Source organism: Chaetodon trifascialis, chromosome 6 (genome assembly GCF_039877785.1).
Source record: "Chaetodon trifascialis isolate fChaTrf1 chromosome 6, fChaTrf1.hap1, whole genome shotgun sequence".
Lineage (NCBI taxonomy): Eukaryota > Metazoa > Chordata > Actinopteri > Chaetodontiformes > Chaetodontidae > Chaetodon > Chaetodon trifascialis.
Genome location: NC_092061.1, coordinates 25,129,830 through 25,418,187, shown reverse-complemented (window position 1 = coordinate 25,418,187; position 288,358 = coordinate 25,129,830). Strand labels below are relative to the sequence as shown.

At 41.6% G+C, this 288,358-nt stretch overlaps 10 protein-coding genes across 16 annotated transcripts; 3 read left to right on the top strand and 7 right to left on the bottom strand.

Moving 5' to 3' along the window:
* Positions 1-48,714: 48,714 nt before the first annotated feature.
* tcima (transcriptional and immune response regulator a) lies at positions 48,715-49,882 on the bottom strand. Its single transcript, XM_070964668.1, has one exon. The coding sequence runs from the start codon at positions 49,589-49,591 to the stop codon at positions 49,289-49,291; it is 303 nt and encodes a 100-aa protein (XP_070820769.1). The 5' UTR covers positions 49,592-49,882; the 3' UTR covers positions 48,715-49,288.
* A 20,250-nt stretch (positions 49,883-70,132) lies between these two features.
* On the top strand, positions 70,133-82,497 carry adam28 (ADAM metallopeptidase domain 28). The gene is made up of 22 exons (XM_070963588.1): positions 70,133-70,237; positions 72,592-72,680; positions 72,815-72,891; positions 73,411-73,489; positions 73,720-73,796; positions 74,540-74,723; positions 74,901-74,963; positions 75,235-75,306; positions 75,541-75,710; positions 76,621-76,702; positions 77,502-77,635; positions 77,913-78,090; positions 79,200-79,289; positions 79,665-79,860; positions 79,992-80,097; positions 80,257-80,413; positions 80,599-80,679; positions 81,115-81,208; positions 81,350-81,455; positions 81,538-81,631; positions 81,725-81,820; positions 82,105-82,497. Exons 1-22 carry the CDS (start codon positions 70,180-70,182, stop codon positions 82,135-82,137), a joined length of 2,316 nt encoding a protein of 771 aa, XP_070819689.1. The 5' UTR covers positions 70,133-70,179; the 3' UTR covers positions 82,138-82,497.
* Positions 82,498-84,026: 1,529 nt separating this feature from the next.
* On the bottom strand, positions 84,027-112,638 carry ppp3cca (protein phosphatase 3, catalytic subunit, gamma isozyme, a). Of its 5 annotated transcripts, none has more exons than XM_070963591.1 (14): positions 111,864-112,638; positions 107,290-107,487; positions 106,128-106,252; positions 99,322-99,433; positions 97,119-97,264; positions 96,864-97,003; positions 94,614-94,691; positions 94,437-94,531; positions 94,213-94,338; positions 93,500-93,577; positions 92,678-92,762; positions 91,676-91,773; positions 88,943-88,969; positions 84,027-86,655 (listed from the first exon to the last, which is right to left on the bottom strand). In XM_070963591.1, exons 1-14 carry the CDS (start codon positions 111,928-111,930, stop codon positions 86,495-86,497), a joined length of 1,536 nt encoding a protein of 511 aa, XP_070819692.1. In that variant the 5' UTR covers positions 111,931-112,638; the 3' UTR covers positions 84,027-86,494. The 5 variants fall into 5 exon arrangements, with proteins under 5 accessions (XP_070819692.1, XP_070819693.1, XP_070819691.1 ...); XM_070963592.1 differs by having other exon boundaries at positions 84,027-86,646; XM_070963590.1 differs by having other exon boundaries at positions 84,027-88,969; positions 111,864-112,073; positions 112,304-112,595.
* Positions 112,639-114,023: 1,385 nt separating this feature from the next.
* On the bottom strand, positions 114,024-127,569 carry vps37ba (VPS37B subunit of ESCRT-I a). Its single transcript, XM_070965230.1, has 4 exons — positions 127,389-127,569; positions 121,608-121,779; positions 117,685-117,767; positions 114,024-116,686 (listed from the first exon to the last, which is right to left on the bottom strand). Exons 1-4 carry the CDS (start codon positions 127,491-127,493, stop codon positions 116,180-116,182), a joined length of 867 nt encoding a protein of 288 aa, XP_070821331.1. The 5' UTR covers positions 127,494-127,569; the 3' UTR covers positions 114,024-116,179.
* Positions 127,570-128,079: 510 nt separating this feature from the next.
* On the bottom strand, positions 128,080-134,919 carry abcb9 (ATP-binding cassette, sub-family B (MDR/TAP), member 9). Of its 2 annotated transcripts, XM_070965197.1 has the most exons (13): positions 134,824-134,919; positions 134,652-134,746; positions 133,103-133,773; positions 132,094-132,208; positions 131,555-131,685; positions 131,239-131,444; positions 130,966-131,163; positions 130,719-130,847; positions 130,434-130,622; positions 130,075-130,248; positions 129,582-129,741; positions 129,250-129,386; positions 128,087-129,062 (listed from the first exon to the last, which is right to left on the bottom strand). In XM_070965197.1, exons 3-13 carry the CDS (start codon positions 133,770-133,772, stop codon positions 128,739-128,741), a joined length of 2,433 nt encoding a protein of 810 aa, XP_070821298.1. In that variant the 5' UTR covers position 133,773; positions 134,652-134,746; positions 134,824-134,919; the 3' UTR covers positions 128,087-128,738. The 2 variants fall into 2 exon arrangements, with proteins under 2 accessions (XP_070821297.1, XP_070821298.1); XM_070965196.1 differs by lacking the exons at positions 134,652-134,746; positions 134,824-134,919 and adding an exon at positions 134,048-134,415 and having other exon boundaries at positions 128,080-129,062.
* A 1,142-nt stretch (positions 134,920-136,061) lies between these two features.
* LOC139332495 (gypsy retrotransposon integrase-like protein 1) lies at positions 136,062-140,481 on the bottom strand. Its single transcript, XM_070964481.1, has 8 exons — positions 139,689-140,481; positions 138,925-139,118; positions 138,724-138,835; positions 138,493-138,631; positions 138,215-138,269; positions 137,853-138,110; positions 137,648-137,764; positions 136,062-136,635 (listed from the first exon to the last, which is right to left on the bottom strand). The coding sequence occupies exons 1-8, from the start codon at positions 139,855-139,857 to the stop codon at positions 136,378-136,380; spliced, it is 1,302 nt and encodes a 433-aa protein (XP_070820582.1). The 5' UTR covers positions 139,858-140,481; the 3' UTR covers positions 136,062-136,377.
* A 4,111-nt stretch (positions 140,482-144,592) lies between these two features.
* Positions 144,593-150,341, top strand: ogfod2 (2-oxoglutarate and iron-dependent oxygenase domain containing 2). The gene is made up of 7 exons (XM_070964120.1): positions 144,593-146,989; positions 147,086-147,142; positions 147,476-147,586; positions 147,665-147,764; positions 147,994-148,118; positions 148,387-148,644; positions 148,748-150,341. Exons 1-7 carry the CDS (start codon positions 146,855-146,857, stop codon positions 149,012-149,014), a joined length of 1,053 nt encoding a protein of 350 aa, XP_070820221.1. The 5' UTR covers positions 144,593-146,854; the 3' UTR covers positions 149,015-150,341.
* A 288-nt stretch (positions 150,342-150,629) lies between these two features.
* Positions 150,630-183,009, bottom strand: slc4a5a (solute carrier family 4 member 5a). 2 transcript variants are annotated; one of them, XM_070964119.1, is made up of 26 exons: positions 182,877-183,009; positions 179,151-179,209; positions 178,025-178,237; positions 175,249-175,378; positions 173,190-173,350; positions 172,208-172,360; positions 171,572-171,676; positions 170,951-171,006; positions 168,540-168,697; positions 168,369-168,456; positions 166,549-166,703; positions 166,099-166,227; positions 165,286-165,460; positions 163,321-163,454; positions 162,568-162,839; positions 160,563-160,624; positions 159,987-160,178; positions 158,457-158,570; positions 157,476-157,637; positions 157,071-157,249; positions 156,816-156,888; positions 155,599-155,667; positions 154,853-155,026; positions 154,219-154,392; positions 154,058-154,116; positions 150,630-151,208 (listed from the first exon to the last, which is right to left on the bottom strand). In XM_070964119.1, exons 2-26 carry the CDS (start codon positions 179,206-179,208, stop codon positions 151,043-151,045), a joined length of 3,411 nt encoding a protein of 1,136 aa, XP_070820220.1. In that variant the 5' UTR covers position 179,209; positions 182,877-183,009; the 3' UTR covers positions 150,630-151,042. The 2 variants fall into 2 exon arrangements, with proteins under 2 accessions (XP_070820220.1, XP_070820219.1); XM_070964118.1 differs by having other exon boundaries at positions 160,563-160,597.
* A 6,348-nt stretch (positions 183,010-189,357) lies between these two features.
* On the bottom strand, positions 189,358-202,573 carry LOC139333104 (tetraspanin-15). The gene is made up of 8 exons (XM_070965381.1): positions 202,229-202,573; positions 196,809-196,994; positions 195,029-195,103; positions 194,796-194,891; positions 193,856-193,972; positions 192,358-192,408; positions 191,358-191,474; positions 189,358-190,579 (listed from the first exon to the last, which is right to left on the bottom strand). The coding sequence occupies exons 1-8, from the start codon at positions 202,313-202,315 to the stop codon at positions 190,244-190,246; spliced, it is 1,065 nt and encodes a 354-aa protein (XP_070821482.1). The 5' UTR covers positions 202,316-202,573; the 3' UTR covers positions 189,358-190,243.
* A 9,051-nt stretch (positions 202,574-211,624) lies between these two features.
* Positions 211,625-275,446, top strand: tacr1a (tachykinin receptor 1a). Its single transcript, XM_070963594.1, has 5 exons — positions 211,625-212,450; positions 236,418-236,612; positions 269,267-269,417; positions 271,040-271,236; positions 274,338-275,446. Exons 1-5 carry the CDS (start codon positions 212,047-212,049, stop codon positions 274,678-274,680), a joined length of 1,290 nt encoding a protein of 429 aa, XP_070819695.1. The 5' UTR covers positions 211,625-212,046; the 3' UTR covers positions 274,681-275,446.
* Positions 275,447-288,358: the final 12,912 nt, after the last annotated feature.

Here is a 288,358-nt window from a genome sequence, read left to right as displayed (position 1 = left end):
GTTTCACTGTATTTGATGTTACATTGTACAAGAGCAGAATGAGCCAGACATCTGCAGGATTGCCTTATGGCACAAACAGCAGGAGGCCTTATTAACTGTTCCCTGTTTAGCTGGAGGCAATTCTAACCAGAGGCTTAAGAATAGCTGCTGGCAAATGTAACCTCATTTTATTTTGCATCATTTGGCTCTGCTCTCCCTTGCAGGAAAGTTGGAGCTGAACAAACTCTTGTGTGAGGGTAAACAGGCCTGAGCCAAAGTTGGGAAGAACACTTTGAAATTGTTTTAGTCTATAAGTGCTGAGATAACTTTGGAATAATGTTCTACTTGATCAAGTTTATTGATATGCAGCGTGAAAAGATGAAAATATCTGTTGGGACACATTAGGGGTTGCAGTTAAAAGAGGTGCAATACAAAGCTACTCTCTGTATCTGTATGTGTTTATTTCACATATGTGCATCTGTGCATGTGTTGGGGTAACAGTGGGAGAGTACAGTTCACGAGAAGCTGAGTTTTTTTTAGAGGAATTTTAAATTTAGTTTTAGTCTTGTTCGCTTAAAGTCACATTTTGTTGTGTTTTGTTTTGGTCAGTGGAACAGTTTCATGTGTAGAGGCCTTAAACAGTGGATTGTGTTGAAGGTTATCAGCAAATAATCATTGTTGACAAAATTAAGACTGCTAAGCACTTGCACTCAGAACAGCTCACTGGACCACGCTGCAAGCTGTTTTTGTTTCTCTTTTAAACTAATGTTAGCATGCTTACCATCTTAGTGTAGCATGTAAGCATGCTAACATGCTAATTAACATCAAAGACAGAGTACAGATGTGGGCATCATTAGTTTTGCAATAATTTTGTCATTGACAAAAAATCTTGTTGGATGCTGTTTGACTTCATTCAACTCCAAATTTTCAAATCTATGTACTACACAAGTCTGGTGAAAACATATGACTCTCGCCCAAGATCAAAGATCTATCTGATGATTATGAGACATGGTCTAAAGTTAAAAGGAGCATCTTTTTTAGATGCTTTCAGAGGGAAATGGATCCTGATATCCCAAGAGAGTGAGTTCTGATTCTGACTCTGTGTGTGTGTGTGTGTGTGTGTGTGTGTGTGTGTGTGTGTGTGTGTGTGTGTGTGTGTGTGTGTGTGTGTGTGTGTGTGTGTGTGTGTGTGATGTCTGTGTGGTTCAGTTTGTCTGAGTGGGGACCCTGAAAAGAAGGGGAGTGATGTTTGTGACAAATTGTGTCAATGGGTAAAACCAGCAGTGGTGCAAAAATGAATATTACTGCAAATATTTAGCTTTTCAGGACCTGTTATGTGTTCATATTAGTAATAAGGCATTCATATTCAACGCCATCGCTAGCAGTTAACAGGAAACCCTGAAAAGGAGATGGAAAAATGTTTGAAAAGCACTTGTACCCTGCAGCAAACCTCTATCTGCACTTTCAGAGCATTTCATTTAGCAGTTGAGGAAAGCTTGAGCAGCGTTAGTGTATTTCAGCTGTTTATCAGCAGAAGAGATGTTTGTTTACACTAAATATAACACTTTCACCATCTTTTATTATTTCTTTATGAGAGCTCTGTCTTTGAAGCCTGCTTTCAAGACCCAGATTTTCCTTTAAGAGCCCTCCATTAGAGCGATGCATGCATGAGCGTGTTTGTGGGGACTCTCCCTGCCAGCTCCACCACCCCCCCAGACTGAAGTTGCATCGGAGGACTTTGTCAGCAGAGATTTAGCACACGTCATAAATATTACAACTGCCTCTTTGGCTATACTTAGCCAGTTGAATCATGCATCTTGTACAACAGATGTTTTTTGCAGCTTGGTTAAATGGATTATAATTTGTCCTGCGTCTTGACTGAAGGAGTGTGGGCACCGTCAGTCCTGGTATTGTGTCTGACAATGCTTTTTGTTGGATGATGAAACAGACTGTGACAAATGTAGTTACAAGTCTCACTCCGCAGACTTGGTTTCAGGCTTCTATACTGATTACATTTACATTCCAGGCGTTCAGCTGATGATTAGCATCAATATTTGGGCTGATGATTTCTGTTCTCCTCACAGCACGCAGTAAACATTGTGATTTTCATCAGCCATAAGATCCACAGAGATGTTTCAAGAGGCTGGCTGCTAATGCAGGTGGTGTTTCATGAAGCAGATGGTGCTTCTTAATCTGGTTGCAGTGATCTCTGGAACTGGTTGAATTCTTAAACAGCTGAGGCTTTTTACACCTGTTGGTACAAACCTCTGGCTCATTTTGCCGTTCTTGCCCTCTTCCAAACAAGCCCTTTTCTCTCTCAAAACCCGTCTATTCACAATGGGGGCATGCTGAAACTTGAGAGGCCACGAGGGGCCAGTTTTGACCTATAATCATATAATTTCTCAGGCGCTGCAGTAAAACACGGTGTGATTCACAAGTCTTAACTGCTCCCTGATGTACCGCAGAGACAACAGCACACACCAGAGTATAAACATTAATGAATGGACCCGAGCGGCTTTATTTACAGGGAGACGATTCCATTTCTCATTTCTGGGATCAGTCAGTGCACCGGGCTCAGCCCCATATCAAACAGTAACTGAATCATTTTGCATTAGAGCAGGATAAATGTAATCACATAGGCAAACAAATTACACGCTGCCGCTTATCTGCAGGAACATCAGCAGCACTGCTGGTTTCCCATTAGCGATTCATATCAGGTATGAGATTAACGGAGCATTTACAGTTGTTATTCACTTCATTCCTGCTATTCATCTATTTTGTCCATACTTACACCTGATTTTCATTCAGCAAGAGTTTCTGTTTGTTTTCATTGATTCTATGTTCAAAACGTTTTCCAAAAGAAAATAGATTTTTTCTTGTTCTGGACATTTAAATGTCTCATTTTTCTGTCTTTATTTTTCCTCAAGAATGAGGTCATTTGTGCACTTATTAAAGTACTTCCTGGAGTTTTTCAGCTTCTGATCCGTTCATTTACATTGCATTACAGCTGGAAGATGCACATCCAGTGGCAGATCTAGAAATGCACACACCATCCCTCTACAGGTAAATACCAAGAGAGCAGAAAAATATCTGATTTACTGTGTGTGTGTTACTGGTGGAATTTATATGAGGACACACACAGAAGACACATTGTGAGGTCCAGACAGAACTGTGTCTCCTAAAGCATTCCTGGATCACTTATAGATCTGCTCTGTGTGCAGACTGACTACAGTTTTCTGTTGGTGGCTGTTGAGCAGATCAAATGCATTGCTGAAGTGCTGCTTGACTGTCTCACTTATTTGCTTGTTTGAGGCCACCACAGCTGTGACTAGCATTTCTTGATGATTTATTCTCTGACTGAGACTTTGTATGGTGATTGCATTTTCTAGTGGGCTTTCGAATGGAGCCTCTATGGATATTAACTGAAACTGTGGGAATGAAGAGACCATCCAGAATGGAGGTTCTGACTTACTGAGCAGAAACTCAAAGGTCAAAACTGTCTGCAGGAAAACTTCACAGTGAAGAAACCAAGCAAAAATAGCAGATGAATTCCAAAAATGCAACATGCTAGTAGACATGGCGAATTAAAACTGATGTTTTACTGTTTGTCTTATTTACTGTTTCACAAGAACATGTAACATTTTTAGAATGCTCCCTTTTCAATAGTGGCTCTCAATCAGGACATGATGAACAACCAATTTAGGCTTGAAACGCTACTCTCTTTCTAAATGTAACAAAGAAAAATATTCTTAAAAGGGAACACTCTGAGTCCATGTGAAAGAGAAGGTATTTGCACCTGGACATGGAAGATGTGTGTGTTTGTTTTTGTCATCAGATTCCAAAAGTGGGTGCCTTAAGGACACTCCCATTGTGCTGTACATTTCAATAACATTTAACCACAAAAAAACATACATCATATGAAAATAAGCATTAAAAATCAAAATCACCATCCAAAAAACTCTTATGTGCAGTTGTGTCCAAGCTAAGACTGACAATGGCTCAGGTTGTTGGCTATTGGTTAGCAACTGTCAGAGCAAGTGGGGAGATGGGACGATTTGCCAGGTTAATTAGCACTCAAAGAAGTGCTGATACATCTCAGCCCTCAACACGGTCTGAAATGACCAAACCTGAGCCAACCAGAATTACTCAAACTGGACTGTAGGCCGGAAGCTAGCTGTCCTGCACTGAGATGCCTCATCTGCATGAAAAAGCTTTGAAATTTTGCACTGATGCCAAGGGAGCTCAAGAGACACCTCAAAAGACACCTCATACACTAAAGTGACCAAAAAAATCACTGCAGGATGTGTTGTTTTTCATATTTTTTAGACTTTTTATTGCTGTCATTTATTCTACCATAGCAATTCACTGTATTTGCATAAACAGACACACAAGCCGCTCTTCTTCTTGTGTATTTCTGAGTAGCAGAACTATGAAACGTATATAATCAAAATGCCCTTGGGGTTAACCAATAGCAGCCAAAACAACCAGAGCTGAACTCTTTGAATGCCACCATACTTTCTGGGTGAACAGCAAAGCTTAAGACTTTTGCTGAGCCATAAAACACTGGAGTAGTCAATAGACATCCGAGATGATAGCATATCACATGATACAGTCATTTTCATCATCCTGTCAACTCCTATTGATCATGTCTACATGTCATCAAATAAACTGAATCTCTGAAATCCAATATATTGCTAAACCATTATTATGAAAGCCATTACTGATTAAACTCAATTAAACTGAATGTGTTCTGTTCAGTGTTTTAAATTGACTGTGAATCAGTTTGGTTTATTTAGAGTCTAGAGCATGTTGAACAGAATGTCATGCAGGCTCCTTCACAGATTTATGCATTTTAATCTTTAACATTAACTTTATGTGTTTCTCAGTGACACGTCTCGCTGTCAATCACTGCTGTGAGTCAGTGTTTCTTCTCTCAGCTCTGTCCTTGTGCTGTAACCCTGCCCTCATACGTCACATATTCAGCACGATCTCATTTGACATTTCAACCTTAATCCATTCCCCAGTTATACTGTGCCCTCCTGTCGGAGGGTAATTTCATCAAGCATTCATGAAGACCAAAGGTAGGAGACATTTCTGAGATCATTCCTCAGTAGTGTGACAGAGGGGACATGCAGAGGGCACAAAGACCCCACACCTTCCTCTGTTCATTAAGGTAACAGAATCATTCTCAGAATTAGGACAGGTCTTTCAAGTACTACATGGGACAGAAGTTTCCAACAACAGCAGCTATGATGCACGAGGACAATCCCTGCCTGCAGTGATGAAGAAAAAAAGCTAATCTTTGAGTGATATCAGACAGCTTCCAGGCATTTATCAAGGTGAAGTGAAGGGCTTTAGATCGTACCCGTTACATCTTAATGAACTGTCTTCGATTTCACATGCTGTCTGTAATTACTCTGGAAAGGCAAGCAAGTCACATTATCAGCAATCCCTGCACTCAGGAGAAGATAAATGACTGTCAGCAGTCATTCTCGTCTATTGCTACACCTTAAATAATAGTGCCGCCCATTGGAATGGTCTTATAATCTGAATAAATGCTGCAGTAAATGGCTGTAAATCTCCCCAGTGCTGTCACTTTCACCACAGTTATCGTTAGAGTGACCTTACTAAGGAAACATTTGCATACCGAATAGTTGTTGGCAGAGCTAAAATGAAAATAAAGATGACATATCTAAAATCATCCATAGCTGCTACCTGCATCGCTGGAACTGACAGCTTTTAGATTTGCAGGTTCAAGCTGCATGTCAGCATCTGTCAAATGCTTATTCTGGGTAATTTCAAGCATGGGCTGCTCAGTTTTATTCTTTATTCGCATAGTTCAGGACAGCTGTACTTTACTGTAAACTGAGCAATACAGTTGAATATTTATATGCGAACTTTCATGGACAGTTCATGGCAAATTAGTGACTAGCTGGTGACCCATAGTCTAAGTGACATTTCCCACAGGCATACTGTATGGATACGCTACAACACAATGCATGAGTTCAGAGTATCAGTAGCTCATATACAGTGCAGAGGGATGCAAGACGGTGTCCTATATCACCACATTCAGAGGGTTGCACTAATATCCTGTTGCAAATATCCATGCGAGAACAACTGCGCTCAGTAAGGTTAAACACAGGATAAAGCGAAGATTAAAGCTGCAGTGAGTCATATTCTTATATTAATAATGAATCACATGATCAAGTTAAATGTGAAAAAGCTGCAGTGACCCTCAGCTCAGGGGAGCATTTAGGCGTCTTTTAGCTTATTGTTTTGATTTTCTTACCTACAAACTCTGCTTTTATCGGCTCTGTTTCCAGCAGCAGCAGGCAGCTGTTAGCAAGAAAGCTCGGATGAACCCGCTATACAGTAGCTGCCCAACACAACATGGAAGACAGTTCATGGCAAATTAGCTGGTGAACATAGCGGAGCATTTAACGATGGAGCAAGACTTTCTTTTGAAGAGCTGGTGGAAACCAAAGTAAAGCAAAAAGGAGAGTGAATTACAGAGGCTTTCCACAGCAATTACCGCTTGTAAAATAATAATAATAATAATAATAATAATAATAATAATAAGAAGAAGAAGAAGAAGAAGAAGAAGAAGAAGAAGAAGAAGAAGAAGAAGAAGTAGAAGAAGAGGAAGAGGAATACACTTTATTTGTATATCACCTTTCGTACAAGAAATACATCTCAGAGTGCTTTACAACAAGAAATGGCATGCACCGAGTGTACACAAAGACAAAGAATGAGCATAAAAACAGGCAAAGTAAATGAATATAAAATAAGATTGAGAATATAACCCACTTGGTAATAATAGCAAAATAGGATAAAATAAGGATGAAAGTGGAATAAAGAGAATGCATAACACAAGATGGAAAATAAAACCTCTGAACAGTAGTAGTAATAAAATAATTGACTCAGGCTGCTCCAGTTTTCTTCCGGCTGTTATTGGAAACCTCCAATAAACCAGCAGCAGATGATTGCAGCGTTCTTTGAGGCAAATAATAAATGAGGGAGTTAGGCCAGTTACAGTAATCAGTCAGTTTGAAATAAAGGCATGAATCAGTTGTTCAGCATCTTTTTGATTTATAAATGGTTGTACTTTAGATCTGATGGACATAGATTTTATCACTGTGTTGATGTGGGACTTAAAGCTCAGATCTTAATCTAGGTGTATGTTGTGTATTGTGTACGTGAACTGAGAGTCCAGATCTCTTCCATTTTCTTTCAACTGCTCAACAGATTCTTTTAACCTCATTAACACTACTGTTGTTTAACCATGGGGAGACTCTGTTGGTCAACCTCTTTTTAACTTTTAGTATAATCATATTACATATAATATTACAGAACTTTGCTTCAGCCTTGTCATCTAAGAATCACATCTGAACCAAAAATTCCCTTTTAGTGTTTGTTAGGATTAGATGGGCCAGTGATAGGTAATTCTAATACTGAAGCATTTTCAGTGTTTAACAGTGTTGTTGTTGCTGAGTCCAGAATGTTACCATGCTGATGAGTGGCTTCATTTACATGTTGTGTAAGTTCAAAGCTGTCCAGTAAATTCATAAGCTCCAGACCTTTGGAGCCATTCTTTTTGTTGATATGGATATTCAGGATGAATCTGTCATATTTAGTGATAGTTAGTGTGAGCAGCTCTGAGAATTCCTACATAAACACAGATGAATACCTTTGTGGCCAATACAGTGTAATGATGAGCACTGGATAATTCTGGTTTGTGTTCAAGAGCATCAGATTATTAACCAAAAATGACTTGCTGGCCAATGATCTGACATTAAGAAGAGCTCATTTGAGCAGTAGGTTTTCTGTCACAGGAGAGGGTTGAACAATGACAAATTTAAGATTAGTGAAACAGCTACCAGATGGTCTATGATCGCTAGGACGAGTTTGACCATGCCATCGGCTGTCTAAGATCACGAAGCAGCATGGGGTCTGTCTCATTTCTGATTGACTCCTTTAGTTTTCAGGTGTTTTCAGCTTGTTTCACTTCTCCCAAGTGGCCAAAAACTACATTAATGGCACTGTTTGAATATCATTAACAAACAGTATTGGTGCAGCTGCACTTCTGTCTTTAAGAGTGATCGTCAGAGTTGCTTTTTTATCTTCTCAACTGTGAAATACCCAGTTTGGAAAGTATTTATTTCTATACGGGATGTAAGGTGATTTTAAAATTACCTGCACATGTCAGTGACTTGTACCCTGCTCAGAGGATGTATGATAATTACAAATAGCAAACTTGTTTTGTTAATTTAGTTCCTCTCAGTTCCAACACAAAACATTTAATATGATGGGTATAGGGCCTAATACCATATTAACATTTGTATTTTAAACCTGCATTTATTGTTTTTCCACCCTGGGGCCAGCACAACGAGCTATGAACACAGCTGTTTAGTGCTGAGCAGGTAGCGTACAATTGGTCTATTAGAGGTTTTTCACTTGAAACAGTTGTATATGGCTAGAAACAACGCCGTCAGAGTGTACAAGACCATAAAGTTGTGAAAACCAAAACAATGTGCTGACGGACACTGACACCCTCCATAGAGCTGAGAACTGTAGAGTTGCATGATAATTTTCTGCATGTTTGTCTTTACCAGCGATTCCAACTAGTAATTTGGTGAACTGTTCTTCTAAAAATGTACATTTTAGCAGCTGTAATTCCAAGTTACCATTATTACTACTTCATATTAAAAGCTCATGTTAATGCTGTTAATTCTGGGATACAAAGAAAAAGTAAACTGTTAAAAATACACAAATATCTCAAATCATCAGAGAAATAGAATATACGTACAGGAAAGTAAGCTTAACCTCCAACCATGCAGGAAGTGTTCTGTCAGTAATGGCACCATTCAAATTGTTCTTTATGATAGCTGGATATTAGCCAAATCCAGTCCTTCTTCCTCGCAATGGGTGTGGATAAAGAGTACAGTAGCTTGATCAGTTCAAAGCCTGTGCAAAAATGTAACATGTTTCCTGGTTTATTCGGGTGAGACGGCCAGTTCTTTCATTTTGAAATTCATTCTACTGAGGCCACACTGAGGATCATGTGAAAGCACTGTGTAGACACATTTTTTTCCCCAAAAAAGCTATTCCACATCTCATTACTGATGGAGCAACATTTTTCTGCCTGGCTGTAACAGCAAAATAGCTGCAATAATAATATTGATCATAGGTTCATATCAGACAAACATGGACGAAGAAAAAGCTACACTGACAGTCAACTGACGTTTGATAAATAACTGCATGTGACATTTGTGCCTCCAAGCACAGCGGCCTGACTCCTGATTAGCAACGCTTCAAGTGAGGACCCGTCATAATCTGGATCTGAAGCAGATGAGACAGAGTTGGAGAGAAGGACAAGAACATCAGCCAATCATCTGAGAAAAGAGGATCTCCGCTGTCTGGCTGGATGGAGGGTTAAGAAAAAAAATCAGTGCAACTAATACAGACAGGAAAGAAGTAATGGCCGCCACTGACAGATCTATGGAGTCATATTGATTTGGAAGCCAGTGTTGTTGTTTTACCCCTACTGATACAGAGACCCTCATTTGCTAGGAGGTAATTGAATTCTTTTTTCTTGATGGAATTACTGCGAAGCATTCAAATGACAGTCTGGATGTCAAACTATCATTGCAGACACTGTGATTCAGTCAGAGATTGTATTTTAAGCTGTTAGTAGGACTGTGCATTGTAACAGAAAATAATAATAAGGATTTTAATAAACTTTATTTGTATAGCACCTTTCATACAGGAATTGCTTTACGAGAAAAGCCTACTTTTAGACTAGACATTGGTCTTAACTTACTTGTTAGGCCTTCTACTCAACATACAACTCGTTCTCATTACTAGGGAGTCAGATCAGTCTCATTAAAGATTATTAATAGATAGATATAGATATAGATATAGATATAGATATAGATATAGATATAGATATAGATATTAAAGTGTTAACACAAAGTCTGCCTTGCTACATAACATAATCTAAGCGTTAGCATTGAGCCTAATATAAGATAAAGAGCATTTATAAACCTGCAGTGAATGCTAAAGTGTTAGCAATGTGGAACCAGTGATCTATGAAAGACACTTGAGCTGGGGGCAATCATTCATCATCTTTTAACTACAAATCTCAAGCAATCCATCATGGCATCAAAGGAAGGCTGAATCTCTGCTTATGGAGAGAGAGGAAGAAAGGTGAGAATCCAATACTCTGATATTTTCCTTTTCCTCAGTGCAAAGTCTGAGCAGAGAGGAGAGGCTAGGAAAACGTGCTCTTGGGTTAATCTAGAAAATACATGATGGAAAAGATGGCTGGTTTTCTCCCAATAAGCTCTTGCGAGAGAAATTAGACCTTCCAAAATGAGTCCATCTATCTGCTCGCTCGGACAATGAGAGATGATATTTTCTTCACCACTTGCTCTGTGGTGACAGCCTCTCTGGCCCTCATACACATGACTAACACAGAGATGAAAAGAGGATCCTGCAGTGTAATGGACTGCAAAATGGATAGACTAATATCCACTGGCATATATTGGCTTTTATTAAAAATCTGATTGTGGGCAGTTAAGTTTGTCCCACGCAGGTATTATGCAATGTGTTAATAGTTAATTGCATATTTAGATTATTAAACCTCATAACGGTGTAAGTAGTATAGTGGTAATGTTGTTTTTCTCTGTTCCAGTGTCGAATAATGATGGCTTCTTTCAGGGCCTTTCCCTTTGACAAGGACAAATTTCTGGAAGACACTGCCCCTACATTATTTTTTCTTTTAACACAGACATGATCCAATTCCATCCATCCTCGGATACTCCTACACTTTTAGATAGTATCAGTCTGTGATGCATAATTCATACCAGGACTTTGGTCCTCTCTGTGATAAAGGGCCTCTTTCTTTAATATCTTCTTCCCCTCGACCTGCCCCATTTACTGCTCTGGACAGTTGAGTGCCTGCAGAGTTGTACATATAAAATAGTGTGCATTCACAATATAACATGATATCCACTAAATTTGTGTTTAATTAGGTTGAACAAGGCACTGTGAGGCATTCCTGTTTGCTTGATTTTCAGGCAGTTCCATTAGCCACCCCCAAAATAGGGCATCCCAAGTGCCACCACATTATCCTACTTACTGAGGAGTACTTTTGTGAGTGCATCTGTGTGTATGTGTGCATATACTTCACATATACTTCAAAAGCTTGGACATGCCACTGTTTATTATGGGTCACAAAAGGCTGGCCAGTTCCAGTTATTACTATTTGTTTGTGTATAAAGCCTGATGACAACAGGAAATGTCACCAGCCACTGGACAGCACTGTCTTAACTGTGGGAAACAATGTATTTTATACACATGGACCATTTTATAGTTTTGTAGTATGCGATTTAACACCAAGGAGGATAGAATGAGAAAGGTGCTTTAAGTGAATATATATACTAGATATGTACTATAATACTGTATTACAGTTTCTCAGTGGCTGATTTTGCGAGTGTGGTCCATTTTACCTTATGATGATTAATAGATACCTTACAAATTGTTATTTTGCTGCTTAGATTTAGTGACGTCAGGACAGGAATACATGGTTTAGTGCCCAATATTAATCAAATAACTAATTGCCATGTCCTTAACCCAGGAAAGGACACACCTGGATTACATTTTCAGTCTGTGGAGTTGTTATATATCATTGATGTTAGGGCAAAAAAGATCAGTCTAAAGGTTAGTCTGTTCTCTCTGAGGTACTGAAACCAACATGTGACATTTACCACTGATGTTTTAAGACAGCTGCACTGCATAAATGAAAGTTACATTGCTGTTAAACACCATTAAGGAGTTGAGGGTGGCTGTTACTTAAAAATATTGATTGCAAGCATAAAATAATGACTATCATTGAGATATTTACAAAATTCAGCTGAATTCTAGCTGGCTGTGTGTTAAATTGTATGTGATACTTGGATGTAAATACACAGAAGAGAAGAAACAGTATGAAAAACTAAAGCTTTGTAAATATTCGTCTGAGTGATTCTAAAGAGAATCCATGGCTCAATCCTTGATCTATGTGCTGCGTTTTGCTGTTGATTGGAAGAAGCTTGCTGACAGATGATTATGCATTAATGTATTCTCTGGCTGGGAACATTTAAAGACAATTTGAATAGAATTTCTGGAGCTGTAATGGAAAAGAGGAAGAAGTGGCAAGTCATTATAAGCAGGAGACAGCTGCTTTGTATTGTATGGATAATCTTCAACACCCTCCCTGAGAGGTGTTAGTCAGAAAGCGATGACCCTGAGAGAAGCACAGACGTATCACTTATCTGCAGAGTGACAAACACAATTCCGGGAAAGGATTCGAAGACTGTGTTTTAGAAAGAGCTCCATTATCTTCAACAGCTTCTGATCATCTGTCCTTGTTGAATCTCTTAATGCAATGAAAGTGCAGCATTTCCAACGATATAGGATGATCCAGTTTTTCTGGATTGAAGCTCTTCATTTCATCATATTCTATGCCAGTACAAATTATATATTAATTTGACTGGGAATTAAATGTTACCTCGCTGCCATTGAACAGCTTCTGCAACTTTTAAGAGCAGGGACACTGTAAGAGTGGCATCCATATGTCTGTGGTGTCGGATGAAACTGTTACAGTAGCAGCCTTTCAGAATGTACTCTGAAAGTGTAACAAAGCTACCCTGACAATAGTTAAGCTACAGCAAAGCTAGAAGGGGATAATCATTACAATGTAATTTAAAACCAGTCTTAACAGCAGTGCACTGTCCTCTCAGGTTAAAGGTTTCAGTGTACAGTATGTTTCACTTCAGATATTATCCAGCATCACTGATGGGGTGCAGTTGAGGGTGTATCCATCCCTAACAGTCATGTCACGTTAAACCACTGGAAAAACAAGATTTCCAGCAGGTTAAAGTTCCTCTTTAACCAAGCCTAAGCTTACATCATAAGAGTAACTAACTAATGAAATCACAGAATGGCTCGAGACTTCTGAGTCAAGACCCACATGTCAGATTTGGGCAGTGATTGAAATAGGCCTGGTGTTGTGCCCATTGACAGCTGTTGGCTGTTTGTTGGTGGACTTCTATAGGAAACAGCAGCAGCTAGCAACTGCAACTTCTGTTTCAAGTGAAAATGGCATTGGCGCAATAGTATCATGCCTTCTGTTGCTCTGGAGTTTTGTCAAATTTGAGAAAATATAACTCCTGATGATATAATCAGATGTACTTTCCCAGATCTTTATCAGAATGCTGCTCCCCAACAAAGTGAGTTAGAAGCAATTTATGTTGGAAGGTTTCCTAAGAAGAACCAGTGTAGTAATGATCAATAAACATGTATTTAATCTGGGTACATCCCATCCATCATATCTGGCAGCGGCACAACCACTGACTGAAACTACGTCAACAAACTTAGTCCCTTTTGCTCTGCGATGGTGGAGACTGACCTTCACTGCAGTGATGAAGGAGGATCTAATCCAGTTAAAGCTCCATTAGTGGATAGGCTCTTGTTTTTCTGATAGGGCTCTATGTCCATGCCATCCTCCTGTTTTCGAGGGATGAGAGGAAAAGCTCCAGAGGCACAGTAGTTCAATACTTCGGCTTGACTTTTAAAACAAGCCCGGTGTTGTTTCCCAGAAAGCATCCTGACAAATGTTCACAGAGGACTGCGGAGAGCTTGTTTTTGTAATGAAACATTAAAGGATTGAAAGGAAGAATTAACAGAGCAATAAATATTTCAAATACAATATGTCCCTTTCCAGAGACTGTAATCAAGCTGACCTTGCTTGTTTGAAGGTTGTAATCGCTGAGCTACGTGGGGCAGACTTTCCGCCTCAGAGGAAATGAGAAGCCTGCAGAGACAGATCAAGGCTAGATGGGAGAAATGCCTGTTTCAAATAAGAATAAGACTATTGTGGTTGCATGGAAAACAACACAGTCTGTGTTCCCAAAGGCTCCAGGATATGACAGATGACTCGTTAAAACCAAGATATGCTTTTTTAAAAGAGATCAGATTGAACAGACACAAACACAGCTTCTCTATGATACACATTTCTACGTGAAATCAGATTACAGACTCACCCTTTAACAGATATTTGGACCATTTTATGTTTATTCACATCAGATGTGTGGGAGTTACCTTTATTCAGTCTGTCAAATCATATAGATTTTCTCATTTTTCTCGTATTTTATTAAACAGTGAGTTTGATGGTTTATGGTGAGAAGTTGTCTCAAGAATTTCTATGGTTCTTTTTTGAATATGAAGATTGGATTTGGATTTGTTTTGACTTCTACACAGTAAATTATGTATGGAGCTTAAAGGGAAGGGTATAATGATTATTTTATGCAAAGCTTGGTTTAGGAAATCCTTTATTTTATTGTATTGCAATTGACTTTGAAATGTTTTGCTTTGATATAATTAATATAACCACTGTGAATTGGGGAACCCCACAAGCAGCCTTCATTAATCATGAGTTAAAGTTATTTATCTGAATACATTTATTGTTATGATCCCAGTTAACTAAATGTGCTTCTCCTCTAATTTAACTGTATCAAAGGCTTTTTTAAAGACAGCAGTAGATGATCATTTTAACTAGAGACATGTCAACTCCATTCCACTGCTTCTTTATTTTAAACCTCAATGTCACAGTTTCTTTTTCGTCAGTTCCTCTTAGAAACATGGACTGTGTATTTATGATAAATGAATAACATTTAGCCCTCTATGTGTACTGCTCAACGTAATAATCTCCTTCACTAAACTCGGTCCAACATTCACAAAACAACACATTGAATTCATCTGCAACCGAGTCCACATCATTAATAGTTGTATTGTTCTTTGTCAGGAAACATGCCGGGTAAGCCTCTTTTCCAGTTCCAGTTTGGATATTTTCATACAGTATTCTGCATGCATTTTTCATAGTATTTCAGTTGTCCTACAATAATTTACTGCAGTAATCCTTTTGGCTGCCTCTCATAATGTTTCTCAATTTCATTTATTGTCTTGTATGAATGTTCGGCTTTTTTTTTGTTTGTTTTTTTTTGCCTCAGAAATGCTTCACATAGTATATTTTTCTTTTTTTAACTTCAGTATTGGTCTTAATATAGTTCTGAAGACTGACAAAGACATGTAAATGCTCACTAATATCACTTATGAGTAGTCCACTTACTACTGTCCAATCTATAACATTGGTAAATATGTTGTCTTTAAATTTCAGTCATAACCATATCAGTTTGTACTCAAACTATCCATTGTGTTGATGCACTCTGCAGCCTTTTTAGTTCGTTTGAGTTAAACAAATCCATATAGGATTGGATTGGATTACATCTTATAATTACATATGCTTCAATTTCAACCCAAGCAGCTTGCTTTGCATTCAGCCAAGCCTCAGAAACTGCTATTACACTAAATTACATATAAGGTTGTCTCATGCCATGCTGGATCTTCAAGAAGTTTGTATTAAAACTCCTACCATTAAAATGTATTATTAATAATCACATTCTTATTAAACTGTTCTTCAGTGTTGTATTCACAGTGATTATGCATGCTGTGATTGAAATTATTCACAGGATCGATATCTTTCTCCACATCATGCAATTTATGTTCTGTGTAGTTTCAGCTCCAGGATTTCATATCCATTATTCCCTTTTAGTTGCACATCACTGATGTCTCCATTCATCCATTATGTATGACCGCTTAGGCTTTGCAGGGTTGCAGCGGCTGGAGCCCATCCCAGCTGACATAACAGAATGTTATGGGGCAGCTGTGTTATGGGGAGGTAGAACGGTTGTCCACCTATCAGAAGGTGGTTCGATTCCTGGCCTCGGCAGTCCACAGGCCGAAGTATCCTTGGGCAAGATACTGAACCCCAAAACTGCCGATGCTGTGCCATCGCTGTGTGAATGTCTAACGCTCAAAATGAGCAGGCTTAGCTACCGTATGAATGTGTGCGCGAACGGGTGAATGCAGACTTCAGCTGTAAAAGCAATTTCAGTGGTCTTCAGTCTAGAAAAGCGCATTACAAATACATTCCATTTACCATATTGGGCGATAGGTGGAGGACACCTTGGACAGGTCAGCAGTTCATCAAAGGGCATTGGTGTCACTGATGGAGATAAATGTAGTCTGTTAAATGTTCTGTCAAAAGCTGGTTTTAATGTGCACCTTTGTAGTATTGTTCAGCCGGTTCTATGGAAACTAATACTATGGACAATATTCAGTGATGGAAAAAGAAAAAAAATAGATCATTAAATAAATCCAACTCCAAATCCAAACAAGGATGACCATTCCACTTGACCACTTTGTCACATGGTGTGAGCAGAACCATCTGCAACTAAATGTGGCAAAGACTAAAGAACTGTTAGTGGACCTGAGGAGAACCAAGGCACCTGTGACCCCTGTTTCCATCCAGGGGGCCGGTGTGGACATTGTGGAGGATTACAAGTACCTGGGGATAGACATTGACAATAAACTGGACTGGGCAAAGAACACTGACGCTCTCTACAGGAAGGGCCAGAGTCGCCTCTATTTTCTGAGACGACTGAGGTCTTTCAACATCTGTTGGACTATGCTCAGGATTTTCTATGAGTCTGTGGTGGCAAGTGCTATTCTCTATGCTGTTGCATGCTGGGGCAGCAGGCTGGGGATGGCAGACGCCAACAGACTGATCCGCAAGGCCAGTAACGTTGTGGGGATGGAGTGTGACTCTCTGACGGACTATCATGGACAACGTCTCACACCCACTTCACGATGTGCTGGCCAGGCACCACCAAAACTAAGGACTGAACGCTACAGGAAATCATTCCTGCCTGTGGCCATCAACCTACACAACTCCTCCCTCTGAATGGTCCTTGGACTTTCACTGTTTGTTCTGAGGTATAATATTCTGTTCTGATGTATATTTTCCAATTTCAGTGTTTGCACATCCAATTCAATTTTGCACATTCAACGTTCAGTATATATAGGAATTCTAATATATATTTTCCATTTCATTTTTGCACATCCAATTGCTCAGTATATATACTTGTTTTTATTGTTGTACATTTTATTGTGTTGTATATTTGTTATTTACATATATCCTTAGTATGAATATTCTGTTTTTTTTATATATTAGAAGAAGAAGAATTTCCTTTATTTTTACACAACATTATTATACACAACATGCAGTTGAGGAGGAAACTGTACATGCCATGCATATGTGAAATTCCATCCCGCTATTTGACCCATCCATGGTCAGTCCTTCCTCCACGGCAGACCAGGAGCGGTGGGCTGCCAGTCGACCAGCGCCCGGGGACCAGTTCCTTTTCGTCACCATTGGTCAGGTGGTGATCTTCTTGCATGTTTTTAGTGGGGGTATTTTTAGCCTCAAGCCTCGAGCCTCAAGCCACAAAAGGCTTTATGTCACTTTTTTCACATAGTACTTCCCAAAACCTATAAACACACTTTGATGTGTAAAATCAGTGGAGTCAGTTCAGTCCACAGAGACTTATCCAAGTGTGCAGTTCCCTTCAGTTCTATGGAGCTTTACAACGTCTCTCAGGTGAACCCCAGGTGAACACAGGGAGAACATGCAAACTCCACACAGAAAGGCCCCTTATTTTTCCTCAAGCAGCAGGCACCAAAGGCATGGTGGAGGACACGCCCAGCGCCCACAGCGAGATTCGAACCGGGACCTTCTAGCTGTGAGGCGACAGTGTTACCACCGAGCCACTGTGCCATTGCCTTTATATATATATTTCTTTCTTGTTCTGTCTTTTTATTTTTATTCTAATTCTATAATTCTATCTTGAGTATGGAGCACTGCTACAAAAAAACAATTTCCCCTCGGGGATCAATAAAGGAATCTGAATCTGAATCTGAATTCATTTCTATTTATCCAAGTCAGTAAGTTCTCTTCCTCAGTCCATATTGCTAGTATTTTGCCTCGAGCCTCAAGCCACAAAAGGCTTTATGTCACTTTTTTCACATAGTACTTCCCAAAACCTATAAACACACTTTGATGTGTAAAATCAGTGGAGTCAGTTCAGTCCACAGAGACTTATCCAAGTGTGCAGTTCCCTTCAGTTCTATGGAGCTTTACAACGTCTCTCAGCTCATTATTTGGTTTCACAGCCCACAGCTTACCCTCTTGGTCCACTTTCAACAGTCTTCAACAGTCAACAGCCATTTCCAGATGCAGCTGTATTCAGTGAAAAAGTTCTGATGAACCAATAGTACATTACCAGCACAAGAATGTAGGCTGATGAAACTAGCTGATGAACTTAGTGGAGCATATAGGTGCTAAATAACTGGATGTTTCCTTCACCAAAACAGGCCTAAAAGGAGTTTGAAAATTTGACTTTCTGTCATCAGGATGTATCAAACACAACTGCAAATAAAAACCAGCGTTGCTTCTTGTCTGTTTGATGCGTAAGTAGCCAATTGTTTGCAAACAAATTCACCATACCAACTTTTTAAGGTGAAGTCAGTGTTGGGCTTAGCTTGTTACCCTGGCCCAAGTGGACAAAAAAAAGAGGTTTAATCATAACCATGATCTTACCCATTATGTGCTTGTCTGGTACAATAAAGTATATTGCTATTAGTTTCACAGATAGTTTCTATTTGCAAACACTAACATGTTGTTTTATAGATTGATTGCAGCTCGTACTTCACCCAAGATTTAAATAAGAATTTAAATGCATCCTTGAGCCGAGCATCTCTTTCATCCCACAAAATGAATTTACAGGATCAGGACTGGGGAGTGTAAGGGCAGCATGTTGAAAGCTTAAGAGGTTTGTTTCAACACACTCATCTCCTATTTGCCGGGGCTCTCATCTGTGACTTTGCAGCAGGAGTCAAGCCTCTATCCATGGGGAGGCTCGCAAAAAGAACATTGAATTTAATTATTAAAACTGAGGCAGAGATTGTGGAGTGGGGCCAAAGCGGAGCTTGGTAACATGAGGGCCATCATGTGTAGATTAATCAACCTTTGCAAAGTCAGCAGAATCTTTGCAGAAGAGACGAATAAGATAGGAAGCCGGTAAAGAATGACAGTGTTGATATTTTGCACGGTATTGTACTTACATTTACTCTCTTTACTTTGATGGTGGAGTAAAGCTTGAATCAGTCAGTTTGCAGAAAGATGCCATAAAAGCAGCAAGTTTTAGCTATGGTTCGACTGAGGGGGTTCAGGGGGTATTGTACTGGAAATATGCTGCTGAATCAGCTGAGTGGACAAAAGAGAAATTAAAAAATGACACACAAGACATTTTACTGCAGTTTAAATTTCAGTAAAGTTTATTTTATAAACATTTTCGCTTTCTTTATAGCCAACAAAAATTCAATTGTCTACTTATCAAGACAGTCAGTGGTAATCAGGAAGTTGAGAAAAAATCCTGGACTAATAGGTGACAGCTTGCAGTCTCTTCTCATACAAATGCACACACACTCCATGAGAGCCAAAGTAGGAGGAGACACTGGTTCGGGAAGTAAAATTCCCAGAAATTTTCGCCATGAATTTGTCATGCTTCATCATATGGGCAAACAAGGATTATAAAGCCTAGGAGCCAATACAGAGTACAAAAAGCAGAGCTGGTGTACTGTAAGTCAAAGTCCAGTTCCCGGACAAGTGGCCTGGGAGCTGAGGAAAGGAGGGCTGGACAGGGGGAGAACAGAAGACAGAAAATTGCTGCAGCTCAGGAACTGGTGACCACTGCAGCTCAGCAGGAACAGGAAGTTAATGCTGGTCAGCAGAACCAGGAGATTGCTTCAGCACTGGCACTGAAGACTGGTAACAGCTGCAGTAAGCATGAACCCAGTTCTTTGCCTCAGGTAGGAAGCTAGTCACCCCAGGAATGGGACATGGCTGGAGGCAAGGAGGACAGTGTCTGTGAAGATTCTCATTCATCCAGGTCATAGTAATTCTAAGTGCTTCCAAAAGCAACTGGACTTGTTTGTGGTTCTAGAAGACGTTTCGCCAGGGCAGTTTTCTGGCAGACTTTTCTAGCAGCTTTTGTACTTTGAGGACCTTCTTTTATGGGGCCAGAGGGTTAAAGTTATCAATCCAATTTAACGATTCAGCCACGGTTGGAGCCTCTAAAAACCCGGGCTGCAAGTAGATATCTGGTTCAAAGGAGGTTATAGACCCCAACTAATCCTTAAAGTCCATAGAACAACTCAAACAAAAGGGAAAGTAATCCATAGCGGATCTCACCCCCTTAACCTCTTCCAAGCAAGAAATAGCGCTGGGCCCGAATCCAGAGTACGAAGGCTGACCTGGTGCTCTTCTCTTTGACTTCTTACAAAAACATGTCAATAAACAAAAGGCTTACAGGATGGTAAGCCTTTTTTGACAAAGGTCAGATGTGAAGAAAACTGTTCAAACAAGCAAACAAATCAAAAAGGGTGCAAAAAAAATCCAATAAAAGGCAAAGTCCAGGAAAACATAGCAATGATCCAAAAACACAGGAAAGGGCTAGAATGCTTTATACACAAGGTATGAAGATGAACTGGCACAGAATGAGGGAAAGAATAGACTTAAATTCTCAAGGGAAGGATAACTAATTTCTTCATGAGGAAACATCCAGTCACCTTCCAACTTTCTGACATACATCATTGACAGTTGGCAGAACCTCAAGATTATGGTGTTGAGAAAAACTAAAAACAAAAATTGCATCTTAAATTGTGGGTCAGTTTTGGATTCATCCGTTGTCCAATGCCACCACCATAGTCACTGTAACTTTGATTTCCAGAGATGAAAGTAACTCCTGTTCCATTCATGAAGCCATTATCAACCATTATGGTTGATAACTCAAGTTAGCTTGAGGGTTGACATGAGATATCAACGTAAGATTTGTTTTAAGTTATACATTATCATAATACCACCAATTACAACGCAGCCTGTTGACCCGGCTGCGCCTGCCAAGCAATACAGTCATTTTTTCACTTTTATTACTTCCCGTAGTGCTACAATACTTTGTTACTACAACTACACTTAACTCATTCAATCCTTTATTGTATACTGTAATGGCAGTAAAGCTGAACCTTGAAGCTATATATGGCTTTTTATAATTTCTATGCTGTCAGCTGATGTGACATAATATCAGCATTTCAATTAAACCTGCAAAAAAATTGTCAGCTGACAAACACGACTGACAGATGTACAAAAGATGTACAAAATGTACAGTGATGTTGAAACGGCTCAAATATCCAGTACATCTCCACAGTAATCCTTCTAAGTAACATTTCAGGTGTAAAAAAAAGCAGTTGTCAAACAACCTAATGATAAATAACCCTTTCTGACTTTTTGTGAAACTATTGTAGATTCAATATTTAATTCATACTCTTCAAACTCCAAAATGGCAAAGTCATCTGACACTTTGAAATTCTTCACTTTCGGGCTCCCCTTCCAGCACTCTGATCATTGATTCGTTGCTTTAAAAAGTGAATAATGAATGGACCCTGCAATCAATACTGAGAGGCATTTCCTGTTGATTTATGAGTTGAATTCAAACACAAGCTCCTGTGGAAAGATAGCTCTTTGATGAGTCTGATGACAGGCTGTTTAGACATTGCCATTGGCAGCACTGAGAACAAGGGTAAAAACTGAGGACCCTCACTATACGCTAAATCTTCCTGATTGATGGAGATGCTTAATTTTAAGGAAGCTGAATTTATGGAACTTTTTGGGTGTTTCATCATCTCTACTTATGCATACTCATATTCCTTGGAAGGAAGGTGGCAGCCCTGATGTGTGAAGCAGACTCAGCTGAATAGCAGTCAGTCCCGGCCTTGAATTAATGTAAAACTGAGACAAAACTGATCAGAGTTGGGATTGAGCTGCAAACAGATCAGGGTAAGGTAGTTTGCTTGGCTTCCCTGCCACAAAGGAATGTCTGAGACAGCAAAAGTGAGCCTTATGATTTTATGCTCCAAATTACTGATACTTGTCACCAATAGTACCTTCCAGAAAAACTGAATTTATAAAGAAAAAGGTGAAAGAAATTGTTGGCTGACCAGAAAACACACTCAGGTAGACCTCTATCTAGAAGCAATCAGTGGTGAGGATCCTCCTACAGAGAGCAGAGCAACTTATCAGCGAGGAGGAGGATTGAGCAGAAGGAACAACATGTCTGGGGAGCAGTCCAGGCCAATAGGTGCAAAGAGTGGATGATAACAATCCTATTTTGACCTCTGACCACAATGGATTCTACTAAATCAGGAACCAACACAAGCATCCCAATGGGACCATCCTACGTGGTCGGAGTCTTAAATTTGCAAAGCAAGATTCAGTCTTTCCTAAGGAGGAAGACTGGAGCCAATGCTGTGAGGACCACTGAAACACCAAGAACCCCGAGACTTAGTGAACACCAGAGAGAGACCATTCACTTGGGGGCAGTGGAAGCAAGTTGTGAACACCACATTGACATATAATCAAACTTCTTAGCAAACAGCTTCTTATTTACACATTCAGCAGTTAAGGAGCAACATTATCATTAATTTGGAGTAATGTTTGTGTCAATCTAATGAATGCAAGTCCCATATCTCTCTTTTAGCTCTGTGGTCTCTATCAAGTCTCTATCAACTTTTAAGGGGAATTCATTGTTCTTCAGCTGCCAAGCACTCCATTGTGTTCACCAGCTAGGCGGTAACTGGATCTTATTATATTAGGCATCCTCTATCACCAATCACATTTTCATCTGGACACTCTTGAGCTCCATATATCTCACCTTGCATAGTATTCCTGTAAATTTTGCCAGGATTGTTTCTCCAACATTCTGTTTCTCCACATGGCTGTCTAGTGTTTCAGTGAAGAGATACTAAGTGAGGCTGTCTACCACAATCTCAGAGGCTGACAACTGAAACACAGCCTGTGCCAATGCTTCCATTGTTATTTCTAATTCAACAGTGGATGACTTCCGTATTTCCCACACAATGACGTGGAAAATATCCGGATTAGGACAAATCCCTTGTGATCTCCTCAAAAAACATTTGGTGTCAGTCTGGGGAAAATGTGCATTGTCTCACAAACCTAAGTGGTAACTGTGTTATTTGCAACACTATCTCCCCTTTGTAATCAGATCCTGGAGAAATATTTCATGTAGCATTAACTTCCCTTGGTGGCGCAGGTCATATGAGAGCTTTCTACTGAATCTTTTGTTTGAAGTCTTGCAAGTTAATTGACAAGCCTGTCAAGAAGCTGTCATATCAATATTGAAAGGCATCAGTATTTCCATAAAGACTGGTGGTTAATACTGCATGGGAAAATGCGGAGGCAGAGGGCAGATGGGTGCCAGGGGATATTCACTGAATATTTAGGGCTTTTCACAGTGATCCCTGACATTAGAAAATGTCAGTTCTTGGGCTCTCACATTTCAAATGCATGATGGGACTTTGGCATTGACTGGAGCCAAGCAGCAGACTTTCATGAAAAATACATTTTTTAAAAATACTAAAGGTTCTCCTAATTTTTCTGAGGAGAAGGTGTGAAATGTCTTACAGTCATTTCACAACAGAATCTGGCACAGTGAAACTAATCCATGTGTCTTTGCTAAATAACTGCAATCAAGATTAGTTCTTGACCATGATCAATACACTCGAAGTGAGAACTACTCAGACTACATACTAAGAGTTCATTTGCAAAACAGATAAACACCATTCTTAAAATGAATAAACATGCTCCAATTTGCTTGATATCATCTTGAATGTCCAATAAAAATCATGATTAATGAAATTTTGAATTTTTGATATCCTATGAAAACAAACCAACACTAGTTGGATTGGTATTCCCTGGATTGCAGACACACAAATAAATTAATTAATAAATATAGAGGAAAGTCATGATTTAGGAAAATGAATAAATGATGATGTGATATATGATATGTGTCGTGCTTTTGTGCATGTTCTTTGTTTCCAACCCTCTCTGTTGTCTGCTCTGTCTTCTCAAATGCAGGTTCACCTCCAGAACCAGTCCGTGCATCAGATCCACCCTCAGCTTCACCCATACCTCTGAATGTTTCATGTGATCATTCCTCTGGCACACCTTTCAGCCTCACCCACTCCTGTCAAGGACAGATGACAAACAGCAAAGGCAGAGTGTGCTCAGCTCATTCAGTTTTGTCTAGGAGGCTTGCCAAAGGTCATTTAAGGTCATTTCTTCAAAATGTGTATCTGTACCCTTAAACTCTGTCTCATAACTATCTGCAAACCATTTCTCATGCATACTTAAACAGAGCTAATAAGCTACTGCACTGATCATAGCTTCCTCCATTTCAGCTCACTATTGGGCAGCTGAACAAACTGAAGTGAACTCGACATAATAAAATATGATTTAAAACTTGATTTAATTATTGATCTTAATTCATTTTGTCATTTTTAATGCTGATTTATTGTCAGCTACAGTGCGTAGCTCAGCTACTCTCCCATCAGCAACAATTCATCATTACATATATAAATGATAGCAATGTTATCTAAAACAAACAAGAGGCTTAATTTTATGTTCATGGGAAACTACAGTTCTACTAGAGGCAGCATTCTGTCTATGATGAGAGTTTTGAGAAATATAAATGGAGCTCATGTTGGTAACATAATGCGGTGTGACATTAGGGATGAACACCTTGCTGTTTTCATATAAAAGGCTTTGTCCTAATATAAAGGATCTCTCCTGTGATGCCTGCTGCAGAGTGTCATTACATCACCACATGACTGCACCAGTAATTTTCATTATTCAGGTCCCTTAACAGAAATTCTGTACTGTCACATTGATCAATTGAAAGCAACTGTCCCTTCTCACTTGGCTACAGAAAATAAACATTTTCTTGATGTCTGTGTTTTCTATTGCTCTCAAAAGTTTTCAAATGGCTTGGTGGTTCCTTTTTAACAAAGCCCAAAGTGCTAGAAAGGAAAGAGCATTAAGTTAACACCACAAGTATAATTCCCAGAACTGTGAATGTGCTGATGGATGTGAGAATGAGATGTTTCATCTGCTACAGTTTCAATTTTTAGCTGGAAACCCACAATTATTTTGACTGTAAAAACACTACATTTAAGATTCAATGTCTGTGTTACTGAAGTAAAAGTATTGAAGTGTGTCAAAATGTCAAAAGCATAGAGCTCCTTCTAAGCATACATTGACATTATTTTTATTTGGCAGATGATTACATCGAAAGTGATTTAAAATAAGTACATTTAAACTCAATGCCAACAAGAACTAGACAAAGCTGGAAGTGCTTTCTTCTCAAACAAGATATCTGGTTGTTATTCTCTGATTTGTTCTTCGAAAGGAATGACATGTAAGAACAACCCCAATTCCAAAAAAGTTGGGATGCTGTGTAAACTGTAAATAAAAACAGAAAGTAGTCACTTACAAATGAACCGCACTTACTGAGAACAGTTTCACAAAGTGTTCCTGAGCCATGGAGTAATATTGTTTATATAATCATGCTGAGCCTTTCCAGTACGCCCTTTTCATACCTAATCATGATACTATCACCTGTTACCAATGAACCTGTTTATAGAATACAAATGTCTATACAACAGGTCTCTGGACCCACCCACAATGGGGCACACATTAAATATCAAAACATATCAAAACTATTTTGGGCAAACAAAAAGCCCCATAGAGGAATGTTGCAGCTGTCAAAATCTAGAAAGGAGACTGTTGAAAAGCTGAGTGTGAAGGGTGAAAAACTAAAGCTCTGATGCACCATGACATCTACAGTGAGAGACTTCACTTTTATAGTTTGAAATTGAGACTGAGTTGAGAGTCTTTGTTCTCAGACATCATCAGCAAAAACACTAACAATGCACACAACTTATTCTCCAATGTTGGTAGGGTGACAAGCGTACCAACATCCCCCAAACTTCTTTCAATCAATAAAGGCAAAGATAAATGCTTCTGTTTTAAAAATTAAAAATTCAAACCATTAGTTCCAGGTGTTCTCTTCCAGTCCCTCTCCGAAAGTACTGATGTAATCATCCAGATTTTAATTCCTTAATATTAAACATGTTTGAACTTATCTTGGCTGTCCCAATGAGTCTGCAAGCAGTTCGGGAGGTTTATTGACTGGATCTCTAAACCCCTCACATTACCAGATAATCTCGGCCAAACATCAATACCGACCAAGGTCCAAGGCCAGATTTCTCCTCCGACAGTCAGGAGGAATCATTCACGTATAAATCAGCCAAAAACTCCTTTAATCTGAATATGGCTTTAATGCCATTGACTTCTTCAGTCTTGAAGAAACAGTGCAGCATCTTGCCTCATCAATGTGCTGCCCACAAACTTTCACTGCTTGGGAGCAGTCGTACTGAAAATAATTAACTCACCAACATCACTGACTGGCTATGCTCCAATAGATTGGAGTGCATTAACCAGATAATTGGTTGGATGAACCGCAACTTTCTCTTATTAAATAAAGACACAGCTGAGATTGTTGTCTTTGGTTGCAAAGAACAAAGGCTCAGAAGCAGAGGCACATTGAGACTACATTTTTGAAATTCATGTCTTCATCTCAAGTTGGTTAGACTACTGTAATGGTCTTTTCTTAGATGTCCCAAGAAAGCTCTCAGGCAGCTTCAGCTCATTCAGAATGATGTTGGCCCTCAACACCAAGAAGACCAAAGCACTCATTGTGGACTTCAGAAAAATAAAAGGCAGTACACACACCCTAATCTGTATCAACAGAACAGAGGTTGAATTTTTCTGTAAGTTTTCTCTGAGACCTTCAACACTTAGACCCTTGTCAAGGAGGCACACCAGCATCTCTTCTTCATGAGGAAATTGAAGAAAGTCCATCTATCTCCTCTGGTGAGTTCCGACTGCTGCACCACCGAGACCTTACCAACTACATACAGAATGGTATGGCACCTGGTCCTTGTCAGACGAGAAAGCATTGCAAAGGGTGTTGAAAACTGCCCTGTGCGTTGCCGGTTCTCCATCATTGAGCATTGTACAGCACAAGTGGTGTCTGCTAAGGGAGCACAGCATTACCAGGGACACGTCTTCCCCTGGCCACAGACTGCCCTCCTCTTCTCTGGGGGGTGCTACAAGAATCTTGGTTGCAGGACTAGCAGGCTCAGGAACAGCTTCTTCCCCTCAGCTGTCACCTGAACTCTGCACCACAGTGAAAGCCCAACTGCATGTTCTATTCCTTACCAATATACTGTACATTTCTACTTACTCTGGACTTTACTACTTTTTGCATTTCTGGTTAGATGGTGGATTGCATTTCAGTGTCTCCATGCTTATACTTTGCAATGCCAAATAAGTTGAATCTAAGTTAATCTAATTAGGTTTCTTATGAAATATATTTGCCAGTGGAAATTAGTGATGTGTAAATGTAATTTCAAGGACGGAAGCTTCAAGAAATGCTTTGTATTTTATGAATATCATAGTGAATAGTTTGCAAGGAAAGTCTTACAGATTACAGATATTTGGAACACAGTCAAATAGTAACTGTGGTGGGTTGCTTCCCACCTCAGATCATACATACAGTATATGTAATCAAAATTTGACCAGCCTCCCACATACACCTACATACTTGCACAGCAAAAGTTTAATCGGTGGTATCTTATTTAGTATACTTCACATGCCTGATTGGGCAAAGCAAATATTTAAATAATTTGACGTCGTATGGCCCCTGTATGGATGTCACACGTCCACTCGCTTGACTTGTACTATATCAGGTTTGCTGCTGATTAGTCTTTTTGATGGCCTTAAGGAGACATATTATCTCTGGCACCTTCACAGTGACTAGACGAGAGGTGTAAATTAGAAGTTTCGTATTTCCACCCCACACTAGGAGAACTGTCACAATGCTAAGAAAAGCTGACCAACACAAGTTAAGATTATGCTATCATACTTTCCAGTTCATATTTTCCTTTTGTTGGACTGTATTTGCTTCCACACACTCTTTGATTCTCATCCATCATTTTTTTTTATATAGCTTTTAAAAATGATTCAACATGGTTGCCTACTGTATATAATTAATCAGCTGGGGATTAAATTTCATTCATTCTGGTTGGAATCATATTCCCTTTGCTGCTGTCTCCCAAGATCTGCATGACCCAAAATAAAAAAGTTTGCAGTGTTAGTGCAAATAAGATATGGATATCAAATAAAACACATAGTTATTAATTTACAACAACTAATCTTCCATCCAGCCATCCATCATAAATATGTTCATCAGATTACAACTAAGCTATCTTTTTACCAGTGTCAAATGACACAAAATCCATCCTAAGGGTGCCAAAGTAACCTTTTAGATTCAGATAACTAATTCAGAGCATGATATGAAGGTCAGTGCTGATACAATCCTGCAAAGAGCTTATGGATAAAGTCCCATTTGGAGGGATTAATAATACAGCCAAGGTCAGAAAACTTCACAGATGCCCTGTCAAATGTGACTCTAGCCATGGAAGTGTTGATCAGTGGATCCACCACTTTGTTTCAGCCTGGAGCATTATCTACTATTGGATGGATTGCCATTAAGTTTTGCTCATAGTATCCAGAGGACGAATCCTACTGACATTGGTGCTTCCCTGACTCTTCGTCTAGCACCATGAGCAGGTGAAAATTTGTACTTCATCTAGTCAAATATCTCATCTTCTGCTCGATGGATTGAGACACAGTTTGGTTGAGATATCAGTCATCATCAGGTCAAAATCACAGTTTGTGCAGTGCTTTGGTTTATGACCAAATACCTGTCACTAACCTGACGTCCCCATCACCATCAGTTGTACTTTGTGGTTAGCACAAATGTTAGCATTACTAAGCTAAGCTGGTGATCCTGGTAAACATTGCCTACTAAACGTCAGCATTGTCACTGTGAGCATGATAACGTGCTGGTGTTAGCACAGCTGTATCTACACAGCCTCAGAGAGCTTCAGCAAGTGTCTAAATAATTTTGTCTGTGGCCAGCATATTTGTAATCATTGTTGTAGATGTACTACAGGTGCCGCTCTGGTTGACATTTTCAACATCAAAGGGTGTTAGACTGGTGTGAGGTCTAATAATTACTCTGAGAGTATAGTTTTGTTAAATGTATAACTGAATGAGATGTAAACCATCTGAAGCGCTATAGTTGTTAATAAATTGAAAACGTGAATTTATGCAAAACAAAAGATTAAAACTTGAAATAAGATGTAATTTTCTTGAACCTTCACAGCTCAAAATGAGGTGTTAAATCTGAGAGGAGGAGATGTAACAGATGTAATGTTCCTTGTAACCCCAAATAAAATAACATTTCAGTTTTTAACACTGTTAGAATAAGAAGTGTAAACCCTAGGGGCTACCAGCATTGTTAATGAGCCATATATGAGACATCTTGGCAGTTTACAGTGTATCATCTCACAGTATCATTTGATACAAGCACAGGAGGGTTGGCCTGGCACAGACAGGACACATGCGCCCATGCAGTATGTGCTGCTCCGTTAATTTTCCATAGACAGTATCAAGTATATATGGCATCCTCCGACTCCTCCCTCCTATTTAATTGAGTCGCACGCTACTAAATATGTGTCTTCTCTCTGTAAAGCAGGCCATTAAACATTCATGCTCTGCACTGTTGCTGCATCAGACTTGGCTGCACGAGTTCTCACTGCCCCCTGGTTGTTGTCGTTCCGTGAGGCCCAATGGGAATTAACCGCGCTCCACCATGCACTTCCTCTCCCATCTGACTCTGTCTCTATGGCTTGAGCCCATCGAAAGACTGTGAACGACAACAAGGGCAAAGCTTGCAGCCTCCAGGCACCTCACAGGCAAGAGATTTTCTCACCCTATCTCAGATCTTGATCTGCTTTCATACTTTAAGCTGCATGCTGCAAAAAAAAAGAAAAGGATGCCTGTGTAATTACCATACTCAGTGTGAACCAATTTGACCACGCGTGTGTGTAACCCCTGATGTGCACAGGGCAAACACTGCCTACAGTTTCACCACATGCATGCCATATATAACATGGATGTCAGTGTCATATACATTAACTTTGTGTGAGAGCATTTAACATGCACTGACATTAGCAATGAGTTGGACAACTTCATAAGTCTCGATGTAGTCAGGGAGGCCTGGTGTGGGATATATGGGCAATTAACCTTTAACCTTCAAACACATAAAACCAATTGAAATTACATTTCAAGGTGAGCATGTACTGAAGACTCGTGTACTTTACAGGATTGCCTGGTTCTGAAGGCGCCTGTGTATATTTATACTTCCTGTGACTGAGGGCGACCTCCTGCTCAGCTTAATGGGGTTAGACAGAGGCATTGGGTAGGAGGTCAGAGAGGGCAATCTTCTTTGAATCCATCCAGAGGGCAAATGAAATTGTTTGGACGTGAGCTCAGGTTATAATAACTCATCTGATCAAGAGTTTTTTGTTGTTTGTTACGTGCTCTAGCAGGAAGGAACTGAGATGGCTCAGACCATCTTAAGTCTGACACACACTTCACAGGGGAACAGAGAAATTGCATGTGGTCAAAATGACGGTATCATTTGAATTGACATCAGTCTCTCCTGAAACACATGAATAAAGATGAACTGAAACCATGGACCAATTCCTTTTTTGTTGTAATGGGTGTGGGAAGTCATGTGCACCATTGATTGTGCTTATCCCATTTCCATATGAAGCATGAATCAGTTTGCCTGGCAGTTTAAAGCTGAGTGTCATCATTAAGTGCATTGAAGATCATGCCTATCTCGCCACAAACTAAGCATTTACCAGCATTACCTCCCCTGCTCCTGTCAGAATGTTAATGTTGATGTTGATTAACTTCTCGCCTCGACTGCTGGCATAGAAATCAGGCATCAGACACCCATTAATCCCTCATGAATTTTAAATGGGTCTACGCAAAAACAAAATTCGTCGTAATGGTGCCGATTTTGAAAGCCTGAAGCTAAATGTCACCCAAAAGAACAGCCAAAAGACAAAAATGCAAATAATTTAATAATGGGGCATCAATCAGGTCTAATGAAACCAATCCAACCTTATTCAAAAGCTGAGAATGAAAGAAATTTTTATTGACTCTACAGCACTTTTTTTAAGTTTTGGGGTAAATGTGATTGTTATTCAAACATTTGTGACAATTTTATTGGTTTAATATTGAGGTTATGTCTACTAGTGCAACATGATGCACTATTGTTGATGATGTAGCAGTTTTCAAGTGCCTGTTTCATAGGATTTTTAATGCTGTCAGCTCAGTTTTCTACTAATTCCTACGATTGTATTTCATATAGTTTGACTCCAGCAATATTACATGTGAAGATTCACAGTTCACTTGCCATTAGGAACGACTAAGTCTGTGAAAACTGTATTATGTTTTCTGTGGCTGTGTAGGAAGCCTTCCAGAGTCATCAGGGTTATCTTGGCTTCAGAGTGCACTGAAACTTTTAACAAAACGCTTGGACGTGTATCTTAAATGACATGCTGGGAAATGTAGGGAATATACATGTAGCCCAGTTGGAGCCACCACTTTCATCCAGACTAAATTATCTCAACGACTGAATGGATTGCCATTTTGTTCAGACATTTAGGATTTTTAAAAGAGATCTGGCTTTCAGAAGTGCCATTTTCAGGGTCACTAGTTCTCTTAAGGGGTGGATTAGCAGATGGTGGTGATTGTGTGTATGGAAAACTGAGATTATTAAAATTCATGCCAGAAGTTTGTTTGGTGTAATGTCTGGTGGCCATTACAACAGGAATTATTGAGGAAGAGCTCGGGGTGTCACTGTGAACTGAGAAGAAGAACTGAGAGAGGCCTTAAAAGGTCAAGAGGGGCTTTGCAGGAGCACAAGGTCAGATATATGTTGCCAGAATAAATAAATTCAATTCAATTTTATTTAGAGCCTAATCACAACACCAAAGCATGCATGAGAGTATGTATAAGAAAGGTTCAAGGCCAACCCAGCAATCCAGCCTGTCAACCAGCAACCTGCCATTTTAAACAGCTCCAGAAGTTTTAAAGATGGAGGAAACAGACATCTATCATCTCCTCCTTTAAGATGAGTTCAGCATTTTGCATTTGACTGCAAACGAATACTTTTCGCCTCTATCCTCTGACTCGCCCCCCTCAAGTCTGCATGGCGACTCCAACTGTGTAATTATGGCCTCGTTCTGTGTGCTCAGTGACTGTGTTTATGTGTTACAGCTGACACTTCAGCTCATCTCCATGCTGATAGCTCCAGTTGGAGCTGCACACACACACACACACACACACACACACACACACACCAGCTCTCTCACCCGCAATGATTAAACTGCGCCACATGACAAAAGGCGCTGCTGGCATCTAAACAGCAATTAAAGTGAAAATGGCCATGTCAAATCCAACAACACATATTTCTGTTTGTCAAGATAATTGTAACCATCATGGTGGTCTGGCAATGCTCGGCTCAGGCGGAGAAGACACAGTGGGTGGAGGAAGGATGACAGAGGAGGAGAATACAGGGGGAAGGAGAGGAACGAGCATTACAGCATTAGATTACCAACAGCAGCAATAGAAATATCTGTCAAATTAGCCTGTATTGCTGGTCCCAAGGCCATGAGCATTCACCAGTAATACATTCTGTAACCTTTTTACCCATGATTCCATAAATGCGTCTGAATGGGTTTGAAACCTGTTGCTAGAGAGGGGCTCTGGGGCCTGGTGCCAAGCCATCACAGAGGTGCTGTGATTTAATACGCTGACTGGCAGCAGTAATCATTGACAAAAACTGGTCCTGTGCTGGGTCCTTGAAAGCGCCATCCAGGATGTAACAGAGCAACAATGACCTCGTCACTTTCCCACCAGCTGCTTTTCCTTTAAACTCTAAGTTAAAGTGAAGTAGCGGTTTGAAACATAAGCGACTGAGAGGCCTTTGCTTCAGTGTCACAAAGAGTCATAGCCCTCTAACATGATGCTACTAATGATTCTTTTTAGCTCTTTGCTTGAGCTTTGCACCCTTTTTTCAGCTTTTCCCTGCCTCACATTTATTCATTCAGGTCACCATACGCAGTCGTTTTTTTAATGGCCACCAAGCAACACCATTAAAAGTTCAGTGCTTTGTTAAAATCCCACTGAGGGGAGAGTGACACTCATTCATTGCTTACGTGTACCCCTTTCTAATAAAGCACCATTAAAGGTTTAAATGTTGTAACTAATGCCTTGATTAGTGGTTAATAAATGGTTTATTAATGCTTTATACAAGGGCCTCATTTCCACTGCGGATTCAGGGGACATGTCCCCCTGACCACTCTTCCAGTTTAAAGATGATGTCCTCATAAATATTTGTCAACAGTATCGCGCTGCCAAAATCTAGACTCGAGGTGAGCCGATCAACATGTTGATATGTTAATGTGGGTTGTGTTGTTACCATGTTTGGCTGTGACTAAGCTTTACAAGCAGCAGTGACTGATGTGTGGCCTTTTCTGCCCCAGGGTCCGACAGATGCTGCTGTGCTACCCACTGATTAGTAAGGGTTGTAACTGCAGCCTGAGAAGAAGACCTGCAGGTGCTGGTCAGGACTGTAAAAGGGCTAAAACATCTGTGCAGTTCATATTTATTCACCATCCTGCTGCTGCTGAATAAGTATCAACTGGTTAATACCACACTGGTCTGTCCAAAGCCGAGTGGATTTGCTTCATTTCTGCCTCCACACAAGTATGCATGAAGATGTTTTGCCCATTACCAGAACTTCATTCATTATTGTACTGTACTGTAATACTATCTTTTATCGTGTATTTATGTCATTCCTCTGAGGTGAGTTTGGACTGAAAATCAAATAAATGATTTAAATGAAATGTGTAATATCATATTTAGGGTTCATATATCAGACATTTTTCTAAAGTAAGTACTATTTCTTTAGTTTCTGGGGATTTCCACTGATGTTGATTTAAAGGGGTGATACATAGTATTAAGAAATTAAACAACATCGTTGCTCTTCAACGACCCCTTAATTGCACAATATATATTCAAAGTAAAGGTTAGAATCATTTGAGATTGAATCTCTTGAGCACAGACAGTCTCAACAGATTTGTTTGCGCTCTGTTGTCAATGAGTTGTTGGTTATCACACGTTTTTAAAGTGCATCTTGTTGTGATGCTGGGTATAATAGAAAATGAGTCAGAGTGTAGTTTCTCCTTTCAGCATATCAAAGCATTGTTTTCCCTTTTCTCCAGCAAGCATCAAACACAGTGACTCATAAGCTTGGTGTTTGTTCTGGACTTTTTCCCCCTGTGTCTATCTGTTTAGCTTTGCTCATGACAAATTGCGGAATTAACAGAAAAACAATGACCACTGGAATCTGAACAAAGCACAATGTAAAGAATTTGCATGCCAAATGGAGAGAAAATAGTTCTGGCTGCTGGATGCAAACACAGGAAGTGCCATTCTTTCCTCACAGGGAGCTCTTTTGTTTATTGTTCCACCCAGAGGGCAACGCATGCTTGTATTATGCTCTTGTTTTATTTGCAGCAATTTATCATTGTCGTGCTGCAGGACAAGAAAAGTATGTCTTTAGTCAATGTTAACTTAATTCCAGTCAGGGCTTTGGTGGCATATGCGCACTCCAAAGGAATAAAGGTGAAGTATATGTATTGACCACTAGGTGGGGCCATAATCCAAAGAAACAGATACCCACCTTTGCAGCATTGATAGTGTTACTTCATAGTACATAGTGTCAAGAAAGAAAGAAAGAAAGAAAGAAAGAAAGAAAGAAAGAAAGAAAGAAAGAAAGAAAGAAAGAAAGAAAGAAAGAAAGAAAGAAAGAAGGGGGTTAAGCCATAACCTCTGGGAGGTTATGGCTTTTATTATATATGTATTTCTACATACACATTTGTACTCAAAGACACAAATAAAAGCCAGATATGAATATGTGATTGAATTCCTACCCGGAAGTTTTCACCTGAAGACTTTCATAGCTTTAATTCTTTAATTAATCTTTATCTATCTTTAATTTAATAACTTTTAAAAAGAACAAATGATGCATACAGTGAGTGTGGAGGTAACGGTGGAGAGAAATGAGAACAATATCTTGCAAATAAGTTGCATGATTTTCAGACAAACATTAGCAAACCTGTTGCTGTGCTGGAACACCAGATGGCGCTCTCCTCTTTACAGCACAATGGAAGCGCTCTGCACCTTCCCCTGTCCCTCAGTCCAAATGCCAATTAGCCTGAGAGGGATGAATCTCACTCCAGCCTCCTCACAGACGTCATTGTGATGTAAATGATAGTAGGGGAAAAGTCACAAAATGACACCTTTGCAAAAAGATAGTTTCTTCCACTGTTGATCCAATATTTGGATGTTCATATAGACTATGTTGTAGTAATATGAACTTTCAACAAATTAAAATGTAAACAAAATGTATTTATGTGTAACATAAAGATGTTCCAAAAGGGCTCTGTTTCTGATGATAAACACAGCAGGTTACAGCGACTTTCAGCTGACTCAAATGTCACTCCAAACGCAAGCTGGATCCTGATCTTGCCTTCTTTACACAGATCACTAACACACAACAAGGTGATGCAACAGCACAGAACATAGGACACGTGTTCCATTTTCATGCAAAATCGAGACAACTGGTTAGAACCAGTTTTCAGGCCTCCATGTGGATGCCTGCAGTAATCTCAAACCTCTCATCTCAGTGTTTGACCTGCTCCAGGTAGTAGACAAGCCCCAGCGAGTCAGCAGCCACACAAAGAAGGTCACACTTATCTCTTTCTCTGTCAGCTTCTCTTTCATTCACTTGCCAACAGTCCCTTCTCCTCCATGCTCTGGCTAACTTACAGCAAATAGATCCAAGTAATTACCACACCAGCCAAACAGACGGTGCGTGAAAGCTCCTCATGGCTTGGGATGATGCGGAGGAAGGTTACAGACAAAGAATCCTGCAAAAAACACTTGCCATAAACTGAAAAGTCTGTCATATTTAATTACTGAAAGCATAATTTGGGCAAAGTAATGCTAAGCATCAACTTAATGTCACACTGCAGCCAGTGAAGCTGCCCATGAGCGCTGAACTGTGTGCTGAACAAGCTGACCTCCAGCGCTGTGACATAACTCCAGTAAATGAATGACTCATAATTGTTGGCAGTAATAAGCTTAGTGTTACTAACTTCTTGCGGCACCTGTGTGTTCTCAGCTCTCTAAATCTGACCCACAGTGCATAACTCCTTCATCATCTGAAGGAATGGAGCCAGTGATGATGCATGAGTTTGATCTTTCAGCCTGGTTATTGATGCATAAAGCTGAGCAGGATTTGGACAACGGTGATCTCTAACTGTCCCCTTACAAGACTTTTAAATAGAGCATACACCTTAGCAAGCACTTCTCAGCGGGTCTGAACACTGAATACGGGAACAATGCTCTAAAAATGAAGCTTTCCAAGGAAATAATCACAGAATTGCCAATAAAACACAAAACTCAGCCTGCTCAGTAGAGGTTACTGCTTTGTGTATGGTGCGGTACGTCTGTTCTGGCCGGCTGACAGCTGATCTGCTTATAGGCTTTACTGTAGGTGCCAGGCTGCCTGGATAAAGCAGTGTGCGGTGTGGTGTGCTCTGCTATGCTCTCTCCAGCTCCCTCTGATTTGACCCACACGGTTAATCTGAACAGGTTTGAAGCCAGTTCCGTGGAAGCCAACCTCGTCCAAGCACATGCAGGCAGATACTCTGTAGGTTTTACGCACTGTTGTTGTTGAGTATGCTGATCCAGCATTAAAGCTCTCTCCCTGCAGCCTAAAAGCCTCCTGTGTCCTCGGCTCACTTTTTGACTGGCAGGGTTATGCTGGAGAAACTAAACCAAAGTGATGAACAAAGACCATTTTTATCTGAAGATATTTTAATAAAAAATAAAAATGTCAAACTCACTAGAGGAAAAGTCAGAGGATCACCAAAGTCAGTAAAATTCATCCTCTAGGAACCATGAATATCTTTTTTTTAATGACAATCCTTCCTGTAGTTGTTGAGATATTTCAGTCTGGTCTAAAATGGCGCACATTCAGGCAGATCAACATTGCTATTTCTAGATCCATTGTGCTAGCTCAGCTAAAAATATGTCAATTGATGTGTGAAATTGAGGCAAAGGTATGTTTAAATCTAACCCTCCTTTGATAACAGAGCTTTTGCAGCAGTATTTTTCATTTTCTTTAAATGAAGTACTTGTATTCAAGACTTTCAAGTGTTGTTCTTTAAATTTTGTACTGCAAATGATTTTGAAAGAAACTAATTTTTCATTTTAGAAAGACATACTTCAGTGATTTTATTTTCATCTCTACAAGAACATAAAAGTCCTAAGTCTATTTTAGGGTTGAATTATTCACAGCCACTATTGACATTGACACTGTACTGACACTGAAAAACTCTCAAATGAATGTATGAGGAAAACATGGCAACACTGACACAAAAAATGAGTTCAGGGCATATGATAAGAACTGTGATTTATTTTGTTGTCTATATGCAATGCATGAAATAGCTTGTGGATTGAAACTTCTTCCTATTCCAGCTGCAAAGAGGAATACAGGAGAGGTCAATGTCATTCTACTACATCTGACTGCCTGCTGTACTGACCCCATTAAGGACCCTCTCACAGCAATTTACTCCTTGTACCAGTCATACTCTCATCATGTGGCTTTGCTGGTTTGCCAAAGCCTTCATCTCCACTGCTGCACTGAGCTGACATCAGTAGCCAGATTAAGAGCTCTTATTGCCCACCACCACAGGCTAACAACTACCAGCTGCCTCCCTCTCGTTCTGATTGTCACAGTGATCTTGATTATAGGTTAGGATAAATACCACCTTTCACATCTTAGCAGCAGCAGAAGAACAGAACAGAGGAGGGAGGACGGAATATATTTGAGCAGGGTTCTGAAAACAGACCCAATGGTTTTGCCATTTGTCAGCGCTCAACTGCAGGAGACATTGAGAAAAAATATCTTGCTTTACATTCTTTCTGCTAATTCTATTTCTTTCTCTTTCTTTCAGGGCTGACAGACAGAACAGGCATAACCCACATTTTAGGTCAAAAGGAGGATTTAGCTACAACATGTATGTGTAGAGAGTATGTTGCTCTAGCACTTTGGTCCAGAGTGAAGTATCTCCACTGCTACGGTGTGGGTTTGGTCCAGACATTCATGGTCCCCAGAGGATGTTAATGTTGTAGATCTCCTGATATTTTATCTTCTCTCACTACACTGGATACATCTAAAACTAAAGATTTTAAAGATGCTATAACTAATATCTTTATCAACAGTGATCACATGATGGAGAGAGAGAAAGAAGAATTGGACGGACAATCCCCTTTATTTGTCACACAATTTCATGCACATACACACACACGACATGCAAGTTGGTGAAACTTGTCCTCGCATTTATCCCATCCTGGTTGTCCTTCCTCCGTGGTGGGCCACCATCCGACCGGCTCCCCGGGGACCCAGTTCCCGTTCATCAGGTGGTGATCTTCTTGCATGTTTTTAGTGGGGGTTATTAAGGAGGAAACCTTACATGCAAACTCTACACAGAAAGGCCCCTTTCCTCAAGCAGCAGGCACTGGAGGCATGGTGGAGGGCATGCCCCCCCCCCCCCCCCCCCAGTGCCCACAGCGAGTTCGAGATTCGAACCTGGGACCTTCTAGCTGTGAGGCGACAGTGTTATCTTAACTGTTTTTGGTTCACATTCACGACTCTCATTGCGTCATTTTTGTTTTCAGAGAAAAATAAAACTAGAGTGTACACTATCTTCCCATCACCAACAGCACACAAGTTAGCGACTAGCTAGTGAACACAGTGGAGCAGTTGAACTATATCTGCAGAGCTTGTGAATAAAAACTGTGCTACACAACAACTTAAAAGGAGGATAAAATACAACATTTTAGTAAAAGAAATCAAAATACAGAAAAAAAAATCTGTTAGTGTAGGCGATGAAATAGAGTATGATGTACAGCCTAGACTGACGAAAGTTGAGCCTAGTTTGGCAATACTGGATCTGAGGGTCTAAACTGGAGACAATAGGTTATAAATTCCTTTGATTTCTTTTTGGTTTTTGTCCAACTAGTGGTAGAAAGAGGAATGTTGTGTCCAACTTCTTTTTTTCTGTTGGAGCATTACTAAGACATGCTAGCATGATAATAGAATTGGCGCCGATTTTAAGCCATATTAATAGCTTGGCTGTTGGTATGGCAAAGTCTATTGGATGGTCCACCTCTAGACTGAAAGATCTTGACAACTATTGGAAGGACTGCCATGTACAGATGTGTTATATGATCCAACACCTGCACAATGTGCTTTTACTGTACTTTATGTTTAACTAATAAATGTTAGCATGTTAACACGGCAAATTAGGATAGACAGGTAGAGTACACATTACACCTACTAAACACCAACATGCTAACATTATCATTATGAGCGTATTACCATGCCAACACAAGCATTTAGCTCACTGCTGTACTGAATTATAGCCTTGTTGCTGCAGACTCTTAATCTTACTGATTTGTATCTTGCTGTAACATTAAATTATCAAAGGTGATATATATATATGTGTGTGTGTGTGTGTGTGTGTGTGTGTGTGTGTGTGTGTGTGTGTGTGTATGTATATACACACACAGAGAGAGAGAGAGAGAGAGAGAGAGAGAGAGAGAGAGAGAGAGAGAGAGAGATGTATGTCCTGCAATGAAGCTTTGATCATTGTAATGAGCATAACATCTGGACAAATGTCATTCTGAACTTCGAAGGGTTCAGTCTCAGGCCACTGAGAGAGCCATTGTGTCTGAAAAAGTACCTATGAAATGTGTCTAATGACGTGTGAGATCGCAGAGCAGATATGACCTGATTTTATTGTAAGATAATGGGAAGAAGTAAATGATGCACAACATATCACAAGTGAACAAAGGGCATTGTCCCTTTGAAAATTACTGGGATGTCTATTATGTTGCATGCCATAATGAACTAAGCCAAACAGCTGTTTAAGACATTATCACAAAGGTAGAGTATGGACATACACCAAAGGCGGAGCAAAGCGTGACTGCAGCAGACAGACTACATATCTGCCCTCCCAGTGGCGTAACGCCTGACGTTTGCCCGCTCCGATATGGATCAGCTACAGAGCAATTGAGCCTTATCAGTTTCCTTTTTCTTTCTCAAGTTCCCGTGTCAGCAGATGGATGTTGGGCAGGTCTGTGTGTTTGGAAGCAGCTATTGTTATGCTCATGTCACTGTGGAACTGTGAATATGAACATTTGTTTGAGAGCAATATCCAGAGAGGCTGAGGATGTAAACAAACAGACTTTTTGTTCAGCCCGGTCCCAGTCAGAGCACTTGCATTACATTACATTAGTACAAATGTTGCTATGTTTGTGTGTAGGTATGTAGTAACCAGAGTGGCAAATTTTGTTGCCAACTTTTTCATGTCTGTCATCAGAGATTGTTCTACTGTCTACAGTGCACAAGGACATGTTTGTGCAATGGTACATTTTAAAGTGCTTCAGTGTCAGTAGACAGGGTTGCAGTGAAGACTGTTTCCTCAATAGTTTTCATGTTGTTTTCCTGCTCTGCTGCAGAGTTTTGACAAGCTCACGTTTTATTCAGGTGCATTTCACTTAATTTCCCTTGAGAAATGAATCTTTCACAATATTCCAAGTCTATATCATATCATGTCTCCTCGCAGAGAGCATGGGCCTTCCAGTCTGAAAATACACACACACAAGTTCATAGTTTTACCTTGTGCAAATTGCATGGTTTAACAATCTTCTGACTAAAAACTAATTTGCGAGAGAAAATGAGAGATATTCAAAATGAAAGTTAACAAGATGTCCTTTCATTTTGGAGACGTGTTAGGTAGGCGTCTGACGGGTCACTGAGTGGCTCGTGTGTGTGCTGTTGTTAGTTGAAGTGTGTACAGCAATAATCTCACTTTCCACGATAAGTGATTTACAGGCCAGAGTCCAGTAAACCTGAGAAAGCCTTCAAAATTCACCTGCACTTACTGCCCTATTACACATTATCTGTCTGCCACATTTTACCAGCCAAGCACTTTGATCTGTGCTATATCAGTGTTGGCCAGCAGTATCTGTTAAGTGCTCTCGGCACACTCATAAGGATGTTATCGGTGACAGATTGCACTTGACCAGCTGAGAGTGTCGAGCCTTTGCTCTGCACCCACATCCAGTCGTTCTATCATACATTTATTGCTGTGCCTTAGTTCAGCTGGAAGCCTAACCCGTGCTTTGGAGATAGGCTGCAGCTATTTGTTATTCCTCCCCATCTATGATAAAATGAAGCAAATGGAATATAAAATAATATCTTTGGGAGATATGGGTGATTTTCGCATCACCAAAAAATCAGTCAGTACAACCATAAGTACTGTATAAAATAGACTTTAAGTTCAAGGGGGATTCCCATCGTCTAACTGACCATCAATAGGCTGAACATGTTTGTATGCTGACACAGGGGGTTTTACAATCCAGTGTCGTTACAAAACTGCACAAACTGATGTCAACGCCCAGAAATAAGCAGTCAAATGCATAGATAAAACAAAGTCTTGATATATAAATAGGAGCTGAGGTCTGCTATTGTTTCTAGGCTTGCACTTCCTCCTTCTCCGGGCCATGGATCAGCTGCACCTGCAGGGCAAGAGACAGGAGGAGAGGGTGGAGGTGTGGGGGTTGGCGGGTTGGCAGACTGAACAGGACAAAAGGAGTGAGGGGCAGAACAATGGCAAGGCCTTGCGGTGGAACTGGAGCGAGACAGCATGTCTGCAGGGCCGCCGGCCGCCCAGCCCCAGAAGGAACCTCCAGCGCCACACAGGAAAGGGCTTTCTCCAGAGCTGCCTACAACACACACACACACACACACACTTACAGAAAATACAAACACATACTGATACAGACAAATGTGAACAATAGAGGCCCCTATCCTGACCAAGCCCTGGACATGACTCTGTTGTAACTCCAGGGACTCATCTCACACAAACTCAAAGAACAGACAGTTCTGGCAGGGAGACTTACAGTTACAAAGGCAGAGGTTACTGAAGGTCAGAACATTTCGTAGAAGATCCAGCTCTGGGGCTTACTCGCTGTCTGCTTACACAGCACTAACTCTCAAAGGTGCTCAGGATTATGACCAGATAAGGCCAGTTCCTGTCATTTATCTCAAAATTCAAGTAAACCAACATTTGAAATATGAAGCTGCACAGCCAGTATGACCTCGATCATACTGGTCATCTCAAAGCATCACTATCAGCTATCAACAAACTGTTCTGTTAGAAATCATGTGCCACTTGATGCTTCATATTGTATCAAATGGGTGATAAGATTGAAAGGTAGTGAGCAAGTGTTCTCTGTTCCTCTATACTCGAGGCCATTCATGGTTTGTGCTGGAAACTGGAAAGTATATGCAAAACAAAAAGGAATTCGGTGGTTTGCAAATAAAAGACTTGTAGTTTTTGCTACAGTTTGAGCAGGCTGGCAGGGTCAGCAGTGTCAGCTTATTGGTTTAGCACCACCAGGCCCACCTCTTTGATCCACACTGAGATATCTAACAATTAACTATTAAATGGATTGCAATGAAATTTGGAACAAAGAATCATGACCTCATGATGAATTGGGACTTTGGCAATCAATCAACATTTCATTTAAAACTCAATAATTGAGGCCACAATGTCCCCAGTTTGCTTCCGGTCTGTGCTGCATGTCTTTTCTTATCTCTCTCTCTGGCTCGTTTTCTGTTGTCTAGCTATTGAGGCTAAGGTTGCTCACAGTGACGAACCTACAGAGAATTATCACTTGAATATGCAACTCCCCTCACTATTTTTAACAGGGAATGTGGAAATGTGCAGGTATATATCTTTAGGGACTGCATGGGGCCCCTAAATCACCCATTTTGCTTTTTTTTTTTTTTTTTTTTTTTTCATTGTCAAGGGCATATGACATCTGATTGTGTCTTTCAATCATGCATTTCATGGCTTCCCATCTGAGACTTTTTTTAAAGTGCAAAAATGACAAAATTGATTGGGACAAAAAAAAACTATGCAATTCTCAAAGTTCAGCAAAAATATTTCATAGAATTCATTTTTTACTGGTAAATTTCAGATATGTACATAAAATCTTAAATGTTAACAAAAGCCTTCATGTCTGATTTGACATGTTTTGACCCTATAGTGCATTATGTGTCACTGTTTAGCACTCCGACCCACAATGACAGGCAACTCTTTTCAGTGAAAAAGCTTTAAAAATCCATTGGACACATGCTACTCAGCCCCAAACAGAAGACAGACACAATGAGAGACCGGCTGTGAACATGGTGGATAATTTAGTAGATAAAAAGCCAGGTATTTCTCTCAGAAGATGGTAGAGTTAAAAAACAGAGTTAAACACTGGACTAACATTGGTCAGGTGGCCACAAACATGACTCCAAATTAATGACAATGCTGCTCTGTAACTGCTTATTGCGTAAATAAGCACGTCTGCCAAGTATCATCTATGATAATATGTCAATGTTGCCTTCACTTGTTTCTGCTACCCCCAAGGCATGAAAATGGAACCAGTTATTGCAGCTTTAATAAAGGCACAAAAATCCCAAAAACACATTGAGCTAAGAGGGAGAATATATCAAAAATTGTATGATAGCATGTTAATTGTCATTGTGTGCCTGTTAGCAACTGTTAGCATGGCTGTAGACTCTTTTTCATGTTTTATGTGTTTTGAGTCTTGTTTTGTTTCAGATCCTTTGAGCTTCATACTTTTGGTTTACATCCATCCTGTGAAACTGGTTTTAGCTTGTTTACCTCTTGTTTTGAAGAAGTTGCTCTCACCATTTGGTCACTGAACAAACAGACTCACAGTAGAGTGTTTGACAGGACTTTGAGGAATATGCCAGAAGCAGTTTAGTTCATGTACAGGTACAGGGTCTGCAGTCTCACTTGATGAAAGTTTAAGATGGGTCTGTTAACAAAGAGTGCTTGTCAAATGCAGCTTTAAAGTTGGTTTAACCTCAAAAACACCAAGTACAATCAAAGAATGCGAGGACAAGAATTTGATTTGCAAACACACCACATGGAAACTCTTCCTTTTCCTTGGAACAACAGCACCTCTACAATATAAGGTCACATTTTCCCACCATCTGCATCTATCCTATGTTTGTCAGATGGAGAAGCAGCTGCAGTGACAGGAAGCACCGCTGTCGCAGTTCATGGTGTGATCCTCAACTGCTACCATGTTTCAAATGTTTTGATTGGGATGTTGATGAAGCGTCATTGTGTCTGCATGAACCCTCTGTGGGTGATGTCCAGGTCGCAGGGGTCACCTCCGACGCAGACCCGTGACGCAACATGTACAGTGGTATTAATGTGAGGCCTGAGTAAACTGCGTACCAGAGCGAGGGCAAGCATGCACAATACACTGACTCATCCAAAAACAACAAAGGGGGCCCTCGGACTGCGCAGCTCTGCTCCCCAGCGAATGACATCTGCACAAAGACAATCACACACTGCAAATGTGCCAAATTCCAGGAGTCCGTCTTTGATGGTGAGGAATGTGTTTCATTTTCAGTCTGTCTCTTTTGTATTCCCATCATGAGCTAATCCGGATGATGCTACTACACACATGGGGCCCCAGTGGGAAAAGTTGTGAGTCAGACATGCCGGCGCTTCAAGGAAAACTCTGACACTCTGTGCCCATTCTTTTCCTGCATTCTTCTTCTTCTCACTTATTTGACTGGGTATCCTGTATGGCTGTTACATCACCATAACCGCCTGACCTTTGCTCTGTCCTGAACGGCCAGTCAGCCAGCTGCCTTTGACACGTGGTGGAGAAAATAGGGCAGTGCCTTGGGCTGAACTATCAAACGCACTCTGCATGAAAGGAGGCAACTTTGTCAATCAGAGCTAAGGGGAAGGGTGCTTGAGGATTAGAAAGGATCTGAATGTGACACACCAAACAGTCATTCACGACAGGCTCTGTTTTCACTTTTCTGTCGTGACTCAATCGAGCAGTAGGGGCTTGATGATAAAGCAGAATTAACTCAATGAGACAAATGCTGCTCAGCAAGGTCACCAGGTTCCAGTGAGGCTCTGTACCCAGAATCCACCTGAAACCTTCACTGTCATACATCTACAGTGCTTTTCAAAGACAGACCAACTCCAGTAATTATAGCTTGTTATAACTGCCACACATGCTCTATCTCTACTCATTAAAAAAAAAAAAAAAAAAACATGACTTTAGGCCTAAACCTCAACTCATTTTAATCCCAAACATCATACTTAGCCACACAAGCGCTGTGACTCAACTTCTGCCAGAACACAATGAAATGTCATCTGGCCATGTGCTTCACCAGCCACTGAAATGTGAGCAAGCTCATTCCTGATACATTAGTCTGTAAAATGAGCACCACATTTCTTCTGTTTCCCTCACAATCTTCACCACAAATATATAATCTGTGCAGAGCATTAAAATCTTTCCACATAATATTCTAAACCATTGCCGTGTTTTGGCATTGATACTGGTGGCTTGTAATCTGTCAAAGCAGAAATTTGAGCGGCTGTTTGGTTACTGCTGATATCCTCCCCACTTGTTTTAAAAAAGCTTCTTAAAATAAGCAGTGTGAACAAATGTCAGTGTCTGATAAATGGGAATATAATCATTTTAGTCACCAGCTCTTTTTTTGGATCGCTCTCTGCTGCCTTTTTGAGGAACGATCCAGCAGCTTGACTTGTTTTATGGTAGAGCAGGCTAAATATAGAATGAAGACAAACTTTTTGTTAATGTGAGACCAGCCAAGTGTGACAGCTCACACTATTTCAACAAGACGTTGACTTATATGTAGCGCTGTTGATTTTATGGCAGGCTCTTCCAGCCAAATGCTGACTAATCCTAAGCCTGTGTACAGCTCATGCTTAGTTCCTCATCACAGACCTTGGTTTGAACCGGTCTGCGCTGGAATCGAGTTGACTGCCACTCCCTGCACTGTAATCATGAACCTAGCGCCTCTCTATTTCACCTCTTTCTTTCTCTTTCTCTGTCCAACCCTCACTGGGTGCATTCACAGGAAAGAGATTAATGTTTAACCTTTCAAGGAGGAGGCCAGATCTTGCAGACAGAAACTGTAGCCGTTCCCCTTTGTTTAGGACGACGTGGATCCTTTTGTGGGCATGTGGTCCTATATTCTGTTATCAATATTCATGTTTCTCAGAAGACAGACAGCACAAGGACTCACAAGGAATTATGAATATTCTGGCCTTTCATCTTAGTATTAAGCATCCTTAATTATAGCTCCTCTACCCTTTTCTAGATATAAAGACATCCCAACAAAGGGACGAAGATATTTGCATTTCATTTGTATTCGTTATTTATGTCAGTATTTTTCATTTTCATGTCGAATAAATGAATGCGTTTTTGTTCTTTAAACACTAATGTTATGTTTTACACACTATTTCTTATATGCTCAATTTATGTAATTTTTGTGTACCTCTGCCTGCGCTCCACACACACACCTCCACCCTGCACCTTCCTCTTTCTGCGGTTACTGTCCTCCAGGCTCGAAGGCTGTCTGCCACAGTGTCTGTTGACATCAAAGCATTCACCGTCTCTAAGGTTGATGAAAGGCAGGAAGAGGGTGGGATAGGACAGGCCTGCGTCCAATGCTGCACACCGCTGCCAACACAGCAAAGACAGCCAAGACAATTGCCTTGGATATTTAGCCTGTTTTCATTAACAATTGGACTGTCCTAAAAGGGAAAAGGGGGCCAATAAAAAACGCTGCCTGGTGTGACATACACGAGCCAAACAAAGAGGACAGCTAAGAGATAACAGAGCAAAAATAGACTGCACAAGTAACAAACTGTGATAAAGTGGTAAATTTAAAGGTAGATGACCTGTAACCTCTGTAACCTCAGCTGAAGTCATAAATCTAATTCAGGGAAAATCATGCATGTTCTCAGAAAGTGTCATGATGTTAAATGCTTGTCTTCCTTTTAAAAACATCAGAATTCCTCTGAAGAAAAAGAGCCAAATATCGGCTAACCCAGGGGAGCTCAGCTGATAATTCTCTGTAGGTTCATCATTACGAGCGACACCTTTCACATTGCCATTAGGATATTATAAAAGGTTATTATAAAAATAGCCATTTTAGCTGTTTCAGTTTAATTGCCCACTAAATTTAAAATCATACATTTTTATGAGTGTATTTTCTCTTAGTCTCAAAATTTGTCAAACACCTTCATTGTACACCTCATTTGTCATTAAACCACCAAATCTATTGATTTAAACAACCTGGCTTTAAATTGATGGATTAAATTGATTGATATATATATATATATTTCATTATTCCATTTTCATTTTTTCATTATTCATTATTTTTTCCCTTTTTTCTTTCTGTCCAGAGAAGCCTTTTCTACCCCGTCTTTAAAAGCTGTCTGTAGAGAGAGTTCAAAGATTAAAATTAGAGTCAGAGCGTCTGGCTGTCTGCGGCATAGAGCAATTTGTTTCTGGCTTCAGCCCACAAACATTCCCTCTTCCAGTCACAGGTGATTATTCACCTGAGAGTTCCGCACCTCAGGGTGACTGATACTCGAGCTTCCCATATCTCTCAGCAGCACATGTGAGGAGTGCCTCCAGTCAGATGTCATCATGCACAACAACCCAGGGAACTGGATTGAGCCGGTAGAGGAACTATCACAGCAAGCAGATTAGCAGGCGTCCACTCAAGTGATCCGTGTGTCTGCAGCTAAGCCTACGTACACACCCAGCCACTGACGAAACACTGCATAATAAAGCAAAAAGGTTTTGAAATGGGGTGTAAATGTAGAAGGGGGTTGCAGTAATGGAAGGGTCGTTTATGCCTTTCTTGAGCATGAAAAATCAGAGGGTGAGGAAGGCAAGCCTCCACCCATCTAAACCCTGTAATGCTACTTAGACAGGCTCTTATCTAGAGAGCTAGGATGATTAAACACACTCCAGCAGAAACAGGCTGCGCAGAGAAAGCCGTCCACCCCCCGCCTTCCCCGCCCAAACTGAGCCAAACTGGTTCACGCTGGTCTTGGGAGGCGTACAGCCCTGTGAGGGGAAACCCAATGAAGGTTAACCACATCCTCTCATGAGTAACTCTATTCCCTTCGAATGCCCTCTGCTGCGTCAGAATGAAGAACAATAGAGGCAGAAATGTGCTCACCATGTGTCTATTTTTTTTTTTTTTTCACTGTGAAATAAATGTAAACCTACATGACTCAACACTACACACACGAGCTGCCTAATGTCACAGAGATGGGGTCAACACATCACTTTCCTATAGATGATTTGAATTGTTTCACCTGAGGGATTTCCCTGTTTTTGACCGACACAGAGGTCACAGCAGTTGGACAGCAGATGGATAAGGTGTTTTTGAGTAAAAATGCTGATGAAAAATGTTGACAAGTAATTTCATCTTGGATCCACACCTATTGTTTTTGTAAAATACAAGTCCCATGTTGTGCCAGAACTGGAATATTATTTCACTTGGATATGCTAACACTACTGTTTCCTTAAATTACCTGAAGATGGACTTCTTTTCATTCTTTTTTTAACAGTCCATCCTCATAATTTGACTAATTCTTCAGTGGTAAAGGTCAACACCACTGTAATGCCACTCAAGCTGCCCCATGAACTTTAATACAACATAATAGAATCTTAATTGAGCCTCAACTAATAGAAATTAATCTGCCATAGCTAAACCTCATGAGCTGATGTGATGACCAATAATGGCACTCATGCCACACAAATGTACATCATGCACATGACGTGTATAATAACGACAGAGAGGGTTCAACTTTTGTATACAATGTAATAATTTATTAAAAATGACAAACAAAGGAACATATCACAAATGCAAATCATTGTGCTCCAACATTTTTTGACAATAACACATTAGTGGCCACTAATGAGTAGTGTTCATATAACAAAGTGAAAATGAGAGACAAGGCATGTTTTCAGGATAGGCATTCAGGCAGGTTCTTCGGCACTATATCGAAGCTGTGCACCATCACCAACATACTCATGTAGGCTACACCTTTAGACCTACAGGGTGCTGCTTCTCAGTCAGGCATCCACAGGAATGCATTCATGAATTTAAGTCTCAAGGAAGACGTGTTTGCCCTTCACATTCCCAGACAGCGCATGTTGCTCCATCCGCTCCGGGCGGGACTCTCCGCTGTCACCTCCGTCCAGGAGGCGACAGCTGCTGCATGTTCTCCTCCAGGCGGTCGGCTGCACATTCTCCTCTTTTCCAGGCGACAGGTGAGCCGCACCTGCGGCAGCAACCCAGTCATATTGGGAGTGTTTTCACATTCGGCTCACACACGAGCCGACAGAGAGACACAGACGGTAGAAGACTGGGAAACACAGTCAGCGCATCTTGAGCAGCTGCCGGACCATGCCCGCGATCTGGAGGAACTTGTCCTTCTTTCGCTGCTTCAGAGCCATCAGGGCCCGGGCCGTCTCCTCCGGGTCCTGGGTGTAGGAGAAGATGCTCCTCACTCTCTCCTCCGCCTTCATGTCGCCCGTTTTCTGGAAGAGTCTCATCAGCGCGTCCTGGTTGACGTTATCGAAAATGTTGGCCACGGCCTTCTTGCGGTGCGCCGTGTCAAACTTGTTGCCGTGGACCGAGGGGCTGACGCGGCGGCATTCAGAGGACACGTAGGTCGACATCTTGTCTCTTTGTTTCTCCGCTGGATGGCTTGTGTTTCTGCTCCAAGAGTGGCCCTCCAACTCGGCGAGGATGAGTTGTTCGGTGCGCACTGTTTCGCAGGAGCAGCTCCAGGCTTGGTCGGCTGATCGGGTGAGTGCTGGACCGCTGAGGATGAGAGTATTTATAGAGCTCGCTCTTCCTGCGGTGACATCAGCAGTCGTGAAGCAAACACAGGCGCCGCCTCTCCCGGAGCGCTCCGCCGCTGCAGCTCTCCAAATACGCACGACAGTCTGGGTGATGAAACCGCTGTGTGAAATATCACTCCATCTCTCTGATGGGTATTTCAAGTAAACGAATGGCCAACTTAGATCATAGTGCTGAGACACAGATTAAATTCATGGCCACCACATACGACGCATTCCAGCGGTCTCACTGATGAATTCGGCATAAATTAATTTCACTACTGAATTCGAGTGACTGCTTTGACTCTTTGTTATCAATCAAGAGTTCAGTTTATGGCTGTTGTTGAACTCTTTGTCTAGATTCTTGAGAAACAGTTCAACACTTACCAATAAATCAACGTTGACTGACACCATATCTGTTGCTGCTCCGATATGATGCGTTTAAGAACTAGATTGAGTTCAAGAAACAGAATTATCACAGTGTAAAAATACTACAAGTTCAAGTCTTGTATTAAAAACTGTACTGAAAGACCATAAACATTCAGAAGTATAATCAACAAAAACAGAAAGGTATTCCTTAAGAGGAAGAATGGCTGCTGTACACGTTTACTACATAGACAATATATTACTGGATTATTATGCGTTAGCAGCTTTGCTTTTAACCAAGGTGGTGATAAATTCAAGTAGGTCTGCTGTGTGTACTGTTGGGTTCAGCCTAAGCTGTGTGTATAATAAACTCATCAAGCATTTGTTTTATGTGAAATCTATCTGCAACGCAACAGGTAACTATAGCTGAATAAGTGAGGTGAGTGAGGTATAAAGGACTAAACGTGCAGTGAAATAGAAAATACTTGTTCAAGTACCTGAAAAGCATACTTAAGCAAAGTACATTCCACCACTGGTCTACTTTGTAATACACAGAAAGGAAACATGCAACATTAATATATAATATATGATGACATGTGGTATATCTGTATAATGACATGTTGTTATTACCCAAGACATGACATGTAGGACAGAGACGCGACGTCTCAGCTCATCTGACTCATTTGTGAGCGTTGATTTGTTATTCTAGTCAGTTAACAAAGTGCAGAACCAGTTTATAAACCAAGAGTAAGGTAAATAAAATTGTTAGTCTGTTCTCTGTGTGTTTACTGAATGAGTCGTCTTTTCCTGCTGGGACATCCATCCACACTGGCTGGAGCGCTGATGTAAACATGGTCTTAATTCCAAAATACTGATATATATTCCTACAGTACTGTGTTAAGACTTCAAACAAACAGTTTTCGAAGTGAAATTCACACTGTAATTAATTTCTTTTTAGCATTGTTTAGTCATGTAGGTCACTGAAAGTGTGCTTTCTGTTCCCCAAATTGCTACGGGAGATTATATCAGCCTTTTCCAGTTGACGGTTCTAAAAATATTTGGCTTATATTTTGGCCTTCGGATGAAGGGGTTAGTGAGGTGTGTTTACAACTGGAGCTGACTTGTGGCCCACACAGCCTCGCTGATCTGTGTAGATAAGGCTGCGAGGCGTTCCCCCTTGTGACTCGGCTCTTCTCATAAACAACATCGAGTGTCAATCTCATGGTGGAGTAACTTTCATGCCTTCCTAAAAAACTGTCCCCTTGACGAGTGTGACCACAGGTTACTCCCTTACATGGAAAAAAGGCAGCCAGGAGCAATGGCCATATGCGAGTGGCTCAGGAAGTGGATTCCACCAGAGGCTTGCAGAATGGAGTTCATGCACAGTATGCCCGGCATGTGGCACTGAGTTTGTGTGCGGAGACGAACAATAAACCAAAGATCCTTGCTGAGTCTGAGGTGAAACAATACCCAGATCCTTGCTGACAGCTTTGTTTTCCAGGTCTGAGTGAACAATGTGTTGCAACAGGATACCTGTCTGCCTCGAGCTAGCATGGCAGTTATGACTGGAGAATATTGCTGCATTTCCACGAATAAAAATGTCTGCTGGTGGAAATGGCTTAAATGTGACTCCAAAGTTGTCCCTGAGAGATGAGCAATGCACAATGAGATTTCAACGGGTAGACGGAAACCTGAGCCTTGAACTGTTGATCCTGCTCTCCTGTCTACATCAAGCATTCATACTTTATCATAACAAAAGGGACACTAAATTTAACCAGGGGTCAAAGTTCTGTCATCGTCTTCCACATGGGGAGGAATTCTCGGGAGACAGCAGACTTACTCCCTCCTGTATGCCTTGAAGATAAGATTTTGTCCACAGATGTTAAACGTTTAGCTTAAATTACATAACAACACTCCTAAATAGCCCTGAAATAGAGTTCAGGTCACAGATAAGAGTGCTTTTGGAAAGGCAGACAGCATATTGGGACTTGCACCAAGTCTGAGGAGCCCTCCTGATTAAGTAACATGGTCAATGTTCAGTGTTATCTATCTAGAGCAGTTTTGCTGTGTTTTCCTCCTCTTCGCCTTTGTTTATGGGTGTGCTGCACTTTCGGTGATAAAATGTCATAACACCTGTATCTGAGAGCACCTCCAGAATGATTATTGGAAGCCTGGCATGAGATGTGTTGAGCTACAAGAAGGTGTCAGTCATTCTCTCTTGCAAAGTCTTTCAGCTCCAAATCAAGAATGGGTTTTGAAAGGCTCCAAAGTGACTTCTTGTTGTCACCCCACCCTTTGGGATACCGCAGGAAGGTTATATAAAAAAGCACCAGGTAGCCAGACATTATGGTTTTACAGCCTGCACTGTTTAATTTGGAGCCCAACATTCTCTATCTAAGATGGAGAGAGACTGTTAACTGATAACTAGGCAGGTTAATGCATGAGGTGGGAGACAGAAGGCTCATATAACTACTATCAGTTTGTCTGCACATTATAAATATTGGATTTAAACCAGAAAGGTAAAAGTCCAAAATGTAAAAAGCAACCTCTGTGCATAAAGAAATAGGTCGAGTTTTTATGAAGCATGTTTATTCGCCTGGAGTTATGTTTATGTTTATGTTGGAGGAGAAGGTGGAGAAAGCTCTCTCAAATATGAAGCTAAGTGCAGAATGGAAATGGGAAACTTTCTTGCACTGTATGTGAGACTGTACATTAGTGAGACTATTCTGGGTCAAAGTGATGGAAGTCCTGGACCACTGGTTTGGTTCACCGATCAGCCCAGTCCTGTTTGTTTTATGTCTGAATGATAGAGCTCCAAAAATCCTTTAGGTACAAGTGTCACGATCATGAAATTCTAGTTGATGAGTGTTAAATAATTGCCATTAACAATTTAATTGCATTTTCTGTTTGTTTTGTTGTAGACTGAATCTCTCACTTCTGTATTTGATACTTAATTTTGTTGACTGTAATAGTGTCTACTCCTGGAACCCTGAAATGATATTGTCCTCTTGTTGCTGTGCGCCAACTCTCCCTTAAAATATCAATAAAAACTTAAAATATGAAGTAATCACCAGGAGAGGGTTAGCTGTTAAATAGTCCAGCACAAAACACCTTGTAGAACCACAACTTATTGTTTTTACACTGTAGCAGGTTTTGTATGGATGGAGAACAAGATATTGTCAATGAGCTTTAGAGATGCTGCAAGGCACCTCGAAAGCCTTTGGTCAAAGTCATACTTGTTGTTTCCCCTTGTTTCCAACTGCTGGGTGTAGCTTCATACGTCACACACTGATAAGAGCGTGGTGTCAGTCTTCTCAAGTGAATATGCATATATATAGATAGATATTAACATTATAGATACTAACATTACAACATGCATTTAGTACAATCATAATTTAATCTAAATCATGTGTCAACCCTTTGAACAAACAGTGGTGCTTGTTGAAGCCGTGGGTGAGGACAGAATGACAGCATTTGTACTCACTAAATCCACTGTAATTCATTTACAGCGTGTTTACTTTTCTCTAAAATGGACATGCAGTGTTTTTGGAAATGCCTCAATTGCTGTTTGCTGTTTCACCTTGTGTAATCTGCACATGTCTCAGTATTCAACACATTGGGGAAGTAGAGGCAGTTTTACCATTAGATGGTTCACAGTTCTGGTAAAACGTTGAGCTGTGAGTTCACAGACATATGAGTGTTTAAAAGAAAAGAAAAGAAAAGAAAAGAAAAGAAAAGAAAAGAAAAGAAAAGAAAAGAAAAGAAAAGAAAAGAAAATGCATAATGCTATATTGATTTGCCCTTATTAGGAATACAATATGAGCAAGATGTAAATACTGATTCAGTTTATGAGATGAGGATCTGCTGGTCCAGGAAACATAAATATGCAGTTCAGTAAGTGCAATAATGAAAAAAAAAACTGAGTGCTGGGTGTAAAAGATGTAAACAAACTGCTGTTCCAGCATTCAATAGTTGTAAACTGAATTAAATGACTCATGGCATCTTATGGTATGTAGCATGATAACATCCACTGCTAATAATAATGAATAATGAATCCCCACAGGCTTTGTGGTTACAAGAGTATGCATGTCTTCATTCAGGCCTGTGTTTATATCTGACTGCACGACCTTACTGGAATCACAGGCAGCAAACACCCAGCCTGTCTGTTTAACAAGTTGCTGCTTATATAATCAGCAGAGGAAGGACATTTGGGAGACCGAGTCTCTAGGGGACTCATGTTTGTGTGTGAACACAGATCCTCATGGTGTGTCTCCAAGGGTTTTGAAAAGCACATTAATATTACTTTAATGTTTAACTGGCACTCAAATTTAACTGGCACTGTGGGTGTGTGATTGCCTGATGGTAACAGGTAAACTTTGACTCACTGAAAAACAGCAATATTGTTAGAGAATTTGTTGCAGTTGCAAGGGTAAAGTGGAAGCAGGGGTCCAGTTGAGGCAATAAAAGCGGGCCAATTATGGTAAATAAGAGTGGGAAATAATAGCTGCAAAATGCTAATCAGTGTCAGATTTCCCAGAAAAGGGTAAAATTGGGTAACATTTTACTTGAAGTGCACCATGACACATTGCAAGTGGACTATAAACCCAGCATGGCTTGAATTTCGTACAATGTAATCATCAGACCAACTCAGAAAATACCACTAATTTAAAGTATGAGCTATACAGCTGCCTCATAAAATATTCAACCCATGTCTTTTGTTTTTATGTCTTGCTCATTTCTTACACAGAAAGTTAATTGTTTTGAAACCTGCACAAAGGCTTCACAGGAATCACCAGGTTCTTTTAATGAGGCGGGGAGGAGTGGTACATATTTCACAACCTGCTGGTGTGAGCAGCATCAGAGCCACAATAGACCGAGCAGTAACGCTTGCACGCAAAGCGGAGTTCATGTTTCCTCTTTCCTCTGCTTCTCCCTCTCTCACTTGATCCACCCCCCCCCCCCCCCCCCCCCCCCCCCAGGGACCAGGCTGTGCATGCAGATTAAGTGACTGAGTGCTGAGCCCACCAAGGCACCATTACACTGAACCGGCTCAATCCGGCTACTGCCGCTCGGTTCACGGCTGGCTGCACCACAGGCGCCCGAGGCCAATTCTACTGTACATCTGTCCACGCGATGCTCCTCTGTCAGGATCCCAAACTGTGCCTGCATGTCCAGGCCCCACTGAATCAGGTGGATCATATTAAGGTCACTGGTCTACAGAGTGGTTGTGTTGGGGGGGGGGGGCAATGGGAGTATAGACCATTGTGGCTTCCTTCCACCTGCAGGTTGGTGGATTATTGAAGCTCTGATGTTACCCTTAATACACCCATAGCTTTTTGCTTGCTGCTTTTTCATTGTCTTTCACATAATATTCTTTTATATGAGCACAATGTCTTCACAACATCTTAAATACTTAATAACTTAAAAATTGAGGTGGGAACATTTTAATGGAAGGCAATGTAAGTCAGCCAGTCCAGTCTTTGAATTGAATATAAAGTTTTGTATAGACATAGATATTCATGGTCGCCAGATTCCGATGACTTTGGTTGTCCTCTGACTTTTCCACAAGTGCCACCAACAGGTCAAATCTTTCTCTTATTAAGTAGAATAGCTTGATATCTACACTTGTTGTGCAGACATTCATGTTGCCCACAGGAGGAATCCAACTATTTGATGGATTACCATAACATTTGCTACAGGTCCCTAGAGGATACACAGCCTTACAAAACCACTAGCATGGCTCCACGTCTTGTTTGTAAGTCGTCCTGGTCTGAGGTAATTCTCTGCAACATGTTAAACAGTACTAAGAGCAGTGTGTGCTTTATTTTAGTGCTATAAATACACACAAAACACATGATGACAGTCTTGATCATGGAGGTTTGATGGTTAAAGATCAGGTGCGATCTACACAACAATAATACCCTCATCTTAACACAGTTCAAAGCTCAGATCAGCATGGATATCAAAGCAGCTATAAAATACACACATCCACATACTGCACATACACTATTACACTCTCTGTTTATCATTAGCCTAGCCCACAGAGCAGCGTAGCACAGTAAAGCGCTCCTCCCCATGGGTTGAGGCAGCCCTGGGTGCGCTGCTGCTGACAGCTTAGCAGGAGCTCAGATACTTTACTGTCTCCATGGCAATACAGTGGAGGGCAACAAGAGAGTTTGTGGGTGGAGGTGGAGAGACAGGGAGGATAATGCCAGGATCACCATAACACTGCACCAGCAAACAAGCAGTGACTCAGTGTGTTGTAGGAACTGTAACGTCCTGTTATAGTGGAGGGAGAAACAATCTCCATGGAGCCTGGGTGAGTCTCACGCTCCACACCAGAAAAGGTGACAGTACGATTACTTCGCATTTAATATTCCCAAATTAGGTTTGTAGGCGCTCATTTGTATGCTGTCACTGTTTTTACACACAATTTGGTTTGTAGAATATATAGGTGTCATGAACAACCTCAACTGTCAGGTCTTTAAAGAACATTTTAACACCTTCATCCCTACTTTTCGCTTCATTTCTTTCACTAATCTGTGTTTCACTCCACTGATTCACAGACTTGGAGCTTTCTAGTACAACCACAGTCTTGTGCTAGTCTACCACTACATAAATGGACAGATGTGAGATGGTCAAATGTGCTGACCCCGCATTAAGTTAACAGTACAATTGGAAGCACATAAATTGATGGGGTTTGGTCCAGTGCCAGGTAAAGGAAAGTGCTGGAGCCGGCCGACAGCAGGCCCATTGTTCATCATGGCGGGAGGGCAAGGTCATATTGGAGAGGCCGGAGACAGGAACACGCAAGTCTGAACTGATGCACAAGTCATCTGTGGCAGGAGTGTTGATGAATCTAAGAGAATACACCCTTTGAGAGGAACTGCCACGCTGAGTGTTCCTGCATGTCTAGTCTGGGGTTTATATTGCTTTCCAGTCAGAGACTTAGCCTAATGAATGCAATGCTAACATAAATTCAAGGGGTTGGAAGGGCACAAAATAAAAATTTCAAGCAGAGGTAGTCTGAGGCTACATTTAGATGCATAGGTGTTGAAATACATTTAAAGGAACATTTTTGGAACATTTTTTCTTATTCACTTTGTTGCTGAGAGTTGGATAAGAAGATTAGTACGACTCTGATGTCTGAATGCTAAGCTACAACTAACAACCAGTTGGCTACCAGCTGAAAACAGCTGGCCTGGCCTCCAAAGGTTTTCATATATAAAACTTCTATTTATGTAAAACACATATGTTAATATAGCACATTAATTAGTGAGCTTTAGAGGTGCTGCTAGGCAGAATTTGTAACTTTGGGTCAGAGCCAGGCTAGCAGTTAGCTTTGGCTTTTGTCTGTAAACTCAGCTAATCAGCTGCTAGCTGTAACTTCATATTGAATGGGCAGATACAAGAATGGTATCAACATTCTCATCTAATTCAAAGCAAATTTCCCAAAATGTTGAAGCATTTCTTATACTGTTGGTTTGAAGCGCTTAAAAGCGTCTTCGTGAACCTTGTCCCAACTTGCTGTCATTTGACAAGAGCTTTCAAAAGTGTCACTTCAAATAACTGACCAAAGCACATGAAAGCAGTGGTATTTCTTTGAACTTGCCACCACACCTCTAATTCTAAACCAGACACATGGGAAGAATGAAAGTGACTCATCCGCTATTGAAAGGTATGACAGACAGACTGAGACGGTCTCAGTCATACAGGAGACAGAGAGGAAAACATCACTTATGTAAAACACGGCTTATTTACAGCCATCAGAAATTTATCAGACTGCAGTGGTACTGTCTGAAAGGTCGGGGGTGGCTTTAAGAGACTCTTCCTGTGAGACAATCAGTTTCTGGGCTGCAAAACAATACAAAGAGCTCAAAGGCAAGTTACACGAGGTGGATCTGTTTAATAAGACATGAATAAAATCACACAACAGAGCATTCAAAAAGCATGACCCTTATGTAAGATCTATAAGTGTTGAATAATGAAACTAGAGTGAGCAAGAGGAAGTCTATCAGCTGGTCATTTAGGAAATTCTGTGAGCTCAAGGAGGTTTAATAGTGCTTACTGTGGTCGCTTGGATATGGAACTGAGAGCTCGGCTCATTGCAGCTTCAGGCTGGTTCAAACCGGTCTGTCAGTAAGAGAAATCAGCCCTGTGGATGAGTTAACTCACCACTAGGGTCTATTCATGTCCAAGGCAGATAATAGAGAAGCTGGTGGCGAGAGAGCAAATATCTGTTGGGAAAGCAAAAAAAGCAAATCCCTTATCCGAGCTGGGGTCACTTGACCTCACGTGAAACACAACATAAAATATGTGACAACAACAACAACAAAGAGGGGGGCAGCAGAGGGGAGTCAGAGTGCGCGTGAGAGATAAAGATTGAAAGGCACAAATTAGGTCAACAGTCACGCAATTTCTACAGCTTTAGGGAAGCTGCATGCACACTGTAATACAAATGGAGTCATAAGGTTCAGAATTAGCATGAAACTAAAGGACTGCTGATTTTAAGTCCGTGTTTGGCAGTAGAAAGGACAGCAGGACAGGCATCATCCCCCGTGCTCCAGTTTGGGCAGCAGCACGTGGCAGAAATAAACGACAGCCATGTGTGTAAGCTAATGCAGCTCGAGCCTTCATCTTCAAGCTGTCCACAACATTTCTGCAGCTGAGATTAAGTAGAGGAAAAAGAAAACATCATTTTTCCTGACGTGTTAATATACAGCTAAAGAAAAGGCAAAGATACAAAAAAAAACCCAGAATGGCTGGAGGACAGGTCATAAATATACAGACTTTCAACCATTTGAGAGGTGAAGCCCAGAGGGGGGATGTGTTGGAATGATTTACACACGAGCATGTCAAAACAAAGCATAACAGAGATATATGCAGTATGTGTGGTGTTACAATATGATACAGTAAACCCAGGCAAGAGAAAATGCTGATTTAAGAGAGCTTCCACTCATTTTCCTTTCGTTTTTATTTTTGTCTCTGCTGTTTTTGCAGAGCAGTTTCGATGTTGGATGAGAAGAACCCTTAGCTTAGAAGCCTAAGCTGTAAGGCAAAGTCTCTTCTTTTCATGTTGTTTGCAGCTTAACCACCCAGAGCAGCTTTCATCAGCAGAGCCCTGATTGAAGACACTGCATTATTATTTCAACATAAACAACCAAAAATTATCAGGTCATATCATCAGCAGAGAGACAGCATTCTACCTTATTCTCTGTTAACATGTTTTTACATTTACTTGATAACTTTAAGAGTAATAATACAAAGCATAACCCACAAATACATGATGATGTGTTATTGTAGATTAAGATGCTCATCAGGATTTAAAGCATTTGAAACTTCACCTTTACCAGCGTCAACATTAAAGTGATGAACACTTTAATAATAATTATACTATGATAATATTCTATATACTATTCTGAAATAGGTACTGTAAATACTTCTGTACTGTAAAAGTTTTGTTGCTCTTACTTCGTTATAGTTAAAGTTACTATATATAACATATAGGTTTGCAGAATGATGATAATCTGAAATGATGATTATACAAGTGGAAAGTAACTACATTTAAGTCAATGTACTTACTGAAGTAAATATATTTGCTGTACTGCATTTAGGTGTAATTTTGAGATGTGTACTTGAGTATTTTCAGTTCATTTTACTTTATACTTCTATATATTCTAATATAAAATATTGTACTTTTTACTCCACTACATTTGCTTAACACCCACAATGACTAGTTTCTTTTTTGCATGCAACACGGATTCCAAAAAAATTAGGACACTGTGTAAAACATAATCAACAGAATGTGATCATTTTCTAATCTTTTTTTTTTTTTTGACATAAACTCAATTGTGCAAACAGTGCAAAGATGTTATATTTAATATCTGTTCTTATCAACTTCATTGGCTTTCATAAATATCTGTTGATTCTGAATTCTGAAACAGCTACATATTTCAGACAAGTTGCAGCAGGAGCAGCTAAAGACTGGGAAAGATGTGATCTGCTCCAAAAACACCTGTTAGGAACATTCCACAGGTAAACAGGTTCATTGGTAACAGGTGATAGGATCATGATTGGGTATGAAAGGAGCATCCTGGAAAGGCTCAGTCATTCACAAGCGAGGATGGAGAGAGGTTCACCACTTTGTGAACACATGATTGGATGAAGAATATTACTACATGGTCTCAGGAACACTTTGTAAAACCATTATTGGTAAACACCGTTAGTCTGCAAATAACTGCATTCTGTTTTTAATTCCATATTACACAGCATCCCCCCCTTGTTGGAATCAGGGTTGCACAGAACATATAATGAACTTCTAAAATATGATGCATTATTACAACTTAAAAGTCCAGCACACAGGTGTTTGCAGGTATTGTGGCTAGTTACATCCGGTCAGGTTGGAGTACAAAGCTATGCAGTGATTTATGTGAGGTCACCTTGACTCCAGATGTTGATTTAAGATTTAACTTGTCCCACAACAAAGTGAGAGAGCTGGAAACTGGGCAAAAGAACTGAAACACCTGTGGGAGTTACATGACTGTTACAGCTTCGTTGAACTATTAAACAGTGCAAAACAGTGCTAATGAGCTCCAGCTCAACCAGTTACAGTAAAATGCTGCATATGTAGTAATACGTTTGTAATTACCCACAAATGTAATAGATTTAATTCAGAGCTTTTTTTACCCTGTTGTACAAGGTACAACCCTGTTGTACAAAAAAATGTGCACAAGATAAACAAATATCATTGCGTCAGGTCACGCTCTGAATGAGACCATTCTGCATAACAAGCACTGTTACTTTTACACTTTAAGAATAATTTGATGTTCACACTTCTCCACTTTTACTCAAGTAGAATTTCAAATGCAGAACCTTTACTTTAACAGGGTATTTATACATTGTTGTATTGCTACTTTTACTGGAGGAAAGGATCTGATCTTCTTCAGTCGCTGCCCTTCAATATATAAATCAGCTTCTCCTCGACCAGCTACAACATTTAAAATACATGTCAATGTATTGAAAATATCAATCCAATTACATCGTACAAACAATAATATGGAGTTCTAAAAGAAGCTATTCTGCATAATTTGTACTTTTGCCATTGACAGCTTCACTATATTTGATAATAATACATCTGTATTCTATACTTTTACTTTGGTAACATTTTGAAGGCATGATTTTTACTATTTTTTTTAAGTATTTCTGCATCGTGCTTTTGCTACGTTTACTCAAATGAGTATTTGACCATGAAAACCAGATAAACGTGTCATTGCGCTAAATCTCATGGAGGCTAAAGTACATACAGAAACACAGCAATATTGTTTCTGTCAATACATTGTCAGGTCCAACCCTGTAGACGACCATGTACATATGTAACTGTGGACTGTATTTATTGTCTTTTTCTACCTTATACAGCTGTACACAGAGGAAAAGACACGCTCCTTCACGACCTTGGTGCTGCATAGAACAAAAAAAGAAGCTACACAAAGACAGCTAAGACTACACACACCTACACAAGACTACATGAATAGCACATATGCAACCAAAAAAATTTAAACATAAGCCAAACTACATGTGGCGTCATCTCTAAATCACTTGTATCTCCTTAAGGCTTTAAGAGTGGGTTCATTAACAATAATTAGGGGCCTCTCTCAGGTTCAGATGCCAGTAGCCGGGATTTGGCCTGTATTGGCTTTACATGGTGGTGTGAGTCAGGAGACTGGAGGTCTCTGAAGATTTTTGGTCTTTGGAAATTAAGGCTGATTTTAATTAGCTGTTCCACAGCAGCGATGTGATATGGATTTTTGCCTAAAGCGAAACCGGAAAATCATGCAACCTGATTCATCACTGATCGTCAAGGTCAGCCCAGCGGTGTGGAACAGACTGCAGTGTCCCTGGCAGGACTCCATCAGCCTCACCATTTACGTTGTTGGACTTTCTGTGTGAGCAGTCAATAAAGTCACATTTTTCCACTAAGACCCGGTTGCACGAGCCAGCTGTCCTCCCACAGTCTGGAAGCTCAGCAGCAACATCAACCCTGAGGGTGGCAGCTGGCAGACAGAGCAAACACTGTACAAAGGCAGTGAACAATATGACCTGTTTGGAGATCAAATCACAGACTTGCTGATAATGGTGGTGTGATTTTACACTTATTTCAATATATTTACACAGTTTCAGTGTAAATATGTTGAAATAAATATTGAAATAATAACTGTTTTGAGAAATGATTTGTTAAAATAGTTTAAGGACTCCATATGAGCGCAAATGACTTTTGGTGAACTTGATGTCATGAGAGTCCTACAGGCAGCTCGGTTCACTGCAGCTGGGTGGGAAAGAAATGAAGAGGTCGCTCTCTGGTGGTGATGTTGTGAAGTGCAAACCAGAGATCAAGAAAAGATTTAAGTGGCATGGAGGGGTGATTCATGGGTGCTCGCTGACTCCAGGTCAGGGGTCAGATCATCACTGGTCACCAGATATTCATATAAATACTGGTCAATTTTAATTAAACCATAATCAAACTGTCACTGATGAATAAGCCCTCCATTATGAGATCTGCTTCTAAAATAATAGTGAGAAGGATAATAATAAACAAAATACATAGCTGAGATGCCTTTCCTTTAGTAGTGTGTTGTAAAAGTCGTCATTAGGAGGGTATGGTTTTGTGCAGGCCTCACCAGCAGTCTGAAATATTTGGTCTCACTCACCCTCACTTTAATTTCACCTTTTCACTCATTTAGATTTACATTCAAGCAGAGGCAACTCTCCCAAAATTAAACAACCAGCACAGTTGGCATACAGAAGAAGTACACACGTGTAGTTTATCTGCTTCATTTTGTATTGTCAACACTTCTTTAAGTGGCATGAATAGCATTTTCTTTCTTTTGAGGTGCCATGCTTGTCAAAGATGTGACTCAGCTCCATCACAGTCCATTTTCAGGTGCTGGGGAGCACTCCTGCCCAGGGGGAAAGTTGTATTAAGCCTTTTATGCCTCCAGGGGGAGCTGTGTGAAATCTGATGAATTGCCTCAAATGATGTCACTTGGATCAGTTGGACAGAGAGCTGTTTTGTTTGTCTAATTTGCAGTTCAATTCCAGTTTGATTCTAGTTTCTAGTCATTTTTCTATTTTTTGGCTCTGGAATATGTAGATACCGACTAACAGCTTGCATATTAAGAGCTCACTGATATCAGTAGCTGTTTCATATTTGTAATGAGTTTCTTATGGATTGTGTGTTATCTTTGATGTATTTTAAGTAGTGCTGTCAAAAATATCGCGTTAACGCATTAACACAAATCAAGTTTAACAGCGTCATTTTTTTATCGCAAGATTGACGCTCTTTTTGACCTAGTAAACTTGTAGTTTTTTATAAGCTGTGGCCACTGCTAGTAACATTAGAAAAACTACAGGATCCGATTGTAAACCGGAAACAAAACAATAGGCAGGCCTCGGGCACGTTTTTGGTCTTGTCTGCTTGCTAGCTGTAAAAGAGTAGGCTACTGGTTTGTGTGGATGTCAAGCGCGAAATGCCGAAATGGATGCGAACAAGATTCTGAATGGAAAGTTTACTGTAGTTTCAAAAAGTTGCCAGATGGGTCGACTGACAAGACCAAAGTTATCTGTGTGTATTGTTGGTGTGAACTGAATTATCACCATAGCACATCCAGTCTGAAATACCACTTGATGGCACACGGCGAATGTGAATTCTCCGCCGCCTCCTTGTCAAAACCAGGCGACATTGGATGGCTATGGATGCTATTATGTTCAAAGGAAACTTAAGAAAGGAAAGTTTAAGCCATGGTTTAACTGCACTATACTTTAACTGCACCCTGCTCCTCCTGCAAGTCCTAGTTTACAATGATGTGAACTTTGTAACTTTATTTTGGATCACCCTGTTTTGATCCCTTAGAAAGGGTTGCTGAAGGAGCTTTTTTGTAACCAAGTATTTATTTTTTTGTCATCTGTTTATTGACCGTGTTAAATTGTGTGTGATTTGATTCATTCAAATGTGAATGACTGCTCAAAGTGAGAATGATAGTGTGAAATTTAACACTACACATTGTTGTTTTCAGTTAAAAAACATTTGCACAAAGCAAGCCTATCCACTTTTCCATGCTGATAAGAGTATTAAAATGATAATTCAAGGGACATTTAGAATAGATAAAAATGTGCGATTAATTTGCGATTAATCGCGAGTTAACTATGACATTCATGAGATTAATTGCGATTAAATATTTTAATCGATTGACAGCACTTATTTTAAGACTACGGGATTTTCATATATAATTGTGAAGTGACTACATGACTGATTAACAAGTTTTCCCTTTCGGGGTTAATAAAGTTAGAATTCTTGTTACTGTTATCATACTCCTTACTACTTCCTTATTACCGTCATTATCTTCATCATCCATCCATCCATCCATTGTCTTCCGCTTATCCGGGGCCGGGTTGCGGGGGGAGCAGTCTGAGCAGGGACGCCCAGACTTCCCTCTCCCCGGACACTTCCTCCAGCTCTTCCGGGGGGATCCCGAGGCGTTCCCAGGCCAGCCGAGTGACATAGTCAGCCCAGCGTGTCCTGGGTCTTCCCCGGGGCCTCCTCCCAGTGGGACATGCCTGGAGCACCTCCCTAGGGAGGCGTCCAGGGGGCATCCGATAGAGATGCCCGAGCCACCTCAGCTGACTCCTCTCGATGCGGAGGAGCAGCGACTCTACTCTGAGCTCCTCCCGGGTGACAGAGCTCCTCACCCTATCTCTAAGGGAGCGCCCCGCCACCCTGCGGAGGAAACTCATTTCAGCCGCTTGTATCCGGGACCTCGTTCTTTCGGTCATGACCCAAAGTTCATGACCATAGGTGAGGGTAGGAACGTAGATTGACCGGTAAATCGAGAGCTTCGCCTTTCGGCTCAGCTCCTTCTTTACCACGACAGACCGATACAGCGACCGCATTACTGCAGCCGCTGCACCGAGCCGCCTGTCAATCTCACGGTCCATCCTTCCCTCACTCGAGAACAGGATCCCAAGATACTTAAACTCCTCCACTTGAGGCAGGAACTCTCCCCCAACCTGAAGGGAGCAAGCCACCTTTTTCCGGTCGAGAACCATGGCCTCGGACTTGGAGGTGCTGACTCTCATCCCAGCTGCTTCACACTCGGCTGTGAACCGCCCCAGCGCATGCTGAAGGTCCTGGCTCGAGGTAGCCAACAAGACAACATCATCCGCAAAAAAGCAGAGACGAAATCTGCCGGCCCCCGAACCGAACCCCTTCCAGCCCCTGGCTGCGCCTAGAAATCCTGTCCATAAAAATGATGAACAGAACCGGTGACAAAGGGCAGCCCTGCCGGAGTCCAACATGCACCGGGAACAGGTCCGACTTACTGCCGGCAATGCAGACCAAGCTCCTGCTCCGGTTGTACAGGGACTGTACAGCCCTCAACAGAGGGCCTCCTACCCCATACTCCTGGAGCACCTCCCACAGAATGACGTGAGGGACACAGTTGAATGCCTTCTCCAAGTCCACGAAGCACATGTGGACTGGTTGGGCAAACTCCCATGAACCCTCAAGCACCCTGTGGAGGGTATAGAGCTGGTCCAGTGTTCCACGGCCAGGACGAAAACCGCATTGTTCCTCTTGAATCCGGGGTTTGACTATCGGCCAGATTCTCCTCTCCAGTACCCTGGAATAGACTTTACCATCTTCATCATCATGGGGATAAACAAACAATAAAAACACCAGTTTCCTCTAGTAAGGCAAGATATGACAGGAGAAGAGGACACAGGTTCACCCAAGAAAATTAATGTTGTTGTTGTTGTTGTTCCCAGTGGTCACCAGTAAAGGTCAGAAAGGATCACTGATAATGTCTCTCCTCATGAATCAAAGCAGGACCTGCCAGAATTCCCTGACTGTGCCAGTGCAGCTGGTGTGAAATGATTGAGGAGACAGGTGAACTTTATTTTCTCAGGTGAAAAGTAGTGTTCAGTGAAACGAGGTGAAAAGTGGTGAAAAGAAAAACGAACATAGGCACATAAAACTAATGCACAAATGCATACAACAATCATAACCACATGAACCACATAAAAAAAAAACAAGCGCAGCATCAGAGACAATCACAGATATCATTAGATACAGAATGTCAATCAGCCGGTGGGGTGAGACATTCAAGTGTTAAAAATCCTCTGTAATTCATTTCAGTTTTAAGGTGCAAAGTAATGGATGGCAGTCTTGAGGGGTAACTAGAGTTAAACAGGCATGAGATGTGCAGTGGTGAGTGATCTGAAATGTGAGAGAAGTGATATACTGAGGCAGCTTTTGCTGGAGACCTTTAGAGAAAGATCACTTCTTGTTGCTCTTGACAACCAGCCTTCATATATTACAGAGTTATGAGATATTTTAAGTCATTTTAAGGTAACGGGAGCAGCCTGAGATGTGACTTGTAGAGACTTGTTTTCTGGGACTTGTATTTGAAGAATGTACATAATGACTCCAACAACCTGCTGACCTGCTTGTAGAGACTGTAGAATATAACACTTGTGGAATCAGATGTTAACTCAACATTTTGGTTGGCTAACTGTTAGTATGTGTTAGCAGGGGATTCACACTCGGTCCCAATCTGACAATTTGGCAGGAAAATCCATAAAAGATTTCATTTGATTTGACTGACCAAAGTATAAAAAGTGATTTAGATCGTTTATTTGCAATTAAACAAATGTTTACGTTCCTCAGTGTGCTTTCTCACTGTGGACGGAAAACTTTTATAGGCAGTGATGAACTTTGTGTTTTAGACAGAGCAAACATTTAAAACAATATTACTCTTTCTTCATTTCAAAAACCTCAGACTTCAGATGTGGCCACGATGCTCTGCTGGTGAGGAATCATCTTTATCTGCCGCAGACATCATCACAAGTTCTAAGTTCAAAAAATGCAGCAAACTCTTTGAACTTGACAGACAGGCGTAGGAGTAAATAATTCATCATAATTATAATTATAATAATTATTAGTCAATAAATATGAAGCGAGCACTTTCATAGAAATCTGGTGGACTCAAAAGTACAATATTTGTCTTTCAAATTGCGAGGAATAAAAGTCACAAGTTTCCCAAACAAGATTATACTGAAGGTACAGATACTCCAAAAATGAACTTATGTACAGCACTCAAGTAAATATACTTTGCCACTGTTCACCGCTGTTAGGGAGTTTCACCACGATTGAGCCTGAACTGGGTCAGGAACTGCTGCTGTGGACCTGTGAGCACACTGAGACACTGTCTGCAATGTTGTATATATTTCATAAGGACAGGCATATCGCATGAATAGTGGAGCTGCTGATGAATCTTTTTTCAGCAGCACAGAGTCACAACCTGGCAGCCCGCTCTGTTTTGTTACACACAGATTAGATTTGAGGTTGATGGAAAAGATCAAACCTTTTTGCAGGTTTCAAACATGATTCATGCAACTTTAAACACACACACACACACACACACACACACACACACACATTAGGCTTTCATCACTGTAGGGGACAATACATAGACTTACATTCATTTCCTGGAGACCTTAACCATAACCATAACCACCACTTGCCTAATCCTAACCCAGTGTTTCTCAATTGCGGTCCTCGGGCTCCACTGCCCTGCATGTTTTAGATGTTTCCTGCTCCAACACACCTGATTCAAATGAGTGGCTCGTTATCAGGCCACTGCAGAACTTGATGACGAGCTGATCATTTGATTCAGGTGTGTTGGAGGAGGGAAACATCTAAAACATGCAGGGCAGGGGGGCCCGAAGACCGGAATTGAGAAACACTGCTCTAACCTAAAGCTAACCTTAGCCAAACCTTTATGTCCCCACAACATGAAGAGAGAGAGCGAGCAAATAAGAAACAACACTACATCCTCACTGCCTGCAGGTGGCACTAGTTGCAAAACTGCAGCAGCTACAGTATATAGATCCTCTCTGTCACTTCATATAGATCGTGCAACTGCAGCTCAAGAAAGAAACCATTGTGCCTTGTTCGCTGACTCTGTGCTCTTGTTAAAAGGGAAGTCCAGCAACTTTAAACATCAAAGTTTAGTTGGGTGCAGTTGTTGAGGAGCACTGCTATATATTTGAAACAAGTTGCATGAAGTGTTTTGTGGCTCCAGAGGGAGCTGTGTGATTTCTGCTAGAGACTAGCAACTGAGATTACATTACATTAGCCACTACCATAATACACACAACAAGACAAGTGTCTCTACGTAGACTATCATTAATTGGCTGTGCAACATCTGCTTTCAAATGCTGATGTCTGAATGGTTCTTGGAAAGCCAATTTGGCTCTATTGATGGCAACATCAGTTCTTTGGGTTGGTCAGCCCACCTGTAGGTTTAGAACACAAGTAAGTAAGTACAAATATCTGGACAACTACTGGATGATTCAAATTTGGCACAGACAGTCATGGTCCGCTGATAGTGTATTCAAATGACTTTTGCATTTGAATGCACTGACTTTTCCTCTAGCCATCTTTTGGATTGACTGCGATGAAATTCAGGAAGACATTCATGTCCTCCACAGGATGAATAGACTCTTTTTATTTGGAGCCATCCTAAGGTACAATTTATAAAAATTTTGGTTTATACAGTAACTTCTCATCAGCCTCAGCCGGACTTTCAGTCAGCTGTTCAGTGCCCATTAGCAAATGTGAGCATGCTAACCCACTAAATTAAGAACCAGTATTAGTAGTAAGATTTTCATAAGCTCTGAATTCATATTAGACATGTTTTCAATGAGAGTGCACAGCCGGAAAACCAGAGATTGGGTTTGAGTGCAGTGTGGTCACCACACTCACAGTGAGGCGATTGTTCAGTTAGGTCATGTCCTCGATGAGTGGAGCATCATGAAGTAAGTGAGCATTATAAAACTGCATAAACAACAGTTTATTATTAGTAGGATTTACATGAATGAAGCAGAATTCTTTCTGACATAGAACTCATCCAACCATCCAACGTTTACCCCACATATGACACAGTGTGGCTCTCACCAGGCAGAGATTATTTCTCGTTCCAGTGAGTGTTCAGTGATTATGTCTTCTTCCTCTTCTCTTGAGATTCTGTGTGTGTGTGTTGCTTTTTTCTTTATCTATTGACCCACGAGGGCTTTCAGTGCTAACAATATGACTCACATGAAACTGCAAACATAGCACTTGCAGTTCAAAACCACCAAGACACACACTGTTAAGAGAAAGAAAGCTGCATGAACTGACTAAGTATAATCACTGTTGTGTACAAGCCACAGAAAGCAAACCTGACACTTTATTTGTATGAAACTATTGCTCAATGTTACTTTAACTCCACCATGCTCCACCTACTGAGCCACGCACTGATCTGTGTCCTGAATTGTCCCGGTCTGCCACTGAGGGAGCGTCCACATTGGCTTTATTGTCTTTTGACACTCTCTGCTGTGACTCCAAGCATGTGTTCTGTGGGTGAGGGACAGAGGGGCAGAGAGAGGAGCATCCACACGGCTCCAGATGCAGCTCAGCTTTAATGTCTTTATTTGGCAAACTGTGTGAAACTTTATGATGTGGTGACAACAATGTGACAAGTGATGTATGTGGAAATTACCATATGGCTTAAGTACTGTGAGTCAACCAGCCACAGGATGAGTCAAACTGCTGATCTCTGGCTTTTATGCAAAAAAAAAAAAGGCTAAAATTTCATCCAACAGAAAGGTAGGAAATGTACTTTCAGAAAATGTGTATTGCCTATTTGTCTAAATGACTGCTGATGAATCCTGAGGACTGGAAGACATATGGAAGTATGTCATGAGGTTTAATGTGGGTGACTGCAAGTCGAGCTTTGACCACAACTCTGTCGGCGGTATTTTTCCTGCATTCTTTGAGAAGCAGGGGCGTGCTCAGGCTGGTTGAGAACGTGCTGTGACTGTGTTATCAATGAGGAAGTAGTTGTGACAGGTCCAGCAGAGCCAGCGAAGGTGTGGCCAAGTTCAGCAACACAACATGCAGGTAGACCCCATAAAGCTTGATCAGAGCACCGATCTGGTCTGTTACAGTGACTGTCTGCACTTGGACAATGACGACAACACTCCTATTGTGGGTCCTCATCCTAAATGCCTCGCTCAAGCCCTCAGGTAAGTCATCGGATACTGCCACCTCCATTCAACTCAGTGGCTAATTAATAACTAAAGCCTAGCTTTACCCAAAGCGCTTCACCTTGTATGTTTCTGCTCCAGGGCATGAAGTAAAAGTGCTCTAAAACAGCTGACCAAATCTGATATGATATACTGTAGCATAGTTAAAATGATATGTGGATGTTCTTTAGAGACTTTAGACACTTTACATGTGATTTCCATCAGTGTTAGCACTTACGATGAATGATATCTGTCTCTACCCACAAACAGGTTTGATCTACTGACTGAGATAACCATCTTTACAGTGATAATAGAACATTTTGTGACAACATGTACACTGGACCTAATGTATTTGCTTACGCAGCATATGATTAGAAAGCGAATGTTCAAACAGAGAGACTGTGGACCTTTATCCTGCTCTGAAATTGCTGTTGTTATATTGTAAGCACACTCTTTACCACCTAATAATGCCTCGTAAGCCAAGCAAAATGAGTGGGACTTACTTGAAACACATTGCTGATGTGTTGTGACACACTGTCAGAGCTGACAACACAGTCAATGCCCTCTCTGGTGCTACTGCGTACCTGGCCGACAGGTGACTGTGACTCAGAATGACTTAGTCATTTCCTTTACAAGCCTGTTTCGGTGACTGGGAAGTACCGTCTTTGGCTAAAAGGTTTCTTTACGTTGATGAGACAACGTCCGGTGAAGCTGAGGTGGAAGATGTCCACAAATTTAGATAGAACATTTCCAAATGTCAAAATGAGGATCTGATGAAATCTACAGACAGCACAAAAATGTAGTAGGAAAATAAAGTTGCAACTAAGAGATCTCATTCACAAGTTTCACAGTTACAATGAAATAAAACTCTCCTTATAGGAAACACAATTTAAATGACTATAAAGACGCAGGCTTGGTTTCAGAATGAGACACAAAGAAAAATTAAATTTAGACATACTCTATCAAGATTCCTTCTTCAGCATTTTTTCTGACAAAGAAAAATGATCAAATCTGTATTTTTGCTATATTCATAGTTACCATTACATCAATCTAGCACATAAGAAATGATGATGATTCATTATACTTCCATTTTAATGAGACTATAACAAAAAATGTAAAAAGTAAAAATTCTCTGTTGACCTCTGCTGTATTGTTAATCCTACTTAAAATGATGTAGTTTCACCGACAGAGATGATAATGTTGTATCTCATCTTTATCACTAGGAGCTCTGTGCTTTGCTCCCTTTGATTCATGTTGTATGCAAACATCTGTTTTGACTTTGAGTGAAAATACGTATTCATTTTTCCTTTCATCCGAGAAACATGCTGAGCAAGTGGTAAAGGATTTGAAACTCTCAATAATGGGTGCACATATTCATTTCAGGCTGTTTACAGCCCCAACAACCTTCACCAACAACAGGTGACTCAATGAATATCAATATCTTTATCAAAGAGATCCTGGTTAGAAAATCAATGAGAAAGTATAAAAGTAACAGGAGAAGAAAGAGGATTTTGAGAGGTGAGGAGGCGTGTCCCTGCATCCCCAGTTCATTATGACCAGCACAGTGTTAAACTTGACCAGTGTGGTACAAAGACACAGACTTTTTCCTGCTCACAAAGCCCTCTATGTTCCTGCTTATAGCGCTATCAGAGGGTCCCTTCACTGATCATTTGTTGCCATGACATAGCTTCAGGTACTGTGTTGATACTCTATTCACTCCATATTAATGTGTCATGGGTTGGTAAACAAAGTCAATCCAAAGTCAAATCCCATAATTACTGTACAGGTTGATTGCCCAAGTGTTTGAGCTGCAGCCTGAAACACCAGCGGGCATGTAAACAATTTTGCACTAATCTGCCTGATTTTATTTCTAATCTGCTGTGAAGGGTGATAAATAAAGAGTTTTTCTGCAGCTAGCTTTAATCTAAAGGATCCAGACTGTGAATCGGTTTGCTTGCATTTTGCTTGTATTTTCATCTTAATTTTTTAAAAGTAAGCTAATATCTTTGGGAATTCAGTTTCATAGTTTTTCTGTCTTTCATGCATAAGCCATATGCTGGTGTACAGTTTCTCAACCTTTGGGTCAGGGCCCATAAGGGGTCATTTTGTATGTAGGTGGGGTCTATAGTGTCTCTGGATAAATGGACTAGAACCCGAAAGCATGACACAGAGAGCTATTAATGTCAGTGTTGATTTTGTTCAACTTCGACAATCCTTCTCTAACCTTTACTATGTGGTTCTTCTTTTAACAGATGTTTCCTGTGATTGGAAGGCAATAACAAACGATGTGGTTTTTTGTTTCAAACATATTCTTTCTCATGCAAAGTAACACGATGCGTGTTGTATCTCCACAGAAAGCCATAGTCATGAGTTTGAAGAAGCGAGGGACTATGAGGTGGTTCGACCTGTCAGACTTCACACAGTCCGAAAAAGACACGCAGAGGTACATTTTTCTGTTTCTCTAATTTCAGTGTCAGTTTCAAACAGACACTTTCCAGTTTTACAGCAGCTTTTGCCATCACAGGCAGGCTATGAACATAAGGATGAATTACTAAAAAGAACCTTTCGTCACTACAGTATTCCAGGCCAGAGACTCTTAGGTATGCAATGACGGTGGGAGGAAGAGACATTGAAATGCAACTTGAAAAAAATAAGTAAGTATTTTCTTATTTCTCTGAAGGTATTTCTGTCCTAACTAAGATGGCAATATTCCAACTTTCTTGGTAATCAGTGTTAAAAAATTTCTAAAACCCTGATCACTTGATTAGGAGGAACAGTCAGCACTGTCCCTCAGAAGAGACATTAATAGATCCATTGTCGCTGATTTACTGTACTTTGAGCCTGATACCTGAAAGCAGGTGTTATTGTGGTAAGACATGGAGTTAATGTTTAAAGAAATGTTTAAGTGTAATTTCCTGGTTTCACTTAATTTTTCAACACGTGTGCTTTTCACCTCACTGACTTTTTGTCAGTCTATATTAAGACATTTCTCATATTTCACATGCAAGTAAATATTGTACTCTGTTAACTTCAGTAAGAACATTTGGCGTGTTTCCCCACATCCCAAAAATAATCAAATAAATCACAGACCATGCAACGTGTATTACAGTAGAAACTTTATGTGACATGCTATGACATGAAAACCATTTATTTTTCTATCTTTTCATCATCAGTGAATTACTCACCAAAGACTACACTGAGACATACTACCAAGAAGACGACACTCAAGTCACCACAACTCCAAGTGACATTGTAAGTGTTTGCTTTTGTCAGCAAGTTTCAGATCCCCAGACAGGACAAGACATGACCTCCCTCAGACTATACGCAGCTTTTAAACACATTTGAATGGTTTCAAAATGATTCTAAGACTCCATTTCAGTCTTTTACTGTTCAAACATTTATATGCTAGATAGAAATAAACAGATTCAAAGGATGGTTTTTGTCATTTGATAACCCAGTCGTCATCTTCATGTCTTCATCAGGATCACTGCTACTATCATGGGAGGATTGTGAATGACAGTGAATCATCTGTGAGCATCAGCACTTGTGATGGACTGAGGTGAGCCCTCAAACCATCCTCACTTTAACTTTACTGTCATTAAAGGTTCCTGAAATCACTGCCATATGGGATCTCATAATAACGCCTATTCACATTACAGTTTTTCAAGTTGTCTGGAGGATTCAGATAATAGAGTTCTTGAGACCAATATTCACTCCCCTTTTAGCCCTGTTTTGGTCTCCACCAACTCATGAGGGAAATATCTGGCACTTAAGATGCAAATGCTCACCTGCCATCACCAGTCAGTCGCTAACTGTCATTAGGTGCTGGACAGGTAGTGGAAATCACAGTGATGACGGTCAACAAAAACAATGAATCTGAAGGACGCAAAACCAAAACAATGAACTAAAAGACACAGTAGGCCTAAAATGCTCCATAGAGTCAGTAATAATTCTCTGTAGGCTTATTACTACGAGCAGCCCCCTTCACCTACAAGTAGTCTCGCAATTTAGTATAAAAAGAATGATAGTTAGCCTAGCTGATATTCCAAATTAAGATTCACCATGCTACTGTGGCTACAATCAGCAAGCTAACAAGCTTACTGACCACCTCAGATCATATATCACAAATATCCAAATGAAAAGGAGAAGATTCCTTCATTAAGCGCTGTATTTTCCATGTACTGAACTGTACGTTTGACAGGTAGCTCAGCTCAATTAGGTGTGAGTCAACAAGTGGATTTATTTCCACCTCAATGCAATGTCTGTAGAATGAAAAGACTAACTGGCATGATCTTGGTTTAGGGGTTACTTCAGAACATCTGCCCAGAGGTACCTGATTGAGCCCCTGTCTGGTGGCGATGAGGGGGATCATAATGTGACGACTTTTAATGACAAGAACTCCACACCTGCAGTGTGCGGCGTCACCAACACCAGCTGGAGTACTGAGTTTGAACCCCCAACAAGCCGCAGCCGCTCGAGATCAGGGGTAAGACCGCTGCTGTCATAACACCCTGCACACGTTAGGTTATGTGGCTTTCTGGTGTTCAGTGTGCCATCACACAAACAGAACAACACATCATTCACTCCAGTGTCTTCAATCAGGACAAATCTGGCAGCTTGAAAGCTTAATGTGCTTTATGTGCTCTATTCCTTTGTCCTCCAGGGTATATCCATTGTCCAGCAACAGAAATACATCGAGCTCTTCCTTGTTGCTGATAACCGTGAGGTAAGATGCACATGGAAAATTTCAGTGAAAACCAGAAAGTTCAGAAAAAAATGAAACAATTTTGGTGAGTGACAGGACCAAACTTGACCTGCCTGATGCAGCAAGTTGAGCCATGTTGGGCTATTTTTTGCCAAGAATCACATACTGTCTAGTTATTTGGGTAAAATTCATGGTATCATCATATGTCATGTAGATGTGAGTAGTTAATTATGAATCAACTGCTGAGAAATAGGATGTGACTTTGCTCTAACGTGACTTCATGACGTTTCAGTTCCGTAAGATGAAGCGAGATCAGACAGAGCTGAGAAAGAGGATTTTTGAAGTTGTCAACTTTGTCAACATGGTGAGTCAGTGAATTTCTATTTCAGGGCAAATTCCATGACAGTTTGAGTGTTGTAATAATGTTCAGCGTCTGGATCATATCTGTTTTGTTACAGCCATATTGTTCCTTCTCCTGTAATGTCTGTATTTGCAGTGATTGCCAGAAGGTTTCCACATAATTTGTTCTGCTTTTCTGTCCAGAATGAACAGTGTGGATGTCCCCTTTGTCACGTTTTGTTTCTGCTGCTGTTTGCAGGCATACAAGCCCCTTAGGACCTTCATTGCCTTGGTGGGGTTGGAGATCTGGTCCAATCGGGACTTGATCTCTGTGACCCCTCCAGCTGGGGCCAACCTGGATGCTTTCATGAAGTGGAGAAACTCTGAGCTGATGAAAAGGAAAAAGCATGACAACGCACATCTCATCAGGTATGAACAGTCTGTATTAATAGAACCAAATTATCTCTAGTTCAGTCATTCAGATGACACTAAGAAATAAAACATCTCTTAAAATCACATTTTAGTCTGTTGTTCCTTACATACTGACTCCCTCTCTCTTTTTTTCTCTCACTCACTGTTGTTAGTTGGGAGATAGTTGGCCCTATCTCAGCTTATTCTTCGTCTCACATAGGAGGAAGTTGCGAGCTCTGGTTTAGGTCTTCAAACTGCACAATCAGTGATGTATGGTTTCACAAGTTTAACCACATTAGTGCATCAGTTCTTGATTAACTGGAAGTTTCCACATCGTGCTTGTGGGACTTGCATGTATTTTCAACACTAGATTTGATGTCGCAAATAATGTTTGAATGCGTATGTTTCAAACTCAAATTTCAGTCTGTATAGCAACAGATCCACAAAGGAACACATCAGTCTGGTTGTGTCAGACATCCTTATTTGTCTATTGAATTTGAATGTCAGATTGGGATAGCATTAACAGAAGCAGCTAAACATCAGTCTTGTATCACTCCAGCCATGAGGAGGAGGTGTGTCAGCTGTGTCTCAATAAACTGAACATGTGTTTGGATGTTAGCTTTTACCAAAGCTCAAAAACCTAAACTGTTCAAAAGCTGCTGATGCCACAGAAAACTCTCCTCCCCACAACAAACAGTCAAAGAAAACATTTTCGAACGTGCTTAATTTGCTCAAGTTCTCTTACACCCATTAAAATGAAAAAGGCCTCATGACCCTCATGAAGCATCAGTGACCCCTAGCAGAGGACAGGACCCCCACGCTGGGAACCAGTGGTTTAGAGTATAAATAAACTGTGTTGGTGGATGAACAGATGTGGTTTTGTCACAATTTATGTCTAAGTGTTTCTCCTATTGTCCTTGTCTTTCAGTGGAATTGACTTTGAAGGAGCGACTGTGGGACTGGCTTTCATTGGGACTCTTTGCTCAGGTCATTCTGTTGGAGTGGTACAGGTAAGCTGTTCATGTGAGACACAAAGACCACCAAAAATCATGTCCCTCCACAATCCATGCTCTGATAGCAGGGGGTGTTCTTGTTGAAATGACAGTTTAGTTATTCATCTGTAGGTGTCAAAGTTAGAAAGTGACTTAACATTTTTGCATTAGCTCAAATCATCTTCCAACGTGAGATTTTAGACACACATTCTAAACTTTTCTCCCAGCTCCATCATGAGGTCATCTGAATTAGTCCAGTGCTTTGATTTATGATCAAATACCTGCAAAAACAGACATTCACACCAGCCTCCATTGTACTTTGCGGTTACTCTAACTAGCAAATGTTAGCATGCTAATGCTCTAAAGTAAGATGGTGAACCTGGTAAACACTAAACATCAGCATTTTAGTGTCATTGTTTTTCTTTAGTTCATAGCATTGAGTACAGCCTCACAGAGCCAATAGCGTAGCTTTAGACTTGTTATCCTAAATCCTAGCCAAAATCTCAGTAACTGCAAAACTGAAGCAGATCTGTGTCTCAGTCAGTGATTGTGAAAGAGGAAGTAATACTTTTTAATACTAATACTTTTTTTGGCCACGTCTAGACTCTATCATGGGAATACAGAGATCTTTCTCACTACATACAAAAAGCCAAAAAATTACGAGAAACAGAAACAGGAAGCTGGAGGGAAATGTTTTTATTATCAGTTACCAAGCAACAATTGGTGCAAACTTGCTTTAAATGACTGTAAAAAGCTGATAAAAGGGCCTAAATTTAAAGAGTTCTGCTCATATAATTGGAGGTTTGTCATCTGTCAGGATCACAATGACCGGGCCATTGCAGTTGGAGCAACACTGGCTCACGAGATGGGCCATAACCTGGGCATGAACCATGATGACTCCAGCGCCTGTGCTTGTTCTGGGGATAGCTGCATCATGGCTGCAGCACTCAGGTAAGAAAAGCTCTTAAAAAGACTCAATCAAAAGGTGTATCTTAAATGTGCAAGCTGGACTGATACTGATTTGTTGAAACAAGGTGACACTTCCTGCTCAATAATCTTGAAAATGACGAGTCACCACTTACCCCAAAACATTTTCTTAAAGGATCTGTTGAAAGGCGACGTGAAGAGGAAGCCGACAAGGTGTTGGCGCATTCCAAAAGCTTTCTTTTTTTAATTGTAGTTCACAAATATGACGTTGGAGTTAACACGGTTTCCATTTATTCCTCAGCTGGGATGTCCCTCGGACTTTCAGTAGCTGCAGCAGCAACCAATACGAGAACTACCTGACAAGCCGCAGCCCCAGCTGCTTGCTGGATGTACCAGACTACAACAGTGTGGTGGCTCCTTCAGTCTGTGGGAATGGATTTCTGGAGAAAGGAGAGCAGTGTGACTGCGGCTCTGTGGAGGTAAATGAAGCAAACGAGCACTCATCAAAGACTGACTACACCTTGCAATATTCCACTGATTCCTCAGGAGGAGACCTCCTCTCCAACTTGACCCTCCTCTGTACGGTCAAAGCGCAGAAGAAGAAGAAGAAGAAGAATCCTTGTGTGCTCACGCCTGACACAGTATCTGCCTCATGGCCATTGCTTTCTGAGTGTCAGACTCAACACCTTGGTTTCTTTGTCTGATCTTGACTCTCCTTGTTTTGGTGCCCAGGGGTAATAGGATAATTAGGCTGTCTGGCATGCAGCAGAGCAATTATTTGTATCTTCTACAAAGTGAAGGCAAGCAGATACATAAATGTGCAGTAACACAGTGAACTCACATGAAATCTTTAAACTCTTTGGTAAGGAAAGTATTGCTGTCTAAGAGCTTCTACATCCTTGAAACAGAACGTTTTTTATTATTAGGCTGCTATTCAGTTGACCTCAGCTAGCCACTGACTGTGCACAGCATACACTGTGTGGCACTGAAATCATCTTCGTTGTGTTTTATTGTACAGAAGTATAAAGACAATGAGGTTGGACTGAATTGAATGACTCAGAGGGCACCAAAAAAACAACTTTTAACTTGTAAGGTTCATTGAGAAGCTCAGTGTTCAGAAGTTCAAAGTTCCAGTGAGAGTCGTGCAGAGCTGTGAATATGTTCAGACCTGTTTCTTTCCTCTGCTGGTATTCAGCAGACGCACAAACTCAGCCCCTCCAAAAAAAGAAGGCCCTGGGGAGTAAGGTTGCTCTGACATGCACCATTGCCCTTATTTTAGTCAAAATTGTGTTTTTAACAGAAGACACAGGACAGGTGAATTTTGTGGTATGTTGTGAAATAATGTGCAAGGTTTCAAGGGGTGGTAATGCGCCACTGTCCTTACCATATATCACATGTTTTTTCATGTGTGTTTTCATGTTTTCAAAAAGGAAATGAATGAAATGAAAACATACAACTAAAAATAAACCTAATAGAACATTTCAGAGGGGAACACAACATGAGGAAGTTTAACTCAACATAATAAAGAGAAGGATGAACAGTAAACATTAGGATTAGCTGCCTTATCACTTCTATGATGTCCTCACAGGAGTGCACCAACCCATGCTGCAATGCCACCACCTGCACCCTGAGAGAGGGAGCGCAGTGTGGCGAAGGCGAATGCTGTGATGACTGCAAGGTGAGTAAATCTGAAAAAAGAAAGGCTGTCGTACTGCTGCAATGACTTAAGTTAGCTTTGTGCAAATGCTGCTGCTGTGAAATCTTCCTTCATGCTTTACTACGGAAGCCCAGAGGGGACTTCATTAAAATGACAATGTAGCTTGATGTGGTTATTGTGATCCAATTATTTGATCTGTTAGAGTCATCTAGTGGACAATTAAGGTATTACAAATGACAACTGAATTTGCTTCTTGTGTCGAGCAGTTAATCATTAGACGTGAAAAACATTAGAAATTTTAAACTAAGACATAGTGCTTTGCACAGCAGTACACTTGTAAACATTAAGCAATCTCTGCCATGATATGTAATCTGATGAAACATGCTCTCCACACAGATCTCGCCTCGGTCCAAGGAGTGCCGCAGGGCGCAGGATGAGTGCGATCTGGCCGAGTACTGTGATGGGACGAGCACCACTTGTCCTGAGGATATCTTTGCTGTAAATGGCCTCCCATGTGATGGAGGCCTGGGGTACTGCTACAATGGCCAGTGTCCTCAGAGGTCAAACCAGTGTGTCAAGATGTATGGAGCAAGTGAGTATACATGGGTTTTTTTGCTTTATATTACACAGCTTGTTAAGGAAAAGAGATCCATCCTGCTGTCTAAAAAGACCTCAAATGCAGATGAAAGGCTCTATTCTGACATAATCCTCTCCTGACATCAGGTGCTATCGAGGCCCGTCCATCCTGCTATGATCACAACACCCGAGGCACATACTATGCCTTCTGCAAGCGTCCCTCAAACGACCGGTACATCCCCTGCCAGCGAGAGTGAGTCTCAGCAACATACACTGCAGAAGCACAGTCTGCAATGGACCTTATCATTATTCTTGGTAGAAAAAATGTTCTTGAAGTGTTGTATTTGCAGAATACGTTGAAATATTGGCTCTGAAGTGAATGAGAGCATATCTCTGGACCTATTCTTTACAGAGACAAGTTTTGTGGAAAGCTGTTCTGCCACAATGGTAAAGAAAACCCAAACTATGGCCGCATGGTCAGGGTCAGTGACTGCAAGGCAGCTTTCTTTGATGACTACACCAAAGACTACGGCCAGGTGGACACTGGGACTAAATGTGGGGATGGAAAGGTAACAGGCTGCGGTTTTTATTTAATTGTTTGGTTTACAGTCTCTCATTCTGTAAATGTGTTTTGTGTTCATGATTGCATCACAATCAACTGAGAAGTCACTTCAACATCCACCTGTAGAGCTGAATGTCGAATGTTGCAGCACTAAATCTACAATGTGTTTGTCACTGGCGTGTTTTTTTCAAGGTGTGCAGCCAGAATGAGTGTGTGACTCTTGAGACAGCTTACAGAAACATAAACTGCTCAGCAAAATGCCCAGGCCATGCTGTAAGTACATGCCAACACTGCTCAGAGTTTACTTTAACTTTTGGTTGTTTAGGTAACAAACATATTACACTGAAGGATTCAAAGTACTTAAAGCCCAAATGGTCTTTTGAATAGAACTCACAAAAAACAAAAAAAACACAAACAATGAACAGTAAAATTTGATTTTATCAATTAAAAAAACACATTAAATTGAGGAAAATAGAAAACAGAAAAAACACTAATAATATGTGCTGACAGTAAAGCAAAAAGGAAGTCCAAATGTCATACAAAAGCTAAAAAAGATACAATTAAGATACCTGTCTGGTGTTGTATGTGAGGATTACTGAATTTGTCGACCCCATCAGATAAAAAAAAATGCTTGTTAAATACATATGTATTGATATTGTAAGCAGAAAGAATAGCAGATCTGAGCGTTTAATCTTTTGTGTTCCTCAGGTGTGCAATCACAAAAGTGAGTGTCAGTGTGAGCCTGGTTGGATGCCTCCTGGCTGCAGCTCGAAGGATGGAGCCTTTAACTTCATCTCTACTGGTAAGGCCTCCCTGAAGTTGTTCATTAACATATACAGCATATTAAAAAATATTTACTTTCTGCACAGCTAATATTGAATTTGTTTCACTGACGTTGCACAGCTGCACCCAAACAAATCTGACGTGTGTTCCATTTCTGCAGGAGCAACTATTGCCATCACGCTGACAGTGATACTAGTGCTTTTAGGCATTGCTGCTGGTGTGGTTGGGTTCATCTGGAAAAAACGACAAAGTCCCATGTTGCCAACGTAAGTCGTCATCACTATGTTACTGGAAACTCATCTTTGAAGTGTTGAGAGCCAGCAGGTTAAATCTCTCTTTATATAACAGCACACACACCCAAAGGAAGCAGCCAGCAGTGGACCAGTCTGCTCACCGCCTGAACATGAGGCCAGCTCCTAGTCAACCCATGGCAGTGCGACAGGTAATGGGATGGAATATAAAGTATTACAGGTATTGAACTGAGATATATCATGTGTCTTTTCAACACATTTCCTGACAATACTTCAATTTTTAGGTTGCAAGGCCAAAGCCCAAAGGAGCTCCACCTCCACCACCACCCGCAGGGAACAGGCCTAAACCGGTGGGCCAGAACTACATAGCTGCACGTCAGGTAACTGATTCCTTTGAGGAGTTTGATGCTCATCAACAGCTGGCTCTCCACGTGTTCGTCCTTTCTATTAAAGCCACAGACAAAATGCACAGACAAGATCCTAAGTTTTGCATTTCTCCTGTGGGCAAAATCTCTAATCTGTGTGGATGGCCAGACTGCCCAAAAATATATTTTTTGTACACCTGGAAAGGTTAAAGCAAGAAAGCGAGTTCGTGTATTTTAGAGAATGTCGAACAGTTCCTTAAAATTTAATCAATGAATCATGCTTTTGGTTTGTCCTGTAGGCTCTAAGGCCAGTACTTCCACCAAAGGTCTGATGTCTGACCCAGTGTCAGGAAGCCTGCAGAGCTTCACCTTTATCCACTGTCCCCAACCAGAGGCTGCTGGCAATCCTGTCCCGACTGTTCCCTCTGCAGATCTTTTCCACTGCGGTGCTGTCAGAGGCACGATGCAGGGTTTGTAGCAGTGATGTGTGGAGCACAGGAGGGATAAACTGGACTTTAAACTGTTACTTGCATGCTATGCATGGAGGACGTGTGATTACGGGGAAGAACTTTTAGTTTTTTAAGGCACTTTTTTATACTTTAGGGTTAGGGCTAGTGCAACCAGACGCATCTCTGGCCCTGAACGTGAGCGTATCATTTTGTACACATTACATTGTTCAATCCATAAAGATGGATTCAATGTCAAATAGTAGTGACTGCAACACTTTAATATTTTGCTTGTTTTGTTTACCTCAAAAAAATCCTGAACTGCTTTGTTTAACTTTGATGTGATTTTCTGAAATTTCGTGGGTTAGAAATACTACCTTCAAGATTTCAGACGAATACAAACACTGATTATTATACTCTAGAAAGGCCAGTCATTTACATTTATATGCAGTATATGACACACAGACCATGACAGAATCCAGAGTTAAGACAAATATATATGTTGTCTGCTGCAGCTTCAAGATCACAGTAATCTCATTTCATTTAGGATCAGCACACTGTTTGATATCTAACCAAAACATCAGACAGTTTGTACTAAATTGGTTGATGTAAATAGAATTTTGCCACACACACTTCTCATTTTGTTGTTTGTTTCAAGTGAGTTCACTAAGTGCACAGGTACATAATGTAAAGAACATTTTGTGAGCTCAATATCCAGGTTTCACATTCAGTACAGAGCAAAAAGATGGTGGTCTTTTCACATTGCATGCCATAAAATAGCAGCATACATGCTGCAGCATTACTAACCAAAACCTGGTAACTAGTGAGGACTGAATTATTATTCCTCTTTATTTTGACAGCTTGCCCTTGTGCAAAGCATGAAGTCCAGACTCTTCTAATGGAATTCTGTTTTATTTATATAACATATAACAAAAGTCCCCTCGAATAGAAATGTGACTCATATAATAATAGCAGCAGCCATGTTAGTAAGATGTGTTAATAGGACATGAATGCAAACAGATGGAGAGAGGAGAGAGGGGGCTTGGTGCATTATGGGAAGTCCTCCAGCAGTCTACACCTGTAGCACCATTACTAGGAGCTGGTCCAAGGCAAGCCTGAGCCAGCCCTAACAGTAAGATTTATCAAAAAGTTTTAAGCCTACCCTTAAAACATAGAGAGGGTGTCGTCCCTGGACCAAGACTGGAACATGGTTCCACAGGAGAGGAGCTTGATAACTAGAGGCTCTGGGGCCCATTCTGCTTTTGGAGACTTTAGGAACCACAAGTAGGCCTGCAGTCTGAGAACACAGTGTTCTAGTGGGGTAATGAGGTACTATGAACTCCGTAAGGTTTGTAAATTCTATTGTGTATTTTACAGAGAAACAGTGCAGAGAGGCAAATACAGGAGAGACACGGTCCCTTCTCTTAGGTTTTGTTTGAATGCTGATCCAGTGTTCTGGAGTGCCAGGATGACTATGTGTCACTGAAAAAGTATTTAAAACAGAAATGCTTAATGTAAATGAATAATGGGAAATAAACTCTTTGTACAAAAGCATTATGTACAAATATATATGTATTTAAATTGCATATTTGTATGAATATTAAAGCTGCAGCAATATTTATGATTTTCTTTGTTTTGTTTTGTCTTCTTGGGGGCAACGGAACAACCCGTAAATACAAAACTGACATTTTAACTTTCTAAAGAAGACATTAAAATTCAGAGACTTTTATTTGGAGTCCAAAGTGATCTGAAATAACAAGAAGCAACATCCAAGATGAGTTAAATAAAACACTGTATTTGAATTTTATTCTTTTCTTTCAAGTGATACATCTACATAAAAGATTTCATGGCCTCGCATGACAAGTACGGTACTGTTTTTACCCCTTTTTACAGTTATGATAAGAGTCTCGATGAACAATATCTTTTACATTCTGCGAGATATGTATAGGACCTAACAGGAGGTCAGTATACTGTATGGCTCACCCAATAAAGCCTTTATCTTAAAAAAAAAAAGAACATCACAGTTATGAATGTAAACCGAAATACTTAATTTTTAGGAAGTTTCCCCAGAAGTCTACAGAACATAACAGCAAACAACAATATTTTGGAAATTTTAGAGATATGAAGGTTAATATCAGACATTTAATGTTTAATCGTGTGTGATTGAAAATCTCCTGGCTTGACTCAGTTCACCATCCACACACACACACACACATACAGATCTTGACATGTGTGGCCAAGGTGGCATGGCACATGAGCACAAATGCCTCATTAGAAAAAAAAAAAAAAAAAAAAAAAGGTATATTCACAAGAACATAGCAAATCTTAAAGCTTATTTCCTCCTTTCTTCTGAGTGACAAAAAGACAAAAGAATTACAGTCAGGTGTGTCAAAGCACCAGTTGAGTTGGTTGTGTGTCCAAGTAAAAGCAGGTCTTAAAGGGTTGGGAGTGCCTGTGAAGAAGAGAGGAGGTGCTGAGGCCAGAAGAGAGCTGAACATACACACACCAGCAACCTCAGCAAGTGCTAATAGTCTTCATCTTGGTGTGACCGCGACTTGTGAAAATAATATACTGTATAATATGTGAGTCAGCCATGGTTGAGATGATTACAGTACTGTCAGGCCTTAATAGACAGCTGTTAGTGTGGCAGCGGCACCTTTTATAGTATCATCCCTGCCGAGGGGAATGACTCAGTCCATTGTGTCTGGATACAGCATCGTCAAAGTGCTGTCATTTCACTGAATGTCAAACGCTTCCCTTATTTGATACGCATGGTTACCACGATTCAAAAAACATCTGCATTCTGTATAATCAACAGTAGATGGAGACACTAATACAGCTTTAGAAACAAAGGAGAGCCCAAGAAGCACACCCCATATTTTTGACAGTAAAACATCAAATCAAACCCACAGAATGCTGTTAAATACACTGACGTTTCCTAAGCAGTAATGAACATCAGTCTGTTCTGAGGACATAAGGCCGGCAGTTCCTCTGCTTTCTGAGCAAATATGTCCTCTCTGTCCAGAATGACAAATGAAGAGAAAAACTTGTCCTTTTTGTCTCAGTTTCTTGTGCCACAACCTGCTCAACCCCAGTGGGGTCGGCATTACTCCGGTGCTTGAGAAGAAGAGGTGCCTCCAAGCAGGACATGGGAGTACTGACAGGTCTGGCTGTGGTGACAGAATAAGACATGATGCACTGTGTGTCCCTTTTTTGGTTTAGCAGAGCGAGAACATCCTAGTTGCCATCAAGTGAACACAAGATATAACAGCACAGAACAGCCAGCAACAGTAACTATCATTGCACACGAAGCATTAATCCTTCACTTGAACTGTTTCATTCACAAATAATAATACAGGAAGAACAAAATACTGAACAAAAGTCCATTCATCAAAGGTTTGTGGAAAATGTATAAATAAGACTATAAGTCTTCATTAAATTTCTGCTTTAAGTATAAAATATTAATTTGTAATAATTGTTCTGATACAGTTGACTTCCCTTATTCTTTTTTCTCAAGTCAATACATAAGATAACTCATCTTTCAAGTGACACACGTAAGCAAACACTGCACTGTACATATAACCTCAAGTGCCACATTTCTGGACACGAACCTTGCAAGATCCACATGAGGCTGTGGAGGCTATCGTTTTTGTACTTCAAATTTTCCCTTACCAAACACATGGAGAACAACAATAAAAAAAACCTTAAAGTCACTAAAACTCCTGGATAACGAGGGCTTCATCTAACTGTCAACTCAAATTTAGAAAATTCTCTTCTTTGCAACTTTGACATGTATAAGTTAGGACTTCATTTGAACAACTGTGAAATGTCTCGACTCAATGATTTGTTGCTATGACATAATATATCTAATATATTTCATCTTTAATAAATAAGAATAGGTTTTCCCCCAGATAACACACCATATGTTTTTTTCTCAGCAGCTGGAAGTTATTTTCTCAGCAATGTGGCCTTCTTTCTATGCCTGACTGTGGGTGAGCAGAAGATGGACAGACAGATTCAGTAGAGGAGACAGACGGAGAGAGAGAGAGAGAGAGACAGAGAGATAGAAAGAGAGAGAGGGAGAGAGGGAGGGAGAGAGAGAGAGAGAGAGAGATAGAAAGAGAGAGAGAGAGAGAGAGAGAGAGAGAGAGAGAGAGAGAGAGAGAGAGAGAGAGAGAGAGAGAGGCTGGGGGCTCTGATGTGTGTGGGTTGTGTGTAGATGGGCGTGTGTCGTTTCTGTTGCCTATCCATCAGTGCCGTTCTTGTTGGGGGTGTTGGTATTGATTGTCGTGCCGTCTGGCTGCTGGCCATCTTTGCGAGGCGGCATCCTCTCGTTTATCCTGTCCAGGCCGCGTGCCTCCTCAAAGTTACGAATCTTCCGCGTGGGAGAGAAGCCTTGAATGGCTGAAGGGCAGAGGACAGAGCCGAGAGAAAATGATCAGAAAGTGGAGTTGAGTAATTTCCCTGCTCCCATCCCTGAAAATATTTGCTGTTAACCATATTCTTCAATCAAAGTGGATTCTATGTGAGGTTTCATTTGATAAGCACAAAGCACAGTATCAGCCTAGTACTGGAGGGATGATCAGTGAATACAGCACATGCACAGGTAAACAATGACTCCTAGTCTTCAAACACCACTGGGACAAGCTACAACAGTAAACACCTCACACTCTGTAGACTTACGGTAACATCCCGATACAGCCAAGGAAACCAGACAGAAAACGTGTGCAAATGAAAAGCAGACTTGTAAGGGACTGTTCAGACACACTCTTCAGTCGTTTCATTTATCAAGTTTATAGAGAATGAACAATCTGATGTGAACGTTTTATAGGCAGATTTACAGCCATAGAAACTAGGTCCCCAAGGGTACTCTTGCACAACCAGATATCTGTGACCATGCAGCACTGATGCTCATTTCAATTAACCACAAGTCAGTGGTTCCCAACCAGGAACACTTGTTCCCCAAGGGGGGTTTCTGCAGTTGCCAGGGGGTACATGGGAAGACTGTGGAGGAGCTCCATTAATGGGATAAACACCCTGACAGAATTAAAAACTGCTTTGATGCTGATCTTTAGTAATTCATTGTCACAATAACCACAAGCTAGCTAGCCTAGCTATACAGACTGTACAGTCTGCACCTCATAGTGCCACTTGTAATACCTTGAAGCCAAGTGTTGTGACTGAGTGTGAAAACTAGTCAGCAAGCGAACATACAAGTTGGCATATGATTTGACTACTTAGCTAAAAGTAAAGGATAGCAGTAAAATAATTAGCTAAAATAAATGGCTAATGGTTAAACATTAGCTAAAACTAACAGATAAACAAGTGACATAATAACATTAAACCTAATGGATTAACATTAACCGGGTAAATGTAATCAGTAAATGTAATCAGTTGAAATAGCTAAACGTAATGTGCAAACAGTTTAAATATTTAGTTAAAAGTAATGGCTAAAAATTGAAATAATTAGATAAATGTAATGGATAAACAATAATAAGCTAACAGTAGGGCTAAACAGTTGAAATAATTAGCTAAAAGCAATGGATAATAATTTAAATAGTTAGCTAACAGTAATGGTAACGCAGTTAGCTAAAAGTAATGTACAACTGTTGAGATTGATAGATATGAAGGAATAGGCGGTTGACGGGACCAAGTTCTGCCACTTCAAGTGTTTGAAGTATGAATGCAAACATACTAATCTAATCACTGACGACTCAACTGTATGAAAAAAAAACACTAACAAACGCATTTTTAAATCAACTGAAATGAACACATTTGGAGCATGATTGATGGGGTCTGCGAGGAGGTATTTGAGCATATCTGATGGGGATGCAGGGACAGATCAGTCAAAAAAGGTTGGAAACCACTGCTTAAAGTTATGCAGCCTTAAAGCACTTCCACTTTGCTTTGTCTGTTAAGTTCTACTTCCCAGTCTCGTGATGTGTTCTGCAGCTCAGCCACCCCAACATAACCTTTCACATTTTATGTTTCTGATAAAATAAATGACTGTGATGGCTCAAGCAACTTCCACTATCAACCAGAAGGGGCAGACAGCGTAACAACAGCCAAATAGTGTAACAGGATTAGCTTCTGAAAATATCCCAGGCAGGGATGTCCCTGGTCTTATCTCAGCCAGGTCTTAGCAGGCTTTTCTATGTGGGGAGCCACACTTGGCAAGAAAGGCCAATGTGACCACAGCCGGGAAAGTCTTGTCAACAAGGGTCAAGCCAGGTCAAACATGCTACACATAACTTCCTCTTTTGTAGCATAGGCTTTACTTTTCTGATGTACGCGGACAAGCCTGATTCAATCAAGGCTGGAGAGAGTAATCTTATCTACAAGCAGGCATTTTAATAGGGCATTTCATTTAATCGTTGCACCAAAAAGCAATGTTTGTTGTACCAGTTTTAGTCTGAAGCAAGCTTCGTCTCATTCAATTTCATGTTTGTCTTTTCATATCTTATCTGTGATTCTTCTATTGCTTGACTGACACCGCGTAAATTAAAAGTCCAACAGATTTTGATAATGCAAGAGCAACCAGCAATTAAGTAATATACAGTAATGCAATAATCAGTGATGTAAAAACAGTGGGGACACGAAAGAACATTAAAACCAAGACAAAAAGTAGAAATTTGAAAGTTGGGGCACACATAAAACAGAGACATGAGATTTAAGCCACAGCCATGCGTACCTTTTGCTTTAGCTGCCTCAACCGTAGCTATGTTAATGGGAATTGAGGAAGGGGGGAAAAAATGGAGTCGTCAAAGGCAGCCAGAGACAGCAGATACAACAGTAACATCAAACTGTAAACCCAGGTATAATAAACAGGGGAAACAGATGGCAGAATATAGGCCAACACCCATGGCACATTATGGATGCAAAATTCAAGCAACTGTAAAATCTTCATTAAAACACAATAGTTAGTGGGTGAGATTGTTAGAGGGAAGAAACCTGCAGGAGAGTTAAGATGGTGTGGGTGTTAAAGGGTCATGAGGACTTAGGCATGGAGAGCTGAGGGGGGATTTGGTTGAGCACTAAGAGTCTAAGACCGAGGCGAGCTGCGTAACAATGACGAGGCAGGACGACGCATTTGTGCAGTGCAGCCTTATATGAAGGCAAAGCTGCAGTGAACATGCAATCAGATGTTCTTTCAAACACACACACTCACTTAATCACACACACGTTCAATCCAAATTGTACGTGAGTGTGATCATAACTGAGCAGAATTTAGAAATGCTCAGTGCTGAACTTTACATGATTAATATTTCTCATTTAAAATGGATGTTTGGCATTTTGGAACTCTTCATATTTGATTACCCAAACAGCCATGTTCTCTTCTTCTTGGATGTGCAGGTGTAAAGAATCATCTAATTCAATCTCTCAGTGTAGACACTCATCTGAGCGCATGACATTTAATTTCTCAGAGAAATGCTTATGCACTCAAGATGTATGAGAGCTCACAGCAGCCAGATTGGCAAAACAATTCTGGTTGTTGGAAAACGACTGTGCTAAATCTCTAATGTCCTCAGAGAGGGGTTCATTCATGGACTGGGTGTCTGCTCTTATTTTAGCGAGGTGTTGCATGCTCTCAGGTGGAATCAGTTTTCAAAGATCAGCGAGCAGCACCCCCTCCAAACAGTGTCAGCAGTCGTACAGTGGCTTCAAAAACTACAGGTGGAACCGAGAAAAACAAAGTGAGGAATCAAGAAGGATGGACAAAAATACACAATCACTTGCCCTCCCTTTGTTCAAAGAGGCCCAGCTGATCTGAAAGCTGTGGCTAGGGGAGGAGACATGGACAATGACATTCTCCAAAAAGGTCACCAACATGTGGTTTCTCCTTCGATTGCGCCGCAATTTCTGTAAGCCTCCGGCCTGGCAAAGCATGACTCCCAGCATGTCCTCTGGCGGACGAGGCCAGGCACTGACCTTTAGATCAGAGGGTCAGTGGACACTTTCAGGTGACAGGCTGACCTCCCCGACCAGCCAGAGCCTGAAAACTTTCTGCTGCATAGAGGCTGGCAGCGCTTCCTGGGGTGGGCCCGCCGTCATTGATCTAGAACCCTTCAAAGGGACTAGGGAAGGCTGGTCTCTGAACTGAACAACAGCTTTAGCTTCACCGAGAGAGAATATCCAGTGATGATTTATGGTAAGGGCGGTGCTAGGATGGACAGATTCTGTGTTATGTGTAGTGTTAAAATTACTTTGTGGTGTACACACTCTATTAAAGCTGCCTCATCAACTTCAGTTAAACATTACCCACAATTCCACCCACACTGCCCTTTTGCGACCCGGCGAGAAGGGAGCTCTTGGTGCTGTATTTTTGTAGGTATAATGATCAAAAGTGCATGCAAAGTAAACAAGTCCAGGAAAACAGACTGCACAGAAGAATGATCTTGTGTTCAGTACCAAGCTGGTTCAACGGGTCGATGCATTTTACATCAGTGATGACAAATCCACAAAAACAGAAGCTGTGGCTGTATTGCATCAGGAACTGAGAATACTGTCAGCACAGAAATTGTAATCTCTGTCTCTTTTGGAACTGGACGTGTCCCTGTGTTACTCTTGTGAACACTGAAGAGTCATGAGTCACGAAGGGAGCGCTTGATTATTGATAAGAATATTTTCTGTAATCAAAGTCCACAGTAGCTGCACTAAAAAAAAAAAACTACTTTTGGCAAGAAACAAACAAATTAATTGCTAGTTGTGGTTTGAACATTTTGGAAATATTTACTTTATTACAGAGCATTAGATGAGAAAATTGATACCACCCATTGTTCAAGAGATGCTGTAAATCTGATCTGAAGCTGGCAGCAGTTTAGCTTATCTGAGTAGAAAGCCTAAGGGGGAAACAGCTAGCCAGACTGTACAAAGGCAAAAAAACCCAGCTACCAGTCAGGAGCAGTTGCGAGGGGGCCAGTGAATATTCAGAAAGTTAGCGCTTCTGGCCAAGAAATAGGACACACTCACTCACTCTCAGATTAACTTGTTAATTTGTGAGTTTTAGAAGTGCTGGTAGACAAATTTTGTTAGCTAAGATGACTGGTACTGCCTCCAGCTACATATTTACTGGGTATTTTAAGTGTATTTTCAGCTTTATGACTGTACAGTGCATTATGCCCAATGCATCTTTTATTACAGGTATGGCTAATACAGGGAAAAGGATAGAAATAATGCTATTGCTTTGCAATTATCTACAATCTTGTGTGTTTTTCTGTATTGATGCACTAGAGGTGCAAAAGAACATCACCTCTTGCCATGAAGAAGAAAAAAAGGTTTCATCGCAGCAAAAAAACAACAACAACAACAACACACAATTGGTGACGAGGGATGAGGAAATCTCCCTAGGGGTGTAGGTGGTGCTCAATGGCTGCTAGCAAGGAGGAATCAAAGAAGAGGGTTATTGAGTATAAAACTCACTTACCAGTCTGTAAGGTCTGCTTTCCCCCTGACAACACGCCCAGAGGAAGAGTTCCAGTTGGGGTCAGGCCTTTGAGTGTTAATACATTCTCGCTTTCCTCCCTAGTCCACAAACAAAACACAGGCACACACATAGATTACATTTCAGGAAGCACGGAGGCAGCACAAACGCCTGGTGGTTAAGAGACTGTTCTGTAACCAAGAGGTCAGAAGTTCAGTCATTACTGGATATTTAACCTGTGCCCACTCACTGTATTGACAGAGTGATGGACTGTCAGCTCTAAGTGCCTGCAGCCAAACTGCTAACATGTGTCCTGGTTCTGCAAGTGGGTCAGTGACAACTTGTGTCATTTTTAGCAGCTGAAGCAACATTTTTAAGGATCGCTTACAAGTGTTAACACTGAGGTTAACAATAGAAATGAGGCATTTTGCATAGCTTTTAAAATGTATTTGAAAATGTGATGTATGCATATTCATTCAATATGTTCATTCTGAAAATTCTGCAAATAATAGCCAAACCAGACAAACATGTATGGCCAAATGACATCTAGATTGTTTTTCTTTTTCATTTCACTGTTTGTAAAATCCTTCAAAACCAATGACCCACATACACTGGCCTGAAAGACAGGCTGCTGCTCATCTTGCCCCCTTGCAGCAGTGTGACAAGGTAGCAGCAACAGCATTAATCTGGAATAATGTCTAATGTCATTATACAGTCTGGGTGCATCATGACTAATCTTTTGCCAGCTCGTTAATCCTGGCAGAACAACATTGTGTTTTCAAACACGCTTTCACTGTGCACTCAACGGACTCCATTCATATCAGCAGCACTTGATCATCTTCCTGGCCGCACAGTGACCTGCGATTCAATTTGGTAATTTGACCCCCGTGCCACTGAGCTCATTGTGATCCATATACACACGTACAGGAGCCTTTTCCATTCAGAGAGTTATCATGAAAAAGGAAGAGGCACATCACAGGCAGAGTATTAATGACAGGGTCAGACCTGAGCACTGAAAAGACACGGGCCATTTTCCCCACAGCGCGAATCTTGTTCCTGATGACCTCCTTACGCATCGCTGTGGTTCCACCTGGAACAAGTCCAGAATGTAAGGTTAAGACTCATTATACAGTACCACCTTGAGTATTCAATACTGCTGTTCATATCATTTGCTACTGGCTTTCTTAACACTTAATATATGGTATAAAAGCCTTGTGGGAAGAGAACAAAGGATGAATTGAGGATTTAATGGTGTATTTCAGAGCATAGCGGCTGTACTCCAGGGAGCAGAACTCCTTCATTAACATCAGGCATGTGGAACATCATGTCAATTAAGTGTGTGCCAGGACTCATTTTCAATTCATCAAAATTAAACACTAAACTGAAAATGCTATTTACAGAATAAGAAAACAGAAGCAGAGAGAATTCTAGAAATCTACAACCCAATCAAATCAGTGCACAGATGAGCAGATCTGCTGCATGCACTGCGTGTAATTTTAGACTGAAGCAACCAGTAGCTGATATTCAGTGCTGAGCTACATGTTTAAATTTCAAAATGGTCACACAAATGCGAAAAAAAATCATGTTTTTCCCCAGATTTTTTTTCTTGCCAGGATGGTGTCTAACAAACAGTATTTCTACCATCACTGTACACCGAGAATGCAGAATTCAAACTTTTGTAGGATATATCAAATCAAAATGCCACATTAAAACTAAATTTAAGAACTTCAATGAACCAACAGGCACAGTGCTGATCACCAAACACAACGTGCCAGGCAGTGTGCATCGTATTTGGCATGACAGCATCTTTTGCTCTCTCAAGCTTACCTTCATAGAGGTCGTCTCCTTCTGACATGAGCTCATCGTCAGAGCAAATGTTCAGGACATTCACCAGCATCTCCGTCACTGTGGGGGAGAAGAGCCACACTAAAACTTGAGACTGGTACCAAACACATGTCTGTGGCTGGATTTGTCTTCACTTTGGATTATTTCTATCTGGAAAAGTACATTTCCATGAAGCAATAAATTGAAATGTTTGTGATTAGGTGGACTTTCAGTTCAAGCTGTCTAAAGAGAATAATGTATGTAATTTACTGTCAGTCTAAATATAAACAGCTTTCTAGGCAACTATAGAAACAAAGGCTTTTATACAATAACAGCCTTTAGCTGGAAAGTCCCCAGAATGCAAAACACATGCAACAACAGAAACACGATGATTAAAAAAAAAAAGCCTGAACCTCTGAGTGATTTAGAAGTAAAAAGCAACATTTTACCAGTAAACATTTCATTGTTTATGTATTCATCTCTTAGTGTTAAAATTCCACCAGCTGTGTTCTGAGTGAACTATAGCTGCAGATCAAAACCTTGTTGAACAGCATAATTTATAAAATTCACTCTTATTCCATGACTTCACAGAGAAAGACAATCGGGTAAGCCTGGGTCTGCATATTCCACAAAGTCACTGAACCATCGGCAATGCAATGAAGGGTTTATTCTGGGCTCTCCGTCCACATTTTCCCAATTACAAAAAACAAATATACCTTTCTCTCCAACAAAAGGCAAAGACCATGTGAAGACATCCATAAAGTTGGGCAACCAGTAAGGGTGGGGTGAGCAGTTGAACTGTCGGATGTTCATCACGTTGTTCTCATATTTTAATACAGCAGCTAGGATTGACAGAGGGAAAGAAACGGGAGGAGAGATTCAAGGACTGAAAAAAAAATGGAAATTCAACAATGAGAGTGAGGGAAAAAAAGACAGAAACCTTTGTTGTTGTACACATCTAGGTAATTTGGAGCTGAAAAGATTGTGATTAATGAAGGGAAGCCTGTGGTCTGGCTTTTTCTGTACATCCGATACCTGCCGCAAACAAAACAACCCATCACACATAGTCTAAATGATAATGTGCTGGAAATGGATCAAAAATTGTAACCAAACTTACCCCGCATCCTGTGCTTCATGGGCTCTTATTACTGACAGCAAGTTGTTATTTACCAAAAAGTCACAAACTGCTGAGTAACTACAAAGAGAACAAAGAGTAGAGAGAGAGACAGTTAAAACCAGTGGAGGTCAAAGCTTCGTCAAACTTAAACCATTACAGAAACAACATGAGGACACTTAGGACTTCACTGACTGCTGTTTGCCTTTGGAAATACTTTCAGATTTATTTTCATCATGCCATGACCTCTGGCCTGTGGATCTGTGGCTTTGAAGATGCTGAGCCCCCAGAGCCAGGACTCTTCTGGCCTCTCCAGAAGCTGGGGGCTCCAGCCAGAGCAGACAGAAGAAGGCAAGAGCAGTAGAGCTCAGATGGATACGTGTACCTAAGGGTTTTAACTGCTTTTCCCTCTTTCAGTGCACTACTAATCCATTAAGAATGCTCAAGAAAAATGAGTGAGCAATCTACATGTCACAGGTCAACATCAGGCCAAGATGAACAATGTCTGACGTTCACCACTTCAATGAACTTCAGACCAATGTGGGATTCAGCTGAACCAGCCATTCCTGAATCCATTGTTAAGACTGTCTGTAAAGTCCTTCCTAGTTTCTAACTATTAGCTAGCAATTTGCTACATCTGGTAGCATCATATATATCTTGAGGTGTAAATCAGTTATGAGGAAACATCTGCAGCACTGTCCAGTAAAGAAATGACCAACTATCAACTAGGAAGTCATCTCATCTCAGCATCTCAAGCTGTCCCATAACTTCAAGAGGTCGAATGACATATTAAATATAACTACAAATACTGTATAAATGTAGGTGTGACTTTGTTTAGTTATACTGTATGTGCATGCAAAGAAAAATGTGTGTTTGGAGTGGAAAATATCTGATATTCCCAAGTTACCAGGAATGACTTGGTCATCCAGTTCAACAGAACACACGGTTTTAGGAAATGTAAATTCGTAAAAAAAAAATCATAAAAATTCGTACAAAAATGTAAAAGAATATTAACTTCCCAGATTATACTGTAAACAGCATTTGAATCATTTAAGCATTTAAATGAACTCTTTTACTCTTTGTTCTACTGTACACAGGTTATAAGATATTTGCAACTTAAAGTTAGCTTTGTTAGTTCATTCAGCTGTGCAAGTTACACTGTTTATGTGTGTAACAAGAATCAGCACACTAGCAGCTCTGTTGAGTTGCGGCTAGGCACAGCAGTACTAAATGCTAACACCAGCATGCTGACATGCAGGTAGAATGTTTACTATTTTAACCATTTAGTTAGTTTAGCCTGTTAACACGTTAACATTTGCTAATTAGCACTAAACACAAAGTACAGCTGAGGCTGGTGGGAATGTCATTCGTTTTACAGGTGTTTGGTTGAAATGGTGGACCTACCAACATTTCCATCTCTATAAATTGTTGAAATGTGTTTTAATTTAGTGAAGTGTAAATCTCCTTTTATTAAACATGTTATAACTAGGCTAAGTTTGAACAGCTGCTACAACAAGCTGCAGGGAAACTGATGAAGTCCATCTCAACTCAGAGTCCAGCAGACTCACAATTTCTTGTACTATCAGGTGGTAGTCCAGTTCCAAAGTACTTGTACTGAAATAAACAAATGAAGATGTTCTCATATCAATACCTGAATCATAGTAAGTTTGGCAACACATACTGTTTAATGTTTATAAAGACAGCAGCAAAAAATGCCTCCTGGTATAAACATGTTGACATGCTTGCCAGTGCAGCTGGTATTCTGTTTCATTACACATAAATATCTGTCTGCTCTTTCTGAATAAGCAGTTTGTATCTGCTGACATACGGAATTCCAAATAAGCCATTGTGTGTGCTATGAAGATGTGTGCCTGTTGACCACTTCTGAACCTATTTTCATTGAATATACTCTGATCAAGCTGTTTGCATCAGTTAACCTATTTTGTAAAAGTCACAGTTAATGTGTTAACCTATTTTGAACATGCTGTTTTTATCCATTAACCTGTTTTGAGAGGGCCATTTTTGAAAGTGCCTCAAAAAGCTGTTTGACCTACAAAAAAATGAAGCCACATCCTCTGACCTGTGTGAGGCAGCCTATTTCCTATTTTCTCATCATTTTCATTATTTTTGTATTTGTCTGATTGGTCAAAAATCATTGCACAGTTTGAAAGAATGTATTGTTTATATTACAATGAAGTGGTGTATTTGTTTGCGTTCGGAAAGTTTGATGAAGGCAACAGTTTTATCTAGTACCTGAAAAAGTAAGAGCAGCCTCTGACGGAGTTGTGGTTGAAGTGTTCAGATGTCTTTTCACTGCCATAGTCCTCACCGGGGTCAGCCCAAATCAGGTCACACATTGGCCCAAATGCTGGAGGCTCTTTAAACCTGTCTAACTGTTGAGCCCAAAACACAGACACACATTTAGTAGAGAAAATGACTGCTTATATACAGTATGAATTCACTTTTGAGATTCACCATAATTTCCTGGGTCAGTGGTTGATCACTTACTTTCCTTATGTCATCTAGGCAGTTGATTTCAGGTGAGAGTCCGCCATGCACACACAGGAACTGTTGGTTGAGCAGGGCAGCAAGGGGCAGGCAGTCAAAGGCCTCCATACAGGCGTCATACACCCGTTCAGAGTATTTAATTTTACCTGCAGCAAACACGTGGCAACAACACAAAACACGGTTCATTTTTGTAGCTCTCCCACATCAGAATAATTCTCAGAATTATAATTCTTTTGGAAAATATAGCCACAAATGGCCGACATTCTGTTGCGTCTGCTCATTCAGGCGATATTAAGGTCAGTCAGAGGTGTTGTGGAGACGTAGCACAGCTCCTCTGCCAGCAGAAGGACTGATGATCGTTTCCAGGCAGTTTCTGCAGTGTCGCTTGCACAACACTGCGGGTCAGATTAGGGCAGGAGGAAGCAGACTCCTTATAGGGCAGGAGCAGCCAGAACACAGGCAGGACAGTTCAAGGTGGGTGGTAAAGACTGAACACGTCAATGCGCGAGCACCAAGCGAGTGCTGCATTCAGGTCATCAAGAAATGTCTGTAGATTCAAGCTTTGGACTTGAAATGAGCATCGTTTTATCTTGTGGCCTGAGGGAATTTTGAATTTACTTTTGTCACCTGTCCTTTTTAAATTCAGTTTTCTTTGATCATTAATATCAGTTTTCTTTTTGTAATTATGCAATTATTTATGTAGTCTCTTATTTTTTTGTGTTGCAGTACACTGTTGTGTAGGCTACTCCAGGACTAGATACAAGCCAGATTCTGTGTAACACATAAATTTAGAAATAAAACAGAAAGTGATTACTTGTTGATATATACTAATTGAAAACAGCACAAAGACAATATATTTAATGTTTGAACTCATCAACTTCATTCTTTCATTCAACTTCATTTGATGCAGCAATACGTTTCAAACAAGTTGGGACAGGAGCAACAAAAGACTGGGAAAGATGTGGAACGCTCCAAAAACACCTGTTTGGAAGTGTTTTTTGCTCTAAAATCATGTGTCCTATAGGTAACCCCTGTCCCGAGACAGGTCATGGTCAAAGGGGCAGTACTCAAATTTCTCTGCTGTGGTCACACTTGCAATCATCTTCAACTTCAACACTTCATCTCATGGACAAATCTACAATAGGATCCAATGTGATACCACAGTGGTGAAATGATTCAGTTCAGCAATGTTTAAACAACATCAACAAGCTTATTAGACTCTTCTCTCCTCCCACCACAGGTGACTTTGCTTCATCTAAGAATTGATTTGTTTTCCCACCCCACTGCTTTATTTGCTCATCCAGATCGCAAACTGCTTTCATTATGAAAAGAAAAAAGATTGAATTCTGGAAGACTACACCCTGCCCCCAGAGACCACCACCTAAACAACTGAGAGGTGACACAGTTTGAGTGTGTGTGTGTGTGTGTGTGTGTGTGTGTGTGTGTGTGTGTGTGTGTGTGTGTGTGTGTGTGTGTGTGTGTGTGTGTGTGTGTGTGTGTGTGTGTGTGTGTATGTGGGTGGGAGTGGTGGGAAATGCAGTGAGTGAAATCTATTTGCAGCTGGCAAGGTTGTCTTTGCTGTCTGCCAAAATGTCTTTGTTTGAGTCTGCATAATAGTGCCTCCACACCTGCTCCACACACTCACGGACACTCGTGCATGTGCTCACATACAGACAGACAAATTCACGCACTCCTCTGTCACAGAATAAAATCAGTGTGTGTGTGTTTGACTGTCTGAGAAGCATCAGCAGCATGCCTGGTTGCTCTCCATGCTCCAGCAGCTCATCGTCTGCAGCATGAAAAGGAAAAGGCTCCATCTCCTCTGTGGAGTCTGTCGGGCTGATAAACTGCCACATCTTGTGACAGGACTTCCTGATTCTACAGACACTGGGTGACAAACATGTCCTACTTAAGGGAAGCTAGTCATTTTATCAAGGGGAATCAGTCCCTCATACACTTCTTCTTTGGGAGGAAAATAGCAATGCAACTTTTTAAACTCCTCATTTGTACCTTGTGTGTGTAGAAATAAAAGAAAGATCAATTAACCTTTAATAGTGACTGCAAGAACAATCCTGCGAGTATCATATCCAGGCTTTGTCTGAAATCTGAAACCTGACTGATACACGCCACTCTGAAGTAGTACAACGAGCATTGGTGCACATTAGACTTTCCTTCATATAGTTGAGAGAAGCACTGCACTTACATTCCTGTTTGAAGGTGAAGTACTCTGTGAGGTGCCGGCACTCGTGGTTCCCACGCAGGAGGAAGAGTGTGGTGGGGTGGTTGATCTTGAGTGACCAGAGGTAGAGAACACACTGAGAGGACAGACAGTGAGAGAGAAAATGTGGCAGGAGGGGAGAAGAAGGAAAAGTCAAAGATGTGCATTGATGATTATGCACAGACCTTGAAAATTTTAACTCTGAGAATGCTTGTATAGTCAGTTTTCAGTTTCCCGTTTGACCACATCTCAGAATCTCTGGAACCTAAAATAATGTGACAATCCTTGCCTCACTTACTTCTTCCATATCACACACTGCAACTAACAATCGAATATTAGTGATTAATCTGTTATCTTGCTGATGAATTGGTTGCTTCATTGTCAAAAATAGCCCAAGGTGACATCCTTAAAATTCAATTTCACAAATTCAGTTCACAATGACATAAAAAAAAAAGAGACGGAAATGACTGATTATCAAAATAATGTAAGTTTTCTGTCAATCGACTTATCTATTAATCAACTAAATGTTTTGCCGCTATCACACATCAATCTCAAGTTTGTCTGATGGTCTAATGTCGAATTACATCTCAGCACAAGGAGGACGGAATGTAGGCAATCACAGCAAGATCTGCAGGCGGGGAAAAACATTGGCTCATGTGTTGAGTTAAGCAGACACATTCCAGCGTGGACGCATTCATCTGCAGCAGAACGACCACAGAGCTCAAGACTCATTTAAAGGTGTTAACTGGACTCTCGCAGAGTGGCCCACCAAGACACTCTGCTCCAAGCTGTTACAGGGCTGCACTGTTCACACTCCTTTTACATAACTGCACTTACAAGAACTTCTTAAATAATAAAAAAACATACTCCCACACACTTGTCTCTGCTTTATTTGTCTGTGCTTTAGTCTGACAATGACCTTGATCAAGGCGAGCTAGCTTAACTGCCAGGTATGCTTTGTATTATCCGCAGGAGATTTAAAAAAATGGAAGCAAATGAATTCCTGTGATATGCTTCAAACACACATACAATTATCCCTGGCCTGCCACAGAAAAATGTGTTTTTCCTTTGCAAACTCGCCTCATCTAAGAAGCAACTGGATGATTTCCTGTCGCCATATTAGAGATTTGAATTCACAAAAGCTCTATGAAAAGCAGGCCAGCATTTAAAATCCAAATGAACTTGTCTTCTCTTCAGCGCTCAGACAAGGCACCGCTCAATAGCTGCCACTTGCCACTCTCAGCCCACTCTTTTAACATGCACCAACCATGGCCTGCTATTAAGTCGCTGGAACAAGATGCCAAGGTAACCAGAGTCTGCAGGAGTGTATTCATATTACTGACAATGTGAAAAAAAGGTTGTGTATTTACTTCCACTGTCAGGAGAACTAGTGGAGTGTGAAGTTTAGGTAAATGTGTAGGGAGGCTGTCAGTGTGACCCCATGTCTCGTGCGGAGGTGGAGAAAGGGACACGGCTTGGTGTGACTAGAGGCTGACATGGCTTTTAATGAGAGCCTGTGCTCTCTTTTAGCCAGCCACTCTGTGTTCGAGCCTAGACTGAGGGAGCCAGACAAAGGAAGTGGCACAAAGCTTTGTGTGGCAGACATGAGTGCTGGCGACCTTCACCTCTAACTCAGACACACTCTTCGGTGTGTATCGCGCCTAGGCTGGGGCAAGGAGAGTAAAGCAGTGCTCAGACCAAATGTGAGGCAAGTTTTTCCAACGGTGTAATTACATACAAAGTCAATTCGTGTCATTCGCATTGGGCGACACATATGATGTGAATTATGCAACACGAATACAAGAAATTCACGTGAGTTGGAAATACTCAACTTGAGGGAAAACTCTGCAGGGCTTTGCAGAGTGTTGCTTTTAGATTTTCGGGATTAAAATGTGGATTTATCGTCACTCTTCTCAGCATGTCTGCAGCAGCGAGCCATGAAGGTGTAGACCTCCACTGTCAGGTTTTTGTAATTGGTCTCTCTATCCATGTTGACTGCTGACTGGATGGTAAATGCACTTTACTTCATGAGGCGGAACATTACTTCATGTTTGGTCTGAACACACCCTTTATAGTCCATGGACACATCCTCTTGGATCAGTCAGAATTTAAGTAGATAAAGAATGGCTTCGAGAATGAAATAGATTGCTCACACGCACTGAATTTAGACTTTGGCAAATTACTGGCCGGCAAAGGTAAGATGCTACGTCAAAAGGCTACAGTGACTCTTTATGTTACCAAGGCAACCCCATCCAGAAATCCATTTTCCTATATCTGTCTTGTGTGTTCCTGAATTGAGCTCTTTGGCCTCCCCTTAAAAAGTAGAGAATTTTCAGTCCTGCTAGTGAGAGCAAGCAGCATCTGTGGATTTTAGGCTCTATTGTTTTGTTTGGTGGTGACAAGCCAAGCTGCTTCCTTTGATATGCAGAGAGAATTCACCATACATTCCATACATACGATACCATGTTCTAGTCATATATGAACACACGCACACAAATGTGTGTGTGTTATATATATATATATATATATATATATATATATATATATATATATATATATAGAGAGAGAGAGAGAGAGAGAGAGAGAGAGAGAGAGAGAGAGAGAGAGAGAGAGAGAGAGAGAGAGATACACAGTATACGGTGCATTTGAGCTCTCAGATAACCTTTACCATGGTCTCTGACCTTAATCAGTTTGATAGTGCTGCAGCTTGTTCACAATCATTGTTAGGAAAGGCCAGGTGATGCAAATTTTAATACTTCAGAAATACTCTGACTCTTCAAATATTGTCCCAACAATCAGGAGCCATGGCCTCCTCTAAGCAGCTGCCTAGCACTCTGAAAATCAAGCTAATTGATTCCCACAAAGCTATAAAAAGATAGCAAAACATCTTCAGGTAGCCATTTCCTGAGTTCATAATGTGATTACAGTTAACAGGAATGGTGGATACCAAGTTGAGGTCTGGAAGACCAGGAAACCTTTCTGAGAGAACTGCTCATTGGATTGCTAGAAGGGAAAGTCAAATCCTGCTTTTGACTGCAAGCATTCATGAAGATTTAGCACACTATAGAGTGGTGGTGCACAACATTCAGTGTCAGAAGTTTGCAAAGGAACACTTAAACAAGCCCGACCTGGAAACAAGTTCTTTGGACTGATGAAGTTAAAAAAGAACTTTTGGGCCACAATGAACAAAGGTATGTTTGGAAAAAAAAGGTGCAGAATTTCATGAAAAGAACATCTCTCCATCTGTCATGGGGGTGGACTGATCGTGTTTTGGGCTTGTGTTGCAGCCAGTGGCACAGGGACCATTTCACTGATCGAGGGAACAATGGATTCAATTAAATACCAGCAAATTCTGCACACACACTGTCTGTAAAAATGCTGAGGATGAAAACAGGATTGCTTCTACTACAGGATAACGACAATGAGCCTAAACACACCAAAATACACAGTGAACAACCTCGAGAGGCACAAGCTGAAGGATGTGTCATGGCCCTCGCAGTCCCCTAACGTAAAAATAATCCAAAATCTATGGATAGACCTCAAAGAAACAGTGCATGCACAACGGCCCAAAAATCTCACAGAACTAGAAGCTTTGTGCAAGAAAGAATAGGAGAAAATCCCCCAGACAAGAATTTAAAGACTGTTAGCTGGCTACGAAAAACAAGCTGTGATACTTGCCAAAAGGGGTGGTGCTAAATACTGATCATGCAGGATGCCCAAACCTTTGCTTCAGGCCCTTTTCCATTTTTGTTATTTTGAAACTGGCAAAGATGGAAATAAAAAGTAATCTTGCTTGAAACACACACACACGCACATACAAATATGTATACACACAGACACACACACAGACCAACACAATGGAGTATTGGCAGCAGTATGTATACTCTAGGCACTCCTCTCTGATCACACCTGTGCTTCATCTGCAGAGTGGAGGAGCTCTGAAGTGACACTTATGGCGCATTTCCATTACACAGTTCCAGCTCTACTCGACTCGGTTCTACTCTACTCTACTTGGTTTGGTTGAGTTTCCATTACAATTGAGTACTTCATAGTACCTCCTCAACGTAGGCGGGGTCATCATACCACGGCTGCGCGAAACTGCCATGACGTCAATTTGTACGCGACGCAAACAGAGCCGACAAACAATGGAGGACATCGAGGCGATGTTGTATTCTATTTGTATTTTGCATTTTATCTTTATTGTTTCTTTTAATATTGTGTCTGTTTTTATGATTGATGGTGTAAGGTGACCTTGAGTGTCAAGAAAGGCTCCTATAAATAAAATGTATTATGATTATTATTACTATTATTATTCACTGCTTGGTTTGTGGCTTCTTGTCTGACACAAAGCAAGAGAAGAAACTCAGAAAAGGCTTCGGGCTGCAAGGCAGAACACTCTGGAAAAGTACAGGCGAGTTTGGGAATTCATTCAGCAGTGTGACGCCGAAGATGAGATGCTACGAGCTGCGGGATTGTTTTTCCGGTGTTGGACGTCGCAGACCAGTGACGACACTCTCCGGCCAATCAGTGGCCGACAGGCTGTTGACGTCACACATATAGTATCACTTCTACTCGCTTGGAACCTCACCAGAGCAGGTACTAAAAATAGTATCAGGTACCAGGTACTATCCCTAATGGAAACACAAAACAACAGGGTAGAGGAGAGTCGAGTCGCGCTAGTTGAAATGTGGCATAATAAGTGCCGTGGCTCACACAAGCTGAACTGCTTTTCAAGCAGTGTCATTCATTCATTCTTTGGGGTTGGGAGTTCTGTAAGTGTCTCTCTTCTATACATGGGGAGATATATCTCAGTGCCAATATTTGAGGTCTTCAGTGGATTCAAACCTGAAATCGGCTCACAGCCCATCGTTCCCTATGCCATTTCATCTGTGACATTTCACCCACCTCAGTGTTCTATCCAGCGCCCATCAAAATCCCCCACAGGGTGGTCACAAAGTTAGCACACTACTTTGTTGACTCTTACATCCAGCCTGCTTATAAAACATCCTTTATCTTTTGCTTCTCCTTGCAAATGTTCCTGTAGGCAGTGCAACATTGACATTACACATCCTTAACATTATTAATGAATAATGAATTAAACCACAACAGATGAATCTGGACTATCTATCAAAAAAAACTCATGTAACTTAAGAGAGTACTCCACTGATGTGACATTCAATGGACAGTGTAAAAACAAAAACGATCAAGATCGATGCAGCCGAACCAGACATTCTTTTTTTTTATTCCTAGCATTCTTCTTGTCAAAACTTGGTGCAGACATTACCCACAATGCAACACAACTACCAACAGTTTGGTTACAGATTCTGCAGATTCTACAAGCAGCAGAGTTTCACAAACCAACACCACACCAGGAGGTCAGGTTACATTATGATGCGACTCTATGACAGAAGAACTGTTTAAACCTGCAGCAAAAGTCAAACTAAGGAGCTTAAGATAAAGACATCTTATTAACCCATTACACACCAAGACTGAAGGACTCTAACAATACACGAAACACTCAATATTCAATGAGCAAGTGTTTCCCAGGCCCACGTATATTAACAGCTGCTTAAGTATATTTAGCAGCCCATTTTAGCATTTTTTATTTTTATTTTTGGATCCATCCAAGAGAACGATGCCATCTGTAATCAATTAACTTGTGGACTGTCTCCCCTGGCTCTACCCCTCCTGTCTACTGACAGTCTGCTCAGACACACAGTCTAAAGAGTCAATTTCTGTTATATTATGAATATTGAGAACATGAGACAACATAGATAAAATGAATTAAATGAAATGATATATTGTGAAATGTTACAGCCTCACAATAGAGCCTATCTTACAAATAATGAGTCTTCCAAAGCAAAGGCTAAAAAGACAGTGACTTAGAATATTCCAGTAAAATGAGCCTAAAACATCTATCCAAGGCAGACCCAAAGTAACTTGAAAGCTGTTCCTCAACCATTTTGAGTATTTGGAAGTTTTTGGTCTCTTCTGAAATGTAACAGAATCAGTGTCGGTGCTACTGGCATTGAGTAACAGAAGTATAAACATACTGAACTAGAAGGTTTTTATTTTCAGCCTGAATATTTGTTTGCAGATAGATGCCTGCAGATACCTATACCAGGGCCTTATTAGCTGGTAAACACAATAGGTCCACTGCATGAAGCAGAATAAAAATGCATAATATTATCACAGAAAATGAATATTTTAAATGTTTTTCTAATGATATGTCAAAAAAGGCCATTTACTATATTTATCCAATTAAATAGTTTGTACGTCATATGGATTATTGCAGCATTTTGGACTAAATATCTTACTGGATTGGATCACCTGGACCTTTGCCAATGATACCAGACCTTCTTGTTGGTCTGCTTACATTGAGTGCTATTGATCATTGGATTACTATGAGACTCAATTTTATAATCAGTTGTTTGCTTGTTGTTGCTGTTGATTGAAACTTCTGTTTTGATTCTATCTTGAAATAGTTTGCATCAATGGAATCACGGGAATCTTAGCTTTCCAGCGATGCATGGCATGAGTACAAACTTAAACACAGCGTTTGTGTTTGTGCTGAAGTGTTAAGAGTGATGGATTCCTGTTCAGCCCCACACATCTCAAATCATCTGTGAACCAACCTGAACACCTAGTTTGTAATTTTGTTACTCTGTAATGTATTCACTGACAACAGAACACAGAACGCTAGCTGCCTTCTTCACAATATAACCCAAACCTTTTTTAAATGTACAATGAATCATTTCTAATTAATACAATGTGGGGAAATAACAACTCACCTCAATACTGAAGTATCCTCGATCTACGTAGTCACCGAGGAAGAGATACCGTGTGTTACTGGGTGATCCTCCCACTTCAAACAGCTTCATAAGGTCAAAGAATTGGCCATGGACATCACCGCACACTGTCAAAAGACAAACATAATACAGCTCATTTCTCATGTATGTGACAACTAATACAAGGCATTCTGATATTTTAGAATAAAGTTTTCTCTGTCTGGATAAAACAAAAAGAAGCCTCTATATTTATTAATAACTAGCGGCTTCAAAGCATTCTGTACATTTGTACAGTTTTCCATTCCATTATAGCCGAAATATGACTGTTCCTGTAAAATCAGGATTTGAATCAGTAATGATGAGCCAAAAGTATAATATAACATAATTACATCCTAGTATGACCATGATGTTTTAAACAATATTCTAAAAAAAGACACAAAATAGCGAGTACGCAAGTGCTTCAGTTTTTGGACAAAGGGAAATATGTGTCACAACGTGCCAGTATAAATGAAGCATTGTGTGTTACAGAGATGCCCCAGCCTACAAATCCTATTCTCCAGACGTTAAGGGAACATGCTTGTTTGGCACAGACCCCAGCAAAAATCCCATCAACTGTCAAAGTATTCACAGTGTGATGTTTTTTGCATTTGCTCAGGTTTTAATGATACAAAATAATAAATAAAAATAAAGGCTGTACTTCAAGTGCCATCTCTTCTGTCCACCACATGACAACAGCAAAGAGAGGTGATGGTGGCATGCTCAAGCTACAGAATACAGAGAGTGTTTGAGTTGCAGTGACATAATAATGCCTCGGTTTGTGCTGTGTGTACTATGCTTTCTTGGAATAACTAATGTATTCTGCGTTCAATAGTGAGTTAGTTAGTTTCAAAAAACTTAACGTGGGAGCACTGGAAGAATCTATAGTGGACAAGCCTGTACGGGTGATCTCATACACTGTCAGCAAAACAGCACAGCTAGCACTGACAGTGATTCTGTGACTGGTTAAATATACCACTGAGTTTCAGCCCTGGACTTCCAGTTGACGGATGGTCTCCCTCTTTGCTACTATGTCAACCTGCAAACCCAGACCTGAAAGTCAGAAGATGTCCAGGCCTGCCGGCAAGATGGTCTGTTGTGGGCTCGTAGCGAGCATCTGCTGGCCTACCTGTTATAGGCGCCTCCACTTCCAGCATGCACTTCTCTTGGCGGAGAATGTTGGCTCCATCATTGATGATCTTTAGAGCCACGTCCTCTTCCACCCTGCCCTCTTTGACAAGGTGGTTACGGAGCAGCTCAGCATTGGGCTTGCCATCTTCAAAAAGCTCTTTTACAGTCAGCTTGTGTTGTGGAGGGTATGGCACAGCTGTTGGAGAACAAAATCGAATAAATAAGTTGGAGCTATTTACAAATCTGAGATTATTATGCTTGTTGAGAGGTTCAGTTGGTAAATAGCTTATTCAAATTGAAAATATATTCACAAGACAATTAGATGAAATGCATTTATGCCAGAAAAGTTAACAATTTCATACCAGTAATATACCAGAAGATATAACCCCTGAAAGAAACGTGGAGCAGAAGAAATGTTCTGTATTCCAGATTGCCTTTGCTCAAGTTGTAATCAAGAGGGATGACATTTGCAACGACTGAGCCAAGATGAAGATACTGGCGCAGGAGGAGGGGTGCCCTCATGATACACCTACATGATAATGGAATGCAAGAGATGCGCAAGACAGCCACTAAGAACCCTGCATCTCCCTCGACCCACCCTCCCCCTGTAATCTGCTCGATACCACCTACACAATCCTTTTACCGTTATCACAAAAGGTCAATGCTTTCTAGGGTGAGACCTGAGAGCGTCGTGATCAAAACAGTCAAGTGTCTGACATCTACATCTAAAACTGCAAAATTTATCACCATCAAAGAGAGGATTCAGCAGCGGGACAGTGGTGAAGTAAAGACATCAGATACAGAGTGATATTTCCTAAAGGAAAACATTGCCTTTTAGTACAAACTCAGCCCGTTAATGTATGAAACGTGGTATAACTATCACTATCAAACAAGTTAAAATTCAACTGCACAAAGCTGTCCACTCTGATTAGTACTTTAACACTGGCAGCAGCTTCACCAGTTCATAAAACTCCCGGAGGAGACAGTTGCCGACTAAGCTGCACTTGTTCAAAACAATAGTAAAGTGTGATCCAAGCTCTCTCACTTCCAGGGCTTGTTAGGTAAAGGGGATTACAAGCTGGTATGCCTTATAACAGGCCAGGCACAAATCAAATACATTATGGCATCAAATAAGCACTGTGTAAAGCTAGTAAGGTATGTTTTTCAACACTGTCTATAAGGCATGCAGAGACATTACATGCAGAAATAGTATGACAGTTAGAAATGATTGCTTTTGCACAGCTAAAAAAAGAGAGCATGAAAACCACAGAAAACCCTGCCACAGTATACACATGTACTGATGGTTTCATCCTGGACTCCTGATATGATCAAATCCATCCACAGGTCAGTGCACAAGACACCCCGTGCCATCAAATGCGACATAAATACATATATCAGCTTGTGGAAATAAGCACTACTTATGTGATAAGCTGCGCCGCAGGCAATGAAGAAGAAGAGGAGTGAGAGGGGCATTCTGTGAATGTTGTCACACCCACACATAGGAAATCAGAGTGTAATTTGAAAAAAGCGTTAATGAGTTTTTACTGTGTGGGTGCATTTGCTAATCAGTGATGCAGTGCCTGAGTGCAGAGGTACCCAATGTATTTCTCACTGAGGACTGTGTCTCATCCTGGACTTGAGGAACATATTAATTTAGAAGCTGGCCCACTGATGTGTTTGTAGTTTTTTCAAGAAATATTTGACACACCCTGTTAAATGTATTACTGGTGCAGTAAATCATCGCCGCTTGTATGGCACTGCAGGTGGTGTCTGACTCTGTGCAGGAGCAGCAGGTAATTGACATTAGTTAGGCCACAGACTATAGCCTGGCCTGCAATGGAAAAGCTAGAGCACAGTTCCAGCTTGGCTAGTCTATGCCGAGAACAAGCTGTCATGCATCCACCAGTGTGGTATAAATAAACAGTAAGTGCTCCCAGGCCTACAAGGCATGGCTGTGAAGAGAGCTGTAAGCTGAGGTAGAGCCTTAAGAACAGATTAGGTAAAGCCTCTATTAGCAAGGGCTTCCAGATTCAGGGGATGTTTACTTAAAAGCCTTGTCAAAGTGAAGGAAGGCTCCAGTACGAACACAGCAGACTCTGTGAAAACATGATGACACTGAAAAGGATACATAATGGGCATGAGATAACCAGACTGTGAAACATCTCAGGCAACAGCCATGCTTACCAAATTTACGAGCATTTGCCCAGAGGCTGCCAGTAATTACCCGTGCTGGACAATAATAGCAGGTCTCAATGCCAAAGAACTGAACGCTCCTTCCAACCAACTTAACAGGAATGATCCCCTGCCCTCGAATAATAATAACAACAATAATAATAAATTCTGGGCGGTTTGCCTGTACAATTGAGGCTGGACCAGTCTGTTCAAATACAGATACAAATGAATCTGTGGCTGCCAGTGAACAGCATTACTCAAACAGACAACGCTGTGCGGCGAAAGAAAACAACAGTGCAGACAAAGCGAAGTGAGCCACTCATTTTTCCGACACATTACCCGATGAAGAAAAATGTTTTGTTAAAAATAATAAGCTGCCACCGCCCTGACACTGGCTTCTTATTAGAGACTGCCTGGCCTAATTAGCATTAATGTTTGATGAACTCTTCAAAACCACACTCACATATTGGGCCACTGCTGCACTGCATCAACACCCACACTGTCTGGCATGACAACAAACGACTCAAGAAACAAAGACACTACTATCTACCGTCCTACCCACCGAGGATAATGTTTTGGACAGTGATACGAGCCAGGGTCTAGAATATGTTCACTATTGTTTCAAAATCAACACAATAGAAGGGGATTGAATTACAAAGATGCGGCTGGGTAGAGATGAATGGCGACTGTGGCTGGATGAATCATGAAGTGCACTTCAGATTGCTCTAATTATCAGTGAATGCATTACCCTCACAAGCTAAATAGCCAGGCCTCAGTTTATTCTCCCTATACTGCCTCTATATACGTCACATATCTGATTTTATTTCACACACAGAGGATGGGATTTAACACATGGCGACAATTCCACTCACATCAAATGTGACATGAATCTGAGTCACACCAGGCAATGGGCATTTCAAAAACCAGCCAAGCAATGTCTTCAATAAGTACAGATGGTACCATACAACTATTAAGAGTAAAGTATGTTCAACACCACCTGAGGAGAAAACATTAGATCAAATGACCAAGTTACTGAGCTACCAGGTCAACTGCAATACTCAGCAGTGGATGAGCTTCACTTTTTGACTTACACAACCAGAGCAGCGCTTTAGTCTTAGGTAGTCTACCACTTAAGCCCTCTTACAGCCACCGGTTTCACTGGAAACGTCATTGTGGCTGCCTACCAGCATAAACCAAGGCTCAACTAATGAAGAATACATCTACAGTGACATTTAATTCTACATAAATAGACTGCAATATTTTTATGTGCTTTTATTGCTTTTAATCAATTTTACAAAATCGAGTGCTCAAAAAAAGGGAACCATGCATGATGTGGATAACAACAACCGGTGTCTGAATTTTAATACAGGACCAACACCTGTTTGGGGTCCCACCCTAGAGCGAAACTGTCTTTACCCCCGTATACATTTCCTCTTTGTCTCTTCTTCCCTGTCACGGTTATATTCTCTCTCTCTCTCTCTCTCTCTCTCTCTCTCTCTCTCTCTCTCTCTCTCTCTCTCTCCACCATGTGGCTGGCCATGTTGGGAACATCACTGGGGAGATTCTTTCCACAATTAACTCACCCTCTCCCTACTGGCTCACACATCAGCATTCCACTCCCCTGGCAGGACACTCTCCCAGTGCCCTTGCAGACAGACAGGGATATGGGCTGCACTGGCATTAAATAGTACGGGTGGTGGTGTTGGTGGTGGTGGTGGTAGCAGGGGTGGGGTTGGATTTTCTCCCGTAGGAGCTACATCAGACTTGGCTCTGTCTGTCCTATCTTGGGCAGACACAACAAATGGTGTCCTGTCTGTCCAACAAGCCATGACAACCTCAGTGTGAAGGAATCCATCTTGTCAAGCTCTGCTGGTAACCTGAGCAGACTTTGGGTATTCCCATGAGTGAGCAACAGCCTCATGAATTCAGACTTCATCCATCCTAAATGTCAAGGAGATTGGGCACCGATATAGGAGTTCTTGCCTTTGCTTTCCGTTATGAGCTGGTGTGTTATATATATATATACCAGTGGAAAACTATGGAAATAATACCTTTAAGAAGTTCTATCCAAGGTGATAATAAAAAACATGGCCTTTCATCACTCTCATCCACAGATATGTGAGCATCTCCTGGTAAAAGGGATTAGAAGCCCATATGGATATGACTATAGTAGAATACACAGAAGAATTAATAATCACTCTATATATATCTTTTACATTACATTAATATATTCCCACTGGCCTCTGCTTGCGATAATAACAATATACACTAAAGCCTTTTAGACAGGAAGGGGCTTAGACAAAGTTATTACAAAAGCTACAGGTGGTTTTCAATCCGTGTGTCAGCTGCCACTCAAAGAATTTCTAATGCGAGTCCTGTCCGCGTGTAACATTGACTCACCTTTTATCAGCCGCTCCGTTGTGGACTGTTTCTCCTGTTTGTCTTTCTCTTTATCCTTTCCTGACATCCTTGCTTCGTTTGAGGGCTAATTTCTGGGATAAAGTCTTCTGCAGCTCTCTCGCCAGCTAGCCCGAGGACAAGCTAGCACATCAGCGCGGCCGTCAGCTCCGTCTTGACTTTGTGGTTGCAGGCACTAATTTTGTGTTTGCTCTGTCCAACAAACAGCAAAGATGAGCTAGCGAAGGAGCCCCAGTTCTTGTGGTCTGACTGGCTAATAACCTAGCTAGCCTGCAGCAACACGTACTCCAGCGACTAATTACAGCACAAAGAAGTAATGTTGACACAAACGCAGAAATCTAATTAACATTAAAAAACAGAACAGAGGCCGCTTACTGCTGTGTAATAGTTGTCAAGTACAGCAAAAACTACTTGGATATTACCTAGAGGGAGGCTGCCGTTAGCAGCTAATCCGATTTAGTTACTCTTCTTCAGCTAGTTAGCCAGCTAACATCTTAATGTATTGGCAAGTCGGCGGACAGGCAAAGACAGCCACGGAAGAAAGGCGTTTCATCTTCTCCCTGCAGGCCGTTTCTTGTAGATAAATGAGAGAAGCACGTAAAGTCGCGTTTGTTTAGTATGCGTATACAGCAACAGTCTCTCCAAGACACAGACACCGTTTGGACTGTATATCTTCCTCCTCGGATTAAACTGTAATCTGACAGAGAGTGAGGAGCAGCAGTGGATTTCCTACAACATGGTGGAGTCGATGTGACGTGACTATGGAAACGTAGCACGTGGTTTAGGGGTGCGTTAAAAACACAAACGTTTATAGTGAAGTGACAAGACTTTGCTGCTGCTGCTGCTGCTGCTGCTGCTGCTGCTGCTGCTGCTGCTCGCACATTTGGGAATATAAACGGTGGCAAATGCCTCTAAATATTGCTGCACTGGAGTAAAAGCTTCTAAAGCAGGTGCTGAGTCAAGTGTGTTAAACAATTATCAATAACCTTAGTAGTCTTTACCTTTATTATTTTGGTATTATTATTTTCCTGCCTGTACTGAACGTTCCATGAGTTTTCCTGATTTGACCCAAGTCAGTTGACTTGAAAGTTCGACTACATAACAACCTTAAGAAAACTATTACACTTAACGCTTCTACGATTTGATCAATTCAATTAAAAAGTGTCCGATGACAACAAAGAAACAATGTGTGCAAAATGACTCCGTACTGTTTAGTCCCAACAAGACACAAGGCACGCCCATTCTAAAATGAGGCCCAGTTTGAGTGGGCGTGCCTCGGGAGTGCCTTTAAAGTCTTCGCCTTGTAAATGATGATACTGACATGGAAAATTAGTTTAGAAGATGCACATTGTTGTTTATTTTTAATCTATATATATATTTATTCATTTATTTCACTGGATTTACCTGTAACATCAGTATTCGAAAGGGTTACTGGTAGGTTTTTCTGCCATTGCAAAAGCTCAATCTTCCATCCTTTATGTGGGACCTGAATGCAACATTGCGGACGCAGGGATTCATTCAGAACCTCAAGCTATTTCATGCATGTTTAATTGATGTGGTGTATAAAAATAATTTACATAGCAGTGGACAACCAATCTGTAACTTGCACTGAGTGACATAACACATCCATTACCAATTATATCACTTCTAAGAGTGGGCCACAGGTAATTGCTTTTAAATCAATCACTCAGGAGAACCAGTTACTTAATTACTGGGCCCTCTGTTGCATTTCTAAAGTCTATATACATACATAAGTGTATGGACAGGTTTTGCACTTAACACTAGATCAGCATGAAATGTATTATTGTTGATATTGGATATAAATATAGTGGAGAAGTGTTAGATATACCTTTAGTAGTTATGTATTTCTCTTCACATTGTAAATGATGCTATTAACCTTTTCTCAACAACATGCTATGAAACTGGATTTTCAAGTTTGTTGAGAAAAATTTCATTCATTATCAACCCAGGAACACTAGGTGGCTGTCTTGTTTCATTTTCAAAAACATGTAGCTCAGTGCACAACAGCAGTGTGTTCCTATGACTCAGAGCTGCATAGGCCAACTGGGGTCTGGTGTGACATTAACTGAGAAATCCTATGTGTTCACTGTCTAAGAATAAAGTGGCTGGATAAAAACAGATACAAAAATCTGAGATTTATTGAACTTGAAAATAGCATTAAATTCCACTTAAACATTCATTATAAGTAAATACCTACAACATTACACTGAAAAGATCACCAGTCACATATAAAACAATGGATACAGAGGATCAGTTCAAAAAGCAGCTCAACAGCTAAAAGAAAAAAAGTATTAAAGAGGAATCATCAGAATGAACACAAAGAGCAAAGGCCATGCACACAAGAATTATCCTTCGTTAGTTGTTAGAAATGCTGGTTCATTGAGGCGTTGATGCTTTACCTTCTATTTGTAGTTTTGCCTGCTGACAAGTATGTTTTGTCCATTCTGTGGTCCACTTCATTGCCTTGAGGTGAAGTATTATCACCAAGATATGACACAAAACATTTCAGAGCCCTGTTATTTTACCAATTTGGGAAAAGAAAAGAAAAAAAAATGGCAACGACACATGCAAAAATCTCTAAAATTCACCCCAGGAAAACCTTAATACATTGGAGGAAGAGTGGAAGAGAAGCACAAGCACCATTGGGCACACAGCCTGAGGGTGTCTCTTATCTCTCTGGCACATGTTCAGTATCGCTCTATTCTGGCCCTCTGCCTCAAGAGAGAAGGCAAAGCCTGACAGACCAACAGTCACACTGCCTTTTTCCACTTTAGGGTGGAACTGAAATCAGCAGCAGGGGGAGAAAACCAAATGTTCGGCCAGTTTTAGCTTTGAAGGTTTGGGGGCTGGGGTGGGGATTCTAACATCGACAGCTGAGCATAGAGAAACATGGAGTAGTCAGCAGGACGTGATCAACGTCACTTCAAGTGTAGGCACTCGCGGCTCTTCAACAGTGCACAGCGACAGCAGTGGGGAGAAAAAAGTGAATTTCTATCGCACCAGAAAAAAGCTTCCTCCCAAAGCCAGGTTGATCTTGCAAGTTCCTCTTGAACAAATGTGGCTTGTGGGTTTACAAAAGAGCTCAACATCACATAGATATGTTGGGAACAATGATAGATTACCTCACTAAATGTCTCATTTACATAAAGACTGCAGCAGAGAGTTTGAACACAGAGTGATGTGGGAAGTCTTTGGTGCTCGGTGTGACAGAAAACAGAATTATATGTATGAGATCCACAGAACTGGTGGCATCATCTCCAATCCCAACTGAGGGTGTGAAAGACAACGGACATCATAAAGGAGTGCATTACAACAGGGACCCACAGAAAACAACACGCACCAGGAGTGTACTGTATGGCTATACATAAATCCTTCATTTCAGGAAAGGCTCTACGGCCCTCGTCTTTTGTTACAACAGCTCAGCCACTAATCCTCTCCTTCAGCTCCCTTCGACTTCTGCCACGAGATGGACCACGTACAACAGTCAGCCATCTTGAATCAGGCAGGTCTGGACTCTCATGAGACGCTCTCACACATTGGAGATACACCAACCAAAGCCCTCTTTCACATATGTTAATCAGTCTATCCTGGCTATTATTAACATAACTCCATTAGTATAATATCATAAAAAGATGCTGAAATTCAAATATTTCTATGTACCTTGTGAATTTTTATATATAAAAAAAATCACAGCATAGATGCAGTTTCGCCTGAATATATTCTGGGAAATAATATTTTCATCAAAACTGCACAGTAATTAGGGTCTCTCTTTGCTTGCATATACATTACCATTAAATTAGTATGCTGCAGATGGAAATGACTAATTCAACCCTTTTCTGAAAGACTTTAGTGTTGTGTAAAAGCATGTTTGAAGGGAGGTGAGAGACAGAAAACTAATGGGCACTGCCAGGAGACAGAAAGTGCTGATAAATGACAGGTCCCGGCTCAGTGACCCACAGATTGTTTCACTACAGGCCGGCAGCGGGCCCGTCCACAGACAGGACTCAGGTTAGTGAGACTCGAGGCTGATCTTGTCACGTCTTTTTTTGTTGGGAGTGTTGATGGGTGTGAGAGGTGAGCGCGAATCCACAGAGATTATTGGAGGTCTGCTTCAGCTGATCGTGACCAGACCAGCCAGCGGAGGTCCGCCTTCTTGTGTTGAGACTGGTCTTATTCCAAGAAGGCCGACGATGTAGAAAAATTGTTCTCAGAGGAGCTCCAGCAGTGAAAGGTCCACGACACACACACTGCGTCCTCTGAGTGGCAACTGCTTTTATCTACTGCATAATGAACCCAGGCTGCGGGGCCATTCGAGGCGCGGGCCTCTGAGGCAAAGCAGGGGGGTACTGAGATAGAAAGTGGTTCGGGTAGCCAGAGGAGACATTGGGGAAGGGTTGGCCTGTTCTCGGAGGAATTGGTGGGTATGGCGATGCCGAGTAGAAGGCAGAAGGCTGAGGGGCAGTGGTCGGAGCTGGAGCTGGATTTAGAATTGGGGCTGGCTGGGATGGAGGAGGAGGAGGTTTCCTCCTGGGCTGGGCGACAGGGGAAGAGCCACTGCCGGCCTCACTGAGGAGGGAGGAGGATGAGGGTCTGGCTGCCACTGACACATCCTGAGATCTTGAGGTAGGGACCGACGCCTGGGGAAGCCGCTGGCCCTGCAGCACCATCTCCTGCAGCTTCTCGATCTTCACCCTTCTCAAGTGAGCCAGCTTCCTGTTGTTCTGGTAGGCATCAATGAAGGAATCCAGGGTCATGTCGCCATCCAGGAACGAATCAGCCATATTCTGTTCAAAGACAATCATGAAGACATGATTCTTAAAGGGAGACAATCGCAAAGCCAGACACACATACATTGCTGAGGAAATTAACATTTAAAAAGATGATCTGATTATTTCTTTGATCAAACATTTATGTTGATGAGGTGATCTGGGGCTTCATTTACCAAACCATATGTGGAACAAGATGTCAACGCATGTGTTGGAACTGTCCAAAATTGAACCCAACTGTTTTATTCGAGCCCTCAACAGTTGGCTTATCTGAAGATAAATAAATGAAGATACAATATAAGAAATAAAACATGACTGCACTTAACGTGACGGTCAAATAAAGAATGACAGTACAGAAAATAGGATGTTAGGTTCAATAGCACTGGAATGCAATTTATAGATTATGATTTTGTTTCTAATTCATTTTTTTTACTGTTGCAGTTTGGGCATAACAGAAAATACACCTGCCTCAATCAATCATCAGTCAAAACTTCATCATTAACGCAGACTGATTATAGGTTCTCTGGATCTCGATGATGAGCCACTGACGGTGAAACAGAGGCATTAACGGCATAATTTCACTGACAGAATCTATTTAGAGCCGCAATGATGAATCGATTAGTTCTCAACCATCAAATTAATTGCCAACCATTATGACAACTGATTGATTAGTTCAGGAGGTTGAAGAAACAGCGGTCCATCAGCAAACACAGTTAGTGCCTTAGCAGTGTTTCTCTAATGGCACAGATGCAGCATTAGCTGAAACATTTTGGAACAAGAAACCGAATCATTTGATTGACAGCTCAAAAGCACTGACGGGACAGGTAGCTACTGCTCGGATAAAAACTGTGACCTCAGCCAGTCAGCCACTCTGCTGTCCACAGGCGTCCTAGATTTGGACAATGAAGCCTCTGTAGGACAGAACATCAGCAACTGGAAAAGCAGGTACAGGAATGACTGTGTGGTGTCACAGCGACACATGGAGTCATCCATGGACAGAGCAATGTACTGCTCACCTCTGTCTCCTCTTCTATTTTGGCTCCCTCCGCCTGCAGTAGGGCCAGCAGTGTGTCCAGGGAGGTATTTCCTGACTTGTGGTCTGTTAAATAAGAAGACAAAGGAAAAGCACAAATGTTAGTATTCTTCCTATTCGTCTCATTTTACTCTGTTTTTCCATCGCTTTTGTAACAAAAGCCCATTTGTTCATAAACCAGGGCTTCAATGTTTGTAATGTTACAAAGCTACAATTCATCACCTCCTTTACACAATCTTTTCAACACATTTGAGTCACAAGACTCCGGTGTACCTTTTACGCAGCGCTCAAAGCTACACAGATGCATTGTGGATTAAGTGTGATCCATGCCTAAATTAACCAAGAAGGCCCTTCCTAAAAATGAAACAAACGTGTTGACAGGTTTGAATAAGCCTGTCAGACACAGCTGTGGTGGGATCTGTGAAATCTGCCAGTCATGGGCCTGTGACTGGCACGTCCAAACAACCATAACGCCTCTCTGTTTGCTGTGAACTTGCAAAGCCTCACTGAGTCAACTGAAACCGACTTGGTATCTCTAATGATGAAGCCTGTTTTGTTTGTGTTCCTAAGCAGGACTGCAAGTCAACACCAACCGGAGCTGGGATTACACACATGCACACTGGCAATAAAACCATTGACACACCGCTAGTTACTGATCTTCTCTACAGCTCCGTCAACTCACCTTCATCTCCCAGCTCAACAGATGATGACACAATGCAGTGGCTCTCTAATTACAGGAGAGACCCCAGTCTCACTCTGCTGGAGGCTTCCCCTCTGTACGCAACCAAGTGAACAAAGACCTAGGCTGATTCATGCAGAGGACACGGAGTGCAACATACGTCAGCCTAGATTTTTACAATCTGTAACAACATTTCTGCACTCAAATTTCCATAACTGATGTGGAATATCTTTAGCTTTGTGAGGCTGTACTTAGCGCCCGGGCAGAATGCTAATGTCAGTGGGCTAACATGCTGACAATGACTAAACATGTTGATGTTTAGCAGTTCTCCATGTGTACCAAGCTAGTTTAGCATGATAGCATGCTGACATATGCCAATTAGTACTGAGAACGTCCATCAAGGGGATTATACATGACTAGCATCGCAATCTGTTGAAGGGTGTCATTGGTATGCCCTTAACTCCTGACTTCAAGCATGGCCAGAGTACAGCTCTCTGTCGCTGTTTGTCCAACTCCTATCAACACTGCCATTTCTAAATTTTGAATATGTAGCAAGGGTAAAAACAGGTAAATGAGTAATGGTGATTAAGTGCGTGAAAGGCAAACTAAAACATGAAAGCAAAGTTGTTGACACAAGGCCTGGCCAAGCTACCTTTTCTCTAAGAGAAAGAAGGAGAAGATGGCAAACTTCATGAAGCCCTCTGGAGGAAATTCTAGATTTTCACTCTGCTGTTACTGTTAAGTCTGATATCCGCAATTCGAAACACCAATAAAGCACATCAATGAAGCAGGGCCGCAGTTAAAATGTCAGTGACACGCCTTGTAAGCAGCCTTGACAACACTAAGCCAAGAGGGGAAGGGCCAGACCCACTTCCTGCTCTGAACTTACTGGTCTAACAGTGAGTATTACCTGTGTCTGACAAAAGGGCAGAAAAGAAAACCAGAACTAAATCTAAAGAAATCTTACTTTTAAATATTCATATGCATTAACACTTTTATATTCAGACAAGGTTTAAATTACTAGCTACACACCTGAATGTTCAACCTGTTAACAAGCTTGTCAAACTGGCTGCAGTCACCACTGTAATACTTCGCTTGCTGGACTCAGACATAAGAACAAGGTCCTTGATGGCACATACTCTGCCTCACATCACAGAATGGGATGATTAATGTTACATACAGAGCAGCGAAGACACATTTATTGTTAAACGTGTCAGCAGACTGACCCGTGGGGGACAAACATTAAAAGAACTTACAAAACTTGTTGTGTCCTTTCCACACTGGTTGGCTATGGCAAATAATAAGCAAAGAAAATGCTTTGGACAGATTCAACGACTTTCGCAAGACCAAATTTTCCGTCAAATTGGCTAATCAACTGGTAATCAAACATGTAATCTCTGATTTGTTGGTACCAGACGCCTAAACCTCACGCTGGGTTGCCAAATTTTACTGGTGAAGTTTAAATTGAATGAAAAACATTCCAGGACAGAGGCCTCATTCTTGACGCAGCCCTTTTTCCAGCGTGAATTCCCAGTCCTTTCTGTCTCACTCTCCCATAACAAGGCGCACTCCCAGGCATATCAGCAGCACTCCTCCACACAAAGCTGTGATTCTCTGGCTGAGCAGAGCCTGCCGAGAGCCCGGCGCACAGTCTGAGCCTGGAGATCATCAGGCGGCCATTTAGTAAATGAATCCACATCGACCTCTGCTGCGAATCTGAGGGGGGAGTTTTGGCTTGCCTCACTGCTTTTCTCTCCCCCTCCCACTCTTCCAACTTCCCTGTCTGCTGGTCCCATCATCCACCACTCCCTCCCACCCACTGTGGCTGTTTTACACCAGCTTGCCTGGCAGCACAATGGCCCACTGTGGGCTGCCGTCGTCAGAGGCAGTGCATGGTGGTGGTGATGGGGCTGCCCTGCCATTTTGGCCTCCAGAGCCTAACGAACAGTGAAGGGTGGTGCAGAGACACTTCCAGGAGAAAGAGTTGGGGGGTGGGGGTGGTGTCACTGTTTGCAAACAACAACACAGCAAACTACTGTACACCGGATCGTCCATCTGGGTCAAACGGTGATGCTTCTCTTAGCTCTGAGCATCGCTGTCCTTCCCCAGCTGCTCTGCAAATCCACAACTAGGGCAGCTAGTGCATGAGAGTGTGTGTGTGTGTGTGTGTGTGTGTGTGTGTGTGTGTGTGTGTGTGTTGGGGGGGGGGGGGGCACCGGGTAACCTACATTTGACAAAAGCCACTGCTTGATGACAACAGACAAGACCACAGTTGCAGAGCTGCATCACTGGAGTGACTACCGTATGAGAGACAGGAGCATGGAATTGTTTCGCTGTAAATACTAGTTAAACTCTGTTAACTTCGATTTTGGCCTTATATTAACAAAAACAACAAAACTCAAAGCTCACAATGTGTGTGCCAACCTTTGTGTGTGTTGTACACATGACAGCAGCAGGCTGTTAGAGTCGCTGCTGTTGGAGTAGTGAATGGCTGGCATGCTATTTTGAGACGGCTGCTTGGCAACCACTGCGTCAACAAGGTCACAAGTATCGTCACTCCGGCTTCTTTGCACACCAGGAAGTGCTGTGAAGGTGTGTCAGTGAGGGATATTACAGCCCTCTGAGTCCTTAGCGGAGATGCAAATCACATTTAGAACTCGCTCAACCGGAGCAGAGCTCAACAACAGCGACTCCTGCAGCAGCCTGACGGCAGGGCTTCTGGTCAATGATGGGGAACATGAGAACTGGTGGAACAGGTCATGCAGTGAAGAACAAACAACACGGGGGAAAACACGACACAACACCTCAGCCTCCTCCAACAGCGGCTGACTGTATGGAGAGGTTCACTCTTAAACTGAGGGCGATCACCTGAAGTCTCTTCATTATCACTGTTTACATACTGCAGGTTTTAATGTAGAGCTGACATGTTTAATCGACTCATTGATTAATAGACTACTCATTGCAGCTCTACTGAATAGCTTTGAGTTTTGGACTTTTAGACAAAATAACACGGTCTGAAGACATCATCTTAGGTTCTTAGAAACCATAATGTTTGTTTTCTAACTATCAGCTGATGTTATACAGACTAAGCAATTCACTGATTAATCATGAAAGTGACCAACAAGATGAATTGATAATGAAGATTATTGTTAGTTACAGCAATGGGTAACCCAGCACGTCAAGGAGATCAAAAGGGGTGAAGATGCACAAGCTGTACCCTGCCATACCTAAGGTGGACTTGCGAAGCTGATAGGACTCAAAGTTCTCCTGGAGACAGCTGTAACGCTTGGTGAGCTGCTCTTTCTTGTGCTCCAGTCTGGGCTGCAGGGCGAGGTTTTGCTCTGCCAGGGTTCGGTTGTTGATCAGTGTGGTCTCCTTGCTCTGCTGGACTTCATGCATCTAGAAAGAGAAAAAGACAACATGTCAGCGGTGTGTTTATGGTATAACCTTTGCACTTCCATCAATGCAGAACTCACAGCAGCCGGAGTCTAAAGAGACCAGGCCAGCAAGACTCAAATTCAACCACAGTTAGCATGAATTCTTTGTAGCAAAGAAAAAGCAGTGAATATTAACTGATTAAAGTGTGAATCATCACAATCATTTTCACACAACTCCCACAAGCCTCCTCACGTGTTTAGAAAGAGAAATCATGGCAGAATCAACACCTTTGCTTTAAAAGAAAACTCTTTTACAACTGGTTATTATCTGATTTCAGCAGTGTGATAGCTCTCATTTTTAAAATTCTTTAAACACAAAATACAATCTTAACTAGGGAAACACACACAGGGTATTAATGAAAGTAGCGATCCGTTTTTTTTGCGTATCTGGTTATATTAAGAAAATAAGGTATGATGGCTACCGTGTCACAAAACAACAGACCTTTTTCAGGACAGACATTTTAACATGGCATAGGAGGAAAGCCACAAGTGTATCCAATAACACTGATCATGGCTGCATTCCATTCAGGTGTGCCAGTACCTGGACCCTGCTGTTGTGTGTCCGAAATCACACTCCCAGTATGGCACTCAGTGGTTGACTCTATAGCGGTGCTTCCCAGCCACTGTGCCGCGGCACATAAGTGTGCTCTGAGAAATCATCAGGTGAGCCGTGGAAGATGATCCAATTTCACCTGATTGGTGCTCTAAGCCTTAGAGCACCAATCAGGTGAAATCTTTCTTCAATTCCTGCAAGAACATCAGCTTTGTGTTCAACTAAACAGGCCCAGGTTTCGCACTGAGTAAGCAAATTGAAACTAGATTTTTATTATAATTCAATAAATATACTTTTTGTGATATTTTTGTTTGGTGGTGTGCCTTGAGATTTTTCTAATGTAAAATATGTGCTGTGGCTCAAAAAGGCTGGGAAACGCTGCTCTATAGTGACCTGTGAATTTGTACTGTGGACACTGAGCATTATCACCCACCATCAACGTTTCTGGTTCTGCTGCATTCATGTCGTATTGTTCACAGTGTAATTACAAGTGTTCACATCAGCCTCCCAGCTGTAATTCCAAGTCTGAGATATCTGAAATTTCTGACAGCTAATATCTCCTGCTTGGTGTGAACAGCTACAGAAATGTCGACAGACTGCTAGAAAAAAAAACAGCTGAGAACGTGTCCATCACTGGCAGAAATATTTAGCATTTTTTCAGCATTTTTGCTTGAAAAATAACCAAAAGATGAATCAGTTATCAAAATTAGATTAGACTTCTGTCAATTGACTAAAACAGTTTGTTCCTGATTTCACTTGTTGACAAGCGGTTACAAATACTTGACGAAAGAAGCTAATTCTGGCTTAAATGGTGCAACTACGAGGCGAGCAGTGGAGGTCATCGTCTTGGAATAACAATCCCAAATTGGGGTAACGAGCAGTTTTCCTGTGACAAGTCAAAATGTCTGCAGCTAAAAATCTCCGTTTCCAGGTTCTCCTTGATTGCTGTCACACTGGGCAGGTAGCGCTGCTAGCTTCCATAAAACTGAGGGACTCCCAAAATGCAGCAGAGGTCGAGACTGACTTGTAGATCCTAGTACACGCCAAGCTGCAGAAATGCTTTGTAAACCTCCTGCAGAAAACAGAAAAAAATCTAAAGCTGTTTTTAAATGCAATACTTAAAGGTAATACTCCTTGCTACAGGTAAACAGAACTCCCTGTAAAAAAGGATGGAGTGCCCTGTTACTGTCGGTCTGGACTGAAACCATGAGGACAGGTGGGAGGAACAACATGCTACACTGTGAACTGTGGAGGAACACATAAAAAAGCGTCTCCTGCTGCCTCTCAAATGACTCATTTCACACATCAACCAACATGTTGTTCTTGCAAATACAACCAGGACATGCAGGAAAACACTAAAAATACACTGAAGCGTGGTTGTGATTATGGAATAGTTTCTGAAAGTGACTGAGGCAGGCCTTGTTTGGCTGTTAGACTGAAGGGGGAAAATAACATTTCAGGCAGGAAAAGCAGCTAAATATGTCTATTACCACTGCACTTTGCACCATCATATCCTGAGGTGACCAGGCTTCCTTTCGCAAGTCCCAATCTGCTCATTCATCGTGGCCCGCTGAAGAAGCAGACCTTTAAAATAGCATCCGTAACTGCAGGCTTGTTCTGTCAAACCAAACACATAATTGTTTGCCTGGGGAAAGCTCTGCAACGCTCCATTCTCTCCATACAGGCTGAAATAATCACAGGAAATGTAGGTTAAGCCTGTCGCGATGGACCACAGACATGAATTTGGAGAACTAGAGTAATAACCTGTAATTATATGCAGAGTTTCTATATGAGCGGGAAGCAGAGTGAGTCTGAAATGCAACTATGGCTGAAGAGCTGCGCTGGAAAAGTGAGTATGTGATGTTCTCCTGAGTCCCCACTCTTGGCAAAAAAAAAAGTATGGCAGGGTGTTTTCACACCTGAGGCTTGTTTGCTGTGATACCATTCAAGGGCTAAAATGATGTATTGCTGCATTTCAGTTCTGGTGTGGATCCTGTTCACACTGACTTTTACTACAAACCAAGACGAGTAAACAACAAGTTACACAGACTGACAGGCTTGGACAGTTTTGCCCTTGACTGTCATCCTGCATCATCAGGACCCATGAAATAACTGACTGGAAGCATTATTAGAATGCAAATCAACCACGTGTTATGACAACCAGGAGCCAAATGACTACAGGACAATAAATTAGGCGTCATCAGGCCCCACCTGCGAGCGCAACTGCTGTGTTCATATATGGCCAAACGAAGCCACCTTTGAGAGGAAGCGCTACAGGTTTCAAAACAACTGCTCCAAACGAGACATGTGGAGACACCCTAAAAATTTGTATCAGAGCTAGACTGAAAAGAAATTTCAATTCAGAAATGCCAGACCAGGTCTGATGAGGTCTATCATTTAGAAACTGTGAGCATTTCATAGTTTATACCAGAGAACAATGACAAGCTGATTTTCCTGCTGAAACATGTCCAGCTATGTATGTACTCAGTGTTGGTCACGATCCTCTAAAAATCTAAAAAGATCTGAATCACAACAGTTTATTCATGTTATTTTACAGATACATTGGTATCAGATTTTTTTTTTCATTTCCACACACTGATATTAATATCAGCCTCAAATCTGTGGAGCTATAATTAATCTCATTAGAAAAAGATAAAAGCGTTTCAATCTACCCCAATTACACAGCCCCTGAGTGAGATACCAAGACATTTTAAGATCTGTTCTGTAAGAAATTGAAACAAGAGAACTTCTACTGAAGCACACACGCTCTGTAAAACCTGTTCCTGGATTAGTGAAGGACTCAAAAAGAAAAGGAACAGCTCATCTTGATCTTAATTTAGCTAAGAATGTGAAGTACAGAAACAGAAAGCTTCAATGAGCTGACGCATTGTGTGGGGACATTAGAAAACTGGGTCACCCACAAATCAAGATCATACTGACTTTAGCCCAGTGGACACTCAAAGGGAAGCTGAATAAAAATGTTCAAAAGATCCGGCAAGTTCAATAACACATGGTCCGACACATTTATGGTCAATTGATGTGAAAAAAACAACAACAATAACAGGATACACTGAATCTAAACAAACGCATGATAGGGCTATTTGGATTATTCAAAAGGCAACACGTGGTGCCTTCAGTGAGTGTTTTGCAAAATGAGACGATCATTGCCTGCAGCAAAGCATGTGTCTCCGTCTCAGGAAGGGTTCGTGTCCGTATACTACAGCTGTACGATCAGCGCTTCTCAGCACTCTCAGGTTTCGCTCCACGCCTTATAACACCCACTGCCTTTGTTCCCATCCAGTGTATTCTAAAGAGAGAGTTTCCCAGACAGTTCCACCTTTGGCTCAGGCATGTCTTTACTTGGCCAGTCTCTTCCATCTTTCCCATAGTCTTATGACTAACTTGTGCCAACAACTACACTGTCACAGCAGTAAACAAGTCCCTCCCTCTCTGTAACCTACGGGAAGAGGAAAATGAAACCATGGAGACAATCACACAGGGTGTGGATCAAAAACAGGACTGACAACACAAATGGCTGGCTCAAAACGCAACATTCATCCAAAGCCACTGTATTCTTCTTGCTTAAGCGAGGTGAAATGGATCTGATGCACTTGAGCCCAGCTATAGTAGCTTCTGGTTTCTCATGTCTGAGAAGAGGAGCTTTCATCATAATTTGGGCAGTGAGTCCTCAGTGGAACGCAAAAAAGAGCTTAAATGAGAGCGAAAGCCACAGAACTATGACGACAGACAAGAAAAATCCCTGTCTGCTGAAAATGTGTGTCTTATGTTTGTAATTACTGAACAGGTCCAAGCTGCAGGGTAAGAGAGGGAAGAAAGTGTTTGCTGAGGAGTTTGCATCAAAAAACAAAACAAGAATGACTAAAGTGGTTCTCCCAACCACCGGGGACCTGGTGGAGCTGATCCAGCAGGAGGACATTAGGGTAGATGAAAGCCCACAGTGGAAATGAGCATTTGGAAAGGAGCAGCAGCTTGGAAATAATCAGAAGCACAAATCCCCTATATAAAACCTGTCTGATCTGTCTGCGCTCCCTGATATGGCAAATTTCTGTCTGTGGAAAACCTTTGTACCGACTACAGGTTTATAATCGCTCCGAGAATGGAAAGAAAAATAGCGTTATCAGCTGCTTATCATTACAAGGGCAGTTTTATGATATAGAGCAAAGCAGGTAGCTACACGTAAACAGGAAATTACAGAATGCTGGTGCTACAGAACCAGGGACACGGAGTCTCGACATGAGAAAGCAACTCTGTGTCAATTCATGTTACTTTGCCGGCTGTCTCACATCTGCTTCACCTCGTCAATGCAGAAATAGGAAGGTGAATTCAGCATTTATTCACCACACAATAAATACAGCAACTGATACGAGCAACATCTCTGTTGTTATATGGCTGTGAGTACTGCTTATGGTTCTGCGTGTAAATTAAGCTGGTTAATAATTCATTTCTTAGATTAGGTGTTCAGTACTGTTTTCCCCGGAATCGTTTAACCTGTGCCAGCAGAAAGGTCGCTCAGAAATTGGCCGTTTTGTAAGCGGACTTTGGCATGACGACCTGTCTGGAAAGAGAGTCGAAGCTAGGCCGTTGCTTACTTTTAACTGTTTTCTGAAAATGACTCAGCGTTAGTTTGGCCATTAAAATGTATTCTTGTTCCAGCTTACTGCTGAACATCGGCGAGCGTCTGCAGTCTGAGGAAGTGCAGGTTTTTGGGAACAATGTCGCAAACTGGGAATCCTCGTGTGTTAAAACTTCAGACAATGCTCGTGCGAGCTCCGTCTCAAGGTTAACGTTTTGGCCACTGTTGTAGGTTTCGACACGCTGAAGTTCTGTTAACAATTATTTACGACAAAATCCTCCACAGGAGTCGAGGCAACCATTTCAGTGACTGTACCGAGCGTGTGTTGGGAAGCACAACAAAGGGTTGAGGGGAAAAAAACAGTGACCGAGAAAAAGGAGTCATTAGCTAACGTTGCATTGCAAAAGCGAGAAACTGAACATACCTCCTCCATCCCCTGGACCATTTCTGTGAGTTTTTCGTCGTCCTCGAGAAACTCGTTGAGTTCAGCCATCGTGTAAGCGCTGAACTTGTTGGAAAAACTAGACATTTTCGCTCTTCTTGTGTGCTTCTCCTCGCCTGTGATCGCTCTTGTCGCCTTTCAGAATGTGACAGCTGACTGAGCTTCCCTCACAGGAAGTAGTCAGAGGAGATACAGGCCCGGTGCTGCCTTCACGTGCTGTCAGAAATGTTGCAAATCCCGGAAAACTACACAGTGGGCGTCAATTCAGCAATAAGTGTAGCAAATAACCGTTTACAAAAGATCGAATGTCGGCTAATTCTTACCATACTATTTCATATAACTACACAACTGAATTTTGTTAGGAATATGTATTGTGTGTGTGTGTGTGTGTGTGTGTGTGTGTGTGTGTGTGTGTGTGTGTGTGTGTGTGTGTGTGTGCCTCCTGCACACAATGTTTGTGGCATTCCATCTTTTCTTCAAAGTAATGCTAAGCTTAACAGTAAGCAGAAAAAACACAACATCAATGACAAAAGGATCAAAATTTGGAAATCCTTGCCACCCTTCTGGTTTAAAATATATACCTTATTTTCTCTGTGCAAAGACAAAACAACTCATGCCAATAATGAGATAGCACAGAGATGCTCCTAGAGAAAACATGCTTCAAAATACTACTAGTGTTTCACAATTCACTTTTACTAAAACTGACTACGGGTTTACACAGAGACATTAAATGCAGCATTTGGTATAAACCCAACATGTTTGTTTCCATAAAGGCCAACATGCAGTATATTTCTTTAGTGTTCATTAGATGTAATTTCCATTTACAGCACTTTATATGACAACATTATGTATCTGGAGTGTCATTCATTGATTTACCCCCACAACAGACAATCAAAAATCTCTATGGTGCATTCAGTGCAACAGACAAAGGCATCGCTCTTGTCTTTGGAGTCATTACAGCGCTGACTTAGAAATGATGTAAGTGAACAGCCTTGAAAAGAAACACATCTTTTGATATGATTTGATACATTCAAGTCAATAGATTTAACTTAATGCTACTTAATTTGTCTCTAAGTACATCTTAACATGAACAGATTCTGACACAGCAATTCCATCAAAGTCCATATTAAAATATATTAAGATCCTGGAGTATTTTAGCCTGCAGTCTAAATTCTGTTTGAGAACCTTTATACTCCTGGTTAGACTTTAGGCTACTGAATATCAGTCCAAAGTATTTTCTACACATGGTTTGAATCCCAAAGTATCCTAAAATGCTTTGAACCCTCAAAAACCTTCAGCAGTCCAATCCCTTTTCCACACGGCAGTTCCTTCTCAGTATTGCATGTTGAACTCAGACTCACTGCCGCCGCCGCTGCTGCTGCTTTGTCGTCTCTGCTGCTTTCCACCATCAGACTTCCAGCTGTGGTTTGGGGGTGGGTTGAGGACCTCTGCCCCCATCTCAATGCCTTGGACTTGCCTCTGCACCAGTTTGCTGTAAAGCCCCCCGCTATCCATCAGCTGACTGTGAGTCCCCTGCTCGACCATACAGCCCCTGTCGACCACAATGATGTTGTCTGCCTTCTCCACTGTGCTGAGCCGGTGGGCGATCACCAACACCGTGTGCTGCCGCATGACGTTGTTAAGAGCGTTCTGAACCTGTAATCGATACAGCAGAGACTGATAAAACTATCACTGAGATGAATCAACAAACCAAAAAGTTTCTTAATGTAGCATTTATCACAGGGCTGTGCTACTGGATTACTGTTTCTTTTGTCCGCCTCCGGTACACCAGATTTCATTTGGCATTACTAATGCCAAATAATTAATGTAGCTTTTCACTTACAATGTGCTCGCTCTCTGCATCCAGGGCGCTGGTCGCCTCGTCCAGGATAAGAACGTGAGGGTTGCGGATGAGAGCTCTTGCGATGGCCACTCGTTGTTTCTGCCCCCCAGACAACTGGGTGCCTTTCTCTCCAACACCTCCAAAAAAGTAGTAACTGAGATGTAATTTGTGTATGTAACCCTCATTACAATCTAGTCATGCGTGTGGTCGCGTATGTGTGTTCCATGTCTAGCAATAATTGTCCATAGTGTTTGTTCACATTATGATAATCGCTGATTGTCCAAGCTTAACTACCTTTTTTATGACTACAAATGAACACATATAGTAATTACTTGTCTCATAGCCTTTAGGGAGGCTGGTAATAAAGTCATGAGCATTAGCCTTGGTGGCAGCTTGTATCACAGCTTCCATGGAGGTATCAGTCAGGCCATAGGTGATGTTCTCCTCAACCGTCCGGGCAAACAGCACAGGCTCTTGGCCCACAAGAGCAACCTGCAGACACAAAATGACAGATGGATGGCTTTATGTGTGATAGACCTTTATCAACAGTGAACTGACTGTAATAACAAGCATAGTGACTAGCAAAAGTCTGGTTATTCTTCTGTGCAACGGAGCTCCATTGTTGTCCAAGAACTATTAAAAACACAGCAATTAGCCACGCTGCTGCACTGGGTGACATGTTTCTTTATTACAAGTAACATGGGCAGTTTATTTTGAGTCCATCTCTAATGCATCATGCCGCCCATAAATACTCACCCAAGGTGTATTAAACCACCATTAACAATACAACCAAACATAGCCCTGATAACACTGATGCAGACTGACCTTGGAGTGGAGGTAGTCGTGCTTTAAGGAGTGCACTGGCTGTCCATCCAGCAGCACTTGGCCTTGCTGAGGAAGATAGAAGTTTTCCAGCAGACTCACACAGGAGCTCTTTCCACTGCCTGAAGGTCCCACCAGGGCGGTCACCTTCCCTGGCCGCAGAGTGAATGACACTCCCTGCAAAACACCCAGATTCAGGAAGTGATTTCTTTAGCAAAGATATTCAGTCTAATCTGGTATCAATGTTATCTGAGTGAATCAGAAGTGACCTGACCTCCAACTCTGCCACCCACTCAGCTTTGAATAGTGTTGAAAAGTGCTCTATAGAGTTTATTAACACACTGTGGCACCTCAGAACAAACCTTGAGAATATCATTGTCGGGACGTGTTGGGTACGCAAACGTGATGTCTTTAAATTCAACCAGACCGCTGCATGTGTCTGGAGCCTCTGTGCCATCAGCTGGGTGTGTGGGTTCCTTGTCCAGGTACTCAAAAACCTTCTCAGCAGCTCCAACTCCCTGCATGAGGCCTGTGTACACCGATGCTATACTCTGTGAGACAAACCGCACACGGCGTCAGTTTAGAGGAATAATGTCTTCTAAGTGTTTTCATATACACGTGATAAAAGAGATGAATAGATGAAATACCTCGAGGCATTCTCCCAATTCAAGCACGTATATGAAGAAAGATATCAAGGTGCCACTACTGATCTGACCGCTTACTACAAGGTGGCCCCCATAGTAGATGACTGCGACCTCTAGAGCAAGCTCTGAGATCTGAAAAACACACACAAACGTGATTGATGCCCACGCTGTAACCCCCAGGTATCAGCGAATCAATCAACAGTTTGAGAGCTTTACGTGGACACTCGATGGGGCAACTGCTGCTACTTACACAACTGGACCACATGTAGCAAGCATAGGCCAGCGCTTGTTTCTTGTTGAGCTGTAACATGACCAAAAGTTTGGCGTAGTAGGAGTCGGCCTCCCCACACTCATTGGCAAAGCTACGCACTGTCCTCATGGCTGAAATGGTTTCTTCTGCAACTTTATTGGCCTCTGCAAGGGTTGTTTGCACGTCTTTGGTTAATCTCTGGAAAAAAAAGAAATACAAAGAAATGAATTGAACACAAATGAAATGATTAACACAGTAACAAAACAACCTTACCTTGTAGTATTTGCCATAAAGTTTAGAGACAAGGGCGATGAAAGGGAACCCCATGACGGTCACCAGTGTGAGCTTCCAGGACATTGCACACATGAAGATAAAGTGGCCAGTGCCCTTGATGGCGCTCCGCAGGAAGATGTTGACATTCTGGGAGATGAGGTCGCTCACTTGGGTGGTGTCAGCTGACAGACGCGAAAGGATGTCACCTACAGGATGATATAGGCATTTAATAACATTCTGAAAGAAGACCCACATAGAGGGAGAAATGAATAATGCAGATGGAAGGATGGACGGACGTGTAGTGTTCCTATATCACCTGTATGGTTTTCATCAAAAAAGGCAATTTCCTGCTTCATGAGAGATCTGAAAAGATTGTTCCTGAGCCGCAGATTTAACCTGGCAAACGTCAGGGTGAAGACTCCTCCACGCACACCTGCTGCAACTGAGCTGAGGAGAGGGTAAAGGTGTCATGTGCTTTTTAGTTTTTTGGTTTGTCATATGTCATTATGTCATCGTCACACTCTCTTCATTATGTCATTATCATTATTATCATTATGTCATCATCACACTCTCTTTCCTGATCCTTCCTACTTCTGCATATTGTTCAACAGTGGAAAAATATCAAGACATGGTAATTACTGTTATACACATTCTTTTTTTATTAGTAAGAGTCCCAATTAGCAACACTCTCATATAAACAAAGGTCTCCATCGCATTATATTGATCTTAATTAAAGTCTTTCTGAGGCCACCTATGTATTTTTGAAAATGAACACAGCACCACACTGATGACTTCCATCACATCCACACACTCACCACTGAGTTCAACATCAGAAGACCACCCATAAACACTCACCTGGCTAAGGCCAGCGCTGACAGTGTGGCCACAGGTTTAGCAAGATAATCCATGCTCTGGTGAACCACAATGCTGTCTATGGCTATCCCATAGAAGTAAGGAACAAAGACATCACCTGCAGGTGAGAGACCAGAATACAGTGAGAGGGCTCTCCACATACTTTTGGGTGTTAGTGGAACTGACTTTTCATACATGTTATGAGCTTCCCTGCATGTCATCAATGATCAAGATGCTTAGTGAAAACTAGCTTAGTGAGTACAATCAGGTGATGAGTTGAGCTGAAACAATAAGTCAATTAATCAGTTAGTTTATCATCAAAAAATAAACTGTAAACTGTTCTGAAAATCTTTTTTCTTCTTCTTTTAAGTAATTTTGAGATTCTCTGATTCCAGCTTTTTAGTTATGAGGATGTGCTGCTTTTTTTGTTTCAGGTAACGATAACCTAAATGTCTTTGGGTTTAGGATTGTGAGTCAAAGAAAGCTGATCTGAAAAGTCCCTTAGGGCTCTTTGATATTTTGATGCCCGTATTTCTTCATTTTCTGATACATCACAGACCTGTTTTGGTATTCAGTCCACACTTTCTGGAGCACTGTCTTGAAGCTGATTATGTGAGTTACTGTGTAACACGTACTGGAAAACTGCCCAGATAAATGCTCGGCATCTTCAATAAGGTGCTATAAAGTCCTTCTATTCTGCTCTGTTCTCCAATTGTGTCTTTTTTTGTCAGTGGTATAAAGTAAGGAAATAAAACCCTCGTATTACCAAATGTTGACAGTCAGCTGCTTTTTAGTTATTTGGCTGTTGCATTCAGTTGCACTTCATGAGAGCAATAATAAAAGTGTTGCATAATCTGTAATGAGTAAAGCCGTCATAACTGACGGATTCAGTACTTACTGCCATTGAAAGACTCTGCTGACCTATTTCACATGTGTGTTGCAATCCTTTGCAATAGATGCAATGACACATTGTGATTGGATGGATTTATATGACTATGTGAAGGGCACTCACACACAGCAGCGATGAGGAGGAAGAGGGTGGCGACAGAGAGCAGCCAACCATCCTTTCTGCAGTAGGACAAGAGACGTCCCAGCGTTGCCCCAGAGCTTGTATTCTCCTCCTCCTCCTTCCTTCCTCCTGTCTTCTTCCTCTCACACCTTGCCTCCTGCTCCTCATCTCCTGCTGTCTCCAACAGCTTTTCACTGTCCTCAGAGCGCCCTCCGCCTCCACGGCTGCTGTTGTGGCTGCTCCCCAGTTTGGACTCCTTCTCCAACAGCCTCCAGAGCAGCATGACACCCAGAGAGGAGGCCCAGGTCCAACATATAAGGCTCAGGAACCAGGGCTGCTGGATCAAAGGCCCCAGCTCAGTCAACATCAGCAGCTTCGCCGCAGCGTAGATGAGGATGATCAGACAGATGACAATAATGAGGGTGCTGAGTTTAGCAACCCTCGATGGGCCATCTTCTCGATTCCATGACACTCCTATGGTGGCTCCCAGCAGGAGGGAGGCTCTGAGCAGCACAGTCCCCCAGAGGTCCAACACTGACTGGAGGATGTTAAAGTTCAGGATGTCCTCACTGAATATGCTCAAGTGTGATCCGCGTATGTATAAGACAGTGGTGACAGCCACGTCCAGGAGGATGTACAGCACAGTGCAGCTCACAGCTACTTTGATGCCCATGCTGGTTATTAAAGCAGAGTTAAACAGACAGTTATGATAAGTTCTGCTTAGTTCTGCTTCTGACAGTTACACTGTCCCAGGTAAAAACAAACACTGTCTAATCACTCTTTACGTTTTTACCTGATAGATTAAAATGTTCGTAATATGGTCAAATTTAAAATTTTAAAAGCCTCAAATTCAGATTCAGACTACAAAAATCATTCTAGGTTATTTTTAGATCATTCGGAATTTAGCAGAAATGATCCAGCCAATAAGGAGTTTGTCTTTACACTTACTTTTATTTTGAAGGAATGTGCTTCCGGTCGCCTTCGGCTATGAGGTAGTCCTACGAAATAATAAATAAGAGGTAAACTGTCACTTGCTGTAAATGATTGTCGGAAAGGCTGCTCCTCAGCGGAACACTTTCCACCACATTATTAGCTAGCTAAGCTAGCTAGCAAGCAATTAGCAAGTGGTGAGCTGCGTTGCGTCAGGTTTCAAATTCTTCCATGTTATTAAAGCCAGTTGTGCACGGGAACATTAAATAATACACGACAGTCTCTCTGTTTTCATAACAAAATATACTGTAACGTGAACATTGTGGCTAACGTTACTTGCTTGGAGACAGCACTCACGTCTCAAGCTGAGGCAAGTTTGCGAGAACGAGTCGGCATTGACCCAACCTCCACAGACTGGAGCAGCCGCCGGCATCAAAGATCGTCTATTGTAAAGATGAGTCACACTATCTGACAACCGCGAACAACGATAGGTGCTATTGAAAGAAGTAAACGCAGACATGCACATGACGGCGTCATGTATCACACACATTCGATTATTATCATTGTTTTTTGTGATATGAATCAATTACATGATAGAACTGAGTGTGACTCATCCACCAACCAGGTAGCAGTGGAAACTTTAAATGAGAAGTGGTGAAATGATGTGCCGAGCAGCTGGTCGTCTTTAGCCTCTTCACTGGGACAGCTGAGGAGCCACTGAAAATGACGCCAGTATTACATGTAAATACTTGGCATCAATGATATCAGTGACAATAAAAGAGAAGACAACTTACACTGACAATTTTCAATCCAGCTAGCCGAGTGTCCTAAAATTTTCAAAAGTAAACTTGACCAAGTCCACTTATTTAAAATTGCGTGCGTCCACTCGGTATGTTTGTTAGAGCAGTCTGTGTGAAATGGACAGAGTCTTCTTTAGGATGTGGTCAATGAGCGATTTAAAGGTCATGAAGCTCCCATGTCTCTCTAAGGCCCTGAACGCATTCAAACTACCTTCTCTCCCAAAAATAAAGAGACGCGCTCCCACATGGATCCCACTCGAAAGAGGGAGCAGAGTACGACTCCTCTTGTAATATTTACTCTAACCTCTGTTGTTACGGAAGGGATTGCGTCGAGGCCCCTCCCACTAGGCACCTCAGGGTGCGTTCATGAGCTGCAGGTTAAAACCCCCCAGAAAATGCGGAGAAACCGGTCAGTGATCTCCACTGAGGGGAGTGTTTTTTTTGAGTGGTGTTTTGTTATACCAGGTATAATAGCACAGCTGCAGACCAGTTGTAATACGGGTCAACATCTCTGGACAACATTTCTGTTTGGACAGTTTGTCACTAAAACTCACACTGGGCATTAAACATAGAGGGCTGTTTTATGTTCCCACAGGAGTATTATAGATTAATAATTAATGTATTTAAAAGCATTGTACACAGCTATGTGATGTTTATGTTAGACTTTGGAACATCTAAAGCTGATGTCAAGACCTTACACCCACTCCACTTTAAAGCTGCAATAAGCAATATTTTGTATACTGACAATGGATCAAACGACTGTGTGAAATGTGATCAATGGCAGTGACAAACTTTAAGAGAATTAACTCACTGCTCTGCAGTTCCCCTCATCTCAACAAAGCCTCTCACTGCTCTCATCCACATCATTTCGACAGGCAGCAGCTGACTTACACTGGCCTAGTGGGCAGAAACCGTTTGCGATAACCTTTTATCTTAGATGTAGTTTTTTTCAGCTTGTATTGCTGCCATCAAGTGGCCAACAAGTATCTGCAGCAGCTTTAATATTTCTAAGCATTAAATGAACCCATCTTTTTTAAAACTTCATCCATCTCCATAATTTATCTAGAAGGACAATGCTTGCTGGAATTTGGAAACTCATACTCCATCACTGCAAATGCATCGGTGACACCAGGGCCAAGTTTTGTCCAAATATAAAGCACTATGCAAAACACGCACGCACACATGCACACACGCACACACACTTCATAACACTAGCAAATGCCCAGGGCTCCAAAATAAAGCGACACCTTTATTTTAAAGCAGCGTACCTGAAAAACCTTTTGTATGACAAAGTGAAAACAACTAAGTTCACATCATTTTCAACAACAATGCCTTTTGTAGGGAAAGCTCAACACTTCATGTCAGTCAGTGCTTTCTGTCATGTCTTTGGCCTTTGCATTCTGTTTCTAAGTGTGAGACTCATCTACACGTGAAACATCAACACCAGCAGCGTGTTTCACTGAAGTCTGGATTTCCATCTTTTCTGTCTAAAACTTTAGACGTGCTCAGCTGATGAGTCCTCTCTGCAGTCTTTTCACACTGTCCCCCTCAGTGGACGTCAGACTCAGCCAAGTGATACGCTAACTCAGTCTTTATGTCCTCTGAGCCGCTTTGCTCGGTGGCCAGCACCGTCTCAACAGGAAATGACAAATACAAACTGTCTTTAAGCTTTTTTGGGGAGGGTGAGTCTCCTGCGTCGAACAGAGGATCTGTGATTTTAAAGGTCACTGAGGGCATGTTATGTGTCCTCCGTTTGGCGTTCTTCTTCTTCTCTTGTTTGTAGGCTGCGTTCATATTGGCGAGCACCTGGAAGGGAGACAAACACCATCAGACATAAAACAGAAGGGATGTAAAAAAAAAAAAAAAAAAAAAAAAACAGAACATATCTGAGTTGAGTCTGTACTTTCAAAAATTCATTCAGTGACAAAAATCAGGTTCCTGTCATGTAATACCGTTACGCTGTGCTCACAGTGATGCTGCATAGACATCACCATGACGACGTTGTGACCAACATGTCATGATTCATTGTCCCAAAAAAAAAAAAAAAAAAAAAAGCTGAAGACACCATGTGCACAGCAGTGATTCACTCCTGGGTGCCAGCTGGTGCAGGGTAAACCACAGTACACACACACACACACACACACACACACACACACACACACACACACACACACACACACACACACACACACACACACACACAAAGAACAGTATTCCAGCACACAGCAGGACATCCTAATATCCTAGTATCCTGCTGTGTGCTGGAATACTAATTATTTTGGTTTAATATTCATATTTCTGGCAAGCTCTTTACTCTCAATTCTTGTAGCCCAACATACTGGTTAATTTCACAAATGACATTATGATTTGTGGCCAATAAGTGAATGAATCATAATATGTTCTTTATTTTGACAATGGATTAAACAACTCTGTGTCATTCAGAACCTACAGAGAATTATTACCAAACTCTGCAAACACCCTCAGATCTATGGAGCTTTTTCACTTCCTGCAGCTCAGCGTTTTGATTTTCTGGCCAATCATCAACCTAACAGCTGTTTTCAGTGAGAAAGCTTTGAGCACCTCCTGTCCAGCACCAAATAAAAAACAATAAAACATTCTAACAAATCCACTTTTCCACCTTATATAACAGATATATGATAGAAAACAGATCATGCTAACAAAGTATCAACGCCATTTCATGGGACCTTTAAATATGCAGCAACAAGACTCATCACGACTGAACTTTTGACAAAACCCACAAAGTCCCAAATGCCAGAAAACCCCCTGTAGCGGCAAAAGACAAATCAACATGATTTACCAGCTGCTTCACGGAGTTCTGCTGCTCCTGCATTGCGGTCATATGTGTCGAGGCCTTCTCCTTTGTGGAAAACATATCCTGCTCTTGGTCATCATAGTTCAGCAGGCTCAATGTCGTCTAGAGGGAGGGAAACAAAATTAGCAAGCAGAAACAAACCACACTGTGAGAATTTATTTAATGTATTTCTTGTCAATGGAGTCTGGACCTCATTTGGTAAATTAGCTTTCCTGCTGAACATGAGGGAGTAAGGGGTGAACTTGGTCGTAGGGTTGGTGGACGTCCTAAACAGAAACAGCACAGGGTCCAGGAAGTCGTCCCATTCGCTGTGCTTCTCCGTCACCATCTGCAGAATGGCTTCCTTCAGCAAAGGACTCGTGCAGTCGTGGAGCGGGTTGAGCTGAGGTTGATCCAGAGGAGAAACCTTCTGCACGATGCTCCACCTCTCACACAGCAGCTTTGTCACCTAGAGAGCATGAGCACTGATATTACTGAGCCGCAACAGCACTACGATCTCTGATCCTTTGACTGATCTGTTTATTTGGACTAACTTAGTGACTCACATCTCACCTCATCACAGACGTCAGCATTCTGTGTGCACACTATTGTTTTAGGGGCACCAAACCTAATCGAACAGAGAAAGGAATGAGATCAATTTCAGGTTTAAAATTCTGTCAAAAACACTAAATAGTTTGGTTTTGGAGGACATGAGAAAATGAAAATGAGCGCATGCAGAGCACACAATGACACATACTGGTAACTTGCATCTAAATACATCAGTGGATTATATTGGTGAACGCCTTGTTTCAACCTCAGTAAAACTTTAAGATTGTGTGGAAGGTTTTTACCTGTATATGCATTTGGAAATGCATCTTGCAACAGAGAGAGGATCTGTCTTAAGCACTGGAAAAGCTTCTGGCCATTTACTGAAGTAATCAATGAGGAGTATGACACTGGTGTTGCCTTGCTGGGTCTCTGGGAAAGGTCCTGGTGAACAGAGGAGAAAGAGAGCAGGTCTGAAAGTATGGAAAGAAAACATGCAGCAGAAAAAAACATCTGAAATGAAGTGAGGTAAAAACCTATAACATCAATCCCGACAATATCCCACGGTGCATCCACTTTGATAGGCCGGACAGTCCTTGCCAGGTTTTTATTCCTCTCTGTGTGCTGACAGGTCTCACATACTTTAATCTGAAACGGCAAACAGTCATGTTTAAGGTTAGGCAGTATTATCAATATGTCCCAGAGATGTCCACTGAAGATATTAAAAATGTATGTACCCAATCAACTACGTCCTTGATGATGCCCAGCCAGTAGTACTTGCTCTGGATCCTGTGGACAGTCTTCTTTTGGCCCAGGTGATGACCGATGTCATTAAAGTGGCAGTCAAGAAAGATCTGCCTCTTCCTCTCAGCCTCTATGACCACCTCCCTCTTCTCATCTTTCTTGGGTCCCACATAGTACAGCTTGCCATCTGAAATGAAGATATGATTGGTGGGTGGAACAGGCTTAGACACACTTCAGTATTCTGACATTAAAAGGCTCCTGAATACTACTTCATTACTTGTTGCATACAGAGAATTGCACACCATACTTCATCCAAAAAAGTGAAAATTTACTGCTGTCTTGCTTATCTTTAGAGGTGGACATACAGATAGAACATAACTCGGAGCTGCTGAAAGCATACCCTCCATTTATCAAACACCTCTTGTCTGCAGAGAATATAAACTTTTATAAATAATCGAGTGTTAGGCCCATATTTCATTTTCATGAGCCAATTTTAGAAGTTGAAATATACCTGATATACAGTTGTGGTTGTAGTGAACCACTCAGTCAGTAAGCCGAATTTTCTACAGGCTCATATAGATGAATATAATATCTTAAGTTATATCCTATAAGATACAAAAATATTTATATATTCAAATTGGAAGGTTTTTTAAATGGAAGTTCGTGATGCCAACATTTGGCTACTGGAGCTAGAGGAAAGCAATGCATTCTCAGAGGTGTTTCCACTGATAAATGAAGGTCTTAAAACGACCCTTACCGTCGATGATAAATTTCTGGGCGTATCTTTTGAGATTCTTCTTTCGTAAAGGATTCATCGTCTGAGGAAAGCAGCCTTTCGCCACGAAAGTGTAAATGTCACCGAGTTTATTGGAGCTGGATTCAACCACCTCCTCCTCAGCCACTTGCAACGACTCCACGCTTAACATTTTGGTCTAGACTTAACAAATGAGTAAAACGGACTGCTGTTACACACCTCAGTAAACACGCATATGATGTCTGCCGATCGGCATATTAAGCAGCAGCGCTAGCTACTGCTAACGAAGACACATAATCCACAACAAAATCACAACAGGACGAAGATACATAGCGCGTGCCTGGCTTTTCTTCTTCTTCTTGAGTTTTACGGCGGTTGGCATCAACATAAATTGCCTTACCGCCACCTACTGGTTTGTTACAGCTTCACAGTCAACACTAATAACGGTGTCCCCTCAAAGTAATCCAATTCACGACACTGTCCATTCTATACCCAGACCCATTCGTCCACATTTCTCACGTTGTCTGACTCCTCCACAAACTGCTGCAACGTGTCCGTCTTCCTGAAAGGAGCACACAGTCAACACTACACTCTCTGGCCATTCCCCTCAAAAAAGTCAAACCTCATGTGGACCCTTAAAAGTCCCGTCCGTTTTTGTCGCTGCCCACAAACTTCATTGCTGCTTCTTTCTCTATTTTCAAATCCTCTCGTGTCCTCTGTTTCAAATTCGCTCTCCAACTCCCGCTCCGACGCCATTTCCGTCATCTTCTGCTTTTCCTACGTTCCGGTTTCTTTCTCTTCTTCTCCTTTGCATGTGTCCGGTTTGGAACCATTTTTTGTATTAGCGCCCCTTTCTGGACAACAAATGACACTTCCTTTCAGTCAATGGAGGGCAATTTCTACACATCTATGGTATTTTTGTCCAGTCAAAAGTTTTATTTTGTATTTCTTAACCGGAAGCGAAATTATGCTATTATGTTTAACTTTGACTCATGAGTGTTTTATCTCCACAAGAGGTCATGGTAACTACAACTGTTCACTCTCCATTGGAAATGTTATTAAATCGTACCACACTTAGAAATGTCAAGACTTTACCAAATAACAGAATACAACAACAATAGTGTAACATTTGAAACTTGACAGAATATCATGGTCAGTAATGTGTTTCTGGCCTCACAGGTACAGCTACCAATTTGTCAGTGAAATGATCAGGACTACTACAGGAGTAGCATGTTCTCCATCTATTATAACTGATCTAGATTGTGTAGTTATTATATTGACAGGGGCACTTATAATACTCACACATCAAGGCACGCACTGTGGTATAATGCCATCATGGGTGTATTACCGGAGCATATAAGTTCACATGATACACCTAGGAGTAATATTCGTATTACTGTGGTAATGCCTGTGCTATTAGACACCTATAGATATACCTATTAGACTGTATTATTAGAGAGCTGTCAGCTCACCCTCACTGATATAAATGGTAACACTCAATATGCTTTGTAATAGATTACATGTCAGTCAGCAGTGTCAGCCACCTCCTGTATTCTGTATATGTTGCTCAGATGCCTGTTGACCTGTTTCAACATGTGGCTGCTGTTCTCTTTTCTTGATGCTGTTTTCCAGTGTTTAAATATTAATATGATGGCTTTCAAAAGTGTCCTCTTTGATATTTTGATAAAATCAGATTTTTTTACATGAAGTTTATATATATATATATATATATATCAATTAATCAATCAATAAATAAATAAATAAATAAATAAATATATATATATATATATATATATATATATATATATATATATATATATATATATATATATATATATATATATATATATATATATATATATTTATTAATTGATTTGAGGGGGTCCAGCAGGGGAGGCCAGTTAGGTGGATGATGTTCTTGCAGCATCCAACCAGATGTTAGGGCTGACCTCCTACACAGGCGTGGTCACTGGAGTCTGTGTGTGTGGCAGCTGCGCCTGGACCGCCTACAGGTGAAGGGGCACCATCACACCTGTCTGAGTGCCTGGAGCCTCCGTCACACATGTCCTGGGTGCCTTTCTCCTGTCCCTTTTCCTCTTTTTGCCCTGTAAACAAAAACAAACAGACCATCTGGTGGCACGGATGTGTGAGCTCGTATACTTACATAGTTTCCCTGCTGGTCCGCTGCGGGTATTGCTGGGCGTGGAGGAGTCGCTCTCTCTCGGCCTGCTCGTAGTATCTGTCCTGCTCCTCCTTTGACAGAGACTTCCACTGTGGACAGACGACAGCACAGTGTCAACACACATGCAAACACCAACATAAAAACATTCAAAGACATAGAAATATGAAACACACAGAAGCAGCACACTTACTCTCTGACCCAGGACTGCATTCACAGCCGCGCTCCTTCTTCTGCTGACGTCAGCCTCAACGTTTGGCCTCTGCTCCTTCATGAAGAGCATGGAGGCATTTGGCGGCTTTTTGACGTACGGCCGATCGCCCTGCTGCTGGTTTTCACGCTTTCTCTTTCTGTTGTGGAAATGTTCAGAGAAGCACAATAAATACCAGACGTGTGTAAATGTAACATTGTCTGTGCTGTGCATTAAAGCCATTAACAGACACTGATTCTAATAATGTTCATGCAGACATGTTTGGAAGACAAAGAACAGACGCCTGAAATCAAACAACAGCTGATAGAAGTTAAATATAAGAAGACTGTGATTTGATGATGACTCTGGCTTGTTGATGGTGACCACAGCCACAGATCAAGAGCCAGTCAGAAAAAAGAGAAACATCTGGTTTGATCCAAACTGTCCAAAGCAAACTTACTTGAGATGGAGGTGATGGGTGGAGCAGCAGCAAAGGCAGGTGGAGGGAAAAGCTGTGGGAGCTCAGACAGCAGCTCTCCATTCCTACACAGATAAAGAGAGACAGACAGACATATCAGACGGTTGAAAGAGTGTGTGTGATGATGCAAACTGAAGCTCCGTCTCTGTGTTCACTCGTGTGTGTCTTTGCATTGATGTGTGTTACTTAAAGCTGTCCAACACAGCGCAGGTTTTGGGTGAATCCCTCAGGGAGCCTCATCACTGGCAGATCGTTATTCTGGAGACACAAACACACACAGGACAGGTGATTAGATGAGCTGCAGTGGTGTCATCTGTCCACCAGGTGTCAGGATTTCCCCTGCCTGTAAACTCTAAGAGCCGTTTGAATGAGCTGCTGTGACCTCTGTGGAGGAAAAACAGCCACGTGCAGGTAAACAACCATAATATGTCTGGATGTTTCTGCTGAGGGTCACAGAGGTCAGAGGTCAGGAGTGTGTTTTCATGTGAAGGTCATGTGACCACAGCGCCAAAAGCTAAAGCAGTTCTTAAAGCATTCATGCAGCATTGAATGAGTCCTGATGTGATTACAACTGAGCTCCAACTGTGAATGAAAGATGAGCTGACCTTTAAGGTGAAGTAACATCCACCTGTGACCTGTAGGTTTTAGATTTAAATGTGTTTTGGGCCTTCATCTCTATCTGTATGTATATCAATACAGGTATTGATCTACTCCTAATGACCTCATCTATGCTCAGTAGCTTACCTGTCCCTGCCTATAAGCCTGATGGGAGAACAGGTGACCTGGCTGCACAATGCTGTTTGGGAACAGCCACGGCCATCAGGTCATAGAAGGCCGTTTCAAGAGTGGAAACCACCTCTCCTCACTCCATCTCCTCCACAGCACGGTCGACCTCTGCTCTGAAATCCATTTCAGGAGCAGAGACGACTGTCCCGCTGTTAGCTGTCCCTGATCTATTCCAGAAGAAACTGTTGTCTGGTTACTGGACTCCTGTCACACACATTGATAGAAAGCTGCTTTTTAGACACTTGACACTTATGGGGAGTAACATCACATATTATAGAGCATTTTATACTCATTTAGTTCAAAACATTTATGGAGCAGATACAGTTACTTTACAGATATGGATTTTACATGAATTTAATGACTCAGCAACATATAAAGTTGTTAAATTTAGCTTCAAGTGGACCAGCTCCAACATTAACAACATTTCTTTACTTTTAGCTCAGTAAGATTTGAAGGCAGCCAGAACATTTACTTGTATAATGAAGTATTTTCACATTATGGTATTAGCAATTTTACTTGAGTAGAAGATCTGAATATCAGTGATGTTTTTACAGTCAGTACAGTTTTGAGGTACTGCTCCATTTTCTTCTACTTTATGTTTTTATTCCACCACATTTCAGAGGCATAAAGTCTACTTTCTATACTACATTTATGTAACAAGTTACTTGGCAGATTAAGATTTAACATGAAAAATAATGATTCATTTCTAAAATCTAAAGCATTGTTACAGATTTAACTGGATCTGTTCCTGCATGTGAAAGTATGACAGTCAGTGCCGTTGAAGTACTTACTGAAAAGGTTTGATGCTCAAGGATCGCTCAGTTTGGTTCTCTGAACTTGTCTTGATACAATGATTTCTGAGTTGTTGGCATGAAAACTGTGAAATCTTCTGGTGAAATGAAGCAGCTCTCTCTATATATACACTTGGTTTAGAATGGACATTATGATGTCATGTGTTCTGATTCCGATTCTGTCCATTCTAAAGCATCAGCTGACAGCCAGAGTTCATCTGTACATATGGTGACCATTATCAATGTCCCCATGTCCTTCTCTCCCCAATGGAAAACTCTTCATTTCAGTCCATATGCACTTTAAAAGTTGTCCACTCTGAGCAGCAGGGGCAAATGTTCAGACTAAACCTGCCTTCAACACTTTGTTCCTGAACTGCAGCTCAATGTGCTGAACATAACATTTCATAAAGAAAACAAAATGTGTAAAACACTGAAACAGATTAACAATTTCAAACACAATGAAACAGAGCAGAAGATAAAACATTTCAGTGAGATTTAATGGGAAACTGACCACACCATTTAATTATGGGCCTCGAGCACGTTGAGATGTTCATTAACACCATTTTCAACAAGCTGCATTTATTTGCCTCCATGAAAATGAAACATTTGTTTTTATAACACATCTGCACGTGTAACACCTGATGAATCCAATATTTTACATTTAACAGAGGCAACAGTTTAAAGATGAAGAAATACATTTCAAAAGTAAACTTGAGTCATATAATCTGCAGCATGAAGAAGCAGCTTCCAGGCCATGAATGATGTGGTGTACTACAAAGCAGATCTGGTTTGCTTTAAAACACAAGAAAAATGTCTTGAGACACCCTCTGGTCACAGAGTCAAGAGATCAACCTTTATTATGTTTAAAGCTGTTTTTTTGCTAATTCTCATTATGAGGAGTAGCAGTGGAGGAAGTCACAATCTTTATTGAAACATCCCTGAAAAAACATCATTCTGATTTAATAACTTACACAAAGATACAATGGAGTACTATTACATGTATTATGGATGTGAGTTTGTGATCAGAAGGCTTTGTAGTTCGTGGTTATATTAGGTTTCAGATAAACAAAACACTTTGCATATTAATAGAATCATATTCCAAACTTTTCTTCTGATATGAAGTCACATCTTCCTGTTTTCTGTGACTAAATTGCATGAACAAGATTTTTGACTGTGACATTTTAATGAATGAAGAGGCAGGCAGTGTAAATATTTCACTCATGCAAAGCCTGCATCATCAAATAGTCAACAATTCATTTCTATCACTATCAATCATCTCAAACTCTGTGTGTATATTTATTTATTTTTTAACTCAATGCGCAAGTCAACTACCTCAAAAAAAAAAAAAAAAAAAAAAAAGATCCTCTTAATCAGCCCACGTAGAGAGCTCTGTTGTGCACATATGTGTAACTGCGCTTGTGTAGAGGTCGGCCTTGGTGACAGTGCCGGTCCTTGCAGCGGCCTTATTGAGGGCGACACAAAGAGCGCCACCTGTGGAGAAATCCAGCGTTGCTGAAGTTGTGCCTGCACGGTGTGTTTCTCATACCACATCTTGCTGTCAGTGCTACTGATCCCAATTTGGGAAATTATTCTGTTTCTATAATGTATAATACAATATAACTCAGTATGTAAACAAATAGAGAGTGGTTCAAAGTGAAAACACTGAATGCGAATAAAAACAGCAAAGTTGTAAAACGGCCTCATCGACATTAGTGTAAAAGAGCGTCTTAACCACATAAACATGAACACAACATCCAACTCAACGTTACCGTTAACGCGAGAGGAGCAGGTAGCTGCTAGTAGCCTTTCCTACAGCGGACGTATTTTTCTTGTTTCTAATAAATTAAGCGTCTTCTGCCATGAGAATGAGGTACCATGCACGAATGCCCTTCAGTGACACCAAGCCAACTAACATTGCTTTAAAGAGCTGGAAAGACAACTTTTTGGTGAAGTGGCAGCAAATAATATTTGCTACATACAATACTATGTAGCATGTTAGCACCGTTGGTTTGCTAACGACTGCATGCTAACAGCTTCTGATAACTACCCATGTGCTGGCGTCATAATACTGCGACTCCGTGGTTAAATATCACCGCTAACTAAGCAAGACTAAGAATTTCTGACACACAAAGAGAAAGCGTACATTTACAAAAAGAAAGATGTAAACAAATCCACAAGCGCTGCAATACATTGGCTCGTTCTTCTTCTTCTTTGTGTGTTATGGCGGATACCAACCAATGTGAAAACCGTATAGCGCCATCCACTGTACTATAGTGGGACACTTTCACACGTTCACATTTCAATGAGGTTTATTTGCCAGTAGCAGTTCGGCATTCAGTGCTCCTGTCGTAAAGGTTATAATGTTCCGTCTTTGTTGAAATTGTTTCGGAGAGCTGTTAATTCAGTTGTATTGCATTATACAGAGAAGTGTTTGTGTTATTTAGCTCACCCTCAAAGATGGTAACACTAAATATGGTTTGTAACCATATTATAACCACCTCGTGTATTCTGTTTATGTTTATTATTATTATTATGAGGATGATATGGTTGGATGTTAGAGGCTAGATTTTCACCTGGGAAAAATAATGGCGTTTGACAGTTAATTTTAAATTCGTGGAGGACTTCGAACCGGAAGTGTCGTGTTTGTTTGCTGCTGCTGACATAGAAGTAGCTGTGTTGCTTGTCAGTTCACAGTCTTAGTCATATTCTGTATGTTTATATACATTTTCTTTTAAAAGAATAGTAATGACAAGCGAGGAAGACGGAAGTCCTCAGTTTTATATCTGTAACTGCTTCACAACTGAAAACATTTTCCTGGAGGACTACAAGCTCCATGTCCGCTTTGTGTCGGAGCAGCAGTTCAGCCTGGACTATCAGGCAGTGAGTGGACACTGACTTTAGCTCCATTTTTAAAACGCTCACAGTGTTTGGAGCGACATGTTTACTAATGGCTGACCAGTGTGTGTGTTCATACAGCTGCTCAGGGAGCTTGGCTGCGTGACGGAGCAACAGTTTGAGGATGTGCTCAACAAGGTAAGAATGTGTGTGCGTGTGTGTGTGTGTGTGTGTGTGTGTTTGCACTTCGTGTGTGTGTGTGTGTGTGTGGGTGTGTGCTCCGAAATAGTTAGTCCCACCTCCTCTGCCATGAGGGTCTCTTCTATTTATGTGTGAAACAAACCCGTCAATCATCTCCCTGATAATGCTACTTTACATGTGAAGTATGGACCGGAAGTAGTTAGATGAATAATCGATTAGCTGATCATCAGAGAATGAATCAGTGAATCGAACCACTTGCCCGATTATCAGCAGAAGACAGCCCCACATTTCTGCCATACCGTAACCTAACTGTTTGATTACCATGTCTAGATTTCACAGGAAGTGGACAGGCGAAGACGTCTCGGTGTGACGTCTGCTGAGAGAGCTGCTGCTATAAGAGACACGTACCAGCCTCTCCATCCTCATGTCTACCATCTGCAGGTAATTACTGCCCCAGAGACATTAATAATGTTCCTTTGACACCTCGCTGAGACACACCTGCACACCACCTCTCCTCAGGAGTCCTACCTCGCACCAAAGTTCAAGCAGATCGTTGAGTACAGTCGAAGGAGGGACGCCAGTGACGGAGGTCTCTTAGACCTGTTGGAGGAAGAGGCAGGTGAGCTGCATATTGTCTACATGTCATCTTGGTGGCAGAGAGTGCCCATAAGCAAGGCATGCTGGATCTATTTTCTGAATTCTTTGTCTCAAAATGGTCTTAATGAGGATTTTGATATGGGGTATATTTTGTGTGGCCACATTATCACAATCAGACAGCAATATAGAGTATCGATGTATGAGAATGCCACATGGAGCATCTTTAATTTATTCTCATCTTCCTGCTGAAGCGGTACGGGTGTATCGCTTCCCTGTGTTTGAGAAAAGCTTCTGTGAGGAGCTGGTGGAGGAGCTGGAGCACTTTGAGCAGTCCTCCGCCCCTAAAGGAAGACCCAACACCATGAACCATTATGGGGTAAAGTATCCACTCCAACCCCTTAAAGCACCGTTTCATCACTGCTCAATCATCTGTTTCATCTTTACTGCGCCATGAGATTTGAATGCTTGGCCTTCTATTGTTGTCAACCAGGATGGAGATTAAATTAAATTAGAAAGATTGAAAATGTTGAAACCATGAAAGAGCTCTGACTTACTTATGTGTATTCAGGGAATTAAACTTGCGTTTCATGCCATCCTTCAGTCCTTTTTTCACGATTTTCCATCTCATTTTCTCTCTTTTCCAGATCCTCCTGAATGAACTGGGCTTTGATGAGGGCTTCATCACACCCCTCCGCGAGCACTACCTGCACCCGCTCACCTCCCTGCTGTTCCCAGACTGCGGGGGGCGCTGTCTGGACAGCCACAAGGCCTTTGTTGTTAAATATGACATGGAGGAAGACTTGGATCTGAGCTACCACTACGACAATGCAGAGGTCACCCTCAATGTTTCCCTGGGCAAGGATTTCACTGAGGGAAACCTTTATTTTGGAGACATGAAACAGGTGAGGATGTGGTTAGAAATCTATGTTGTACAATTGTTGGGGGGACTCTGTGTGCGTGACATTTGCCCATGAAAACTAGTCAGAGTGTGTACCCACCCGGCAGGTGCCTTTAAATGAGACGGAGTGCTCAGAGGTGGAACACAGGGTGACTGAGGGCCTCCTGCACCGGGGCCAACACATGCACGGGGCCCTGCCCATCTCCTCCGGCCAGCGCTGGAACCTCATCATCTGGATGAGAGCCTCACAGGAGCGCAACAAACTGTGCCCCATGTGCAGCAGGAGGCCGACGCTGGTGGAAGGAGAGGGCTTTGCTGACGGGTTCACCAAACACTCCGATGCACCACCGAACGCCTCATGTCTGCTGACGTGACGCGACCTGCTGCCATTGGCCTTTAATAAAGCCTCTGAATTTTGCAGCTTCGCTGTCCTCAGGTGGTGACATGAAAGAGACAGTTCAGTTTACATTTTCTGTCAGGTGATGTGATTGAATGGACAGATATGCTGCAGTTTAATCAAGTTAGTTAATCAGGACTACACTGGGTGACTGTGGATAGCCATTAAAGGGAGTGAATTATCATGATGCTTTTTGGCTGTATTCCAAATTGGAATGAAGAATATTTATTATGTGTATAGTTAATAATAGTAATAGTACTATAACTCAGACACTCACTGTATTGTCATACTTTGTAATGAATGTTTATGACTTTATTGTCTCAAATATAAAAGTTAAGTTAAAAAGAAACTTACTAGTCAAGCCCCCATCTTTACATACAGTACTACTGTATTGTATTTTGTGCCAAAGAGTCTAATATTAAAGTGTTTAGAAGCCTGAGGATACACCACTGTGCCATTCTTTCATTAATAGTTTCTGACCACTGGTAGCACCATAAAACAGTATTTTACAAGTGGGTCCCGGCTTTGTTTGTACCGTGCAGCACAAAGGCAATGCCACACATTCCTGCTGACCAGTCGGCGGTGGTGCCGTGTATCAACAAAGGAACATGGATGTAAATGCTGCAGGATTCAGAATGTTCCAAAATGCTGTTTTGCAGAAAGGAAGGGGATAAATTGAACATGTTTCTCAGAGCTCAAGGACACACACGAAGCGTTATGGTGAGAAGCAGCGAACAGAAACATAGCCTGTGTTTGCATTCACCGACGAATCAGATCAGTGCATCCCTGTTCAGAATACATCCAGTACACTGTCTTTCCCCATGATGCTTTCCCTGTCAGTGATTGCTGACATCTGTCTTTGTTCATAAATCCAGAAGTCAACCATTGAACCGTTCCTCTGCCAGTGTCGTCTGCTTGTTTGTGTGATATTTCTCACTGGCTGACTGTGTTGACTGTTCTTGTGAAATGTGGTCAGTCAGCGTTCCAGATCGGGAAGAATGGAGTACACATTTGTGATGATGTGTATTTCGATTTTGACATCACCAAATCACACATTTCTCTGTTTGAGGGATGTTCAACGCAAGACACGCCACACAATCTGGAATAATGGAATTTTAATAACATAAATCATATCTGTCAAGTCATGAATAAACATGATGCATTTGTTGTGATTGTCATATGCATGAAGTGTTGTGGTGGAAGCTAATTATGTTCTCATACATAGTCCTTGACAGTAAAAACACAAATATAAACCTGTACGCTACATTTTGCAGAATAAATCGATCCGTTTCAGCAACATCAGGACCTTTTGGTTGTTTCTTTTTGTTCCAGGTTAAAGTGCCAATATGGAGTGTTGGACTGGAGGGGAACAGGGAAAGGAGAGTGATTCTCTGGGATCAGAGACACACTACAACATATTCAAACAAACACCAAAACACAAATATACATACAGTAAATGCATGGCTTTGTATAGAACACTTCACAACCTCATGGTAAATAGTTTTGTTACTAAAATGGTGCTTGTCTTCATATTGCCTGCTGCAAAATCAAACTGTAGACTCAGGCTGATGTAAAATGACAATAATGCACATTGTACTGATTAGCTTAGATCTGGAGTAATTGAATTAATTAATTGAATCAATATATAGTAGCTATTATGTATTCAGATAAATATTTTCACATCAATAATATTATTCTATACAGCACATACAGATAAATATCTCCTCTCTTATGGCTATTTACATCATACAAGTAAATAAATAAATTTAGTATTTAATAAATCTGTCAAAAATGCACCAATTTAACAGCAGATGCCACTGAGACGTAAACTCGTCCAGTGGTATTGATTGGATCAGTCCCATTTCAGTCTGTTCAGGTGTGTGTGTGTTCACAGCCGTCAGTCTGTGCCACATTACACTGTCCCTGGGTCAGCACTGGCTGCATCAAGTAGTCTGCCCATCCCTACTTGTGCATAGTTCTGTCAACAAGACATCGAGTCTCAGCTTCATAACGTGGTCTCACTGCTCATGTCCCGAGGGCGGTGGTGGTCGATGTCCGAATCGTAGTCCGACTCCATCTCGATCTTGACCTGGGGCACGGGGCAGGCCATCCCTCGGCCCATGGGCATGGCCGGAGACGACGGGCAGGAGATCTTCAGGTGGAGGGTGATGCTGAGGAAGGGCAAGCTCCAGTTACCATACACACCCACGGCCAAAAATACTGAGGGGGTGAGGGAGGAGGCCAGGGAGGGTGGAGGAGCTCAGCCATGTGGCACCGTGACCCCAGCCAGACACAACAGCAGCACATGTCAGTGACGAGCAACAGAAAAGAGGCTGAGGCGTGAAGTGAGCTGCTGTAGTGGTTGTCTGAGGGCACGGTGCCTTTTGGTTAAGGCTGGCACTGGTAGATAGAGAGCATGGAGACTGGGAAAAGTTCTATACCATGAACATGTGGATCAGTTTGTTGTGGCCCTTTGCAAACCTTCACCCCACTTTTAACTCTCAGACGGGGAGCAAAGATCAAGGCAGATTTTCTGTACTTGTCTGATAGTATTTTAGCTGTCAAGCAGGTTGTCTGTTTCATTGCCAAATTAACTGTTTTTAAAAGAAGAGGACCTTTATATCATAGAGAAAATACAAGGTGACTAGTGATAATAGGAAAATACAACCTACAGGATATCTTGATGGTTAAAAATTCAAAATTAACACAAAAAATGTAGACATTGAGGACTAAATTTTATCAAATGGACAATCGTTCATACGTGAAACTACAGTTTTGTTTCAAAACTCATCAACTGTACACCTGTTTAAGTCAGAACATGTTGGAATGTTATCTGCTCCACAAATGACTGGAAGCAAAATCTTATTTGAGAGCTCTATTTAAAAAAAAAAAAACAACTAATGGGTTTGGTCAAAGAAATGCATTCAAGGCAGGTACAAAGCTTTCAATACAAGAAAATCACATAGAGCAAATTTCTTGAGCTACAGCCACAGTTGAGAACATCTCACAAAAGAAATTCATATTCAATAATCAAAAGTCAATTCCAAACCATGCTTCTTTCAAAGCAATGCAGACATGATGGGCAATTTTAAAATGATCAACCCCCCCCCAAGGGGGAAAAACAGAGTCAAACAAAGTATTTGTGGTTAAATGTTCAGCATATTGAACAAAGGTGTACCAGCAACGCCTCATCAGCTGCACTTGCAATGCAGGTGAGGCTCGTTCAGAGAGCAAAAAGCGAGGGTCAGGCTGCAGGTCACATGCAGGTGTGAGCATCACAGATTTGCTAAAGACATTCAGCACATGGAGGAAAAAGAAACAACCAAAACAATGACGCTTGTTGCATGTGGATGATCAAACACTTTTATATGAATTGGCCTACAATAAGTCCTCTACATGTACTAGATATATGACAGACTTAATATAGCACACTATTTTTATTCATCTATTTCAATTCCACATACATTATTCTAACAAAGAACCCTGACCAGTGGCTCTGAGACACAGCAAACTAAACAGCATGCATTCCATCAGCCTTCACCTCACAGTCACTGCCTTCAGGACAGTTTCAGGACTAACAACACACACGAAAGAAGAATTACAATACACTGAGCTGTGTGTACAAAGGGCAGCGGAGTGCATTTACTGTGAGACATTTAGCACATGAAGAGAAGCAGCAGGATTACAAAGGTAATAACCTAACAATGATCTGCATTGCCTTAAAGTGCATGGAGAGGAGACAGAGTCCAAACATGACAGTGAGAGGAAGCTGGACTATGAGGACAGTGTTATGTGGAAATAATCTGTGTGTGGAAGCACATGTCCACCCACCAAAGTGACCATGTTTATGATTACGTTTGTTCTAAAAGTGTCAAAATGATCGACGGAACGAATAATGAAGAAACAATGGCCGGCATTTCCTCATCAGAGGGCGTCAGAAAACAATCAGTTAATGTGCAAATAACCAGAACAGTGTTGAAATAACAGGTTAAACTTAGTGTGTGATCACTGAACTATCTGAGGAGACAAAGATGTACAGTTTGGGGCATATTTTTGAAGGGCCAGTTCACCCAAATTACAAAAAACATATTCCAACTTACCTGTAGTGGAATCTAACCATGCAGAATGTTTGAGTTGTAGTATTTAACACCTCTTTCATGGATTTCTGCTGCCACCAGCGCAGGTGGTACAGCAGTACAGAAGCAGCCGCTGCCGTCAGACTACAGAGCAGCTTCTTTCCTCAAGCTGTGACACTCCTCAACTTATCCTCCATGCTCCACCATAAATAATAGTTTCTCTTCTATGTGTTCTGTGTGATTATATAGCATAACAGGGAGGGTAACTGTTTCTGGAAAGAGCTGCTGCTACTCATTCATTGAATGTGTTTTTTAATTGCTGAGAGCACCACTAACAAAATCCCGTCACCTCCACTGTTTTGGGAGACGTCACAGGTAATCATGTCAAAAGCTGGGCAAATAAAGTGAAGCAGTCAACTCGAGGCTGCTGCCACACGCATGTGGCATACTCTTCACTCTGCCACATGCTGTATATCTCAAGCATCCCTTTAATCATGGCTGTGTACTTAAGCCATCAGTTCACTCTGACTGCTGCCACACGGCTCACCTGACCACTCACCATGTTGCCACTTGCTTACTGTGGCCCCACCTCAACCGCAACATCCACCTGCCATGAAACTAAACTTATCTTAATGGCTGACGATCAGTAGAGAAAATGTATCTTCTTTTTGTCATTTTTGTGAACTGACCCCTTAATTTCTGCATGTTGACTGAGTTTGACCAAATCTTCTCATGCACATACGACCACAAGCGGTATCTGTCTACGCGCGTGTGTGTGTGTGTGTGTGTGTGTGTGTGTGTGTGTGTGTGTGTGTGTGTGTGTGTGTGTGTGTTAAAGAGCACTGTGTGTGGCAGCAGCCTGGCAGTATGCTCCCCACTGAGACTGTACGACATCAGGATAGATGAGATCTTTGTAGGGAATGTGCAGTTTGAGGACACAGTACCTGCGATCCAAGTCTGACTCTGAGCTGGGTGAGTGGTTGGAGTAAGCGTGGGACTTGTCCTGCAAGCAAGCAAGCACACACACACAAACACACACATCATCAGGAACGTGTGTCGTGAGCTGTCCTTCCAGCAGGGGGCAGCATAAGGTCACATTTCTCACCTCTTCCTCGCTGTCATCTTGTTTGGGCTTCCTCTTCTCCTTCTCTTTGCCCTTCTTTTTATCATCCTCCTTCTTCTTCTTCTCTTTCTCAGGAAGGAGGTCATCCAACCAGGCCAGGTCGTGCTGGGAGAAGACCATGTCCAGCATCTTTCGGACGACCATCAGACCCAGGATCTGATGGGTTTGACACAGAGATACGCAGACACACAGGCCTCGTTTTAACCATCCATTAACATTCATCTCATATCCCAGTGATGGCCTGAACAGCATTCAGCTGGCTGACATTTGTCAGTGACATTAGCATGAATCAGTGTTATACACAGTGAAATCAGATCATTTCCTCTCTTAACATTTGCACTCTTTAAAACTGACATTAAACGTCTGTCATGTTTCTTTGCATTCACTAACATCCTAACACTTTTGATATGGATATTCCATTAAAAATGCTGGTTAGAGCTCTACAACAAAGATCACTGGACCATCTTCAAAGCATCCTGGATGCCTGGATAAAGCTTTGGTTTCAAGCATTTTTGCCACCAAATTACATCACATGATGTGATCATACAGGATGCCTACTAAAACCTTCTATTGATACAACAACTCAGGATTCATCAAACACTATTTTATCACCCACCATAACGGGGAAGATGATGGCCAAGAAGGTGGATTTGAGGATCCAGAGCACAGCCAGACATGAGATCTGGACCAGCGTGAAGAGGTGTACCTTCCTCAGGGGAACATGACGGAGGTAGGAGAAGTCGGGCTGGTGCTTGGAGGGCATCATGTACAATTTAATCCTGTCCCAGAACTGTGAAGGATGATGAAAAGAAGAAGAGAAGGGCAGAAGATCTGAGTGGCACAGGTTAATTACATGCAGACCTCCAGTACACAGACTGATTAATTCCAAATGGTTTTGGGGGGATTTGTATGCATCACAGCTCAGCTTGCCTGTGCAGTGAGTTGAGGTAAAGTAACTGTGGAGCACTAGCTCGAGTACAAACTTACTAAGCCCAAAGATATAGGTTTTTGGAATACTTAAGTGTAGATATTCGTCATTAGAAAGAGACACATACAGTGCAGCCATCCACAGGTGCAGTCTATATATTCAGCTCAGGGGTTGAAATCTTTTTCTTTATTCTAAATAATTAGCACTTTTTGGGAGCCTCTAACAAAATCCCCCAGAGTTTTATTTTCCATGTGATTGCATTGCCTCTGCAGGCTGTAAGGAGCATGTCTGCCTGTCTGCCTGCTTGTTTGTTTGCTCGGCAGCTTTAAATAAGCCACTTACCGCCTTCTGTCAAAATGCAGTAAGTAATATGTCCAACCACAATAACATAATTTATTATGATAAACAACATCAACCGCTGGCACAGGGCGTACCTGGATTCCACTGAGTGAAGCTACGCCCATGTAGAGGAAGACGCCGTACAGCACAGGCATGGGGATGAACTGCAGGCAGCAGGAAGACGACTTGTTATTATGGAGAACGAGTTACTTCATCATTCTCATTTTCATGAGTTCTACTGAGGTTCATTTTTCATTCCAAACATGGAATTTTTTTTTTCCAAAATGTTCATTTTCAAGTCAGTTTTTACTTCATAGTGCCGTTTTTCCTAATCAATCTCTCATTTCATGTCACACTTTACTTCATAGCACCAGTTTTCAGCCAATAACATGCCCATCTTAAGCTGGCAAGCTCATTAAATGCTACCTTGTTTAGTGAGTAAGATCCTCTTAGCAAGAGCAACAACCATGGTAAAGTTAGACTGAATCAACCGACGAGCTGCTGCTGTCAACAAGTACAGCACAAAGACACAGTAACTAACCTCTCCTTTTATTTATCTTAACAAGATTGTGTATGCTGCTAATCTGTAGTCAGCCAACTGGCAAAGCTGTGCTGTGAGCTTAAATTATTACCTTCACCTGTTAAAGAGAAAGACTGCTGTGTTTTTGCTCTTCACAAGGTTGTTTGTCTTTCTTGATCTTTAGCATCAAAATGCTGCTTTGGAAACTCTGAATGGATGATGTAGCTGCTGCATTTAACACTGGCTCTTCACTGATGGCCAATAATAATAATAAATTAAGCCTTTTTAAGCTCAGTAAAAGAAGAGGTTAGTTACTGTGTTATTGTATCTATTTGCAGCCTCCAGTTGGTTGAGTCAGTCATTGCTGTTGCTGTTGCTCTGGCTAACACGACGAACTGACTGCATTTACTTTCTTAAGATTGGTATAAGGCTGAGGTCAGGGAAGGTCCGCCTCTCATGAAATGTGACATGAAATAAAAGTCAGTTATTTATGTGAACACTTACCATTGGGGTTCTATTGTCATGTTGTGGAAAGAATAGGGTAGAAGATCAACTTGACCACAAGTAGAAAATCATAAAAAAGACCTCTAATATGAACAAAAATCAGTGATATTTTCAGGAAATCGTTTGTTTAACCTTGTCATCTTGCACTGAGCAGCCTGATGTTAGATGGCTTTGCCATTAAATCCCTCATTACAAGCACACAGAACAAAGTCATGTATTGTTCATGCTGGGCAGGAAAAACAAAAAACAGAGCAAACACATGTAGTTCATCCTCTGTGTACTTCATACCTTCAGTATTGGAGCGAGGAAGATGGAGACTCCAGTGAGAGCAAACACCAAAATGCCTGTCATTCTTTGTTCTCTGTATATTGGACATTGATGACATATACACAAGAGGCTGTCAAGTCAATTTCACAAGACTTCCCTCTATTTCAACTTCAAAGGACTTAGCGAGACATTTCTCTCACACTGTGATATTGCCAGTGGCAGGCTAAAGATTAAGGATTAAGTTACAGTTTGCTTTTTATTTCAGGGTGGACTAACCTGACCCCGAGGAACTGAGGCTGCTCTCCAGGAGCGCTTGATTCACTCTCCATCTTCAGTGAGTCGATGTGGGCGATGGAGATGACGGTGGCGGCGACGTACCAGGGCAGGCCCATGAAGGAGCAGGCGGCCATGAGGATGCCCACCCAGAACAGATCCAGGTGGTAGCCACAGCCTTTCTGCCAGGGAAAACAGACACAGATCAGTCTAATAAACACAATGAGAGGCTGGGATGAATGGATGGATGGGAATGTCGTTTGTTATCTTTGGAATGTGTCAGCCATCTGTATCAGCCATAAATGTGATAAAAGGCGACTCAAATGCAACTCCAATGTCCATTCGTGACTCAGTCGTGGATTTGTAAATTCTGCAGTTGTAAGCAGTGCATAGCAGTTGCACACCTACCTTCAGTTTGTTCTCCTTGCGGTTAACAATGACTGCGCTGATCTGTTGATCCATGAAGATGAGGATGGTGACGAGGAGGGCAGGGACAAAGCTGGCCAGATAAACCCACCACGGGTTCTTACCAAATGGCATCACCAGCCAGCCACGATCTGGCCGAGTTGGCTAGTGGGAGATTGGGATTGAGATTCACAATAACTGAGCATTTCATTTCCACAGTGGAAGATGAACATTTTAGAAAGACTAAGATGATTACAAACAGTATCTAAATTGTTTAACATTTTGGGAAATACTTTTATTTGCTTTGTTGTAGCGAGTTAGGTGAGAGGATAGATGCCACTCTCAGTCTGTCCATTTAATACGATGCTCCAGCCAGGACGCAGGGGAAACAGCTATAGCCTGGAAACTTTATGAGGAACACCTGTAAAATCTAATTCAACCTAACACAAAAGCTAAGCCATATGTTCAGTTTTCATTGACACTATTCATCTAACTGTGTTTATTATTGCGGTGGTAGTTTGCGGTCGTGCTGAACTGGACTACACTGAGGTGTTTCTGATGTTTTGCCTGCTCCATGAACAGTGTACAAGTTGACTGGAAACCTCACAGTGACTGCAAGAGTCCAGGAAATAACTGCTCCCAACCGAGACATTGAGCAGCAATACTTCCTCTTAAAACCACAAGCTTGAGGTTTAAAGGTGCAGGTTGGTAGATTTGTTTGACCTGTGGACAGAGCGAGGCTAGCTGCTTCCTGTGTTTGTGCTGTTCTAAGCTGACTGTTTCCTGGCTCCAGGTTCATATTTAATGGGCTGACATAAGAGTGGTCTTCTCATTCTCTAGGCAAGAAAACAAATATGTGTATTCCCTAAAACGTGAAACTATTCCTTTAAAGCAGTAAATGACCACCAACACTTGTGTATTCAAGTGCCATCTTGGTTTGGTTTGTGCTGTCCAAAAACAGAGTTTGAAAACCACTTGCTGTACCTTAAATTCTGTGGGGACGATCAGCTTGGGAGTTTTGAGTCCTATCAACATATCAAGCCCCACGAACGTCATGATGGACATGAAGATGGAGAAGTCACTGATGAGTTTCCTCAGCTGGTGCCACAGACAGACAGACAGAAACAAAACAGCTCAAATGAGAAAGAAACTATTTGTTTGCAGAGCTGAGAGCAGAGTCGAGGCCTAATAGAACACAGCTTATAAATACTGAAAAAGCTGAGGTGCGTCTGGCTTCAGTGGAGTCAAAATAACATCTTTCTGCGTAGAAAAAGAAGAGATCAGCTGTCTGTCTGTTTGACTATCCACTTCCTGTCAGAGATCAGACACAGGACAGATGTGAGCAGCAGCACCATGTTGGACCTGAGAGGACTGCACCAACGCAGCTATACAATCAACAGCTTCCTCTTCTTTATGTGTTCGCTGTTTGCATTTAAATCCATATGAAATGTCTGGATCGTGCACAACCACAAGGATGTACGAGCACACAGGCATTACACGTTCCTGCTATTCCACAACATCAACAGTCAATGGCAGTAATGGCAAAGCACAGCAGCGCTCCAATAATGGCAGTGAAGAAGAAGACTGCTCCAGTAGCTAGTGATCGTGAATCCAAACACTGCCCAATTTAAAAAATACAAAGATATGCCTTTGCAAATGTTTTATGAGGAAGGAAATGTTTGTTTAACCTGGAGGACGCACACAGTGAGCCTCATGCAAGAATCATACAATCGTTTGCCTCTTAAGTCAGCTAAAATAAATTCAAATGAAACAAACTTCATGCAACATTAATATCCTTTTTTAAAATTAATTATGTTAACATTCTGATTTTGCGGTTTTATTGGCATAATGCAGCACAGCAGCTTCTCAGTTCAGCAGGTTATGAAAATCCTCTCGCTGTCACCGTTGCCTCGGGGCCTTCATGCAGGTCACTTCACAAGTGAACATCCTGCAGTGTCACACCCGTCAGTCTCACTTTACCTGCTGCATAAATTTGTATTTCTTATTTCTGTGGCTGTCACAAAACCTTGACCTTTAATCTGTGGACTGCTTTGCTTTAATAGTTTTTTGCATCTAACTTCATGTCAAACCATGTCCTCTTTATTTCTGTCAGAGCATGCTAACTGGCACATCACTGGCAGCGTGGTAACATTGTCTGATTGTTTCAGGTCTCGTGATAGTGACGCTGCTGAATTTGTTATGTTTTCGTCTGCTGATTTTCAGCAGCTCTGCAGTTTCTTTTTATTATTTTGGTAACATTCTCATGAATAAAACTGAGACACAAATAGAGCAGAACAGGTAGCCTCACAAAGCAACTCGCACTGATTATGTGAATGAACAAATCCTCTCAAAGAGGTGGCTGAAACGAGCGATTACAAGGGTTTAGTGAATCTAAACATAGCTTTTTTGTTTATATGAAGGCTGCACAGAGTGATTTTAACTGGACTGTAACTTATTCTGCAAAGCATTCTGTAATTTTGTGAATCGAAAAAGACACGCAGACAGATCTGTCACCTTAGTGGGGAAGTAGCGGCTGAACTTGAACTTCTTGAGGGAGACGGTCATGGAGTAGGTGCCGAAGAAGAGGATGAAGGACATGAGGGCCAGGTCGGGGACGTACTTGCAGGACTTTCCCACCAGAGAGCCTCCGTACTTCAGACACTCCTTCTTGCTCAGTTGGCTCCAGTCCAGAGCTGTCACATTCAACTGGGATGGTGGGTGGCATTGGTGGGGAGAAAGGAGAGGATGAAGAGATGAAGAGTGACGTGTGTCGACAAAGACACGGAGGAAAATGTAAACGCAGACAGAATGAAAATTGCGCCACAGATGTGAAGTAATAATCCACGGAGGAGAATGAGAGAGGATGATGAGATGGATGGTAAGAAACAAAGGAGAGGAAGAGGAGAGCAAGGCCACTTCTTTGTCAAACAGAGACGATACTGACTGAGTGTTGTCATTTGGGCTTTTAAACATCCTGTAATTCATTCTGGGAAATGCTGAAATGTTCCCGCGCCTGTAAACATTCAGCTTAAAACACAATGTGCCGAAATAGAGGCAAACAATGAAAATTGAATGAAAACAAGTACTTACCCCAGAGACACTAGAGCTGTTATCTGGCATTGGAACTAAACCATTGAAGATCATTGCAGCCACTGTTTATGAATGGGAGAGACAGGCAGAGACAGGGAGGCGATGAGACAGAAAATGAAGAGTGGGTGAGGGAGAGAACGGAAGGGAATGAAAAAGAAACACAAAAACATAATGAGAATCCAGCTGTTGGATGTTGCAGAGAGCACTCTGAGGCCCCGCAGACAAACAAAGAGGTACTCACTTGCAAGAGACGGCAGCCAAATTGTTTGTGCATGGTGAAAACAAACAAGAGACAAATCAGTTACAGAAATCAATGTCAACAGGAAATACTGCAAATCACTGCCATTTTCAAAAACAGAAAACACGAGTGAACATGTGGGAATGTGAAGAATGAAGGAATCTAATTTAATGTTTATTGTCATCTCTACGCCGCCCCACAAAGAATAGTTAAAGTTGATTACCTCAGCCTGATAATCACATAGACAGCTGCTACAGCCAACCAAGTTACAGATATTTGATGTGCTACTCACATTGGAGCATTTTTGAAAGTGTCATGTTTGAAAAGAAATCCTTTTTATCTGGTTAGTGATGACGGTATGAAAGGGGCATCGTCCAAAGGCTCAGCCATCCATAAGAAGGGGCAAAGTTCACCACTTTGTGAACACATGGTTGTATAAAGGAGATCACTACATGGGCTCAGGAACACAGTTTGTTTTATTCATGTTTTACACAGTGTCCTAACTTCTTTAGAAACAGCGCTGCAATATCAGCAGCTAGTGTAGCAATCAGGCTAAAATAATAACCAGGGATAAAATCCAAAACTGCGAGTTAAAAGATCTTAAATCAACGCAATAAGTGCTTGTTTTATTGTCTTCTTACCAGGCAGATTTTATGTTAGAGAATTTCACTTGGTTCAAAGTTTGTTGTTCTTAATTATCTCTAAAATATTATGACCTCTTACTGAGATTTATTACTGGTTCTGACTAAGTTAATGCTTGAAACTAGGACTTCCAGAACCATAAAGCTGTTTGATTGACTCTGACAAGAACAAAACAGCTTTACTGAAGTCAGATTTTGTTTGTATCCAGACAAATGTACTTGCTTTTATTCTGGCTGTACTACTTTGAGACTTCTTCGAGACTTCATCCTGTTTTGTCGGCAGATAATTTTGCTTATTTTAAATAATATTTCCCCCATTGTATTGCTTTTTTTCTTGCTTTTTAGCGCTGAGTTTTTGCAGTGTTTTACTTTCACAAAAACATTTTTCTTTAACCTGATGTGGCCAAACATACATTGGCAACCTAAAACACTGTAAGAGGCACCTGTGTGTGTGTGTGTGTGTGTGTGTGTGTGTGTGTGTGTGTGTGTGTGTGTGTGTGTGTGTGTGTGTGACTTTATGAACATGAAGAAACTCTGTATGTCTACAAACACAGCACAGTCAGGGGATTCTTTAAAGCATAGAGACAAAAGAACAAGGACCTAAGATTGAAGTGTCCAGCTTCACCTGGAGGGGGGCTAACTACTATGTGTATAGACAGCTTCTGCTTTAACTTACTGAGCGTTGACCAGCACATACCTGAAAGTTTTAGATTGGCATTGATTTCTGTTTATTTCACGACTGTACAAAAATCAACTCGCAGAGACCGAGGACGTGATTTAGAAAGGTCGTCTTACAGCCTGTTAAATATATATATTCATTTTATTTAGACTGATAAGATTATTTAAGATACAATTGCTGATTAGTGCCTAATGTAATGTTGCCTAACGTCATTTCCGAAAGTAAAATAGCCATCATTCTCCCACTCTTCATGTCATAAAAGCGTGGTGCTTAAGCTTTTATGACATGAACAGTGGGAGGGTTCTGTTAGCTGAATACAGGTGCATTTACTTTCCTCTACAACCTGCCTGGGGAGCCAGTCTATCGAACCCAAAAAGAGCATCTTGTAGTCACTGTCTCCTTGTGGATGATCCCCCTGTACCTCCCTGAGCCAAGGGGTGAACTCACCTGGGTCTGGAGCCAGGCATTCACACTTGTACGCTGTGACGTAGTCAGGCTTGAAGTCAGTGTTGATGGGGTAATATTTGAAGGATCCCACCATCTTCTTGATGGCGTCAGAGATGAAGATGAAGGAGATGAGGCTGGAGAAGCCCTCCTCAGTGAAACGTGTCATGTACTTGATGATGTAACTGGCATCTGTAGCTACCAGGATGAAACACTGCAGGCAGGAGTGGATGCCGATCCACAGACGCAGCTCCATGTAATCTATGCCATTGTTCCTTTGGGAGTGAGAAGCCAGAGAAGCATAATGGATGCATTGATGAAGGGCATTTCTGCGTACACCCAAACATATCTAATGCTGCCTCTGCAAATACCTGTATTTATAAAGTGAATACAGATAAGGTAAAAAGATTTCAGAAGTTTGACAGTTATTCACTGAGCGATCCAGACCATCAGCAGATTTGTTTAAAAATGTAAGGCTGAAGGGAATAAAAGCTGGAAAAAGTGATGTGTATAGACTTTGAAAGCTGCTACATGAGCTGCATTTTAAAACTAATCTCTTCACTCTCACAAGAGTTGAATGCAAGCCATGCACAGAATCATGAGGAATCTTGAGCAGTAGATTCAGTTGTGTTTTCCTCTGTAACGAGATTCTAAAATAATCCACTAATTGGCATTAAAGACAGAGTCTACTGCACGCCACAGTATCAATGCTGCACTCTATCTACTGCAAGATTATTTGACTGTAAAGAACCTCACTTGCTGAATTCAAACAGGAGTTTTTCAAAGATGAGGATGGGTCCAGTGGAGCTGAGGATGATGAGGGGCTGACCACTGAAGAGGCAGAAAACAGAGCCAGCCAGAGCTGTACCCAGGAAGCTCTCCATCACACCCTGTTGGGAGAGGAGCAGCAGAGAATGAGCGTTGTTATACACACAGGTGGAGAGTCCCTGGCCAAATTCGTGGGAAACAAAAATGAAAAATGCTATGTGTGTGTGTGTGTGTGTGTGTGTGTGTATGTGTGTGTGTGTGTGTGTGTGTGTGTGTGTGTGTGTGTGTGTGTGTGTGTGTGTGTGTGTGTGTGTGTGTGTGTGTGCATGAGACATTAAACAAAGGCACACAAAGTTGTAATTCAACTTGACAGGGAGTGAGTGTCAGCCAATGCTCTTATCTGAAATGATTCCTTTGTGTGTGTGTGTGTGTGTGTGTGTGTGTGTGTGTGTGTGTGTGTGTGTGTGTGTGTGTGTGTGTGTGTGTGTGTGTGTGTGTGTGTCCATTGGTGTAAGGTTATTGATGGACAAATAGAAAAAGCGAGACATGTTTTGACGTAGAATCAAAAGGAGCTAAAAATACTCCCACCTCACTGTGTGGTGCACCCTGAGACATATTTATGAAGGCAGACACTCTCTGGCAAGAAGTTCACGTTGGAGAGTCAATGACATCACTGTTTTACGACTGAGCACTAAAATTAAATTAATGATGTCTTGTAGTTTTTCTCATTGCTTCTAATATGCAAACACATTGGGATGATTGACATGCTGAACTGATTATTATTCAATTCAGGGCAAACAAAATTAAAACCAGGAAAACAGTGTCACTTGAACGTATGACAAACTAGCTGCACGTACGTAAGACTGTAAATATATCTGACCTAACCTGATAAATATGACACACAAATTACACTTGAACTTCCTGGGCTGACACTGACAGTTGATTTTAATCTACTCCTCCTTCTTGCCTGTGTTTGTGACTGGTTCACTGCAGACTTCTAATCCATGTCAAGTTTGACTGTGATTCGGCAGCAACAATAATCTATTCATGGCCTGGCACTGAACACGTCTGTGCGTCATTGACACTCATAGACTTAACACAGATCGTGCATAACAAATAAGTACAGAATCTTTTAAACAATCTTTTACAATCATACATATGAATTTAATTGTACTGTGCAATAAATATGAAGCTAGAGCTGGCAGCTGATTAGCTTATTAGCTGATTAGCTTACTTTGGCCTGAGAAAATGTGTCTACCAGCACCTGCAGAGTTCATAAATGAACACACATGTATATCTTTTGTTTAAAAGGACAAGTTGGACTGTGTCTCAGCTGGGGGCAGCGACTTCCTTAAGTCTTTGCTGGATGCCTGAGAACCTCACTCTGAATACTGCTCCCATCCAAGAAACAGATCCACACACAACCCCACCATAAACCTTGGTTATGTATGGATTACGTTACTTTTGGACAGAGCCAGACCAGCTGTTTCCCCTGTTTCCAGTCTTAATGCTCAGCTAAGCAAATTAGCTGCTAGCTGTAGGAATATATTCAACAAATAGGCATGAGAGTGAGGGTATTGATCTTCTCTTCTCACTATCATATTTCCCATAGTGACGAACTATTCCTTTAAATTTCATTTGCAATATTATGTTTTGTTTTTGTTTAAGAAGGGTGGTGTTTCATATGAAGAGATTATCCTACACAAAACCAGTGGCAAGATGCTTGTATGCAATCTTGAAAGAATATTGTTATTTTATTATGTAAAAAAAAACAAACAAACAACCAAATAAATGCTAACTGCAAAGCTTGAATAATGAGCTCAGCCCTGGTTTTAGCATCTTTTGGAAACCCTCTTAGGTTAAAGTGCACATCTGGTTGATAAATCAAGTTTACAAAAATTGACCATTACAAATCGTCTTGTGCTGTTTGCTGAGTTTGCTGCTCTGTTTTACCTGGTAGTTGTCGGTAGCGTCTCCCAGCAGGCCACCAAAGGTGATGGCATTGGTGATGCAGCCCAAGTAGATGAAGAGCACAGCGGAGATGGACTGAATGTGGAAACCCTCATAGAAATCACTAGGTACCCATGGCAATTTCCGCTTTATGTCCAGGTACAGACCACCACAGAAGCTATTGTGCACAGACAGATGGAGAGGTTAGGCTGCTTCACACATTCGAGTTCTCTGCTTAACACATATTACTTTGTCTGCAGCAGGAAAGTGGAGAGTTTGTGGGGGTGGATGGGATGTTTTAACAGTGGTTTGGTCGAGACACATGTAGGCGTGAGACATCAGTTTTTGTCACTTTCGAGTCTCTTCTCTGCAGCGTTAAAAAGACACCTCTGCATTGTGCTTTGAAATGAAATAGACTTCGATCGCTGTTGAAACGTGCACATTCAAGATTGAATGACTTTTTTTTTTTTTTTTTTCATTTTCACAATGCAACTGGTACTTACTACATTTTGAATCTTTTTTATACCATGTTTCCTGCTGTAAAGCAAAACAAATGGGTGGAACATTTGGTGTAATTGGTTCTGTTGTTTCAGGCACAGCTGCAATGACTAGCAAACACTGCCGGTTTGACCACATTAATTTCTGTATGCCTCACTAAAGTGCTCATTAAGGACGATCGGCATCTTTTGGGGCTGAATTTGTTACTTTGCCAAATTTTGATTACCAATAATTCACATTCAAATTTCCAAATGCCAGAGTCGGGTTAAATATGGTCCAAACCTCTCAGCTTTTTGCCATGTGGACTGGACTACCTACCGTCCAGTGAAGGCCAATTCTTCTCCGAGCTCATGTTGCTCTGGCATCTCTTCATCCTGAGCCAGGCCTCCTCCTCCTCCTGCTGTACCGTTCATCTGCCCCAGCTCGTTTAAGGAAAACACTGACTTCCTGCAGCAAAGATACAGATGGGAGTACATATTGTATATCAAAGTTGTTGTGAGTGCTGTTTCAGAGGCTGTTCACCCCTCCAAGCTTTGTCCAGTGCTTGACATGGAGGATTATTGTATGAAGCATAAAGCTGCATAAAGCCCGAACCGCAGGATTTCATTCAGGAAACAATGTTTTGCTGTTATCCTAAATCTTTACAAAACAAGATTTGGATGAAGGTTCAACTTCATACAATCATTGAAGGCGTGTTGCTCATTGTGTCACAGACAAAGAAGCTGGGAGCTTAATGAGCATTACTGAGGTGGATGGTAAAACTCCAACCTTTTGTCAGCCGAGGGGACTTTCTTGGGAGGCTCAATGCGGATTTTGGGATCCCATTCCCCGGGTGGAAGGACAATCACCTCATCCAGAAACTCATCAATGCCAGCGATGAGGTCCTCACGATCTCTGGCCTTGTAGGCTACATCGCTGAAGAGCTGGGAGTGTGGGAGAGAGATAGAGGGAGGGGATTTCACCGAATCTCATGGCTTACTGTAGATCATGGTGATAGGGATCAGTATGTAGCTCTAATAAGTGGGATTTGACTTAGAAATTCCATCCTTTCTGATGGCCTCTGGAGACTTGTTAAACATAAATTATGGAAGCCATATCGATGTTTTGACCCCAGTTGGACTACGTTCAAAAACAACTGTCAGTCAGTAACTAATCATGCCCTAGAAACGCTGTGAGTGAAGTGCACAGGAGCATAATGTAGAAAAAAAATCAAAGGGCTGATTTAATTGGAGATGACTTGGGCATTGGTCCAGTTCTAGTTTTATAAGTGGTCACTGCATGCGGCACAGACCACATGTCTCACACACAAACAGTTTAGCTTGATTTGGGTCTGTAGAGCAATCACTGAATGCGTTCACGCTGCTGCTGTCTGACAAGCAATACAGAAGTATCAGCAGCGGTACCACTAAACTACAGAGCAGCTTCTTTCCTCAGGCTGTGAGACTCCTCAACTCATCCCCCACAATCACCACAAATAAATGACATGGAGCTTTCTATTTTTCTTTTTGACTGCAGACTGAAATTTCTAATGGCTGTAGGCTGTATAATATTTACAGTGTACATCACCTTAGCTTTGTGTGTTAGCATGCTAACATTTGCTAAATAGCACTAAGTGCAGTTGAGGCTGATGGGAATGTCATTAGTTTTGCAGGTCTTTATTCATAAACCTGGATAGATTTAAAAGTAGGTAAGTGTAGGGCATGACAGAGGGCAGAGGATATGAGTGTGGATAGTTGTGGGGACACAATTGTCATTTGCGCTGGTGGCGCTAGATGTAAAGTCAGGAGATCACCAACGTCATTAGGATTGACCCTTTGGGAAGGCCTGAACAAAATCTGATCACAGCAGTGGACCAACCGTCAGACCGACACTGCTGTCACACAGCTGATGAAGCTACAGTGTCACTATAAAATTAAATTTGGAGTCGTCCATAAGTCCATTGGCAGATTTTGTGATGTTATGTTAAAAGAGAGTGAAAAGTTTAAAATTGTTGAATCTGACTTAGCTCAGGTAGGGTGGTGTTGGGGTCTAAGAGGGAAGACTTAACTCCTATTAAGATTAAAACGGAGGTCAGCCTTTGATGACTAATCATCAACCTACTGTCAATGTTTGATTATGGCTGGTGAACATACTGTTTTTGTGCTGTGACTCTTGTCCAGACTTAATGAAATTCAATTTGAGAGAAAATTCTGTCATTTATTTACTACTTGCTATTAAAATAGCACATTTGGCTGTATGCTGAGTGATATAGAAAGCAATTAAAACAACAAAAATTACATTTGGGAGCAAGAAAAACACTGTTATTATCAAACCATGGGTGACTTATTATCCCAATAGAAACCCCGCTCCTAACTGATGCCTAGCAATCAGCATCACTTCCAGATGTAATTAATACACAATAGCAGGCTATCCCAGTGGATCGGTGGGCTGAAGCACATGCCACATTCATTTCAGCTTCAACTCCAGCTCCCAGCCTTAAAAGAAAATGGCACATTCTGTCCCCACATCTTTACTGAGACAGTGTCAGTATGAGCATGTTCTGTCTAATAAAGGCATGTCACAGAGACATTTTCAAAACAAACACTTACATCATCCACCATTAGCGTTGCTATGGCTCGGCCGATCTCATTATAGGACTTGGCCTTTCCTTGCGGTCCCAACAGAATAAACAGGAATCTGGACGGGGATAAGACAAATGTGAGGTGCTGAGCTTTGTTGAGTGAAGATGAAGAAGTAAAAAACATTGCACATCATTTCACCTGGTGGGAACAGGGACCTCAGTCAGACCTCCAAGTGTTGTAGCTTGGGCCAGGCGGACAAAGGCTACAAAGGGTTTGTTGAGGAAGTCCACTTCACCCACCAAGACGTTAGACGCCTCTGCATCTCTGGGAATCTTCTTCATGAATTTATTTTTTAACTACAGAAAGTACAAAAGGAGAACATTTTGAGACATATTTTATGAATAGCATTTGTGCCATTCCTATTAGATAATTCACATTTCACACATTTGCTTTTGGTAAATTCATGTTTCAGCCACTTTGTTTCTTTTTTTTCTGTGTCTGTGATTTGCAGGATTATTTTCTCTTACATTTATTGCTTTTTCATAGTTTGAGTCATATGTGTTTTAAGAACAGCAATAATCAGGCAGAAATTATTTGCAAACTATTTAGATAATGAATTAATTGAAAAAGTCTCTGTTAAGTGAATATACTGCAGGAATAAAACCTGCACTTGGGAAGTTATAATGAGGATTTTTCCCTGTTTACTGCCGTCCATCCATCCATTGTCTATACCCGACCATCCCTTTCGGGGGTTGCGGGGGGGCTGGAGCCTGTCCCAGCTGTCATTGGGCGGAAGGCGGGGTACAACCTGAGCCGGTCGCCAGTCGATCGCAGGGCAACATACAAAGACAAACAACCATTCACGCTCACACTCACACCTACGAGCAGTTTAGAGTCACCAATTAACCTAATGAGCATGTTTTTGGTCTGTGGGAGGAAGCCGGAGTGCCTGGAGAGAACCCACGCATGCACGGGAAGAACATGCAAACTTCACACAGAAAGGCCCCCGCCCAACCCGGGGATCAAACCGGCGACCTTCTTGCTGTGAGGCACCTGCACTACCTGCTGCCCCACCGTGCCGCCCTGTTTACTGCCATTCTGTAGAAAAAACATTTATTCAAGAAAATAACTGTCCAGTTAGTGGGTCATGAAAATAATTGTTATGTTTCTTCTTTGGCAGCACAGTGGTCCAGGGTGTACCCCGCCTCTCGCCCGCTGACAGCTGGGATAGGCTCCAGCCCCCAGCAACCCCGGGAGGTATAGAAAATGGATGGATGGATGGATGGATGGATGGATGGATGGTTTCTTCTTTGAGCATTTGTGGATGCAATGACCGGCTCTCCCTACAGGGATCATTAAAGTCTCACCTTCGTATCATTTGTTACTAACAGTCTGTCTAAACCTTCAGATCAGTCTGGCAGGGTGTCAGCACATGTTTGCCAGATAACAGCACTGTGTTTTTCCATGAGCACTATACCTAAAGAAGCAACAGCCAGACAGGCAAAACAAATGTGGGCTGACGCAGCTGTGACTGGAAGAGGGACGGCAAGCTAACCTGACCTGTCTGATTGCATGTAAAGGTGTGGCAGGAAATTGGACAGCAGCACAATAACACTCAATAATGGAAAGCCTTGCCAATACCCCACATCCCCAATCTGTGACTACATGTGAGGCCCAAGCACGCGGACTGGACAATGAGATCCATGTTTTTCCCTGTGCCAGCTCAATATTGACACTGACAATGTGGTGCACACGCACACACACACACACACACACACACACACACACACACACACACACACACACACACACACACACACACACACACTAAAACAAACTATCACTTGTTCATTGTCACATGTGACCTACTGTAGGCCTCTAAATACAATTTGAACATCCAGCCAACCACTTATAACTGGGGTACTTAGAACTGGATATCCAGTACTCGTCCTCACAGTTTCACTAACAAATAAAATTCATAGCCATCATCAAACCATTCTCATTTATTTATTTTTGTCCATTCATAATTGCTTTGAATGCTGTAATCCTGTCCTGTCTGTTTCAAAGCCCAGCATCCTTTTCCAAGCACCAACAGCACGCCCTTGCATCAGTCTAAGCATGTGTCACTGGGTTTAAGTGACATTATTGCGTCAGCCCTACAAATGGGTGAGTTATGTGTTTACACGCTTCCTCTATCACTAGCTGTCACCTTCGCTAGCGATTGCTACGAAAGATTGGTGACACTTACGACAGAGCTGGCTATCACCACTCCACAGAATCATCAATTCAATGCAACACAGCATCTTACTGAGACGTAGGTAATCTCACCAATAATGGAACGCGACACAGGGGAAAATGAGGACGCACTACAGAGATAGCTTCCATGCAGATAAATAGATATTTTGCTATTAAAAAAAGATAGGCACATGAATTTGGCCATTATTTACACCCACAGGGATGAAGCCACAAATACAAAACATGTTCACATTGAGGAAATGTTGATTTTGAGGTTGCAATCTCAAGTGATCTTTTATTACCTCATTCAGTGTTACTGTCTAATGCTTAAATGGGCTGTGTAAAAGGACGCGGAGGAGACTGAAATGAGTTACCTGGTCTGTGCTGGGAGTATCTGCAATATCATTCATACTCCTACTCTGGGCGTGACCTGGAGTACAAAACAACAGTGAGAATAGTTAGAACATCTTAATTACATGCTACACGCTGTAGTGTTTTACCCCAAAACGGAATGAGCGCTGTGACATTTTGAGAACTCTCAAAAGTCAAGGTCAGTAAGCAAATGTCCTAGTTTGTTTTGGGACGAATGGATGAAGGGCTTCAGTCATCGTTGCTGAGTCCATCATTCTCAGCATGAATAGTTCACTTTAGCAGATCAATCTGGCTGATACTTGCCAATGAGTAAACAAGTACATAGATTTGATATGGGGCAGTAAATGCCTCTGATAAGAGAGAGATTTGTTCCTGACTACAGTAAATCAATACATGATTTTTATATCAAATATCTAGCCAAAAAAGTATTACATGGTGATTGGAGTCACTGTGTAAAAGTGTCTCTATGTCAAAGCTACTGGGTGTCAATTAGTTTAAGAGTTCTGATGATTTAAATGACCTGAAAATGCAAATGTTTCAGGTGATTTTCTGTCCAAAAACACCAGACAAAGAGAGGGAGATGTGTGGCTGTAATGCACAGCATGCGTGTGACAGACACTCACGCAGGCGACCATAGTTGGCAGACTGCTGTTTCATCCGCAGGTCCTCTGTGGATCGGTTAAAGTTGGTCACTGGCACCGGAGCACCTCGAGACCCTGCATTCCGATCTGGCAGAGGAAAAATAACAGAAACCACCACAAACTGTTGCAGAGCAGTTGGAGGTGATGCTTTATGATTTATCTAACAGTATGCTCCCTGCCCGGATGAGATGAGGAAATGCTACAGCGGTAATTAACTCATCAAACATTAATGCATCCCCTGTGGAGGATATGAGCTGTGTTGACTGCAGGAGCGTGTTCATTCATTTACCAAGTGAGTCAAATAGATGCATAATGAATTTCTCTGACCAAAGATTGATAAAGAAAAGAAATTGCTATATCTCAGGGAGACAGAGTCTTATTTCATGTGATGGCATGTCATAATATATGCTGTCTAACATTGTATGTAGAATCATTACTCATAGATATGAGTTAGAATAAAAACAGAAACACAGCAGTGGCTGATAACTGATATAATTGTCATGGCTTTAGGTCAGTAAACTCTCATCATAGAGGGAATAGTGGTCCTATGAGTCCCTTATATTTTCCTCAAATAGAGCTAGATGATCATTTCTGATAGCTACAGAACAGGAAGCTCACTGGTAGAAGAGCTGGATTTGCCGATGTCGGCTAGCGAGCGGTGGATTGGCTTCTTGGTCTGGTGTCGATGTTTCCTCAGCAGGACAAAACTAATCTTCTCTCTCAGCTCAGGAGATATCATGCCTTCCTCTATCTGTCTCTCAATGATGTCATCTGGGAAAGGACACATTTATATTTCACATGAGGATATTTGACATATCCATGGATCCAGTGTTCCAAACTGAAAGCATTCCTGCATAGTAGTGTTGTAGTTTGTTACAATATTATATATTAGACATGTGTAGAGCAGTTCTATAAGCATGCTATGAGGGTGTGCCTCAAACAGCTCCCAGGTTTAGTGGGTAGACAACACAGTGATGTAGAATACGGTCAGCAGTGGTAAGGTAATTGATGTGATAAACACTGGGATACATGCCAAGTCGAAAACTAGCAACATGATTACATATTAACAGCATTATCTTTACGAAGTTAGACTATAGACTAAATTTTAGTGCTGAGAAGAAAAAGAAAATTGCTAATAAAGTTTGTTCTGTCTGTTTCTAGGTTCAGCTCAGAGGAAAGTGGGGAAAACAGCTGTCGCTAATAAAATTAATTAACTTATGGGAGTCATTTAGAAAGCTGTCAACTGGTACACCTCTGCAAAATCAAATTTAGGATTCATTTGAGCTACAGGTGTGTCATGACTCACTAAAAAAGCTGTGATGTTTGTCACTTCCAGTCTGAACATAAAGAGCAAGGATGTTCACAACAATATTGCACTTTAAGGTTTTGAAGGGAGCAAAACTTTTAGTGCTCTGAAGTATTTAGATTTGGGACGACCTAGAAAACAGCTGACTTCCTGTGCAGTTCGCCACTCCACTAGGGAGAAGGTAAAGTTACAAGCTAATAAAATGATGCCTCTGCGGCTGAACACACATCAACAGTAACTACTGAATTCTGACATGAAAATAGCAGAAAAAGAAATAAATCTCGAACATCTCACCGACTATCTGAGGCAGTGAGTAGCCCTCCAGGTCCAGCAGCACCGTCCCCGTCTGGAGACACGTCCTGAGCTCAAAAAGACTATGCAGGGACAGCGTGGACACGTGCGGTTTACTCCACCGTTCTCCTCCCTCCTCCACCTTCTCCTCAAACTTCACCCACCTGGCAGCAGCACAGAGAGAAGGAGCAGATGATGAACACACAGCTGTGGGAAATCCTTCAAGCGCGGTACATGTCTGCGGCCTCTCAGGCATGACATGGTGTGAATGTGACACAGGGACAGTGGACAGAAGCACAGGCCTCAGTTCACTCACAGAGGAACAGTGTGCTGGCTCGTATTGCTACGTGTGTCAAAGAATCACTTGTATGACTTTTCCCAGTACCACAAACTCTCTTGATCTTGATCTTCTACCTCTGCAGGCTGGCAAGCTGGTTTTCACTTCAGAGTGTGCAGTCAGAGGCTGGATTTAGCATCATACTGTGTCAGACTTAAATTTGAGTGAGCTGAGCTATAGAAGGTTGATAGTGCTTCCTACATTGTTAATTGACTGTACAAATGCACCATTTTCTGAATTGCCCTTGGTCTCTACTTTCAAGCTAATAGACATGTCAACCATTCTTGAAACATCAAATTTCATCCAAACTATCTGACAAAATCGGCTTCTGAATGAATCTGGCTTGAGATATGAGCCGTGCAGTTATAAAATCATCCACCTTTTCTGCAGCAGAGTTTGTCAAAACAGGAAAAATAAGGGTGGAACTATTAAAATTAATGATGGCTCCCTTGCATCACTACCCCATGTCTCTGAGTCAGCTCAATACTAGGAGGCTGGGAATTGAACGTCAAATGGAAAGTTACACCTGTGTTTGACAAGTCCAAATGTCTGCAGTGAAAATGGTCTGTGCAGTCTGATACTGACAGTGTTGGGAGTAATGCATTACAGTACTCGCATTAATGGTAATTAGGAACGTAATTAATAGTAGTAAAACACAGCTGGAGTCAAGAGGTGTAGCAGCCACGTCACTAATGCTTAAAACTACAAACCAGCACAAAAATGAACCACCATGTTCTGAATGGACCATTACAGACACATCTGTTGTTTGGAACAGCTAACTTAAATTACTCAGTGTAGCACTAGGCATGCATGATGGGGAAATGTTTGGTCACTTGGTCATTTGGATGATGCTCTGTATTATTCTGCACTGCATGGATGCAAGCAGGGAAAAAAGAGTTAGTGTGACATAGAACAGGGTAATTCAGAACAGGGGAAGGACCCCAACCAGTGAAGACAAAACGAGGAGCTCGAACAGGTTTCCTCTGTTGCATGGATGTGGTTTGGGTATGAAAAGTCTGACATGGACCGGAAAACCATACTTAGAAACTGATGCTACAGACTGGTCCTCATAACAGGCTGAAACACCACCTACACGAGACTCAAGAGTCTCCGGATGAGAGCCACAAAAGTAGAGTCGAGTGTTCAAAACAAAGCCCAGACTCAGGAACGGGCTTATTTTGTGTGCAACTATCGTGGAAAAGCACTTTGTTTTTACCTTTTTTATTTTATACATTAGTATTTTCTATGTTAAATAGGCCCTAAGGAGAAAAAGAATCAAATATGAGGCAGTACCTTTTGTTGTGGAGTGTAGAATTAAAAACGTAATAAAATATGAAATAGGCCTTTCCATCTGGTCATTATATATAAACTATTGATTGAGTGTAGAGAGAAGGTGCTATAATGTGATGTATGTATCTTTATCTGTATATGAAATGATCAATATTGGGGTAGGAGATCATATTACACAGCCCTCTTACCGAGACAACATCTCAAAGTAGACATTTAAAAAGTTACTTATCACAGTAACAAATGACTTTTTTGCAGAAATAACACGTAAAGAAATCTAGTTACTTTTCAGTGACGTAACGAATAACATTTTTTCTTAACTAGCACAGCAGTGGATACTGATATGTATTCTGGACAGGCTGAATTGTTTGTTGAGCAGATACACAAGTGGGCTGTGCCTGAGTTTGTGCGTGCATGTTTGCGAGTGCAGTCATCCACCTGGCCGACTCCTTCCACTCCAGCTCGTCTCCTTCTCGCTGTAGAGTGTCCATCTCGGTGAAGAGCGTCGGCGTGGGCATGTCATCGTCTTCACTCAGGATGTAACGTAGCCGCTCCGCTGCTGGAGACACTTGATGGAATGACAGAAGCTTTTAGACATTTTTACAGTTTGTGAGTTTTGAGTGTTAACAGGCTTTAATGGCCTGAGGATACAACTCTTTTGAAATATAATGTTGAACAGAAAAAGTAATTACATGGCTTTAATGTGACCCCTGAGCTGCAGCATTGTAAGCCTGCAGGTTCTCTAGGAGAGAAACAGGCTGTCCCTTTGCCTTAACTGAGCGGTCAAGTCAACCTGACCTGTCACTTATTAATGCAAATAGTGATCTCCAATATGAATCAATTTGTAACCAGGCATTTTTTGCTTACACCCTGTTACAGCCAGCTGTAGGCTGTTGTATATATCCTCTATTGATAATGACTGCAACATTGAAGCCTACATCCAGACCACACATAACTACCTGATTATAGGTATTCAATCATGAGCCCACCATACTTACAATCCATTCATCACTCATTCATTGTGGTATGGAGGTTGAAATGAATGCCATGTTCATGATGGTGCTACAGGGTAATGAGCTGTCAGCTGACCGTTGTGCTGTTAACCTATGGACTGAGCTGTATGGTGATTACTGTATATGGAGTGGGTCAATTATATTGAAGTGTTTTATTGACAGCAAAGAACAGTGAATTCCACTTATTTGTTTTTACTCCTAAATGACAAGCGATGGTGACATAAATCATGTAAAACCATAGAAAAACATGAATCGGCAAAATACAACATTTGTGACCATTGACACGTTTTTCACGACATGTTTGATGCAGAGGCTGCCACTTAGTGTACCAACTCCTCTGAGCCCAGTGAAGACCCATTAGCGACTTTTACTACTAAAGTGACAAGAGTCCAATTAACTTCATTCTCACTCTCAGAATGAGAATCAGCGGAGTTCTCTTTTCTTGCTATGCTCTCTAAATGATTTACTTTCCCTCACTGGACACCATTTTCTCCCATTGTTTGCTTGTACATCTTTATTTTCCCTGGTGTAATCCTCCTGCTGGTAATGACGCTCTGTGCATCATTGATATTCATGTTCTGAGGCCCACATGCTCCAAATGACTGTATTTGTGTGTACAGTTCAGACAAAGTAAACACCTCTGCTGCCTTGCCACTGATTGCGCCAATGCATCAATTTAGTAAGGTGGACAACTTTCCCAGCCAAAGTCCTTTGAAGCCAAAGCACAAGTGTTGTGTGAGGCTGCTCATTACTCCAACCTGAAACAGAAGCTACAGTATCAGGCTGTGTCTCAGACTCCTGCTGTTTATTGTTAAAAGTGCTGGAAGCAAGCAAAATCAAATCAAAAGCATGAGCTAGGAGAGTGAAACAAAATTGTAATACATGACAGAGTCTGTTCATGTCTGTGCCAATCTTTTGGAGAGCATTTTTTAAAGTATTTAAAGTAAGAAACATGTTATGTGCACCAGACTTCACTTGAGCTATGACCAAAAGGGTGCAGCCTTATGTAAGAATTGACAAAAAAAAACATCCTTTATCATCTCCATCAGTTTTTATTTTTTAACTCTGACAGTGCTCTATTTTTTGCCACATTTCTTTTATTCTACAGCCACAAATTTCTGTGTTATATAAAGTATAACTGAAAGACAGGTGGATAGGAGCACATTGTCAATGTTTGGCTGGTCACAGAGCAAGGGGGACTGCAGCAGTTTAGCCTCACAACTCCATAAAGGTGAAGGACTTGCAAGAGGCAGATTTTTGAAAGAATGATCAAAATTAGTAAAGCTGAGGTTGTGATATTCTGGCATTTAATTCCTTCTACACGTCAAGCCCCCAAAACTCCTACATTTCCCATAAGCAACACAATAATGCCTTTTAATTAGACTGTCACTGCCCTCTAGACAGATATGTAATCAAATTCCACAGACCACATGTTAAGAAATGTGTAGCCTAAAACCCAAGCTGAGATGACCCTGATGACATCACAATGGAATGTGGAAGCTCCACAGTAACAGAAGACATTATGCAACTGTTTTACTGATTGACCATGAGTAAACAGTGACATGTAAGACTGATGGCCCCTTTATTGCAAGTATTGGACCCTGTTGTACTTATGGGGAGGGAAAAAAAATTGTCTTTAAGTAGCCTCGTGAAATGGGACTCAAACATTTAAGTCTATAAATAAAGGAAGGGTCATCAGGTCACTGTGTGAATGCATATGCTCACGTGTATGCGGTTTGAAACACTGTAATGCTGTTTTTTGGTGATGTTCTGGGAATTAGCTGTGTAAATAAAGCTTTAATAATAATAATACAATTCAAAATAATAATATTTAGCTCATGTTTCATGCGTTTTCAAGGAGTAGTTTGTTTCTGTGTGAATTCAGTCATTTATTTATATGCAAATTCTATTAATTTTATGCTAGATTTACAAGAGGCTTCTTGTGCATGTGTGATTAAGGTTAGTAGACTAATGTTAGTTACCTAAACTGTAATAATAAACTAACTAAATCCACTCTGAGCCTGTGAGTCACTGTCATGTAACCTTGGTGTTATGATGTAATGACCCTTCCTAGAAGGAAGACACAGGTGAAAATTGACAAGTTCTCATGAGGCCTGACCTAATGAGACTACTGCTGAAGCTGTGTATGGAGGTTCTTGCCTTTTCTCACGTCCTATGTCATTTTATGGCCACTGACTTACTTGTGCGACTGATGTCTTGGAGACTCTGCTCATTTGAATCTGTCAGTCCTTCCTCTATATCCATGTCTCTGTAGCGGTCGGGCTCACGGTGTCTGTGGTGGCTGTAGCGTCTGTCCCTGTCAATGTCAGAAGCCTCACGACTAGAGCGCCTTCGCCTGCGTTTGCGTCGGTATCCTCGAGGCACTGGGACGCCAATGTAGATGGACTGATGGTCTGTAGACAAATATGGACGGTTCCTGGATGGTTACATGAATATGCACCACACTGCACAAACGGTCACATTCATTTGAAGTGAATCACCACTACCGGCTCCAGTAGAGTACCATGGCAATTTATTTCAAGGAGAAGCTTTAATAAGAGCAACATTTTTCCAAATAAGGTAAATGTTTCATGAAAAGCTGAAAAATAATTGACTGACAGGCAGTAACGCTAGCAGAATGTCTATTGAGATATTTCATTAGTCCCCTCATTCTCAGAGGAGTGTCTTCATGAATGTTAAATCACTGTATTAAACTCAGAATAAATTGTGTTTCACATCATGTCTACTTATTAACAACAGCAGCATCTTCTGGCACAGTCCCAAATAAAAGTAAATCAAGTCTATTCAGAATCACTCAGTCCTGTAGCCTTCCTGTGATTTTAGTGTATGGAGTGCTTGGATTATCTCTGTTTTGCAACAAAAACCTGGATGATGTGAGTTTGATCATCTGCCGGCAATTAAAATGTTGTTTTGAAAGTAATTGCATGCAAAACTCCATGTGGAATAACTAAACAACAGGGAAACACAAACCAATATTGGATGTTTGGAAAAAGAAACCTGCAGCTTAGTGTGAAGACAAGAACACACACAAGCATTCTTATAGGTCTCCCCAAGCCCTCAAATACACACTCATAAATACACTGAGGCACACAAGCTTCACTCCTCCTTTGCAGAGCGTTAACAGCAATCACCCACACAAACTCTCAGAACAAATTGGAAACAAAAAAACAAATTACTAACTGTAAGTTAGGGTGATGAATCAACTGTCTTGTGGGTGTAATGACTTAATTTCCTGTTTCTATTAGCAGAGGGCCAGTCTATGATAGATCTACCATAAACCACACACATATGAGCACACGCACTCACCCTCCTCATCTTCATAGCGAAGTTGAGAGACGCCCATTCCTCTGTCTCCATGCTCCATCCTAGTATAGAGGAAGAGAGACAATTTTTGCCCATTATTTCAAATGATAAAAGTTTCAGTGTGTGTGTGTGTGTGTGTGTGTGTGTGTGTGTGTGTGTGTGTGTGTGTGTGTGATTGCACTATTTCTGGCATGCGAGCCTCCAGCAGCAGCAGCAGCAGCAGCAGCAGCAGCTCTTGTTCACTGACCTGCATGTTGGGTTACAGTGCAGATCAATGGGAAAATAATTAAAAGGGAGGCCAAGTCGATGGAAATGTGCTTAATTAAAACAAATGTGAGGCTAACTTATCGCACTGATGGCACCACTTCACACATTGGATGGCACCAGCAATGTTTAAGCCACCCTTTTCTTGCTGGAGAGAGGTTAGAGAGTATATACGTGCATTCACTGTATTATTTACAGTCCTGTAATCGGCTTGAAGCCATTTGGAATTAGCTCATGCGTTTATGGGAAGTGAAACTTGCTCAAGTTGTTGTAAGATAAGATAGTGATGCAGGCCAGTGTGGAGATTGGCTATTTTACAGTGGTTCAGGTTACCCCAACATGAAAACTGTTATTTCCACTTTTCAAAGTGTGTCCACAAAAATAGAGATTATAAGTGGTAAAAAAAATTGACAGATTGCTAAAAAATGGTGGATAACACATGGATGATATTGTTCAGCGTCAGAAAGAAACATGTCTGGCAGGCTGTGGTTGGTTGCCTAAAATATTCAAAGCTGCATTAATCAATTTTTTCCACTGGAGGGGAAGAACTTCAAAACAAGCAACATTAGCATTCATATTTGTTTCTGGCTGCCAAATGAATCTGGTCCATTATTCAGTCTCCTTTAAGTGTTGTTAATTTTGTTTAGCATGACGACCTCAACTTTCTTCACCAGCTAGCCATTAACTCTGTCTGCCATTTGCTGCTGGGCAGGTAGTGTGCAGTGGATCTTTTACCTGAAAACATCAGCCTGCTGCTGCTGCTGCTGCTGCTGCTGCTGCTGCTGCGGCTGGAAACAGGACTGGTGTGGTGCCTGAGCCAAATATGAAACTATGAAACAGTGCCTGACCCTCTCTCAAATTGCAGAGTCATTTGAATAAGTATTTAAAAAATAAATATTGAGTAATGGAGTTCTAAGCCACTAATTTTAACTCTAAGTGTTATGGTATTTAGCTAACTAGAGACCCTTCTCACTGCTGAGTCTTTGTCTTGGCACAGAAGGAAAAGCACAGGTGTAGGTAAAGTTATGTGTCCCAAGCATGCACAATCAATCAATACCAAAACCCTGAATTATGGCCCACCTAAATGGAATGGTCTGTGCTGCAGATGAGCCATTGTCAAGTGGCCCTGCTCTTTTTCAAGTTATTATACTTGTTTGCTGCAGAATACAGTTGTTATTAATATTATAAATTACACTTGTGCTTTTCCTGTTATGACATGGAAAAATGTCCGTTGCGACAAGGACTATTACTCACATCCACGTGAGCCACATCCTGGCAAATCACCAGACTGAAGTACCAAATGATGTCGACTTAAAGCTGCACTAATCAATCTTACAGCTTCACATTCCACAGGTGTGTGTAATGTGCATCAGGCAGCTGTTATCATCAAAAAAGCTCTATTACACCTACTGTACACTCACTTCTCAGTACCAGGCAGCAGACGGACACAGGTCGCAACTACCTGGTGAGCATAATGCAGCATTTAGCAGCTAAAGAGCTATTTTGGCAGGAGCTGGTGAAGGAGAGTGAATTTTGAAATAACGTTTGTCAGGTGGCCAGACACACAACATGTTTACAAGCAACACATTCTTTTATATGGTGGTAATATGTCATGTTGTACTGCTCTCAACTGGACAAGAAAAATCTAGGAATGCTGGTTTAAATAATAAAAATAAATGAATTGTCAGCAACATTAAGCAAGCTATGAAGATGATTGGCTGCTTTTACTCAAATCTACAGCTAGCTTTAATGAAGCAATATAAAGCAAAGCTGGCTGTACTTGGTCTGGTACTGAACTAGAGGGTACAAACATCTGCCAGCACAGAACAAATATCCAAAATATCCAATTTACTTTCTCAACAGCAGAAATGAGTCCTGTAAAACTAAGCTTAGATTTGGATTCACATGGATTCTTAATTAGTTAAAAAAAATGTAACACCATGCAATTTAATGAGATTGATGTATTAGTTTCTACTGCTGTTTTGAAATTCCAAGGTAATTAATTTGTATTAAATTAGTAAAGTACTGTTTTTAGTACGCCAAGTTGCTGTGGGGGGATTTGATTTCTGTTTCACTGCAGAGTTTGCTTCTTATTTCCTAGCAAGTCAGGCAAAGCAGTGTTTCTTTTCACTTCACTCTGCGTGGATAATATCTCATTTTGGCTTGACACTTGAAACACAATCAACCCCGGAGGGATGAGAGGTGTAAAGTGGCTGGTGGAGGACTGGTTTTGCTCAGCGGAGTCCAGTTGAGCTGCTGCTGTGAATGTCTGTAGCGCTGGCTTCCTGCCTCTGTAATTAGTGCTGTCACATCAGTGTCCTTCACACCCAGTGGGCAGCTGGAGCGAGAGCTGCAGGCTGCCCCCCTCACGGCCCGATCGATGGGCTCGCCCTGCCTCCAAAGCCCCCACACTGCTTAATAGAGACATGCACACACACACTAACGTACTCTCAGACATAAACATGTACACGTGCACACAGATTAATGTGTTCATGTGCTCTGTCATTGTGCACACAAATGTCCACAAGACTGGCAAATACCAACAGGCAAAATGCACATGGTACTCTGAAACCCCTCGGGTCATCCTGTTGAGTCAGTTAGTCTGGTGGAATAATTTACCTTGTTCAATGTTTTACGCCATTTTGTTCAGACCAGTAAAAATTTCAGCCTCATCTGAAGATGATCTAGGAAATGAGAATCTACAGAAAACCCTGATGTTATTTCACTACAGTGACAAATATTTGACTACTTCTAAGCATAAAATAGGCGATGTGATTCAGTTCTGAACATGAATCCTTTTTTTTTTGTACAAATCACGCTCCAGCTAGTGTGCAGCTAGTTAAAGTGTACTTCTGATATATGTGCAGCTATTAAATTGCATGTGTGCATTTATGCGTGTGTGTGTGTGTGTGTGTGTGTGTGTGTGTGTGTGTGTGTGTGTGTGTGTGTGTGTGTGTGTGTGTGTGTGTGTGTGTGTGTGTGTGTGTATAGAGATATAGAGAGAGACATGTTAGAGGATAAGTGGTGCTCATTAATGCTTCAGTAAGTTTAAATAAATTACTCTGCTTCTCATCAACTGCTCAGGAAGTTTTCAAAACTCCTTTAATAAACTTTACTTACCCTCGACAGAGGATGTCATCATATGAATCTGTTCACTGCTGGACTATTCAGCATTTCTTAAGCAGGGAAACAACCTCCAAAGCTTACCCTTCATCCAAAAACGCAAACTATCACACCTTCTCTAATATCATGACCAAATAGGTGAGTGTCCGGCTCTTACTGTTGTTACTGAAAATATTAGAAATTTACAGATGAAAACTGACCGTCACTGGAACTAAATGCCGCCTCTAACTCAACAGGCTTAGAAAATGGAATGACTGGTTAAGACAAGAGAGCTCAGAAAGACAGACAGAAGAGTCTCTGGTGCAGACAGAGGAAAACAAAAAACAGGAGCAGACAGCCTACCTGGATTAGTTGTCAGCTGGACTGAGTGAAAGCAGAAAAGGCCTTTGCTGCTTGTAGGGTTGCGTCAATGAAAACATGCCAGTGGACCTGCAACAAGCTATTGAATGGGACAAACTCAGTAAAGAGGAAAACTCCTTTCCATTTGTCTTTCTGTCTGACTGACTGGCTCGCGTTCTGTCTCTCTCTCTCTCGTGACTGGTTCAATAATGGGCAAACTAGGACTCAGCAGAGAGCTCCAGGCAGGAAGTTGTTTCAGAATATGGTTGACACCAACCACCAATAGAAAATCTCTCAATATTCTGCAGCAGCAGGTCAATATATAGCATTGTGGAAAAAGTCATGAAGGATAGGAAGTTACAGGAGGCTGCTCATGAAAACACTGCAAAAACAAAACAAAAAAAACACTTAAAATGGATTTTGGAGCTGGAGAGAGGAGTGATTATAAACCACATCTGATCAGCAAAGATCTCCATGTTTGATGTTCTTTTCAGTTTTTACATCAGGCTTTTTCAAAACCTTTTTAGCTGTATTGTTGGAAAATAACAAAGTATTTGCAAAAAGGACATAATGGCATTCCTGGCGAGGGACTGTAAGCATTTACTGAGTATAGAAATACCTACAGGATAAATAAAGCCAACAAGCTTTCAGTCCACCATGTTTGTTGCCAGCTATTAACCTCTTGAGCATGTGAGTGCTACTATATATGTTCTAGGATACTTTTTTCTTTGGTTTTCTACAGCCATGCATCTGTGAGGCTGTACCTTTGCGTCCTTTCAGCTAATATTAATGTCAGCATAGAAGAATACTAACAATGCAAAATGACGTTTTCTCTTACCACTAAACACAGAATACAGCTAATGTGAATGTTGTTTTGCAGGTATTTGGCCATAAACCAGAGCACTGAAGACCTGGATCTGATGATGGGGCTGCGGGAACAGTAACAATAACTTAAGTTATTAAAACTCCTCTTGAGGGGCACATAAAGAGCTTGGTCTGTACCAGCTCTATATGGAAAGTGTCCTGAGACAACTTCTGTTGTGATTTGGCGCTATACAAATAAAATTGAATTGAATTGAATTGAATAAATATCTGACACAAATTCCATAACAATTCCTCCAGTAGTTAACAATTCACTTAAAACTACAAATGTCAACCTCATGGTGGCGCTAGAGAAACAGCAAAGGGCTCATAAAAATCTTTGGGGTTCATCCTCTGGAACCATGAATGTCTGTACCAAATCTCTTGGTAGACCATCAAATAGCTCTCACTTAACTTTGTGGTTCTATTAAGACTCAAGGAGTCACCAAAGTTATGTGAATTCATCCTCTAGAAGTCATTTGAGCTCTCTAGTAGTCAGCTCAAATTTTCATTTCAGTCTAGTCAGTACAGTAGTACTGTAGTTATTGAGGTATTTCAGCATGGACCAAGGTGGTGGACTGACTGACTGACTGACTGACTGACTGACTGACTGACTGACTGACTGACTGACTGACTGACTGACTGACTGACTGCAGCCAGCATAGTTAAAAAGCACATGATGACCTGCTGTAGGTGTTACCTGATTCAAGTTTGTCTCGAGATAACCAAAAAGCTCTCAGCTCTGTGTTTGATGCAAGCTATTCACCCTTTATTTTTGCTCCTCTTTCACTCCTTTTATTTCTGGGCTTATGATAGTCGCTAGAACATTCAGCCAGATCTGCCTTACTTATTTTCAGGACAGGGTGACCTCACTGGGACTGCTGTCATTAGGCATGTAAGTATTACTATACATGTTCTGGGATACTTTTTATTGAGAAAAAGGGTTTAACATGGAGGTGGATCAGTAATGGTACGATAGTCTTCTATTAGCAGCCACAGAGATTGATGGTTAACGTTAATAATAATAATAATGATCATAGAATAAATCATTCACCGCCACTCCTGTCACCCTTCATCCCAAACTGAACTCAGAAAAAAAAAATAAAAAAATCTGAGAGCCAAACCTATCTACGTGGCTATATACTACCAGTGGTAAGTGGGGAAAATATGCTTTTTGTGTCAGCTGACCCTTTCAGCCTTCCACCACGGCAAGAGCATCATCGTTATTGATCTTCGTCACCACTCAGCAGACTGAAGGCCACATGGTGACATCCTGCACTTAGATGACAAACTCATCACAGCTGAACTGAAGAGTTTGGTGGCAAAATCAGATAAAGGTCACTGACAAATAGTAATGTCTGCTTGCCAAACAACACAAACACCGGCTTAAATGAATGCCGGTGTCTCTGAAATGATCATTAGCATTAGGCCCCTGGTTGGCTGCAAATGTGAGAAATCTTCTTTGTATCATAGCTTTAGGTAAAGATTTGTAAAAGATGTGTGACATTGTTGGAAATGGTCTCTCCAGTTCCATTGTTAAATGATTTCTCCAGGGAGGATTAAACTGTCACTCCTAACTCATCCACACGGTGTCCTTAATGACTGTTAAATGGGCGATCATTCATCAAGCCTGAAGGGACACAAAGCATATTTCCAATATAAGCAAATAAAGCAGGATAGTGATTCTCTACATTCTGCACAGGCTGGGCTTCAGTGCCTTGCTCATGGGTACACAGACAATCTTAGTTCATATTATGGAAGAAAATACAAGCCAGTCCAGCTAGTGATTCACATTCGAGGTGGGTGGCATCTTTATTATTGCAAACCATCCATGAAATCCATCATAATGAGACAACGGCTGATGATAATGTACTTTGACAAAGGGGTAGTAGAATTATGCCGGTATTTTTTAGATATATTTACATGGTCACATACTCATCTTTAACTGAGAGCGGCAACTGATACGCTTACACAGTCAAAAGGGAGATAATCAGTATCTGTAATGGCAGTAGAAACATCACATTCAACCCAAACAACATCCAGAAAGTGATTACACTTCATTACAAAACGACTTGTGATATCTGCCGAGCACAGACAGCAGATGGTTTCTGACAGTCAGTATGTGAGAGGGGGGGGATCTTTAACTTGTTAAAACGACAAATGAGGCTGACTTTTCGGTCCTAAAAAAACTCCCAGCTCTTAGCACTAAATCTGTTTGAAGCTTGCATTTGATTGTATCGATGATACTCCACCCATTGCCTCACCACACATTGTACAAACTCACAGAGCAGAGAAGACTTGAGAGAGGTTATTAAAGGTAGTCTGTTAAAACCTAATGGAGTGGGACTGCAGATCTGAAGAGGTGCTGCTATAAACAGCCGTGCAACTATAAAAAGGTTAAGTAGGAGGATGAGACACATTGGATACATATGATGAGAAGCCCCTGTGTAACCATCTAGCGCTGAAATCTGTAGCCTCGATAGCCCCGAGGGAGAAGCTTCTGGTAAAAGAATCAAGTGTGTCTTTGGAGCGTTCAGTGTGAAATTGACTGCAGATTGATGGAACTGATGCCAAATACGTAGATAATTCAATCAAGAGCGTACACAGGCGAGGGCACTGCTAATGTTAAGAGAGAGATGAAGTTACCTCACACACTGATGTTAGTGACACAACCGTGTTCTTTGCTCGAGAAAAAAAATGACAATAGGAAAAACAGCAGCTGTAGAAAAGCTAATTCCTAATGGGAACATATTCATTGTGCAGGACCTCACAAATCCCATGACAAAACTGAGATTAAAGAGAGGGCGCTCTGATTTATTGTACTGATTCCCTCAACACCAGTCTGACTGTGGCACTGCAGTGTTTAAAACAGCAGTGGAAAGTAACTACGTACATTTACTGAAGTACTGTACATAAGTACAGTTTTGAGGTACTTGTACTTGTCATGTCCTGCTACTTTAAACTTCTTCTGCACCACTCTCTTGGCAAATATTGTGCCTTTTACTCAACATATATCACAATATTTATCTGCAAACTACAGTTAGTAGTTCAAGGTTAATTTATTTAGTATTTATTTTATTTGGTAACAGCATGAGGAAAGGAGCTGCTCTGTACTCTGGTGGTACAGCAGCAGATACTTCTGTATTGCTTGTCAGACGGCAGCAGGTTAACTAGGCTGTGGCTGCAGTGGGTCTTAGTCTCCTTTGGGCTCTGTCCACGCACCTCACCTCACCTCATTAGCATTACTGATGCTAGGCAGATGGATACCGGTGATATGAATACATAATTACGTATGCAAAACATGGGATCAGTTGATAAAATGTGATGCATCTTTGTAGATTAAACTACCCACCGGCGTTTATTAAGACACTTTGAGAATGCTTCTTACACCCGAAAGGGGCAATTCTGAGGTGTACTTTTACTTTTGATACATAAGTATATTTTGCCAGTAAGTACTTGAATACTTTGAATGTGGGACTTTCACTTGTAATGTAATGTGTGAGTGTTTTCTGAATACTTCTTCCACCACTGGTGTTCAGGTGACACTGAACCAGGATCTGCTCTGCTGTGCTGGCTGCTTCGTATGCACTGTGCATCAGCGGTGGAGAGTCCCTACGTACATTTACTCAAGCATGATAAAGTTTCCAAGGATTTATAACAGCAAGCAAAAACTGTTTCAGTGCTCATATGAGCATGTGACTGAGTCTGGAGTTTGGTTATCATCAGTCATTTAGACTGCGTTGGTCACTGGCCGCAGAAATTCAGACACGCCTTAGTGTTTCGTGAACTCTGCTCTCCCTCGTCCATTAAAAGAAACACATTCTGACCATGATAGTACTAATACTGGGAATAGCAATGGTGGGAAAGATGTAATGATCAAAAACGAAATGATATAATCTGTCTGGCGTTCTGCTCCTCTCTCCACCAAATGGCTGTTGGTTGTTGACAATATGTGCTGCTGGGTGCTGCAGTGTCTGCTCAGTGTAATTTCAGCAATTTTCCAGGAAGAATCCTGGAAATTGTCTATGATTATCTGAGCTCAATAAAATGTACTCTTTGCAACAAGTGATGTTGATGCTGAGCCTCCACATACCAGAGCCTGTTCCCTGACAGATAAGGTATGGAAATGGTGTGAGAGCGTGTCTCTGCATGTGTGTCCCCTGCTGACCGTAACAACAGCATTCATGTCCATATTATAATTACAGCTCGTTTGGATGTGTGCACATCCTGCACTCAGGCCATTGTGTGTTTTCTTTTGTTAGCTGACACAATTTACCTCCTTGCCATGGCCTAATTGTTCCACCCGTTGTCTCTTGATCATCATCATCATCTTGTTTTGGGGGGCAAAGAGGTGAGAAGTGAATGAGGAAAGATGACCTGCAGGAGAGAGCTGTGCATTCAGACTCTGCTTAGGAACTGAGTTAATATGGCCGGTGTGTCTCATCCAGGGAGCAGGCAGAATGTGAAACAGGGGAAGGAGCAGGGAGGATCAGCTTTTGTGAAAGGAGAAACCTCCTGAAAATTCAGCCCGAAAAAGGATCTACATATTTTCTCACTCCATCAATGTGTATATTTTTGCCTTTTTAAGTTTTGAGAGAACCAGACAGAGAACTGAGAGTCACTTCATCACTCATGAATTAGGTGCAAAATGACTTACTGAGAAAAGTCTTGGTGAAGAAATCAGACATTTTGGGAACTCTCTCTCTTGCTGACATTATATGAGAAGACTGACACCACTATCTTCCCTCAAATTCATATCAGTCATCTAAACTGCTGTAACTATCGGCAAGATATATATCAGCATCATTTCCAAAATGTCAAACCTTATCAGTAAGAGTTCAGTTGGTGATTGGATCAAATCCTGGCAGTGCATCCTGCAGGAGGATGTCTGAGCCTGGAAAGAGAAGTCTGTTAAACCACCTTCTTTAGCCTCAATCAGCGACGTGCTCGGCTTCCCGATCGCCCTGCATCGGTGCACCTTAACCATCAAGATCTCGGGTGTTTGGATCCTGGTACATTTACCTGCAAATCTGGTTCGTTTTTGTAAGTGTTGCTGCTGCATGCTTGAGATTTCACAGTATTCGTACTGCTAATTTTCCGTTCCAGTTTAAAGTATGACAGCAGTTGTTTGACCTCCTGGGGAGTGGTATTTTAAAGGCCAGGAGCATTCTATGATTTCTGTCAGTTTTTACTTTTTTATGACAAAATAATGGCAATAGATTAAGAAAAATTAGCATTTACAATTTTTGGTGGGATTTAAACCCATTAAGTTTATTTTATTTTTGTTCTTTTTGAGTGGGTCCTTGTTTTACATACACACTATGGTTTTACACTATTCCACCGCTCTGAACGTCAAGATATGCAGCAATGTGCCAACAAAGGCTGGGAAGAAGACTGCAAGCTAGTCAACATGGATTGAAACATGCTGGCTTTAAAATACTTTAAAATAAGTTTGGCAAATGTTCCACGAGGAAGGAAATGCATTCAATATATTTGTTAGAGCTCAAGAATAAACAGTGAGTAATTTTGTTTGACCATGTTTGAGCGAGACGCTGACAAGTAATCCTCTCTGGTAGAAGGAAAAACAGACGACATCCTCCATAACAAAGATTCAGAACATAAATCAGTAGACAAATTCAGCTTTATTAACAAGAACAGTAGTGCTGATACAAGGCAGGAGCTAGGGGGAAGCTCAAAACAGTGCATAACTTAGATACAAAAACCATCATATAAGTAGCTTTTCACTGGATATGTAGTCTGGATAATCCCTTTAGTTGTTCCTTTAAAAGATGGAATAAAAAGTTTAGTTAAAAATGGAATAGACTGAAGCCCCCCTGATGAGAGCCTAACATGTAAACTGAGTTTTTCTGGTTTTTTTCTTTTCATTTAACTTACTTCATATACAGTACAAAACATGCATCCCATGTTATTCCACAACTATCAGTCTTACAATGTACACCGATTGCACAAAATCAAATCAAAATCATAATAAAAACCAAATAATACACAAACTGTATACATCCGTCACAGACGCTACACGCAAGACTTGGCTATTCCTATTTCTCCGACACTGAAAAACGTCTTTTCAAGCTACCATTAATTTATACACCACATAGTACTGTCCTCTGACTACTGGGCTATTTTCAAAACAGCCTGAGGTAAGCTTTAGCACATGAGACACAGCTCAATTTCAAAGGCTAAAGAAATGAAATAAAATATGATGTAATGCCATAAATCCTTGAATATCAACTGTCACAAACAAGACAAAAGATTTTTTTTTTTATTAAAAAGCCAATGTTGCATGTTGTTCCTTCAACTTTTGTTGTAAAAAAAATCATCCACAGTGTGCCAAAGTACTCATGATCCCTTTATCTGACTGAATTTCTCTTCATCCAATGACTGACAGGTTCAACCATCAAGTAGTGCAACACAACTCCAACAAATGCAATGATTACAATGACAGAAAAAAGGCAAAAAACCCAAAAGGCAAGAAAGGGCAAAAAGACCACTCAGTGTTCCCTTTTCTGCTTCCGGCCAACGTCTACCTCGTCAAGCCCAGTGGCCGATCTGGACTGCTGCAGCTCTCGGAGCTGAGCGTGCGTGCGAGGTGGCTGCTTCTTGAGCTTCTCCAGGTGAATGTCAATGGGGTCGAGATCGGGTTCAGAGGCAGGGACGGGCAGGTAGCCGCCGTCCCTCGGCAGGCACATACACCAGCCGGCGCCGGCCAGGTCCAGCTCGCTGTACTCAACCTCTGCCTTCTTCAGCTTGAAGTCCACCATGTCGGCCGACTCGCTCATGTCCACCAGCAGGTTCCAGAAGACGCAGCTCAGGATGATACCCAGCAGCTGCAGGGAGACATGAGACCTTGTTAATGCAAATACTCTCAAAGCGTCTGGTTCTGGAAGTAAAAATAAGGAATGGCATCACGTCTGTTAACTGAGATTATGATTGACCAAGATTAGGACTGGAAAGAAGGTGAAAACTGGACATTCATTCCAGAAAACAGAGGTGTGAGGGCGCCAAGGCTGCAACAGTTGGTTTTCATTTAATTGGACTAAGTTTCTTGCACCTTGTATGAGCTGCAAATTATTCTGGAGCAGTGGTGCTGGAAAGAACTAATTTCATTTAAGCAGCTGTTCGAAAAGTAATTACTGGAATGACTCCATTTGAGGGGGCTGCGACAAGTCTAGATGTGTGCATGGGAAGATTTGCGAGCATTTTAATGTGGAGAATTCAGATCGAAAGCAAGCAAAGAATGTATGTATGCACTGACTATCCTTCACATATCTCCAGAACCGTTCATCTGATCTACGTCACACTTGGTGGGTGTATCTCTATTTAACAAAGGACGTGCAGTGCAAAGTTTGGTTGACATGTTCAATATAAATAAACTTTGAATAAACAAATAAACAAAAAAAAAGTAGCGGTGGGGGTGGAGCTAAAAGGCTTTTAAGTTACTGCTGAATCAGGATTTTTCTACATCAGGGAAAATGGGAATTATTTGCCAAGAAGTGTGAATTAGCTTTCAGAGAGTTGGAGTTAACAGATCAGGAGAAGTGCACTCGGCTAGAAAGCTTTAAACCCAGTTCAGTTTCAGTGAGTCGGTGCTGAGTTTTCAATTACCTGAGGCAGCCCAATGGCGCAGCAGAGTGCAATGGTTATTCCAATGTTGTCACTCATCCAGAGGTTGACTGCATGGATGCAGCCTCGCACATGGATCACCTCATGCAGGATTTCACGCTGATAAACAGACCAGAGGAGGACAACAAGAGGAAAGTCTCAGTTTCAAACTCAAACTGAACAGCCACTGCCGCTAAAAAAACAAGAAAAAAAAACCTAGCAAGGTGAACCAGTGAAGTTCGAACAGTCCAAAGTTGTCACACACAGTGGGAGGTATTCAGGTTTCAGCTATTCACTGATTTGCAGCCTCTGTGAGATCTCCATGCAGGTGAGTCAAGTAGAATCTGTTTGCCACTTCCTGCCGTCTAGCAACAGCACACCATGATTGTTAATGTTTGATAATGAAGAAATTAGACAGTAAATAAACTTAATATTCTGTCAGTGATGTTTTTCAGTCAGAAAAGCACTTCCTTGGCCAGGAAACAGGGCAGAAAGGAGCCCAATGGAAAAGACTTTGAGGTGATAACAAGCTGGCAAAACTTAAATTGTGATGATCAGCTTTGCTCTGGATATTCCTTCATGGCCATAAAACACTAGATAAGACATGAAAAACATCCTAATCTACACTGATGATGTCACACCTGCTCTTTGTTCATTGGGTTATGATGTTGTCGCCACTGACTGAACGGTGACTGGTGACACAACATTAAATAAATGTCAGGTTGTTCACTAATGTTCCATTTTTTGCTTATAATGGACAATTTCTGGTATCATTCACAGTTCTCATCAGTTTTTAAACATGGGTTACTTACTGTAACGTAATTCCCAAACTAGAATCCCAGCCTACCAGTCAGGCTGTAGTTTACACCCACGTCTGTCCAGACTCATATATGCCGCGATATGTCGTCTATACAATCCCCAGTTTCAAGGTGGACACCCAAGATTAGTGTCACCATATTCTCATAAGCATACATATTTTACATCCAATAGTTGTTCCTCTTACCTCTTTATCCAGAGTCTTGTAGCCACATAGAGTGTTGATAACCTCTCCAACCTGTGCAAAGAGTGAAGATTGAGAGTCAGAGATGAGACTTTAAATGAGCTGAAATGGCCAGAGACCGCTCCATGGGGACATACATGAGAGTAATGCTCCACACAAGGGGGTGTTCCTGTCCGCTGCCAGCCAGAGCGTGAACTTAAGCATTTGCAAAATGGCTGCAGCCCTGACAGGAAGGACCTGATAACAGCAAGAGCCCTATGAAGAAAAGAAAAGCCAATGTTCAGCTTTTCTAATCAACCCCTCTATCTGTGTGTGTGAGTCTGCCACTCGTTTCTCCAGCACCGCTCCACTGCTTCCAGAGACAGTATCAGCGCTTTGAGCAAGGGACAGCAGTCACAGCGGGTGTGTGGAGAGCGGAGGGGGCCACGAGGGACCAACAGTTCATTTGAAATAGAGGAAACTTTCAAAGGCCATGTACCTTTGAATCACAGCGTGTCTCCTGCTCGCAGGACACTTCTCTCACTTGATCAATTACATCTGTGTTGTGTACATAATAAGTGTCTGTCATTGCTTTGATGAAGCAGGACGCCTTTCTGCAGCAGGCCAGTTTACATGGTATTGTTTGTTAATTCTGCTTATTAATGAAGTTGAAGTTAGAGTTGAAAAGCCGAAGCCTCCGCGGTGCTGTTTACTCTTGTGCTGCAGTGCCTGTTGGTAGTCAGCTACTCATCATCATGAATTCTCAAGCTACGATTTTGTTTGGCATCTACTCTGCAGCACGTTGCTGAATCATCCCTGAATGATGATGACGATGCCCATCTGATGTCACTGCAGCATGCTAGGAGTCGGGTGGGTACACGATACCACTTAGGCATGACAAAACACAAATCAGTGCGGCATGGTTTGACTCAGAGCAGCCAAAAAGCCTGTCTGCATGTCTGATAATGCAACATAATGCGAGACGTTTGGTGACCATGGGAACACAAATGCAGGAAAGCATATGCAGGGGTTCTCCCTGTTTAATCAACGAGTAAAAATGAGTTCACACTAATGTGCGTATGGAAGCAGATCACCAACAAATAGTGAGTAAACAAAAACTATTCCCCTCCACAAAGTTGGAGTACAAAATGTCTTTTTGGCTCTGCTCACCTTTATTATATACGAGGTCCAGTTACAATCTCAATTAATAACGCTCACAATCATTTACTGAGAAGACGAATAAACACATAAGATGCAGCAATGTGCTGCAGGACTTGCTTTCAGTCCCTGGAAGTTTGATCTCCTGATGTGGGATCGCTAACAATGTAGGATGACAATCAGTAAGCTGTCAGTCCATGTGACTTTATGTTCACTCCTCTTGGTTAATTTGGAATAAGTCAGATAAAAAAGACCAGAACGGAAAATAAAAAAATCAACAATGGATCTTTTTTCCTACCCTGATGATGTGTGGAAGCACTTGGCCTGTTTGTTTAATGTGTGTATGCGTGTTGCCAGCACTCACCTTGCGGCGAACACAGCAGGTATATGGAACCCCACAAGCTAGTGGACCGGTACCATTGCAGAAATGGTACTGGTTGACTCCCCAGTCCTTGTACTCGTCCCCTCCACAACATGAAAACTGGAAAACAAGATGGTACAAAGATAAGGCAGTTATGACCCGAGCAGGCTCATCTCTTCAGTGAAATAGCCCACTGAGTTCCAGCTTCTGTTGTACGACCCACACCTGTTTCAGCTCCGCGGTGGAGCCTCAGCTCACTCACCGCGCTGCCCTCTCACACACAGCACAGTCGAGCTGATGTGGAGATGTCAAAACAGCTGCTCATGTGAAGGCTGCAGAGATTCTGACAATCCATTAAAGGCTGCCATTTCAAAGTTCTTCACAGAGAAAATTCAATGAAATGTCCGAATTGTTGAAGGACATCTCTGTCCCTGTATGGTCTCATTTCAGCTGCACGCTGTTACACCACAAACCACACTGACTGTGCAGATCAGACATTTCACAAGCGGTGCAAAAAAACGATGTAGGTGATGAAAACAGGAAACTACACACTCACAGTATGTAGTTGAGAGGCAAGAGACTACTTTCTGAGCTCACAGCAAATCTGTTTTGAGCTTCAAGTTCAAAGACACCAAACCTGCACAGTATATGCTTCAGCTGCGGAAATACTGACACCAGGTCTGCTGATACCACTCAGATGAGAGCACGTGAAACATTTCCAGAATATCCACTTGCAGTACTTTGGATTTATTCATTTATTCTCTTGACAGATTTAGTAGCTGCGGGCTGCAACAATCAGTTGCCAACTTTCTTCCCTGCAGCTCTGCCCAGTCCACCCAGACAGACAAACACCTCTGTAACACACCATATCAAACAATCCCTCCAGATTTTACAACTTATTTTAATAGTTATTAGTCATGTTGTCATCATGTGATCATACTACCTTCTGTTGCACATAGTCCAAGATGTTTTTGAAGTCCAGGTCATCGTAGTAGTGTTTAATCCCTTCTCGTATACTACTCTGAAACAAGGCAGACGTCTAGGAGAAAAGGAGAGAGGCAGAAACACAGAGGAGAGGTGGTCACTGTGACCTGACTTTGGCTGGAGGCTGTGATTGAAGCGGAATACATTAAAATGTAAAGGGCAGGTGAGCATGTGACACGGAGACAAATATACCTTCTTTTCAAAGATGAGAGCCGTGGTGAGCGCGATTGCCTGGAGAAGCAGCAACACGCAGAGAACACAGAGGAACTGCAGAGAGAGAAAGATAACAGATTCATGATGTTCAGCCGTGGTGCAACAACACACGCAGGAAACTTCTACCAAATACAAATCCACGTTGCAGCTGCTCCTTTTCAATACATGACAGACACAAAGCACAACTCCACACATCCTGGGCCAATCCAGGGCTGTTTCAATGGATCATTTTCAGCTAAAATAAACCTGATCAAACACTGATCTCTTCTTCACTGTCCTCTAAAAGCAGGCTACAGCGCGCTGGGTGTGCAGAGCTCCTCCATATTCGACCTCTACAGTGCAGCATTTCACTGTATATTCAAGTGAAAATTAATGCATACCAAAGTGAAAGCATATGGGTGCTCCTGCATGAGTGGCTTTGATTTATAAAATACATGGATTTACTAACTTAATACCAGATGCTAATGCTTAGCAACATCTCCCACTTGATATGAACATATGAACTTTATCCTTTTCAGCCTGGACCTTCAGTATTTAAATTAAGTAGCTTGTGAACAATAAAGTGCTCTGTCATTTTCATGCTGAGGCTTGAGTATGGACTGGGCAGCTGTGTCATTTCGGCAAATAAGATCACTGCACTGAACTCTATATGGGAAGATACCCATTATTAAATGACCGGGCCGAAAAAAGACCATGACTGACACATCCCAACAAGAAAAGGAGTCAAACTGAGTAAAAGTTGCTGAGTTAAAGTGACCAGTGCAGTGAAAGAGGCAAATTTCAGTACATGAAGGAACATAATGGACTGTATATGTTACCCAGTGATTAACATTAACTTTATGGCTTCCTCAGTATGAAATGATCATCCTTTTCCTCTCCTCAGGCTAACTGGATTGTTGCATAGCAACAAAAACAATATATCCAAGCTCCCTTTGAGCTCTTTTTCTCTGACTGACAAAACCAACAGCTGTGCTTTTCCATTTGAGGTGGAAAAGATGCATCCTGAGTGATCCGAGTGACTAAACTGCGTTATGCACTGCGCCTGCTGTTGTGCAAACTTTGAACACTTTCAATATTTTTAAGTTTTGATGTGTGTGTAATTTGTGTATTTACACACAAATATACACACACGTTTGTAGAGGTACCCTTACCTGAATAAAACATAAATAAATACAGAATGTGATAATTTGCTGATCCTTTTTGGCATTCACTCAATTGAAAACAGTACAAAGACAATATATTTAATGCCTGACCTCATCAGCTTCATTGATTTTTGTAAATATCTGCTTATTCTGAATTTGATGCCGCAACATGTTTCAAACACGTTGGGACAAGAGCAACCAAAGACTGGGAAACATGTGGAATGCTCCAAAAACACCTGTTTGGAACATTCCACAGGTAAACAGGTTCATTGGTAACAGGTGATAGTGTTTTGGGCATGAAAGGAGCATCCTGGAAAGGCTCAGTCATTCACAAGCGAGGATGAGAGAGATTCACCACTTTGTGAACACATGATTGGATGAAGGATGTTACTACATGAGCTCAGGAACACTAAATAAAACTGTGGTTTGATTGCAAATGACTGCATTCTGTTTTTATTCATGCTTAACATACTTTGTGTGCGTGTGTGTGTGTGTGTGTGTGTGTGTGTGTGTGTGTGTGTGTGTGTGTGTGTGTGTGTGTGTGTGTGTGTGTGTGTGTGTACAATAAACTTTAAACTGATTGGCTCCACTCCCTCCTCCTCTTCTTTTCTCCCTACCATGTGCAGCAGGGTCTTGTTGTCCCTGAGGGATCCGACCATGCCCACCACAGACACTGTAAACATCACCAGGCCCAGCAGGATGAGCACCACAGCAGGAGCCAGGAAAAGGCCCTCCAGGGTTCGATTCTTCTGCCTTTCCACTTCGGCATACACCCCCACACACAGCACACAAAGACCCATCAGCTGGAGGGAGAGAGAGCGAGACAGAGGGGGTTCATGAGTTAAAAAACCTTGAAAAGCCTCAAAAGTATCAAACACAGTGACAAGCTTTTTGAGCTGTATACTGTATCATATCTCATACATCTTTGGGACATTGTAACAGACACTAAACAGTTCCTTAAATATATATTTCCTTGAGAAAACTGTGTTTTTAAGCTCTTTCAATTTGTTGCCTTTATCCTTCCTCCTGCTTCTTGTTTTATTAATGATCATGCCATTTCCTCTCGTTTGAAAACGAAATGTCAATCTCACGAGGCCATTCTGGGTTAAGAAATGCCTCATAAAAATGTGACAGCTGGTTTTGGATGGAAATGAAGAGACCTTCAGGTGCTGAATGTAGCTGGTCAGTTTCCCTACTCTACTACCAGTTTTGCTAGCTAAACAACAGTTTGACACATAAGTTTAAAGGCTGATATGGACAATTTTATTTTCAACTGATAAAAGCCAATACATATCACTTTTTTTACATTCTTTCAGGAATTCAGGAAATTATCACCATTTCCCTTCAGAATTTTACTTTCATTACTGTGGGAAAGCCTCATAATCATAAATTGTACTTTCATTAGACACTGAAATCAAAACTAATGAAAGTGGCTATTTGCATCTTAAAGCAGGACAAGGCTCCAGTCCACATAAAATGCAACTGCATCCACTCTGTGAAATCATGCAGTGAATGAAGAGGATGGGACAGGCCATGGCAGAAGTCCAAAATGCCTGACTGGATGTGCGACAAACCTGTGATGACATCATGGTGGCACCAGAGAATACGATTTTTAGTTATATTTATTTAAACATAAGAGCAAAGTGAAATTAAAAGCATGATTAATGGCTTTATTTCTGGCCACATGACTCTTCGTCTTTTTTGATTTTGGTCTTACTGCATTGGGATTAACACCACCATTCAGATGGGGAAGGCAATGACATCAGTGCATCAGTTTGCCCACTTTTGGCTTCTTTCATCACCATTTGATTAAACTGTTGCTCCTGTAACACATGGCCAGAAATGCTCCGTTCAGATATTTTGCGTATGCATTATGTAATACTTATGAGCATACCCTAATTTTAGGGCTCACCATCCTGTCTTGTTCAAGCGTTGATTCAGAAGTCGTTATTACCACATCACAGTGATCACAAGAATTTCTGAAATAAGTGATCTTTCAGGCATGACAGACAAATGTATTATACACACAGGTTTAAATGCTTTTCTTCCAAGTACACAATCTGCCCTGGTGTTCACATCGTGTTGGGTAAAGGCTTCAAGATGTGAAAAGATGATTAGGGCCACAGACAATAGACAAATATGTGGTGCTGGCATAACATGACTATCACAACCATGATTGGCTCCAAAGTGCACAGGCTAGCTTTACAGCAGGCATCTAGCCAGTGGAGGAAGAAATACTCATGTGATTATTATATACTACACTGTAAGATTGTTAATACTGATGCATTCACACTTAAACCTGGCTGTACTCCAGCCAATCTTACATATCTTTACATATAAATGAGGATCAGTTACATTCAAGCCCTTGCCAAATGAGTTCGCACAGAGAGGTCAATCTTGATGTAGTCTGCAGTACACTGAAGGTTTGGTCAGTCTATGGCAGTGTTTCTCAACTGCGGTCCTCAGGCTCCACTGCCCTGCATGTTTTAGATGTTTCCTGCTCCAACACACCTGATTCAAATGAGTGGCTCGTTATTAGGCCACTGCAGAGCTTGATGACGAGCTGATCATTTGAATCAGGTGTGTTGAAGGAGGGAAACATCTAAAACATGCAGGGCAGTGGGGCCCGAGGACCGCAATCGAGGAACACTGGTCTATGGTGTCATTCCTGCACAGCAGGCGTCTCAAACTCATTCCACAAAGGGCCGTGTGGCTGCAGGTTTTCCCTCCAACCAATCAAGAGCATGCAGTCTGACCAATCAGCTGTCTGAAGACTGAGATCACCTAATGAAATGAGTCAAGTCTGGTGTGCTGCTGCTTGGTTGGAAAGAAAACCTTCAGCCACTCGGCCCTTTGTGGAATGAGTTTGAGACCTGTGCTGCACAGGCACACCTGTAGTGATGCATTGTACATCAACCAGCAATGATTGGTTTACTAGAGCTTGGGAGGGGGGGCAACCGCAGTGAGTAGACTACAGCAACTGGAGTATGTCAGAGGCATACGTCCTAAGCATGTTGGCAGCAATTACTCTTCCTGCCAAAAGAGGGAGACAAAAGTTGTGCACTGCAGGTTTAGGAACCATTGTTCCTTGGAGCTGGTTAGAGGTGGAGCTACTTTTTACTATGCAATGTATAGTGATGCAGTTTAGTACAGTGGGTCCCAACCTAGCTGTCAGCCCCATCCAATGGGCCACAAGAGAAATCTGGTCATGAGATTAATGGGGCAGAAAAGAAGATACACAAATGTATAGCAAAACTGTTTCCTTTTTTTGTATTATTATTTTTTTTTTATTTCGCTGGTATGGGATAAATACAGTCTTATCTTTCTTTCTTTCTTTCTTTCTTTCTTTCTTTCTTTCTTTCTTTCTTTCTTTCTTTTCTTCACTAGTCTTTGCTTTGTTGTGAAATATTGGATAAGTTTGAGTAAATGTACTCAGTTACTTTTCCCACTTTCACCGCCTTTGCATCTAGCTGATCAGTGTGCTATAATGCAATGCCTCACAGTGAATGACGGTCATAAAGATTACATTACAATGATTAGCTAGATGATGCAAGTTCACCCGTTTTTGCACGCTGAAAACTGTAAAATATCTTCAGAGCACATTGCAAATTATAAAAAGCACAGTGTCACACCTGTGTTTATATCTAACTAATGCAAGTGCTACGAAAACAGAAGTAACACAGTGTTTGCTTGTCTACTATTGATTTTCAATTGGAAACACAGGCAATCTACCTTAAGAGCAGGGTCCATCTACTTCAACTCCATTTAACGCTCACAACCCTCCATAAAGCACTGGCAGATACATTTGGCTTGGTTCCAACATCCAATGTCAGCCTTTCTACCTTCCCCCGCCCCATAATGAAGATAAGAATGAGTGACAGCCTTTGCAGAAAGGAGTCAGAAATCATGCTGGCAAAAAACAAAAAACAAAACAAAACAAAAATAAACTGGAATTGCTAGCATACTATAAGTCATTCCAGGATACTGGACAGACAGGATGGGTTGCAGGGTTTGTTAGCTCGATCCCAATGGGTTCTGACAGCGCCTACAACTGCTCAACACTGACCCAGGAAAAAGCCTTACCACGACACTGTGCATGTCCCAGCCTGGTTTACAGCAAGGATGGCTTTTGAAGCTAGCAATTATTCTGTTAAAATACTCTAATACAATACTAAATGTAATTGCTTGTGTAATATAATTGTAACTATCACTGAGTATTCATGTAAACCTATTCATATCCCACTGGATCAGGCAGAGTCATTCACATGGCACACCTGCAGCTTTATTCCTGTCATAAGAATCCTGATCTCACCGAACTTAACATTATAACAGCAAAGATAGCTTTAATTAAGTCTACACGGTTAGCTTGAAGCGAAAGAGCTTGCATCTGTTGAGCTGCACTGGGCCACACTGTCCTATATCACAGCAGTAAAAGGGAGAGATAGCACAGACAGATCATATGAAAGGGACTCTGGACTGCTAATGGAATCAAACTACTGATGTTTTGGAATCACATTCAATAATGTGCTTGAGGGTGTATAAATTCAACAAACAGACAGTCGGGCAGATTGGTGGTGGTGCAAATTGAACATTATTCCAAAAATGTCCCCCAGAGATAAAAGTGGTGTAGGAGTGAGACGGAGGAAGCATGAAGCTGGAAAAAGCACAGGGGTTGGTAAATGAGGTGGTGAAGGCTGAGGATCTTTACTTGTTAATGGCCTGGCAAGGCTCATCCAGCTTTTTACAAGACTGCTGGATCACAAATTAAACCCAACCACTTTAACGACAACAACAACAACAACAACAAAAGAGCCGACCAAAGTTCTGTCCATGCGTAAATCATTTCTTTAGCTGCTAAAGAGCCCCGTGACATGAATAATCTATCCAAAGGTTGGCAAAGTTATTACCTTACATTTTCTTAGCTAAGTGTAGCTTATTAAAAGAAAACTGCATTATTAATGGTTGGAAGAACTAATATATCAAGCTAGGTGTTACCCTTGCTTGGATTTCTACCTCACTTTGCTATTTTGGACCAAATCTGTCCAAATATCTGTTTGTTACCTGCATGTTCTTAGGATGCCTGGCATGTTTTTACCCTGAGTTTGGCATAATATTCTCTCTATACGACTGTTTAAATGGTTGAGATGACAATTCAAATCGGTAGGAATCAAAGGTATAACTGCATAAATTGTCAATACATAATTCACTGTAAGTGCACGCTTCATCTTAATCATAACATGAACCGCCTTTCCGCCTGCTCTTATTTTCTGTCGGCAAAACTATTTACCCACATTACCGTCCCTTTAACCGATCCAACGCCCTGCACCACCGATCTGCTGGCTAGCCAGTGATGGCTGTGTATCGCTTCTATATCAAATACAATTATTAATACCTGAGGATGTTGTTTTATAAGCAGATTGCCCATAATTAATGTATTAACAACACATTAAAATCTAACAGGATGCATTGTGCCTGAAGTGGTAATGTCCCATCTTGTAAGCTAACCATTCATCTGCTAGCTTGTATCCACAGAATTCCACAGCGAACCCCATTGGAAAATAGAGCATCTTAATATTACGTTGCTTAACAACAAATACACAAACCTGTAACCCAAATTCATATATTAATTTCTAGTTACAAAAGCCATCTCTTCAATAATTGCAATAAAAACTCGGTTATAACCCGTTTCACGCCGTAACGCTATTTAGGTGGAAGTTCACCGGTTTAAAAGGAAACCGTGATTTAAAATTGATATTGTAATTACAGGAGCGATGGTCGTTGTTTGAGGTGTATGCCGAATTGTAGAGTAGATTGTATAGATCTGCATTATGCCTGAAATTATGTTCTAAAACATGAGTATGTATGCGTGTGTGCGTGTGCAGATGGTACATGCAAGTGTTTTAAATGAAGTTTGGAGAGACGTCTCACTGCTATTGGGTGGTTCGCGACTACTACCATTAGCAGACACTGTTGCAGCTTCTAGAAATTTACTATGGCACATGAAACGCTGATGTTAATAAATGGACGAGAAACTTACCGAGAAGAGCATTGAGTAGACATTTAAGGTAAATTTGATGAAGTAGTAGAAGTGGTTGGTTTTCCTCAGTTCAGAGTAGGGCGGCATGGCTGCTTGTATTAGTAAATCTGGCTAACACGCTAGCTAGCTATCCTTCGTTTGGTTCAGGCGATATCAAAATAATATAAATGAAAATAAGATATTTTTCTGAAATGAAAAACGCTTTTAAGAGGGCTAACTGGTTTTTAAATACGTAGCACCCCTCATTTCTCACATACTGATGTGGGTAACCACCGAAACAAAACCACTTCCGTGCGGCCGGCCAGTCCACGCTTTGTTTTGACTACAGTCTTAAAGGGGCAGTGCACACATCCTCAGTATTTAATTGTATTTACCTGCTACTGTTAAAATTTAACCACATTTTTTGTGAAGTTTCAGCTTTTACACGTGACATTTATGTTTTCGATGTTTACTGTTGACGAAATTTTAAAACCTATAAGAATATAAACAAGTTTAAACATTTGAACACTGTGTTTTGACACTGAAATGCTAGATCAGTCTCCCTAAATAGGACAACAGATGTGGAACTTTGGTGGACAGAGAGGAAAAAAAATCTACATTTAAACAGTAAAAAGCACATTTTTTTAATGATGAAATAGGATGGAAATCGAATGAACTGTCTGAATAACGTGGGTCATAGTAGTAACAAAATAATAGGTTTGTAGTGACTGTAAATGACAAACGTGCTTTTAAAAAGTGCAAATACAGATGTAAGTTACAAAGAGTTACTGTAATGCACTACTTGTTGACTCAGTGTAAAGCTAATCCTCTTGCTTCAAGTTGCATCAGTTGTTGACACCACTTGTTGGATATACTTGGCATGCTTATGACATTACTAATGCATTCACAAATAGGTTTACACACTTAGAAAGCTGGCCATGTGCTCACCCAAGTGATTATCTGTAGACGCGTTTATTCTTCTCAGATTCCCATCTTTAGAAGATGTTTTGTGTTCTCCTTTTTTTATTGGAGTCAGTCATTTTCAGTCTGATTTGCTCAGTCCAGGAGGTCCATTCATGCTAACCTGACACATCAGATGGTTTGTTACACAGAACCATCTGGGAAGTCATGTGTGGAAACTGTTTGGAAAAGGGCAGGCACTTGCAAAAAAAGAAAATATACTTGGCAGGTGGTTAGATGAACCATCTGTCTATCAATGTCTATCATGAGCTAACTTAAACCAATCAGATCTCCCAAGTTTTGATATAACTGATGCTATAGCAGCATCTACATTAACTTCTCCAAGAGCCACCATTGTTTTTTCAAACAAAAGCAATGCCTGCCTGTAGCTGCCGGTAGCTCCTCTGATTGGTCTGAACTGTGGTTTGCCCACAAACGCATAACATGAAGCCTGGCAAGCTCTCAGCTCACGGGATCTCACAAATCCAGCTGCCTCGAAAGATACAGTAACATTTATGTAGCTGTGGTGAATTATTTTAATTTCAGGTGATATGCAACGTCATGTGTGTTGTACACTCCATTATGTGTGTCATTGGGAGAAGCACGAGCAAGCTATGAGTCACCTCAGTCATCAGGTTACACTTAATCAATTACTGGAGTCCTTCAACTAATGTTATTCTCTTTTGGTGAAAACGTCTATACTTACTATATCCCCATGAGCAAGACACTGTTCTGTTCTGTTGCTGACCCTGACATCTGACATCCGCTATGAAAAAGAGAATTTCCCCACAAGGATTAATAGAACATTATGTAATCAGCCACCTCCTTGTGATGGAAGGAAAGTGTATCTTTGATGCATGCTGGGATTGCAACCAGTCCCATATGATAATGAACAGGAATAAGTGCGCTAAGAAAGGAATGAATGATCATGCACTGCTCAGGACGAACCACATTGCCAAACCTCAACTTTCCGAAGGCTATTCATTTTCATCAGCATAAACATTGATCTCTGTGGGAGGAATTAAATCTGTCAACCTTCTGTGCACATTCTAAGGGTCATTAGGATGGCAGCAGCTCGTCAAAGGCAACACACAGAGTCTCACATCTTTCACAAATGCCTGGGTTCAAATTTTCAGTTGGAGGTAGGGCAACATTTAGGCCAAGCTCCTGAGAGCCAATCAATGGAAAAGTCAGAAATAACATTTAGAATTCAGAAATGTTTTCATGTCCCTGAGCTCCTAGGATCATCCACCAGACTGGCAGGAAGTTTGCATGGACTGAATTGAGTTTAAATTCAGAAACCCAGCTCATTTCTCATGTTAAGTCATCTGAATCCAGCATTTCCTCTGCCTTCTCACACACACACACACACACACACACACACACACACACACACACACACACACACACACACACACACAAGTCAGTGCCTTTTTTTCCTCACTATAACTGCGAGGGACAGATATAATCTCAACCAAAATCTGACTTAAAATTGCCATCATGTTAAATATATGCAAATACGCAGTTACACACTATGATGCATATCCATCATCCAATTTGACAAGTATATTTCCTCTGTTTTATACAGTGGATCACCTCATTCTCTTTGCAGACAACAAGGCAGAAGTGTTTTCTAAAACCACTTCTGGATTGTGGCAGCCCTTTGATTATTCCTTTCTGTCATGACTTCAGGCTCTGTGAAGTTTTTCCTTCCTTCCTTTTCCTCACCTGAGAGGCAAACAACTGACTGCCAAAAAAAATCAGTCAGAAGGTCAGTCAATATTAACGGTCCATAGGAGAGGTGCTGCTGATATAGTCAATGATTAAAATAAATAAATAAATAAATAAATAAATATATATATATATATATATATATATATATATATATATATATATATATATATATATATATATATATATATATATATAAATTGTTTCGGCATCTAGAACTGTTATTATACTTTTTGTACATGCGTTTCTCATTAATAGGGATGATCAGGCCCTGATTTGTGTCCCAGCAGCACTACTTCACAGATTGCTATTTCCCATTCATGGCTGTCTGAAGGCTTTCTCAGCAGCCTCCAAATTGAACTTTAAGGCTTTCTGTTTTGTAGTCATTGTGATGCCCAGTGGTGTGAATTCCCTGCAGAGCGAGCACCCAGCAATGCCCTTTAGTCTTTCTTTTATAGGTATGTAGTGACCTCTCCACCCTTTCCTCTGCCACTGCTCTAACAGCTCCTGATATCTGACCATCTTCCTTTTGATTTTCACTGGCTTTGATCTCTTGTTTTGAGGCTTCTGACAGCTGGACCTCAGAGATGTTGTTGCAAAGGTTTCGATGAACTTGAACTGCCTATCCAGGTCCACACGCAGCTGCCAGTTTGTTGCTTTAGTGAGTAAGACCTGTGGGCACCCTGGACTGTGGTTCTGCTCAACAGCTCTTGCAAAAGCAATGGACTTGCAGTCTGAGTGGAAGCACTTGATACTAATGATGGCTCCAGGTGTCATTGTGCTGCAACGGGAGTGCTTGTCAGATGGTCAAGCAGCACGTAAAACCTCCTCACCGCACATTGTTCCAACATTGGGTTTGGCACTGTTTCTGAAACTGACAATCATGCCCACTTTATGCAGTGATTGGTCACTTACGCAGAGGTGGGAAAGTAATTAGGGTTCTCTTAAGATCTCTTTTTTCATTCTTTACACAACTATTTCTGACAATTTGTGCGCACACAAGAGTACAATAGAATAGTACAAAAGAGACTATGAATGTCTTCCAGGAAAGACTGTCTAAAAGTGTGTGTTATCCACAGTTTTCTGTTATCCACAGGCGTTAACAATCATCTCATCTTGGCCCTCTCTGTGATGGCAGTTGTTCAGAACAGGTATGAACACATACATGCCAGTTCATTTTAAGCGCACCCCACCACCTTTAGCAATATCTTCTGACACTTCCTTGAGCGTACTGTCATGGCACCAGTGATAAGGCTGTTCCAATATTCAGGCTGTTCCAATATTCCTCAAGTGGAGCAAAGAGGCCATGTTGCCGCATTGATGGAGGCTGAAAGGACTGTGTAGCACGCAATGCAGACTAAGTCACTGAACTTGATGAGCTGGAATTTTGCAACAGTAATATTTATTTATATATTTATTTATATATCTATTTATGTCATTGATAATAATAGAATAAAATAAATTCTCTTTTAAGTCAAATGCAAAGAACCATATTCTTGTTTGTATTCAAAATGATTCATTCTCAACATTTATTACAAGACACCCTACAAATGTGCATATGCGTGCTTTCTTGTTTGCTGCTTACACTCTGGCTGTGTATTTTTATGTATTTTCTGTATGTTTTTTTTGTGTGGATGTGTGTGTGTGCTTATGTTTGCGACCTATCTACTTCCACGTCTTCTTAATGCTATTCCTTTGAGGTGCATTTTCTCATATTTATCCTCCATTTATTCCAATTTTACTGGGTAATATAATAACAAGAGAAACAGCACTGCTGCTGCCAGACTTGAATATAGCTTGTTCATACATGTCTGTCTGACTTGAATGCCATCCTGACTGTAAGGATAAAGAGTATTTGCTCTTAATCTCATTAAACATGACTGAAAATGAAGGTCGCAAGGGGGGCAACCTGGTGGCCTACAGGTTGAGGTGCCAACCATGAACCGTAATGTCCACAGTTTGAGTCCAGCTGGGGGACTCTTCCCCATCTCTTCCTCCACTCATTTCATGCCATCTCTCTACTTTCTGCTGTAATAAAAACATAAAATGCTCAGTGATGTTTCATAGTGATGAAATACACAGCTCAATGAATGACAGCCATTTTAAAGCTACAGGTTCGTCATTACGACCTCTCATAACAAAGATGCAGCTGTCATATCGTGCCCCCTTTACTGTGTTGTAGTCACCTTAGACTAATTCAGTGCTCCTGTCTACCACAACAGTAGGTGGTGAGACACTGGCAGCAGCCATAAACGGATGCTCAGTATCAGTGATGACAGCATTTGGAAACTAAAGACAAACCTGCTTTTCTTTGTAAAAACAGATATGATAGACTCATGTTTTCCTGAAATAGTTTCAATTCCTGATGACAGACGGAACAAAATGGCTGAATAAATTTCAGCAGTCTGGGGATATGCTGATTGGGCTGGATTATATCATCAGGAGTGGTGAAGTAAACAACTTGTCATCATAATCATCCTCATCTGCATCACCTCAGACTAACTTGTTTTTCTGTTAGCTTTGATTGGATCTAGCAAACCCCTTAAATTCAAATGAATCGTGCCTTAGCAGCAATAAAGTTGCTGTATGTTGTATGCATGTTTTGATTGAACTCATCATAATTCATTTAACGTATTAAGTCCAGTTTGCATTGTCAAGTTTCACATTGTCTGATATATAGAAAATACAACCTTTATGTAAGTCTCTTTCACATATTCAGAATAGGCAAAGGAAATTTCAGTGTTAATCTTCATTTGTTTATTTTAACTTTGTTTTCATTTGTGATAATAACGTGCTGTCAAACATGAAAATGAAATGAAAATGGAGATTGGATTATTGAATTGTCTTTGACAGGCACAGACATGTAATAACAATCTGTTTGGATGATTTAAATTAAATACTGATGCGGTCAGAATTGATTTGACCTCAGTGTAATTTGGTTTCATTTCCACTGACCTTGTTGAGAAGAAGGCTGTGTTAGCAGTTAATATATCTGACAGATTAAGAAATATTGTAAGTGGCAACGGATCCAGTGAGGAGAAAATGGACATCTTGTCAGGCCAATTGAAGAGGGAGAGCAGGGATCAACAAACATTGTCTGAGTGCGGCATTACATAAATGTTAAAAACAAAATGGTTATAAGAGGAAAGCATTCCCTTAAAGTTATTGTCATTGTCAGGAAAAATAAATTCCTGACAATGTTAAGGCAAGCTGTTTTGTGAGGAAATGTGCAAGTTCATTTCAATGTTGGCTTTCTTATTAAGGGTAAAACTGCACAAGTGTGGTGGCCTTCTGGTCATTTTGCTCTGAGGCACACACCAGGTAACCACATGATATTCTGCGACTGGATCTGGGAGGGGTATAACATGTCAACTGCCTCTTGGTCCAATTTGCTTTGTCTGTCTTCAAGGGTAATAATACCACTCTCCCCTAAATAAACGTTTACAAGCATTTCAGGAAATGTACAAAGTTGTTTTCAGAAAAACATAGATTTCATTTGGGAAAGCAACAATTCCACGCACAACCAGCAAAGGGGAGTCTCTTTTAGTGTTGGCTTTGTAAAAATACCTGTGCATTTTAGGGATGATAATTGGTTCATCACTACAACGCTGACATTCATAGTCTTAACATTTTACACAATTACAGGTAATCATCTATGTTTATTTGCAGCCTAATTTTATCATGAGTAAGAGATTTCAGTGCACAGCGTTAGCAAATGTAGAGGAATCAGTGTCTCATGGTGCATGGATGGCATAGACGCACAGGTTATTGTGACTGACCTGGTAATTTCATGGCTAGAGCTGTGCAGTCCACCTGGGATGCAGCTGGAAATGGGGTGAAATGAACAGGAATATCTTATCAGTGTGTGTGCTAGAGGCTGGTGTCGTTCACCTCTTTTGCTTCACCTTCCAAGCAGTTTAGATTCCACCATGGAGCTCTGACAGATGTGATGGAGAGGACAGCCCAGAGCAGATCGAAGCTTGTCCCAAGAGAAAAGCAACGTCCTTGTGCCGTAGGGACATAATTGCCATGGCTGGACACCATCTATTATTTAATTATCTTTGAAGGGCATAGCATTTGTGGTTAGTATGTTGCTGGGGTCACTGAAGAACTGTTGAGAGTGCAGGACACAGTTCACTGATATTATGTGAAAAACAGACATTTGCAGAAAATTGCAGGAGAGATAGGAACATCCACCAGATAGTTTCTGATATTTCTAGACAGTGAATCCCCTGTCTCAAGCCCCAATATGGTGTATAAGACCACTGACATTTCTATTACACAGTCAATGCAAATATATATATATTTTTATTTTTTTTAACTTTTCCTGCTTGAAAATTATAGGAGACAGTGTTTAGTCTGCAATAACTGTTACAAATCTTGTGTATAAGGTTGAAATTGGGACCAGATGCTAGCATCAAAGAAGGCCCATGGATAATAGGAAATTTCATAGCAATCTGGTCAAGAGCTTTTGGATATCATCTCTCCATACAAAAGTGTTGAGCACACACATGGAGGGATGGACTGATGCAGATCTGCCTTTTTCATTCTTCATTTACTGACAGTATTTGCATGAAAAATAGTGACTCTATCCCTTTTTCCAAACGAGCCTTAGTCAAGACCCACAAAAGGCTCCTAGGAGAGGTGCATGACGTTCTGGGTACTTGGCATGAACACAAAACAAGCCTGCATGAAAGCAGTAGCCTGCAGTGCAATAAATATGAGAGCTCTGAAGAGAGAGGCAGAAAATACTTGAGACTCAAAGATGTGAATTGTGTGATTTTCTGCATTTTGTCAGTGATGTAGTAAATTATGGCCTCAGTGCATGACAAAAAACTTCTGTTTATTCTTTTCCCAATATTATTCCAATGGAGCCAGTGTGTCTTATTCTCTGTATGGGATTATAGTGTGGCTGCAGCGCTTCGAACAGTGAATTTATACTGACCTTCTCCTTATTTATGGTATTTCTTTGTTGTTGAGGCTCTATCTATGTAACTTGGTCAAGTAGTAACTTCATTTATTTATTCATGAGATTTCGTTGAGAGTTTTTTTCTGGTAAAAATGGTGTGGGGAAACTCTGCTTTAGAGCCTGTTCACATTCGGAAGCCACAGGGTGTTCTGAGCATCCTATTTTTTTATTTCTAAAGCAGTCTTCTTAGTCGTATGGGGTTAAAGCCCATGGACATATAACTCTTATGAGCATCTCACTGAGTCAGTGAATGGCAACCAGGGAACTCTTCCTTCAGAAAGAAGGAAAACAAAAAACTACATTTTCTTCAAACGTAAATATGTGCAGATGCAAATTTCAGCCTCTGGAGAATTTAAAACTGCAAAAGTTGTAGTGTGTTATCGTGTATGTTGCATTCAATTCAAGTTAGGCCCTAATAGGTTCAAATTTCTTCTTTAATTTAGTTGGCAGGATGTTTCAAAAGGAATAAAGATGCTAAATTGCTGATATTTATTATCATAGTCTGGTGTTTTAGCATGCTGACATTCAATTAGCACAAAACACAAAGAGCTGAGGCCAATGAGAATGTTGTTATTTTTGCAGGTATTTACTTGCTGTCACAGCACGACGTGTATCCAGACACGTTATCTGGATAAGGAGAGGGTTTTGGATCTGCCTGACCCTGTCTGAAGGTAGTCTGGATCAGTGTGTGTTTGGATCATAATGCAATCTGTACAATGTACTGGCATCCGTACACAACAAACACATATTTGTTTTTAAGTTGACATGAAAGGAGTTGAGTTTCATTCAACTTTTCACTCTCCAGTCTTTGAGTGTCGCCAAGAGTCCAATGGGAAGCCTGGAAGTAGCCATCTTAATGACCTCAGTCATCCTCTCACATCTTCTGGGAAGAACCCTGTGAATGGAGACATGAAGAATGGAGCCTGGAGCAAAGCTCCGATAAAATATATAAAATATATGGAGCTTTGTATTGTAAACCAGAAAATAGTGCAGACTCCTGGTGAGACTTTGAGGAGGAATTTCTGTTGTTGTGGTTCAGACATGCTTATTGTGCAGACAGTGTAGTCTATGCCTCCCTGTCATTAAATGTTTTAAAGGCACATTATCAGTAAAAACTCAATATAAGTCAGGTCACTGTATCTTTAAGAGTCCAGTTATTATTCAATTATTACTTTGTATAACAGTATAATAATAAGACAGAACTTTTACTGTAAAAAAAAAACAAAAAAAACTGCCTTCTGAAGCATGTTTAATGATGCCAAGTGATCTTTTTCATCAGCTTGTTTGCATCCTATGAGGCAGCTGACCTCCAATTCCACAATCCAGTCTGTGAGTCCACAAGAGGGGGCAGTGAGTGGGAGGACAGGGACATTCAGTGTGACTCCTCATCATATAACACACCACATTCAGCTGGTTTAAATTTTAAATCCATTCTAGATAAACGACATTGCTGCTGCTATACCACAAGCAGTTCTATTATTATCACAACTTCTATATTACCATTATTATTAGTCTGTTTTATTATCACTCGTTCTTGTCTGAATTGTTGTTTGTTATTACCTACAAAGATATTATGAGCAAATAAAATCAGATAAGATGTATTTAGGCACGACAACCCTGTTGACGTGCCCATACATTCGTAGTTGGGTGGAATGAATTATTTACCTGGACTCATCTCCTATCGTAATTACAGGGACTGCCTATTGGACGGGTGCGCAGCGGCTCGCTTCATAAACTGGTGTGCAGCCGCTCAGTTTGAGCAGAGGAGCAGAGGAGCAGAGGGAGAGCACAGAGCTGCAGAGGGAGAGAGACAGAGCAGAGAGCTCAGATACTTGCGAGCAGTTAGAGGAACGCAGATTCCCTCTAGTGCTGCGCGGCGCGTAAAATGCGCATTTTCGTTTTTACGCACAGCGATAATTGTTTACGATTAACAGATAGTAATCGATTGATATCGAAATTCCACATACTTACACTGAATCACTGAAATTATTATTTCCATGACAGCAAAGTCTTTAAGTGAGCATTCTGCAGAATATATACACTTCCAGCTGAGCGTGCGGTGGGAGAGGGTTTTGTGAAACTTTTAGCTGCAATTGGCACCGGGATCTTTAACTTGTTTTGTAATGAATTAAGCTCTTAAGCAGAAGTTTCAGTGTGACTTTCGGTCTTATACAAGGGAATGGATCCTTTATTTGATACCACCGACGCGCTAAATTGGACCACCGGCTCCAACGACACCAAAAACGGGACGGTGCCCTGGAACCAATTTGTGCAGCCAGTCTGGAAGATTGTGCTCTGGGCCATTGCGTACAGTTGTATAGTTATTGTGTCCGTGGTAGGCAATCTTACCGTGATCTGGATTATCATGGCGCATAAACGTATGAGGACCGTCACCAACTATTTTCTCCTGAACCTGGCGTTCGCCGAAGCCTCGATGTCCGCCTTCAACACGGTGATCAACTTCACGTACGCCGTGCACAACGAGTGGTACTTCGGACCAATCTACTGCCGCTTCCACAACTTCTTTCCGATCGCGGCTGTGTTTGCCAGCATCTACTCAATGACTGCCATCGCTCTGGACAGGTAAGCCACGGGTTTCTGTTGTAGAAGTACATATGAAATGGCGAAAGACTGGCCAGTCATCCTTTTCTGAAAAAGCCTTTGGTTCATGTTGTCCAATCCACCACATTCACCATGAATTTAAGAATTCATTAAAAACGCACAATAAAACTATTATTAATTAATCATTGATCATATTTTTTTTACAATTTGCACCTCAATTGTTGACACCAAAATGCGTCAATATTATGAGAATATTACAGTGGCACCTCAAAAGGTTATAGGATCACTTTACATTCACCACACTGCTTAATTCGCTTTGCCCACTCAGAGGTTTACAGCAGTATTCTAGAAAAAAAAAAAAAAACTGCTATCAAAGAGGATTGATGTTGAATCCTTAAACACCAACAGGTGATATAAAGAAAAGGCTGTGCATTAGTTTGTTTCTCTCTACCATTGAGGTTGAGGGCTCTTTGACTGAAAACGGCTTCAAAAAATGTAAAATTAAAACTTTGATTCTAAAGTGCACCCATATACTGGATGTACTGAGTTCACCACCAGCTGTTCAGACAGCTCTAGTCAAGTCAAATCAATTTTATCTATACAACTCAATATCTCAAATCACAAATTTGCCTCAAGGGCCTTTGTAATCAGTAGGCTGCAGCATATGACACCCCCTGTCTTTTAAACCTTCAGTCAGATAAGGAAAAACCCTGTGGCTGAGTTTGAGTGAGAAAACAGCTCATGAATTTTGAGAAATGTGGTATTTGATTGCATTTTGCGTCGAAGCAAAGTGATCCACATATCAGTCCTTATTGTCGTTTGGCTTGCTGACTGTCTGAAGAGCTTTGAGAAAGTGTATTTAGTGTTGAGAAATGTGTGTTAAAACTGTAATTTGGAGCTCTCCAGAGGACCTCTTCTTATCTTACATGTTGTAGGAAGCTCTGTGTAACTCAGTGAGTGGAACAACCCACCCCTACAGTTACAGTTAATGGTTCATAGCCTTCTGGATCATATTCTAGAAAAAATAAAATGTATGTCATCTGTGTTAGGTTTTATCTGCCCATGAGAGACTTTCCAGTAGTTTAGTGAATCCGCTGGGTAAATGTGAGGCTTGGGAGACTTCTATCTGTGAATGGAAAGCTTCTCTTCATTTCAGTGAGCGTTCATGAAAAAACCCTATTTGTCTGTTGGATGGTTCCTTTACAATGAGGCTGAATAAAAATGCCTGTGCTGCTGTGATGTATGCAAGTGTGTGCGTGCCCGAGCGTGGATATGTGTCGGGGTGTGTTGTCTCATTTCTTTCTATGTATGCATCCTTGCGTGCACAGTTGTATGCATGCATGTACGGTGTGGTTGTGTGTGTCTCTATGCAAATATGTACAGTACAGAGTGAATGTCTGTGTGAGTGTGTGGTGCACATATGTGTGTGCACCCCTGCCTCTGTGTTTGCATGTGGGGTAAACATGCATCCATTTGTTTGATTCAGACAGCCACCTCCTCCTGTATCAACACATAAAGCTGTGTCCATTCTGCCTCAAGCTGATTGCATCAACATCTGTGTATTTTATACCTCGACATCTCAAGCGATAATGGCCTGTAATCCCTCAGATTATATCTCTTTTGGGAAAGCCATGACCTTTTCCAAAATTAAGTTAAACCATTAGAGCTTGTGGCAGTAAGAAACCTGCTCATCGTTAGTTTGTGATTCAGGCAAATTCGCCATTCAAGAGATGTAGAAATCTGGTTCTTTTCTCCTGACCCCTGTCAACGCAACACAAAGATGTTATTAAAAACCCAGAGAAGCATTAAATTTACATGGGCAGCATCACTCTTTTTGTGACTGGTAGGAAAAGGTATTTCCGAATTTCTGAAAATGGAGAGGATGATGGTGGTGGAGGTGAGGAAAAGATTCACCCACTTTGACCCATCACTCGCAGCCATCTCTCACCAGTTAATGTTTCACTTATTCATTCTCATACACCACTTCCTGTGCCAACTGAAGAGTTCCCATTAGTTGCCAGACATCAAATCTGCAGGTACGCTGCAGGGGGTTGGGGCACTGTGCTGCAGCTGATAAGACATTTTTTTATCTTCATAATTGCTGCAATCATTCCCATGGTGTTTGTGTACTGCACAACCCATCGATCAGACGTATAGCTGAGTCCTGATGCCAGTGTGCTTGCTCCGATGTGGATTGTATTAATGTAGCAGGTTACAAAAAAGAAAGCTTTATTGAAATATTCACCTGAGCTGCATCCAGGCTCACAAAATCCCTGTTCAAATCTAATTTTCTATTTGTTTTACGCTGGATTGTCTTTTAATGAAATTGGATTTTATAGAAGAACTGCTTGTTTGTTGAAAATATCTGACAAATCTAGTGGGGAAAAGACTTAAATGAATGGAATTATAAAACAATAAAAGTTGCTCAGTTTTTAAGACATTCATATCCTCCAATATTAGGGTGATTATGGCTTGCTCACCTAAGTCTAAACTTAGCGCAGTATCGTAACATAGTATTATCACAAATCTTTACAAAGAGGAGATTTAAAGCTGCTTAATTTAAACTGAATGCTACATATCATGCTAATGAGATCACAAGAACAGTGCTGATGTTTAGAAGCTTATATTTGTTAATTAGCAATAAACACACTTACAACTTAGGATAACGGAAATGTCAGTTAGTTTTGCAGGTACTTGGTCTTGTCTTTGACAAATTAACATTTTGGCTTGATGATGGCAGTGCAGAGTACCCGGCCTTCTTGGAGTCCCAGGGAGGGGTACTGGAAAGTGCTCTAACCGGGGACTCCATTGTTCTGCTGGGGGACTTCAATGCTCATGTGGGTAGCGACAGTGATACCTGGAGGGATGTTATTGGGAGGAATGGCCTCCCCGATCTGAACCCGAGTGGTGTTCTGTTATTGGATTTCTGTGCTTGTCACAGTTTGTCCATAACAAACACCATGTTCAAGCATAAGGGTGTCCATCAGTGTACGTGGCACCAGGACATCCTAGGCTGGAGGTCACTGATCAACTTTGTAGTCGTATCATCTGACCTTCGGCGGTATGTCTTGGACACTTGGGTAAAGAGAGGGGCTGAGCTGTCAACTGATCACCACCTGGTGGCGAGTTGGATTCGCTGGCAGGGGAGGAAGCGGGACAGACTTGGCAGATCCAAACATACCGTGAGGGTCTGTTGGGAACGTCTGGCAGAACCCGCTGTCAGTGAGGTTTTCAACTCCCACCTCCTTCGACCAGATTCCGAGAGAGGTTGGAGACAATGAGTCCGAATGGACCATGTTCTCCACTTCCATTGTTGATGCAGCCGTCCGTAGCTGTGGCTGTAAAGTCGGCGGTGCCTGTCGTGGCGGCAACCCCTGAACCCGGTGGTGGACACCGGATGTAAGGGATGCCGTCAAGCTGAAGAAGGAGTCCTATCGGGCCTGGTTGGCTCATGGGACTCCTGAGGCAGCTGACGGGTACCAGCAAGCAAGCATGCGGCAGCTCAGGCGGTTGTAGAAGCAATAACTCGGGTCTGGGAGGAGTTTGGGGAGGCCATGGAGGAGGACTACCGGTCGGCCTCGAGGAAATTCTGGCAAACTGTTCAGTGCCTCAGGAAAGGGAAGCAGCTTTCTGTCAACACTGTTTACAGTGGAGGTGGGCAGCTGTTGACCTTGACTGGGGATATTGTCGGGCGGTGGAAGGAATACTTTGAGGATCTCCTCAATCCCACTGTCATGTCTTCTGCAGAGAAAGCAGAGACTGGGGACTTGGAGATCAATTCATCCATCACCGGGACTGAAGTCACTGAGGTAGTTTGCAAGCTCTTCAGTGGCAAAGCACCGGGGGTGGATGAGATCCGCCCTGAGTACCTCATGTCTCTGGATGTTGTAGGACTGTCTTGGTTGACACGCCTCTGCAACATTGTGTGGCAGTCGGGGACGGTGCCTCTGGACTGGCAGACTGGGGTGGTGGTCCCTCCTTTTAAAAAGGGTGTGTTCCAACTATCGGGGGATCACACTCCTCAGCCTCCCTGGGAAAGTGTATTCCAGGTTACTGGAGAGGAGAATCCAGCTGATTGTCAAACCTCAGATTCAGGAGGAACAATGCGGTATTCGTCCTGGCTGTGGAACACTGGACCAGTTCTATACCCTCCACAGGGTGCTTGAGGGTTCATGGGAGTTTGCCCAACCAGTCCACATGTGCTTTGTGGACTTGGAGAAGGCATTTGACCGTGTTCCTCGTGTCATTCTGTGGGAGGTGCTCCGGGAGTATGGGGTTGGAGGCCCTGTGTTGAGGGCTGTACAGTCCCTGTACAACCGGAGCAGGAGCTTGGTCCGCATTGCCGGCAGTAGGTCGGACCTGTTCCCGGTGCATGTTGGACTCCAGCAGGGCTGCCCTTTGTCACCGGTTCTGTTCATCATTTTAATGGACAGAATTTCTAGGCGCAGCCAGGGGCCGGAGGGAGTTCGGTTCGGGAGCCGGGAGATTTCGTCTCTGCTTTTCACGGATTATGTTGTCTTGTTGGCTCCCTCGAGCCAGGACCTTCAGCATGCACTGGGGCAGTTCACAGCCGAGTGTGAAGCAGCTGGGATGAGAGTCAGCACCTCCAAGTCTGAGGCCGTGGTTCTTGACCGGAAAAAGGTGGCTTGCTCCCTTCAGGTTGGGGGAGAGTTCCTGCCTCAAGTAGAGGAGTTTAAGTATCTTGGGATCCTGTTCACGAATGAGGGAAGTGACAGGCAGACATTCCTACCCTCACCTATGGAGGCGTTCCAGGCATGTCCCACCAGGAGGAGGCCCCGGGGAAGATCCAGGACACGCTGGAGTGACTATGTCACTCGGCTGGCCTGGGAACGCCTCAGGATCCCCCCGGAAGCGTCCGGGGAGAAGGAAGTTTGGGCTTCCCTGCTCAGACTGCTCCCCCCGCGACCCAGCCCCGGATGAAGCAGGAGAAAATGGATGGAAGGATGGATGGATGGATGGACAGCAAAACTACACATAATTTAGTCTTTACTAGTTAAGACATTAATCATGCCCCCTGCTTTTAGAGTTAAAAACTCAGGAATAGCTGGTTCAACTCCTTATAGGTGAACCACTCTCCCCTGTCCACAGGCATGTGACTCAAGTGAAATGAAAGTGGTAAATTACTTATACAGCATGTGTGAATACTGGAATGTTGACAGAATGTATTGGCGATGCAATTGACCATAGATTTCTCCACCTTTTGCCTGAGGCGTCCAGGGCTAGGCTCCAGTGGTTACAGAGTTTAGAGAGTAGATTGACAGATTTTTTTTAATACTTACAATATATCAATGTGTGCTGTGCAGTGGGGAGGATGTGACTGAAATTCATTATTGTCTCATTTAGCGAGACTAATTTCTCCTCCATTTAGTTCCGGTCTTCCATGAAGCTGCCACTGATATCTGCTCTTGGCCCTTTGTATGAATGAATCACTGATGATTACTTTCCCTCGTGTTCACTCTTTACCAATGATTGAACTGATCAATTTCTGGTATACTCTGAGAGGACAGCTGGAAATTACAGACACTGATCATTCAGAATGAGCTGGTGGAGAGGCGCAAATGTGCATTTTCAAGTGCCTATTTGAGTAAAGATGCCCTTGATTAGGCTGATTGGACAGGACGAAGGAGACCTATATGCAAATTAGCACATGTATGCATCATGTATATATAGTACAGGGAAATTAGAATAATGTTATGTGAACTAATAACAGCAACATTTGGACCAGCTGATTTGGTCAAACAGAGTCAATAGCACTGCTGCTCAGTGCAATCAAAAGCCTCTCTCCCATTTCTGCAGTACCTTAACCTGTAAATGCACTGGCAGTTTTCCATGTTGTTATTATGGGGACCGGGAAGTAGGGATGTATATCCTGCAGTTCAGTTTGGTCCTTTAGAACGGGGGTGTTGGGAAAAGAAAATAATGGCGCTATGTTCTACCATTTGATATATGAAAATATTTAAAGACTTCATTTTATTTTTTATAAGGGTAAATACGGTGTATTTATTTTGAGATTTCCATGTCAGTTATTTGTGCAATTATGGTTATTGAAAGTGACACTCACTTATTCACTCAGTTCTACCTGAGCTTAGACACTGCTGCCAATTTCATGAAAAAGAGCCAACTCTCACCTGTTGCACCCAAGAAATTTAAGGGGCATAAATTCACAGAAAAAGGAAATCAATTTAGAGAACATATAAATAATAGCCACAGATGAAAGGAACCTGCTAAGATGGTAACAGCTGTATTTTTGCACATTTGCACAGTCCATAGGAAGAAGTCTGAGCACAGATGAGACTGTTCTGACATCACACAGAAATGATTCACACAGCTCTCCATTAACAATGTTAAAAAGAATACGACGCTCTCACAACTCACGACTAGCTAGTGAGCCAGAAGGTTAAACAACAACAGGAACAGGAACTTTTAAAGCAAAACTATGCCTGTATTTCTCAAATGTAATTAAGTGTGTAGAACTATTTGCATTTAATTTTCACATGTTTGAAAAAGGGACTGATGCTCTAATAATCACTACAGCAACATACCATGCTCTGTGTGTGTGCGTGTGTGCGCGCGCGTGCGTGCGTGTGTGCTTATGACAATGTTGTGTTTACAGCTTGTTCTGGGACCAAAAAAGTAGCAACAGCTTCTCACTTTCTACCAAGCCAGCATGTCTGCAGTTGAACAATAAAAAGCTATTAGTGATGTATTGATTCCTGCCTGTGGCCATCAACCTGTACAACTCCTCCCTCTGAATGGCCCTTGGACTTCACTGGTCTTTTCACTCATCTGTTACATATCTGACTAAACTTTGTACATCTGTTACTTGCACATTCATTTGTAATACTTTGCACATAGTTTGCACACCTGTTTGTATATACTGTTTATTTTTTCTCAGTACCTATATATATTGTTCTATATTCTGTCTATATTTTGTTATATATATATATCCATCCATCCATCCATTTTCTTCCGCTTATCCGGGGCCGGGTTGCGGGGGGAGCAGTCTGAGCAGGGACGCCCAGACTTCCCTCTCCCCGGACACTTCCTCCAACTCTTCCGGGGGGATCCCAAGGCATTCCCAGGCCAGCCGAGTGACATAGTCACCCCAGCGTGTCCTGGGTCTTCCCCGGGGCCTCCTCCCGGTGGGACATGCCTGGAACACCTCCCTAGGGAGGCGTCCAGGGGGCATCCGATAGAGATGCCCGAGCCACCTCAGCTGACTCCTCTCGATGCGGAGGAGCAGCGACTCTACTCTGAGCTCCTCCCGGGTGACAGAGCTTCTCACCCTATCTCTAAGGGAGCGCCCCGCCACCCTGCGGAGGAAACTCATTTCAGCCGCTTGTATCCGGGACCTCGTTCTTTCGGTCATGACCCAAAGTTCATGACCATAGGTGAGGGTAGGAACGTATATTGACCGGTAAATCGAGAGCTTCGCCTTTCGGCTCAGCTCCTTCTTTACCACGACAGACCGATACAGCGACCGCATTACTGCAGCCGCTGCACCGATCCGCCTGTCAATCTCATGTTCCATCCTTCCCTCACTCGTGAACAGGATCCCAAGATACTTAAACTCCTCCACTTGAGGCAGGAACTCTCCCCCAACCTGAAGGGAGCAAGCCACCTTTTTCCGGTCGAGAACCATGGCCTCGGACTTGGAGGTGCTGACTCTCATCCCAGCTGCTTCACACTCAGCTGTGAACCGCCCCAGCGCATGCTGAAGGTCCTGGCTCAAGGTAGCCAACAAGACAACATCATCCGCGAAAAGCGCCTAGAAATCCTGTCCATAAAAATGATGAACAGAACCGGTGACAAAGGGCAGCCCTGCCGGAGTCCAACATGCACCGGGAACAGGTCCGACTTACTGCCGGCAATGCGGACCAAGCTCCTGCTCCGGTTGTACAGGGACTGTACAGCCCTCAACAGAGGGCCTCCAACCCCATACTCCTGGAGCACCTCCCACAGAATGATGCGAGGGACACGGTCGAATGCCTTCTCCAAGTCCATGAAGCACATGTGGACTGGTTGGGCAAACTCCCATGAACCCTCAAGCACCCTGTGGAGGGTATAGAGCTGGTCCAGTGTTCCACGGCCAGGACGAAAACCGCATTGTTCCTCTTGAATCCGGGGTTCGACTATCGGCCGGATTCTCCTCTCCAGTACCCTGGAATAGACTTTACCAGGGAGGCTGAGGAGTGTGATCCCCCGATAGTTGGAACACACCCTCCGGTCCCCCTTTTTAAAAAGAGGGACCACCACCCCAGTCTGCCAGTCCAGAGGCACTGTCCCCGTCTGCCACGCGATGCTGCAGAGGCGTGTCAACCAAGACAGTCCTACAACATCCAGAGACTTGAGGTACTCAGGGCGGATCTCATCCACCCCCGGCGCTTTGCCACCGAGGAGCTTGCGAACTGCCTCAGTGACTTCAGCCCCGGTGATGAATGAATCGACCTCCAAGTCCCCAGTCTCTGCTTCCTCTACGGAAGACATGACAGAGGGATTGAGGAGATCCTCGAAGTATTCCTTCCACCGCCCGACAATATCCCCAGTCGAGGTCAACAGCTCCCCACCTCCACTGTAAACAGTGTTGACAGAAAGCTGCTTCCCCCTCCTGAGGCGCCGAACGGTTTGCCAGAATTTCCTCGAGGCCGACCGGTAGTCCTCCTCCATGGCCTCCCCGAACTCCTCCCAGACCCGAGTTTTTGCTTCTACAACCGCCCGAGCTGCCGCACGCTTGGTCCGCCGGTACCCATCAGCTGCCTCAGGAGTCCTATGAGCCAACCAGGCCCGATAGGACTCCTTCTTCAGCTTGACGGCATCCCTTACTTCCGGTGTCCACCACCGGGTTCGGGGGTTGCCGCCACGACAGGCACCGCCGACTTTACGGCCACAGCTATGGACGGCTGCATCAACAATGGAAGTGGAGAACATGGTCCATTCGGACTCAATGTCTCCAACCTCCCTCAGGATCTGGTTGAAGCTCTCCCGGAGGTGGGAGTTGAAAACTTCCCTGACAGCGGGTTCCGCCAGACGTTCCCAACAGACCCTCACGGTACGTTTGGATCTGCCAAGTCTGTCCCGCTTCTTCCCCTGTCAGCGAATCCAACTCACCACCAGGTGGTGATCAGTTGACAGCTCAGCCCCTCTCTTTACCCGAGTGTCCAAGACATACCGCCGAAGGTCAGATGATACGACTACAAAGTCGATCATTGACCTCCGGCCTAGGGTGTCCTGGTGCCACGTGCACTGATGGACACCCTTATGCTTGAACATGGTGTTCGTTATGGACAAACTGTGACTAGCACAGAAATCCAATAACAGAACACCACTCGGGTTCAGATCGGGGAGGCCGTTCCTCCCAATCACTCCCCTCCAGGTGTCACTGTCGCTGCCCATGTGAGCATTGAAGTCTCCCAGCAGAACAATGGAGTCCCCGGTTGGAGCACTTTCCAGTACCCCTCCCAGGGACTCCAAGAAGGCCGGGTACTCTACGCTACTGTTCGGCCCGTAGGCCGAAACAATAGTGAGAGACCTATCCCCAACCCGAAGGCGCAGGGAAGCGACCCTCTCGCTCAGCGGGGAGAACTCCAACACATGGCGGCTGAGCTGGGGGGCTATAAGCAAGCCCACACCAGCTCGCCGCCTCTCACCGCGGGCAACTCCAGAGTAGAAGAGAGTCCAGCCTCTCTCAAGGAGTTGGGTTCCAGAGCCCAGACTGTGCGTGGAGGTGAGCCCGACTATCTCTAGCCGGTACCGCTCAACCTCCCGCACTAGCTCAGGCTCTTTCCCCCACAGTGAGGTGACATTCCATGTCCCCATAGCCAGAGTCGTTGTCCAGGGTTTGGGTCGTCGGGGCCCCCGCCCACGACTGCTACCCATTCCACATAGCACCGGCCCCTTCTGATCCTTCCTGTGGGTGGTGGGCCTACGGGAAGGCGGGCCCACGTCGCTCCTTCGGGCTGTGCCCGGCCGGGTCCCGTGGGCAAAGACCCGGCCACCAGGCGCTCGCCTGCGAGCCCCAACCCCAGGCCTGGCTCCAGGGCGGGGCCCCGGTGACGCCAATCCGGGCGACGTACGCTTCCTTGCTTTAATTTCTTTCATAGGGGCTTCTTGAACTGCTCTTAGTCTGACCCGTCACCTAGAACCTGTTTGCCTTGGGAGACCCTACCAGGGGCATTAAGCCCCGGACAACATAGCCTCAAGGATCATTCGGTACTCAAACTCCTCCACCACGATAAGGTGGCAGTTCAAGGAGGAGATATATATATATATATTCTCAATATTAATATTTGTTTTTATATTTGCTTTTTATATATATAGTTCTCTCTCTTTTCTCTCTTTTCTTTCTTTTCTAATTTCATTCTAATTCCATTCCTGTAAGGAGCACTGCAACGAAAACAATTTCCCCCCGGGGATTAATAAAGGATTTCTGATTCTGATTATAAATGTTACACTCACTAATTAAGGGTCTTATATTTCTTCTGTTTAATAAGCCAGAGGGCCACAGGTTAAGTATTCCATTGGAGGCTCCGCCTAATGAATTTAAGAGCTAAACACACAAAGCAAGTGTGATGAGCCTGCCACAAGCTGGGAAACCAAAAGTTTCTTATTGTTATGAATAGTGTATAATTGATCTATGAAGTATTCATAAATGATGATTAACCATTAAGAACAACAACAACAACTTATAAACCCTTTGTAAAACATGCTTTCAGTTACCTTAATAGGCTAGATTGCAACATATAAAACACTCCATCTCCACATCTACTGAAATGCATTTTGGGAAATAACTTTACTCCAGGGCATTGCTCTGCAGCACACTGAAAGTCATTCTGTCACACTCATGATATATATCAGTGCCGTCTAGTGGGAGTAGCTGAGAATAAAGAGTGTTACACATTCACCAAGGTAATCACAACCTGCTTTCTGACCGCTTGCCTCTCTCTGACCTCAGCTGCCCCTCACACAGCCACACAGAGGAACAAATGAAAGGGTGAGCTTCTCAGTGCTGGACCATTTATATTCACCTATTGCAGCTGAAGCTCACAGGCATCTTGTCCCAGTTAGACCAGGTCACGGCAGCAGATGACTTCCTGTGGAGCATATCGATAGCTCATGGTGGCCTCTCCACCTCTCTCACCTCCTTCCTCCAATTTCCACTTCCTTCATCTCCCTCCTCCATCTGCTGTCCCCAGAGGGATCATCGTGGGAAGTTATTCTGGCCTCTGCTACACTTCTCTTTGTGGTTCTTTTTGTAACTCATCTTCTGTGCATGAAAAATGGGAAGAATGTATTTTTGCACTACAAAATGATTATGTGACAGGAGCACAGTGGCATGGATGTAGCAACAAAGAAGATGCGTGCAGGAAAAGGAATTTACCTCAGTTCTCTGCATGGGAATTTTGATTTCCCATCATGAACATTTTGACTGTGAGTGAAATTTTCCCATGTGGCTTTTACAGTAGGTTTTTCTCATTCAACCCTGACAGAAGCCTTTCCCAAACCATAAGTACATTTATTTATTTATGGAGGAACAAAAATGCACCAGTCCAAGGGATATCTATCTATCTATCTATCTGCCAAGGGATAACATTAAAGCTGGAGGTGGTAATGTTGGAGAAACCAGCAAGAGCAAAGCTGACTTTGAAAGTATCCAGTTGAAGAATCCCACCCCCTCCCTCCCTTCCTGAGCCACTCCCCAGAAACATGAATGTGCACAGCCTGACTCCAGCTAGAGGAACACTCCACGACAGAACGTTGGGAGAAGAGTAGTGATGAGTGATGATTTTTAAATAAATATATTTATAAACAACTCTGTTAAATGCCACAATTATAGAAACACATGCACAAACATACCTTTCAGCCTTTTCTGTCCAGATCAGTTACTCGGTCCAGTAGTTACTGCTCACTGCTGTGGGTGTGTGCTCTGTGTTACTGGGTTAGCTGCTGAAAGAGAAGCTGTCACTGCTCCAGTCAGCTCAGAGATGAGTTACTGGGCTATGCAACGTTGTCATCGCTAATATATCCAACTACTTCATGTCTCATTCGCATGTAAAAAAGCAGCTAACATTATCATAGTAAATGAACATGGCTCCTGTTAGGACTCACAGCTACCATGTTTGTATTGGGAACTTTAAGCTGCACTTTCTCTGCCATTCTTGTCCAACTAGCTCACAAAAGCTTTTGTTTTTGGTATTGATGCCCAAAATGCCACACTGACAGAGAAGACAGGAGACCAGTAAAAGACAGTGGCTTTAATGAATATATGGGGAGCGTGCAAACAGACAAATCCAGAAGAATCACAGATCTCGGAGATGACTGAGGAGGAACAGGCCAGATGAGTGTTGAATCTGATCCTTTCAGAAGTTGCAGACAGACAGGGCATGGATGGAGATGGAGGTAAGGATTAGGCTCTTGAGCACAAAAAACAAAAACAAAAAAGAGTCAAGGAGCAGACAGGAAAAACAGAGATAAATATCTTAGGGCTATATTCAGGTTTCAGTCGTCACCACACAGATGAACTGATGATCTGCAGAATACTGGGTGGAATACAAGTGCTTATGCACTGTGCCAGCCGGTGAGTTGTGAGCGGGTGTGCTCAGGAGAGGAGCAGGCCGGACCCAACCTGTCAGCCCTGCAGTGAAACATCCTCAGACATGACAAACAGGAGACAGAGGGAAACACAAAGACACAATGGGGAAAAGGAGGGGAAAACTGCAGATCCATACAGCTTTAGCAATATATCTGCAGAGCCTTGTGGAACACGTGCAATGAGCACACAGGCAGAGTGCACACAGGAAGGCAGGCCATCCAATCGTTTCATTCAGGCCAAGTCAAATGACTTCATGGGTTTATTACTGGCATGCAGCAGACACAGATACCAGATTTTTTCCACAGAGCATTTGATTTATTGATTGCTGTTGTAACACAAATAAGAAACGCTTCTAAAATACCTACTTATTACCTACTCTAGCGTTCAAGGGCAACCCACCAATTTTCACATCAAGCTCAATTAATCCATCAAGACAAGCCCATAACAACAGTTGTGTAATATGATCTGTGACTTTTAAGGGACATTTCCAAAGATTGGTTATTTGGTTATTAATAGATGATATATGATATTAATAGACTGAATAACATATAGATATGTCACAACATCAGTGTAAATGTCCAGCTCAACAGCTAATTTGCACCAGTGGTCCTGACACAATTTATAGTACAAATCAGAAAATTTTACTAACGCTAATGTAAAAGGTAGCCCAGATGATGTCATCACGCTGGGGTTTGGGACTTAAAACTTCTAACAAGAGACCTGTGTCATAAAACTGGAAACGAAATAAGTGGGCATATAGGAAGCAGGTGGACTTTAAAATGATTTATTTCCAACATGGTCCCAAGATGTTAAAAGACAGATATGAAACATGTAATCTAAAATAGAGTCAAATTGTATATCCATACATTAATGTAAAGACGCCAAGAAACACTTATAGGAAGCTTACTTAAAAATGTGAATAAAAAGTAAAATTAATGATAAGCCAAACCACTAAAATAATAAAACCTTAGGAATAAATAAAGCAATTAAAATTTTAAAGCAAATGAATCAACTAAAAACACGAACAGCTGGAGGTGAAAAATTTAACTTGTCCCAAGGACAAAAATGATTCAGCATGTTTGAAAAATCCTATCATTAAAAGACAGCCCAGAAGGTATGTAAGGGAGTAAAAAACAGTAAGGGCCTTATAAATAAATAAAATCCTGTGTCTGTCACAGCCCACAGAGAGAGAGGGCTATCTAACCTTAAATCTAACCTTATACAGCTCACAATGATGAGCATTATAATTATCTCAAGTAATAAATCTTGTGCAATGAACAGCATCCAAGGACTTCAGAGTTGAAGCATTCATGCATAAGATGTCACCATAATCCGAGACTGACAGGAAAGTTGTCTCAATAAACTTTCTACAGTGTGGAGGAAAACATGATTTATTCTGATAGAAGCAATAATTTTTTAATTTTTTAATTTATTTTTTTGCTTAATATGCTCACCTGTGTAGTCACATGATATTTAAAAGTGACCCTCTATTCAATCCAAATTCTAAGATACTAGTACTCTGGGACTCTTTCAGTATTTACACTATTCTTAGTACAGGTTATCATAAACTATATTTTAGAAGAACTAATTTGTTATTATTGCATGCAATTACAAATCAGAAAATCAGTATTGAACTTAAATATGGAACATATGGAAACCAACAAGTTTCATATGGAACTTAACAGCAGAATGTACATTGTCTCCAATGCAGTACCAAAAAGTATCATTGGCATAAATATGAATTAATATAAAGAGAGCAGAACAGGCCCCAGGATAGAGCCCTGTGGGACACCTTCTGCGATTTGCACAAATTCTGATTTAACGATTCCAATAGTCACACACTGGTCTCCGTCCATGAGGTAACTCTGAAATCATTCATAAGCAATTTCCTCAAATCTGATATTGTCAAGCCTTTTTAAAAGCAAAGCACCATTGACTGTGGGGAATGCCTTTGAAAGATCAATAAATGGAGCTGCACAGGGTTTCCCTCCGTCCTAAGCTGAAATAACTTCATTTTAAACAAGGTTGAGCAGTGACAGTGCTTTGCTTTTCTCTAAAACCTGACTGGTTAATGCTTAGAACAGAATTCACTGAGAGGAATGATTTAAGTGAATTATTCATTAGAGATTGTAGTATTTTTGCTCAGCATGATCATGTACTGTAGAAATAGATCTGTAGTTTTTAACCTGGACTGTTCAACTGCCTTCATTTAAAGGAGTTACATAAACAGTTGTTCCAACTGAAAGTTTAAAAATGCATGTTATGCAGCTGACTAAAATTGGTACAGCAAGCTTTAAAAAGCCAGCATTAAGTTTATCCATGTCAACCAAGTTCTTTACATATATAGCTCATAATGCATTGCGCCAGGTCACCAGAGAGAACAGCTGTGACGTGAAAGGCCTCGGCATTACCTGGGCTCCAGAATCAGTAGTGGACGGAGGGTTTGATCCAACAGGTTACCAGCAGTTGCTAAATGTTTATTAAAGCTACACAAATCTGTTCATGGTCTGATATTGAACATCCATCAGCTGTGGGGAGAGGAGGAAATCAGAGGGACAATTTGTGCTGTAGAGAATTCACAGCCTTACAGGACTTTGCTGGATTTTAATTTGAATTAATAATAACCAGATTTAGCCTTTCTTGTTGCAGATGTGCATTTCTTCATCTAATGGAAATGTTGAAATGCATTGTTGTGCCCAACAGAAACTTGAGTTCATAGGCACTCATGTCACAGATTTCTGAGATCCAGTTTAAGTTCCAGTGTTCACATTATGCTCGATGGTATCATATAATTGTGCCACATGAAGGTGGAATCTGTGTTTCAGAGGTATGGAGTTGTTTCTGTCTTTCCGTCCCTGCTGTTTTAAGGCTCAATCTGTTTGTTGTCTTACTGGTCAGGTCACTGCAAACACAACACATTTTACGGGAGCATTTCTTGCCTGAAGTGAGCCAGAACGCATCAAAATTTCCACTGTTAATTTCACTTTCCAAAGACAGCATTGGTGCTTCTATAAATTCACATCCATCAGAGTCAGTGTCACACATTTAGATAATTTTGAACAGCTGCCTCAGAGCCATGTCACCTCTGAGTGAATAAACAGCACTCTAATCAACACTTGTCATCGCCTGTCACTGAAAAAACAGCCCCGATTAGAGCTTAAAAAATGGCTTTGAGACTGGTAGTACCTTGTGTCAGGGCACTTAGCCTACTTGTGGATCCACTTATTACTGCCGTGATGTTCTTATATTTAATGTTCTTATTTCATCTCATTAAGCAGTTGTTTTAATTGTTTACCAAAAAATGAAGTGATAAGTATGGTGGCCCTGAATGCTCACTGCACTGCAATTTAGGAAAACACAAAACTCAAGCAAATGAAGAAAACATCTTCATCAATTAGACAACACAGGTGCAGCATTTAGAAAACAAAATGCTGCAAATACAGAAAGCGTAATCAAATACAAAAGCACTCTGCAAATACAGAAAACTCAACTAAACACAGAACACATTCAGACACACCTAATTCAAAGCTATTACATTGATAAGCTGAAATTATCAATATGATATGAATGAAAGTTTAACTGTGAGAGTGCGACTCCTGAAAGTAAAGTAATTAGTAGGAGAGAAGATTTTCATCCTGTTGGAGTTGTGTGAGCTAAAGTACAAAAACACTCAGAGTGGTACACACAGTGACGCTCACTCCACGTCATAAACAATCTTTGCCGGAGTACACACTCTCAGAGAGAACACACACAAAGTTACTCATGGAATTAATGTCAATTAGGGACTGCTGATACGACCTACTGCCGAAGTCATTTGTCATTTTAACTGTGAAAGTGACGGTCAGTGCCAGCTGAAAATGAGAAGCTGCCGCCTGAATGATTTGCACAAGTCTCTTTGCTGAGTTTCACAAATATTGTGCCAACCTGGATGTCAGAACAGATTCAATCACCAGTGCAAGCAAAAATTTTTTTCACATTCACATACTGTAATTTTCACTCTTATATGCAGTGAGTTGCTTGCAGTGTAGAGCAGTTTGTGGTAAATGAGAGCAACAGTGCAAGACTAGCAGGCTGAGAAGACAAAACACAGTCAAGTAGAGAAGGACAGGATTTTGATCAGCTTTATTTCAGCCAATACAGCCGATCCACTGAATGTGCCCACATCTGCCACAATACTTATTCATAGGATCGGCTTTGGACAGCTCTAGTCTTTGTATTGCTCTTCTTATTATCAGTAGTATTATTAGTATTTTCACCTTCACCAGCACATAGATTAGATTAGGCTAACCTAAACAAGCAAGCTCATCTTGCTCCACAGTGGACACACACTGCTTAACTAGAGCATTTCTCTGCGCCCACACAAACACATACTCAGGGAGGAGGTGGCAGTGTGGGGTGGAGGGGGATATTGCTTGTGTCCATGACACAGGAGTGTCTGCTGGTCATTGATGAGGCCGAGGTGCCCAAAGGAGTCATATGTATGCATGTCAGCAATAATGGAAACATCAGTGACAAAATTTCAAATTACCCATCCTCCAACACACACACACACACACACACACACACACACACGCACACACACACCTCAGGCTCTTCCACCTTCACCCGGCATATCTCCTCCCAACTGTTGATGGGAATTTCACCTAACCTTCTTCAAAACAACAACAACCCCCTGAGAAGCCAATAAACCAGAGGAAACAAATTCATGATCAAATTACCACAACCTACTTTCAAATGCAATTTTGAGAAAAAAAAGGAAAAAATCACTGGCAGGCTTGAAGGCAGGCAATTTCATCTGCCGCTTTAGCTGCTTCCTTCTTAATCACGTCTCTTCTGGAAAACAGTGCAGCAGCCTCATGGTGTTTATATCGAACCGTTGCATTGCCATGGCAGTTTAGTTGCTCTTTGTGGATAATTGGAGGTGTATGTCACCCATGCAATCTAGCACCAGCTACCAATGCTGCCTGCCACCTAGTGAGAAGGTATCGTACTGAGAGGAATCAGATATTGCCCACAGACAGATATCTGGAGAACACAGTCTCAAAGGTGTGCTTTCCAAGATGTGAAATTAAAGATAGAGGAACACAGCCGAGCCGAGCTCTCCGCTGATAAATCCTTGAAATGAAATACCTCTCAGCTGCAGCAGTGGTTGTTTGGACACTTCAGTCAGGAGAGACAAGTGAATGAACTAAACATAATTGTTTATTATAACAGAAGATAATTAAGTCATGTCAGAAAACCTTTAGGCCTTAGATTCAACAGGGAGAGGGGCATCGCCCTGAGCAGCAGCAACATAAATCCCCCCAAAATGGTCTATTATTGCCCCTAAAGAATTCTTACTTATCAAGCAGGAATGAAATAGCCCACGCTTTAACAAAGATGGCATAATCTGCTTAGAGGTGAGACATAATAAAATTCTTGAGGTTAAGTGATTAAATTCAGCACCATGAATGAATGCACAGAACCAAAACATGCCCTGCAGTGATTAGGTCAGTTTTGACCTAGACAGCTACTTCTTTTCTGCCTAGCCAGCAATGGCTGTAGGCCTGCAATACCCTGCTTGCAGTGTACCAATTTAAGGTTGTGAAAGTGCAAGTTTAACATGCAAATTGCATTTTTTTCATGAAGTTAAAATGTGACACGTACCAGGATAAATGAAGCATTGGGGTGTCACAGAGATGTTCCAGTCCTCAAATCGTACTCTCTAGACATCAGGAAACATGCTTGTTTGGTACTGAACCCTGGAATCACAATGCAGTGACAGGTGTGGTCTCAGTGACCAGTGGTCTTCATTTAATTGCAGCTGTGTTTCCTCATGGTGATCTTTTTTGAGGAGCAGATATTTGCTGCATGTTTGTTTGCCCAGCTGACATAGGCTGATGCGCTGGATGTAAAGCGCTGTTGAACTGCACACAAGACATGCAGCGATGAGGGACGCTGAGGCAGCAGGTGCTGAAGCATTTTCCAGCACTGAAGGCATGCATGGATAGCTTGGAATTAGCCAGAGACTGCATGGTGGTGATCAGGGTGCTGATGACAGCTGCAGCAGAATGTCCTGGAACAACAAATGAAGCTGTGTGTGAGCAGAAGAGACGTTTCTCCTCTCAGGAGTCGGACATTAGCTTGTTGAGACAACGAGAAACTGATTTGACATTTGAAATCATCCTCACACTGAAATGACAGCAGCATAGCAGCAGCATGAACACGCTCAGGCACAAAGAGAGAATCACATTCAAAAAGACAGCAGCAAGATGATAGGCTTCCAGTGAAGGTGTCGTTGTGCTATTGGATAGATGTGACCAGCTGATGAAAACAGCTGATGTCTCAATTGACAGCACCAGATAATGGGAACATCCCTTGTCCCTTAAATTGTATCCACGTCTCCCACACTTGCATGTTTTACTTGTGTCTTAAGGTACAAATATGCTGGATCCATTGAAGGATGTCAAGTTGATGGATCCTATCTGGCTGTGATGGATACGACAGGGCAAGTTTGTGACCATGTTGGACAAGCCAAAACTAAGCATCACCCAACTGGCACTGCGTCCTCCTCCAGGTGGAGCTTTCAGATGTATCCTCACTGGATTCTGTGTGTCTGGACCTTTAGTCCGTCCCACTGAGGATGCACAGATAGATGCAAGGAAACCATGTGGGGAAAGGCACAGGAGGCATTTCTGCTGGCAGAATGCATATATATTATTTATTTCTTATTTGCATTTGTATTTATTGATATTCTGATTGTGAATTCATTATTTAATAACCCAGAATATGGTTGTGGTTTGTTTGGAACACTGGAAATAATTTATTAGGCTAAATGTTTAAGGTAAATTAAAGTTATGTTACCATATCAACATACAGTACGCTTTTAATCTGTCATCTGCCTTCACCTTGAGATGAAATCAGATGAGTCCAGTCAGCTGCAGTGTCCAATCAATAACTGACATCCATTAAGGGGGTGAGTTGGCTGGTAAAACACTTCCTTTGAAGGCTGCTCTAGCATATCCTCGCTCATGGCTCCTCATAGATCCCGCCTCGATGTTTGATCCTCAGAGCAGAAAGAGGAAATTTGGCTTCCAGATGGCAGGCCAGAAGTGTCAAATAAGAGACTTGAGACATCAAGGAAATGATAGCAAGGAAGTTATGAGCGTGCGTGAGAGGAGCGAATAAAGGATGGTATGAGAAATAAACTACAGGCCTAAGAATGCAAAAGATTTTTGCAAGAGCATCATTACAGTGAGCGACACTGACACTTTTAAATGCGTGAATGAAACGTTGACTACAAATAAAATAAATAATAAATAAAACATCTGTTCATATTGAGCAACGTGGGACAAGCTAGAGTTTAAATTCTCCCCTATTTGCAAGCAGTATAGTTAATCAAACACAGCAATTGGACTGAAGCACATTGAAATTGGATGGCAAGTGGGACAGGGTTTGGATGTGCCCAGCAGATGGTCACAAAGCTCTTGCAAATATTTCATAATATGTGGTAGAACTAACTTAAAGCTTTTCACATTGACTCGAAATTGGGTTCCCGCTGTTGCCCCCCTCAGGGATTCTTAGCTATTTAACTAGTACTTTCATTTTCACATTGGTGTTCCATAAAATCAAGTTCCCACTCCAGTTGGCGAGAACCCTATATAAAGCTATAAATGTACAAAGTCATTATTCTGTGTATCTATCACACAGTGGGCTACAGACTCTTGGTGATCAGTCTTAAAAGCATAACAAACAGCATAACAAATTATTTTAGTTATTTTTATGACTTCACATTCATGCTTAAGACACTGTTATATTCCTGCTCTCTTCGAGCATGGCTGCATGTAAATTCAGCATCATCATGCTGCTGCCTATAGGGTCTGGTTGGTTTTCCACACATCTGTTGGAGATCAGGTCCAATATTTTAGAGCCGTGAAGAAGAAGTCCTTCACACATTCACACACACTGATGAGTAATTTTGGGGTTCAGTGGTTCAGGGGTTCTTGCTTAAGGACACTTCGATATGTAGACAGAAGGAGCCAGGAACTGAAACAGCAGCTCTGCCATCACCGTCTGAGCCACAGCTCTATAAACACAGTGCCATTAGGATTTAGCACAAAACCCAGTTCCCAATACTCTTAGGCTCTTTTTAGCTGGTGCTGACTGTCGTTTTTGCCAGTTGAAATCACAAACATCACTCGCAGCAGATTATACCAGCTGCAGAAGATTAACCTTAATGCTTTAATGGCTAAAATAAAACTGTCTGTGCTTTCTGCAAGCCAGTCTCATCAGAAAATCCTTTGTGAGGTAAGAGAAACATTACTCTGGAACGCCGCTCCACAACCCTGAGCAGACTCTTTCTGTGTTTCTGTAGTTCAACAAGACTGACAGAGTTCCGCCTGTTCAGCTGGAGAAAGTCAGTTTTAGCAGAATCTCCCTGTTGTGCTTTTGTTTATTTAACTATTTTCAAGTAATTATTCAGCATTTTGTGAATTTGCCTGCTTGCTGTGTTTGTTTGTGTTTACCCACTGGTTTTTGTACGTACTACACAAACGAGATATAACATGTTAATTAGTGAGGTTTATAGGTGCTGGTAGGCAGATATTGTTTCTTTACTTTCTGTTTATGAGGTTATTCTTCTGACTTTGAACAAAGGGTTTGTGTTCCTTTTCTGAAACAAATCTCTCGAATGTAAATGACATTTGGTTCCATGTGAAACCCGTGTGAACAGGCGAGATTCTTGCATCATGGACGAATGATGAAAGAATTCAACGATGAAACCTCTATTGTTGGTCTGACTTCCAGGATGCATTAAATCTGAGGACAATGCTTGCATGCCAGCAGGGGTTGATGATGATTTGGGCTGGTGAGCGAGCGGCTTCTGTCCTCCGCAGGTGTGTGTTTGATTCTGACATCAACAGCCTGACTGTGACTCAGCTCACATGAAGAAAAGCCTCATGGCTGCTAGCACTGTCTGAAGTCGAGCCAAAGCAAAGCCGAGGCCGTGATCTCCCATTTTCAGGAGACCGCTGGGAGCGTTTGATTTCAAAGGCCTCCTCTTGTCTCTGATATAATTAGAAGGAGAGCGTCCATTTAGGAGATTCATTTGGGTTATTAGTGGGATTAAGCCTTTAATTAGACCTCTTTGGCTCACAACGGCATTTCACTGGAGGACTTTGCTTAAAAGGAAGCCAAAAAAAAATGAATAACACTGATGTTAATGATCTGTAGAAATGAATATACATTATGCAGTACACATGTTGAGAGTGTATACAGTCTGCCATAATACTTTTAGAGTGCAGGGTTTTTCATATATGAAGTATAGATGTGAGAAATGATTTTGAATCTCTTTGTTGGATAAATAGCTTCCGGGTTAATGAGGAATTAGGAAGAACAAACAATGTTTAGGAGATTTGAATCGAAGTAAATCATTTCAGCTAAATATCTGATTAACTTCAGTCAAAAATCAATGCATAGGGTGAAAAAAATGAGGTGAAGTGGCAATGACTTTTGACACATGTTCTCAAGTATTATATTTTACTGAAGGGAGATGGATTGTGCCTGTGAAAGTGTTTTAAACCAATTTCCTATTGAGGCTCAGCGTTAATGATGTTCGGGGTCATTCTAAGTTATTTTTACGCTCCATGGTCCGATTAGGAGTATGATTATGAAAATGTGAAATGATTATTCAAATGGTGAGGGGAATCGTTTGAGTAGAATTCTACTTCATAGCAGTCTTTGTCATGTTAGTCTGCCAGTAGTTTCTCTCCAGAGAGCACACACTTTTATGAGCATGTGCACATCCCAAAAAATGTATCCATGGAACTTTGTCTTTTTTATCAGTATGACTTTAGCCAAGCCTACTGTGTTCTTTGATTATTACACTTAGAAAAAGAAGGATCCTTTTAAATGTTTGACATGCAGGTGCGTGGGCGAAAGTGTGTGAATGATTACATCCTGCAGGTTGGCGTGCAGTGTGTAGTGTGAGATCAGGAGCTCTATTTTAAGTTTATGACTCTTACACAAATGAGCATTTTTTTAACACTTTGCCTACAAGGACCTAGATAACTTGTGATCACACACTGAACAATGAATCCTCCATCTGTACAACTCTTTATCCTCTCCTCCACTCTGCCTCTAGGAGAACAACTGAGCACACTTTCATACAAATCTCATTCACTGGTTTAGAGATGATTTACAGTGTGTTGCAGTTTGGTTTGTATTTTTAATCTTTAAACCAATTTCTGAGCATTATATGAGTAATCTGGCAACTCTCCTACAGCTACAGTTACTGTGACAGATTGGGGTCACGTTTTTGAATCTAAATGACTACAGTCCCTGTGCATGCAATATTTTCTACTCTGATATAATGCACAAGGTGAGTAAATATGGACACCAGCTAATGGACACCATATTGTAAAAATACACTGAATAAACACAAATTCTCTATCCCAGAATAACATGAATTTATTCTATATCCATATCTACCACTGAAAAGACTATTCTTATATATTAAGCAATGAGAAAACATTTGGATAGTCACATAATTTCTTGTGTTAGCTTTGTACTGCACCGAAACAGTGACGATACGGTTGAAGTGCTGGTGCTTGCCTTTAATCTGAGGTGTTGACAACCAGAGTGTGAAATTGATAAAATTATGGATTCATGGGGGGTTGTGTGCAGGACTATGTCTCGGTTGGAGGCAGTCTACCTTTGGACAGAGCCAGGCTAGCTGTTTCCAGTCTCTATGCTAAGCTGAACTTGCCGGCTGTAGCTTCATTTCAGCAGAACAGATACACTAATGAGTGTGATATCAATTCTCATCCAGCTCCCAACAAGTACATCCATCCATCCATTTTTTATGCCACTTATCCCTTTCGGGGTCGCGGGGGGGCCGGAGCCTATCTTGGCTGTCAACGGGCGGGAGGTGGGGTACACCCTGGACCGGTCGCGAGCCGATCGCAGGGCACATACACACAACCATTCACACTCACACTCACACTCACACCTAGGGGCAATTTAGAGTCATCAGTCAACCTAATGAGCATGTTTTTGGTCTGTGGGAGGAAGCCGGAGTGCCCGGGGAGAACCCACGCATGCACGTGAAGAACATGCAAACTTCACACGGAAAGGCCCGACCCGGGAATCGAACCGGCGACCTTCTTGCTGTGAGGCACGCGCATGACCTGCTGCGCCACCGTGATGCATGCTTACATGCATAACATTTTTCATCAGCATCAGTTCAGCATATTGCTTTCCTTGCTGATTAGCAAAGTGCTAATTAATGAGTGATCATACAAGCTGCATTATGTCAGAGTGACGTAAGCATATGACTAGCGTTAAGGCTCAAGTGTTGCTCAGCATCTTTCCCCTTTGTCTTCTCCCCTTCACCCCTGCAGGTACATGGCCATCATCCACCCTCTGCAGCAGCGCATGTCATCTACAGAGACCAAGGTGGTGGTGGGAGTGATCTGGGTGCTGGCTCTGCTCCTGGCCTTCCCTCAGTACTACTACTCCACCACAGACCAGCTCCCCGGCCGGGTAGTGTGCTACATCGACTGGCCCGAGTACAGCGTGTGCGACTTCAAAAAGATGTGAGTCTCTGTGGAACAGCTATTCAAACAGTCAACAAATGCTGTTAATTACTTTTGAATTGACAGCAAATGTAGGAGGATGCTGTTTGTATTCAGTGTAAATGAGAGAGCACGGGGAAAAGCACGGAAGCTTTTTGTGCTTTGTAGTGAATAAATTGAATGCACATCATAGGGCATTTGTGTTCATTCTCTGCTGAAAGGCAAACGAATAGAGAAGAAAAGAAATTAGATTTGATTGAAGCCTCACTCCACCATTCATTTTGCATTCCTTCTATTACTACAACTACCACGATGAAGAAGACCTGCATGCTTCTCAACAACAGTTTAACAAGTGCTTTAGAGCAACAAATAGGACAGCGCGAGTGTGAATAAATCAGTCATGAATAGGAAGAGGGATGTTTTTGTAGGTTCGAGCACACTTTTATTGTTTTTAACAATTTTGCTTTTCAGCTTTTCATCAGAAATGTTTCAGTCTTCAATGTTCAGCGTCATCACTGCTAATAGTGGATAAACCTTGGCTCATTCAGTTCCACATGAGCCTGCTCAATTCTTTATAAATCAGTTCTCCTCAGGTCTAACATGAGAACTATGATTCCCATTTAGCTCATTTTTTCACGCTCAAGTTAGCTCACTAACCTTCCCCTGGCCTTTACTCTCTCTCTCTTAGCCAGCAGTATAAAAAAAAACCTTGAGTCTGACAGCACTCAGGCAAACCTCATCTCAAGTGTAACACCAAAGCATAATCTGATTTATATGAAGAGCGTAATGTGAACAGAGACCTGTATGCCCACCTGGTGGACTTAAATTGTTTATCAAGCTACAGCAGATTGAGGATGTGCGCTGAAAGACAGCCGTCCGTCTTCGTAATTTGGCCTTGATTTTCTAGATAAAAGAGACTGTTTACCCTAACCTTAAGTAACCAAATACATGACTGTAAATTGTCATTCCTTTCAATTAGAGATTTAAACAGTTCATCCAGAGAGCTGAACAGAATGCAAATTTCAAAACTATGAGGCGCACTGAGATTTTATTCTTACTAGTCTTCTTAGTGTGCAGGGTCAAAGTTTGATCTTCTGCTGTGTATTAAACAACTCCTCTTAGTTTACAGCACTGTGTTCTGCTTCCTTTGATTTGGGTTATTTTCCTTCATGCAGGAAACCTGTATCTCTATGATTCATCTTTTTATGTGCACTTTCTAATGGGCCATTTAGAAGAAGCATAGTTACCAATCTAGTAGGGTAGAATAGCTGAATTATATTTTCAAATATTTTTGCCTCAGGAGGGGGGGCCCACAATAAATCCACATATCCACACAACTCTTTAAAGATTCCCTCCAGACAGACTGAAAGACATAAATAAGACACAAATGATCGTTTCTGGCAGGTGCCAGTTCAAAAGTTCAATCACTTGTTAAGAAATTCTTAAATTACATTACTCATTTTTCCTTACTGGACATCCAGAACAACAACAAAGAGGAGATTTTCCCTGTAATATTTCTGACTGATCAGAGAACAGCTGGCTCAATGCATTTGTTTAAAGCTGCTGGACCTCTCTTGAATGTTGCCATGTGAACACAAACAAACTAAGGGGAAAATGCAACAGTGGAATCAAATTAGTCCCTGAATTAGAGCAAAGCAAAAGAACTACTGAAAATGCCTTTAAAGTCAGATTTAAGGTGAGCACAGATCAGCAGATGAATGTGAAAACAGCCTTCATGAGTCAGACTGGAAGTGTCAGACATTCTGCACTGTGTATCGCAAACATCCACTCTTTGCAGGTTTGGTAAGATGCTATCACCATCTGAATTACTGTGGTACAGCAGGTTAGAGAAGGTTGAGACAAGCACAAGAATGATTTACAGGCACACAGTTAGCCTGGTCTGGCAGCTCTGTGGCACTATCATATTTCTTTGAGCTGCTAAAATAGAACCAGAGGCCTCTCATATCATACCAGTGACTAAACATTAATGTGAATCATTTTAACTATATTTATGCATTGCTTGAGGAAAAGCTGCCACTGCTGCCGAATTTATCAATTTCATCTCCCCTCACCCCATGATCTCCAATCAAAGGGGTGTGTGTTGCTGCACAGATGCAGGTGTTAATCCTCACACTCTGAATCCTTGCTGTTCTGCAAAAACTTCTGAGGCTGCAATGCAGCTAGCAAAAAAGGATAAACGCTACATGCCTGGAATTGATTTATTCACACTTTGCACCACCTCAGTAACCTCCAATTTCTTACATTTGTCTTTTTGTAATCCCACTGGCAGAACTGGGCGACACACATGAAGGCACAAGCACAGGTACGCTTCCACAAATGCGCACACAATCCTCGTTCAGTGAACACAGAGAAGCGCCCACGCAATGACGCACATATGCAAGCACTCAGACACACAGCAACACGGCTCTGATCACGGCTCTGCTGATGGCAACCTCTCAGCTCATCAGCCACAGTGTTTACCCTGCTCTGCTGGCAGCCTGCTATTGCCTTCCCCTTCTACTGCCTCTGTCACATTTCTCCATGGAAATATAGTTTGTTATGAGCAGTGCGACGGCAATTTCATTGTTCATGATGGGATGTCTGCTGCACTTATTACTTTTTTAATGAAACTGTAATCAGTGACACACAGGAGCTGAGTGAGAACGCAGCAGTCATTGAGCTCAGCTGCTGAAGCTGTAAATGACACATCTGATTAAGGCTGACCCCGGGTCAGGTCCCACATGTCTTTCTTTCCGGGCTTTGTCCCACTGCCGCCGTCACAGTCTACACCCTTTCTGATGGTCTGTCTGATGCCTTCACAGTCAGTGGAAATTAGTAAATAAGGTCTCATAAGAGACACCTTTACATGGACAACTGTTCTATGTGCAGAAAGACAGTTTTACACAGTGAGCAGAAGATTAGGAACCCTCCTATGTCCTCCTTGTTTGTCAAAGACCTTGGTCAGTTCATTGTTATGTACTATAGAAATAGATTTGATGTGACTCCTTTCACATTGGCATGTCTCTATGTACTGGAGCCTGCAACGGAAACTTCATTTCCTTACTTGCTTTGCATGTAACTGATTACTAAGATTGAGGTTACAAACTTTGAAAATGACAATCATAGGTGACAATTCACTTCAGTTGTGTGTGCCGCTATGGCTAAAGAGTTGCTGGGATTTTTGAAGACAGGAAGACTTTTAGCTGTGTGGGATGCAGCACTTCTTACACAAATGTGAGAGACAATGAGAGGCTGTAACGAATAATCGCCAATTCACAACGCTAAATCACATTTCAAATGTGAAGTACAACTGCTAATTCCAGACCACACAATGAACATTTCAAGCCTGTGTAGTAACTAACTGCATCTATTGAAGTACTAAGAGCCAGTATTTCCATTTTATGATGCTTTATTCAAGTGCATTTTAAAGGCAAATATTCTACTTTTTACTCCACTACATATTTCAACTATAACTATTATTTAATGGTCAGATTAAGATTTTACATGATGATCATCTTCCAAAATATGATGCATTGTTATAGATCATACTACGCAACAGTATATAAATTTGTTAAAATTTTGCTCCTGTCAAATAAAATTGATGTTTGCACGTCACTGCACACATAATAGTATTTGAAATAACACTGAATGGTATCAGCTGGTTGTCTCAAGTGCAAACAGCCTGTCTGATATGGTGAATCCTGCTCTCAGCTTCAATAGCACAATGGTAGATTCTATAACATGGTGCATGGATACAGCTGCACAATGGAGGAGGTGTTAATGGTTTGGGTGGCATCACACAAGATCCATTACTACCTAAATCAACACTTTGATGCCAAGTCAACCTTAACATGAGACCAGACCAAGTTCTTCCATTCATGGCCGTAATGTCACCCCAAGAGAGGTATGTCTGTTGCAGACACTACGGTACCTGACAACATGGTAATTGAGCTTCCAGACATGTTGTGAAATGGTCAGTTTGACTAGATTTAGGCAGCATAGCCACATGGTTAGGTGTTACGTAACGTAAGGTAAGTTATATGCATAAGCAAAGAGGTACCAATCAGCCATTATGTGGCAGCTTGTTCAGTGAGGTTTTTATCGACTTACCATACTATGACCCCTAACCTAACCTATGCTGTCCACCCTAACCTTTAACCTCTACTCTGAAATAAACCTTGATCCAAGATCTAATTCTAACAGTAAACTCACACCAAATTACACCATGAAAGCAGTGAGAATCAACAAACACAGTTACGGTTAGTGAGTACATGTACAGTGTTAGACACACACTCACACAGAGAGGAAATCACAGACTGAGCACACCTTGTCCTCTGTGATCTCTCTCCACTAAATTGGGCTTTGCGCGACATGAGTTTGAGATTAGTGCCAGTAAGGCAGCGTGTAGTGAGGCGTCCTGTTACCTCCAGTACTCACCAGCCTCTGCTGGCAGACAAAGTCAAAAGAACAGCTGCCCTTCCTCCCGACACACACATTCATTAATTATGAACACTGACACAAGGTTTAAATAAGCAGGCAGATCCACAATTTAATTGCTGATATTAAGATGCTTTTCAATAGTCATGCACTACAGAATAGATAATGATAGAATAGATTTCAGGGTATGACATCGAACTGAGGGCGGACTTAGCCTCTCCTATTTGTTGCCATGCATTAAATATTTGTTTGGCATAAAACATTGGTACATACATTACATTCATACTTGCATATTCACACACAAAACAACAGCCCAGAAACAGAGACATTTAAAGCCTGTTTGTCCGCTGGGGAAGAGAAGAGGCAGCAGCCCTGGAAATTAAAACAGTTTGAGTTACTGTGAATAATTTGTCAGTGAGTCTGTGGCCTTTGTTGAGTGAGCTTTTATTTATTTAGCCTGTATGACAGCAAGGTGACATAGCACAGCTTCTGTTCCCTAAAGCATCATCCATCAGTGGGGGATGAAGGTTTGCTGGGGCCCAGAGAGAAGGGCTCTTACAAGGTAATTCTTCAAATGAAGAAACTTTGAAAAATCTACGCGTAGAACTTCTGTTTTCTTAAGTGTCCGTTCAGTCTGGGCCAAGACCTACACTCTCTGCCACGGATGACTTTGAATGGGGTCGCTAGTAAACAGTGATGGAATGTAACTAAGAATATTTACTCAAGTAGAAGAACATATTTCAGGTATTTTTACTTTACTGTACTATTTGCATTTCTGTTTTAATTCCAAGTCGTACTTTCACTCTGTACTCAGTTCACAGAGAAAATGTACTTTTTACTTCACTAGATTTATTTTAACAAACATGGTTGCTAGTTACTAGTTACTTTTCATAAAAATATAATGCACATTTAGATATTAAACTAACTAACAGTATAGAAAGGAGTTAAAATTAGCTTACAGATCTACTTATTTCAAATAATTTCTCAGGAAGATCCTGGAAAGATCCAGATGAATTTACAGGTGCCATTTTCAGTTCCTTTCTACGATCTAGGAAAATGAAAGAAAGATTCTTTATTTTAGCTTCAAATCTATGTGAAGTACATACATGTTTATGTCATGTTATCTGTTGAATGTACTTCACTCTTGAAATGCTGCTGTTCGCCTTTTTCTTTAGAATATGTTTGGATCTGTTTGGAGTGCAGTATTTCATTTCATTAAGACATGAATCTGACGGCTGTTCCACAAACAGGATGATCAGATATAAGCCAGATTTATTTCATTAAGACAGGGGTATTTTCTGTTTCCTCCAGCCAAGTAAAACTCCTTCTGTTTGGGGTCAGGCTCACAGTATCTTCAGGCTTAGAGGTACCCCGCAAAGATATCTTGTAAAGAAAGTTTCTGTTCACAGAGCTTTTCACCAGAACACAATGTTTGTAACCTTGAGGCCTTAATGTACTTTCCCTCCTTTTGCATTCCCACCGTTGTTTACCTCCATTTTTGTTAGCTTGCAGTCTTTTTCTTTCTTCTCTTGGCTGGCACACTGCTACATTTATTGGCATGTAACTGTGGAATTGTGTTCATCCAGCAGTACAGCTGTGCATTGTGCTCATGTGCATTCACGAGAGAGTCGACTGACTGCTGTGAACCGGCAATGTTCACGTGACCAGTGGAGAGACCTGAAGGCACCTGTAGGTGAAATTAATCTGGGAAGAAGCGCATAATGCAATTTTTGAGTAATTGTTGTTGTGATTTGAACAATTCAAATGTATGAGAGACACAAGCTGATGACCTGAAGCAACCCAACCTCCCTCCAAAATATGACATCAGGGAAACAGGGATTTTGGCTGTCAGTAGAAAGATGTGTGGGTACTTAGTTCTTAGCATACATATTATAATGACTTTTTCCATGTGAAAACACCTTTAGCCTCCAAACAATGTTGCAGCCAATCTGAAAAAAGGTGACAATAAACCATTGAACTAAACTGACATAGAGAAGTTCTAATACTTTGGTCAAGTTGTGACAACCCTCAGCTGTAGTATGTTAGATAGGCTGACTGAAAATGCTCTTCAAACTGCAGAATGAGCATGAATGAAGAGTAGAGGTCTACAAACACACTGGGCCATGGTGAGACCAGAGACTGAAACTGCCGCTATCATAATAATTCAATAGGACTGCAATTCCAGATATGTATTCTGGTCCTTCGATACTTTTCATCAATAGTAGCTGATTGTGTGTGTCTGTGAGCAGCAACAGCAGCACAGTAGAGGTCTTGGGAATGTGCGTCTACAAAATTGGCACAGACATGTTTTTCATCTCTATGACAAATTGGTCAACAGAGAGCATTTAAAGCCACACAAATATTTCCAATCTCAGAAACATCACAAGACACTGGCTTCCTTTCATTATTTGTTCTCTGCAGTTGAAATGCATGTGCAGCATCCCCTAACAGCACATGAAAAAAACCCATCTGAAATTGTGAAAAATACCAAACCCTGTTGAGAGACTGCTGTGGGATGCGGGAATAATGGTCCTAAAGCCTGACCTACATTTTTTTCTGCTGTCACAATTCCACAACATTTACTACTTGATTACTTTTGCTCTGAGTACAGGACGTATCTTCCAAACTATAAAGAGATTCTGAAAATACCGCGACACCTGCAGATGCCTTGTGCTTGTGGAATTATTAAAGACAAAGAGGTGTGTGATGACAGAACTGTACAACTGGAATGAATTAGACATTTGGACTGAATTGTGGATTAAAATAGACATTAGAATTACTGAGTACCGACAGTGTGTCCTTTGACTCGAAAAAATGAGATGAAAACCATCAATATGACAATAAATTACAGGATGCTGTGCCTATGACAAGTATCCACCCCCTTCGGAAGTTTTGTTTTGTTGTCATACAACACTGAATCAAAGCAGATTTAATGTGAAGAGCCTAAAGCTGAGCAAAGACTGTTTTTGTTCAGTGGTGCAGGATGTGGTACCGAGCATCATACCACCTACAAAGCCACTTTAATCATGCAAATCAGGAGGATCATGTAAATTAATCCATCAACTCTCTGCATGATTTACTCCCCTGCTTCGTGAAGCGGTGTCTGGAGGAGTCAGGAGGAAGAGGCACTTCAGAAAGTGACGCCATCTGGTGTCATGTGTCATTTTCAGCATTTTTGTCATGTGTGGCGTCTTTGGTCCAGGAGGTCATGCATGCAGAGACGTGGCTCTTCGGCAATGTTGAAATACAGTGAGGAAGGTGTAGACCTCTTTGTGTCTCAGAGAATTGACCCTGACGACCGCCCACAGCCTGATCCTGGCAGGTCACGCTGACATGGAAAGAAAGTTGGTTTGCTTATAACAGCGGCATTGCTAACAGCAAGATGCCTGAGAGCTGAGAAATAACACACACACTTGAGCTACAAGAGAGCCTAGAATGGAAATATGGGGTCTGATGGCTTCTCTTCTTTTAACATCCCAGTTTGGAGAGTCATTGCATTCCTTTAGCTTTTACGAGAACGGGATACATTAACCAGCCCTCCTATCTCTTCTTAAGGCTGTTGTGTTCTGTTACAAATGTTGACTAGCTGTTGTCCTTTGTTGAAGCCGGTTTCCACTCTCTTCTTTTCCACGCAAGGGAATTAGCAAGCTATTACAGGCAATTTTGCACCTCTCTGGCAACAAAATCCACTGAAGGATTCCAAACACAGTCGGCAAAAGATAAATTTAACATTTCCCAAACTTGCATCCAACAAATAACAGATGTCATACACAGTACGTTGTCAGTTCTGTTCAGTCTGAGCTCTTGAGAAACACACTCAATCACAGCTGCTCCACACTCACACATGAACAAAAGGATTCACTCAAGAGTTTTCCTCTGAGCTCATTACTCCTGTGGGCACTTGTGTGCTTACCACATTTCTGCTAGTAATTGGATTGCAGCATCTTCCGTATTCTCTGAATTGATTTTCCTCAGCCTCGTGGTAAACGCACTCTGCAACATGCGTGACGACTCCTGCATGCATTGGGTGCAGTTAACACTTTAAATTGTGTTTGATTATGCCAGTGTGGCAGAGTGCTTCACTTCTTGGTTTAATTAAAGACAAGATTAGCTTTTACCGCATTTCTTTTCTGAAGAAGAAAGAAGGTGAAAAAAGCCAAGGTGTCGCTAATAACATCAATGATGACACGTTCCACTGAGCTGTTCCAGCGAACTGACACGCAGCAGCAGCAGCAATGATGGCTGTGTCCCAGATACATACAGATTTTAAGTTAATTTTGAGTATGTGCTAAAGAGTGAAAAAGCTAAAAATATTGACAAAAAGTGACTGTGTATGTACGTGCAGCATATTCAATGCACTCAGGAAACAGAGGTGGTGCCCACAGCTGAAGGACATTAGAACAGATTGTGAATGGTGGCAACAACTCAAGAAAGACGTATAACAAAAAGATAAAGATGTAATATTTTATTTTTTATGACATTCAACAGGCAGTGGGATTCCAAAGACACACTTTGGCTGATGGTTGTCGGTGCACATATCGCCTAATTTCCTGTTAGTCAAAATTGTACTTGTGTACACCTGTACTTGGCAATATAAGTTTTCAGTAAATCCTGTATACAATTTAGACAACTGACATCATACAATAAGACACAGATTGCAACCAAGTGTGTTTGGCCCATCTCGCACAGTGTGACATTCAATAAACTCACAATGTCGTCATTGGTGCAGAGTCGAAGGGTGCCCTAATCCCATAGGGCAGCACAAATTACACCTATGACATTCTTATTGTTACATGATGTTTGGTGACATCGTGTCATCCCCTGCATAGCTCTGCCCAGCCTCTACCTGAGGATGTGTCTAATCAGGCGGCCACTGAAAATACCTGTGTGTAGAGAGCAGGTAAGGAAACATAAACCTTTATTGATCTCCAGCAGGAACATTCTGTTGTTACAGCAGCACAGGGACAGCAATATGTACAAGTAAGCAAACAAAGTAAAAGAAATATATAATAAGAGGGATATACAATTAATGAGAATGAAAAGAACTATTCAAACTATGGTGGTCTGAGTAAAGTCTGTTGTTTGGACTGTCAGGGCAATGTCTGTAAACTAAACCTTTCGCAAACCAAACCAAATTCGATAAAGTTAATGACAAAACATCTCCTAAACCATGACTTTACTGTAAGTTGAATGAATGTAGACTGTAAAGTGCTATAGACAGCCTTCCTTAAACAGGCAAACAATCCTTCCTGGAGTCCAAACTAATAAGCCCTTAAAAGCACATTCAGTCGACTTCATTGATTTTCTTTGTTTTTATATCCTCTTCATGTCGAGGCAATCCAATACTAATTATTGGATTTGGATGAAGTAGTTGAGAAGAAAAAGAGTCGAGTGCAAGCTTACAGAAAAACAGACTACTTAATACTCCTTTCCCACAGAGAGGGCTTAAGAGGCACATTTATCATGTTCTGGAAATTAAACCCATGGTTGTTTTGTCACATTTTGTTTATTACCTCTAAGCAACGCACACCAAACTATGTATACTAATCCAAAAATATTGTCGACCGACTTTGCACGTCGGACCTCCCTGCATTACCCTCATTTTAGCTTTGGCTGTCTCTACAGTTTTATTATTCTATGTATTTCTCAGTAAGGCCTTTAACGTTAAGACTCTGAAATGAGTCGTATATACAATGTTCTTCCTTGATTTTATACACACACACACACACACACACACACACACACACTTTCCTCGCTGTGTGTTTGTGTATCTGTGTTTCTCACTGTGTGGTCATTTTTACTCTGATGAAAGCTCCTGAGTATTCATTGGGATTAACATAATTGTAGTTAATTGCCAAGGAAATGGCCTGTGAGGCTCATCTGCAGTGTTCGTAAAGGGGAAAACAGATTGTCCCTCTGTGCATGCTGGAGTCAGGGGGTCCTCCCTCTCTGAGCACAGACTGTGTGTTCCCTTTGCACAGCTCAGAGTGATATAATACAATTTTCCACATTTTAATGGACACTAATTCACACACACACAGACACACACACACACACACATACGCAGACTATGACACAAATATAATGACATGCTACATATTAACCAGCACACACACTGAACAGGGACTTAACAGGTTAATGTGCTGTGTCTGTGATAGATTACCAAATCATTAGCTAAATACTGAAACTGTCATATTTAATTATTTCATAAAGGCCTGAAATTCACTGGACACTTACTGAAGCAGGCGTCTAACTGCCATTCCTCATATCTTAAATCGTGTTACGATGCAAAATTACTTCTCAGTCCTCTGTCACACACACGAATAACAATTCATTCCCTGACTCGAATGAGTAACTTGATTTGGAAAAATTGATTCTGTTAGCAGGGAAATGCCAAATGTCACTGAAATGCCACTAAAATAAACATTAAACTGTCGTGGGGACTATTGGGCACTGTGGATAACGCTTATATTTGGTATTCACCACATTACCAAACAGCGGACAGGCAAAGTGAGCAACCAGCTGGTAAACATAGTGAAGGATGCGGCAGCCACAGCCAGTGGGTAAAGACCAAAACACTACGTGTGTAAAAAGGCAACTGTTTGCTGAATTATATCAACTTGATAACGTGATAATACATCAATGTTGCAGTTACAGCTTGCTGTGCTGCCTGGAAGTGTCCTCAAAGTTTAGTTACTGTATTGGCTCTTTTAGCACTAATGTGAAGTACAATTTTACCTAATTGCCTCCTTCTGTTGTTGTACGAAGCACTTAACTGTCCTTCCATTATCAGATTACTTCTCTGCGACAGGAATGACGTTTAGGCTCCTGGTGGCTGGCAAACACGAAATCAATTTTAATGCTCTGAAGCGCATCTGCTATCTGCCATAATGTGCTCTTGATACTTTTCCTCTGTGTATTGTCTGTTTATTTTACCATTTGATGACATTTCTTCACTGAGCTGATAAGGCAGTTATGATCTTATGCCTCAAAGGGAATTTAAGGAAAACTATTTCAAGGACAATTCTCGGGCGACATTTCTGAAACATTGCAGTAAACTGAAAGATGCATGAAGCCTGATGAGGTGAAATGAAAGTCGTTGTAGCTCTTTTTACATGAGGAAGATGTGGACCAACACCTACACACCTCTATAAACATACACCAGTGTGAATGAGACAAATTAGAGCAAGCTTTAAACATTTTATTTCAAACAAGAAACAAAAAAGCTTACATTACCTTATGATTATATGTGACAAAGCTATTAAAAAAAAATCCATAGGAATCTGAACTGCAATGTCCATAACATTAAAATCTAATGCCAACAATAATCCATAAGAATAGTATTGTTTTATGAAGACTGAACACCAAAATGCATCATCATCAATTGTGTTACCCACCTGTGGGTATCGAAGTGCATTGCTATCAATCCAACGCCCATTTCTCTGAAGAGGCCGTGGTGTGATGCCGAGAAAGTTTGTCTAAAGCCACGTATAGTCAGCCATACTGGAGAAAGTTGACTGTAACCCGGTCACTTAAAGACCCTGCACACCTAGTCTACCCACACAGATGATTTCACTCATGCCAGACCTTTTCTCGCCCCTCTGTTGTTCTATTGCTGTTGTTGTTTGCATGGGACAATTCACCCTGTTATCATACTTATTAATACATAGAGTTTGGTGACGTCACATATTCCCTGTATAGCACCACCCAACCTCCACCTGAATTGAGGTCTTTAGAGGTCATTTAATCAGCTAAGTAATAGTAATTGAAAACAACAGTGTGTGTGCAGAGTGTACAAGTGCATGCAAATGCACTGAATGTTTCATGCTGGCCACACACTAAAGGATAATTTGGCAGATTTGGGGTCTGATTCATTTCTCCCAACTTTTTGGGGTGTTCCCGATTTGATGCCGGTCTGAACAGATTATCTGTCTGAATGATCATGTAGTGTAGATAATATAACGTAGATAATATAATGTAGATAATCTTAACGTTACCAACTGGATCGGCGTCTCTCTGATTTCATCTCATATATATGTGTGTGTGTGTGTGTGTGTGTGTGTGTGTGTGTGTGTGTGTGTGTGTGTGTATATATATATATATATATATATATATATATTTACTGATCAAACATATTTGCTATTTACAGATTGATGTCCATGGCAGTAGTACGACTGCTTCTCAAATGTCTCATTAGTGTTAATGTTATATTAACATGTAACTAGACAAATTCCCCTCGGCGGGAAATTTGGAGAGTGATACAGTGCGCAAACGCCGGCCCGTGCGGCTACCGCTACAGAGGTCAGTGTCCAGTACAAAAAGCAGAACACGAAGCTAACATTAGCATGTCAAATAACACATTGAAAAGATCTCAAACACCATTAGAATGCCTTTAACAATCATTTTAGCCTAGGTTAGCATGTTAGCATCAGCATGCTCACATTAGCATATTAGCAAAACAACGTCATATCAAAGTCAAACCTGTCCATAGGACTTGATGTTAGCATTAGCAACAATGCTAACACTGGCTAATGCTAAGCTAACATTAGCATGTCAAATAACACATCAAACACCATTAGAATGCATTCAAGAATCATTTTAATGTAGGTTAGCATTAGCATGCTAATCATTAGCATAATAGCACAACAACCTGATATCAAAAGTCAAACCTGTATGCACCAACAGAACACGGACCTCTATGGCACTGCAGTGTTGTTAAAACACACACATAAATACACACATCTCAGCTACGTGTTTCTGATCAATGACGTTATGATGACTTTCTTAAAACATTTCAAATATTTACAAGAGAAAGCACTCCTCAAACAAACTACTTTTTTGCGTGTTTATTTACATAACAATCAACAAGCCATTTCATGTTGTGTGTACAGTTGTGTCAGAGGGATGTTTCACAGTGGTGATCTTCCATGTTGTGAGAGATCTGCTGCAGTCCTCTGGAGTTCCTCTTCCTGGGGTCGTCTTCCTGGGGGTCCTCTTCCTGGATCTCTTAGCATTATTGCAGGATTTAAAAGACAAAAATAAGTTACAGGTTTCAAAGCATCTTGTAAACAATTAATCACAAAATTCAATGAAATAAGACTTCCCTTTTTTTTGTGATGGGTTGCTGTCATCTGTGGAGAGAGATCTGCTGCTGTCCTCTGGAGGTCCTCTTCCTGGCGTCTTCTTCCTGGGGGTCTTCTTCCTGGATCTCTTACCATTGTTGCAGGATTTAAAAGACAAAAATAAGTTACAGGTTTGCAAAGCATCTTGTAAAAAGTTGATCACAAAAGTCAATGAAATAAGTCTTCACTTTTTTTTGTGATGGTTGCTGTCATCTGTGGAGAGAGATCTGCTGCTGTCCTCTGGAGGTCCTCTTCCTGGGGTCTTCTTCCTGGGGTCGTCTTCCTGGGGGTCTTCTTCCTGGATCTCTTAGCATTATTACAGGATTTAAAAGACAAAAATAAGTTAGAGGTTTCAAAGCATCTTGTAAACAATTAATCACAAAATTCAATGAAATAAGACTTCCCTTTTTTTTGTGATGGGTTGCTGTCATCTGTGGAGAGAGATCTGCTGCAGTCCTCTGGAGGTCCTCTTCCTGGCGTCTTCTTCCTGGGGTCTTCTTCCTGGGGGTCTTCTTCCTGGATCTCTTAGCATTATTGCAGGATTTAAAAGACAAAAATAAGTTACAGGTTTCAAAGCATCTTGTAAACAATTAATCACAAAATTCAATGAAATAAGACTTCCCTTTTTTTTGTGATGGGTTGCTGTCATCTGTGGAGAGAGATCTGCTGCAGTCCTCTGGAGGTCCTCTTCCTGGCGTCTTCTTCCTGGGGGTCTTCTTCCTGGATCTTCTAGCATTGTTGCAGGATTTAAAAGACAAAAATAAGTTACAGGTTTCAAAGCATCTTGTAAACAGTTGATCACAAAAGTCAATGAAATAAGTCTTCACTTTTTTTTTTTTGGTGATGGTTGCTGTCGTCTGTGGAGAGAGATCTGCTGCAGTCCTCTGGAGGTCCTCTTCCTGGGGTGTTCTTCCTGGATCTCCTCCACTTCTGTGCTTTTGACCACAAGTTAATATAAAATTCAGATTTAACATGATATCAGAAAAAGAACCGAAATTGAGAGTATTTCAAACTTAAACTTAACCTAGAATTTGCATTTACCTGGATCTTCTGTTTCCTGGATCTTCAGCTTCCTTCCTGGCATCGCTGTCCCTACCTAAATCTTTTCTTCAGCTCCCTGTCTTACATTTCAATAAATTGGCACTGTCCTTCTCATCAACTCATCATGTCTGAGATATTGCTGACCCCACGAATAAATAAAAAATAAATACATAAAAAAGAACTATTATACAGAACACAAATATAACATTTCCAGCCCACACATGCCACATGTGACATCAAGATTAGTGTGTAGAGAAGAAACATTTATAAGGAAGAGAAATACAAACAACATAAATATACATAGATATACATATACATATACATACACAACATACAAACAATTATACTGAAAGCGAAGAGACAGAAAGCACTCAGACATACTCAGATGCACGTGATTAGACAAAATGAAGAAACTGTCAGCAGGATGTGGTGGCTGGAGAGGCTATTAGTCAGTCAAAGTACAATACACTGGACTGTGGTAACTATAATACGTTTGGAGAACACCTGACTGTAGACATTTATCAGGATGTGAAATATAAATGTGATCAATCAGTGTGTTCTTTTCAGTTGTGGAGTCCGTAATTAGCTGAGTGTAACCTCTGGACTGAAACAAATCTTTTATACTTTTCTTCCCTGAAGACAGGAGATCCTCATTGAAGTCCCCACAAACAACAACGGGATGGTGATCTAATAGGTCCAATGAATCCAAGAGGTTTTTCATGTTTTGTAAAAATGTTCGTAATCGGAAATGCGGGGGTTTGTAAACAGTCGCTAATAGCACTTTGACCGGAGCCTCGATTTTAACGACAACAAACTCCAAATCTGTGACGTCTTGCATGTACCTGCGAGGCTCTGCCTGAACATTGCATCTACAGTACACTGCAACTCCACCTCCATCTTTACTTGCCATGTCCGCGCAGCTGTTGTAAGATGTTTGTCGACTGCGTGCGAACATGTTGTATCCCTCCAGGTGGAAAATGGGGGACACGGAGGACCCTGAAAGGTGTGTCTCTGTGAGGCACAACACATCTGCCAGTTGGAGTTCATGATGTGCTTTCAGGTCCACAATGTGCGATGGAAGTCCTTGTGTGTTGTGGTGGATGACTGTCAGAGCCTTTGGAGTTTGGTCCATAGATTTAAAAAAAGTCAACAGTGGCCTGGCACTCTGGAAAGATGCCACATTCATATTTTCCAGAGCTGTCTTGATTGCGGGGTCAGCATAAATCTTTTTCTCATCGAAGTCCGTGATGGTGAGACCCTGAAGCGAAGTTGTGCGGCTGAGAGCGACATACGCCATTCCTGGTTCGAACACGCGTTTGAGGCACACAACCGCCGACGTCATGGTCATGCCTTGCACTTTGTGGGCCGTACATGCAAAGGCCAACTTGATGGGAAATTGACGTCGAACAACTCCTTTCTTGCTGATCACGTTCTCCTCAGATCTCTCGATGTAGACTGAGTTATCTGAGGGACCCAGGATCTTTTTGCGGAATTTCTGTCCTGCCGTAGGATTGTCTAGCTGCAGTCCAATCAGCTTCACAGCCGTTGCCCCACATTCCGTCATCACAATGTTTGTAATCGTTCCGAAGGTGCCGTTAACGATCCCGTCCTCCACGTCGAGATTCCTGATCACCATAACGCGTACTCCCTGAGCCGCCATTACGTTGTCAGGCAAGTCTCTTTTCTGGCCTTTGATGTTGACGTCCAGGATCATCATGCAGCCGCTTGTGGGGTCTTTCCTGAAGTCCTCAGCTGCAATGTTAATGGCGTCCTTGTGCTGGGCGGCAACAGTATCCGCATTGTGACGGTCCACTTCTTTGTTTGTAGCAAAGATGTGGAGACTGTCAGCTGGACAATCCTGGATGTTAGCCACTGTCTGTACGAGCAACGCTCTGTCTTCCTCACTCAGACGTTCTTCCTTTCGCTTCACTCTGAGGCGGTTCAAGAGCTCAGCGAAAGCTCGATCGTCTTTCTGTCGCATGATCTCTGTCAAGTTGACCAGTTTGAAGTCATCCCTCCAGAGATCAAACTCATTCTCCTCATACACGCACAGTGGCTTGGCCCTTCCGAGGGGCGGCAGTTGGTAAAAGTCGCCCACAGCAAGGACAGACATCCCTCCAAATGGCCTCCGGTTTCCTTTGATCTGCTGAAATCGCCAGTGGACGTAGGCAAACAGCTCTTTGGAAACCATGGATATCTCGTCGATGATGAGAATCTCAGCGTTGGACAGTGCCGCTCTGACTTCGTCAAGTGCATTTCCAAGACCTTGATACGGTGGCTTCAAGGACCTTGGGAGCTTGAGGATGGAGTGCAACGTGCCGCCTGAGATGTTGAAGGCCGCCGTGCCGGTGAAGGCCGTCAGCAGCACGGCAGGCCGGGACATGTCGGCCTGGTCGCGGAATCTGGGGAGCTCACGCAGAATCCTCGTTGCCTCCTGATGAATGCACTTGATGACGTGAGACTTCCCGCAGCCAGCTCCTCCTGACAGAAAGTAATAAAACGGCTCCGGATTGATGCCCCAGACACGTTTGAAGCACCACTGACGCACACTGTAGAAGATGGAAGCTTGCGTCTCGTTCAGACTTTGATACATTTTTCGCACAAAGTCTGGACTCAACTGTGGCGCCTCTATCCTCGGCACGAAGCTCCCCACGTCTTTCTGGACTTGGTAGTCGGGGATGTCATCGACGTCTTCATGCTCCGTGTCTATGGGTTCGCGCTCGGCCAGACACTCCAACCGGTCCACCTCCACCTCGGGCGCAAACGTGTTCCAAGCGTTGACAGGTGGACCGATCAGCCGATACTGTTCGAACGCCTCATCAATCTTTTTGCCTCGTCCTTCGTATCGTTTTTTGTTGGCGTCTACGATTTGTTGGACGGACGTATCCCACCTCTCGCCACACCTGTAAAACCGCTCATAGGTGGGGTACTTTTCATCTGTCAGGTCATCATCAGATCTGTGCGGTAGATAAAGTTTCAGCAGTCTCCTGTAAAACTTCTCCGGTGTTTTCCTCTCCGAGAAGCGAGCAAATCTGATGATGGCTGGCTTGCCGTCAGTTCTCTTCTGAATAAATCCTGCGTCGTATCTGAGGGGAATGGCACTTTTGCTTTCTCTTTGCTGGCCGTACAGTACTCTGTACTCTGACGCAAACTCGGCCAGACACATTCCCTCAAACTCTCGCCCCAGAGGTCTGTTTAAATATTTTTCGGGGAGTCCTGACATCCACACCTCCTCTGAATCCGGTGCCATTTGCTGCAGTCTGCTGATGGGATGACTCATTTTCAAAGCGTCCTCATCGGTCTGGAGGAACACCACAGAACGAGAGCACTTCTTCAATCGTAAGCTGCAGGTACGGGCCACAGCTTCTTGAGCGCTGACCTCTCGGTGTTTCGCGTAGGCCTGCATGATTTGCTTCATTTCTTCGCGCTCATTCACATTGGATTTCTTCACATCTTTGATGACGTTGTTGAGGAATTCCGTCATCTCGTGCTCTGGTTTGGATACATAGGACATGATGTACATTATGCAGCTGTAGTCGTCCACAACGTACTGGATGTCCATGTTGGCGTTCCAGGCTCGAATTAGGTCCGGATTGTAGCCGTTGACCCAGCAGTCATTTGGATCCCGCTTCAGCATCACTACATTGCTGCTTGACAGACCCCTGACGTACTTCAGGTAATCTCCCTCCGTCAAGTTGCACTGGCGGAGCAGGTCTGACAAGCTGCTGTAAGTGGCACCTGGATCCATGAGAGCTTCCCGAACTGGTTTCAGTTTTTCCTTGGCTTCCCTCTGGATCCTCAAGCGTGCCCGCTTCTCCTCCTTTAATTCTGCAGCTGGATCTATTTTATCACCTGATTTTTTATTTGTTTGAACAATGGGGGGCCTGGTGATCATTGTTCCGTTCATGGGCAATTTAGGAAAGCCAAATCTGCAGGAAACGTTACCTTTTTTGCACGACTTTGAATGTTTCCTGCTGTGCACCTGAACCTCTGAAACAATTTTGTGCAGCTCTGGGTCAATTTTGGGATCAGGCATCTTGCACGTAATATATTTATCAATAAATTTGATGACGGTGCTGTCGAGAACATCTTCAAATTTAGGGGCATCTTTAATCCAAATTAACATGTGAATGTGTGGGCTTCCTCTGGCTTGAAACTCCACACGATAAAAATAATCCTCTACTTCACCGATGGGTTGTGCTGGTGAGAGGATGAGGTTGGTCATCAGAGCATCTACTCTCTTCTCAAACATACGCATCACTGTGATGGGGTTGCTTCGCAAAATGTCGCATTTGGAAAGCCAATCCAGCTCTGAAAAGTCCCCTACTTCACCTTGCTGAGCCTTGATGACCTCGATGACTTCTGGCCATCTCATCTCTGCAGCGGAGAACGTGAGGAAAAATGTTGGTGTGCCAATCTGTCTCACCATGGCGTGGACATCCTTCAGTGCTTTGTTCCAATAGGCTGGAGTGCCTCTGAGGGGTTGCATAAATCGCGTTGCGTCCTGATTCATAATAAGTCCCTCTACCTCCTCTCTGTCTTGGAGCATGAGGTTGTTAATTCGTCGACCGTCTCTGGTTTTGGACTTTCCTTTGCGCATTTGAATCGACATGCTGTTGGTGGCCAAATGTGTCTCTGTGACAAACTGCGCAAAGAAAAGGTAACTTTGGTCACTAGCGAAGCGTATGTCTGCAGCAAATAGCCTGGAGTTGAAATACTTGCTGGGAGAGAGTGAGATGGCTCTGGCTTCATCCAGTGTGTTTTCTCCAGTTGGGAATTGCACAGGAAAGGCCATGGCTTCCAGTTTCGGTATGGCGAAGAAACTCACAGGTTTGTTTCCTTGGGCAGGAGCAACACTGAAGATTCCGTTGCCAAACGAAAGGATTTCCTGTGCAATGTCTGGTGGCTGCATGCAGGTGTCCAGAGCCAGACCAGGTCTAAGCTCCTCCTTTTCCTCCTCCACTTCTTCGTGTTGCTGTGCCACTGCAATGGACTGGTCTGGCTCATTATGGCTGCTGAACACCTCTTCCAAATCTACATCGGTCTCCACATCTTCATCTGGGATTTGGCGCTGCTCTGGCTGCGCAGCTTCTGCAGCGTTGTGATGTGAGTCTTTTTGATCCACTGACTCATCATCAAGGAGACTCTCAAAAGTGGCACTCTCGTCGACAGACACATCTTTGTATTCTGGATGAAGCTGTTTGAGTTTAGCCAGGGAAGCGAGCACATTCGTCATGTTGACAGTGTAAAAATGTTGGTGGCCTTTGAATTTAATGTGTCTTTTTAATTTGACTTGCAGCAGCTGTGCTTCATCTCTGGGCCTTGGGAGACTGTTCACGGTTGCTTCGACCTCGGACGGAACGCACACAACAGCTCCGTGTACAGCTCTTTGTTGGCCTTTCGGCAAAGCGACAACTTTTGCAAATGGCAGAATTTTTGCTATAAGCTGTCTTTCAAGCACATTAAGTATAGCCAATTCTGGGGGGATGGGTGCTAACTCCAATTGGTTTGCTACTGCAATGGGTGGCATGCGTCCCCTGCTAAGGTGGTTGTCGCATGTGTGGCAGATCCACTCCTGCAGTCTCTCTCGTGGTACAGGGCAAGGGGAGGGGCAGTCACTGTCACAAAAATGAACATAGTTTCCTGTCAAGCATGCTGCTGCCACTTTGCTATTTTTACAATATTTTCCTCTCTTGCATACTTTGACCTGATTTGGAAACAATGTTCTGTTACACACTGTACAAACATATGTGGGGCCGTGCCTAATGTGTTCACGGAAGGATGCTATGGCTGCTTCCATGACAGGGTTGCTAAGGGGCTGGGGATGGTGGGGGTTGGGGTTTACAATATCTCTATATTTTCTTTTAATTCTAAGTGCTCTCTGCATCTTGTAATGAATGCAAAAAGCAGCATTAGTGGCCAATTTGTTAATTCTACGCTGACTAATACGCTGTATACAATGCAATCTAAATTCTGGATCATTGTGGTATCTACGATTAAAATATGCCTTTTTCTGTTGCCTATAACTCTGGCTGAATGCGTACCTGGTTGTACTATAGATTTTCTTATTTTCTCTTGCCTCAGGATCCGCATTATATTTCTGAGACATGTATTTTTTCTTATTGTTCCTAAAACCAGGATTTGCCTTGTACTGCTCTGTAAAGTAGTTTTTCTGTCTTCTCCTAAACGCAGGATCTAACTTGTACCTCTCTGTAAAGTTGTTTTTCTTTCTGCTCCTGAATGCAGGATCTACCTTGTATCTCTCTGTAAAGTATTTTTTCTGTCTATGCTTAAAAACGGGATCTGTCTCATACTTCTCTTTAATATATTTTTTCTGCCTATCCCTAAAAACAGGATCTGCCTTGTACCTTTCTGTAATACTTTTTTTCTGTCTGCTCCGAAAAGCAGGGTCTACCTTATATTTTTGGGTGATTTCTTCCTTCTTTTTACTTTGAACGTTGGGATTTGCGTAATAGCATTTGAATGACAATAAACGTTGTTTCTGATAATAAGGGTCTCGGGCATATTTGATTTTCTGTGCTTGAATTTTTTTCATTCTAAATTCTGGACAGCTTACATACTTGTTTTTTTCATATTGGGCTCTCCGATTTAGTGCATGACACGGTGCACGCTGCTCTTTGCTCTGACTTGCTCTCTTGCGCTTGGCTTTTAGTCGTCTGGTCTTACTTAGCTTTGAGACATGATCTGCTGCTGGTGGGACAGCTGACATAGAGACATTCTCTACTGCTTGCGCGGCATTTGTAGTAGAGACACTCTTTGCTGCTGGTGCGACAGCTGTCCTGGAGATATTGTCTTCTGATGACTGTTCCCAATCTTCACCAGAATCGACAGCTTCAAATGAAACGGGCACAAACTCATAGGAAGCAGAGGGTCCACGATTTGCAAACAGTCTGTGCAGGTGGTCAGCCAGGTCACTGATTTTAGAGAAGGTCTTCATGATTGCAGTTCCACGGTGGTGTGGTAAGCCTGCTGCATCTCTGGTGTGGGAATCAAAGACTCCGTACCTTCCTGATTTGTCACGGAATACCGCGATGACCTCTGGAGTTATTACGATCAAAGCGTGGTTAACTTCACCTGACAGACACTCCAATCGTGTGGCAAGTGGCAAATACCACTGCTGTCTTCCAGGGCTGGCTGCTTGGGCTTTCAGGGGACCACATCTGACATCGAGCATGCGGACATTGTACATATTTCTGCCTGTCAGGACTTGTTTTGGCATTTCTTCCACTGTCAGATGGTTATCTTGGAATCTGTTTTCCAGTATCAACTGTTGTTTGATTCCAACGTACAGTGAGTCTCCCTGTGCCAGCACTGTGTCGAGGGCAGCTGTGTTGAACTGACAGCCCTCGTTCTCATAAGCCAGAAAAGTCAGGGACATGCAAGAACACTGGTGATTTCTAGAGAAATGTCTGTATCTCTTGTCACTCTGACTATGACTGGCCCTGACAGTTTCAACACGCTGAGTACTTACCCTGACCTGAAATTAGGTTTTAAAGGATTACTTATTAGTATTATCATTACCATGTTTTTACCTATTATAAGCATCATTGTTATCACTGTTAACATTATTATTATTATTATTATTATTATTATTATCATTATTTAAATAAGGAGGCTATGATCTTCACCAGACTGACCTGAGGATATTAACTGCACTTACAATAACAAGATAATAATGTTCAGAAAACCTCTGTTCCATTACTTGTGTTTATCTTAAAGCAGTTGATGAAATTATATCAAATCATTTGTGGAGTTTTGTTAATAATTTCACCTGTATTCACCTATCTCTTAATTAATTCTGTCCTTACAGTCCTTAATGACTATTTGTGCATTTCAGTATAAATGAACCACACTCCCACAAAGACACTTTATTGAACAGCAAATGTAAATGTCCTTACCTCTTTAGCTGGGGAACGAGAGGTGGAGGGTGCATCATCCGGGATCCAGGGCCAACTGGTTGATGAAGGAGTTGGTGTCCGCACAGTCTGTAATTACACATAATACAAATGAATATTTAGACATGAGGCAAGACAATGCACCAAGTTGATACACGAAAAGTTCCTCAAACTTGTTTAAGTTATTCACTGGCATTTGTGAAATGCAGAGAAACATAATGGTATCAGAGATTTTAAATGAACCAGTTTTATTTAGATATAGCTGATTGAACTGTAAACATTCTGTGTGTGTCAGTAGACACAGGGGAGACAATACCTTAGCTGGGGAGGGAGAGTCGCAGGCTGCATCTGTTATGGTCCAGGATGGTCCAGCTGGTGAAGGGGTCTTAATCCTGGCCATCTGAGAACACAGAGCAAAACATTTAGTAAAATGAAGACTTTGATGAAACTCTTCACTTTATTCAGGAGGAATAATATTTACTTTTGCTGCTGGTGAACAGCTGGGGGTTGCTGCATCACCCAAACTCAAGGACAACCGGGCTGGAGGTGATCCAACCAGCTGTGGACACATGATAATAAACATATTAAACTTCACATGTCTCGGTGAACACACTGCTATGTGTGATTGTGTCTGCTGTAGCAGAGAGTAACACACGTTGTTCACTGAAGTTTGGGTGCGGGGGGGGTGTCCATCCTTGGTCCTGGACCGTCTCACTGCCACGGGGGATGCCGTCTGACACACCAATTAAAACATAAGATCACTTACACTAAACATCAATATAATTACACAAGATACTCACTGGGCATGTAAATGAGTTAATTCAAAAGCTAAATATTAGTGGTAGTATTATTACAGCTACATTTGGAAAACATAAACACATCTCGATCTAGTCTAAATCAATATATAGAATTTCAAACATACAAGTAACCTCTTGTGCTGAAGAAGAGCTGTGCAGACAACTGCACAGCTCAAAAAAAAAAAAAAAAAAAAAAGACAAACATTGGGGAAAAAAAACCCAACACAAAACATACCGTCTGAGCCAAAGCAGCTGGGCTAGCAGGGGCCTCCTCCTCCGAACTCCAGGACGACCTGGATGGGGGTGATCCAACCAGCTGTTGACACATGAGAACAAACATTTTAAATCTCAAACAGAACAGACAGATTAGTAACGTCTCTGTGAAGACACTGTAATCTGTAATTCAGAGTGTGTGTCAGTTGCGGTAAAAATTAGCATACGTCGTTCAATGGAGACCGGTGGCTGCGGGGGGGTCGGTCCGTGGTCTTACGGCGTCTGGCTGCTGCTGAGGAGGCCACCTGCACCAACAAATAAAACACAACACCAATTAAACTTAAATCATGTTAAAATTATGTACATCTGTTCAAAACGTATTACTAATTTTAATAGTATTGTGATCATTACTATAAAAATGTATGCAGTACTGACTGTTCAGAAATCAGGTGAAACTTTATAATACAGCCTAGAATAGATATTAGACAATTTACCCTCTTGAACTTTGGAGGAGGCTTGCAGTCCGTGAGGCAAGACAGGTCAGAAGGAGAGACTTCCTCCATAGCACGCAGGACTGTGCTACTGAACCAGACTGGGTTCAGTGGAAGGAAGCACCCCTTCTCCTGTGAAAGAAAAACACAAAGAACAATGAAGATTTAAATAGTAAGTTTAAAAGTTTAAATAGTAACCAATAAACACGTCAAAAAAATAGCATATAGCAATATAACACACCAGCTGCTGAGCCATCCTGGTCTGGGCTGAACCCTGGGACTGTGAGGGTTCACCAGGCTGGCTCGTCTGGAATGAAAACAGCAGAGTCATATTGGATTAAACAAATAGATGCTTTTAAATTACTTCTGAATCGCTTCAGAAAAATGTACAAACACATTACACTGTAATAATTACCTTGCCGCCCTGACCAGCAAGCCTCCACTCAAAGGGGTCAGGGGACGGTGGAGCAGGGACCTCTCCCCTCACTACCAGCTTAGGAGAGACTTTCCTAAGTGGCTGTGAAGGCCTGGGAGAGACCCGTGGCGTTGGAGATGGTGTCTCCAGTTGCTGCTTTGTAGCGGACCACAGCAACTGCACGAGGATCCCCATCCCCTCACGATCGCTCAGATGGACCTGCAAAATGACATTACATGTCCATTTTGAGACAAACTTTGACTCAAAAAAAGTAGCTCCACTCAGCATTTCATATCAACACACAAAGCATGCAAATTGGATTTTTTATTTCAGACACAGATATTCTACTTACACCATCTCTGCTCCACAGCTCCAGGCGCGTACGGGGGAAGTGCTCCACAGTAGAGAAGTACCTCACACCTAAAAGTATTTTAAAAAATTAAAAAATAACAGTCATTATAGTGTCCATATATGTATTATGACTTTTAATTCATAATATATCTTAACATATATTTTAATTACATTTCTTTTCATTTTTATCCTCTTCTACTATTTTTTCTCACCAAAGATGATATTTTTTTACATACCCATACGAGCTGCCACCCGGTGGTACTCCTGTCGAAGGAGGTCCTGGTAAGACTCCTCGACAGTCAGGCGGGGAGGGAAGTCAGCCACGAAAACCTGTGTAAAACAAAACACAATTGTTACCATTTTCATTCAAAATCATACGCATGTTACAATAAATACGCATTATCCTAAAAAATCTCATACATTTAATCTAATTACAGTAGTCACTATACTTAAACCAATAAGAATCCAGAACAAGCAAGAGATAAAACAAAGCGTACCTTCGGCCAGCGGCTCCTCACAGCAGTGAGGAGCTTAGCGTAATCGACGGCTGCCTCGTCGATGGTCCTGCTGGCGGTCAGGTTGTTGCTGGGAGCCAGCACACAAACTGCCTCAGGGATCCGAGGAACCACAGCGTGTAGCACCTCGGTCCGCAGCTGAGAGGCAGAGGCCCCCGGGGTCGACATGACACCAAAGGAAAAGCTTCCCTCTGGCATCGCGACCAAACCATCTACAACGGCTCGTAGATGGGAGTCTCCGACAATCAGAACAAACTGCAACAACAAAGATAATTTCTTTAGCATGAAAATCTTTAATTCCTCTCAAAATCAACTACTTCCTTTCTAAACTGGACAATAATCATACCTTCTTGTCAGGAGACTCAGGTGGGATGACCAATTTGTGGCTGTGCCCGGTGAAGGGGGAAATTGGCCATCTCTGCACCCGGTGGCGGTAACCAGTACCGCGGCCTGTTTATAAAAAGACAAAACAGATAAAAGGTAAAAAATAATGCAGGAAATCCAACCAACAAATGTCTTGACAACAGCCATTCTTTTCTATGAGTTCAAAAAACCACACGTAAGAAAACCAGTTTAAAAACTCTCAATATACCAAAAATAAATACATAAGATTAATTCATCATTAATTAATTTATCGATCATTTAAGGATAAAGAAGGTGGATACTCACGTGCACGAAAATCGGCACGCACATCATCCGGGCTCCAGAACGGTCTGGTTGGTGGTGACGATCCAACCAACTGATGACAGATAAAATAAACACTTTTAACCTCAGACAATGTCTCAGTGTAGAAACCATTTGTATGTGTGTGAGGGTTGTGGTAGGAACATACGTTGCTGACTGGAGCTCGGGAGCAAGGGGGGTGGGTCTCCCTGGTCCTTGACCCTCTTCCTGGCGGGTTGGGCTCTCTGGACTCTCCGGCCGGGGGGGACACCCTCTGGACAGTCTAATGAAACATAAAACACCCAATAAATGTAAGTCATGGTAGTTAAATACTAACTCACCAGTTAAAAAGAAAGTGAGTTAGTATTTAACTACCATATTAAATACTAACTAGTTATATTTAAAAATAACTGTTGAAAATAACATTTCAACAGTTATTTTCATGCTAACAGTTGTCACTATAACAGTGAAGCTTATCTACTGTGTAAGTACCTCCGGGGGGGGACTGGATGGACTCAGCTCCTCCAGGCTGAGCTTCCTCCATCGCAGCTTCGCCGCCGTCGAACGCCTTCCCTTCCTCGGCATCCTGCTGGAGTAAACTTTTAGAAGAAGAGAAAAAAAACCTACTTCCCAAAAATTAATAAATTCAAAGTAATTTGTTCTAAGTAAAAATATTAATCTTCTGTAATTTTTGTTAATCTACGATGTAAACACCTCTAGTCTAACCTATCTAAATAACCTAAACCTAACCTTCACTAAACCTAACCTAAACCTAAACCTACCTTATCTAAACTAAAGTGTCTAATCTAAAGTAATCTAAATATCTAATCTAAAGTAATCTAATCTAAGATATCTCTATATAATATATGTAAAGTGTGAGGAAGAAATGTGTGATGGTTGTGTGTGATGTGATGAAGCTGCTCCGGGGATCCTGAAGACGATGAAGACGATGAAGACAAGCACTCAGAAAACCTTTGATCGCGATCAAAGAGAAACTACAATAAACAGATAAATTTCCTTCAGTGACTTTCAGTCAGTGTTAGTGACAAGCTAACAGCATAATAGACATTACTTTTCATGGTGTGTGTGTTAGTGTGTGAGAGAGCACAGAGCAGTGCCTGCTGCCATTTATCAGTAAAATATTTTTTCCCCAGGACAGAGAATACTTATAACACTAAAAACACATACTCTCAATTAAAATAAAGCTATTAACTTACATGTAGATAGATAGATAGATAGATAGATAGATAGATAGATAGATAGATAGATAGATAGATAGATAGATAGATAGATTTTAACTTAGCTTAAAGTATTTCGGCACAGTTAGAGGCATTAGCTTTTAGCTCAACTTGATATTCTAGTATAAAAACGAACAGACTGTAAATGTTTAAATCCATTTTTATGTAGTTAGACAGATATATGAATAACTTTTAGCTTGGCTTAAAGTGTTTGTATGAAATAGGCACAGTTAAAGCCATTAGCTTTTAGCTCAGCTTATATTCTTGTACAAAAACGGACTGACTGTCAAAATTTAACCAATTCTTACCCAAAATCATAAAACAGTAATGACTCTAGCTTCAGTAATATCATTTTTGCTAACGATTTATGCATGCTAGCGCTTATTAGCTACCACAATTGAAGAGACAAAATACACGTATTCTTACCTCTGATGAGACCAAAGGGGACGAGTCTACGAGAGATAAGTAGTTTTATATCCAGTCCAAAAAAAAGGGTCCAATCAGATTCCTCCTGATCCGTATCCTCGATCTACTGTCAAATCAGATGACTGACAGTTCCGTATGACATTGTTGTCAGGCAAAAAATAATTCACGAGCTACGTGATCATGTGACAGCCGATATTTATTTTCAAACCAGATGACTGATATCTTGTTGTCACGGAAACAGACACGCGTACACATACGCACACACAATGTTGCTAAGGCGCACAGAAAGACACACGCGCATGGCCGCGCGCGCGCGCGCGCACACACACACACACACACACACACACACACACACACACACACACACACACACATTCTAAGCCGCGCACAAAGACACACACACACACACACACACACACAGCCAGCCGACATACACACGTGCAGGCGCAGCAAGCAACGCACATACACACAAACTGTAACGCGCACACAAAGACACGCACACGCTCACTCATGGCGACAGAGACTCTCACGGGCGTCCGAATAGTCGCGTAATTACGGCGCTGAGTTTTGGCGAAGTGGTCAACACGCTGCGCCGTAATTACGGGCCAACGCGCAGCGCAGTAACTATGCACCTACCTTTTCCTCTCATTCTTCCCCGTCCGTATCAATAAAGGCAAAACAGAAAAAAGCCCCAAAATAACTTCAATGACTTTCAGACTCAGTTAAGGGGGTCGATTGACGTATATATGCAAAAACATACAGTATAATGTAGTTTCTCACCTTGTGTCTCTGTCTATCTATATGTCTGTCTGTCTTGCATTTCTCTCTCCCACTCTTTCTCTCAGTCTGTGAAGTTATTTACACACAGAAACTGCCAACAATTCAATAAAACTGGACAGAAACTATAGAAATGTGTTTAAATTGTTGTCTTGTCGTTGAAATAGTTGATGAAACACATAGAAATCAGAGATCAGACTCCCTAATCCATCAATTGCTCTCAACTGTGAACCTGTAATCTGAGGTCAGAGGTTGCCATCATAAACATAATATAAGTAGACGCCTCATTGACTGTCGCTTCTTATTGGTGCTGACGTTCAGCGCGGCCACCATCTTGGATGGGTCTCCTATGCGTCCCCGGTGCATTTATTTCTACGGAGAAAGGTGTATGTCCAGCTACTATAATCATCTCAACTCCTCTAATTTTTACCCGATTTTCACACGGTTTGGTTTGTTACAAACGTCAGAGATGCAGTTATGATACAGGATGCTGTCACACATTAAAAACAAATGCTTTCATGCTGAAATACTTTGTCTTTGTTAAAGAGCATAATACAGACATATGGTATGGCATATTAGTAAATGTATGAATGAATTATTTTTAGATTTTAATAAAGAAACAGTTTGATTGTTCATTTGATCTCTCTCTCTCTCTCTCTCTCTCTCTCTCTCTCTCTCTCTCTCTCTCTCACACACACACACACACACACACACACACACACAAAATCATGGCCCTTCTGTACACACCAAAAACACAAGAATTTCTTCATTTCTGTTTTTGTGCGCTGAGTTTATTTAATGTAAATTTAAGCACAGGCACATGCACGCGCGCGCGTGCGCACACACACACAACACACGCACAAAAACCAGACATCTCGCATAACCTGTTGACATGCGTATTAAACTTTGAGTAAGTTTTTATACTCATTTGTGTTGGAATAAAACTTCACCAAAACAAACTGTCGAAACAAGGAAGGTTTTTTCTTTTTGGCCAACTCATCATGTGTGTCGGCCCACAGTCCACTGCTGCCTTCAAACACACACACACACACACACACACACACACACACACACACACACACACACACACACACACACACACACACACACACACACACCGTCTGGCCTGACGTGTCTAAATTTAAACAACTGTTCACAGCTTTAGGATGACAAAGATTCCATAATAGCCTGGACTGAAACTGCTGATGTTTGTGATATACACTGATTTTAACACATACATACATACATACAAAGCTCCCATATATTCCTGCTCAGTACAGTTTTTCCTTCTTTCTTTTTTTTTTTTAAGGCCTGGAAAAGTTAGCTTTAAAAGTCCAGGTCATTCCATCGTCTTACACTACCCTGTTAAGCTTGTAACTGGGGCTGGGAAACTAAATAAAATAAAATAAAAAAATAAAATAGGGGAATTGTTGCGCTCTTTACGTTGACTTTGGTTGGCTCTGGTGCTAGCGGAGACCCACCCAATATGGCGGCGACGCTGGATTACGCTCCAGCACGTAATGAGGCATCTACGTATATTATGTCTATGGTTGCCATAGTCACTTGAGAGGTTGCCAGTGATGGCAGCCCCACAGCCCTAGCAGAGGCAGGCCAAAATCTCCAAGATATTGTGATGTTCACCTGGAACCTGTGCAATAACAACACATATGTACAATACTATTTTCTTACTTCAATTCAATGCTCCATTATGTGCAATAAGAATTTTTGAAAGTATAACTGAGTGACTGCGATTTTTGTGAGTAGTTTAGATTAGTTCTGGTCTTATTGTTGTTGTTTTTTTGTTTCTTCTTTTGTTTTTAACATAACTGCATTTATTGTATATTTTTCTTACAGACTTTTTTTAATATATATTTTTCATTATTCTGTATATAACTGAGCCTTTTTTCATTGTACAATAGAACACTGTTGCAATGACAAAAACGTGTTCAAAAACGTGTTCAGTGTTCAGTGCGAAGCACTGAACACTTAACTACTGAGGTCGCTGACTTTAACGACTGAGGTCAATATTCTGTGTGTAGAGTTCTGTGCTTTCTGTCTGAGTTCTGCACTGTATCCTTAATAACAAAAAACACAGAATATGTATGCAGCTATAGGTAGTGAAGTGTTCAGTGCTTCACATTGCTACAATCCTTGTAAAATTTGTGTGTGTCTGTGTGTGTCTGTAATCACATGAAGCTTCATATGTGTGTTTGGGTGTGTGGGAGAGGAGTGCTGACAGAAGTACTGAGGCTCAGGGGTTGCCACAGCAACTTGAGATCAGGCCACCGTTCGCCATGCCGACGGGCCACTTTGGCTCTGTGAGAGTCTGAGAAACGTCTGAATTTGGTCTCTGCACACCCTCCGAACAAACGCTTCTCACGCCGACACCGAAACTCCTATTGCCGAAATTCCTTCACCATGAGGGCCACGAGGCTTTGCTGTACACGCTGATCACTTTCTTTTTCCGCTGGGCTTAAAAATGCAGATTTTAGAGCGAGTTAAAAAACGGCTGGTTTCTGTCTCTCCTGTTTTTCATTTGTATTGGACCTTATGGGCGAGGTCAGAGGCGCTCTCCTCGCTCAGGGGCTGAGAACTCAAAAACCGTAATTCCTATTGCTTAGCCAGGCACATTGTGAGAATCAGCGCAAGCGGCACTACAACTCTGGAAAATTTGACGCGCATAGAGCAAAATTTGTGCTTTGGAGGAGCGTGGAAAGACGAAAGTTTGAGACATTTTTCAGAGCTTCTCTCCACTCTGGCAGTTAATCCCCTCCACTCTAGCGCGAACATTCCGTGCAATACACACCCATTATAAACTCACAATTTCTCCCAAAACGCTCATGGTCATTGAACGGCGACTGCTCAAAAACTATATGACCTATCAAAACAAGACTTAATACACCCATACACGAGACTTGTGTCTACGTTTTAAAGTTTGAATGGCGTCTCTAGGTGAAAGTATGCCGGAGCAGTAGTTCTTTGAAAAAGGGGGAGATTTTGTCACATTTTTCGCCATCTCCCATTTACTTTGAATGGGATTTTTTCGTGCGTTTTTCGCGTCTTACGACGCGAAAAACGCGTATTCTGTAGAGAAAAATAATAGCACACCGATCCCGATCAAGACGCACGTTTTGATATATCATTCGCCTGGGTGCTCGCTATCGTTTTAGACTAGTAGCGAATCAAAAAAAGTACGGATGATGAATAATAATAAGTTTAAGAAGAAGAAGAAACACGCAGAAGAACAATAGTGTTCAGTGCTTCGCACTGAACACAGCAGGGGCTTCGCCCCTGCTGTGTTCAGTGCTCAGCACTGTATCACTAATTATGTTATGTATTATGTGTGAGCTATGTTATAACATAGCTCACACAAGTGTGTTTCAAGTCTCTGGAATCTCCACTCTCATTTTGTTCTTATGAATAGTACATTAAAATGGTTAAATCTGTCATTATGTCTGTGGACTTCCAGACATCAGTTAAGATTAAAATATCTTCTACTGTGCACCAGTCATTACTGGGACACTTGAATAGAACAGAGCCATGTTAATGTCATTGATAACACAGCAATTCCTACTATGACATCACCAAATGTCTGCTGTTAAAAAGTTTATCATGAAAACACTGTGCGACTGTGAAAAGCGATATTTGAGTTCCTCTGTACGTCCTGTACATATGGTGAAATTGACAATAAAGTTGACAGACTTTGACTTTGAAAGCTTTACCCCAATGTTGTTTCTTCAGTTACCCAAAATCACGTTAGGATTCAGCTTACTTATGATTTCATATGCTCAGAATCAGAGACAGACACTCTGACTTGTCATAATAGGAGAAGCATGGCCAACTAACAGTATTATGGTTCTCAGTCAGTGAACCAGCACGTGCAAAACCAGCATCTACCAGGTGTGACAGGAGAAAGTGTAGTTCATTATTCTTTCATTTTCTGTGAAGTAGCTATGCTTTGCCACTCCAGTAAAATCACAGTCTAACCTGGTCACCCCAGTAGGAAAGTTCTGGCTATTCCCCTGCTTGTCTGGCCTGCAAATTAATTTTTATTTTTTGAGAGCCTTGAGCCTTCAGTGATCGAGTTTGACACCCCTGATGAAATGCAGCCATAAAATAGAGTTACCAATTACACCTCTGCTATTCCTGCTACGACATCTCAAAACATCTCCCAAAAGGTCTGTTAATCTTTGAAAGTCCAATTCCAGCATCTCTGCTTCAGTCAGTGAAGATTTATATTTATATGTGGTATGGGATGTATGTCTTGTTGTAGGTACTATGTGTGTGTGGCCATCCTGCTCTACTTCCTTCCTCTGCTGGTCATGGGTTGTGCTTATCTGGTGGTGGGACTGACTCTCTGGGCGAGTGAGGTCCCTGGAGACTCCTCTGATCGCTACAAGGAGCAGCTGACTGCCAAACGCAAGGTAACCTGCATTTTAGATAGCAGCCCAAAGATTCTTCATTACCTATTATTGTAATCAGATTACTCCACATGCAAATGTGTACACTGCAGCCCTCAACAGGAGCAATGTTCATGTCTGCCTGCATTTTCTTCCGCTCATCAAAGCATCATGAACCTAAATCCAGGCCCTCCTGTCGTCCTCTCTTCTTTGGTCATTTTCCAGCCTATGTGTTGTCTTTTCAGCCCACTGCAAACTCTTCATCTTCTGTTTTCTCCATCAACTCTCCTCCTCTTTCTCCTCCATGTGATGGTTTCTTTTTTTCAGTCATCTTTCATGGCCCCTGCTTGTCAGGTGTGTTCACAGTTTCAGTGTTGCAGTTCCTTCGAGAGCACTCTCTTAATGAAGGCTGTTGCAGAAACATGCCTTTCTGACCCTCAAACATGAAATGGGAATCCTGTGAGGCTTTACACAAATATATTTACTAAGGTGTCTCTGTGCTGTTGGGATCAGTCCCTGCAGGCCAGGCTGAGAACATTTAGTTTGATAGTCATTGACTCTACTTACTGAATTTCATCCTAGTTTACTTTAGCTTTCTGTATTTTTGTCATTTTATGTCTTGCTTTGGGTCATTTATTTATTTTTAGCCATGCTAGTGGATGGCTATCACTTTGCTTCAGACTGAAACATCTCAACAACTTCTGGAAGATATCAGTGAAATATTTTACAGACATTCATGGTCCCCAGAGGTCCCCTTTGATGATGAGGTGATTATGGGTGAGATGTCTCAACAACTCTCCATGTCTCCCCCAGGACAGATTTTGCCTATTGTAATTTTGGTGATCCTTGTATTTACCATCAGATCAAAACTTTACTTTTATAATGGGGTCTTGCACGTGGGAGAAAGCTGTGGTCAACAGAAATTCTAAAAACAATTAAAAAAAAAAAAAAACATACTTCAAACACTGTAAAAGAGGAAAGCCTTCATTTTCTTTTATCTTTTACCTGTTTTAGTCTTCCTTTTTAATTGCTGGACCTCCTGAGTCATGCTACCCCTGCAGGACACCGGCCCACCTCTGTCTCTAATGAGGCAGCCTTACAGATCTGTTACGCCTGTCCATGTGCATTATTTTCATTTCATTGTCAGTGAGCACTGTCTGTTAGTGACAACCCTAATGATGCGCCATATGTGCATTAGATTTCCGTTACGATCGACAGAAATTTCAAAGCGGCTGAGTTTTTCTGGACAGACAGATTTGTTGCCACTTGTGAAGCCCACTTTAACAAGCTTGTTAAAGGAAAGAAAAGGTGAATGCTCAGTCATCAAAGGAGCAATGCATCAGTGCAGTGCAGCATGGCTCATCATCAAAAGATTACTAAAACAAGCATGACACTGACAGCACTAGCTGCTGTGACTGATGGAACTGAACAGGTTTTACATGTATTAAGTATACTTTTTTCATGTTCATTGTACTGAGATGTCTTTTCTGGTATGAAGCCTTTTTCCGATATATAGGAAATACCAGTTTGTCATTCCACAGTCCTTCAGCCTGTATGATGTAATCTGAAAAGTCAAGTGGACAGAATGGAGGTGGCAGCAGAACAGTAATACTGAAGACAAACCGGTGCTGTCATATGTCCATCAGGTGGTGAAGATGATGATCGTGGTGGTGTGTACATTTGCCATCTGCTGGCTGCCCTTCCACGTCTACTTCCTGCTGCACCAGTTCTTTCCTCATGTGTTTGAAGAAAGGTTCATCCAGCAGTTTTACCTGGCCATCATGTGGCTGGCCATGAGCTCCACCATGTACAACCCCATCATCTACTGCTGCCTCAACGACAGGTTAGTCGAAACATACACACACACACGACTATTTTGATGTACTACTCATTTACTGTCAGGTCTCAAGTATTTACCTGAACAAGGCTTCAGTTTGAACCTGGAGGTCATTAGACACTGAGACATTATATGTGATCATATATTAGTTAAAAGCTTCCCTGTTTTATGATCTGCTCCAACTTTAATTTGCACATGTAGTAATTTGCTACTGTGTTGTTTAACAGAAACAGCAGAAATACAGCACACTTCTCAATAATTCAGTCATTATTATGTTTGGTGTTAAACATAACACTTCCTGCATACATGTCACACGTTTAAATCTTTCCAGCAATAGTAATGGCATAATGCCTCCTTATTCTGGTACGCTTTTAATTTGACACCTAGCAAATGGAAACACAGCTCAGTGCAGGCTGATGTGAGTTTCAATGCAAAAGTTTCAAAATTCTGTGGGCTGTGAGACCTCCTGGTGAAGCCTGCAAGGCAAGTCATGAATACAAAAAAGTAACTCCGAAAATAAAAAAATAAAAAAAATCGAGTGAATAATAACTTTCTTCTGTGGTGAAAGAAAATAACTTGAAATAGTAGACTACCACATCTTTCCGGGTGTTCCCTGAACACAACACACACATAGTGGTTATGTTTAATAAAGGGCAACTTGGAGCATCATTCCAGCTTGGATAAAGTTGGAGTTTGGTTTTCCAACAAGCAGCTTTCACAGACCACATTCTGACAGACACAGTGTTCTGCAGGCAAGCTTTGTGGTGAGCGAGCTCATAGCTAAGAAGCTGAAACCTCATTCAGAAGGTGAATGTGTGAAGGAGCGCCTCGTTGCTGCTGTGGAGCTGCTAACACCAGACAAAGTTAAACTGAAAAGCTGTGGCAAGTGCAACTGCAAAGAGGAAACACTGCATGTCCCTGCTGTGCAAGAACAAAAGTTGCTATGACATCTGAATATGCTGCTCATAGTGAAAACTCCTTCAGGTGTTTGGTGAGAGGTTTCATGACAGTAAACAAGAAGAACTGAACATGTTTGCCATTTAATGTGGAACCTGCTGATGTGCCTGACAACCTACAACATGAAGTCATTGAGCTGCAGCGCAACGATCAGCTCAAAGCTACGGTGGCTACGACAACCTCCCTCTACTCGAGTTCTATGAACTGTATGTTCATCCTGAGGACAAAAAACATCTACATGTCCAATACATTTTATGCCCTTTGTCAAAATAGGTAGTAGGAATATGACCACCTTTTTAATGTATTTATTTTTTCTTGTTTAGCAGCAATCATATTGTCCTGCAGGGCTGCAGCCTATCACACACACACACACACACACACACACACACACACACACACACACACACACACACACACACACACACACACACACACACACAGCCATTTAAACTCATAGAACAGCAATATCCCATCCTCCACTGCTGCCTTAGTGACAAGCTGTTGAAAACTCAGCTGCCACTGTGGAGAGGCTGCTTGTGCTCACTTTGAGATCACCTGTCTGTAAAGAAACTCTGCACCTCAAAGACTTCACACATGGACTGAATTGGAATAAACTTCAAACTTTGAAAGCCGTCTCTCAAACTGACTGAAGACCACTGTGAACATCAACAGCTTGCTCTCTGACTGTGACATTGTTAGCATCCTTCCTGTCTAGAAAAATGTCAATTCATCTAAAGATGATGATTTGACAGATGGTCAACTCTGCTTGATGTCTTTTACCAACCATCAGCCATTGTCTTCCATTGCGACCACCTGTTACTTGAGAAATGAGATTTCACACTTTGGTGTTTTCACCTCTGAAGTTCATAAAGTCCTAAAATGAAAATGTGTGGGTTGGACCACAGTGAGCGGAGGTTTAGTCATCATTCTGTTAAGGATATGTACAGGCTTTTGTCTCTATCAGCTCAGCTGATCTAAATTCAAATGATTACTTCCCATCTATCTCATCTCCCTCCTGCTCTCAGTGATTAGCATTTACCTTCTCGCCCATTCTTCACCTCTCACTCCCTGTCTGGGCTTTGTATGGCTGTGTGTGTGTTCATGTGTTTACTGAGGTGAGGTGTGTCTTGTGATGCCTTCATCTCAGCCACACAATTCTTATATCTGTCATTTCTTTGTCATTTCCATACAACATTTGAAATTAATTTGAGCATCTGAAATCAACACCTGCCCAACATCAAGTGTTCAACAAAGGTTAGTTGCAAATGTCACATGCAATATTTATTGTGGATTAGCATTACAATGCTTCAGTTACACACAGTCTTTGCCTGTTGTGTTTACATCATTAGCCACTTATGACTCTCAATGAGCATGCAAATGTATCAGTCAGTGTTAAACTATCTGTTGCGATGGTTCTAAATCAAGCTGCAGCCTATAGTAAACAGTCTTTTCAGTCTGGGAAATTTCCAAATTGGCTGCTTTTGAGCATGTGAAGTGTGAATAGTAATGTTATTGCAGCTGAATATGTAACTGATTTGGTTCAGGATCACTGTCCAGGGATTTTATTTTTCTGGGCTAAATAACATTGCACTAACAAGTGTGCTATTTACTAAATGGAAATTAGGGCATATGTCTTCAGTCCAAGAGGCCAGTGAAAAAAACTGCCAGATGATCTACGATTTGCACCAACTGTTAATGCAGATGTTTTTATTTTCATGACTGCCTTTTAATTGAAACTGTACTGTCTGTTAGAATTACACTAAAAATGGCAGTCTCTCTGTAATTTGTGTCTTTTTTTATCTTCTTGTGAAAAAGCAGTTTTCTTGCTATTTTATTCCTCTTACCTGTGTGTTGTTTAAACTCCATGTACTTTACGTAAAGCACCTTGAGTTGCCTCTGTGTATGACATGTGCTATACATATAAGCAATAAAACATACCCTTGATCATCAGCTACTACAGCCTTTATTGATCTGGTAGCTTATGATGGCTGGCTAACTTATGATAGAAACTGCTGTGTAAATAAGTCAGTTTGCCCACTTGCATTTACTTGTACTACTTTTATGCTATGCGTTAGCATTTACCATGACCCTGTAGTTGCTGCTTGCTGGCACAGTGGAAGAAAAGACTAATTCATGCTTCTCTTGCACAGGTTTCGTGCTGGCTTTAAACAAGCTTTCTACTGCTGCCCTTGCTTCCCTCGAGGCTCTTACGAAGGACTGGAACTCAAGTCCACACGCTACCTTCAGACCCAGACAAGTGTTTACAAGGCCAGTCGCATGGAGACTACCGTGTCCACTGTTCTCCAAGTTGGGGACGACATTGAGCAGTCCAAGGTCAAGGCAGCAGAACCAGGGCCCACCGGGGCTGCAGTCGGAGCCAGACCACACAGCTCCTCCCTGGATCTCGCCTCAAATGGGTCATCGTCCCGAAGCGTCTCCAAAACAGTTTCAGAGACGTCCAGTTTCTACTCCAGTAACAACCTGCAGGAATAGAAGTTGAATACAGGTGGCATGTTGCTGGACAGCAGGGAGAGAGAGTGAGTTGACTGTTCACATTGCTGCTTTTGCATGTGTGTATTCCTGCAAAAGTACAACATGAATGTGTGAGTTTGTCTGCCAGTGACTGTGGCTGAGTTTTTGATGAATACATTTCCAGTGTGCTCACTGGAACATCATGTTAGGCAATTTGCAAGTGAGACAAAGTCACTGGTCACTGAGCACTGTCTTCACCCACAATGCAATTGTATAAAGTATTTATGCTGCTCGCAGTTAATGATCAACTGCCATTAGAAATGTTTGCTCAGTGCCAAAAAAGTGATGACGAGCACTTCAACGACATGAGCATATTCCAGTTCAAAAGCCAAACTGAAGCAGACGCTAGCGCCTCCAATCTTCACAGCTTCTGCTCGTCACACCAGCCTTCTCTCAGTGTAGAATGAAGGTTCACACATCCACAATCACACAAGCTGTGTGACTTCACAGTCTATTTTAGTGGAGTGGAGCTATAACATGAGACCAGCATGCTGTGAACACAGCGGCTTCTCATTTTAACAGGGGTGTTGTTGGTGAGACAGTGCTTGGAGACCACGGGTTTTCAGAAACGTCTCTACCCCTCTAATGGGGAAAACCTGACTTTCGCAGAACTCTCTCTCCAGAAGACACATGTTTAAACCACAAACAGATGAGTGAATCCAGCTGGAAGGCTTTCACAGGTGATGGAGAGAAGGAAACAACAAAGCATAAACTCTGAACTTCTCACATGACTGTGTGTGTGTGTGTGTGTGTGTGTATGTGTGTGTGTGTGTGTGTGTGTGTGTGTGTGTGTGTGTGTGTGTGTGTGTGTGTGTGTGTGTGTGTGCGAGCTGATCAGAATACCAACTCTATCTCCCTGAGCAGTCCAATGTGTAAGACGAGTGCCTGTTTGGCTGAGGGAGTGCTCTGAGGATCCCCTGCAGGTGTTATCTGGCAATCACTGCAAACGGTGGCAGCAGCTAGTTCAGCTTTCATCTGGCTAGATATTGACTTCAACAGCTGAGAGCATTGTCTTTGAAACGTAGAGATGCTTTAAATGCTGAAGAGGCAATAGCAAACGTCAAATGAAAGCTAAAATCCAAACTTCCCAAATTAAGACCTCAATCCCAGATGTAGGCCTCTGTGACACCACCAAACCCACATAACACTGGTGTGTGGCTTAGAGCTCAGTGAGCAATGGAAAGCAGATGAAATGTTCCAGTGTTCTACAGAATCAATACAGTTTCACAATAGTAACTGTCCCCTTAACTACCTGCCTGTGCAACCTGCTCACCCACCTTTATCAGACACATGACACCAGGTCATGATCTGAATGCAAGGCACCACTTGGAAACTGTGAAATATTTATCTAACTCTCATTAGCTGCTCTACCCGTCCACCTGGAAGTAACATGCACTCTGTGTCTTAATGCGATTTGGCTGGATTACAGTTATACCTAGCAGATGTATCTCCAGTACACACTTACATTTATTGTTGACTGTTTGTGTGCATTGTCTTTGTATTTGTACTTTCAGATATCTACATTTTATATGCTGTTGCTCCATCCACATGTAATCCAGTCATACTAGATGCATGTTAATGTCAGGTTTAAAGGGCTCGTAGACATCGCAGCCTAGAATGTGCACAGGCAGCCTGTTAGCTGTAGCTCTCTAATGTGCAGTGATGTGCCTTGCTGCGTAGCATAATGTCTGTAAAAGGGTGAAGGGAGCAGAGATTCAGCTCACTCTGCTGGGGTCCAGGAAATGGAAGGTTAGGTAACATGGGACGGGACAAACAGTCTTAACCTCCCACAGTGGGAAACACATATACACATGCGTACACACAGAAACCACTGTTTAAAAAAATGACAAGCGCGGTATGGGATTTTAGAGAAAACATATTATGCTTGTCTCAGGATACACGTAGTCAAGCTGTCAGCACTCCCACAAGTTTCATTTAGATTTGAATTTCTTTTTTTTCATACACGGAAGTGGAGTTAATTAATGGAAGCTGGAGTGTTTTACTATAAATATCCTGCAGCGAGCTCAATAACTAAATCGTCAAGACTCACATTTTTGCTGTATGCAGAACAAACACAGGCTTTAACTACACACATCCACCAGACAGTGAAGCTGTAATCTATCAGACACTGACACACACACACACGCACACACACACACACACACACACACACACACACACACACACACACACGCACACACACACACACACACACACACACACACACACACACACACACACACAAAGTATCTAGAGTAAACATTTTCCAGTTTTTAAGCAATGGAAATCAGTTCAGTAGTTTTCACTATTATCATTAACTCAGTTCTTGATTAATGAATGTTTCAAGGTGAATCTTCTTTGCAGCGTGCATACACAACACATACACATACATGCGAAGACTGATCACCTGTTGACACCAATCATGCTGCTCTGACACACATACACACACCCCCACGGCCCCCCTCCTGACTCCTGGTTTATTTTCAGCATACAAAGGCTGTTGTTATAAATTCCAGTGTCAGCTGACATGAACCTGAGGAGCAGACGATACATGAAGCAACGTGACTTAATGGAATCACAGTGGCAATCAGTATTATATCCCTGTATTCACCAAGTACAACATGAAAAAAGTGTGTCTTGGTTTCAAGGAAACATGTAAGTACAAACATGGTGCAGGGACAACAGGAGCTTACATTCAGTGCAAAGACCAAATGAAGCACATACAACAGACTTTAGAGAACATTAAAAAAAAAATAAAAAAAAAATCGGCGTGTCACCACCACATTTTCATGGAGAGTGTAAAAGCAATACACCCTACAGAGCACTTGGGAAGTTGATGTCCAAATTGTCAGTTCAATGATGCGAATAACAAACTCATAGATCTGGAAACACATTAACATACACTGTGTTGTGTAATAGTCTGGGACTTCCATTCAAGTACTTTGAATTAGCATCTATGATACACATTGTGAGGTGGTTATGCCTGCAAGATTCATGAATTTTGAAAATGAGTATATAATGTAGTGATATCATTTAATGACATATCATTGGCCAAATATATTATTGTAAGGCAGTCCCTATAAAAAAGAGATGTAGATAAAATATTTCTTTCTCTGTAAACTATTTTCATTCTTTAATACCTGGTCTTTCTAAAGGTGTGTAAAGACAGAGGGGGAAGTGAATTTTGTATCAAGTGTAGATTTGTATTTAGTAGCTCATTTCTGCTCCTTCCATCAGCTTCTCTCCTGTTCCTGTTCATCTTTGTATGTTTATGAGGCAGATTATGATAGATGGAGGCACAGTTCTCTCTCAAGCTGAAATTTTAGATGTGCCCTGCAGGGCAAATTCACATCTAAACGTATCTTTCTTTATTGACTTTGTGAGCAATCGATCCATTCCTTAAACTCGCCTAAACAATTGTAAGCTAAACATATAATGATATGAAAAACAAATATCATCCAGTTCCCCAAATCCAATCCAATTTGGGGAACTGGTGTTTTAAGAAATGGGACCTGCCTTGGTGACCTTCATGCCTAGAAATGCACGGACACAACACCTGCATTATGCTGAAGTGTTAGCAGGAAGGCTTATTTCCATACAATAGTGTATGGTACATGTCAAAGTGTCCTCTATAACTCAGCAGAGTGTGTATGCGTAAAGTGTTGTCTTGGAGCCCACTACAACCCTGCATAATGTGCGCTAAAGCAAAATCCCAGCCAGTGGATTAGATATATGACCAAAGCTGAAATAAGCAACAGTCATCCAACCTTGATTCCATAGGTAATACTGTTTGAGTTTAACACTTGCAAACTCAGCTAAGCTGCTTCAGCAGGACTGTGTGGGTGGGGCTTGATCACATTTGAATGACAGCACCCTGGCAGCATAAGCAAACAACCCACACTGCTAAATCCTGATTGATGTACAGGAGCTTTGAGCCCTGCCCACCTCAAATCAGTGCGGAGAGCTCACAGAAATCTAGCTGTGAAATAACCACAGCTATTACTAACTTTGGAAGAAAATATTGGGTTCATGTGGGATCCCATTACTTACACTGAGTGGACGAAGAAAAAGGCTTTAATTTTTCAGATCTCCAAATCCAGTCAAATGTCCAATTTGTTTAAAAGCGTGAAAAAAATGTCCTCATAGCTTCTCCTGGCAGCAGCAGTGACACTCAATCACTCAGCCTCCAAGCAATGCTTTACCTTGTTTTTGCTTTTAGAGCAGAAACATTCAAAGATGCAAATCTGCCTCAAATGATGGATTGAGAGAGAATGAGAGAGGCTGCAGACCTTCTCAGTATCATTACATTTTAACCACACAGCCGCAAAGAGAGTGAGCCGGCAGAGAACGACACCATTACGGTTGATGTCATTAGAGCATAGTTATCTGATTACGGCATGAGTGAGACCTGCACCCTCGGTGCCTCCTGCCCTGATATGATGATTTGGAGTCAGTGAGCTTGATAGGGAAATGCTCCTTGTCTTCATGTCCTCCTGAAAGTAAATTAGCTCATACAGTAAGTGTACAAGAGTGACTTTGTTTCTCACTGTTGCAACAGAACCTACTAGATACTACCATTGTCATAATCCCAGCAATTCCCATATGTACTGCCTACATAGACTGGCTACAAGGCATCAAGGCTACAACTGCAGCTTGTCACAATGACAACCACAGCAGCAGTCAGTCACGAAGTGAATGCTGCCACATTCCTATGTGTGTAACGGCAAAGCTTACCATAAACCATCAGCTTTACACAACTGCTGCAGTGTTGTAAATTTCTTACCTCATACATGCCAACTGCTATGAATCCAGCTTAGTTTGTTTCAACACACAACTTGCCACCCATTCACACAGCCAACCACAGCGCTGGACCCTCCCTCCCACTCGGGATGCAGTGAGAGCTCGGCCATGCTGGGCTCTGGTAATGACTGACAACCTACTTGTGCAAATTGTTGTCCTCATGTGACCCATCATCTCATGACACATGTGCTGTGAGCTGACTTTTCAATTCCAAGTATGTCATTTGAATAATCATTAAAGGTCTGAGGAGGTCAAACTGTTGTTAAAACAAAAGAAAGCAAAACCAAATTTGTATATTTCTCACAGATTTCTCAGAAAGCTTTCGCCAGAGAAAAGTTAGGTGGGAATTAGGTTTAGGCTTGTGTTAGGGTTCATTTGGTCAAGGTCCTCACAAGGATAGTAATACAAATATTTGTGTGTGTTTGCTTGAAGTGTAGAACAACAGTTTCATTTTCACTTGCAGGCAGAGGAAGTGAAATTAATCTTCATGTGATTTGTCAGTACTAGCTGAAAAAATCCTATGGAATTTGATTGCCACCTGAGCACAGCAAATTTAATTATGGGGACAAATGACAGGCCTATTATAACATATCTAGAGTATCCATTAAAATGTAGCAACAGCTGTCAGTGTCAAGAATGCAGAAGTAGGGTGAGCACTATTAATGTACACAATGTACAATGTAATCATTTTACTTATTTTTTAATTTGACTGCTGTATCCTAATACAGCAAGCAGGGTTAATCCACATCCTGTGTCCTGAATGCAGAGTATGCTCCCTCATCCGCCCATCACTTGGACAGGTCAAGTGGAGTGGCTGAACGAGATGCTGGGGCTTTAATTAATGTGTAATCAACTTTGTTCAGTGAGTGACCCTCAAATGAGCGTACTGCAGGCTGTCTCTTTCTCTCTGCCTCTCTAACACATACACACACACACACACACGCCGATGAGAGCTGTAGCAATGGAGACAAAAGATGCCAGCTTGTTGCTGAAGAGAGACGCCAGGCAGGCTACACAGCGGGGTGAATAGCCTCATCAGCACCATCTCTTCCTGTGTTTCTATCCATCCCTTGCTCTCCAATCATGTTAATTACCACAAAGAAGTGGAGAGGGCAACCAGCCGAAAACACACATACACAGGCATACACACACACACGCATATTTGTGCAGGTGACAGATTGGTGCACTTATCTGCTACAGTGACCTAAGTAGTGCCGCACATAGCTACTTGTTCAATGTCCTTACATTCACTGATCCATCACTTATGGTGCACTTCTCTGAGAAAAATAGATGTCATTTACAAGAATGTGTACACAGATGATGCTTCATCCAAAGTAAATGACATGTGCATCAATATATAAGGACAAGTTCTTTCAGTTGCAAGGGCCAAAACCACAGCAACTTGCACATTTAAACCAAACAGCAGTAAAGGAACAGCCTCTGCAATATAAAAAAATCAATGTAAAGATTGTTGCTTTGTGAAAATACTCTAACTACCTATTCTCTGTTTTTTTCCATCTTGCACAAATGCCAACCTTTCCAGTGGTCCCTTTTGTGATTCTACTGTACTGCTGAATGTGACATTTTGATTATGAGCTGAAAAGAGAACTCTCTCTAAACTGTGATATTGAAATGTCTGTATCTGTGTTGTGTTGTAAAATTAATGAATCCATGGAAAGACGTACTGCACAGTATCACAGCACATGAGACTGTGTGTCTTGGGAGAAAAATTTGGACTCTGGGGAAAGATGCCGAGTCTGTGCCATGAAGAGACATCTTCTTACAGTAGTGCCTGTTCCACTACCAATGGTCATATACTGCACCTCTTCCTCATCATGCTATTGGCTGTGTCTGAAAACTAAACATCACTGCTTTTACTGAACCTGCCACATAAGGGAAATTCTCTTCCAGACAGGACGAGCCTCTGCTGTCATTGGTTTTACATGCATTATCCTTACTTTAGCCTTCTGGCAGTGGCATTTAACAGCTATGCTGGATTTGCTTTATTGGTAACTATGTCCTAAATTTCATCAGAAGGTTGAGGGCCAGTGTGTCCATGTGTTAAAGTAAACACATGTACTCTGTACTTGTGCATTCAATTGTGTCAAACTCATTCACATTTGTCACAATTTTTCTGTTGCTACTTTTGATGAATATAGCTTGGTAGTTTGCTGGCATGGATGTATTATAAGAACTCTGTACCTTTTTCCACGAATTCATTACAAACAAATTTGTATACTGGGCACATGGAGAAAGTTTTCAGGTTTCTGCTGCTGTCCTCATTTTTGGTTGTATATAGCATGTGTAGTATAGTACTTCAGCCAAAATAGAGCTTGCATGGCTGAGCCATCTGCTGTAATTGTCCAATGTGGCTGTTGAAGATTACTAAAACTAATGGATCAAATTCTTATCATCCACAATCTGCAGTGTGCATCATGTACTAGGCCAAAATCACCTCACAGCCCAGCATTTCTCCTGGATGCTTAGTAGGAAGATGATGTCCCCAGTTTTAATCCTTTCTACAAAACTCTGATTGGTCGACTGTCTCTCCAACAGGTGGAGATCTGGCACGAGATGTAGCTGGCGATTCAGAGATTCAGATCCAGGCTAAACAAAATCCATAGAAAGACCAAAACCAACAAAAGCCTAATTTCCACCGCGCAGTACAGCTGAGCTTTTAGTACCAGATACTTTTCTACATTTTATTTTCCAGTGCAGACAGTACCCCCTCAAGGCAGGCAAGATTCTTAGCTTGTTACAGTGACGGCACGTGAAACTGCTGACATCAGCTTTGATGTGACAGAAACACACAAACATAGGAAGCATTGAGGATATGGAAAGGATGGTGTTCCTGATTCACAGCAAGGAGGCAAACTTAGATTCAGAAAAGGCTGAAGGCAGCAAGACAAAAACACTGCTGAAGAAAGCGTTTGGGAAATCCTACATCAAAGTGCAGACGATGAGACGACTCTGGTCGCTCCATGTCACACGTGACAATTCTGCTGACAGTTATCTGGGACCAATCAGTGGTCTGCACTCCACCTTTTAGTTTTGGCTCAGCTCGCTTTGAACCTTGACCGAGGGGATACCAGAAAATCACCAGGTAGCAGTTGCCAAACATAACTTCACCAGTGGAAAACAAAAAAAGAACGGTTCCAAATGAGTCGAGTTGCACCGAGCCAAGCTGAGCCGAGCCAAGCTGAGTCACACATGCAGTGGAAATGAGCCAAATGAATTAGAAGCATCAGTGAGCATCAGTGAGTCGCGCCACTGCCCAGTGATGTGCTCCTTTATTACAGTGAACACACAAAGTCTAGTCTATCTCGAAGTAATGCTACACACACATCCTGCAGCTGGAATTTTAATTGAATTAAAAAATTTGCATCGTTAGTTGGAACAAATAAGCTTGAGTCTGACTGAGTGCCGCAGACAGGTTAGAGAAGTCAGGAAGTAATTATGCACTTTTGACTTCTCTGGATTTGATGACAGGAAGAAAAATATAGTTTACCACAGCCTTATCCTTTAAAATGCTGACTCTCAGCTTTAATTTGATGGTGATTACATCCAGATACAATCAACCATACAGAACTTGGAGCCCTTTGAATGCATGTTCCCCATGGATACAGGACAACAATTCCTTCTGCTCCCCAGTTTTTTAAATCCCTCAAATACATTTAAAGCTGAAAGTCAGCACTTCAACCTCACAGTCAGCATTTAACTTGAAGTCCAGTTTGCTGGAATATAGCGTGGATTGGCATTGTGCAGTATGTGATCATGGATGTGACTAATTGGATTAGAGATATAGATCTGAAACACTATGTAGTTATCAGGCACTTTTCAGACACAGCCAAGTATGCCTGTCTGACTTCTATGTTGATGTTTTGCTGCTTTCTATCATGCTTACTTATTACTGAAAGAGATTTAGATCGAGACAACATTTTAAATGGCTCTGTTTCTCCAGTTCAATCATTCTTTAGCCATTTGAAAAGAAAAAAAAAGAGTTAATCTTGTGTATCTTTTCAGTGTGAGTACTGCTCTGAGGTGACTGTGTTACTGCCTCCATTGTTACCTGCCATTTGTGAAGTCACATTTACTGTACAGTGAGTGATTTTATCTGTGCTCTTTGACGAAACCAGGTTATCAATTGTAATGTATTCTATTAAAGAAAAAAGTAATTACAGTATTGACATACAGTTCACCACATCTTGTGTGTGTTCATTTCAAGCAACAATAGTGGAGTGTGTGGATTTTTTATTTTATTTTTTTCTCCAGATCAAACAACAGTTGGGACTAAGGGATGGAACCAAGCAGCTGGCACAGAAAGCGCTGTACAGCTTCAGTAATGTTCAGAGAGGGAGAAGGCCAAAAACAATTTTCTTTGTAGATGCACCACTGCTCATTCTCTGCCTTTGTGAGTCCTGACCTGCAAGTAAGGGTGCACAGACATGAGAGAGGAAGATGAGGAAGAAGGAGCAAGGACAGGAGGCAGTGTATATGAGTGTGTGTTTAAACAGGTGCAAAACAACAGAGGCTGAGTGTGTCGCTTGTGTCAGATAAGAACATGTCCTGTGTTGTAATGGCCCTTTAGACAGAACACACTGCATGCATAATGAGCAGCTGAGCTGAGTTCATGGGCCTGAATTCTCCTACAGTTTTAATACCAAAACACTCTCAGTCACGTATGTGGGACTGTAAGATTAGATTTGATCAACACAACAATTGCATGAAAAGAATGCTGATGGCCATTTGAAAAACCCACATAGAATCAGCACTAATGCTCTGAGGTGACTTGTTTGATGTCCTACATCGTGTAACTTGTTCCACTGAGTAATATTTCCAGTAGTCAGTAGTGAATATGACTTAATTTTGTGGCAAATAACATCAAATGCAGTGACTGAAGGAATGAGGAGGAGTGACTGAAGGAATTGTTCAGCATTTTGGAAAAACAGGGCGACACATATTTGCTTTCTTGCTGTGTGTTAGATGAGAGAATCAATACAACCTTCATAGGAAGCTGGAGTAGCAGATGGTTAGCCTAGCTTAGCATAAAGACTAAACTTTTTGAATGCATTTTTGATGTATTTAGATTATGAGATTGGTGTATTTTGCCATTGGTTTCCATTCACTTCTATACAAATTAAAAATCAATTACCAGATTCAGCTTGCTCAGGTTGTGTTATCCATCTCAGTGAGTTTCAAATCTACGTTCATACATTTAATTATCTTTATGTGATGGTGTAGTTTAATATCAGAATGATTTCAATCTTCTCATCTAACTGACAAAAGCAGAGAAGCACCTTCGAGGAATGTCAAACTTTCTCATTAACAGCAGATTGATTTGAAAAGTCTTCCCTGTTGGATCTTAATTATCATGTAACATTTCCAAAAATTAATGCAGGCTTAATGATCAGTGTGAACACATTAAATCTAATTGATTTTGAAATGAATGAAAACCAACGGCTGCCTGGTAAAGCCGAAAAAACACATTCAAATATCCAAAACACAGCAGAGTGGATTAAAAATGTAAGGTACTGTAGATGCAGTGTGCAGTAAAATATCTGAAACGTGCAAAACCAGTAGTATGGTTCTTTAAGCTGCTGATTCATTTTGATTTTGTGTTAATGTTTAATGTGATTACATTTAGTGATTTTATTTCCCCAAGTATTCAGTGTTTCACCTAGAATAGTGTTATTGGCAGGTTTTGAAAGCCTCTAAAACTGAGTTCAGACTATCTTGGGAGTGTAAATGTCTCCACTGAAAGCCTGCAGCTCATTAGGACATGGTGAGGGACATTTTATTGCAGGCTTTATGTACTGGAGTGATGGGCAGGCCCTTGAATAACCTCCCCTGATCACTGGACCAGGGAGTACCTCCAATCATATGAGAGACACACCACAGCCAATGTGTGATTTTTAATAAAAGGTCATAATTATCAGGGCTGCTGCTGCTGTCAGCTTTTGGGAAGCTAAGCCCTGCACTCCAACTGCTTCCTGTCATTTTCCAAACCAGTGGGGAGAAATTCAGTGGGCAAACGTCTGAGGTCTGTCAGAGGAGCCCAAACCTCAAGGTAGCACCATCTGTGCTTCTCCTCGTGTCTTTCCACATTTCTATCCTTATTCCATATTAATATTCCATATCAAAACTTTACTCAGAAGGTGGGATTGTTGGGAGAACAAGTACAAAACCCTGTGTGTGATTGTTTAAAATCAGTGTTCATTGTAGAGTGTTAGGGCAGAGCTTAGCCATATGGCAAAAAAATAAACATGCATTTTGCATGCAGGTAAGAAAGGTAGAAAGCATTAAATGGAAATCAGGTTGTATGGTACTGCAAACTATGGTTAAGTTATTTCAGCCAGCCAGCTCCCATGGAACTGATTATTTTGTGACAGCAAAGTACAGCATGAATATTTGGTGCTTTGGCTCCCCTCAAGGAAACTGACAATGATAAATCCCTCCCAGAGAGAACCGCTGGAGCGGAAGTGGTACTCTTGAAAGGCAACAGGTGAGCAGTGTGGCAGCAGACATAAAGGAGACTCATTGGATGTTGCAGTGGGAAGAGTTTGCTCCGTGAGTGCTGCAGTGAACTGGAGTTGACTGCCTCAAGTAGCTCAGCCTATAAAGTTGGTGTTATTTCCCCACTTTCTCTCAAACACACTGACATTAAAATGGTACTCCACCACTTCAGCAATTGATGACTGAAAATATAAACATGCACCTCCAGTACCCACAATGCATCGCAAATGCTGACAGTTTAGCCAGAGCTCTGAGTGTGTTAAGCAAGCAGCAGCTGCTGGCCTCAAGCAGAGATGAAGAGTGAGCCACTGAGGTCGACACTGACTCAATTGACATTGCTTTGACATTAAAATCCATAACCATTACACCAGAGAATATATACTTTCGTCGATGACATATGCCAGCCACCAACTTTTTCATTGACCTATCTTATAATTTATGAAGGCAATTCCATTCCTGTTATTGAAAAGTTCCATCGTTAACTTAGACACTGATCAGCATTTAGACAGTAATTGGATGTCTGTGCCTGGCTATCAGCCAAGGCTACGCAACAAATGCACTTAGGGACAGTTAGAGTAGACAGAATATCAAAAGGAGAGCAGCAAAGTAAGATTAAGGCAGGAGATCCAAACTATTAATGACAACATGAAACTCTAAAGGAGATTGAAGGACTGAGAGAGGAAGAGAAGTGGGGAGTGAGAGAGAGGAGCCAGCAGACAACTGATGCAAGAGAGAGGAGCTGGTGAAGGGACATGAGGGAGAAATACTGTGAGAAGAGAAAAAGAGAGAGAGTGCAAGTTCAGAGAGTGAGAGAAGCAAGTGACAAGAAACAAGATGGAGGGACTACAGACTGAGTGATAGAGAGATGTTGGGAAAACAAGAGCAGAGGAAGTAAGGGGCTAGAAAATGTGAGTTTTCATGAAGGCTGATTATCACATCACAGGTGCTCCATCAGTCCCTGGGTAGCACTCTGCAAGCCAGCAGCTCATGACAGAACATGGTGAGTTTCCTCAACCATCGCTCTTCCACATTTGAAGGTGTCAGAGTGGGGCCATGTTTGAAAGAAGGCCCGTCATCACACGAGCTTTGCCTTTTCACACAAAACCCAGCAACGCCTGCATAATACTGCCCCAGTGTGTGATTTGAGATGGCAAGAGGGTCTTCTGGAAGAAGAGCCGCAACGTTTAGCACAACAGCGTATATCAGCATATAGTGTGATTGTTGCTCATAAGTTGATTCGCCGCTGTTACTCCATCCACTGCCAGTCTGAAAGCAGAACAAGCTCATCCTGGCGCAACAGTCTCACCTTATATTAGTGCTGTCAAAAATATCACGTTATATTTTTATCGCGAGACTAACGCTCTTTGTGACCTAGTGAACTTGTAGTTTTTTATAAGCTGTGGTCACTGCTAGTAACGTTAGAAAAACTACAGGATTCGATTGTAAACCGGAAACAAAACAATAGGCACGCCTCACACACGTGTTTGGTCTTGTCTGCTCGCTAGCTGTAAACAGTAGGCTACTGGTTTGTGTGGATGTCAAGCATGAAACGCCGAAATGGATGCGAACAAGATTGTGAATGGAAAGTTTAGTTTCAAAAAGTTGCCAGATGGTTCGACTGACAAGACCAAAGTTATCTGTGTGTTGTTGGTGTGAACTGAATTATCACCGCAGCACATCCAGTCTGAAATACCACTTGATGGACAAACACACGGCGATTGCGAATTCTCCGCCGCCTCCTTGTCAAAACCAGGTGACAATGGATGGCTTTCAACAGAGACATATGGATGCACTGTGTTCAAAGGAAACTTAAGAAAGGAAAGTTTAAGCCATGGTTTAACTGCGCTATAGCCTGAGTCCTAGTTTACAATGATGTGCACTAGAAAGGGTTGTTGAAGGGGCTTTTTTGTAACCAAGTATTTATTTTTTTGTCATCTGTTTGTTGACAGTGTTAAATTGTGTGAGATTTGATTCATTCAAATGTGAATGACTGCTCAAAGTGAGAATGTTAGTGTGAAATTTAACATTACATGTTGTTGTTTTCAATAAAAAACATTTGCACAAAGCAAGCCTATCCACTTAAAATGATAATTCAAGTGACATTTTGAATAATTTAATTTCCGATTAATCGCGAGTTAACTACAATATTCATGAGATTAATCACAATTAAATATTTTAATCGATTGACAGCACTAATATATATTTATTTAACAACCTCAAATCACACACATATATAAACAATCGCCTCCTGTCTCACAAAGCAAACTATTCCTCATTTGTGAAGCAGATTCACCAAACATAAGTTTGTTGCGAAGAAGAGTTCCAC

What these genes read in the sequence shown, in the direction of transcription:
- tcima (XM_070964668.1), bottom strand. Translation starts at nt 49,591, where the DNA reads ATGTCGACCTACGTGTCCTCTGAATGCCGCCGCGTCAGCCCCTCGGTC.
- adam28 (XM_070963588.1), top strand. Translation starts at nt 70,180, where the DNA reads ATGACGACAACACTCCTATTGTGGGTCCTCATCCTAAATGCCTCGCTC. An exon ending in CCACAACTCCAAGTGACATT is followed by an intron (nt 73,490 to 73,719) that starts GTAAGTGTTTGC and finishes TGTCTTCATCAG; the next exon opens with GATCACTGCTACTATCATGG. An exon ending in CAAAGTCCCATGTTGCCAAC is followed by an intron (nt 81,456 to 81,537) that starts GTAAGTCGTCAT and finishes TTTATATAACAG; the next exon opens with CACACACACCCAAAGGAAGC.
- ppp3cca (XM_070963589.1), bottom strand. Translation starts at nt 111,930, where the DNA reads ATGTCAGGAAAGGATAAAGAGAAAGACAAACAGGAGAAACAGTCCACA. An exon ending in GGCTGCTCTTACTTTTTCAG is followed by an intron (nt 94,692 to 96,863) that starts GTACTAGATAAA and finishes TTCTCTTTGTAG; the next exon opens with TTACTCAGCAGTTTGTGACT. An exon ending in AAAGCAGACCTTACAGACTG is followed by an intron (nt 88,970 to 91,675) that starts GTAAGTGAGTTT and finishes CCATTAACATAG; the next exon opens with CTACGGTTGAGGCAGCTAAA.
- vps37ba (XM_070965230.1), bottom strand. Translation starts at nt 127,493, where the DNA reads ATGTCTAGTTTTTCCAACAAGTTCAGCGCTTACACGATGGCTGAACTC. An exon ending in TGGTCCAGGGGATGGAGGAG is followed by an intron (nt 121,780 to 127,388) that starts GTATGTTCAGTT and finishes TTCTCTTTCTAG; the next exon opens with ATGCATGAAGTCCAGCAGAG. An exon ending in AAATAGAAGAGGAGACAGAG is followed by an intron (nt 116,687 to 117,684) that starts GTGAGCAGTACA and finishes GTCTTTGAACAG; the next exon opens with AATATGGCTGATTCGTTCCT.
- abcb9 (XM_070965197.1), bottom strand. Translation starts at nt 133,772, where the DNA reads ATGGGCATCAAAGTAGCTGTGAGCTGCACTGTGCTGTACATCCTCCTG. An exon ending in CCGACAATGATATTCTCAAG is followed by an intron (nt 130,249 to 130,433) that starts GTTTGTTCTGAG and finishes GGTGTTTTGCAG; the next exon opens with GGAGTGTCATTCACTCTGCG. An exon ending in ATGCAGAGAGCGAGCACATT is followed by an intron (nt 129,063 to 129,249) that starts GTAAGTGAAAAG and finishes TATCGATTACAG; the next exon opens with GTTCAGAACGCTCTTAACAA.
- LOC139332495 (XM_070964481.1), bottom strand. Translation starts at nt 139,857, where the DNA reads ATGTTAAGCGTGGAGTCGTTGCAAGTGGCTGAGGAGGAGGTGGTTGAA. An exon ending in CCAGAAATTTATCATCGACG is followed by an intron (nt 139,119 to 139,688) that starts GTAAGGGTCGTT and finishes TCTTCATTTCAG; the next exon opens with ATGGCAAGCTGTACTATGTG. An exon ending in AAGCTAATTTACCAAATGAG is followed by an intron (nt 137,765 to 137,852) that starts GTCCAGACTCCA and finishes CCCTCCCTCTAG; the next exon opens with ACGACATTGAGCCTGCTGAA.
- ogfod2 (XM_070964120.1), top strand. Translation starts at nt 146,855, where the DNA reads ATGACAAGCGAGGAAGACGGAAGTCCTCAGTTTTATATCTGTAACTGC. An exon ending in TCAGCCTGGACTATCAGGCA is followed by an intron (nt 146,990 to 147,085) that starts GTGAGTGGACAC and finishes GTGTTCATACAG; the next exon opens with CTGCTCAGGGAGCTTGGCTG. An exon ending in CTCATGTCTACCATCTGCAG is followed by an intron (nt 147,587 to 147,664) that starts GTAATTACTGCC and finishes ACCTCTCCTCAG; the next exon opens with GAGTCCTACCTCGCACCAAA.
- slc4a5a (XM_070964119.1), bottom strand. Translation starts at nt 179,208, where the DNA reads ATGGAGCATGGAGACAGAGGAATGGGCGTCTCTCAACTTCGCTATGAA. An exon ending in TCGTCCCCACAGAATTTAAG is followed by an intron (nt 157,638 to 158,456) that starts GTACAGCAAGTG and finishes ATCTCCCACTAG; the next exon opens with CCAACTCGGCCAGATCGTGG. An exon ending in CCTCAGTTCCTCGGGGTCAG is followed by an intron (nt 156,889 to 157,070) that starts GTTAGTCCACCC and finishes TCCAATATACAG; the next exon opens with AGAACAAAGAATGACAGGCA.
- LOC139333104 (XM_070965381.1), bottom strand. Translation starts at nt 202,315, where the DNA reads ATGCCGCCCTACTCTGAACTGAGGAAAACCAACCACTTCTACTACTTC. An exon ending in TCTACTCAATGCTCTTCTCG is followed by an intron (nt 196,995 to 202,228) that starts GTAAGTTTCTCG and finishes CTCTCCCTCCAG; the next exon opens with CTGATGGGTCTTTGTGTGCT. An exon ending in CCTGCTGTGTTCGCCGCAAG is followed by an intron (nt 192,409 to 193,855) that starts GTGAGTGCTGGC and finishes CTCTTTGCACAG; the next exon opens with GTTGGAGAGGTTATCAACAC.
- tacr1a (XM_070963594.1), top strand. Translation starts at nt 212,047, where the DNA reads ATGGATCCTTTATTTGATACCACCGACGCGCTAAATTGGACCACCGGC. An exon ending in ACTGCCATCGCTCTGGACAG is followed by an intron (nt 212,451 to 236,417) that starts GTAAGCCACGGG and finishes TCACCCCTGCAG; the next exon opens with GTACATGGCCATCATCCACC. An exon ending in GTGTGCGACTTCAAAAAGAT is followed by an intron (nt 236,613 to 269,266) that starts GTGAGTCTCTGT and finishes GTCTTGTTGTAG; the next exon opens with GTACTATGTGTGTGTGGCCA.